A 288,358-nucleotide genomic window follows, 5' to 3' on the forward strand; every position below is an offset into this window, starting at 1 on the left:
TTTGTGCTGGAAGCAGTGTTGATAATCAGGGATGTTTTCGTTATTGCTGAGCAGTGCTTATGGAGAGTCAAGGCCTCTTCTGTTCCTCACACCACCCTGCCACTGAGTAGGCTGGGGGTGAACAAGGAGTTGGGAGGGGACATGGCCAGGACAACTGACCTCAGCTGAGCAAAGGGACATCCCATACCATATGACATCATGCTCAGCAATAAAATTAGGGGGAAATTTGGCTGGCTGCTCAGGAACTGGCTAAGCATTGATTGGTTGGTAGTGAACAGTTTTCGTTTGCATCACTTGTCTGTCTTGGGGTTTTATTTCTCTTTGTTATTTTCCTTTTTATTACAATTTATTGTTGGTGGTAGTAGTAGTATTAGTATTTCAATTATTAAACTGTTTTTATCTCAACCCATGATATTTCTTGCTTTAACCCTTCCAATTCTCTTCCCCCATCCCACTGGAGGATGAATGAGCGAGCAGCTGTGTGGTGCTTAGTCACTGGCTGGGGTTAAACCATAGCACCAGATAACATACAGAAGAATAAGACCTTTGAACAGCCTTTTGACCTAGCGAGATGCTCAGAAACAATCTGTAGGGTCTGTCTTTTTTTTTTTTTTTTTTTTTTTTTTTTGAGCAAAAGAATGCTGCTTCTTAGGAGCTTTAGATATACTTTAATGTTAGACTACAGCCCATGCACTAAGTATAGATATGGGCTGCCTGCCAAGCATGGAATTTCCCAGGGGTTTTGCTTGATCACAGAAACAGTGGTTGTCAGCACCAGCAATCAATATCCAGAGGGTCACTGGACTACTCAACAATGCTCGTCTCTTGTCAACCATTGGTATATGGTTTGGCAAAACTCCATACCAGCAAAACATAGCAAAGAGACAGAGCTTTTTACAGTTGGAGAGGTACTCAGAGAAATGAACAGAGCTGTAGCACAGAAAAACACGTTTAATAACTGGACTTAAGGTCCTCCATTACATTCTCTTCACCAAAATAATTGATTTATTCACCTACCAGGGAATCTCCAGGACACCTTCCATCCAGGTATCTGTTCCTAATGCATTAATTAACTACTTTTTAACTAACCATTTTGTTTCAGAAAGTTCTTCTTTTGAATTATCCTTTTCTTTTTCTTCTTTTTTTTTAAGTTTCTTTTTTCTTTTTCTTAAGTTTCAGCTATTGTTTTTTCCCGGATGCAGAGCTTTTGGGAAGGGACTTTTTAAGTGACTGCGACCATAACTGGAGTACTGTCTTCTCATAGAAACCCATATACCTCAGATTGGATATTAGGAACCAGTGGCCACAGCAGTGAGCAAAAGAATTTTTGATCCAAGTAGCTCAGGCAGGATTCAACAAACTAGGACTGAAGCAGAATGTAATGCAAAGCCCCAGTTTCCCTCTTTTGCTTAAGTTCCTCTTGGGAGAAATACAAGAAGTAGCACAGTAGGGCCAGGACTAAAGCAACAACAAAGGAAAGATGACATCTGGGCCCAAATACCTGTATCCCTGCAGGAATTTGATTTCACCATGATGATGCAAATGATAACTACCCTTCCCTACCAAGGGACTTTGGAAATAATAGATTTACAGGGCAAAATACAAATGACCTTCATCTCTGCACAGCATATCAGACTGCTCTCTTTCCCACAGTTTAGGACCCTACCTTTATGCAAGATTATCATACACATCTCAGAATCCATACACTGATGGATGAGCCTGTGCTCATGTTTAGGTGAACTTGAGTTTGACAGAGCTGTGGTACAATGGCTTAATTAATTCCTGGGAAACGCAAGGAATGTACTCAGGAGCTCTGAAAACATGACTGATAGGTTTGTGTAGAAAACTTGGAGTATAAAAGAAAGATAAGATGGGGAAACTAAAAGGAGCAGCAGGCAGAAGATGGTGCTGTGACTCTCCAGGAAGCCAAAACCCTGGAACAACCAATCCTCAGCAGCAGTCCAAAAAAACCACAGAGCAACACCGGCATGTTTGGCAAACACTGAAACAAAAAAGCGACCACCTTGCCAAGTTGGTAGAGAGAGGCATGATGTGTGATCTGTATAACGAACCCTAGCTAACACGAGTGTGTCCTTAGCGCAGGCTGGTAAGGGAGCGAGGGCCATTCCTCTGTTAACTGCGCCCCTCAGTTCTATATGCAGGCTGGCAGTGTTTCTTCATGCATTGTACTTTCCATAGCTGCCACATCCCAGCCAAAGCCAAGAGCTGATTTCTCAAAGGCCCAGTGGGGACAAGTGGGTAAGCTACAGACTGACAATGAAGAGACTTGCAACGTGTATGTCTGTCTGTATTCACCTGAACACATACTTCATAACATGCACCAGATGAGGCTGGGCTGAAACAATCCAGAGTGTCTCCAGGTCATTGTGAGGTATCTCTCAGAGTCATAAGAAATGTTCCTCTCACAGATGAGGGGCAGAGGGACACTAAAACAACAACAGGGAAGAAAAGTTGCTCCTCAGTTACCCACCAAAGACATCGCCAGAGATTTGGTCTCCAAAAGCGGTTTCTGCTCTTACTCTAGCCATCAGCACAGTTCAGGCAATGAGTAGACCTGAGGATACAGTGTGGCTGGCTGCAAAGCAGCAGAGCCTGGCTGTGTCTCAGCACGCTCAGCAGTGACCCCTTCTCATGGCAGCTATTGGGCACTAATAACTCATGCCTCAGTCAAGGGGGTCCCTTAACTCATGCAGCATCTGTAGCTGACAAGCATCTTTCCTTCAGTTTTCAAACTGCTGCTTAAATGGTTTTGTCATTGATCTTCCTGCAAATCACATATGCAGAGAAAGATCTAGCCCGACCCCATAACCAGAGCGCTCCTGGCTATTCCATTCCATGTGTAGGGTCACTGAGACAGGATGAATCACTATTTTAGTTTTGAGATGTTACAGCTAGTGGCACAGAGGTATCAGTAAGATGTTTTTGAAAGCAAAGGTTCGGACATGAGGCAAGTGTTCCTCATGACTTGAGAGCTGAATTAGGAAATCACAGCCACAGGAGAGACCCCAAGCCTTCCAGCGGTACTCATTCACCCTCAAAGGAAATCTTATGAAAAATAGTAGCAAAATTTACACATTCACAATTTTGCCTCTTGCCATTTCTCTGTTGTTGCATTTAAAACAAGCTCAGTATCTTATAAACTCATCTGGGTTCAGATCCTCAGAGCCTGCAGATTGTTCAGGGCTGAGACGCTCTCTTGCCTACACGGCATGCTAGGCATGGCGAACTGCTGGCAGGCAGTACCACCTGGCATAGTATGCAGGATCTCAAGTAGAAGAGACCATAGTGTCATGCTGTGGTTAGTCCTCCCCCAAGAATGACATACAGTAATGCGTACAGAGACTCTGTTTCCAAAGGGTTTCAAGCTATTTTCCAGGAGAAAGCACCTGTTCATAGGTGCATAGAAATGCCAGGGCATTAATCAGGAACAGCAGTATAGAAAAGGCAAAACATGACTCCTAAAAATGGCTCTGCAGCAAATAGGAAGGATGGGCTATTAGTTCAGTACCTTCATGAAAAGTCTTCAGAAGCAGCATTTTCCACTGCTCTTGCAACAGGGCATCTTGGCATCTTTAGATGGAGCCCCGAACTCTACCAAGTCAGTGGGAATCTTTTTCTTGGCTTCAGTGAACTCTGGACTAGCCCCATATTAGATGCAGTATTAAGAACTTGAGATTTACACTGCTCCAAAAGTTGGATGTGAGCTGGATATCCCAACTCTCAGCTTTACTTGATGTCATACTGGAATGGTAGAAACACCAGATGCAGATGGTTTCAGTAACTTCTGATATGTCTATAGTCAATCTAACAAATGTCATGGTTTGAGTACCCCATAATAACACAGCAAAACTCTGGCTCGAGCAGCTCTTTGGAATTGCATTTTACCAGCCTGCAAGAATGAAGTCTGCTTGTAACAAATTCTGAACTTTTCCAAGTTAGCCTATGTTACTTTCTGCAGAGTGAAACCTTTCATTTTAAATTCTATTCTTTTTTCATTGTGTTTTAGTTGTTTCTCTGGAAAGTCAGACAACTTAGCCAGGGTACACTCCAATGGAATTTAGTCTTACCGAGAGTCTTGCAGATTTGCAAGAGGCTATATGAATGAAAATTGGAAGCCATTATCTTTCCAATAGCAGCAAATTTGTTGTCTGAATTAATGGCTGATTTCAGGGATACATGCATTAAAGCAATACATTATTAACGAGGTGCTAAATTACTAGCAATATTCCCATTCCTTATTAAATACTTCAGCTAATCAGAATGAGAACATTTCACAGGCTGAGGCATTGTGATGTACTGCAGGTCACAGCAGAAGGCAGCAGGCAGTGGATTAGTGAACACAAGAACTCAGCAGGTCTGTTTAGCTCAGCCACAGTATCACTTTGCTTCTGAAGTCAAGAAACTTGCGATTCCTGAGCTCTCCGGGTGCCCTTTTTCTACCTGTAAGTATGTAAAAGAAAATTGAAAACTCTAATTACGATGGCGATGAAGACCATGAAAACTGTTATTTCTGAAGTGGTTTCCATGGCTGCCAGTCATGCCTGTGACCCAGCTACATTAGATTCTTTGTAAATAGATGGCAAAACCATGTTCCATAAAAACCCTGGGGCAATTGCCTCAGAATAAATAATTTAAGAAATGCAAGTATGAAATATGGGTCTTTTTCTTCGATGCCTCACCTGCAGTGATCATATAATGCTTGTATGAGTCATCGCAGAAGACTGACTTGGAGTTTCCCTTCTGTTCCTGTTACCTTCAGGTTGTATATTCCTGAGCAGAAAGCAAGCTGCTTTTTCCTCCAAGCAGCACATCCCTGTGCTGAAAGCTTGGAATGCTGCACTGCAGAATGGAACAGCCAGTTCCAGCGGCACTGAGTGCTACCATTGGTATTCACGGTGCATCCTACTTTATTTTCCTTTATATAATAGACATAATGCAGGAAGCAAATGCCATGGCTAGACCACTTCAAGGGCTCTGTTTTTTACTGATCTGAATGTCACAAGTTTACTGTGAAGAATTTATAATAGTCAGCCACTGAAGCAGTGAATGCTACTGGCAACATCCTAGATGTGCAGCGAGAGAGCGAGACAGACAGGCAGCCCACATAGCAATCTCCTTCCTTCAGAAAACTGGTGGGAATAATATGTTAATCGGTCTACAGAATAAACTGTCTTTCTATGAGCAACGCAGTCTGAATGCACTCCTGTACACTGGCACAGTGTGTTTTGGGTTGTGACCCTGTCCCCTCTTGCAGGTTAAACAGTCAGATGAAGCTCATATCAGAATGAGGGAATCTTTCTCAGACAGTGCAAAGTATTTTGGTAGTGATGTGAATGGCACATTTTGCTGCCATATGTTGTCCTGCTGTCACGCTGATGGGGCTAGAGGTGTCAGCCTATAGACAAAGTAGAAACCCTGTGTTCTTACCTTACTAAGTGACTATAATAAATGAATAACATTAAAGATCCCATAATGTTATACAAGACAAGTGTAGTGTTGATATAATTCTCTTGGCAAAGGCCCAAGCCAGGTAATTATCCTCCGCCTCCCTCGATTTGCTCTGTGTGGGCAGTGGCTTGAACACTTCTGTGGCGATGCTGTTAGGCACTGTTAGCTATCAGTACCCTTGCAAACCACCCCAAAGACAAACATGATGCCTTTAAGGTTTATTCTCTTTCCTTGTTTATAAAAACATGTTCCATTTAAAATAACATCTTTGCTTAAAGATCAGTATTCAAGTGGGAAATGTGTTGAAGCACTCATCTGTAATTGTTTACGTCAAGTACTGACCGAACAGCTGACAAGTGCTCTTTGTAACGCTAGAGATGGGGGAGGGCAGCATGGAAAGTGATGCCTCTGTTCATATGTAAGCACCAATTTAAAACGAGGATATGACTCAAGTATCTACAAAGACATCCAGAAATACAAAATGATTTTTTTCTGAGGTCAATTAAGAAGGTGAAACTCAGTCTAGATGTACAAGAGATCACAAGCCATGCAGGAAAAAAAAAAAAACTAGGGCAAATGCTTATGGCTGCATTAAAAAAAAATATGGTGAGTTGTACTTTTAGCCTAAATTTCACATGAAACTGATTTAAAACTAAAACTCCAAGCGAAGGTCTTGGGACAAACTGCAGAAACTACTGCAGAAAATTATTTTTTTCACATGAATTCTGAAAAGAGAGAGGAAAAAAATAGTCTCAGCTAACAATTTTGTCATTTGGCTAATCATAAATTTTATTATTTTCCAGTTCTAGAAAGGTATCAGCTCACCACATCTAGCTCTGTGTATCACCAAAATAATTAATGACAAATTAATCTCAGAGTGCAAATCAACATAGTTTAAAGATCTTCTACCCATCTAAAGTTACAGATGGGTGTTCTGTGTTAATTAGTTAATATTTGTGTTGTTGTAATATATAAAGGCTTCTATTTTATTAAAGACTCCAAACACCGGTCAAAATTTGGTTACTGCAAGGTATGTATACCATAAGACCAATTCACCCAACCACAAGGTGACAAGCAGTAATCATAAACAGAATGAAAAACAGTAGCTGCTCAAACCCAGAGGTTTAGACATCACCTCTGAATTTCCCACTATTAGCTGTTCTGTATCATTCCTTTAATATTATCGCTTTGCAGAATCTGTTGTAGTTCCATGCTCAGAGTGTAAAACATACAGGGGACAAAGCAGTACCTCAAAAACAGAAGGATACTTGTACGTCAGCAACGTCTGTTCAGAAATAACTGTTGGAGGGCATGCTAACTCAGAGGTAGAAAATTCTTATCTTCTATGAATTACTATGTATTGAAATTTTAATAAATGTTCATCTCACTGACTACAAGGGAATCTCACATGGCAAGACAGTAAAGCTTACCTTGAAGGAAAAGCCTGCTTACCTTGTGCTGTTCATCCTCAACAGATTTGTTAAAGACACAGACTAAGAACTTCTGCATGATCAACTTTAATGTCATCTTGTGAGTCTAGTTTTTCAAGTTAATACCATTTGTGACAGCACTATAGCATATAAGGTCATTTGTAAATAAAATCCTACAAGTATCAAAAATACACAAATAGCAAGAGTTTGACCACATGCAGGGGACCCATTTGCTAGGCTGTAGGTATGGCCTTAGTCTTTTTTTCAGACTGAAGAGCTGTGAACTGGAAACAGGCCACAGAAATGTGAAACAGAATCTTCTGCTATTGTATTTTTCTTTTATTTGCTCAGTTTGTTCTGTGATTTATATGGAGAAGATTTGGAAGATTGTATTGTTGTGCTTTCAAAAAGACCACACAATGCTCTTTGACTCTCTTACACCAAGACGAATTATTTTGCAACTTTGTCCATACTGTTAAGTCATGAATTGGGGCAGTAGTCAGAAAATGGATCTGTGATTAAACTGGATTTCCTGTTTCATGTGGATTTCTAAATTTTGAAATATTTTTTAATTACATAATAGGAAGTACTTTAGGAAAAAGCAGTAATTTATTACAAAAATGTAATTTCTGAGGAAAAAATATCATTCAGATTTTAGGGGGCATAAATTATCTTCTGAAGTACCTCTCTCCCTCCATTCAGAGTGAGGCAAAGATAGGTGCCTGACTTTACTGCCTCAGTAAATTACATGAACCTTGGTGAGCTAAATTCAGGCCACGGACCATGAATGACAGTATTCACCTTCTTCAAATACCGCTTTCCATGATAAAGAGCAGAAATTAATTCTATGAGGAAGCTGAAAATATATTTCTATTGATGTTAAATGTCTGGATAATTTTCCAGAGTAAAGGCATAGCCTACTTTCTAAAATAATGACTTCTGGATTAATCTGCAGTGATAAAAGACAAGCTGTATCTAAAAGCTGAGGCTGAAGTGATCCAAAATTTGAAACCTCTACATTGAAAATATTTAAACCTATACTACTTCCCCACTGCTTCTCTGACAGGATTCTGTATTTGACCTCTTGGTGACATCTGCTTTAGAATGAGATTAACCCAGCTGAAATGAATCCTACCCTTAGTATGCTCCAGTAAGGATGTTATGTTCCTCTATTTAAATGACAGCTTTCAGTCACATTCTCTCCTTAGTGCTCCCTGATAGTTATTGCCTATACAGAGAAATTATGTAAAATGATTTAATTGCTTCAGCCCGTATCTATTGCTTTGGCACTCATGTCAGGAGACAAGTGAAGAATAGCAGTTCGCAAACAAGCGTCTGTGAAGATGAGGCAAGAGTAACACTGATAACAAGGGGAGAGCAAGAACATGAGGTAAGCCAATACTGTGAATAGTTTTAGAAGACCACCAGGCTCCTGAGCTTGCACTCAGCACCTTGAAGTGGGATTAAGGCAAAACGAAACCAGCAATGTCAAATTTCCTGCTGCCATTCTACAAAATTTTTTGGTAGAAAATCTGGTAGTCACAGAACCCCAGCATCCCCTGTGCCTTAAGGCACCTCTACAAGGTATTTTCTTGCAGGACCCAGGGAAAAGTTTCTTTGGAGGAGTCCATCATAATGGTCTCAGCAGCAGCTGTAGAGTAGAATTACTTTAGTGAGTCATGCAGGATTTAAAATCCGTCTTGTTTTTGAAGTTGTCAGGATCACTGTCTACAGCAATGGCAAAAATATAACATTCTTTGACCGCAGTTGGTAAGCTATTTGTTAATGATGGAACTCAAGACAGAATAATCTTTCCTTACTGTGACTCAATAGATTTCAGATACATTCCCTTAATAAGGTGTGCTGGTGGGTAGAGAGGTTATAGGGCAGACAGACTGGGTTAGGAGTCAGCAGCATTCCCTTCAAGCCAGTGAGGCAAGCACAGAAATTATGCCAAGGCTTCACTGACAGCTTCTTAGCCGCAGTGCGCTGTTGAAGATGTGCTGAGAAAGGTAGCTATGCCAAAGCACAGGACACATCACATTACAGGAGCGTTTGTATGACAGACAAAACAGGAAAGGGCTTGGATGGATTTAAGTCTTCCTGGGGCTTGTCAAGCTGGACAGCTGGGCAAACTGTTGACCCAAAGCAAACCAGTATAGTATAAACTATGAGGGGGTGCAAGGCAATGGTAATATCTTTCTGACGTTAGTGATGCTTTTGAGCCTCTACCCTTTTGGATTTTTTCATATTTCCATGCTGAGGCTGGGATAATGGTGTAAAAAACTTCACACACATTACACAGAGCTTAAAGAAGAGTGAGAAGAAGAGCTCTGGAATGGAAGATGTTAATTACAGGTTTAATGTGCAACAAGTATTCTCAAGGAAGATGCATGTTCCATATGCAATGTTAAAGGTACTACAAATAAACAAAATTCTGCTCCCTCTGCTGAATATGTTGATCTTTACTTTGTAGCAAAAACAGGAGCTGCTGCTTGAAAGAGACTGGGAGTGTTGCTTAGCAATGGGAAAGGGTCAGCTCCTGCTCTGTCCAGAAGAACAAAGCAAAACTCTCCCTTAATTCCTTAGACAATGCATAGGAGCATGAAGAAGAGTTTTGGGAAAGTTTAGGTTCATATCTGAATAAAAAATACCATGGCAGAAATATGGAGCAATACACAAGCAGGAAAGAATGCTACTAACATTGGGATTTTTTTCATTGGCCCAAATGACACAAGGATCTGACCCTGGAAGTAACATTATGAAATAACTGGCATTTACCTTGGGGTTTCCCCAAATGGAACTGAGGCAGCTATTTTCTTCCTCCTGATAAGACATTCCAGATTATCTGTTTTGTGGGGATTCTTCAGATTTTCTTGTTACACAGATAGTTACTCCATGTTACAGGGAAAACAAAGACAGAGGAAATAATCAGCTTAGTGATAGCTGGAATGTACCAAAAGAGTTTGGGTGGTACTATAGGAAGTTCCCATCTTGCCCACCCCTATTATTGGCCTATCACTCAGCCGCTGGTGAATGACTGCACTGAAATCTGCAAGCAGAGGTTGGCTCAACATTTGCAGGCTTAGGCAGATGCATCTTTGGAAAGATTGTGTGAACCTACTATTCATATCACATATTATCCAGAACGCTCTCTAGTATGACACCAGGGGTACAACTGCAATGTTTTAAAAGCCAGACAGTAAATTCACGTAGACTTCAGCAATTTCTTTCATTTTACACAGGTCTCCAGTGAACTTTAAGGAGCAACTTGGAGGAACTGTGTGAAGTGGGTATGTGCCCTGGAGAATGCTGGCTTAGTTTGAATTTTAATTGGGTAAGCGTTGCCCTTTATTATTTGTTACCACATGGCTGATTTGTTAATACTTTAAGTGTGCACGTGTACATTTAAAGTCAAACAGTGCTAAGGAAATATCAGTCTGACCCCAGGCACAGTATTTTGGCTGTCTTCAGGATCAGAAGACCATTTTGCTGTAGGATTATTTTAGAAATGAAGCTTGGTCAGAAACATAAGATGGAAATATGCAGAATTGGCAACGTGATTTCCTTTTCCTTGCCCGGTGCAACAACTTCCATAACAATTTTACCTTTTATAAGGTAAATACTGACATCAAACTTAAGCAAATTACAAATGGCTATATTTAATGGCCAGATTATATGGACATATCTGACTCTTAGTAATACTGTGAAAGAAATGCATTGTAGATATCGATTGCTATTGTAATTATGAGTCATTTCCTCTGATATAATGCTTGTGCCAATGAAGGTTAGGATGCCCAAGGGGCTGTTTCAGGCTATAAAAAATGGAAACGGAAAGGGAGTGTGCCCTGTAGAATGGCAATGACTTTCATTCAGAAAACATCTTTACAGGATGGATAGCTTGGCTTTGACAAGAAAAGATTTCACATACCTTCAAATATGGAACAGGAATAATATGAAACAAAGCTAAAAATGACAAAAGAGAGCAAGATACCATACTTCCAAAGTAATGTTACATTTGTAACATTAAATAAACTTGAAAGAACAAATCATGGTTTAGATTTAACTGTCACATGGAATATGACATTTAATAGCCTTTAATACAGTTTGATCTGGTACCGTCAGGACAGCTAGTATGTTCTGTGCTGCTGCTCCCCCTCAGGAATTACTTTTCACAGATAAATATCATGCCATGTGGACCCTGATTTTTCATATGGAGTTTCACACATCTATTCTAATTGTTCTATCAATGAAAATAAAACTTTTTGACTCGGTGAATAAGGAAGTGAAGGATGATGGAAAATTGTCTCACAGACACTGTCAGGGAAATCGGCTAGGTTGCTTATGGACCTTACTAGGATGCTGAAAACAAGTACTTATGCTTGAAAGTAGTGATCCAATAAATACTTAAAGCCAAACCAACTCCTTGATCTAGATCAGACTGCAGCAGATACTGTTGTAAACTAATCTCTAGTGCAGAAGTGACTGTGGTGAGCACGTAGACCGCGGAAGGGTGTTAGGGAAGTCAGTGAGTCTACGTTCCCATATGAGACTCCAGTTGCTCTGCCATCAGCCTCTTTGTTACTCACATTATTGTAATAGAGGTTTCTGCAAAGTGGATGAGGGGGAAGGGAAATAATCTTTGTTCTTGCATTTAATTCTATCCTACTGCTTTCAATATTGGCCTTTTGCATAACGGTTTAAACTGAAGCTCAGGAGACCTGTTTTCAGTTTCTTACTGGCCACAGATTTCCTATCGGGAGGCACAAGGCATCACTAAATCTAATCTTGCAATATGTTCAGCTAAGGTGACTTACTTTGTTTCATCTATTTAGACTGTGTGCTGTACTGAGCAAGGACTGGTTTTTACTGTGCTTTAAAAACATACTGAATTTGGTTCTCCTGAGTGCTCCACTAAAATAATAAGGACTTTGGAGAACCACACTTAATTGGCAAGGCTCACCAAGGGTAAACTGGAAATAATAGAAAGGAAGATGTTGAGTTACACTATCTTGCCAATACTGCTAATGGAATGCAGTGAAATCTACATAATATGAGTTGTATTTATGTGTAACAATATGTTTATCTTCATGACATTTATCAAAATAAGTTTTATACCCTAGGGACAAACTGACCACTAAATGCAATGTCTTTCCCTGATTGTCCTACCTGACTAGGATCTCAAAGTTTTCAAAGAGGATCGTGACTGGTAACAAGTCTTCTCTTTTTTTTCCCTCCCATAATGAGCACAGCCCTTCTGCAAAAAAAGCTGGTGCTGCTGTGCAGATGGTAGACATCTGCAAAAAGAAATACATCATCTTACATCATCTGGTGTTGCTCACGTTATCACTATAGGCACGGAGCCATTTATGCGTTACCTAACAATTACCCCATTAGAGATTAAACTACTTCTGTGAAGAGAGCGAATACCACACATCCAAGACATTGCTCTAATCCTATTTTGACCACTTGGTTAACATTTATGCTAGCCTCAGACCTTTTACCTATACGTGTAGATACAAACTGCCACATCTATTAATGTTAAATGCTTTATATAACAGACAATGCCCTGCAAAGGCATGAAGTGCCTCTCTACATTCTATCATTTAGTGTTCAGGAGATTTAATATTATGTTAATTTGGACTGGTACAAGAACAGCAGTGATATAAACTGACTTCACAAATCAAGAAAGGATCATCAGACAAACCTCTGAGAATCATAATCTGGATTGAATGGGCAACAGCTGCATTGGCATCACTTGGTGATTCTCACAAGTGAATTTGGCCCTTATGTATGCTACCAGACTGGTTATGGCAAGGATTAAAATACTAATGTGGTGCCAAAAGATTTCACGGCTGAACTTTAACACCCTGAATGAGGCAACTACCCAGATGTGCCTGGGTAGTTGCCTCAAAACAACGTGATCTGGTTCCAGGATGTTATGTATTCCAGAGCCTAGACCCAGTCTTTGGTAATAAAGCAGAGGATATATTCAGTTCAAGAACAATGATTCTGCCTCAACAGCAAGAATTTTTTAGGATCTTTTCTTTCTCACTGCATTTCAGCACCATCTTAAGACCATTATGCAAAAATAGAAGCAGTACTTTCCTCGTATTTTTATCTTCTCCACAATATTTTTAGAGAAATGTAAGGCTGAGATAATACAAAATCAGAGACTAAGATTCTATTACTAGCCTTACTCTTCTATGCCTTAAATCTAGTTGCAACTAAAAAAAATTTGAGGAAATGGAAATTAACACTGAAAGGCAGGGGAAAATGCTGCATGTTGCGTTAAACTATGCTCTGGGCTGATTTTTAAATGGAATACTTCCTGTTTCTGTTTTAATGACTGTCTACCTGTGGTGGTTTTATGCAGTCAGCATAATCCTATTTAGTCACCCTTCAGCTAGAGGAAAGTTTAAAGCACAGTATTGCATGAGCTGTTTCAGAGAACTTGACTTCCGAGATGGCCACAATTCTTTAGCTGGTGATACGACTGTACAGTTTATGAAATAGCAGAGGACAAATCCTCCTGATTACTGTTTAGGAGTAGGGTGTAAATAATAGAAATGAAGGGAAACAGTGAAGACTCCCAGTAGGAAGCTGAAGACCCTCCTTTTGGCTGGATGGAGGGGATTTTGAGAATGAAGCTTCTTTGGGGAAAAATCCCCAGCAATTGGCAGTCTTCACAGCCTACAGTGCAGATGGGTCTTCTCCAAAACACAAAAATATGCACTGTGCACCAGTTATGAAACAATATGAAAACTGTTTGCAAGGCTATTATTGCTTCTTTAAGGTAATATTTCATTTACACTACACTATTTTCAAATATCTATTTATTCCCTATGCTTTTACTTTCTCCTTCTGATGAAGAGAGATGTTTACATTTCATTTATAACTTGCACCCCCCTCCACCCATTGCATTACTCTCTCTACTATGTCACCTACTTGCACAATTCCTTCCACAGAAATTGAAAGAACAGCAAGACTCCTCTTCTGGAGCCTTGACTTTAAAGGTACCTCTGCCCTCTTCCAAAAGGAGCATGTACCATTCTTGTGGTAAGGAAGAAGAGGAGAAAAAGGTTGTAAAAGACACTTTTATGCTGTCTCTTGGATAACTTGTTCACTGTTGGGGGATGGGGGAAGTTGCGGAGTCCACTGGTCATTTATACTTTAGATCCACTTCTGTGGCAAAAATCTGTTTAGCTTGGGTCTACGTGTGAAATGGAGCTCCATGTCAATAGAATGGGATTTCTCATAACCTTCATACGTGCTTGGACATTCCTGTCAGGCATATTTATGCCTTTTTTTTTTTTTTTTTAATAAAAGCAGATTGAGGGATGGATTTTTCCAATTAAGATAACCATGTATTGCTTTCTACCAAATGTTTAGCCAGAGCCAACCTAATGTTTTAGTGTAGTCTAATTTTGCATATACCAGTTTAACCTGTGTATTACTCCACATAATTTGATGGTGAGTCTCTAATTAACGTTAGTATAAATAAAAGCAGAACTAGAACAGCTGTTGTTTTAAAATAGCTAAGTATTAGTGATGGTTATGCTACTATTTAGAGGCACAGGGTGAGGGATGTGCTTTAAATGCCTTGGCTAATCAGAATGCTTCAAATTAAAACAAATACTAGTGATACCAAGGGAAGAGTGTAAAAGGACAGGCAATTCATTCTAATGTACTCTTTACAGCCCCCTTACTTTCTGTGACTTTGATCAGCTGACAGTCTTTCTCTCTTCTGAACTGAAACATCAGAGTTGACTGGATAGATGAAGAAGATTAAAATGAGACATTAACTGCGTACTCTAAGTGTAATGGTTTTATACATGGAAGCATACACATTAAATTTCAAATTTTAACTTCAAAGATGGAAGATTTATTTTATTTCCAAAACTGCATGGAAGGTAACTGCCAAATAACTTCTAGGAACGCCATCAGATTGTTGATGACACTTCCACTATGAGTCAGATTGACAGACCATCTTCATGAAGTTTCTTTCCCTAAATATTTTCACAAATAGGTTAACAGCAGTCATGTGCATGTTTTCTTAGCTTTCTGCATGGAGCAATTACCTATTTGCACAGATGCAGCAAGCAAAGCTCCAGAGCAGGACAAATGCTGAGATCAGTGTTGGAATTTGTTCCCGGTATGGAGATAAAACATATAGGTTTCTAATGCCAAGATTCTGAATTTCTGGATTGTAACTTTACCTCTCAAATTTTGATGACTTAATCTTCTTTCTTGTGGTTTATGACATCACCAGATGAGCCTTAGTATTTAGTTTTGTAAATCATATAGCCTAAAGTAGGAAGGGGAGGTACTAACATTCTTTTCTTTATTAAGACTTCCTTACAAAATAATGTGTGACAAAGAGAAGGATATTTTAAGGGACTATCTCTGCTTCTATTGCCTGTCTGTGAAGAAGACTATTGATTTGAGGCGCACCTTGCATAGTGTTGTTATCTGTCATAATAAATATCTACACAGAATAGAGTAACACTTTGACCAGAGAGACTACTGAAGTGCATTCCCGCAGTGTGCCATTAATGAATGCCTATTTTCTGTAGCCTACAAATAAGTGATAAGTCTACCTTGTGGTTTATAAAACTGGGTCTAATGGTTCACACAGAAAATCCTAAGTAATTCTTTGCAGACTCTCTGTCCTTAATGATGCTAGCATTAAGGGCATGTTAATGGAAATTATTTCTGTTTCTTTTCAATGAGCAGCAACATACAGCGTCTGTCATTATAGCAATGGTTATTACTGTCCTGTTGCATCAGGTTCGAATCTTGGGATTTGACCTCAGTAGCAATTTTAGATTGCAAACTTTTCTCAAAGACTGACTACAAAGCATAACTGTCTGCTATGTTATTTCTTTTTAGTTTGACAGCTGAAGTCCTCTCTTGACCCCACACAATGCTTCAATGTCATAGAGAATTTCCAGTGCATCCTGTAATAATCCTGCCTCAAATTCCAACCAGTGAACAGTTGTGTCAGGCAAAGGGGAATGCTGGCCATAGAGGGAGTTATTTTGTCATCTGTCTGTGATGCTGAAGGTGCATCTACACTGTGAAATGCCTGTGTAGTTAAAGCTCCAGTTCACTTGTTCTCATATTTGCATAGTAGTAGTAGTATTTATTTGATAGATACCATGGTTGCTGTTTTTACACCTAGGAGAAAACTTGATCCAAATTTCCTGTTCACTTTTATGCAAAGTACTCAATTAAATCAGTAATTTAAACTCACATTTCAATTACCGATTTGTGTGATTTTTCCCTTTTTATTTTATAGATCAAGGAAAAGAAACGCAGGGGCATGGCCCATAGATGTCTGTTAATGGCAAAAAAAAAGGGGAAACGTTTCAGGTAATGTATTTATTCAACCTCATTCAATTTGGATATGTTTGGGACTGGTCTCTGTTGGACTTTCATCATAAAATCCGCAATTTCATTTTTAAATTACTGAGAAGCTTAAATTCGGACTAGACATTTGATGTCTTTGTCAAATCTTTTGAAGGGATGGGGGGAGCTCATGTTTCTGGAAGTCTGCTACAAGTGAAATGGTGTCCCTGCTTCTCCTTTATTCTGCTCTGTCACTGGGTTGGAATGTTTTTTTTACATTGCCACCTTCCACGTGAGTACTTCCATTTACTTACCCTGAGAATTAATACTACTGTGTCATGGACTAAGGTATTGCTTAATAGGAATAAAGATATACTAGATATCTCTAACACAAACAACTATTTGCAGTATACAATAATTCATGCTTTTTGTTGTATATAACAATCTTTCTCCACATATCTTTCTGTTCCAATTTTATGCTTTTGAGGAAAAGAGCTGCCTTAGCTGATTCAATATTCTGTACAAGAGAATAGTTCCACACATACAAATACTGTTTTGCAAGTATTTTGCTGTCTTGCCGGTTTTTATAGAGAAGATGACTGAGATTTCAGAGAAAAATCTGAATTGCTGTTTATAAAAATGGACAGCTGCATCTTATAAGTTAGTGTTATAGCTTCCTCATTTAATATATAATGACCTGTGCACTCCCACAGTCTCTTACTATGAATGCTATAAATGTAATTTTTACAAGGTAGCTGTCTATCTAGATGCTTTTTGTAGTGAATGGAAAGATATAGACACTTGCGTAAGGCCTCTGGGAACTAGAACTAATTCTATAAACTATTTCTGACAGTACTAATAACAGTATGACAACTCAGTCTCTTTTCTCTGTAGAAAATGATTGGGCAGTAATCTGGCTGAATGCAAAAGAGTTTATCTAACTGCTCAGGGTAGAGACTCAGAAATTCCCCAATGCCAGAAATCTAGCTAATGGAGCTGTTAAAAAAACCCCAACCAACCAAAGGAAAAAAAAAAACAAACAACAAAACAAAAAAAAACCCCACAACCCACATCTCATGAAACCATGTTGTTATCCTCTGAGGTTACTTTTTACAGGGCAAGCTCATTGAGAAAGTTGATGGCAGAGGAGGGGAGACCCAATGAGAAGCAGATGGTTTGCCACTATGTTTATCCACATTTGTCAACCAGCAGTTGAAAGGATGGAGAAACAAGGTGGGAGTCTTGCAAGATGTTCTGGTTTGACGGATGATAGAGATCCTGCCTCTCTCCTCTACAGTCACTGGTCGATTTAATCTGCTAAAGTTGTGTAATAATTGATGTAAACTCAGTGTACTCTTTAAGATAAGTGAAAACTATCTAATATGTATCCAGAAACTTGCTTACTATTTTCCGGATAAAGGATGCTGTTCCTTCTGAAGGTTTTTATCCCAAATACTCTTAGTGCAAGGTTGGCTTTTTATTCTAAAATGCTCCGAGCTGAGCATGCGTATGACCTGAAAAAACTTTAAATTAATATTGGCATCTTCCTGGATGAGTGACCTTATGTTAAGAGGGGGGGATACATAGTCCAAGAATGCAAGTCTGCAGGGTAGTGGGGATTGGTGTGAACTGGGAGAGCAAGAGGGAGTCGAGTAATAGCACATGGCATGGTTGAGCAAGGTTGCTTTCTGCAGATAATCAATCCAATATGAGGCCATGGGCTAGGCAGACCAAAGGAGCAGAGAAGGCATGTTTTCAATCACAGTGCAATAAGTAATTTTGTTTTTCCTTTTAGAGAAGGATTTTTATAAAATGGAAAAGGGGGAAGGGATTCTCAAACAGAAAAGGATAAAATTAAAGAATATGATCTGGCCTGGAATGATCCTTTAGACCATTAACAGCAAAACAGTGGAATGGATTGACTATATTAAAATATTGTTGAAATACTGGTGTCAGATTGTATTCAAAGGGTATTGTTTCTTTATGTAAGCAAGCTGTCTTCTGCCTAAATGGTTTCTACTTGCCAATTTTCTGCTAATAAAATCTCTGTGGCATTAGAAGTCCTTATGTGTTCACAACTACTCTAGGTATTTGCAATTTCATTTTTAAAATAGCGACTATTAGCCAACTAAGACAAATTATTTATTTTGCGTGTTATGACAAAGGCCTGTTTCAGTTCAAGTCCTTTTCTCTAATACTAATGAAGTGCAAACACAGACTGTAGACCCCACCTGAATAAAGTGCTTTCTTTTTAATTTTTTTCCCCAAGAATGTTCTCCTCCTTAAAGCGCAGATCCCCTTGTTCACAGATCCCAAAACACGTAAATACTATGCTCAAGTAATGAGGGCTCTTAGCAATTCCTGTAGGTTGGGAGGGTGTTGAGGAACACTGTTAAGACGTGATAATATGAAAAAGGCAGGCTTCATTGATTGTAATGTAAATTTACTTCAAAACTGACTCTTCACCATTGCTTATTTTCTGTACACCCAGTACTGAATCCACAATATCTTTGGTACTGTGCCTGAGTGCCCACTACCTCTCACATCTTGGAGGAAGAAGAGTTGCTGCTGTGGGTGTTGGTGTAGGCAGCAACTTGAACGCCAAGGTATCCTGTATGTACACACAAAGAAATGTGTAACTCGTGACTAGAGCTTTGATGTACTGTCCATGTGAGTTGGGGGTGATTCGAGGGTCAGCGTGGAGCCATGCGAAGGGAGGCCTGGCAGAAAAGGTTCAAAAGGCGGGCAACCTCCTTCTTTCAGAGCCGGTTCCCCACAGAGCATCTCTTCCCCCATAGCTCCCTCCTGGCTGTTGCAACAAGCCTTAGCTATGGCAAATTGGTGCCCATAAAAACCCCTGGCTCCGGGACTCCTGCTAAAGATGCTCTGCAGTTTCTGTGCAAGCTCTGCCCCATTCGTGCAAAAACGGAACAAAAGCCCACCCGAAGTGCAGGGCTTTGATAAAACGGGCTTCCCCTCGCTCTCTGGGTTTCCCACCTGCCTTCGGGCAGGCGCCGGCCACGCAGGCAAGGATCTCCCTTCCCACATTCCCGCACGCCGGTTCCTTCGTCAATTTCATTTTCGGCAATAAACTGAGCCCGCAGGGGTCGCCGCCCTGCCCCGACTCCGAGCGCGCAGCGGCCCCGGGCAGCCTCTCGGCGGGCCGGGCACCGGGGAGGGGGACGCCCCCGAGCCGCCTCCGCGATCCGCGCCGCGTTTCGCAGGCGGCCGGGAGCGCCCCTCGGCGCCCCCATGCCCTCTCCGCGCGGGCTGCGCTGCACTATTTGAGGCGGGCGCGGGTGGAAGAACACGGCGGTGCCATCCAGCAACGGCCGCGCGAGGCCGGCGGCGCAGGGATCCGGGCCGCGGTGCTGAGGCCGCCTGTCAGTCAGCGCGGCGGCGGCGGTGGGAGGCGGCGGAGGGCGCAGCCGGCAGAAGGCGGTGCGGGGGGTAGGCGCGGAGCAGGAGCCGGAGCGCGGGGGGAAAAAAAGGAGGAAAAAAGAGATATAGAAGAAGCCAGCCGCGTTTCTTCCGAACTGCAGGAAAAGGCTATTTCACGGGCGGCTCCCTCTCCCCCAGCCGGCTGCGATGCTGCTAGCCACCGTGCTGCCCTGGACGTTGTTTTTGCTTGGAGCCGCAGGTACGCCTGGGGCCGGGGCGGGGTGGGGCCGGGAACTGGTGGGGCGAACAATGGGGTCGGGCGGACCCCGCCGCCCTGCCCTGCCGCTTGGCTGGCGGGGGACACGGGCCAAGGTGGGGTCCCCCCGCCCGGCCACGCCCGGTGCGCGTGATGGGGCGGCTGGTTCGTGCACATTGTCCGCTGTCGTGGGGGCCGGAGGGGAAAGATGGCTCGGGCTGCGCGAATTTGACAGGAGAAAGCGGGGGGGGGGGGGGGAGGAGATAGGTGAGAAGGGTGTGAGCGAGCTTCTGCGCTCCGGTGCTGCTGTCCGCGGGTGCGACTCCCCCCGCCGGAGCCCACCTCCCCCGGGTGGGGGTGTGTGTTTGTGAATCCCAGACAATGGAGATGGGGGAAGAGGAGGCAGAGAGGATGCTACGTGCGCTGTGTTAATGGTGTCGCCGTGCGAGGAGGCGGTGGATTTTTCGTTGCCGCGCCGACTTCATTGTGAATATTGAGGATGCTACTGCGCTACGCGGCGGTGTCCGCCTCCCCCCCGCCCCCGCCCGTCCGCCCTCCTTGTTGCAAGCGGTGCATGTACGGGGCAGAAATTAGGGGGAGCGCGGCGGGGGTTCGAGCAGCTGTGGAAAAAAGGAAAAAAAAAAGGCGGCAGGGAGCTCGCGGGGGGCGGGAGGAGTGGGCGGCCCCGAGCGGGAGCGGCCGTTAGCCGCCGGGGTCGCCAACGTCTGTAACGGCCCCGTGGCCCGGCTGCCTGCCTCGCCCGCCCCGGGGGGCGGCGGGTTGGCTGGGTGCGGTTACGGCCGCACCTGTGCTGACGCCGCCCCCTCTGCCGGCGAGACCCCGGTCTGCCCCGGCGTGCCGCCTTCCTGGAGCCATCCTTCGGCGATCCTCGTTGGCCCAGACCCCTTGCTCTGCGCTGTGCTCCTCCGCGCTCCCTAGGAAGGGTTCCCCAGAGCCTTCTGCGCCCGCTCTTGGCTGTGTCCGTGTTGCTTCTCTGCCCTGCAGCTTGTCAACCGCTTACCGCCCCCCCGCCCCGCCCTTCGTAGCAACCGTCGTGGCCTAAAGCACCCCCACTGATTGTCTCTGCTGTCGTTACCTCAAAGCTGTCGCTGCCTTCTTGCAGCCCCTTCTCAGCTCATCGTTTCATAACTATTTCCCAGTCGCTGCTGCTGTTATCTCGGTAAAGCTTGCTGTCTGTCCAGATGCCTTCTCTCTCGGTGTACCTCCCGTACCTCATTTTGTGTCCTTGCAGTGTACCCCAATGCACTACTTGTTCCCACCACTGCTATTAGACCTCACTGCACAGCTTTTCACCCCCCGCTTCAGTGCTGTCCTTAACACCCGCAACTCCTCACTGTCTCATTCCCATACTGACGATTCCTTATCTCCTTAAGCAACGACTCCTGCTGTAGCTCTGTCTACTAACATAGTAACAACTGCTGTCTGGTTGTGGCCCAATTCCAGCTCCCGTCATGGCGGACCATTGCCACCAGTGTGCTTAAGTCTGCCCAATCAAGCCACCTGTTTAATATCAGCACAATACCTTTTCTTAATAATACACAGCTCTCCGATGTCATTACTATATAGCTTCTCTTTATTATAATTTAAAAGATACATATATTATTGCTTATTAGAGGGTATATAAAACAAAGAAGGGGCGGGGGGGGATTCTTTCCATTTCCAGCATGGTTCTTCCCTGTAGCCAGCTCTGCATCTGGCTCAGCCACGCCCTCCAATCACCATCAGTGCATACATTCTTGATCTCAACCGTTATGAGATGCCAGGCTACTATCTGTGATTTCATAGCTGTTGCCTCTCTGACGTATTCATAGAGGCTTTCTTAGCTGTGGGAGGGGAGAATAAAGCTTTTTTTTTTTTTTCAGGGGAAATAGATCGGAGTAAGCAAAGAAAAATTATCTGCATATCATCTGTTGCCCCTCACAAATACATGTTTATCCAATAATAATAATTATGAATGCGTAGACTGCCTAGAGGGCTGCACAGCTGGAACCGGACTCTTAAATCGGGATAAAATGGAGAACACAAACATCAATAAAATATTAAAAAGCTAGAACAAAGCAGCAGCACTGTTTATGGTAAAAGCAGTACCCAGCACATCAGTTATGCTTTCCACGCTAAAGGATGCTTTGGTCTGCTGAAGCTTGTAGCTTCTTTTTTTTGCCAGCTGACCTCACCACAGGCTGTGATAGGGGGAGAAAAGCCTAGGGCTTTGGGCTTTGAAAGCTATGATGTTGAAGGAGATGTCAGTGAAAGAGGGGGGGGCAGCTACAATCATGCTAATAACGCAGTCCTAATCATAGACTTTTCTGCCAATGAGTGTAAGTGATTGGTTTCTTGTAGAGGATGTCATGGGGTTTTGGGTTGTTGGTTGATTTGTTTGCTTGTTTGTGTTTTTTTGTGGGTGATTTTTTTTTTTTGTGGTTTGTTTGGGTTTTTTGTTTGGTTTTTTGTTTGGTTTTGGTTTGGTTTGGGTTTTGTGTTGGTAACACCATGGGTTTGCCTTGACTGGCTGGCAGGAAAGCAGAACCAATTGATGGGGGAGGAGGAGGGGACACTGCATCTGCTGCTATCAGTCTGCAAGAAACAGAAAAATAGCTTTAGTAAGAGACAAAAGCACATTTTGTTTTATTGTTTAAAAGACCATCCTGCATTTTTATTCATTATTTAACACACCTGGTGATACTGTTTGTATGGAGAACGCACAATTCTAGGTAGGGGTTTTTTGTCGGTTTTCTTCTGTGGTTTTTGAAGCATTGGTTTAGCAAGGCGGTATGGTTCAGCATGATTTGATCTGTCGATAACAATTCTGTTGTATTCTAATGCACAACTTGCAAATACTAAGACAGCTATTATGAACTTCTCAAAATGCCTGTGTAAGCAGACTGGGAGAAGCTGTCTTCTTCGGAAGTGTGTATCATAGCTTTTATGCAGGGAACCATCAGAAAAATTCAAGTAGGGGCCATTAACAGTATTTTTCAGGTGCAGTGAAAAGATGGTGTCTTTGTTGTTGTCCCATTTCTATACCTTCATGAAGATCTGAAATGTGAGATAAAACAAGTAAAGCAACTCAACTGTAAATATTAAAGTTTGAAAACAATCAGGAAACAAAATGGTGTTATTTATCTTCCTACAATAGCTTTCTATAACAGGGAGAATATCTGGGAGTAACTTGGTCGAGGGTGTGTCTATAAAGAGAACTACAGCTCCCAGGCATCTCCACTTTCCTGAGTGGTGTCCTTTGCGCATGTTTTCATAGGACTTGATGTGTTGGTTTTCATCACAACACTCTCAAGTCCTGGAGGGAAAAAAAGAGCCACCAGGCAAATAGACTTAGAGATGTAAAAACCACAGAATCAAATTTGAAGGTCAGATCTGTGCTGGCTCGGGCTTCTTTTGTTTAGGAAAACACATTACCATAGTTTAAAGCCCTTGCTGATGCAAAGGCATGTAAATTAGGTGGGTTTGGCGGTAGTGCTATTATGCCCTTTCAGTTCATGGTGTTGAAATGCAGCTTCCCTGCTGCAGCTGCTCATTAGGAACGTTGCCTTTTGAAGTTACCTTGAGAGCCAAATGGCAGGCTTTCAGGCCCTTCTGATACATTGCATTTATAAGTGTCTGTGGCAGTCACTACCAAGTACCATAATGGGATTTTTCTGTGGTTTTTAGTTTACAATATAGGTGACTAAAGGAAGTGGAATAGATGAAAATCAAGGAAAGACTTCAGCTTAAAACAATCTTTTCACTTACATTTGATTCCCCTATATATGTCTATGATGATGATGAGAAGGCAGATAATTGCTATCCATACAGTAAATTATACCTGCAGCTTCAAGACCTTCCAAGGATAATGAAAGAAAAGCTTGTGTGAAAACACGTTGAGGTCTACAGGGTAGATGATGATGTACTTGAAAATGACAAAGTCTATATGACAGCATCTGTTACGCCATTTTTAGACCTTGTTATGGGCTTTGGCATCTGAGGTTGCCTTTGTTTTATCACAACCAATATATGTATTACAGGTATTGTAGCAAAACTGTTGTTTGGACAAATGTAGACGAGCAGTAGCCTTAGTCCAGATAACTTCGGATCTTCAGGCAGCTGCTGATGGAGAATCTGATTTTTGGGGAATAGCTAACAATGGAAGGTTTATCCTGCCAAGCAAGTGCCGATTGCTTTAAGATACCAGAGTCCTTCTCTGAAGAAGCAGCAGCTGTGTGGGGTATGTTCACATAGTACTGTACTTACTAGCTGGGTGAGATATCGAAGTTCTTAAGCCATCACATTTAAAAAGGAAATAATTAGTATAGATATTTAGTGATAATTTATACCTGTGTATTTGTAGCAGAAACGAGGGAGCCATGTTACGTTTGAAGAAAATAAGATGCGCCTGAAGATTAGTATGTCTCAACTTTCTACTCTGTGCTCAAAATTAGACCACAGATTTAAAAATAAGGGGGAGAGATTTTCAGCTCAAGTCTGTAATTGTTCCCTTTTCCTACAGTACAGGTTCTGTGTTTCTTCCCTGTTCAGATAGCGAAGGTACTAAAGGTCTGTAGGACTCTTCACTGTCCACAGAAGTCAGCAGTACACTTGGCATCAGTTGGCGTGAAGCCAGGTCGCAGAGGGTCCCAAAACCAGGGAGTGGCAGAAACTGATCCTACAGCTATTTCTGCTAGCATTTTGTAATGGCAGGGATGAAGCCTTGTATCTGTAAATCTGATGCAAAGAAATGAAGCTTAGGCTAGAAACAGTAATGTGATATGTGTTATAGTTGATCCTTTAGCATCCTAGATCTGACGACAAGACAGATACTGAAGTGTGCAGGGTGTGTTGTGAAAACTGGGAGTTGCCTGATTTAATACCAGCTTGGTAGAATGATGTGGAAAATAACTTGGAAATCCACTGAAATAGTTAATTTCTTGGAATGGAGAGGCCATTTGATTTATTTTGAGTTAAAACAAATATCCATCACCTTACCAGGTTATTGATTGCCAGGACAGAATGCCTATAAAGAAACTCTTGGTTGTTTTAAGTGTTCCATAATCATCAGTCATGTAATGTCCTGAATAAAAATATTTTTGTTTTCTTTGTAGGTAAGTTTTTAAGACTGTTACAACAATTGTGTCTTTGTAAATCAGGATAGGTACTTTTCACAATTTGTTATTGATTTTAAAAGTAAAAGACAGGTTGATTTTTCTTCCAATTGTTTTACTCAGCACTGGTGAGGCCATGTTTGGAGTGCTGTGTGCAGTTCTGGGCTCCCCAGTGCAAAATAGAGATATGGACTTACTGGAGCCAATCCAGCGAAGGGCCACAAAGGTGATGAAGGGACTGGAGCATCTTTTGTATGAAGAGAGGCTGAGAAAGTCTGAGACTGTTTAGCCTGGGAAAGAGAAGACTTGAAGGGATCTTAATCAATGTGGATAAACACCTGATAGGAAGGAGTCAAGGAGGAAGCCAGGTTTTCCTCAGTGATGCCCAGTGATAGGACAAGAGGCAACGAGTGGAAGTTGGAATACAGGAAATACCATCCTAACATAAGAAAACAGAACAACAGCCTCTTTTTTTTTTTTAATTGTGAGGGTGGTGACTGAATCCTGGAACAGGTTGCCCAGAGAGATTGTGGAGCCTTTAACCATGGAGGCATTCAAAACTCATCTGGACAGACTTCCCGGTAACCTGCTGTAGCTGCCTCCCCATGTCGGACTAGATGATCACAAGATGTCCCTTACAACCTCAATGACTGTGATTTTAGTCCACCTACTGCTATTAAAATGGTTATAATATACACTTATTTAAATGTTGACTTTTAATTTTTTTTGTTTATATTAGTGATATGTATCAACCTTGAAATCTTTAAGATAAACAAGAATGTTAATTATTGGTTACTGGTTTATGTTTAATAATAATTTACCGTGTTGGTTAACTTGGAATGCCTTTCCAAAGAAGTGAAAGGGAGTGTTTAAACCTGTGTGAAAAGATTGGGAAGTATGTGAAATAAAGGGTTAGAATAAGAAATGAGTCAGTTAACATATTCAGACTACATTTTGAGCTCATTTTGGGCAGAGTATGGTGTGTCGGTACTTGAAATGAGATGCCCTTTCCATAAGGGAGTCCTGGCTGAGTTGTACATAGAAAGTGTAGTTGACCAGGTGATAAATGATGAAAAATAGTGATGAAAATTTTATACAACAGAAATAGAAAATCGGTGTCTCCAAATCTGGGCTTTTCCAGATGTTTCATGTATTATATCTCTTGTCCCAAGAGCAACTTTTAAAAAAAATACTTTAAATGTTACTTGAACTGCAATATATGCATACAGAAGTTTGTTAGTTGTCACTGAAATTCGTTTATAGTATTGTAAACTTCCTTTTTGTGTTAAAAAAAACCCCTAAAAAGTACTTTTTTTAAAATAGTGGATTTTAAATGCAGTCTTTTAACATGAAGATTCATATACATTAGGGATTAAAAAATTTAAATCCAATTTTTCAATGCCTTCATATCTGGGATATTCAAGACTGCATTTAAATGTGATACAAAAGATGAATGGCCGATTGGGTGTTGTTTACACAATATTGGTAAATTGGTCTTAATGTGTGGTATTATTGCATAATCTTATGTTTAAAATAAACACTGGAAATAATGGAATAAACCTCAGACTTTAGAAACACTTGTTGGTGGTTCTTTACATCCTGCTAAAAAGCAGGCTGTGTTTGCATATTAATCACTCTTTCAAAGGAAGTTTGCCTTATTTGCATTGTGCATGCACTGAGGATTCCCATAGTGTGCCTGAGAAGAAAAACGGGGCGGGGGGGGGGGGGAAATCGGAATTGTTGTTCTCAAAAGGGTTTTTATTCCATTCAAGTGGAAAGACTGAATGCAGGAGAATTAGGCAGTGTTTTGTGGAAGAACAGTCCCATTTGGTCATCTCATTTCATGTGGAGCAGTCCTGGCTTGTAAGGAGTCTGAACACTGGCAGTAAGGTTAAGAGGGGAGTGACTCATCGTTGTATGATGTAATCTACAGGATGCAAGATACTCTCAAATGTACAAATACTCTGGATTATCAGGCAATTAGGAATTAAAATAAAATATTGGTGAAACATTTAGTGTTTGCCTTTTATGAATACAGTGGCCAAGGCTCTAGGCCTTGATACCTTTGGAAAACGTGGAAGATGTAAAGATTTGGGATATTTTCAGGTTGTGTGACTTTTGGAATAACAAGATTTCTTAGGCCTGCATCACTGTTCTGGTAATGTGCCTTCACGTTACTTCAGCTGTCACTTTGGAGCAATGTGGGGTGACATATTAATGAGTCTTGCTACCTTTGTCTGTACTCTTTGTGTTCTGGCTGCGAACCTAGGAAAGGTGAGCTTTTCTGTTGCTTTTACATTAGACAACCTTGTATACGCAAGGAAGGTGTCTGGCAGTTTCAGAAAAACTCAAAACTTCTTATTCTGAGATTTTGAATCATGAACTTCAGGGAATGGTAGAGATGTTTCGATGAGTGATAGCTCTGAAACGATTTTGCTTGGCATCCCAAATGAGAAGATGCACAGATAAAAGGGGTGTGTGTGTGTGTATATGCACACTCATATGCACATAGTACACTATAGTGGGAATTTTACTTTGAAAGGAGCTGTGGCACAATGGGTGTAACAGTATTGGCCTGCAAATTGAGTCTGTGATTGTGGTGGTTGAATAGCATTATCAACAGCTTCTGTTATAAGTACAGGTGAAACCTAATCTATTCCTGTGGTGGCATTGTTTCTGCTGAAGGCAATGGAGAAATAAAGACGTCTGTTCAGGGAGAAACTGCAGCTCAGAGAGCTAATATAATCACAGTACTGCCCAAATCTGAAGATGTTATCATATGTTTGTGCTTAATCAATAATACTGAACTGTACTGTTCACTGAGGTATCTTTTATCTTTTCCTTATCCTCACATTATCGACTACTTGGGCATATTTTCTTTCACTGAAATAACTTCATTTTGTTTTGCTAGTAAAGTATCAGATAGTTTCCTTTTAATGTGAAATTCACAAGGTCTGAAGTGAAGTAGTGTAAACCAGAAGGAGTTTTAGAAATGCTTATCCTATGAACTAAAGACAGCAAAAAATTTTGTTCTTTTACTGTTGCCATCTGTAATATAAAATGATATCTTAGCTGAACAGGGGGTGGGTTTTTTTTTTTGTGAACATGAAGAATTTTTGTGTGTATTTGGTAATACTATTAATGCAAGAAGACAGAAAGAGTGTTCTTAATAAGCTTTCACAGCTTATTTTTGTGCTTTAGTGAGAATGGTGGGATTTATGATGTGTGTGTGCAAGTGCTGGTATTCTAAGGTAGAAATGGAGAGACTTTCATAATGTATCAGAGCTTTGCCTATATGTCATTGCAGTAACTACACCTACAGTCAGAAGGAAAAGAACCCCAAACCATCTATGCAATACCCTTTCCATTAGTTGGCACGTTTATTTTCTTCATATAGTTACATAAAGCACATTGCACTTGCAGTGTTTAGAGGTTAAGTGTAGTAGCAAATAATATATACCACTAATGTTGATGTTACATTTCCATCTGTGATGCATTCTAATGATAGTTGCCTTAATATTTAGTCACTGAATTGTTGCACAAGCTGTGGCATTGTTATGATAAAACAATGCACTTATACAGTGTACTCCTGTGTGTACTCTGAAAGCCTTATAAATCACCCTTTTTAAAACTTTCTCTCTGGCTGTGTGTATAAATAACACATCAATGTGCTTAAAACATGAATTTTCTGCAGTTCAGGATCTAGCATGCAAAATGCATGCTCACAGTATTGGCTGATTATATTTTTTTTTTTAAGAACTTTGTTTTGTGTTTTTGAATATGTTCATATTGAGAGGAACAGTCATCAGACACTTGTGTATACAATTCTAGAAAAATATAGTCAACAGCTGCTTGTCTGAGTAACTTATTGAATTATTATAAGCCTGCGAAATTCAAAAGAACAGACTACTGTAACCATATTCCAGTTCTAGTGTTTTCAAAAGATAATCCTTAGAAGTATAACATGCTTTTAGGGGTTGTGAACAGGCATACAGAATTACTGCATAGTCCCCTAAATCCTTTTGGAGTTTAATCTCTTCATGATCTGTGGATGCAACTTGAAGGCATTTAGCATTTATTATATACTCCCTAGTGGCTGGTATTAGAAAAAAACCCCAGGCATATTGGAATACTATTAAGACAATAAAATGTGTGTAAGTATTTATTACGGACACTTAGTATGAATCCTACTTAGTTTTTCTCCCTGTTGTCATCACTAGAATTTTGGTTGGTCATTTCTCTGTTCCTCCTATCATGATTGAACTGTAGCTAGATAGATACCTTGTTTCTCATCTGTAAAGCATCTCTAGCTATCTTCAGCTTGCTAGCATTTTTTATGTTCTAGCTTTTGTCTTTTTGCAGCTGGATATGTCTACAGGAAAAAGAAAGTAAATCGTCTCTCAGTTCAGTAGCAATTGCTTGTTTATAATTGTAGGGATTTTGTATCTACAGTTTAAAAGCTGACTGGCTACAGATTTTTTTCAGCCTTGGTCTTTAAGCAGAGTTTTCTTTAAGAACTCATTGGCCTGTAATAAGAGGAATGGCATACAGAGTAGAGATTTAATTTGATATGGATTCACTTCCTAGCTTTGCCATTGGTTGGGGTTTTTTTGTGGATGGGCTTTGCCCAGTCAACTCTAATTTTTCTCCATTTCTCTGTAAAATGAATACTTCATAAAATACTTGATTTGTCCAAGCAAGTTTAGAGTAGTTTGTGCTTTATGGACAAAAATAATGCAAAGAATGAAGTGCTGCAGTGTGTGCTTGTGTTTGTACCTGGGAGAAGACTCTAATTTTCCTCTTCAAGCTACCATGAATGTTAGCTCTGGATTAAGGCTAGGCTGTGAAATGTTTCTGTTTGACAGAATAAAAGTTATTTGGTCTAGGTACTTGAAAACAGGTATTTCCGTTGGTAGGATGCTTTCATTCCTAGCAAAGAGTGGTTTTTGTGGTCAAGCTCTTGTTCAGTTTGTTTTTGCATAGTATCAGCTGTCAGGAGGTAAGTCCTGCACTTAGGCATGTGTGCAAAGCTGTTATCCACATCAGCGATAGTCATACGTAATAGCCAGGAAGGAACCTGTTTCACCTGTTCTGAGATACTGTACTGAGGGGTCATGTCAAGTGGGCACCCTGTCAACATGATTACTGTGGAAGGTTCAGAGTGATTACTTGAGCAAAGATGAATGTAAATCTGCAGACCAGCCACGGCTGTGCTTTTCAAATAAGTGGGCATTCCTGTGAGTTGAAATGAGTTGTGGTAATCTTAAACTAAAGGAGGGTAGATTTAGACTGGATGTAAGGAAAAAAAATTGTACTGTGAGGGTGGTGAAATACTGGAACATGTTGCCCAGAGAGGTGGTAGATGCCCCATCCCTGGAAACATTCAAGGTCAGGTTGGACGGGCTCCGAGCCTCTCTGTTGAAGTTGCCCCTGCTCATTGCAGGGGGGTTGGACTAGAGACCTCTAAAGGTGCCTTCCAACCCAAACCTTTCTGTGATTCTTACACCTGCTGAAAAAGCAGGGATTTAATTGAAAGGAAGAAAGTAGCCTGATGAGGAAGCTTGTTTTCCTGCGTAGGACCTGTCTTGGTGCTCACACTAAAATTCATTTGACCTGCTGTTTCCAATAGATTTGCTGTGAGTGGTTAGGAAAAAGTACAGAAGATTTATGTATACAGTGATCTTTTCCTTTGTTAGACACTCTCTTTTAAGCAGTGGTACTGCTAGTATTTAAAACGCTTAGTATGTCAACATTTCATAGTATTTCACTTTTACATTATTTCCGTTGTAAGAACGAAAATCTGAATATCATCAAGTAATGCACTAAGCAAACTCATACCTGTCTGATTTATTCTTCTACTCGGTCTCTCTGCCAGAAGATAACTTGCAGTGTATTGAATAGGACTCTGTTTTAAAATTATTTTTTAAATATACATTTTCTAAAGCAGTTACATTTCCGTTATTTGGCTAAATAACTGAATATTCAGGTTAAAAAGGTGCTCTCTTTACTTGGTGCAAAAGCTGTTGAAACAATATCTGCAGATGTTTACCTTGTATTTTTCCTGTACTCTGCACATAGTCTCAGGGCAAACATATTTCAAATATTTCTCTTTTTATCAATAACAATGCTTTGTGTTTGCTCATACAATAGTAGAAATAAACTTGTTAGATAAAAGCTTGGTTTTGCATTTGCATAATTTTATTGCTAAAATAATAACTTCTGGTAAATGAGAAATCTCTAAATGGGGTACTGTTATCGTAATACCAATAAATGAAAGCAGTCACTTTCTTTTTAATATGTACACTAAAGTTTCTGATAACCTGTCTCCCTGTTTTAGTTACTGTCTTACTTAAGTAACTTACTGTTACCTTTTGAAAATGTTAATCCCCAAAGAAAAGACTGAATATGCCAATTACCTATGGATGAAAGTCCTAGTTTTTCTGATTTCAAAACTTATTTTGGTTAAAAGAAACTGCTTGTATATGGAGAACATATGTTTTATGAGAACGGATCTAGGTTTAAGTGAAATCACAAACCAAATGTGTACCAAGACGTTGATCTTTTCTTTGCTGTTATCCATCAATTTAAGATTCTGTTTTCTTGTAGCTTTGTAGCTAGCTGCAGTCACTGTGTCGGGTCTAGATAATGATTAGTGCCATAATCAGAAGTTTTTGGGTATTTCTGGTCGTTTTTTCTCATGAACCTAAACTGTTATGTGCAAACGGAACTTGAGACAAGTTAGTGTGGCATTTGCTATTTTTATTTCGCGTGTTAAGGTGCTGCATTATTTATGTATTTCTACAATGCCTTTTGTGTGCAAATGCAGTTGTGATTATTTATTGGGACATACAGAAGTACCGGCAAGTATTAAAAAAATAATGGTTAAAGATATTTCCTTGTTGGGTGAATGGTGTTATCTTATCTCCTTTTCCTTGAAAATTGCAGTGAGTAGTGGGACCAGAAGAATTTAGTTGAAGTGGTGAGTGAAAGCAATGCTGCTGATTCCCTTGGAATTTAGCACTTTAAATGGATTAGAACTAAAAATACTTCTGCCTGACATTGCGTCAGATCCGGAAGCATTTTAAAGTATCTGCATTTACGTGTTTGATGTAAATTTAAAAAGATTTCCCCGTTTGAGCTAAATGATAGCACTGTAAGTATAAGCTCTTTGGGAGTCGGTATTCTTATTGGAACATCTGAATGTTGGACATAATTATAAAATTAACATGTATTTTGCTAAAATGGTAGCCCACAGAACAAGCGTTTCACAAAGAAAATATAATATTTGTTATCTAGAGGATGTATAATTCAGTCCTTAGGTGTGTGGAAACCTTAACAAGATTTAACCTCCTTCTGTAACTCTGGGGAGGCGTGGTATCTTTCAGCATCTTGACCATATCTTACTCTTGCACATGTAACTCTGTATTGTACTTACTGTTTTGAGGTACTTAGTTCTGCTCTATGTTTGTAGTCTACTGTACCTTTGCAGAATGAGTAAAATTTGAGGACGTGAGAAAAGAATGCATAGCTTACACAAGAAAAAAGGAATAGGTGGTTGGTTACATGGCTTCTTATCAGGGAATTACCATTATTTTTGCATTTCTCTGTAAATAATCTTTTATCCTCCTGATTAATTCAAGTGCCAAATAATTCACCCATAGCTCCTATTTTTGTTAAATGATGGTGTGTTAACACTGCGTTATGGCTCAAGATATACTCCTGCTATTTATTTCATAAAACCCAGAAAAGGTATTTTAACAATGGAAAGTGCAATAATCATATTGTGTGCTTATCTAAAAACCTGGAATTTCATTACCACAAATAATGATCTTGGATTTAAACTGTGGTATTTGCTCCCATTTTGTTTGGACTGGGTTCAATTTTTTAGTACTGAGACAGAAAAGCATTTTCATCTTTGGTTGCTAGACAAATGCCAGTTTAATTGCCTTCCATTTTTATAGGTGAGATCTGGTCTTGTTATCTTACAGGATACCGTGGACAGCATATTTAATACCAGATTCCTGTCTAGCTTAAAATAACAGGAATGGGAAGCAACTCTAGTGAAATGGGGGTAGCTTTGATTATGCTGCTGCTTTATATATCATGTTAGACATTGGAAGACTATATCACATCACCTGATTTACTTTTTCCTCATTTGGGACGTGGCACTCGCATAGTATAGGATATTTTTGTGCAGCTAGCCTTAGAAATTATATAATTTTTTGAGATGTATTTCTTTTTTAAGAGTCAGTTATTAAGAGGAGTAAGACAAAAGACTTCTCCAAGGCTTTTGATACGGTTACCCACGGCCTCCTTTTGGAGAAATTGATGTGTTACAGCCTAGAGGAGTGGTCTGTGCAGTGGTGGGGAACTGGCTGACAGGCCACACCCAAAGGGTGGTGGTAAATAGCTCTCTTTCAAACTGGCAACCTGTCACTAGTGGAGTCCCCCAGGGATCGATATTGGGCCTAATGTTATTCAACATCTTCATAAGTGATCTGGATAATGGCATCAAGTGAATCCTGGTGAAGTTTGCTGATGACAAATTGAGTGGGGAAGTAGACACTCCAGAAGGGAGAGCTGCTCTGCAGGGAGATCTGGATAGGCTGGAAGAGTGGGCCAGCAAGAACCTTATGAAGTTCAACAAGGACAAGTGTAGGGGCACGCACCTGGGAAAACATAATCCAGGAGCGCAGCACAGACTGGGATCCACCTGGCTGGAGAGCAGCTCTGTGGAAAGGGAACTGGGGGTCCTGGTGGACAGAAAGCTCAACATGGGTGAACAGTGTGACGCTGTGGCCAAGAAGGCCAACAGGATGCTGGCCTGCATCAAAAAGGGCATCGCCAGCAGAGATACTCGGCGCTTGTCAGGCCACACCTGGAGTGCTGCGTCCAGTTCTGGTCCCCACTATACAAAAAGGATGTGGCCAGGCTGGAAGGGGTCCAGAGAAGGGCCACCAAGATGATCAAAGGACTGGGAAGCTGCCATATGAGGATAGGCTGGGAGAGCTGGGTTTGTTTGGCCTTGAGAAAAGGAGGCTCAGAGGGGATCTCATCCCCGTGTACCAGTACTTAAGGGGCAGCTGCAAAGAAGATGGAGGTTCCCTTTTTACACAGAGTCCCATGGAGAGGACAAGGGGGAATGGACACAAGTTGCTGTTGGGGAGATTCCAATTGGACATGAGAGGAAGAATTTTTTTTACAGTGAGGATAGTCACCGTTGGAATAATCTCCCCAGGGAAGGGGTTGACTCGGCCACATTGGACACCTTTAAGATTTGGCTGGACAGGGCGCTGGGCCATCTTGTCTAGGCTGTGCTCTTGCTAGAAAGGTTGGGCTAGATGATCTACGAGGTCCCTTCCAACCTGGGATTCTGTGAAAAGGTATAGATTGGTTTGGGGTTTTCTTCTGCATTGTATTTCTTTCATGTCCGGTGTGAAGAATATGGGGTAAGGCTGGTCACCTTGCTTTCCTCATGCGTTATGAATGTGGGATAATGATATTTCTTCGTACATGTTTCAAACCACTTCTGAACATAAGTGTTAACAAGAATAGCATGCAGTGTTACAGTTAGACTTAGCATTCTCAGTCTACTGGGCATGTAGCAGCAATCCTAAATCTTACCAGAAGTAGGGAAGCCCATGTAAATGTTGCTTGAATTAACTCACAGATGGATGGATTAAAGGTAATAGTTTTCACTTTCATATAGCAGATAAACTATCTTGGTGCCCTTGCGGAGGGGCTGAAACAGTAATACATAATCATGCAGTAATAGTAGGCTTTTTTTAGTAAGGTGAAATGATATCACTATGTTAAACCTCCCTATGCATTCTTATTTTCAAAATGTTGGAAAAATAGTTATAAATCGAAGCAATATTTTTTCCAGTATACTGAACATTTCTGTTAATTTTGGCCCATATTTATTGTAACGGCAGAGCTATTAGCTGCATGCTCAATAGCTCTAAAGGTGAGTTTCTGCTGATGTTGAAGACATGTATTGGTCTTCATTTGTTGCTTCTGCAGATTTCTAGATATTTAGAAAGACTTAAGTTTGTGTTATACAGATGTATTTGATTGGTCAGCTGTGTCCTCTGCAGGGAAGATCTGTCGAGTTGTTTCTGCTTTCATTTCATTTAGATGTTTATAGAGGCCATAAATTAAAGACAGTGTAGAAAAACACAGGTATGATTTGAAAGCTCTGGTCCAGGTTAACATTTTGAACTCCACTAGGTGGCACTAATTTATTGTTCTGTTGATAAAGTTGCTTTCCCTGGAAAAAACACCAACTGCAGTTCCTGAATTATGGTAGGAGATTTTTACTTTTGGAATAGGAAGCATAAATAAGTTGATGAACAACAGTAACGCTTAGCTATTTATCTGTGTATACATATGTGGTATCCTTCAGGACCCTCTGCTTTTGAAGTAGAGTAATGGACTGGTATTTTGGATGGGATAGTTAAATTATAAGATCATTTTAAAAAATATTTAGACCTGGGAAGATGTATCAGAAGAAATACTTGCCTCATTATTTTAGCATCTTTGCTTAAACACCCTCTTCTGATATTAAAGACAAGAAACTGGTCCAATGGATTTGTCCAGGCAGTGTTTTATGGGCAGCTGGGTTTTCCATAACTGTATCTGGAAACATCTCAGCATCAGAAACTTGGTCTGATGAGGAGAAGGAAAGAGTATTTCTGGTGGATTATGATCATACAAGTACTAGCTTTGGTTAGCATCAAAATGATTTCAGCATGATAGAGCTGAAGGCCATTGGATATGACATGAGCATGTTTTATTCCAGCACTAAGGGTAGAAATGGCCATGACAGTTATTTTTTTCAAGTTGACACACAAAAAGTTCTCAAGAAAGATTGTCTGAGCCAAGCTCTATGTGCCCTGTACAAAGATGACAGCCTAATCAGAGGAGCTAGACTGGCATGTTCTCTTGCCATCCTTGAAAATCTTACTCTGAGAAGGACGTTTAGAGTAGTTTTTGACTCAACTGACTGATTTGGCTTGCTGGGAAGAGATTTCCCTTTGCAGTTGGTAGACTGTATAGCTGGGGCAGAGAACTTCGCAAAAGCTCTAGGTGTTCTGCTGATTGCAGTTGTGGCAGGGTAGAAAATTAGCTAGTTAGCTCAGTAGAGCTAGTGCTTGAGGAGGGTATGCAGTAAATTAATATCTCTTGTCTTTTTTTCTGCATTGTTTGTGCCATTGAATACTGCCTTTGATGGCATTGTAAATGCACAAGTCTCTCATGGACCTTGGTTTCAAGCCAGTAGCGGAGATTTTTAGGATGCTATATGAGAAGAACTTTTGAATAAGGCTTTGTTCTAGCAAACAGTACCTTATTTTCTTCATCTAATCTTATTTTCCATCAAGCTGAGGGGGAGCTATAAGTATTGTTGCAGTTCTGCCTCTGTTGACTTTGAATCCAGAACTGGGGTGTTTTAATCTGGTGCTGCACAAGAGAAATTGAGCTTATTTTAGGATTTTAGTCTGAACTCAGGATCTCTTGCGCTTACAGAGGATATACAGGTCCATCTCCAGTCTCTCCCTTGATAAAATAAAGGCTATGTATTTCCTCTGTCTTCCTGGCAAGTGATTTGCAAGTAAGTGGTCTTCCAAAGAAAAAAGGCTCCCCTTTTTGCCGTTGACAATATCTGCTTTCTCTCTGGCCTGTATTGGAATGGATGAAGTCTTTCAGGAGAACTTCAAGTCTCAGAGAAGTATAAAATCTAATCATAAATCTCCAGCCATTTATCAGTATTGTAAATGTTGAACGGTTTATATTGTCAGGCTTCTGATCCTTCAGTTGCGCTTTTGGGAGTTGCATGTAGAATTTACAGCAGCTACCCGCTGAACTGTGTATTTCCCGGGGGCTTGCTGTACTGTTGGGATTGGTCAGTGCACTTCTCCAACAGCTGGTGGCTTTGTCTCCTCCTATCTGGCATGGGCATTTTCCATAGTACTGAAAAATGAGCTTCACAGCTGAAACCCGTTTTCAGGTCCTCTCCAGTCCCAACCAGCTCTTCGCTTGAAGTTATCAGTGAGAGTGGGCAAGGACAGGTTTAAAACCCAAATGACAAGGCTCTAACTCTTCAAAACCTCTTTCAAGATGTTTGCATGGACAGTGGCTTAATCAGAAATGACACTACAGTGATAGACATGAGGGAATTGAAACACACTTTTGTTTAGTTGGCAATCTGCCTTCAGGCATTCATGTTTTAAGTACCATGCAACGGTTTGATTTATGTGCTGCTATTCTTTGTCTGGTTTAGGGTTTGTTGTTTGTTGTGGGCTTTGTCTGGTTTTCTTTTTTGTTAGTTTGGGATTTTCCCCCCCCTCTTAAACTGTATATTCAGTTGTTTGTCTGGCTCCTAATACATAGTTACAGTTATCCTTCACTGGGCAGAGCACGCTGCGATCTGTGTAGACTCTCTCCAGTTAAATTGACAGGGGTTTTTGAAAACCTTTTTTTTTCTCTCTCTCCCCCCCCTTAATTTTTACATGTATTTATGTGCTTTAAGAATTTAACCCTTTGTGAGGAGGGAGTAGGTGATAGGTCAAGGCTTTGAATCTTACGCTTATGCAAGTGGTTCAGTTGTCATTTTTAGTGTAGCTTTGTTTTAATGATGCAAGGAGTTTCCTATGAATTAAAATGGCATGTAAGTAAACACTGTAAAAATCCCACAATACCCGTAGTGTTTTCAGACACTATATAAAAGGTGCGAGCTGATGAAATGTTAATTGTTTGAATCTTATTCAGGCATAACTTACCAAAGAAAGATTGTACAGAATTTGTGAACATATATTACCCTTCTGGGTTATAAGCATTATATTTCCTAGTGACTTTTTTCCACTGCTATTATTTTCTCTTCTTCACAATTTCTATATCTTGTTTGCCACTTAGTATTTAGTGATTTGAAGTTTTGATATTACCATTCAAGATACGACTGTATAAATGCATTGTTAATACCTTTATCGTGACAAGTGTGGCTACAAGTGCTTGGGAATAGCCTTTGTCGTCTGAGGCTGATGGGGGATTGCATGCCTGCTGTTCTTTGGACATATCACAAATCTAATTGTAAATCAGCCTAAAAAGGGGAAAGTTACTGAAGCATATCCAGGTCTGTTTGATTTGTTCTGTTGGGATAATCAATCAGGACTGATGATGGAGGTGGGTAGAGGTATGGGGGGAGGGTAGATGACGAGTAAAGGGTCTGTTTTCCAGAACAGAAGGTGGAATAGTAATTTATTATCTGACATTCTTTGAAAACAGATGGAAAATAGTATGCTTATGAATTTGCAAGGGAAAGAATTTTGGTAGCAGGCTTTACATATGTCCTTTCCCCCTTTTTTTTGCCTGCTTAGAAAAACGGAACGGTTAAGTCCTTCCTTGTTATTGGAAGCAAACTTGTATGGTGTTGAGCTGAGTCCTGCTGTTGAGATGGATAGCATGTATAAAAGGTCCATAAACATTCCAACCTGAATATGTTAGACATTGAAAAAGTGTGAATAAAATAAGCGTGGCTGAGAAGTACAATGAGTTCTGAGAGTATACATAATTCTCATAGTACAATTTGGTTATTTTTTAATGTGACACAGGGCAGTAGCAAGTAACTGTACTGGAGATAATTATTTAATGAAGAAAGAGGAGTTGTTGAAAACTAAAAATGCTTACTATTTTTAAAAAATGAACAGTTTAATAAATGGCACATGAATCAGTAGGCGACGTATGTGCCCATTTACAGTAATGGCATATTTGTCTATACAGTAATGGCATGTTTGTCTACTGTATTATGGTTTGGTTTTACTTGTTTGTGGGTTGGTTGTTTTTTTTTTTTCTCCAAGGTGGCTATTACTTTAGACTTGATTCTTGTGTTTCTTTCATTGTTGTATTTTACTTTTGTGTGACAACATTAATGTTTACTGCTTTATGCATTTTTTTCCTTTAGTGAGTGCAGTTGACTGGTAATTCTCATCCTCTGCAAACAAAAAGAAACTGACACCTGGTTTAACATCGTGTGGTCTGCTACAGCTGCAGTGCAGATAAGAGTATTTCTGCAGTATGAATTTTGTTTCATGTGGCAAGTGAGTGCCCTCTGGGTGTTTGCCTTACACTTTTTGAGCTGTGATCAGGCATTACAGAAGTTCCTAAAGGCCACAAAATATACAGGTTGTATAAGAACAGCATTGTTTATGATTGAAGCTAGTTACTCTGCTTATGTCAGCTAGTGGCTTTTTCTACTTCAGAATTGGGTAAGAGTGTAAAAGCCTTCAGAAGGCAATTTAAAGTGTGGAATCAGACAGATAGTTATTTAACCTAAGTACTCTGAATACTCTGTGAGCGCACCTGTCCCATTCCCCACTGTCTGGGAAGTCTGGGGACCCCTTGGCTCATAGTTTGAGCTGCTGTCTTAGGTGATGTGACGTACGACTTGGTAGAGTGGTCCATTGGAGCATCTCAAAGGGTGAAATAACTGCTCACAAGATCATGTAGCTACGGAGGAGGTGGTACCAAGAATCAAGAATCTCCTGGTTCCTGGGCATGTGGAATTCCATCCGAAATGTGTTTAATGTTGAGATTTCAATTTACAACTCTGGAGGCAACTCAAGTTAATGTTTGTTTGGTTTTGTTTTTTCCTTCTAATTAAAAAAAATGGTATGAATGTTAACAATAGATGAAGTAGAAAACTCATGTCTTCATGCATTTACAATGCGTTGCCATTTTAATGGAAGGCTTTGATATCAACTACTTGTACTCTGTCATTCTTTTTTATAGTATATTTTCATCATTCAAGTGTTAATTTTAGCCTCTGAAGCTCTGACTTGCTCTTTCCATTTTCTATCATAAGAGATTGCATTTTCTTTTTTCTTCTTATATTTCTTCCTCTTTTGCAGGGAAAGAGCAGAAAAGGGGAAAGATGACAATGCAGTTATTTCCGGTTAAAAGCTAAGCAGGTCCTATATGAGCCTTGTCAAATATAGATTACTGCTTTAGAATTAGAAAATTGTCTTATAAATCATGATGTCATTTCCAATTAATCAAATTCAGGCATAAGCTCATATGCTCCCTTGAGCACTTACCCATTATGAACAGCTGCATCATGTGCTTTGATGTCTTGGAGAGACAGCAGGATCACTGTTCTAACTTCAAACTGCTTTTCCTTGCTGTTTTCTTTGTTTAGTGTTAAGTTTATGGTATTGCATAGGGTGCAAGGGAGAACACTTGATATACATCTTTGGCAGGAAATTGCTCAGAAACATTTAAAGTTCAGTAATATATCAGAATTTTAGCAGAGGTGCCTTTTAAAAGCAGCAGACTTCTAATGCTAACAAATAAATGAGAATGGAAGGGAAAATTGTTCTTCTTGAAAAGGTAAAAATCCAACTTAATTCAGAGGACAGTGTACCTAAGAGGGCAAAAACTTCTAGTATAGGTGGAGAGAGCTGAGAGTTAGGTGTCAGGGAAAGTTCTAATTGGAGTAACGTTGCTTGTGCATAGATAAAATTATTCCCCAAAAGCACAGTGGAATAGAACAGTTTGGTTGGAAGAGACCTACAACAATCATCTAGTCCCAACTGCCTCACCACCTCAGGGATGACTAAAAGTTAAAGCTCCTCTGGAAGCTGTAGAGAGCCACGAGGTTGCCCCTCAGTCTCCTGTTCTTCAAACTAGACAAACCCAAAGTCCTCAGCTGCTTCTCACAAGATGTGCCTTCCAGCCTTTTCACCGGCTTTGTTGCCCTCTTTCTGGACACGTTCAAGGACCTTCACATCCTTCTTAAATTGTGGGGCCCAGAACTGCACACAGGATTCAGGGTGAGGCCGCACGAATGCTGAATAGGGTGGGACAACAGCCTCTTTTGACTGGCTGCTTATACTGTGTTTGATGCACCCAGGATGCAGTTTGCCCGCTCGGCTGCCAGGGCGCACCGCTGACTCCTGTTGAGCCTGCTGCCACCCAGCACCCCCAGATCCCTTTCTGCAGGGATGCTCTCCAGCCACTCCTCACCCAATTCATGCTTGTGCCCAGTGGTATTCCACCCCAGATGCAGAATCCAGCACTTTTTCTTGTAAGTTTCGTGCCATTGATGATTGCCTAATGCTCCAATCTGTCTAGATCCCTCTGCGAGGTCTCTCTGTCTTAAATTCAGGCATTTCTATATGGGATTGGATGGTTGTATCTGACTATTAGGTTTCAAGGAAGGTTAAAAATACATTCGTATATTTTCAACAGTAGTATTTTTTTTTTGAATCATAGTGTGATTCATATTCTCGTAGGGTTTTTGTTTAACTAAATGACAGAACTGACTAAATTCGTGCTTGCATGCATATATGAGATACCACATTTCTCATACCATCTGTTATCAAACTTGGTGAGTTTGTTTTTATCACTTTGCAGCAATTTTAGGAAGAGTAGGGGAAATAGAGCTTGTGATGAAAAGTAAAACTCAAATGGGACTTCAGTGATGCAAAGCAATATACGCATTTCCTTGTTAGCATAATGATCAGAGAAGGCCAAGTATCTGGTTTGGGTTTTTAGTATGTTCATCAGTCTCTCACAGAAGATGATTTTGCTCAAAAATTATTCCAACAAAAGCTGCAGCTCACTCACTATATCTACCCTGTTATTAACCAGTTGTTGGTTTGGTGGTGTGTTTTTTTAAAAAAATCGTTTATCGGTGTAATTGCAGCTCATTATCTCTGTTCTGATGAAGTAAAGGATTATGATGTCCCAGGAGGTATTGGCTGATAACAAGATCACCTTGCCTATTAGCTCCAATTCAGAAACAGGCCTCCTGAGTGTGTGTTTTTTTAATGAGTTCACACAGTTGAAAGATACATTGTTCTTTATACAAACAATTACTAGATTGTACTATTTTGGAGCTCTCTGGCTGGACAGGATTTTTGCTTGGTGCAGAAATTTGGTTTGGGCTTTTTCTTCAATAGATATAAAAGGAAAAAAAATCATTAAAATACATATTTAATTATTTGTGTATTAGTGGTATACAGTGTCCACTTTATTGTTTAATACAGATAATCTTTGAAACAGACTTCTGAAGAAGTACAATCAAAACAAGAATAAACAAGGCTAGGTGTTTTTCCCACAAGAGAAGAAAATGCTTCTCAGCTCAGATACTCTGTCATTTATGAGTCAGTACTGATTTTAGGAATAAGTTTGACTGGGCATGAAGTATGCACATATTACTCCAGACTGTAGATCATCTTTGGTTACTGTGGATATTTATAAGTGTGCAGCTGCATTGCATGTTACACTGCATGATTGAAGGCAGAAGCATTGTAAATATAATGTTTGCTATCTATCAGGTTCATCTTGTAACTGGAAACTCCCTTTTTACATGGAGTCACATGGAGAGGACAAGGGGGAATGGACACAAGTTGCTCTCGGGGAGATTCCGATTGGACATGAGAGGGAAATTTTTCACAGTGAGAACAGTCAAGCATTGGAATAAACTTGGCCACCTTGGACACTTTCAAGACTCAGCTGGACAGTCTAGGCACAGTCTTGTCTAGACTGTGCTCTTCCTAAAAAGGTTGGACTAGATGATGCCCGAGGTCCCTTCCAACCTGTGGTTCTGTGAATATATTCTTCTCCACACACTGAGAGACACAAATTCTGGTGGCGCTTTGTTTTGAATACAAATATGCAGCCCTTTTAAAAAGGATGTTTGTTTACTTAAGAAATATAGTCAGGAGTTGAATCCTCCATTCGTATACATGTCAATGGCATGATGTTGTCCAGTGTCTTACCAAGTGATTCTGTAGGCAGGGCTTTATGTAGAGGACAAAGTTACCAGCCTGCTTGCCCTCACCAATGGTTTGCATTCACTGGTATATGACCTCGAAGGCACCTGGAGTCAGATGAGTGGTGGATGTCTTCTGATATACCTGCATTAAGCACAGTTCCTATCAGCTGACTATCATCCCTACAGCTTTTGTTTCTGTAGAGCCAATTTTGCCTCAGCTGTTTTGGGAGCCTTTTTATCCCCCAAATATTCCACTAGCAAGCTTTGATTTTTATCTTTTCCTGTTACAGATCTTTAGCAGACAAATTCTACCTACAGCTGAGATTCTCTGACCCTACTAACTTAGGCAAGAAATATTTTTCCCCCCTTACTTGATGGCAGCCTAAACATTTATGCATTAAACAGAAGAATCTGTCCCCACATGTTAAGGCTAGGTGTTAAATTGATTTACACTTCCATGGTTCAAGTTCAGATTTTTATCTGTTCTTTTATTGGCATTGGTCCTTGTTCCCAGAGAATTCAAATTGGAATGGTAAGTCTTAGGCAGGAGTAGACTAATCTCAGCTGAATAGTACTGCGGACATGGGTTGCTCAGATGTAATTTCTTGCTTACATTTCTCATGTACTGTTGTATAAAACAATAGTATATTGAGGGAAAATCTAAACTGTTTGTCCATGTTAGCAATTTGAATAAAGGAGAGGCCAGGGCTCTGTCATGGGCCTGTGAGTATGATCTGTGTACATACTTGTAGTTGAGATGCAGTGATATTCACATTTTGCTTTGTACCCGTACTCTAGTGACTGTTAAGCGGTGAGTGTGAACAGCCTCTGATTTACACTGTAAATATAGAATAGAATATTTTCAAGTGGAAGGCATTTCTTATAAAGTTCAACAAGGACAAGTGTAAGGTCACGCACCTGGGAAAACATAATCCAGGAGCGCAGCACAGACTGGGATCCACCTGGCTGGAGAGCAGCTCTGTGGAAAGGGAACTGGGGGTCCTGGTGGACAGAAAGCTCAACATGGGTGAACAGTGTGACGCTGTGGCCAAGAAGGCCAACAGGATGCTGGCCTGCATCAAAAAGGGCATCGCCAGCAGAGATACTCGGCGCTTGTCAGGCCACACCTGGAGTGCTGCGTCCAGTTCTGGTCCCCACTATACAAAAAGGATGTGGCCAGGCTGGAAGGGGTCCAGAGAAGGGCCACCAAGATGATCAAAGGACTGGGAAGCTGCCATATGAGGATAGGCTGGGAGAGCTGGGTTTGTTTGGCCTTGAGAAAAGGAGGCTCAGAGGGGATCTCATCCCCGTGTACCAGTACTTAAGGGGCAGCTGCAAAGAAGATGGAGGTTCCCTTTTTACACAGAGTCCCATGGAGAGGACAAGGGGGAATGGACACAAGTTGCTGTTGGGGAGATTCCAATTGGACATGAGAGGAAGAATTTTTTTTACAGTGAGGATAGTCACCGTTGGAATAATCTCCCCAGGGAAGGGGTTGACTCGGCCACATTGGACACCTTTAAGATTTGGCTGGACAGGGCGCTGGGCCATCTTGTCTAGGCTGTGCTCTTGCTAGAAAGGTTGGGCTAGATGATCTACGAGGTCCCTTCCAACCTGGGATTCTGGGATTCTGTGTGATTCTGTTTAAGACTTGCCAGAACTTTAGGACTTGCTCTTTATGTCAGAACTTAAGCAATTTTGTCCTTGGACCTGAAGTCTTAGTCCATATCAGTATTGCACTACTGTAGGACATGAATTGAGGATTGTTGAAGAGGCTTTTGTACTCGCAGGTAAATTGAGATTGCAGAAAAATTCTAGCCCTGAACTCTCCTGCTCCCGAAATACTCCCTTTATGATACTTTAGTGTCTTGTTTTTCCTGTTCTTACAGATAATGTTTTTGTCTTTAGTTTAAACAGAATGCATAACATTAGCTACAGGGTAGCCCTGCGTGCATGATTATGCCTGCTGGAGAGAGTGGCAGCTAGAAAGATAGTTCAAAACATCATGAGGTTGCTTTTTAGGAATTCTGTTGATGAAATCTGGCAAACAATCCCACTCTGTTTGAAAGTGTGGGTCTGGATTTATACAGTGGTGAGTACTGGGGCTTCTCAAATTCTGTTTTCAGACACAGCTCCCTGGCCCCCTATACACCCTTAAACCTTTTGTCTTACTGTTGCCTTAATTCTTGGTTTTTTCCTATTTATACTCTGCCCCCCCCACCCCCCAAAAAAAAAAAAAAAAAAGGACATTTATTAGGAATTATGAATTATCTCATTTAGATATTTTTTGAAATCTTCAGGGAAGAGCAGCCTGGAAGTTTTTCATATTACAGTCCTCATATAATGGATGTGTCAGCATGTGTCCAGATACGTGGGAAATAACTGTATCTATGATTGTCATATCAATTAAGCTTTGGATGTTCTGCTTCATGGAAGATGTTATTAGCTGTGCTGAGTCTTTTGTAGAGTGTTTCTAATTGCTTCCAAATCCATTGGCAATCCATTTGTTTAAAGAAAATTATAATTCTGCACAGTATTAGAAATCTTTGTTAATATTTTTATGTATATTGTGTGCATCCTGATTTTTTTTACTTTTTTTTAAACTTGACTTCCTGGCATTTGCCTTATACCTTAAGGGTATAAGACAGCTCTTTGAATGGTATGGGCAGAAGAATTAAACCCATCCAAGAGTGACAACTTCTGTTGCAGTCTGGGGAAAGGTAGGAATATGTTGAAGCTTAACAAATTGAGGATTGTTGAAGTGCAAGAGGTGATATGTAAAAGTATTAGTCAAAGGCAAATAATGAACATTGTGTAACTGTTTTTTAGAAAAAAAGCTTACAACTCACTGGGTGGTCTTAGTATGGAAGCCATATAGTCTGGAATTTTATTAGCTGTTTAATAAAGGAAAGACAAAAAACGCTGTTAAGACCTATTATTCTCCTGTAGTTTTTGTAGATGTGTCTGTACCTTACTGATTATGCTCAAAAGAACAATCCTTTATCTAACAGCTGTGAAGTACTCAGAAAAATCGAAAGTATCTTATTGCAGCGTTATTCAGTTCTAAGGTAGCTTTCCTGAGCATTTTCAGTAAGTGTACCAAGGATCTCATACTGAAAGATGCTAAGCATTCTGTACTGCTACTGTCCTTATTGTGCACCAGTGGTATGAAATAATTTGCAGTGGCTGCTCTTGAAAGAATAGTTCTTCAAGGTAACTACTTAAAGGTGTGAAAATATACTACTACCACAGTCTGTGTTGATTTAGTGAGACACAAAGCAGTAACTTTATTTTGCCACATCTGAATTGCTATGCCTAACTAGATCTGTCAACCATCCAGCCCACTTTTCCTGTATCTGGCAGCAGCTGGCTCTAGGTATCTTGTCTTGGGTAACAAAAGCATCATTTTCCAGTAGGGGTGGTTTCTACCTACACTTGTTCTTGATGGACTTTCTGCTCAGAAAAAAAACAAGCCAAAACACACGCACCACCCCCCCCACACCCACACCCACCCAGCTACCACCAACAAAAAACAAACAAACAAACAACTGGAAACATCTTGTATCACTGTAAAAGCATAATTCTATTCTGCAACTTACTGCATTCTGGGCATCCATTATGTGTTCTGCAGAGACTGATGTTGGAGTACAAACAGTTCTTAAGAGCATTAAATGTGTTGTCTTTTCTGTCCTTTGATATCTTTCTGGTCCTGTTAAACACAGCTATTAACCTTTTAATAACATTTTCTCTATATTGTATGTTTTTCTATATTGCTCCGTTCATCTTAACCATAAAACAAATAATCCTACACTTTTCAAGCTTTTGTTGGACAGAATCTTTCTAAAGCCCTAGTCATTTTACTTTCTAAACTCTATTTCTTGTCTGTATGTTTGATAGAAAATGTGGTCAAGAATTATTAGGTAGCTTAAGGCATATTCATTCCACTAGAGAAACAAGATAGAGAAGAACTCAGCTACCTACAGAAACAAAATGAAAGCTATATTAGACAATGGAAAGTTTTGCGCAGTTGCAGTTAAAGCAAGCATGCTCCCTCTGTGTATAAAGAACAAGATAAAATAGTGACAATAGTTTAATGTCAGCCTTCTAATCGAGGGCACATGCTCAAACAGAATACAATGTTTGGTTCTTGTCAGACTCCTCTGTCATTCTCAAAGCCACACAGGTTTTGGGATTTTTTTAACTGTTCCTACTAATGTTTGAGTCAAATAACAGAACAACAAAGGAAGATCCTTTTTTCCTAGTACAACTAAATCTTTGTAGGACAAAAGGATGTGTGGGCTCTTCCATTGTTTTGAAGAGAACTACTGTTATCTTCACGAGAGACAGATTTTTTTTATTATTATTATTATTATTATTGCTACTTTTATGTATTGTAAGGAGCAAATGATGACTCACGTCTCTTGGGCTGTCTGTGTCACAAGATCATTTAGTTCTTCCCCAAAGAAAATAATTCTAAAACCCAACCTTCCTAATTCTATTCCAGAGCTCTCTTGAGCCCTTGGATATTAGATTCCACTTTCAGAGACAGGTCTGATTCACAAGAGCTGTAAATACATGTAGCTGTAAATACATGTAGCTTTTTTGTCACCTCCATTTTAACAGAGGGCCTAATTTCTGATACAGCCAATATTTGGTAAGTACTCACATTGCCTACCTTTCAACCAACTAGATATTTAATATGCACAGGCTTTAAAAGGGGATTAAGGGTGTGTTAGTTTGGTGCTTCTCTATACCTTTGCCTGTGGAAAGTCAGTTGAAAGCTGTAAGTGGATATCATCATCTGTGTATTTGTCCAGTGTTCTACAGCATATGTGACAAGGTGGAAGTCATTAAGAAAGCTGTGTTTATACTAAATCATTCCTTTAGATGAGAAGTTGTCTTAATTTCACATATTTTATATTTGCTATTCATATCCTAACAGAAGGTCTAGATAACTGGCGTTCAGACAAAGATTCACATATCTGAACTTAATCATTTCTCCCCAAGGATAAAGTTTGTACAGAGAAGCTATTACCATCTTTATATTTATTTCTTCTCCTTCAGGTGCTTCTTCAAAATTCTTTGAAGATCTAATTACCCTTCAGACTGGAGGCCAAACCTGGAACAATTTGTTTTACAGTATTTGAATCTCAATGAAATAGATTGGTCCTCTAGAAAGCCACAGCCGTCTAGTAAATAACCTTCCACTATGGAACCTAAAGTCTATGATCAGGTTTTTGCTTGTCGAACTTGCAATTGTGGGAGCTTTACTAAAGGACTTATCATCCGTCCTTTTTATTATATGAAAATATAAAATGAACATTAAAACACTGTTGAGTACAGATGCCCTTTTACAGAACTGACATTTCTTGTGCAAGCAAAACTATCATATGCAGCCAAAAACCAGAAAAACAGAAATAATTAGATGCCAGCAGCACAAGTTGTATAGCAGTCCATTCAGCTGTCTACCCACAAAGCAATTCCAGAAGAAGTTAGAGCCAAGGCTTAATTTGGCAGCAGTTGCTTAATTTATTTTTTTTTTAAATCATTAAATGGTCATCTCCTATAGAAATCTCTTGACTAAATTTCCTTGGTTTAAGACTTGTCAAAACTATGCACATGAGATTTTTTCCATTTGATGTGAGCAGTTTAAAAAGACGTGAGTTCTCAGTTGTGGGTAAGATTTTGTCAGTGCTGTGATTTTCCTAACCATGTGATAATACTAGATTTTTCCGTGAGTGAGGAAGCTAGTCCTCATATATCTTTATTGAAAATCAGTCCAAATGGTGTGGTTGAAGGGAAAGCACAGTTCTACTAAAATAACTGACAAAACTTGCTGGCTTTGCTCTAATGAATATAATGGGGAGGCAAGTGAGTCCACTGGAGCGGGGATACCCCTTCCAGTCTCCCTGTGATTCTGGGAAGGATGACTGCAGCATTTTGGTTTTACAACTGGCTTCCAAGAAGATTGCAGATGTCTCATGTGACAATACATAAACGTATATTTTTCTAACTGGAGGAACAGCTGATTTTATCCAATTTTTGCTGCTGAAGGGCACGTTCCTGACTGATTAGACAGTCATGCAAGCTGATGTTACTGGAAGCGCTATTTTCTCTGTTCCGTGGCTGGTTCTTGTATGGAGCCTCAAGGGAGTGAGCTGGGGACAGCGCAATCCTGGAAGGCGTTACTTACTTGCAAGCTGTGGGGGAGTCCTCATAGCCTTCCTCTGATGTCTGAAGTCTACCAGAGAGAAATGTGTAAATTGTGGTTTTAAAATCATGGGTATAGAAACTAAATAACCATTGACCTTTGAAAGAAGAAAGGATTCTGTTAAGGAACAGAACATGTCTGTTCTCAGTGGGACAGTTACTGTTTGGTTTTCTGATTTATTTTTAATTGCTATAGATAGTGCGCTGTGTGTCTGTCTGAAATACTCATAGGGTTTGTATTGTGTTTAAAACATTTCTTACCATGGCACTTGAGTTTGCTGTTGATTCTTTGCTCTTACTTAATTCAGCATGGTGCAAAATGTATTTTCTTTCTTTTATAATGAGTACAGTATCCTTAGTCCAGCCGGTCATAGGGATCGATATTGAAGGGAGTTCTCCACATTGATGGTATTGTCACTGAGGCCGTTGTTATCTCACTGTCTCCATCTTTAGGAAGTACAGATTGTGTTATTTATGTATGAAACATATTATAATTCTCAAGTAATTCACACTAATCTGCATGTAGTCTCTCTTTTTAACAACTGTAGCTGAACAAAATGTTGTGAATCCTTTGCACATCTGCTTGGAAGGAAACTCATTTGAGTACTGGCGGGGGTAGAGTTCATAGAGCTGTAATTAGTGGCAGTATTGTGACTGTGACTCTAGTGAAGGTGGCAGTGTAATACAAAGAAAAACCCACTTTGCTTGTTGTTTGTACTCAATCAAAGCTTCCATACCTTGGTGAAGGATTTGGTTAGAAGCTGTGCTTCATGGTGGCACAGAATTAACAAGAGAGCTATTCATAATTAGAATTTTCTTATAGAAGCAATGGAAATATTTCTTACAGAAACAACATGAAAAATTAATAAATTGGTCTCACTTCTTGTCCCAAAACCTGTTTGAGATGTTTGTCTTTTCCTTGATTTCCCTTTTCCTGGTTTATAAATAATACAGACTCCCTCTTTTGGTCACTCCCAAGATACGCATAACATATATTTAAAGAATATAATGTCTTTTTATATTAAAAGCTTTGGTGTTGCAAAAACGATTGGAACTGTATCATGGGTTTCAGTGGCTCTGTTGGTTTAGCTCTTCTGCACTGTCCACTGGTTAAGGGAGCAGGGGGTGAGGAAATCTACATGGTAGGGCTGTCTGTGTATGTGTGTGTTTTTGTCTGTTTCTTTCCTGGGAGTTGTCAGAGTTTCTGTTGCTACAGGTCTCTGGCACTAGTGTTGTCTTGTACCTTCAAAAGGAGCATAGCTCCCAGGAGCGGTAAGAGAACAGTGCCCTTGGAACTCTGTATACAGTACCATATCGCATTCTTTGTGTATGAGAAAGAAGCGTAACATCAGGTTGGCTTGCTTATGTTTAAGGAAGACTGGGAAGCAGTCTGTCCCCAGGAACTCCTGCAAACCTGCTGTTGCAGCCATCAAGAACAATTTTGCTTGTGAGCTCCCTTTGCTGGTGAATGGGACTCTTGTATTGTTGGCAAAACAAGTCTTTGTTTTACACTGTTGAGATCATTCAGATGCATGTGTCTTGTATTCAATCTGATAAAATTTCTAATACTCATGTGGCAAACAGAGGTACCTTCTCTGCTGAATGTTGAATCATTTGAAGTTTTTACGGCTTCTGACAAATGCAGCCAGTGAAGGTATAGTTTGCTGGTCTTTAAGGCAAAGTATATGAGGAAGCTGCAGATGAGGAAGGAAACTGAAGGTTTTGCAGCATATGCACAGCTGTTGGAAATTACCAATCTTTTGCTAATTGTGTTTCTATTGAGATAGTAAAACAGAAATGGACTTTTTCCCTCTCTCCATTTGTTTAGTACGACAGTCCTGCCTGATAGCTGCCTTGGTGTATAGCTGGCTTGACTGTAACATTACAGCTTCTCTGTGAAAAATCTGCTTTCTAAAATGACCTTTTAATAGGACTCATAGGAAAGCAACTACGTGGTATTATTTACCATTGAAGGTAAAGAATAAAAAAAATGCCCTAAAAGCAATCCAAAGCTGCTTTAGGTTTTAACAGCTCCAAACCCAGATAGAAAATATGCTTCTGGTAGGAACATGTGTGAACTTGGGGAAGTACATTATTTTTTTAATTGATTACTACCCACCCTGCCCTAAAGTAGCAACCAAACATGCACTGCCACACTGTGTTGCTGCCTATCTGTCATAGGTGCAGACGAAGATGTCTACCATATTTAGCTGTCTAGTAAATACAATGAAGGACGTATGGTTGTCAAGGGCTAAGCCGTACAGACACTGTTGGCCCTTGCAATGTGAAGGCAATTGAATGTAGTAAGTCTCTTTTTCATGTTGTTTCTTTTTTGTTTAGAAAGCAACGGGTAACAGGCTAGTTTTGCAGATGTTAGAGAATCCGCATGGGAGATCTAGATAAGGATCACCCGTAGGATCAGACAGAATCCAATTTTATCAGCAAGTGGAAGCAAATGCCTGTGTAGTATTGCTTATGTACAGCATTTTTTCCTCTCACTTCATTTCATTGCAGCCCATTTTTTTTTCCTTAGGTATTCTTTGTTATTTGTTCCGTATTCAAAAATAATTAAGGAATGGAACATATGATTTACTATGATTATCTTGCACATTAGAGGGGAGAAAATATGCTATTTGGTTTCTTTAGTGTTTCAGTTTGCTGAATTAATAAACAGTATCAATTTCATGACACATTCATTTTTAACCTGTTTTCTCAAGAGAATCTGATGTGATACAGTGAACAAAAGACTAATCTAATTTATCGTTGTATATTTTTCCTCTCTATCGTTCCTGGTTGGCTTGATGCATAGGTGAATGTTTTTTCTGGTGGCATTTCAATTGATGATTGTATATTAAGGTGGATAACCATGTGTCTCCTTCTCCCTGTTATGAAGAGAGATTTCAGAATAATACCTCTAACTATGAAGTAAACTGCTCATTTCCTCTAGAGAAAGACTCTTGGTATTTGTAGCCAAGTATTTTCTAGAACACATGATCATTTTCAATAAACAGCACCTAAATGTGCTTTAATATTTCACTGTCTGCTGCTAATACAGTGGATGACCTGCATGGGACAGTCAGAGGTGATTAAAAAAAGCTAGGTAGAGTCTGAACTTAATATGTATTTTTACTGCATAATTTTCATTTAAATGCTACCCAAGAAAAATGGAAAATTCCAAGACTATGAAGGCAGGATTCAAGTTCTTTTTCTATGAAGTGATAGGAAAAATGAGATGTCTTGATGTTGTCAGAGAACACTCTTACAGGTCTGATATAGTAGCTAGTTTCTTAGGTTTTAATCAGTAAATTTCAGTATGTAAAATATGTAATAAGTACAGATGGACCAACAGTCAATATCCTACTATTTACTACGCAAAGTTGATATGGGATACAAAGGTTATAGCGTAAGCTTCCTAGACATATCTAAATGTTACGTGCTTGCAGAAAAATGCTACTTACGAAACCATGCATGTCTGGTGTCAGGTAAGGGATCCCTCAGCCTCCAGGGGTAACCTTGAGAGGCGTCCCTACTCAAGGGAGATGACTGCTGTGTAGACAGCTGCTATGGAGGGAGAGTTCAATGTCTCATTAAGGCTGATAATATTTATAGTGTGAAGTAGCTGGCTGCTAGTCAAACCACAAATACGTGCATCCTCTTTTGTACTTTGAGGTTGTGCTGGTTTTGGCTGGGGTAGAGTTAATTTTCTTCAGAGTAGCTAGTGTGAGGGTATGTTTTGGATTTGTGCTGGAAGCAGTGTTGATAATCAGGGATGTTTTCGTTATTGCTGAGCAGTGCTTATGGAGAGTCAAGGCCTCTTCTGTTCCTCACACCACCCTGCCACTGAGTAGGCTGGGGGTGCACAAGGGGTTGGGAGGGGACATGGCCAGGACAACTGACCTCAACTGACCGAAGAGATATTCCACACCATATGCATCATGCTCAGCAATAAATGCTGGGGAAAGGAGGACGAGGGGATGTTTGGAGTGATGGTGTTTGTCTTCACAAGTCACCATTATGTGTGATGGAGCCCTGCTTTCCTGGAAACGACTGAACACCTGCCTGCCCATGTGAAGAAGCAAGGAATGAACTCCTTGTTTTGCTTTGCTTGCATGCCTGGCTTTTGCTTTACCTATTAAACTGTCTTTATCTCAACGCATGAGTTTTCTCACTTTTACCCTTCTGATTCTCTCCCCCATCCCAGTGTTGGGGAGTGAGTGGCTGTGTGGTGCTTAGTTGCTGGCTGGGGTTAAACTATGACAGAGGTCTCTGATAATCTGGTTTAAACTAGTTTCATGTTCTTGTTCCATGGTCCAGAGGCTATTGCGTCCATGAGCTCATGTTCAATCACGAGTCCTGTTCCTTCATCAGCCTTTCGTACAGCCATCTTGAAAAGCAGTCGTCTTTCCCTTTTAAGGGGTAAAGAAATGAAATGTATGTGGAAGTAAGTTCTGGCAGTGTCTATATACAGTTATGGCTAGAGAAACACTGGAAAGCAGGCATTAGCAAGGTTAACGTCTAAATACGCCTAAATACCCTGTCCCTATAAACCAAAATAAATTTTGGAGAATGAATAAAACATTTAAGACAGAATCATCTAGGTTGGAAGGGACCTCTTGAGATCATATTGTCTGATCCCAGCTAATACTGTTTTGTGGTTGTTCTCTCTACTGATAGAATTGGATACAGTCACAGGAAGTAGCTGAGCCCTGAAAATAAGTCAGAGGGTTTTTTCCTAATTCTGTTTTACCTTGTGGCAAAACTTATTCTTGTATCTGTTGATTTTTAACAGTGCTGGCACACAGCCCTTTGAATAGCTGCTTCTAAATTTTTATAAATGCCTAGTGACTTTGATGCATGTAGATTTTATTTTTATTGATGACCTGTCAGAAATGCAGCAAGATTTAGTTTTGTGTGTTCATTTCCATAATCAAGGAAATGGCAGTGTATAGAGATGTACTTGAAAGCTGAGGGACATAGGATTCTTTGTGTCACTGTGATATGTCTCCTGTTTGTATTAATAATTACGATTATTTGTATGACAGTAATCTCCAATATCCTAGCAAGACCGGTGCCCTATTAGACATATCACTAACTTAAAGGATATATAAAAATAACAAGTCAAGCTAAAGAATCATAGGAGAAATGCAAAGATGTTCAGCGTTTTGCCCAAGGTAAAGCAGAATGTCAGTGGCAGAGTTCAGAACAACATAGTTTCAGTAATCCAGCCTAGAAAAGCAATACTTTATCGGTTTTGTACTGTTTTACCCTAGAAACAATCCTCATACTGTTCTCAGATACTGTTATCTGAGAAGGATGGTCAGATTCAATGAAGTAAAATGCTACAGTTCAGTATTGATAAATAGAACATGTTAAAGGAAGAGTACTGGAAATAATGTTTTGAACACCTATGGGGTGGTGTTTATACATAGAGTGGGGTATATTCGTAGTGGAATACCCAGGCAGAGCTCCTGTGTTTAAATGCAGAAAGTTGAAACAGCTCTTTACTAAACAGGTGTCTATCTTCACTATCTATTGTTTTAAAGACCGATTTTGCTGCTCTTAAGAATCAAATAACCCCAAAGAAATTGTCATTAATATATAGCAATTACTTAAATGGTGGACTTCTACAGACTGGTTAGGTTCATCTGAGAATGCAGGCAGAGTAAAGGGGCAGTTTTTTGCTTAACTTTTCACTTCCAGATTTGTATTGTTGAGTCAGATCTTACCTGTTAGCTGAAGTAGTTTAAGACCTATTTCTGTCATATGATGGAATTTGGCAAATTCTATTAGAACTTAGAGGAGGTGTGATATAATTCTGATTTGCCTTGAAATCTGTGCTGGCTTGAATGTGGGTTTGATCTGTCAGTCACCTGTTGTTTCTTTTGGAACTGTATACCTACTCAACTTGATTGCCACTTAGAGTGGGAAGTCCAGGTCTTCCCAACATGTGTTGTTACTTCTCACTTACAGACAACTAGTAATGCAAGTCTTAAAAATCCAGTGCAGCATCATTACGTGTCTAAACGCTTGCTTGTATAGAAATTGCCATCTCTGCTTGTGTTTGTTAGATAAGATTATTTCATGACTTCTATTTCCAACTGTCTCTGGCTTTGTGAAGTTTGCCACATGTAAAATTATTCTATTTAGAAGATGAGTTTCTGTAACTGCATATTGCTTTTCATTGAAATTTCATGGGGCTTTTATTTAACAGGCATTCTAGCCTTGTTTATACGGGACCTGTTGAAAGTAAAGTGGATTAGACCATTTAAGCCGTGTATAATCCACTCTCTGGGGACTCTGAAAGACTGTTCTGTTCCTTACCGTATGTCTATCCTTCTTTGCTCTCCCCGCCCCTGACTGTCTGTCCAGCTCCTTTTGAATGTTTACAAGGAACAGGATTTTTGCATTTTCTGTAAAATAAATTACCACTGTTTTAATTCCATGATAACAGACTTGTTCCAGATCTCTCTTCAGTCAACTCATCAGTTGGGTTGCAATTTTGCTTCTTACTGAAAGCACAGTTTGGGATATGGCATTATGCCAGTTCTAGTTCTCTTGTTTACAAGAGCTGGCTGCCATTAACACGTAGATTTCTTAATTCTTTTTATGTGATTACTAGGTGCTTATTAGTTTTGAGAGACAAATGTCTTCAATAGTTCATTCACTGTGTTAGGGCCAAGCATGATGGGTCTGTACAGCAAGAATCTGTGTTCTGTAGGTAGGTTCTGATTGCTCATTGGTAACGCTGTTTGTTCTGATTTTATTGTTCAACTAGGCCAGCCTTTCATTTCCCATTCTCTTCTATTTCTTCCAAATGACTACGTTTAATGCTTGGGTTTAGTTCTTGATCTGTCTAAGGGTTTATTGTGCTTGTTCACACACAGTACATAGGGCCATGACTGGAGAGATTTAAATGGAACCAACACATAATGAGTTTACACTTAGAATCATAGAATCACTAAGGTTGGAAAAGGCCTCTAAGATCATCAAGTCCGACTGTAAACCCAACACCACCATGTCGCCTAAACCATGCCCTGGAGTGCCGCGTCTGCACCTCTTTTAAATACCTCCAGGGATGGTGACTCCCCCACCTCTCTGGGCAGCCTGTTCCAATGCCTGACCACTCTTGCAAGGAAGAAATTCTTCCTAATATCCAATCTAAACCTCCCCTGGTCCAGCTCGAGGCCGTTTCTTCTCACCCTGTCGCTTGTTACTTGGGAGAAGAGACCAACCCCCCCCCCTCACTCCAGCCCCTCTCAGGCAGCTGCAGAGAGCGAGAAGGGCTCCCCTCAGCCTCCTCTTCTCCAGGCTAAACCCCCCCAGCTCCCCCAGCCGCCCCCCAGCACACTTGTGCTCCAGACCCTGCCCCAGCTCTGCTGCCCTTCTCTGGACACGCTCCAGCACCTCAAGGTCCTTCTTTAAGTGAGTGGCCTGAAACTGAACACAGGATTCAAGGTGTGGCCTCACCAGTGCCGAGCACAGGTGTCTGGGACCTTCCCTGTTAACCAGGACTGCTGATGAACGATGGCACTGAATTTGCTTCTGGTGAGAATTTGCCCAATTATGAGTTCCACAAGTTTGCAATGCCTTATTAGGAGGACAGCAGCCTGTTATTTTGTAGCACAGGTAAAAAATTATTCTGCCTATGTTGAAGGAACTGTGTTTATAATACAAAGCAGCCTTCATCTGTCTATACTAAGTAAAAACCATTGATGTTCTTTGCACCCTCAGATAGAGACTGTAGTCAGTTGCATAGTATCTCACAAACCGAGAGATGTTTGTAATAAATACATTTAATGTGTATTGTTCATATTTCAAAATTAAGCTTTTCATTGTGATTCTTCATTCTGAGTTAACATCTTGAAAGGCTAATTTGATAAAGAAAGTCTAGTCATTATTATGAAATGTAGTTGCTGATAATTCAACACAAATGTCATGACTCGCTGGTTTTCAAAGCTAGAGCAAAGACAACTTTGACATAGGTGATCATAAATGAGGGAAAAAATGCATATGGATGTGGCTTTTCCTTGGGCTTGAAAGGGACGTCACAGCATGTTTTTGACTTTCAGTAAGGAAGTATACAACTCTGTTCCACATTTGGAGACAGGAGCCCTCTTTGTTGCCATGTTTTATTGGTGAAATGTATGAATGAAGCTCAGTAATAACAGCAGCAGGTATTATGTCCTTTTCTATAATAAGGCCCTGGCTCTGTAATTGTTTAGATGGAGATATGCAATCTATGCAATCTGTCAATGACTTCCTGTTGATCTGAACTCTGTGTTACATTAGGCTGTCTTGGTAATTGATAAAAAGAAAAAGAACTGTAAAGCGGATTGAAAGAAGGGCAATCACCAATTAATTTGCTTCTCTTTTGTCAACCCTGTACTGGTACCCTAACAATTAACATATTGATTTAAACTTGCTGTCTGATGGAAGATGTTCGCAAGTAAACCTCAAGTGACCAGAAGCCCTCTTAACTTTGGGCAGCTGATTAAATGCTTATTTTTAAGCAAATAAATGCAATACTCGTTTTTTTTTTTTTCCTCTCTGTATGTTGCATATGAGCATTGCTTTTGATCTAGTAAAGAAAGCATTTGTTTAGAGGGATCGTATGAAAGAGGGACTGATTTCTCCAGACCAAATGTTCCTCTAATAATTAATTGAGTAATGTTGTGGTATTTTTTTATTGTGGTTACATTGTTACTGTTTGTAAGACAAGGAACAGAGGGGCATCTGCCTTCTCCAGGCTGCGTATTAAATCCAACTCATAACTATGAGTTAAGTCTGGAAGTTTGGATCTTTCAGGCTTCTCTCTTCAGAAACTAAACTGCAAATGAACTAGGAGCATTTTTTTCTTCAGAAAATTTATGTAGATTTTTAACGTTGTGCAAGGAAAATCAGGTTCTCCACAAGAGGCTTGGAAGCCTGGAAAGATTCCAACCAATTAGGGAAGTTATAGTCTTCTGGAGTTGGTTTGAAATTATTAAATGGGTGATTGGATTGTCAGATTACTCGTGTGGACTCCCTACATCTTGGAAACAATGAAATACAGTCTCTCACATGCTGTTGTGAAGATTCTCACTTAGCCTTTTTCAGCACTGCAGATGGTTTGTCACACCCCATCATCTAAGAGGTCCTTAGAAAAAACATAGCGATGTGAGGCGTGAGGAAAAATACTAGGCAATGAGAAATTAGTAGGGCACCAGGAAGTGGAGTTCTTCACTCCTGTTCTATGCTGCAGAGCACTACATTCCGTAAGGGAGAGTACTTTCAGCAAACTTTCCTGAGCTCTCAGTGAGCACACAATGGGCAATGGTGAAAATCACTTCCATTAAAGGCAGGACTTCACCTCTGACTGGTCAGGATGGCAACGCTTGTCCTTAAATGAAACTGAAATGGCATACAGACTCTTTCATTAAAGTTTCTACATAGTGGTATGTTTCAGACCACAGTTCAGGGTGTTACACTGTCTCTTGGATATCTGTAAACACTACTGATTCCAGACTGACTTGTCTCAGGAGGACCATGTCTTTTGGCTCCAATTTTGACTGAGTTACAGTGGGTTTTGTTTGGAGCCTTTGTAATGGTCATGTTTGTACCTTTCAGCTCGTTGAAAGCGAGTGTGACCTCGATGATGGGTATTCTAGCTAATATATTTGCTGTATTTGCTTCATGTTAACTCCTTAAGGCTGGATAGCACAGATGTGTGTCACAGACCTTTCATCTGTGTTTCCATTGAAATGAATGGCATGGCTTTTTCAGTTTAACAAGTTCTTCAGGACTGTTAAGGAATCTGCTATGCAATTTCCTTGTTTTGTTTGCTATTCTCAGTCACTTATGAGAAACCATTTTCTTGAGATGTTTCATTTTAATAAGCTCTCCGTGCGTTTTCTTTCCTAGGCAAGTCTTGGCTTAACTTTCTTCGGCATGGACTTTTCAAATTTGACTCTCAACTTTAATGTTGTGGTAAAGAGTTCATGTACTGATTAGAAATGTGCCACCTGTTGTTGTCCTGGGTCCCTGAAGCTTTTTAATTTCTTAGTGAAATGGGAAATAAACAGTGCAATGGTCATGTCTCTGGAGAAGAGCAGAATGGGGCTAATTCTGCTTCGACTGTAACATCGACCTATGGTAATAGTGTTAAATACCTTTTTGAAAATTTGCCTTCATATCCAAAGCATTGCACTGAAATTAATGAAGGAAATCTGGTTAAGAATAATTTCAAGAGAGCTGATGAAATGGGAGATTTTTTTCCCCTGTTCTGAAGGGGAGGAAGGAGAGACTGAAAGACAGTGCGAAGTGTTAAGCAAGGAGAGGATTTGGAAGAGGAGACAGTTTAAGTGTGCAGCTTGCTATTTAGACTTTCATCCTGGAGTTAAATATTCACAAATTTCTTGGCACATGTATAAGCTGGTGATATCTATTTAAGCACCTGTTTCTTTTCTCTCCTTCCCCTCAACTATATCCTAAATGAATATACGTTGCTGGGTTCCTTTACTCAACAAAGAGTGTAAAGAAGGCAAGCCACATTTGTATTTATGTCATACAACAGAGGAATCTGTTTTATTGCAAGACTTTGTTATACTGGAAAGTTGATAAAAGGGGAGATTTCCTTAGATCCACACTGGAATGGCTTAGGTTTCACTTCTCAGAAAAGCCTGATGTGAGAAGGTTTGGTGCTCCCATTGTTTGTTGAGTGGGGAATACACTTCCTCTTCTTCATCTGGGGTGGAGTCCAGAGGCAAACACTTCACTGCATTTCCCATAGCTCATATACTGAGAAGAGCTCTGAAGCTCTCATTTGGGGTTTTCTCTGTTTACCAGTGAATGAACAATTAGGCCATAGAAGGTTCAGCTCAAACTTCTGTTAAAAATGGGTGGTTCACTAGTTTTCTAGGACATGTCCTACAAACTGTACCCAAAAACTGTCCGGCTATAGAACCACTTCCATTTTCAGTACGTCTCTGGAGTTTAACACATCGTGAGCGTGCAAAGACTTAAAGGAGCTTGCACCAGTGTCACCTGTTTACTTGCATGTTTCTTGCTCTAGTATTGCGAGACTGAGAAAATCTGTTAGATGGTTTTGGGTTGGATTTCTTCCAATGCAATCCAGCATCTCTGCAACTCTGATCCATCTTGGAGACAAGGGTATTCCGGAGGCTGGCTGGGACCTGCTGTCTGAATCAGGTCAGTGTTCCTGTTTGCTTTCTGCCTCAGGGCCATACATTGGAGTCAGCAATCCCGTTTTTTTAGCTTGCCCTGCTAGAATATTTCACTCCCAACCCCACAATGTCAAGAAGGAACTCCCAACTTGTGGCGCTTCCTGGCACCTGCTCTGAGGAATTCACCCTGGGCTGGTGATGGTCTTTTAGGACTGCAGTCTTCATTGAAGCAAAAGGAGCTCCTTGTTTCTGCAGAGATAACTGCTGTGTTTTAATACTTTATACGCTAACTCATGTTGCTGGTCTTTTTTGTTTAAGAGAAAAGGAATTGCTATGGGGTAAGTATGAGAAAAGGGCCTGCATACATCTGAGGTGCTTATAAAAAAAACTTAGATGCGCTTTTACCCCTATACCACTCCGGTGTTTCTGATCTTTGGGCAAGCAGGGAAATGGTGGAAATTCAGAGGGTTGCTACTTGTCATCTGCAGATGCTGCCCTTTTAAGGGAGCAAATATTTATTTAACTTTATGGTATGAGTCTTAGGGCTTGACAGTGGAATTCATTCCTGAAGCAGCAGGTGGTTATGGTAGCTTAAGGGCTAAAGGTTTCCTAGAGGTAAACAGTTCACAGCTGGGAAAGCATTGCTATATCAAACAGCTAACACTATCATTTAGCAGCATATGTGATAAAGGCTGAAGGGTAGCTGAGAATATCCTAATTGTCTGACTTTCAGTCTGACATGTCTGCTAACAAACAATCTAAGCTTATGTTAAAATGTTTTGAACGCTGACTGTTGAGCATGCTTTCTTTTCCTTTGGGAAGAAGCACAGAGGATGTGCCTATGGAATACAAGTTCAGCTACTTTATTCCCATGTGATTTAATGACCAGTCACATCATGCGCTGATAACAGTTCCATTTATAACTCATAACAATGCCAGATCATCTCGGGAGGGTATAATTAATGTGGGATTCAGCTTTAGAAAACTGCTGCACCCATTTTGAAGGTCTTAAATTATAGAGCCCAGTATGTAGTTACAGAGAACAGGGTAACTAATTTCTTATTAGAAATTTTCCCATTCCCACGCAAGTACTAATTTTTAGGGAAAAGGGAGACAAAAGCTGTCAGATGTGAAATCCACTTTGGAATAGCACAGTGGAGACAGCACACATTGCTGTCTTAGTCAGAATTCTTGACAGAAGTAAAGCATGTATCAATTCTCATGCAGCATAATCACTGTGCAGGAGATGGTTTTCCCCTCTCAACCACTTGCATTAATGGGCTGTAAATGTACACCATTTATTTTAATGGTTTATCCACTTATTTCTGGTGTGGCATTTTGCTGTGGGGTTTTAAATAATTTCAGCTCCGTTCTAATGTCCTGGGTTTTTGACTGTTTTGATCTGAATGCTTTTTTCAAGACTATTTCAATGGTTGTGGTTCCATGGAGAATATGGTGGCACTAATCTTGGGGAAATTCCAGCTGTGGTGCTTGGCTTAGCTTTTGGTCACATATGACCTTTCAGGACGTTCTCAGTGAAGTGATGGGAAGCTCACGATTGAGTGTCAAGAGATAAGTTGCTTTCACAGCAGCGCTGTCTGAGGATCTTTGGTAGCATTCCCCAATTTACCACAGACAGTCACATGGACATTTCTAACATAGTCTTACTGAGAGTAACAGTTCGTATGCAAGACAAGATCAGTAGTGCACTGTAAAAAACACTGTAAAATATCAGTTCTGAAGGGGGGGTGGTAGGAGGCAATAATTGGCAACCAAAGATATTGCAGAAGTGCAGTAAGTAACGATTATCTTTGACTAATTATGAGGTTTATCTGGCAGAATAGTGCGGCAGGGGTTTTTAGCTCTATTGATCCATGTCACTGTTGATCGTATGAACTACAGTACTAATAAAGATGGAATTACTTCTGCGTTGTGCTTTTATTCTGCTTCTCCTATGGTCTTGCGACTTCAAAGGTGTAACAGGGCTCTTTGGAAGAGCTCCTTGCTACTGAAATAGTGCAAATAAAATGGTTACTCGTGTGTGCTAATAGGTTGTCAGTTCTACCTCTGCTAGATTTTCAGCTTCTTTAGTCTCTGAAAGGTGATAAAATAAGGCAAAAAAAAATCCAGAGGCATTCTCCTTTCTAAACCTCCTTTCTCTAGGCTTCTGAACCGTATTTATTCACAGGCCTCCATGCTAACAAAGGATTCTTTGAGGGCCCTATGGTAGTCTAACATTCCCCTCTTTCACATGAAATTAAGGGCTGTGATTTACTGCAGTGACCTGAGTGCCTGAGTGCTCTCATTTACAGCTAGCTTTTTTTTCGTTTGGTTTTCTGTGCCTCCTCTGGGTGCTTTAGTTACGCTAACATACTGCTGTATATGTGAGGGATGGGCTGGTGTCACGAAGCTCACGGTGATCCTCAGTGGAGTTATCGGGTGCAGTTAAAAGAGGAGGTAGTTTTTCGGTTTGCCTGTTTGGTTTTCTTTCACCTTTTGCTCTTCAACAAGTGAAGAAGGGGGACAGATTCTTTTCTTTTGATTATTTAATTTTTTTAAAAAAATTGGCTATTACATAGATTTATTTTAGATTTTCTTATCTCAAGTGATGGTGGAGGACATCGAGTGGAAAGGCCCAGTCAGCCTTAGAGGCTTGTGGACAGACTCTGAAATGATGATTGTCACAATTACCTGCTCAGCATTCTTAGGAAATAATAATTTTTCTTCCAAAAATTCAGGATGTCTATCCCAGCGCAGTTTCCCAAGACATTTCTGTTACTATGGGAAAGGTATTCAAGAGCACAGAGCTACTTAGTAGACTTTAATGTAACAAGATAAGGGGATATGCAACTCAGTTCCCCCATTGCTTGTTTCTAGCCTTCCCTCTGTAGCATTCTTGACTTGTACCTCCTCTGTTTTTCTCTGCTGTAATCTTATACATCTCTTTGTAGCATTTAATGGTGGACTTAAATAGAACATGTTCACAGTTTTACTTTGTAGCTAGAGGTGTTTAAGTTTTCTTTAACAGATACTGTTTAGCTTGCTGTTATGATAGAGAATGCTGTTTAAATCAAGAGGCCCCTGCTATTTTTTTTTTTTCTTGTGCCGAACATACAAAACCCCGTAAGCCTTTATTTTTTCACGAGGACACTGTTGAGTTAAGCATGGAAGAAACCCTGCAATAAAGTGATGCCCAAAAGCACCTAGTATAGCACAATATCTAATTTATTATATAAGACTGCTAACTAAAACGCATATTGGATCCTTGTCACAGGAAGATATTTTTATAGGGGGATTTGGCAGGAAGCTTGTAGCATATTGCACAATGTGGGACTTATTCCACTTTCATCACTCCCTCCGCTGCTGCTGCCTCCCCTCAGAATGTTTCTTCCAACAGGTGGTTACTGTGGAAAGCTCAGGAATCTTTTTTGCATGAAACATGGTATTACATCTTATTGTAAGGAAAGCGAGGCAGTTAGGGCTGAACAGCCTTCCCTGTCCCTTTGAGGTTTCCCTCTTAGAAATATTTCAAGACGAAAGCACAAGTTGAACTGAACTACTATCTCCTGCAGGGTTTCCTAAGCATTGGTGGTGATAGGAGGGGGATAAAACTCACAGACTATTTCTCCTATGGTCTCTGAAACTCAGTTCCTATTTTGGATTTTCCTTTCTTCCCTTCTTACCCCCCCCCCCCCCCCCCCCTTCTTTTTCCTTTTCCCTTCTGTGGGATCTGCCTTTTCTGTACATGGTGGTGATTATGTGTGGTGGAGGAAGGCTGGGTTGGCTACCAGTTTCCAGTGAGAATGCAATAGAGGACTCCACCTAGACCGTGTTCAATAGGTGACTGTCTTTACTGGTTAGTCTGTTTGTAAGAAATTGCATAGGTGCTTCTCAGGGAAGCAGTTTTACTGCAGAAAGTTTACAAATCCATCTTTGTAAAGTAAAGGAATTTACACAATTTAAAAAGTGCTGCCTGAAAAAAAGCCCAAAACTGGAGTGGGAAGAAGCAATTGATTCCTTCTCTTTCTTTTAATCATGATCAGGTGGTTATTGGAGCCAGCTCCCAACCTTGAGTGTTAGATTACCTTTCTGAAATTTTACAGCCTTTAGCTGGATTAGCTTCAAAGTAAAAGATGAAAATGCAACTTTTTTTTTTGCAGAACTTTGTTGTGAAACATCGTGTGGTAGTGCAGCATAGAGAAAACACAGAGGGTTTGACTGAAAATGTCTTTTTGGCTTGTTCCTATTTATTATGCTTGGCATACAGTATAAATGTACTGAAAAGTAATAGAATTACCCTTTGCAATGTAGTTCTTCTGCTTAGTATTCTATGGAGCTTGCCATTGTTTTAAGATGTTTTTTTCACTCAAATCTTCAGTGTCATGCTCCCTTTAGTGCGGCATTACAGTTGCATTGCTTTGTCATCTTCTGTCTTTTTCTCCCTCTTATTATTTATCTGTCCTTGTCTATCTTGTCTTTCACTTCACCAGAAACAAAACAGGCTTTGTGGTTGTAAACTCAGCATGCCAAATACTTTGAATAACTGTAGCACTCCAAGAGTGAATGTAAAGCATAAAAGCAACAGTAAATTCCTTTTAATGCCATCCTGTAACGACAAGAATTCTGGGTTTAATAATTGGGGCAGTAGAATAGTTGACCTCCTTGTTTGATGCAACCATTAGCTTGCTTGGCTTGGTTCAAAGTCTACTTACATTCGGTGTTTAACTTTGCAGCCAGTAATTTAGTGTTAATGATGCTGCATTCATTAACATCCCAATGAGACATCTTTTCTTTTCCATGCTTTTCTTCACAGGGCAAATCATTCAGTTACCTGAGTCGCTGGCTTAAATACATGCTTGCATGAACCATGGGTTCTTTTACTGCCTTTGTTGTGCACTGTGAAGGGAAGGGCCCTGAAAGCAAATCGGTTAGTCATTTCTGTGGATGCGGCTTGCATTAGCACTTCGTCACACACAAGCGAATAAATAATTTGATGTTATAATATTAAGAATGCTAGTTATCATTATCCTTAAGAAGATTCTATTAAGGTTTTGTTTCATTATTTTCAGACATATTTCCTTTTGTAAGCTCCTAAATGTTGTTTCTTTTTGTGTGAGAATTCCCTCCACTCCCTTCACTCATTGTTCACACACGCTGGTTTGCTTCTTTAAGGTTGGTTGTTACGGTGGAATCGTTTTGAGCATTGGATAGTTAACAGATTTCTGCACGCTACCTTTTCTCTTTAGAGGTGGAAGAGCATAGATTACACATGAGAGAAGAGAAAAGAAGAAAAGAGAAAGAATTCTGTAGATATTTCAAAAAAAGACTGGACTTCAGTAACCAGGTGGAATTTGGGGCCCCAGAGCACTTCTAGATCATAGGGGAGAGATCTGCAGTGAAAGTAAGGCAGCCCAGCTTTTGTAGTGCATGTATAGTTTACACAGTCTGTTAACTTTGAAAACATAATTTCACTCTCTGCTACATATTACTGATTTCTGCATGTAATCCAGGTAATTTCTAAGGTCTTCAGCAAACCTTTGTTTTATATCCGAAATAGCATTGGGGCAGGGGGAGACAGCATGAGTAGGCTCCAAGGGTTTAGGTTAGTAATTTATGTATATGGAAAACATACTACACACCAAGATAGGCGAGTATGGGTTGTTATTACGATCAAAATCTGTTCTTCTATCAGGGAAACGGGGACCCTGCTGGCACTGGACATCCTGCTGTGCCCCTGGCTAAGCGTGTCTACCTAGACACCAGCTGGCTGAGCTGCCAGAAAAAGCTTGCTGACATGCAAATGTAGATCAGGTATTAACCGGCTCCTTCTTCTAGTTCTCATGTGAGTGTGCTAGAGATGCCTGTATGGAAAACTGAGCTAGCAGCTGTCTTTAGGGATCTTAGGTAAGTGTATGAAGCACTACAGCCATTGTTTGAAAGTCAGCTTGTGGTCCTGCCTGTGCCCCTGAGTTGATCTGTGATGTCAGAGAAGCCAACCACATCTGTTACTATTTCAGATCATTCATTCTTTAAGATGTCTTTCAGTCTGTGTCATCTGTAGGGAGGCTTGCAACCCTGATACTGAATAAGTAATCATAAATCACCCTAAGAGCGTAGGCTGGGAAAAGAGAACCTGTAGACTGAAACTGAGGTTCTGTGCAATTGCAAGCTGGTAGTCTGCAAATCTGTGGTGAGAATCAGGTGTTCATATGAGGTTTGGTTCCTAGTGTCTAGTTAGTGCTCAGGACAGCAAAGAGCTATCAGCTAAAAAGGTTTGCTGCGTGCTGAAGTCTTATTGAGGCTGAACAGGCAGTCACACTGAAACCTAATTCATGTTCAGGAGGTGGCTTGGCCACAAATTGAACTTGGTGTTAAAAATTTCCTTTTCAAGCTATGTTCTGCACAGATAAGCAGGCTTCTCGAAAGTTTTCACTTGCCAGTGAGTTCCCTGGTTGTTGCCTCATCTACTGAGGAGCCACAGTGAATTTCATTTGTGGAGAGTGATGCTAAGCAGGGCAGAATGTGAAACGTTCAGTCTGATTTTTGAAGGACCAAGGAATCTGCGTTACTGACATCTGCTGCTTCCTAAGCTCAAGGAGGAAGGGGCCTCGTGTCATACCCTAGGGCAAATTTTGAATGTTTTCTCTTATGGGTACAGGAAAGAAGGCTTCAAAACCAAAAATATCTCTTGGTAATAATGAGTTGGTGACTGAATTTTATTTCTCTGGAAGAATTGGGGTAGTTTTCCTAGAAGAAAATAAGAAGGCATTTTGTTTGTTTGTGGGGTGGTACAAAGGAATGCGTAGACTCTCTGAACGCTGTCTGAAGAGTGGACAGAGGGCCGCACCTACATTTACGATCATAGCAAAAAATTAATAGGCAGAGACAGCAGTCAAGGTAGTGCCGTACTTCCACCTGTTTGGGGTTGTTTTTGTTTCATTTCGGGTTTTTGTTTACTCCCCACCCCACCGATATTGCAAATGCAGGTCTGTTTCCAGTTTTTGACAAAACACTGCTCTGGCATTATTGGAGTCACTATGTCCCAGATAAGGCCACTAAGGCAGAGAGTACTTGCTGATAAGTTTTAAGTGCCCATCATTGTAGGTGAAAATCACTGCAGCTTTACTTCCTGCACTGGCAACTTCTGGTTTGGGTATGGGCTTCTTATTGGATTGACCCAAGCAGAACAGAAGCAATTTCGGATTAGTGGGCATGTTTTTTCTTTCCCGTCAAATGACTCTTGGATAAGAAATGTTTATTATTTTAATTCTCTGGTGTGCACTGTCTTCATGCTTCTTGCAGACTGTGGTAGCTGCTTTTCCCTGTGACTTCTGGGGAGGGGAGAGTCATCTGGCACATGTTCATGGAATTTCATTGTGGACTGCAGAAATACATTGTAGCTCAAAATAAACCCATCGTGGCTCTTGACACTGGAAGAAAGCTTTCCAGACCCACTATGGTCTTCATTACAGCAAAGAAAGCAGTTGTTAGTGGCAGGAGAAATTTATTCAGGAGATAGCTATTTCTGCAATTTGAGTTGTGCAGCTGTGTAGGGGGACTTGATAATATTCTAGCCAGGGGCCCATCTGTTTCTAATAAAACTAGTGGGGGGGGGGGGGAAGCAGAAATGGCAGGCAGGAGCAGTTGTGTAGTGCAGACTGGGAGGTGAGTCCTCACAGTTGTCTGCTGCCAGTTTCCCCTCCCTCCCTCCCTTTCTGTATCTTCATAATAAGAAGTGAGCGCCTAAGGAGGGATGAGAGATACTGCACTTTTTCCTCTCTTTTTTTCTACTAAGAATATGGAGTGTTACTCATGCCTTGAATGCTGTCTGAAAAATGAGCTGTAGGAAAGTATATTGCATAGCTGCTGTCCTGGGAAACCAAGCAGCAATGGATTTCTTTAAGCCCATGCAACATTTGGTACACTAGTCTCCAGCACAGGTTTGATCCTCTTTCTACAGATGAAACATATAGGTTGGTTGCCTGTTACTGAACTTCTTGAAATGCCTGGTCATAATACATACCCAAGCAGATCAGGTGCGAGTTTTAATGCAACATTTGTCACCTCTACAGAAGTTAAAAAATGAGGTGGTATAATTTACGGCATAAGATAATGAGATGATTTTAGGAAGAATTTGAAACTTGTTTGCCTTGCTTTCATATGAAAGTCAGACTGGAGGCAGCAGTGTAGGAGCTCTAACTTACTTTTTCAGTTTTCCTAGTTTTGTAACACAAAATCCATAATATAACTGTTTTTAATTGTAGTAGAACCAGTCACAAATGGGATGAGAGGCAGTTGAGCCGTAAAGTTTGTGGGCCCTGATATCTTACATACAAAAGTTTAAGGCGTTGGGATGGAATTTGGCATCTCAAACCTGTTGGTTTTAGTGGGAGCAAATTAATATTACTTTTAATATATATATTGTATGTAGCTTTTATGTCAGTTCTTCCTTCCACAGGGAGGCATCTTGAGACAATAGAAAATGGGAACCTAAGGTCCTTCTTTGCCCTTCCATGGCTATTAACCTTCTATTGTCACACTGAGTCAAACTCCTATCTGAATTATAGTGGAAAGTATGCTTGTCCTTGATTGCAGTGATAATGCCTTGATGTGTGCGTGTAATGGATGGTATGTGTTTATACTTGGACTCCCAGGAGATGGATGCTTTCAAGTCTGCTACCATCCTGAGCTTTGATTTTTTTTTTTTCGCTTAGAAATACATGCCATGTAAGGATTAGGATCTTAACATATGAAGTGTTATGTGAACATATGATAAAAATAACAGGTGATGCTTTTGTTTCAACAGAAATTAATTTATCCAAAAGAGGGCAGGGTTGGAATGGATTGAGAAGAAGTGAAAAGAGAATAAGCAATGGAATGGGTAGAAATAGCCTGGAGTTGAAGGGACTTCTCATGTTTCCTTATTCTAGAGTGCGGAAAGGCATTCTAGCCATGTACCTTTCCCCAAATGGGAGACAGCCCAAAGGAAATATTGATGACATCATATTGCCATTTTGGAAAACAAGTAGGCTCCTGCTTGTTTCATCACCAGTGAACTTGTGATCTAGCATCCAAAGTTACATTACATAAGTGAAGCATAAGGGAGGAAACTTTACTACTGAAACAGATCACTTTGGGAGCAGAGAGTACTTCAGAAGTGCTCCAGTGTCCTTTCAGTAGAAGTAGCAGTCCAGGCCTGTGCAAGGTTGAAAATTACAGGTGTAATTGGATGAAACCCTGATGCATAGAGGTGAAAGCAGCTGCTGCTGGTTGCATGGCAGTAACACTGAATGAAACCCAGGTGTCCAATCAAGTAATAACTGCATATGCTTTAAGTACTGTACAGCTTTACACCATGCAGATGCTTAAGGAAATGCTTTGCTGTCTTTACTTAGTCTGTCATATCAACTCTGATCCCAGCCTGCAATGACTTGGAAGCGTGATAGTAAAATCATGAATAAGATGCCTTTGTAATACAGACAGCGAGTCAGTCCAACTGCACTGTATATATGTATGTATGAATCACCAGCATGAATGGCTGAATTGTAGGCACAAGGAAATCAGGATTGAGTTCACTGAAATAAGGGCGGTTTCTTCTTCTGTCGTGTAGGATCTGAATGGCATAATCTGTGAGCAGGTGGCTTCTGCATATGAAATGACATGGAAGCAAGGCTGCTATTGTCAGAGTGATTTATGACATGTTACTCAGGTGTCTTGGTGTCTGAAGGAATTAGGGATGTGCTTGAGAAACAGCTGGCTGAGGCACCATCTACACAAAAAAGGAGCCGTGCTGCAAAGCAGAAGCAGCCATTTGTGAAACTGCTATTGAGTGTTCCCCTCTCAGATGAAGTGTTTTATTGTTCTAATAAGAGGATGTGCAGTTTTGGATTTGTTGGTGTTCCCCCCCAACCCTTGACTCGGAAGTACACAGGTAATTGCTGATTGCAGCCTAGGTACCAAAAGTACCGTGCCTTTGTACATTAGATCCAGACTTGCCACAATTAATAGTGTGGTGGCTGAACTAAGCAATTCCTGACAGATTTTGCCTTTCTTCCTTTTTAGATCTTTCAAAGGTGGATATTAGCGTAGTGGTCCTTTCTGACCCTAAAATCTATGGGTTTAGGAGTTTTTTCATTTTAAAATCTATATATAATTTTTCTAGGTGTAATCCAGGAAATTGGCATGAGTCCTAGTTTTCATGGGCAGTGACAAAAGATTATTTCTGTGCTTGGTGGGCAAGGGATGAGGGGAGGATGTCTGAATACATGTTTTCCTTGGAATTTTTTTCTTAACGTGGTTATTGGCACTAATGTTTTTGTAATGGTTTTCTGCCAAGGGTCTGAAAACCTATTCTTTACAACTGGCATAAAATAAAAATACTCCACAGGAAATACAAAATAGCAAATTGTAGTGCTAAACTAGATAGGTTGATTTCTGATCTTTTGATTAGGAACACTGTACATTCTGGGCTCTCGAGGTAAACGTTTCTGTGGCTCTTCTAGTTTCAGTAGGGTTTGTGGAGCTTGCAACACACACTTGATTGTGACAGGACACCCATTGTGATGCTAGGGACTTCTTTTTAAATGGAAAGGTCCAGACACATTTAATTAGTGTTACCTGCAAGCTCCAAGAAGTGCATCACATAGCTGCAACAGTAGATATGAGGGGTGAGAGACGTTTATAGTTTAAGAGCTATGTTGAGGGAACTGGTCACCTCCAGCATGTGTTATTGGGGTGGACCACAGTTGATTTTTTTTTTTAACTGTCTCAGTAACAGAATGAATGGGAACTTGTCATGAGGAATGTTCAGTTCTCGGCATTTGTTGCCACTAAAGAACCTCTGGGGCATTGCTTATCCCGTCAAGATTTTGTTCTATAACCTAGATCTGCCCTTTCTAGCTCCTTTCTGGCTTCACCTTGCCCCACAGTTTTCCCCAGCCTCATTATGCCTTCAGTTCTAACTGAAGGTCTTCTGCCCATGTCTGTCGCAGCAGCCCACACACCAGACTCTGCTGTGCCATAGGTTACACACTCCCTCTCGTGGCTTTTTCAGGGTGGTGCCGTGTAAGACAAATGACACTTCTTTCTCCATAGCAGTACTTAAAAAGAAGTCACCTAGCCCATCAGTGATGTAGAGTTCTCATTGCAAAGTGGCAGGCCTCTGATTAGCACGCTAGATTTCAGTAGTGGAGGAGCTTTAGTAGATGTAATTATACACTACTAATAGAGATTATTTTTTTTGTCTTTAAAATCCAAAATCAATAAGTAACTGCATTTACCTTTTACTGTTCGTTCAAACAAATAAAATAAGTAGATTTTTTTCCCCCCTTAATATCTTCTTGGAAGGAAAATGTTTAAATAATTTCTTTGGTTTCTGCCTAAATAATTTCTGGTGCCCACAATGAAATGCATTACATATGGTGCATGTTTCTGAAAACTTTTCTGAATATCTCGTTGTTTGGCCCTTACTGATGTTACTCTCATTGAGCGATTCTCATGGGGGGCAGCTGCAGCACTAACTGCCCGGTTAACCTTATGCTTAGTAGAGAACTGTACTCTGTAGAGATGTCAACTGTTGCAGCTTAGACCTGGAAATGTATAATGATTATCATACTTATAATCAGCACAATAAACAATGTGGACTATACTGAACTCCCTTTTGCTCTTGGTTGAGACTGATTACTTTCAATGTTGAAAACCAGCCCTATCAGCTGAGCCTTATTGTTGTGCTACTCTGCATATGTGCTGCATCACTTAAGGGTGAAACGTGCATGCTGTAGTTAACCAGTGTTCACAACCTTCTCCAGAGGTTATGCTTGTCTCAGTTACTCTTACAGTATTTATTCCATTGGTTAGTAAACTGAGAAGCCCCAATACGTGTGAGTGACTGCAGAACACTGAGATTTTATACCTTCATCTGATGCAGTTATTTTACTTGTCTATCAGATCAGTTACTCTGCTGGATGAATTATTTGCCTGTCTTGATAGGACAGTTTGTTGATAGCCAAGTTTTCTCAGGGAAAAGGGGGATGGGGCACTTAAAGGAATAGTGATTAATTCACAAGAAATGCGTGTCCACCCACACTCAGGAATGCAGTTGTCATATCCAAGTTTGTTGTTTGTTTTTTGTTTGGTGTTCCCCCCCTCCCCCAGTCATGAGATGGGTTTAGACAGGTGCATATTCATTGATTTTTGTGGAAGCTGAAATGGAATGAATGTCATATGCTTGTGTCCTGTGCAGCTGGAATTGCTGAGGTCTGTCTTGCTCCCTTTTGGATTCCCAAGCAGAAACCATGAAAACTCACTGGCATCGTGGTTAAGGTAGCATGGCAGAGCCCATACTTGGCTCTTGTTGCTACCCTGAAAGATGGGTGAGGAGATTGAAGTGTCAGACCGTGTGAATCTGTATGGGAATGTAAGAGTCAATAATGAAGTTCATGTGAGGATAAGCTGAATGTTTTTAAGCCCTTGTCATTGTGAAATACAGATAAAGGAGTAAGTTTAGCAGCCCTGAGTAGGAGATGGCACTTACAGACACATCAGTCTTGTCAGAAGCAGCTTACAAGTGCTGAACATGGTTGATAGAAGCCTTCAGACCTGAACTGTGGTGTTCTGGGAGGAGAAAAGGACCTTGCAAATAACTAAAGGACTGTAGATTTTGAGGAACATACCTTGTTCCATCTCCAGATGGAAATTGTTGGAAATGAGGTGTACCAGTCTTATACATGCTCTTAAGCACATCCAGAACCTTTTACCAAGGCGAGTCTTCATACTGCCTGTCTTCATATGTATGCTGACAAGAGCATGACTACATTTAACACTGTGTTGTACCTATATGAATTTTGTGGTGTACTATTCAGGTTCCTTTAAGTAAACGGTCTTGAGGACTAGAATTGCAACAGCCAGGGAAGATGGTGTTTACAGTATTTAATCTTCATGTGTGGTACTTGCATTGCATTGGTCCAAGTCTCTGCTTTAGTTTGTAATAGAAGGCAAGTCTTTAACTCTTAACTTTAAAATAGGCTTACTCTTGTTTGGTTTAACCTGACTAAAAAGCTTCATAGACAGCAGCAGAATTAAGGTTTCTGATCTTTCCTTATTTCACCTCCAAAAATTAGTGCAAAAAAGTTGGGTGTAGAATAGAGCAATTAGTGTAGGATCCTTAGCAGAGAACTCCAGCATGGCTTTTTCTGGTATTACAGTGGTGCAGGGCAGTCTTTTGGGCAAAATTTTTGTCCATCCTTTGCAGCTAACATATGGCAAGGTTATTTGATTATGTGGTATATCATAAGGCTTCCCAGTACCAGCTGTAGTCTATGGTGAAATAATAGCTGCTGCACAAAGATCTCCCATGCTTGTTTTAGTTATTTTTGTCTCATCATTTCAGTGATATGGTAATTGCTTCCATATATTTATCTGTCCTCACAACTCCCTCCATGAGATAGGTCCCTTTTCTCTTTGTAAATCAGTGGAAACATCCACGGAGGCGTGTAGGTCATATGGCAATGTTTCTGGGTAGGAAGTAGAGACTGCTCGGACCCTAAGACCTGGTCTTATTGCAGGGAGGGCTCAGTTAGCTGCCCAGACACGCTAACTACTGCTGTTGTAGCTTTCAAAGCAGATTGGTAATGGGAATTATTGCTTATCTCTGACAACTTTATTGTACCCATTTAGGTTTTTATGTAGTACATCATCCTCAGAGTTTTGTGAGAGACTTTTATACCCTTCGTCCCTATAGTCTCTGGAAGGCTCTTCTTGCACCCTCCTGCTCAGCTCTTTGTCAGGCTAAAAGGAATGCAAGAATCAGATGGGTAGAGACTGACCTGTGTTTATTTTTGACTCATGTTGCTGGTGATGATTTGCATAGCTGTGGATATGGGTAGGGTCAGGAAATGTAGTACTGGGACTTTGACTGTAAACTCAAGTATTGGCTCCTGAGGATGGAGATAAAAGGCAGGATATTTAGTACCTGGGAGATTCAGGAACTTGCACCTCTCACTGTTCCCTGGCAACTTTTTACAGTAGAGGACAATTAATAATAGTAACTGTGATTCTGAAAGGAGTTTTAGTGGTGCATTTTCTTTTGCTATTTTTAATCATGACAATACAATGATACTTAGGTTTATTCTTTTAGCAAGCCTCTTCAGCGATTACTGATGTGTATTTGGGTTTTTTTCAGTTTGAGGACATTTTTGTTGTTCTTGTACTCTCAGAGGACATTTGTCTTATTCCTTCTGCATTTTCTGTCCTGCTGTTATGTAACAGTGGTGTTTTTCTTATGCTGTTACTTCATGCCCTGGAAAGTAGAAGCGGGTGTGGGAGGAAAGGTGTTCAGCAGGAATCCTCAGGTGGCCCAAAGGTCTTTGCCTTCACAGATCACTGAAGCCAGCTTGGGCAGAACACTCCAGCTGAGCACTCTTCTTCAGCCGTCCCCTCCGTGCTTTCTTTTGGTGTGTGGTTCCTACAGTACAGTTGCAATACAAACACTGTAAGCAGTAGCAAAATGTGATAAACCTGACTACATTAGCCCTGATAGCTGCTGTGTGCAAGGTGTGTGTGGTACAGGGATATAGAGGAAGGCTGTCCCCAGCTACGTTGTAAACAAGCAAGACAAGCTAAGTCGACAACAATACAGTCCCCATTTTACAGTCAGAGAATTGAAACAGATTGAAGTGAGATAGTGAAGTCTGTATTGCTGTGACATCTGACTGATTTCAGTAAGATTCGGTGAAGTATTAATTTGGATGTGGATGAGTGGCTCAGATATGCACGTGCAGAGATAGGAAAGCATTAGAATAGACCCTGAGGTTTGGTGTGCTCCCTGCTAGGTTGACAGTGAACCCATCCCAGGACTGCAAGGTGAGCAACTTGTTACTATACGCCCAAATAACTGCTGTGCTGAATGGTTGGCTAATAATTCTCCACTCAATGCTAGTCAGAAATATCTTTTTTCCATTTCTTTCATATCCAGTTACAAAATAAAAGGTGAATATTCAATTTATGCTATTGCCTACAGAACTGTTATCTTAAAGGCTGATGGCATTTGGCTTGTCACCTGCCCTGCCAAAAAGCATTAGTAGATCATGGGTATCATTGCTGGTTATGCCAAGTTTTGAAGAAAACAAGGAAGTTGGGAGAATTTGCTTTATAAGACTAATACAGGAGTTGACCTTAGGAGGAGAAATAATATAAATATCACATAAACAGAAATGAATCCTTCACTTGGGATTCATTTGGTTGATATTTTATTCCTTGAGCTGGCTGAGCAGACAGGACATAGGTGTTGTTAAAAATTATTCTAGCTAAATGTCAGTGGTTTCAAAGTGTCGTCTCTTCGCCCTACAGAAAACCTCCTATAAAGCACTATTTTAAGACATTAGTGATAAACAGTATTTAATTCATGTCAGCATTCAAGTTATAAAGTCTAACAACATCTTGTTTGTGTTCTATATTCCAGGCATGTTTGCATTAATATTCCTGCTCTGTCTCTCTCTCTCTCTCTCTTCTTTTTTTTTTTCTTTTTTTTTTTCTTTTTTTTTTTTTTTTGTTAAGTGATAAAAAGCATAGTTCTAATAGGGGCAAGGAAAGGATAGTTTGAAGTAGGAAACAGTTGTGTTAAGAGAAACTTTTCAATTGACTGTTCTGTCTTTAAGGCTTAGTTGGATCCTCAGGTTTCATGGTAGAATAGAATTGGAAGTGTTTGTTCATTCTTTCAGTTGTCTGAAGTTGTTAACATTCATTGGTCAAATGAATGATAAAGCCAAGACAACATCTAGGGGTTGTGTTTTCTTGTTTTTTTTATTTTTCGTGTTCTAAATAAAAACTAAAAAAAAAAAATACATCTGTGCTTGACAATCATCTCTAGATTTTGGAACCTGTAGACCTCTTAGAAAAAGTTATGTCAGTGAGTGCTTGATAGAATTAAGGAAATTAATATATATAAGGGAGCTTTAGAAGACACACAAATCCTCAGGCTTCGGGGTATGCTCCAGCCCCAGCCATTAGTAAATAGGGGTTAGGTGGAGTCTGTGCCTGAGTATACATTATCCTAGGGATTAACCTTGCCTAATTCTATTTCAAAAGCTGGTACTGGCTATCATTTGAGACAAGCTATTGCACCTGACTTGGCCATATTGTGGCAGAGCACAAAGGCTGCAATTTTAGACCAGGGCACTGTTGTGCTATGTGCTCTTAAAATCACAAACAAAACAACAGTCCCTACCCTAAAGAGTTTAGTTGCAATTCTAGTCTGCATAATCCTTTGACAGTTGCTATTTGCCAATTTAGGGAACACATCTCAATTGAAAACCAGATCTTCTTAAAGTGCAGAGCAGGCATCAAACATCTCTTGACATAAGGCGTTCAGTGCTGAATATCGGGGCCACTTTGTAAGTCTAAATAAGGATTCAGGGTCTGAGATTCTTTTCATGGAGCCTGAAAGAGAAAAGCTTCTTTAGAGAAATTTTGCATTTGACCCATAATTTAAGCCCCAATATTCTGAAAATCATGGTTACCACTCTAGTGTATTAGCTCTTTACATTTAATTGTAGTAGCACTAATTTCAAGCTTTTGCCATCAGACAGGGCAGCAGTTATAGCTGATACCAACTGGATTTTCACCAGTTATTCAAAGGTATCTGTTAACTGTTCCTGCATGCAAGGCATAGATTATTTCAAAAGCAAATGTTGTGTCTTATAACAGCTTGAGGCTGGATTCTCACAGTCTTTATTCAGATGGAGTAATCAGCCACTAAATAAAACTATAAGCCAGCCTCATTAAGAACTCCAGAAGCCTCTTGCATTATTGCAATAACCAAAATTCCTGCACACTTGTTTCTTCTACTCTTATTACACTGAGGAGATAAAGTTTAGGCAAGGCAGAGCCATTCCTTGATCAAAATCAGTGAAGAAGGAGGGTAAGCAACATAGTCATGACTATAGAAAAAATGCTGCATCCTAGAAAAGTCTTGGAGTGGTGAAGGGAATAACAGTAGCCACCTTCAGAGAGGGTAGTGGGCAGAGAAGCATACTGGTGTTGTGCAGCAGTCTTCTGCAGAACGTGCAGGGACTTCATTGCTTGTGACAGGCAGAGAACTTCACAGGTCACGTTGTTCAGCTATTACCTTCCTGTGAAAAGAGGTTCAGGAGGAGAAAAAGTGAGACAGAACAAAAAAATGTGAGTGCAACTGAGTGCAAAGCTAGAAGAAAATCCAAGTGATGGATTAATGTGTATGGCTTGACCAGGCTGATTTTGCTTCCGTAGGATTATAGATTTGTGCTTATATTTTGATCAGTAACTTTGGCAGAGTTGCAATGGTTTCAGGACAGATTAGGTAGTCCTGGTTTATAAAGCCTTCATGGTTTTTACACAAGGCTGCCTCTTCAAAATCTTGGTGAGTAGATTAGGCTGAGTTCTCATAATTTACACTCTTAACCTGTAATTTTCCTTCCCATCAAAACTGCTATAGTAGAGAATTCCTTTTTTAGGGGTTATTTTATGTGTGCAGTATAAATTATACATGCTGAACGCTTGATGCCTGAAGCTACTACTCCAATTTAAGTTATTCTCACTTCACCCAGAGAGACCAGTGTACTGAGGAGATGTAAATCAGAGTACAATACTAAATGAATAAAGGTAACCAAGTCTTATGCATATTTGTGGCTAATCCGTTAGGATCTGTGTAGAGGGGTTACACAGCTGGGTCAGACGATTAATCAGTATGGGTGTGTAACTTCCCGCCCCACACCCCGCCCCCCCCCCTTCAGAGGGCTACTGAAAAAGCAGTGTCACATGAAGCACTCAGCAACAGCAGAAGGAATCTACTTCCCCATTTTCCTATATTTTACTGTACAGGGAGAGATGTGAAAATCCAGTTGCATTTAGAGCACGTGCACTAAAGGTTCTCTTGATGCTTATATGGAGTATATTACCAGAGGGGAGAAGAGTATACAGGACGAGAGAATTGGGCCATATCATTAACATCTCTTGGTTCGAGGGCTCTGTTTGGATACCTGCCAGCCTGGTATACATTTGTCTGTCTTCAAGGGTTTGAGTCTAGCAAATCTTGGATATACCTGATTATGGCAGTGATCTGAAGGCTGCTCAGCAGGAGCTCTGCAAATTCAGCTGAGAATTGATTGAGAAGCCCAGCAACACCTTTGAGTTAGCAGGCTTTTCCTTTACATGGTGCATGGAGGTGGTGTATGGGACAGCTGTGGCTTTGCTTAGGAGCTGCCTGTGGATTTCCACTCCCTCCCTTTCTTCTTCTTGGAGACATAATTTAAGGTGACCTATATTTTAACATAGTTTAAGGTAGGGCCTGTAGCTGTATGAGAAGGGGTAGTAGTTTTAAACGAAAAGAAGGTAGATTCAGTCTAGATACAAGGACGAAATTTTTTACAGTAAGGGTGGTGAAGCACTGGAATGGGTTGCTGTCATGGTTTCAGCTGGGATAAAAAGGGCTCGATAGGCATAAGCCAGACCCCAGCACATGGCAGTGATCTGTATCTCTCTGGAACTGCCAGGGTGACAACATACTTCCTCCAAATGTTCTACTAATTTTTCAGGATTCTGCACTTGTTCAGGGGTGAAGTCCCACACCACAGGGGGTGCCCACCGTCTTAGGCATTTGCCCATACTTTCCCACATACCCTGCCACACATAGCTATTGAGCCTTGGGACAAATCTCTGGATTATATTCTTAACTTGCTTACTAACCTTAGACAGATCTGATACCACCTGCCAAAGCAATATCAACAGATGTATCTTAACTACACAAGGATGTTCAAGATACTGAAAAGTTGTTGTAAGGAGGGAGGAGACATTACATAAGATAGTAGCTACGGTGCCATTCTGTATTTCCTCCATAAAAAACTCCTCAGAGGAGGAGGTATAATTGCTAATTGCCTCCATGAGGTGGTAGCTGTAGTACAGTAACGGCTTCCATGCAAAACCTAAATAACTGATAACAGTCAAGGCCAGTGTTTTAATAACAAGTCTCCTAGGCAAGATATCTCTAATCACTGCAGAGCACAGCCAACTGACAAAACCAACAGCAAGTTTTAACATGTACTTTACAATCAGCATGGTAAAGACTGGACAAACTAATACTGCGAGCAGATTAATCAATGCTGTGACCAGCAACTGTGCTTATCTCAAAAAAAAAAAAAAAAAAAACACCAAACAAAAAAAACAACAACAACAAAAAACGACTGTCGTGGTTCAGCCTCAGCTGGCAACTGAACACCACGCAGCCGCTCGCTCACCCCCCCCCACCCCTGTGGGATGGGGAAGAGAATCGGACGAGCAAAAGAACTTGTGGGTTGGGATAAGCACAGTTTAATAACTACAATAGAATGATGATGATAAATGATTATGATAATAATGACAGTAATGTTAATATAATAAAAGGGAAAAGGAAGGAAAGGGAAAACAGGGAAAAAACGCAGAAACACGAACGATACAACCGCTCACTACCCGCCGACCGACGCTGCCCGTCCCCGAGCCGCAATTGCTCCCTCCCTCCCCCGGCCAGCCCCTCCCAGGTAGCATACTGGGCATGACGTTACATGATATGGAATATCCCTTTGGTCAGTTTGAATCTGCTCTCTTAGCTGTGCCCCCTCCCCTCCCAGCTTCTTGTGCACCCAGCAGAGCATGGGAGGCTAGACATGTCCTTGACTACTGTAAGCGCTGCCCAGCAACAGCCTAAACATCTGTGTGTTATCTCAACAGGTTTTTTTCCATGCTAATTTCAAAGCACAGCACTATACCAGCTAGAGTGAAGAAAATGAACTCTATCCGAGCTGAAACCATGACAGTTGCCCAGAGAGGTAGTAGATCCCCCATATCTGGAAGCACTCAGTGTCAGACTAGATGGGCTTTGAGCCACCTGGTCTACCTGAAGATGTCCCTGCACATTGCAGGGGGATTGCACTAGATGACCTTTAAAGGTCCCTTCCAACCTAAATCATTCTGTGATACAGTAATTCTATGACACTTGTTTTATCTATTTTTTCAGTTACAGAAGTGCTGAACAGCCAGATCTCCAGCACTCAGGCTTTTCTATCTCTTTATACATACAACAGACAGCTCATGTTTCAGAAGAGATTATCGAGTAGTGTAGTTGTATGTCGGCGCGCACAATCCAGGAGGTTCCTGCAGAGCACTGAGGATAACTTTTTGACACAGGTGGTGGAGGAGCCAACAAGGCGAGACGTGCTGCTGGACCTTATATGAACAAAGAAAGAAGGTCTGGTTGAGGCTGTGAGCGCTGGGGATAGCCTTGGCTGCAGTGACCATGAGATGGTGGAGTTCAGGATCCCGCGTGGTAGAAGCAGGGCAACAAGTAGGATTACAGCCCTGGCCTTCAGGAGAGCTAACTTTGGCCTCTTCAAAGACCTGCTTGGAGGAGTCCCATGGGTTAGGGCTCTGCAAGGTAGCGGGGTCCAAGAGAGCTCGTCAATACTCAAGTACCCCTTTCTCCAAGCTCAAGATCAGCACATCCCTGTGAGGAAGAAGTCAAGCAACGGAGCCAGGAGACCTGCACGGCTGAGCATAGAGCTTCTAGTAAAACTCAAATGGAAGAAGGAGGAGGTTTACAGTATGTGGAAAAAGGGACTGGCCACTTGCGAAGAATATAGGAACATTGTCAGGGTATGCAGAGATGTAATGAGGAAAGCCTAGTCCCACTTGGAACTAAGTCTGGCAAGGGGTGTCAAGGATAACAAGAAGGGCTTCTTCAGACACATCGGTAGTAAAAGAAAGACTGAGGAAACTGTGGGCCCCTGATGAACGAGGTGGGTGCCCTGGTGACACAGGATGCAGAGAAGGGAGAGGTCCTGAATGCCTTCTTTGCTTTAGTCCTCACTGCTAAGGCTGGTCCCCAGGCACCTCAGCCCCCAGAGGTGAGAGAGAAAATCTGGAGAAAGGAAGGCTTGTGTTCCACAAAGGTCTGTGCTGGGTCCAGTCCTGTTCAACACATTCATCAATGACCTAGATGAAGGGACAGACTGTGACCTCAGCAAGTTTGCTGATACACCAGAAGTGGCTGCGCTGCCATTCAGCGAGACCTGGACAGGCTAAACGGCTGGGCCAAGGGGAACCTCATGAAATTCAGTAAAAGCTGGTGTAAGGTTCTGCACCTCGGGAGGAACAACTGGTACAGGCTGGGGGTTGACCTGCTGGAAGGCAGCTCTGCTGAGAAGGACCTGGCAGTGCTGGTGGACAGCAAGTTGACCATGAGCCAGAAACATGCCCTTGGGGGCAAGAAGGCCAACGGTGTCCTGGGGTACATTAAAAAGGTGTATGGCCAGGAGTTCAAGTGAGGTTATCTTCCCGCTCTACTCTGCCTAGCGAGGCCACATCTGGAGTGCTGCGTTCAGTTCTGGGCTCCCCAGCTCACGAAAGACTGGGAACTACTGGAGAGGGTCCAGTGGAGAGCTACAAAGATTATCAGGGACGGGAGCATCTCTCCTGTGAGGAAAGTCTGAGACACCTGGGTTTGTTCAGCCTGGAGAAGAGAAGACTGAGGGGGGATCTCATCAGTGCTTATAAATAGCTAAAGGATGGGGCCAGACTCTTTTCATTGGTGCCCAATGACAGGACAGGGACAATGGGCAGAAATTGGAACAGAGGAAGTTCCACCTGCATATGAGGAAACACTTCTTCACTATGAGGGTGCCAGAGCAGTGGCACAGGCTGCCCAGAGAGGCTGTGGAGTCTCCTTCTCTGGAAATATTGAAAACCTGCCTGGACGTGTCCTGTGCCCCTTGCTCTAGGTGTGCCTGCTCAGGCAGGGGGTTTGGATGAGATGATCTCCAGAGGTCCCTTCCAACCCCTACCATTCTGTGTTTTCTAGGGAAAAGCTGCAGAATAGAGTCTGAACAGCAGCAGCTGTTTTAAAGTCGTTTCTTTTGCCAGGACTGTTCCTCACAGTCCAAAGACTGTGGAGATGCCAGCTCGTAGCTGTCATACCATAAGCATTCGTCTGATGGTGACACAGATACCAGCCACTGTAATTTTCCTTGACTAAGTCTTTTTTTCTTTCCTGTATTTAGACTGGGAGTAGTGAAAGAAAAGTGATTTTTAAACTAAAAATGCTTTGCACTTGTAACATTTTATGGCTGCGCATGTGCTTCCATGCTCCAGTGTTAATTTGAGTAGCCTCTGGCTATACTAGCTTTTTAATTCTGGTGGCCTCTGGGAAGCAGAAGGGTGACAGAAGTTCAATGTATTCCAGCCACAATCCTGCTGTTAAATCCAGGGTCTTCATACCAGTATTACAAAAAGCAAGAAAGACTCCTGATAGACGTACAAAGAAGGATTATGTCTACTTAGTCCATCCTGCACATATCAGAAGGACGTGGGAGAGCTCCAGCCTTAGAATTTCAGACTCTGTTTCTCTATTATACTTGTTACAGAGTCACAAAAGGGACCATTTTCTAATAATGGAGAAGGTGGACCTTGCCATCAGCCTATCTATGTGTATACAAAAAAACCTTATTCACTATCTTACTTTTAACTGTTTAAACTCTTTTTCCTTCCTCTAGTGTTCCAAATCCTCCGTGAACAAAAAAGTAAACAAACTGCCTAGTTCTTAACCAGCCAACTCTGAAACATTTTTAATTCAATCTTTCTTCTTCAAGGAAAAGTTTTAAATGCAAATTACTCGTGTCCCAGAATCTGGAGTTAAGCTGCCCGCAGTGCTTTGTTGTGACACAGCTTGTCTGGTTTTGGATAGAAACCTTAATTCATGTGCTTGTGAAGAAAATTAAGCTTTCTTTTTTTTTTTTCTTGATGTTATAGTTAATATCAAGAGATGAATTTAGGCCTATTTGTAAGCCTTGAGTAGATTAGTGCTAGAGATTGTAATCTACTTGTAGAAATCCATTTTCTCAGACCCAGTTTGATGTGTCTCTGGTTCCAGTATTATAAAAAAAAAAAAAAGGTAGTAAAGCGAAGAGATTTTTTTCCTGCCTGTTACTAAGTGTGAGGTGGTTTACAGAAGAAGATGGAATTTGAGATGAAGAGCTCCACTTGGTGCTTACAACACAAAGAAGGCATTAAAGATTGAAGAGGCTGTTTGGCCCAGTAATGAATAGACATGAAAAGAACACATCTTTCATTCCCAAAGCTGATGTTATTGCAAGGAGTGCCTAGCTTGTAGTGACCAAAAGAGGTTCAGTCCTGAACTCTGCCACTTCTCTTAATTTTTGAAGCGCAAATATTCAGCTAAAATGTTCGTTGTCTGACATGCATAATTTAGGAGTTGCAGAGATTCAGAAGAGAAATATAACAAGACTGGAGGCAAGGATTGTAGATAACCAAAGAGACCAGCATCAGCATTCACTCAAATTAACTGGCTGGCGAGGCTAAGTATAACACCCTTAAGAGACATAACTGTCCAGTAAAAACCAAACTAGATGCCACATGTTGTTGGCTTTTTTTTAAAGCTGAGGTAACTGTGGAAAAGACTCCAAGCTACCCAGAGCTGTGCCCTGTCATTAAACGTGAATTAAGTTTCTTATATTTGCTGTGGTGAATTCTTGCTAGGTTTCCCGGAGACTTCCCAGCTGACAACAGACGAAGCATTTTCTTGCCTTCTGGGAATTTTGTTACTGTTTGTTTTGTCAGTCACAGCTGATGCTATAAGACATTTAGGTACACTGCAGGGACAGGGAGCAGGTTTGGGTGGGTTTATATTCTTTTTGTTTCTTCCCTGGGAGCACCCTTTTTTGAACTTCCTCGCTGTAAACGTCTAAATTTGAGTTCGTGTAAACTATTCCTCTTATGCTGTAGTACCTGAATAAGGAAGATGACTAATTTATTACCTGTTAACTTGACATTAGTCTGACAACTACATACTTAATACAATAATGCAGCAACAGACTGAACAGGCAGTAAACAAGCTCATTTTACTCTTGTCTGAAGTAATTTTTCATTCCTGTGCTTGCTGAGCAAATAGGCCAGTGTATTAGCATGCTATTCTTCCTGATCTTTTGGCTTCTGTTTTTATTATGTTAATGCTTTAGGTTTTATTCAAGGGAAAAATGTCTTAATGATGCTAATAGTCCTAATGATTTTCTCAAATTCTGGAGGTTCTATCCATGTGGCAGTTGCAAAAGGTCTTCCAGTTAACACAATACTTCAAATGTTATCATAGCCTACCCACAAATTATAGTGGTATTTCCAGAGGCACTAGCGTATTTAGCAAGTCGCCAAATGGCCAGAGCATCTAAGAGTCTGCCCTGTGACAGTGCTTTGTCCTTGGGGTATAAGAGTCTAGGCTGACTTTGTTTGCTATCAATGAAGGCTTGTACAAAAAATTAGTGTGAGATTTTCCAGGTATGGTCAGTGATGGCCTGGTTCTGCTGTCACTGAAAGTAGTACTCTAGCCTCCACTCATGTGGCAGTCGGAGCTGAAAAAAACCCAAATCCAGAGTGCCTGGGTTTCCCTGCTTCTGAGCAGTTGTGCGATGCCTCCAGTCTCTCCAGTTAGTGCTCCTTTTACTTCCATCATTTGCTTGGGTCGTTTGTTTCCAGACAGGAAGAACTGAGTTCTCAGTGAAGAAACTAAGAACTGGAGTTGTACAAGGAGGCCAAATGCCATGGGGCTTGGAGTAACTCTTGGAACTGTTTTACGTCTTGATTTTTGTGACCAGCTTGCTTTACTATTTCGAAGCTGACAGCCCATTATAGTTGCTTCTGGTTTTCTCCTGTTGCTAGAAATGCTAAAAGCTTGTTTTCCAAGACGAGAAAGGAGGAGGAGAATCCCTGAAGTAATCCCTAGAAATGTCCAGTGGTGGTTCCAGTCTGCCTCTGAAATGCAATCCTATAGCATTGTGCTTTCTCTGTTTCAGAATGTGCAGTTGTTAATTCCTCCTCTGTAAAAATCATCTGATGTTAATATAATATTTCCTTATAAGTACCAACATATTGTCTCGTTCTTTTGCGTTGTTATGCCTTCTAGTCTTCCAATGTGGTTTTATATAGTGAAGCAACCTTCCCATGTTTTTAACGTAAAGAACAGTCATTAAGTTTCTTTTTCACCTCATATAGCAAGGAAAAATGGGGCTATTTACTCTTGCAATGTTAGGTTGTAAGGCAATATTGATAATTTCAGTTTACTGCAGAGGAGTCGGCTATAAAACAGGGGTACATGTTCTTGCTTTTTATCTGTGTGTATCTTTGGAATCCTCCTAGTTGTCAGCATATATCTGCTTGTAGTGTAGTTTATGAATGATCAGGAATTGCCTTTTGGAAACTGCGTTCTGTGAATGTTATCTGGCCAAAGTGCATTCATTACCAGCTACAGTCCAGCTTGGCTACTTCACTTGACAACTCCTGATTTGACTGATGGTTGAATAACAGCTCTAGCGGGAATGTTATGGGCCAGTCCTTCTGGCAAGATACACCAAGGCTAGCATGCTTTACACTCTTCTTTTGGCGGCTTACATGCATTTCCCTCAGCTTTGGCATTCATCAAGGAAAAAAGCTCCCTAGGCATTCCCACTCTACCAGGTGAAGTTTCCACTGTTAATGCTATGCCGATTTAGTTGTCTTGCTTCGTGGTATAGGTCAAAACTGGCTGTGATTCTGCCAGAGTGAATTTTTTATAGCCAAGTTACAAATCCTGGAGACGACAAGTTTATAAAACAGATGCTGAAACAGCACATCCCCTAAAGCAAGAATACTTTCACGCATGCAGAAAATGCTTTCAGTAACAGATATGCATCTATAGACTTTATTGGGTGCAAGCCAAATCAAGTCCTGGTGTAATACTGCTGATTTTGCTCCGTACAGTCGTGCTCTGTTTGGCCTGCTGGCACTGACAAAACTTGACTGGATATCTTTCTCTTGAAATAGTATGCAATCTTCCATACTCTCCCCCTGTTTTCTATGGGCTGGCATTGATTATGTTCTGTGTAACCAGGGCTTAATTCAAGCTTGGTAAGGCTCTTGCAGTGTCCTCCTCACTAGGGTAAGTAAAGAATTTTGAGCAGAAGACATGTATTAGCTATTTTTTTCAAGGTGAAAAGTCTCTGTTTTGGCACGCATGATGCAGGCAACTAATAGGCTTTTTTAATGTTGTGTTGTGCTACATCATAGATCCCATGTGATTCCTGAGTACAGTCTTTGGCCACTGAAGGATCTGAGCATTTTAAGTCATGCTGTATTTGAATATGAAGGGCCAGGTCACTGCATAATGTCTCAGCCTATCAGTTAGGAGTTTGGATGAAATGAGGTTACTTAAATATTTAGATGAATAGTAACAAAAAGCAAGAGCTTCTTACCTTAATCTGTGGTTAAAAAAATGCATGCTCTGGCATAGCATTCAGTAAAGTAACCTTTCTGCATACAGTCTTACAGTTTTGTGGTAGTCCTGAGATCCTGACTTCATGATTTTGCGATGGGTACAATGCAGGACTGCAAGTTCACTACTCTTCTGTTTGGGCAAACTGATCTTGTTTTGTTCATTGGCAGATGATTAGCCATGTGGGGTTTGCTGTTGTTAGAAAGCTGATGTTTGTCTCAGAAGAGAGAAAGCAGGAAGTGTTGCTAGTGTGTACCTGGGGGAGAGGTCCCAGCGCAGAACTGTGTTGAAGGGTCTGCGAGTCTGTTCCACCACCAGAGGGATTTCGCTGGGCGATTCAGATGAGGCAGTCAGCTGGCTGCCCTGAACAGCCTGGCAAGTAGCATAAATGTGCAGGATTAAACAAAAGAGACCGCCACGCTCTGCATTGATTATTGTGAATCCCAGCAAAGAGGAAAACTAGCATGATATGTCAGGGGAATAGCCACTGGGTTATCTTGAAGACTGACTGTTTGCTGACCATTAAAGAACAGAATTAAATTATCAGAAGTGATAGACAGTTTTCTAATTAAATATTATTATAAGCTGCATTTCAACAGCAGCTTGTCTGTAGGAGGTGGTGTTAAACATTACTTTTCCTGTCCTCTGGTAAAAAGAGACATTAGAGTGTACAGACCCTGAGAGTTACCTTGATGCTTTATTACCATTAAGCACAAGACACTGTCATCTCAGCATGAGAGGGGAAAATGGTGGCAAAGCCTGTTACACAAACCATTCGTTTAAAGCTACAACTCCAGTCAACACAGAAAGTAGCGGTAAAGCCAGTAATTCAGCATTTATGTACCTCAGAAAACTTACAATGAAACACTTGAGCTTACAGATTTCCTCAATTTACACAAGTAATTAGAACTCCAAAGGAAATTGTAGTAAGGAAATAAAACTTAAGAAAAAGCCTCAATCTGAGGCTTGGATAAAAAGACTACTCTGCAACAAATGAAACACTTGAAAAATACATTTATATTGTTAACAGGGCAGAGCTGGGCAGTTTGCAGGTCATGTCGTTCTTCTCTGTCCTGCAAGCAACACAGCAAGTGAGAAAGAAGCTGAGGAGAATGTGCAGGTGAGAGTAGGTAAATGAAACATTCATAATGCATTCAGCTGCTAAAAGAAAAGAATGACCAGCTCACATGCTTCCTTAGGTTCTTATGCCTGCTTTGACTTGAGAGTGAGGGGAATATTATGCTGGAAAGGAGCTGTTGGGAGAAACTCTCCATTCCAGATGCAAAGAAGATTACAAAAGCATGTCAACAGAGAGGCCAGATGTTCAGGTGAGTCAGCACAAGCTGTCCAGATTCCTGAATGCAGCATGAAGAACAGAGGCATGTTAATCAAGGCTTCTGTGCAACTAGTAGCTCTCAATGAGAGTGCTTCTTGAGAGGGTCAGGTGGAGCATCAGATTCTTGCATATCACTAACTTTGGAGTGTTCTCAGCTTTCTACCCTAAAGATTTGATAGCCTTGTTGAGTGATAGCAGATTGTGAGGTCCTGCATCTTGGTCTTGTTTAAGGCAAAAGCATTGTAAAATGTACTTCATTTTATTGCTGCTGTAGGTACTCGCCCTTGACTAAGAGTGTTTCCAAACACTGTGTTACTGATTCTGTCATCCATCATCTGCGGTTTATGTGGTTTCTGGAGCATTTTGCCCTGGTCCTGCATAGCAGCTGCACCCCAAAACTATGTTTCACTTGAGAATACAAGATCTATGAACTGCTGTGATTTTCACTGTTTGTAGTGTTTTCCACAGAACAATGCTTCTGAGTGTATACTCAAAGTACGTTGCAGAACAAATAGTGGAAGAGCTCCAACTGGATGTTTTCATTGTGACATTGTGTGCGGTGCCACGGATGTTTTGCCTGAATTCTTGATGGAGGCATGTGTTTGGTGTTTACAGTTTGGCAACAGGACAGAAATTTTGTAAACTTTCTTTTCACAGGCATGGTTTAGTTTCTGTTTTAAGTATGTTTCCTAATCTTACTGCCAGTTTCTATAAAGCAAAAAGAACCCAGAGAACACTCTTGACATGGCTCTGAAATAAGAAAAACTGCAAGAATGTATGGAACAGTATGTGGTGAACGGTGCGTGCTTGAATGTCAGGCAAATACAGCTCCATTGTTTGTCTTATTGTGTAATTGTAATGTATGACAAGAAAAAACTAATTTTTGTTGATCACCAAATCAGTAACAGTGTGACCTTTTTTTTATCAGCTGATGATAAAAGGCCACTTGGATCCAAAATGCTGCTGTCTCTGCTCTTTTCCAAATAATGTGGATGATACAGCTCTCCTGATCCTGCCTGACGATGGGACCAGGAGAAAAGGGAGCAGCTAAACGATCAGTTGTCATTTCTTCAATTCAGCAGTGAACTAACTTCAGTTCAAAAAGTTGTGTTTCTTGTGTTGTTAGTTCACAGTCAGAACATGTTCCTGCAAAGAATGGGGATGCATGACAACCATTGCTGTCTATGCAGAATGCATTGTCATACCCTGACGTACCCAAAGCTGTACTCCTTTGGCTTCCTGTGTCTTTGCAGTGGAAAATCCTTTGTACACTATACTGAAAGGCAGTGCAGGAGGCAGGAGCAAACAAACACTTCTGACCTAAAATTGCAACAAGTTGTAGCTATTTCATTAGAAGCGCAAGCCTGATGAATATTTCAGCTGTTCTCACCTCTTTTTCCATGTGTTGTCAATGCTGCCCTTCCTCTGGAAGTCTGTAAGGCACTGAACAACGGTGTAAGCCATGGAAAGTGCTGTTGACTAAAGCTAAATGCTTTAGGAGACTAAGTGACAGGATTACTGGAGATAATAATGTAGCTGGAGTTATTTTTCTGTTTTGTAGTTACAGACAGAGCTGAGTACAAAGAATTCCTAGGGGCTGTACTGAGAGATATGGTTGTTAATCTTCTTGACATCCATTGCCCTTAACAAACAGCTTGCTGGCAACCATTTCCAAGATTTGATGATAATGCTAGGCGGGATAATGTTAGGCGGGATGAGGTAACAACCTGTAATAACCATTGTGCAGTGCCTTGAGGCTGTTGGTGAATGCTGCCTTTAAGCACACAGGCTTATTGCAGTGTGAATGTCAAGGTCTGGGTAAGAATAGTTCTGTGTCTGTGGTAGCTGGTGCTGATTTTCTTTAATCTTCATTGCAAAACACCTGCTCCAGTTATAACACTGTGTAACAGCTTTTGAATAATGTCAGCAAAACCCAGCAGATGTAATTTTAAAATTTTAGGCTCAATGGAAGAGTGGGCAGTCTTTTCCCAGACATGTTTTCCTTCTCTGATTTAAGGCTTTTCACTGAAAATTATGTTTTCACAGAAAGGTATCATTTTGTGTTTCTATAAAAGCTTCTTTGCTGCCTAGATAATCTACTGTATTTAAGTACTGTTAATCTGACAAGGCTACTGAATCGACCAAACCTCTTGAAAGTCTGTCATCAGACATGTGTCACAGATTCAAGAAATCTCTGGAATTCACCAGACTGCACATCCTTTGAGAGACAGTTGTGCATTTCATTTATTTTCAACAGCACCAGACCATTGACTTTGCAGGTATACACAGATGATTTGTCTTAATGCGTACTCAAGCACAAGCATATTACTTTCTTTCAGCTGTGCAACTCTGATGGTACCTAAAGATAGGCTACTTCAAAGATTCATACTGAAACTAAACTGAGGCTGGGATTTTTTCATTGAGTTTGTTGAGTAGCGGTAACTGCATTTTTAATATTATTGGTATTAAAATTGGCTAAATATTATGTTTTCTTTCTAAGTCTATGATTTTTAGCTTTTTGTAAACCTTACGGTGATATTCAGCAAAGAATTCCCAAGTCCCACTAGGTATGAAAGATTAATTTACGCATTAAATAAAGTATTGATTTCTGGCACTTTGTACTTGGCAAAAGATGGCTCCAGATATCAGTTTAAACTATTAAAATATATAGTACTCTTTCTAAAGCATGTTTGTGAGCCACAATTTATGAGAGGCAGTATGTCTCTGAAATGCCTGTGGAATGTTTAAGGACGTTAATGCCAGCAGTGTGAAATCCTTTCCTGGACAAATAATACAAAGGACTGTTGTTTTGATGCTGATAGTACAAAATAATTGATTGATGTAAAATATGATTTAGAGGATTACAAGTCATTGTCTAGTAAGTAATTGATTAATCATCTCCAGTTAATTGCCACAAGTTGGACTGCATTGCTAGAACTGGGCATTCTGTGTGTGTGTGAGATCTGCACTGAACAGGTTTTTCTAAAGGTGGAGAGAACCTGTCTCCGTTGAGGGTGGGATCCAGATTCAGACTGCCATAGCTTGTAGAGTATGGTGTCCTGTCTCTGGATTGATTGTGGGTGCTGACCAGAGCTTTTCCCACACATGACACTTGTGGTTGGTGAGAATTCTCTATTGCCAAGTAAGCTTACCTTCCAGCCTGTTCTTCAACAGGGGCAGTAATAAGGTTTCTCTCTGCTTTCCAGTTTGTCTCTGAGGAGTACGGTTTTCTTTGAGACTGTTTCTGCATTGTCCCAGATGGCTGAAACTTGTGATTACACTGGCTGCTGATGGGGGATGGGCACAAACCCCACACATGGGGGGCAACACAGCAGCTCATTCACTTCCCTAAGGAAGTAAAACTGGCATAAACTCAGGTAGGAACTCTATAGAGTGCCTTGGATTTGGATGTTCATAAGAAACTTCTGCGAATCCTGGTATTTTTAAGTGCAGAACACCTGCCTCAAAGCCTCAAGTTGGGTACCTTGAAGCGACTTAGAAGAGGCACCCAAAAATGAAGGCCCTTTAAATTTTTTTCTTGCTTTTGAAAAATCATGATTCTTTGTCTTCTCCCTTCAACACTTAGATTGCTGTTGTCTTCCCCTGAGCTGCCACAGGACAGATTCATGGATAATAAATATATGACATATGAGTTAGAAATGGCTGTGTGTGCAGCTAGTCTTCCAGGATGCTGTCAGCAAAGCAGAGCTACTGTACTATCGGATTGCTTGATTTATGGCAGCATATCAATGCTGCCCAAGTGGTAGAATTCATTTTGACATGACCTTTCACATACTGTTGCAGTCACCTCTCATTAATTTTGAACAGAAACAGTGAGCTGTAAGAAAAAATGTATAGTCTATAATGGAAAAGATGTCACAGAATCATAGAATAGCCCAGGTTGGAAGGGACCTCGAAAGACAATCTGGTTGAACCTTCTGTGGAAATGGGAGTCTGGATGTTGCTCTGTCATATCAGGTCTATTGATAAGGACTCTATTGTTCCTGTTACCTTGATATGTCTTTTAGGAAGAGATAACAATCTTAGGCAGAACTTGCTAAAACTGGGCGGATGCAGAAGAAACCAAGTCCCATTCTTGATAATGTCAGTAACTTCTTCCTGCTGCTTCAGCTTGATCAGTGAGACCAAAATGCACCAGTGCTTTTATACCCAATGGTACTTAATGAACAAGCATTTAAGAATTAGAGAGCTTTGCTTCTCCCTTTGATTTGACCTCTTTGGAAACAGAGAGGGGAGAGAGAAAATGTATTCCATGTTTTGTTTCTTATTCCTTTTAACTGAAGTACAAGAAAAAGGGTATTTTTCCTCGTGAGACATTGCAGTGCTAACCCATAATAGGTCAGGCAAAGGCAGAAATTATTATACAGTATGGGAGCAATGATCCACTCACGGTATGAATGAGTTAGAACTAGAAAACAGCTTCCTTGAGTGAATCTGGTAACTGCAGTGATGAGAATGTTATACTGAAGTTAATAATTTCTATGAAGTGAATACTTAATTTCAAGCTTTTCAGCTAGTCTAACTTTTAACTGTTGCTAAAAATATGTCCTAAAACTAAGCCGCCATATAGAAAACGTTGGGAAAGAACTCTCTTCACAACTTAAATTTCATGCTAACAGTGTTACCGCATTCTCCAAGACTAAATGATAGACTGTAGGGGAAATGGAGCTTGCAGGTTATAGGGATTACTTTGTTGTAGGAGTGACAAGGTAGGAAGAACATCCCAACTTCAGCCCTTGCAGGGTTGTTAGCTACTGTTGCAATACTGTTTGCACAGCAAGTGAAGCAATAGTCCTGTTCCCCTGAAGCGTGCAGTACATGTGCATGCTGCTCAGCAGACTGCCAAGATAAACTAGCTGCAGCAAGATTAGACTTGAATCATGATGTTTCACAAATCCTGTTTTTTCTCATCTTCTCTGGGTTCTTAATATACCCACAATGCAATGACACTCACCCACATATCTCTTCAGCAGAAGATTGTAACTTCCTTAGTTTTTAATTAAAATTGTCCATACTCTGATTTATTGGCTTCATAAAGTATCTTGGCTTACTCAGCCTCAGGTAAATGAAAATATTTGCTGTGGCAAATAGGGCTATTAGTTTTATGAACCACAGCAATAAAAAGCTTCTATCAAGAACATCATTAGATGAGCATAAAACTGTGTTCCATGTAAAACTACTGATAGGTCTGAAGTTTTACTTTGGTTTATCAGCTTCTGTAGGAAAAGGTGTTAGTGGTATCATCTTTTTTGTATACCTTTGTGCTCAGTTCAAAAACAAAAAGCACTTCTGAGCAATGTTTGAAAGGATGGGGGTCACAGCCTGGGCAAGAGGTCTGGACACAATCTGAATTATTCCCTCTTCTCTGCACAGATGGCACGTATCAACTTGGGCTGTCACTTTGTCCAGAATCAAAATAATTTTGACTTAAATTAGGCATAGAAGAAATCTTTCTGAATTCCCTGTTTGTGCTTTACACAGGCTAGCTGGCTCACTGATTTCAGCTGCTTAGGCAAGCATAACTTCCTCTGGCAGGGTGGAGTTTTAAATAATCTACAGATGTCTGCAGAATGGCAAATGGATTAGTGGACAAGGCTTTCGGCTCGGAGAGATAGCTTTGTCCCTTGTAAGGGTGTATCGTGGGCCTACACCCAGTCCCGCAGTCAGGTTTTTCAATGGTAACATTATCACAGAATGGCAGGGGTTGGAAGGGACCTCTGGAGATCCTCTCATTCAACCCCTGTGCTTGAGCAGGAACACCTAGAGAAGGGGCACAGGACTGCATCCAGGTGGGTTTTGCATGTCTCCAGGGAAGGAGACTCCACAGCTTCCCTGGTTCTCACTGTTCCAGTGCTCTGCCACCCTCAAAGTAAAGAAGTATTTTCTCATATTGAGGTGTACCTTCCTGTGTTCCAACTTGTGCCCATTGCAACCTTGGCCTGTTGTTGGGCACCACTGAAAAGAGTCCAGTCCCATCCTCCTGACACCCACCCTTCAAATATTCATAGGTATTGATGAGATCCCCCCCTGAGTGTTCTCTTCTCCACGCTGAACAAACCCAGGTCTCAGCCTTTCCTCACAGGAGAGATGTTCCCATCCCCTGATCATCTTTGCAGCTCTCTGCTACACTTGCTCAAGCAGTTCCACGTCCTTTGTAAACTACTTTATGTAACAATTGGAAGCGTGTTTGCCTTAAAAGAGGACAGCATCTGGTTTTCTTAAAGCAATAAGTGAGTTAACCTTCTCCCACCCCCAGCAGCCACCAAGTAATTTTAGAAATGCCATCTTTCATCCCATAAATCCACCTTTGACCTCCTACGGGTACCATTTTATTAACCTGAGGCCAGGGTAAAGTTAATGGAAGGCTGTGTCTACCGCTGGAGGTGGCTGGGCAGGAAGATGGTCTGCAGCCAGAGGCAGTGCACAGGATCAGAGCTGCCCCTGCTCTTTTTATCCTCTGCAAGAGCTACTGCTGTCTCAGTAATTTCCAAAACCTGTGGTTGAGAGCACTGTGCTCAATCGGAAGTGGAATGCTGCAGTGGTGGGCAGGGGATATGCTCTCTGTGCAGCGTGTAGTGCTGCCTGTTCATGTCGACTAGGACTACAGCATGGCATGTTTAGTAACAGAGTAAAGCGAATCCTCTCATGTACCAGCTGCAGGTTGCCCCTGGGCCACTAGCCTATGGTCTGATGGGTTTTGGGTTTTGTTTTCGTTTTTTTGTGGGGGTGGGTGGGAGGGGGTTTAGGGGTGTTTGGTTTTAGTTTGGTTTTTTTCAGATGGTTCTCTAAAAATTGCTTTGGTTCTGTGTTTCTCTTTGCATTTTGTCATGGCGCTATGGTAAGCTGCTGTTTGCTTCCTTTCTGAATCTTTCTGTTCTGATATTCCCCAAAGGTATCAACAATCCTCTCCTCCAATTCATGGCAGAATTACTGAGCGGTTACCATGGCGACAGGGGAGGAATTGGATCTGCAGACCAGCTGAGATCAATCCCAGCTGCCTGCCTCCTACTTCTGAGCAGTCAGCGTTTTTTTTAATAAAGTGACCGTGTACAGGAGGCATGTCTTTGTCTTGTTAAGCCTTTGTTGTATATTAAATCCTGAGGGCTTTCACCATAATCTGCTGAACTTGCAAGCTTTACAAATCCTACCCTTACGCACAGGGCTGTGGGCATTAGACCCAGTAAATATTTTTTTCCTGATCGATTTTGTTTATTTCTGGAATTTAGAATGCACTGCAGATTTTAATTGGGGAATTGTTGCTAGAAATGAGTGACATTAAAGGTACAGTGTTTAAGAAGTAAACCTAGGGTTATGCCTTTAAAACTCATTTTATCCATATCATTTTTATGTGCTAAAAGGTGATGCGTTTTCTCTTAGCTTCGCTTCTGTGTTGCAGAGGAATATAATCCAGAGGAAAAGCAGTGGGAACGTAAAAAAGAAAGCTTGTGCTGTTAGTAGGTTTCCTTCTAGACTAACTTTTAGCCTGCATTTCTTTCCACTAACTTCCATAAATTCAGTTTGTTTCTAGGTGTCAAAGACGCTGTTATCGGACAGGGCAAGCTCCTCTGAAAACCCAGTGTTCTATCAGTACCTGAGTGGATGCTGAATCCTCCTCCACCCAATTCTAGCTGCACGTATTTAGATGTGTTAAAAATTGGGTGCATAATTCGGATTCCACAACCCTGATGCCAGAAATTAGCACAGTCTAACCTCCAGGCTTCAGAAATTCACCTTGTTCCTCTACATTGAGGCTATAAACCAAGGCACCCTGCTGGTACTGTTTCGGTCAGGCTTTTGTCAGCTCTTCTGTAGCAGGGTGGATGCAGATTTGGATCAGAGAATTCAGGCAGCCAGAAATAGAGTTGTGTTGGCTCTTACTTATTGCTCTGTACTTACTTTCGTTCTCTCCATGTCCTTCTCAAAACAGTAACTCAAATATATTTAATTTACTTTTTAAGACTATTTTTTGAGAAAGCTATAAGATAGTAAGGACAGTGTTTCGGAAAGTATTTTTGGTATGCTTTTTATACAAAGTTTTTTCTTTTGAACAGGTGCTGCAGGCAAGTTATCTACTTGGTGATGCTTCCTAGAGACACTGAGAAATGGCCAGCCTCCAGTGAAAGAGCATGAGTGGTGGATTCTTACAAATGGCAGTTCTGTTTGTATTGCAATTGCAAGGCTCTAGGCTTGTTCTTTGCAGTCCTGGCCGCTGTGTTTGTATAAAGGGATGAGTCTAGTTTTCTTTATCTCCTTTTCTCTACCTGCTTCAGCTTGCTGCAACCACGGTGACTCTCTTCTAAATATGAAGTTCCCTGTTAGTCTGCTTTATTGGGCTGTTGTTAGAATCATTACACCAAGGCAGAGTAGCATCCCAAGCTTTTGGGGAATTGTTTAATTGAGCTTGAAGGTGCTCAAAGCTGTGTAGATCCAGTTGATCCCAATAATTCTTTGTCTGGGGGAATAAAAGCTGGATCCTTGCCAAAGGTGGGGCAAAGGCAATACTTTATTCTGTGCTTGCTGTCATGAAAGCAATCCATGTGACGCAGATTTACGGCCTGGGACCCTTTAAAGAAGGGTTCAGGGACATTTTCCTCTGATTCAAAAAAAGAAGTAGCTGATCTCATAGGCATAGCTACAGCATGTGAAAAAGTCTTATCCAGGGAATTATTTTGCAATTTCTTTTCCTAGAGCCATTCAGGAAACATAACCAACAAATGGTTTCATATTTGGATGCCTCAGTATTTGGGTTCACTTCCCTTTGACTAATATCTGGGAAAGAAAACTGAAAAGCTTAGTTAACCTCTTAGAACTGTTGGAGCTCTAGGCTGCTTCCTAATACATCTGTTCAAAGGGAGGCATATTGTGTCATGTGAGGATTCCCAGCTGTATTCTCCTAACCCATCTCAAATCTCTTGCCATTTTATTGAAAGCAGGCCTTTGTTTGCTGTGGTTCCTTTTGTGCTGCAGTGACAATGAACGGCATACATCTTGTGAAAGACTGCTTGCTTGGCTGTGACAGTTGTCCCAAGCATATCAATGACAGAAAGGGAAACCATTGCTTTTGGTGTTTGCAGGTGTTTCCACTGGATCCAAGCAAGAAGAGGTAGACTAATAGATGCTAGCATACTGTGGCTCTTGTAAAAGAAGCTGTTACGTGCCTAGCGTAAGACTAGCTGGAGTTGTGAGCAGCCCAGGAATTTGGACCATCTGAATTTGACTATAGACAAATACTCCATTGCACTTGGTCTCTACATTTGTGTATATTACCTGTATACTTAGGGGAACATCTCCTAGCAAATTTTTTGTAAAGAACGGATGGTAGGCTTTCAAAGGCAGAAACCACAGTGAGGTACTAATATCACAAGAGTTTCTTGGAAAGCTATTTTGTGTTTTGTTCACTGATATTTGGTTGCCATTCTGGTATTAGTGACAGCTCGTGCTTATTATGAATTCATAGCATGCTAGGTAACTGCTGTTTGTAGAGGGCCTGGACCTTCAGAGAGTTGCTACAGTAGACCTTCGTAGTCTTAGGGGCTGATTGCTAGTTTGGGGAGAAAGAAATACGCTGCTACTCCCAGAAGGTTACCTGTGATAGAAGTGGCAAGGGATGCCTACTACTGGAGGAACTGTGTTGCCTCAAAGGCAAATACTGTCCAAATTCACCGACTGTATTCAAGGTCAAGAGCAGCGCATATCAGAAAGAGCATTGAGATATGGGAAGTTTAGCTATTAATGGGACTTAAAAGGTAAACAAATAGATTAAATGCTCTCAGTTCTTGACAGATAACTGTCTATCAAGAGTCTTAAAATGACCCCTAGTGCTAGAGTGAGATGATTAAATGTTGACTAGGTTAGCTGCCTCCCCTTTCCCTCTCTGTTGCAAGTATTACATCTTGTAATAGACGCAATCCTACTGGGTTTTTTTCCTTTCATCTATTTCCATTTTGTATAGTTCTTTGTTATTCCTCCTTTGCTGCTCTTCAGTATTATACGTCATTGCTTCCTATTTGTCTAATCTCCTGAAAGCACCATTACTGTAATATATCCACATCCCTGTCTTTGTAATTCATTCACTCCTACAACACCATGAAGAGGCAGATAAAGACTGCTAAGGAAACCCAAGTATGCCCTGGCAGGGAAACACAGCATTATTACATATCAATCCCAGCTGTTTTAGAATTGGGTTTTCGTTTCCGCTAACCAGCTATGAGTACTCTCTCTGGTCTGGACCGCACAGGCTGGGTTCTTCCTGTGAAATCGACAGGATGTTCTCCTCAGAAACTTATTCACTGGAAGAATCAATATTGTGTACCAAAGAGAGTGTTTAGAGACCGTACTCAGATAGTATGAAGGTTTGAATGACCTTTTATGCTCCTTCCTCGGGTATCGGCATCCTCCCCACACCCCCAACCTACCCTGGTTTCTCTTTAGACTGGTGTTACTGTGGCCTGTCATTTAAGAATATCTTGGTAACAGAAGATCTTGCGGAAGCACCACACAAATGCATAGGTCATGAATGTGGTGGCAGGACCTAGAAAATGTGTCAGTAACATGCAGAACATTGAGCAAGGTTTCGGTTGTGTATACTCTATCACACCACCCTTTCTGACAGCAGTGTTTCAAAACGGTGTGATTCTATAAAGGTGCCTTTACGGTACGCAAACCGGATGGCTGCAGTCAGCACTAAGTGCCAAGAAAGAAGTTACATTTGTCTCCACCCTAGGAAGGTTGGAAGGACTTGAAATTTATGTCTTGAGATAGGGCATTTCCAGAGAGATGTAAGAGAATCTGTTATGATCGAGTAGGAATGGGATGTCTTTGGATAGCTGTGCTGTCACTGTGCACTTTGCAGTTGTCCTAAGTTGCACACTCAGCTCATGGTACAGAGAACAGTCGGTCAGTGCTCACTGAGGTATCAAAAGTGATACAAAAAATAAGTGTTTGTCACTACAGAGGGTGTCGTGCTTCTCTGCTGAGAAACGCAACTGAGTTGATGAACACTCTGCGTTGTTTGTCCTTGAGGGCATCTGATGTGCTATATCCTTCCTCCCTAATCTTTAGCCCCAGACATTAAACCACTTTGCCATTGTGTTGTGAGTACTGTCTCAGTTCGTGCCTCTTCCTGATCTGGCTGTAGGCACAGCTGAGGTTTCATTGCCAAGTTCAAGTTTTATTTGGCTCTTCTTTGTTGTTGTTCTGTTTTTGTTTGGTTTTTTTTGCTTACTTTTGTCTGTAGTATTTTTCTCAGTGGCCAAAAGAGTGAAAATCCTGCCACATGTAGATTGAGTTTTTGGATGAGTGGAGGGATGTGTCCGGACTAACCTGGGACTTGAAGTGTTAACAAGCAGAGACATCTCAAATCAGATTAGAAATGAAATGTGGGTCAGTAAGTGTTTCAGTTTGCAATATTATTATGTTGAGAGAATGTTAAAGAGTAAACATGGGTAGGGAACCTGAGATGATTCCTTACCACATTTTTCATGACCCTAAAGCTGAGTTATGTGGTCAATAGGTGTTGATTTATAGTTTATAAAGAAAAGACAGAAAAATCATGTAGAATCTACCAGCATTTGTTGCCAAGGTTAGTTTCTACAGATAACTACCAAAGAGTAATTTCCAGTGTGGATTTTCCAAGGCTATTGACAAATTCTTGTATAACAAAGATGGCAGCTGGATAAAGCAGAGAAGGCAGACCTTTGGTTTTCAGCTCCGAGTCTTGTTTAGAAGATAGAGCTTGTTTGTCTATCAGAGCAAAGTGAAAAATTCTTCTGATACTGCCTTGGCCAAATTCCAGGTTGCAGTTGGTGCTGTCTTTGCTTGAGATGAGCTGTCCTGAAGCTGGAGGGTTGCATCTTTTCCAAAAGCAAGTACAAAGATATGAAATTGTTTTGGCAAGAGCCTCTCCAGAAATGTGGAGAGAGGGGCAGACTACTTTGCATATGCAAGTGTGTCCTGCTGTAGATTCCTGCCCACTTCCTTCAGCTACAGAGAAAGGGTAGATTTGTCATGTAGCGCATGCTGACCATGATAACAATTAATGCTGTGAAGTCAAGAGGATTTAAGTCCTTATTTAGTTCTGAAGTTCAGATCAGAACCTTGAGGGTCACTGGCAAAGTGGTGGAAGGCAAAAGCAGTAATGGTTTTATGGGAAAGAAAGGACGGGGGGAGGGGGTGAAGTCACATTTATCCTAGGGACCCATGATGGATATAACCCCATAGTAAATTTGCATTAATGCAAATTTCTAGTTAAGTGTATTTAGTGTTACACGGCATTCGGTTTGCATGGCCCCAGATAACATCTTAAAGAGCGGTGTGTGTGTTAGCCTTCCTGCTTCTCATGTGGAAGGGTGACTGCAGCTCACTGCAGTTCATTCACACTCTGCTTCACTCGAGTCCTTTTGAATTTCGACAGATACAGAGACAATACCCAGCAATTAACACGCTTCCCTCTGCTTAAAGTGGCACGTTATTTACTTACCAGGTAAAGCCTGCTGTGTTAGCTTCAGTAGTAGCCCAGCAGGGAGATATCCTCCCTGCCTATTACCAAAATCATGGCTTAATTTGAGCTCGTTTCTTTTGTTGAAATGCAAAACTAATTATATTTAACTACAGATGAACAGGAAGTTGCATTAGCAGTGTTTTTTCAAATCAGTGGGGAGTTATTCAGCATTATTTGGGGGCTGGGGAACTTTGTAACCAGATAAAAGATATGGGGGAGGGCAGAGCTATAAAAAGTGTTATTGTGTGATTATGAAGAGGCCTTTTAATGCAGTTATTATGTGATGCTAAAAAGGCCTTTATTGCTTGAAGTTGGAAGCAGAATACAAATGGGCTCACAGTGTCTATTAAACGAAGAGTGGAAAAAATAGTCTCCGTTTCTCTGAACTGCAAAGTGAAAATAACGATTAAGTAGTGATTAAAATCCATGGCACTGCTGGGTTTCTTAGTTTGATCATATACTAAGCAATACAGTTTAGCAGGTAGGGAGCAATTTTTTGTGCAATTTAAACCATAGTTCATTGTTATGATGAACCTGTTTATCCAGGTTATGATGTCAGCCAGTTGTTCTGCTGATAAGGGCTGGTTGAAACATTTAGGGTTGAGCTGTCCCTGGTGTAAAAAAAAAAAAAAAAAACAAAAAAAAAAAACCAAAAACAAAACACCACACACAAACAAAAAAAAACCAACCAAAAAAAAAAAAACCCAGATGAGCTTGAGGTGAAAACTTAACATGATATGACACCTGATTTCCAGAAGTTATCTTCATTTTCCTTGACTGAAGGCTACTGGACAAACACAGATGGCACTTTTGTGCTTAATTTCATCACCAGGGGTCTGCCTCCCACTTCTTTGTTAATCTAATTTGTAGGAGAAAGCCTTAACATTGTGTGCAAACACACTGAGAACAAAAAACAAGGCAGGTTCGAGACTGGAGCAGACCTACAGCCTATCCAATTGTTATCTTGGCTACTACAGAGAGCTTCCACCAGAAGAAAACCCAGCTCACGAAAGACTGGGAACTACTGGAGAGGGTCCAGTGGAGAGCTACAAAGATGATCAGGGACGGGAGCATCTCTCCTGTGAGGAAAGTCTGAGACACCTGGGTTTGTTCAGCCTGGAGAAGAGAAGACTGAGGGGGGATCTCATCAGTGCTTATAAATAGCTAAAGGGTGGGCGTCAAGAGGATGGGGCCAGACTCTTTTCATTGGTGCCCAATGACAGGACAGGGACAATGGGCAGAAATTGGAACAGAGGAAGTTCCACCTGCATATGAGGAAACACTTCTTCACTATGAGGGTGCCAGAGCAGTGGCACAGGCTGCCCAGAGAGGCTGTGGAATCTCCTTCTCTGGAAACATTCAAAACCTGCCTGGATGCAGTCCTGTACCCCTGCTCAGGCAGGGGGTTTGGATGAGGTGATCTCCAGAGGTCCCTTCCAACCCCTACCATTCTGCGTTTTCTGTGAAAAGACAGGAGACTGCAAAAAACCTGGGTATATTTTTGCTTCTCAACATCTATGGCAGGACAGAACTGTTGAGATTTCTTAGGGTATGTTTTGTGCCCTTAATAACTGAGATGATTGCTCATGCCACCTAGTGATTAAGCATCAGAAGTCTTTCTGCAGGGAGTGATTGTTGAGCAAAGGCAGGGCAGTCAGACATTACTTCAAGGTTCTTATGGCCATTTCTTAGAACAGTGGTGTGTCTTGGATTTCTTTGTGCTAGGCAGAGTATACATGCAAAATAAATGCTGTGCTTGCTGCCTAAAGACAAATAAAGGATGAGAAGATGGAGGTGAGTGCAGGCAGATTGACTCCTACTAAGAATTTCTCAGGAGGAATTTGTACCGGAGTGTTTGTACTCAGTTCTCTAGTCCAGCAGGTTCCCATTGGTATGCTTCTGCATACATGAGCACTAGGAGTTTCCTGTCCCAACGGAAATCGGAGCAAAATAGCACTTGAGACTGCAGATACATTTTGATCATTGTACTTTAGCCCTTAGCAAGGGGAGAATTCTCATGTGAAGATGGGGCGGAATAAAGGCAATGGAGTTACCTAATCCATGCATGGCAACTGTCACAGCTTCTAATCGCTCAGACTGGAGTGCAGATGATCACTAGGCAGACCCAGGCAGGTAATTTCTGCCTCCCTTAAATGGATGAGGGGGTTGAGCTGTGTAGGAAGGACTTTGTGACATGGAGAAGATGCTTCTACTGTTTACCGTATTACCATAGCTGGGGACTAGTCACTGATTGACAGTGACCTGTGGAGTGCCACACAGGGAGTCTGTGGAAGGGCAGGGTGTCCAAGATAAATCCTGAAAGCCTAGGCTAGTGCCATAACTGCAGGATCATGCATTCTCGCAGAATAAAGCTATCCAACGGGCCTCTCTGGCTCGGTGTTGTCTGTCTTGAATAGTTCATTTGCTTTTACTTTTATGATCTGTATAGTTATGTGTCCTTACCCTCAGTCATATGCTTCACATCATGAAGCCTGTTGCCACATAAGAGAAGCCCCTTCAATCTCAACTAAAGATAAGTGAATCTTCTCAGCAACATGGTTCTTCTAGGTGGGTAATCAGATATTCCTTCATGTAAGAGCTACTTGTGTATGAAAGGTCTTTTCCAACCTAAATGGTTCTGTGATTCTATAAAATGAAGCCCGGTTGTGCTTCAGCACTGCGGTGTCACTGCAAATTAGGTAACTCCTCAGTATGTGACTTGCGTCTTGGAATAAAGGTGGAGTTTTTGGAGTCGCTAATGTTGTACCAAGCCTGGACAGAGTAACTTGGAGAAAAATAATGATGATGCCTATTCAGATATTTTACTGTGAGCTTGATGTCCTAAATTACAAAGAGGTTGAGACAAGTGCACAGATAATTCTATAGTCTTGCAAGAGTGCCCTTGATAGGATGGATGGGTTGCTATAAGAAATATAGGGTAATGAAAGTATTACATACCTTTTTGGATGTTGCTTCTGCTAAGGATCCCCCATTTCTGTCAGCTTAGCAGTAGGATCTAAGTGTAGCTTTGTGTTGGTGCAGAGCACTCTCATACTATTATGTATATTTAAAGCTGTGCCTGTGTGTTTTCAGATACGTTCAATTTAGGTTGTGCCTGTGTGTTTTCAGATACGTTCAATTTAGGTATGCAGAGAATATAAACTTTGTGGAATGTCTCTTTTGGGTTGAAAGAACTGAAGAGGGGAGTGTTCCTTGCTTGCATGGAAGCTCTGCAATTCATGTTCTATACAGGACCCTGAATGAGCAGAACAGACAAGAGCAATAGGTACCCTCTAAAGTAGACCATACTATAGTAACTCTAGTCTCCCATTCCAGGGCCAGCCTAGCACTGTTGCTGATACTCTGCACCACTTCCCAAAGCAGCTTGATACTATAGCACTGCCTGCCAGCGACTGTCACCTTTCACTGTTTAGTAGCAGCATTGAACAATACACTGACATTTTAAAAGACCTAATCAGTGCTTCTGACAGTGACAGTTGGTTGAATGACACTGGTCTTCTGCAGTTTTTTCTGGAGTAAGATAAATCAAGTGTAAAATCAAGTGTAAAGGGTGTGGATTTATGTGTGCGCTTGCTCGCTCTCTCCCTCTCCCCCCCCCCCCCCCCCCCCCCCCCAGTCTCTCTCTCTCTCTCTCTCTCAGAATAAGCATTTGGGGGGGGCTTTTTTTGTTTGTACAGCTTATCGTTTGAGGGAAGTAAATGAATGCTAGAGGAGAGATGAAAGCAGGGAGAGCATCTTAAAATAAAAATACATGGGTTATCCCAGCAGTATGATAGTCACCCAGAACCATGGACATGTGAGCGAAGCACCACTGGGATCAAAGAAGGGCAACTAGTATCAACAGACAAAGAGAAGGCTGAGGTGCTCAACAACTTTTTTGCCTCAGTCTTCACTGCTAACCTCTCTCCTCACCCCTCCTGAGTTGATGGACCACAAGATGGGGACTGGGGGGGTAAAGCCCTTCCCACTGTAAGGGAAGATAAGGTTCGTGACCACCTGAGGAACCTGGATATACACAAGTCTATGGGACCTGATGAGATGCATCCGAGAGTCCTGAGGTAATTGGCTGATGTAGTGGCCAAGCCACTCTCCATGATATTTGACAAGTCGTGGCTGTCAGGTGAAGTCCCTGGGGACCGGAGAAGGGAAACATTGTGCCAATCTTTAAAAAGGGTAGAAAGGAGGACTCAGGGAACTCCCGTCCTGTCAGCCTCGCCTCCGTGCCGGGGAAGATCACAGAACAGATCCTCCTAGAAGCCATGCTAAGGCACATGGAGTACAGGGAGGTGATCCGAAGCAGCCAGCACAGCTTCACCAAGGGCAAGTCCTGCCTGACCAACCTAGTGGCCTTCTGTGGTGGAGTGACTGCATCAGCGGACAAGGGAAGAGCTATGGATGTCATCTATCTGGACTTCTGTAAGGCCTTTGACACGGTCCCCCACAGCATCCTTCTCTCTAAACTGGGGAGATACGGATTTGATGGGTGGGCTGTTCAGTGGATAAGGAATTGGTTGGATGGTCACATCCAGAGGGTAGTGGTGAATGGCTCGATGTCCAGATGGAGACTGGTGACAAGTGGTGTCCCTCAGGGGTCCGTACTGGGACCAGTGCTGTTTAACACTTTCATCAGTGACATAGACAGTGGGAGCGAGTGTACCCTCAGCAAGTTTGCAGATGACGCCAAGCTGAGCAGTGCAGTTGACATACCGGAAAGACAGGATGTCATCCAAAGAGACCTGGACAAGCTGGAGAGGTGAGCCTGTGAGAACCTCAAGAGGTTAAGCAAGGCCAGAAGTAATGTCCTGCACCTGGGTCAGGGCAACTCCCGATGTCAAGGCAGGCTGAGGGATGAAGGGATTGAGAGCAGCCTTGCAGAGAAAGACTCAAGGGTACTGATGGATGGAAAGCTGAACATGAGCCAACAATGTGTGCACACAGCCGAGAAGGCCAACCATACCCTGAGCTGTATCAAAATAAGTGTGGCCAGCAGGTCAAGGGAGGTGATTCTGCCCCTCAACTTGGCTTTGGTGAGACCTCACCTGGAGTGCTGTGTCCAGCTCTGGAGCCCTCAACACAGAAAGGACATAGACCTGATGAGGCAGGTCCAGAGCAGGGCCAAAAAATTGATCTGAAGGCTGGAGTGCCTCTCTTATGAAGACAGGCTGAGAGAGTTGGGGTTATTCAGCCTGGAGAAGAGAAGGCTGTGGGGAGACCAGTACTTAGAGGGGGACTATAGGAAAGATGGGGACAATCTTTTTAGCAAGGCCTGTTGTGACAGGTCATGGGGTAATGGTTTTAAACTAAAGGAGGGTAGATTTAGACTGGATATAAGGGAGAAATTTTTCATAATGAGGGTGGTGAAGCACTGGAACGGGTTGCCCAGAGAGGTTGTGGAGGCCCCATCTCTAGAAACATTCAAGGTCAGTCTGGACGGGGCTCTGAGCAACCTGATCTAGTTGAAGATGTCCCTGCTCACTGCGGGGGGGTGGCACTAGATGATCTCTAAAGGTCCCTTCCAACCCAAAGCATTCTATGATTCTATAAGAGCTTGTAGTATGTTATCTGCTACAGAGCTACCTATATGCACCTTCTAAATCAGTCCTGTTTCCTAATGTGCAGTTGATCACCTAGTTCTGTTGGTTTTCTTCAAACAGTGTGAACAGAACACTGTATATTGCTGAGCCCCTTGAAAAGATGTGCTTGAGGGGCATCCCTGTTGTTTTGTATGCTGCACAGAGGTAACATGTTTTAAATTTTATGAAAGACTATGTAATGATGCATATGGGTTGCTAGTGGATGAACAAGGCAATAATGAAGTACTGTGTTTAGTACAAGGGCAGCAATCACACCACTTTTCTGCTTGCAGTAGAGGTTTGTGTGATGTAACATGCTCAAGTCAGCTTATTAGGTCTGGTTAGCAGGAAGTGTCTATCAGTGAGGTAGCTGAGGTTAGTATTTTCTTGTAAAACAGCTTAACTAGGCCTTAAGGTACCAGTGATGCAGATACAATGCTATATGTTTCAACAGTCTCCTTCAAGAAAAGTCACAAGATACACAGTGTGCATCTGACTTACCTGATCCTCTTATGCGTTCTTCAGCATTTCAGCATCTTGTTCCCGGTATTAGATTAAAGCAACTGAAGTGTAGTGTGAGTGGGTTTGTTAATACTGGCTCTCTGGTTCCTACTACCCATAAGGTCACAGTTTCTGTGTCATGGCAATTGCTAGGTTTGAAAAGTGCATTTCCAGTGTTAGTAATAATATGAAGGGTTTTTTTCTCTGATGCTTGAGGGATCGTGTCATGGTTGAAGGGACTGTGCTGACATCCAGGGGGACTACTGGTGAAGGAATTGCTGCCCCTCTGCATAACCTTTCCAGAAATTCTGTTACTTAGGGCAGTAATTAGGTAATTTAATGGTAAATTTGCAGCTGGTGGAAGAGGGATACTGACTGAATGAGGCATAACCAAAGATGTTGTTCCTTCCCTTGTTTCTAAGACTCCAAAAGTTTTGCTTTCCTGTGTCCTGAGGGTGGTTTCTGGGTTTCATTCTCTTGGAAACCTGCCCATCACTTAAATGCGCAGAAGGATTTGAGCCATTAGAAAAAATAGGGAAGATCTTGAGAGCTGGATGTTGTTGCCTGGGCTCCAATCTCTTGTCTGGCACTTTTGGCTGTATTTACTGTAAGATGTTATCTGGTTGTGTGACTTCCTCCTATTCTTTGCATCCACCATCTACTGTGGCATAGACATGTATAAGAAGGATGTAAGGTAGAGCACAGATGCTGAATTCTGGGGTGATGAAAAGTTCAATGCTTTACACAGAGCCTTTTTTCTCATTTTTAGCTGTAACAGAAAGCACCTGAGAATGGAATGAAAGGCATTAATAACCCCAGCCTATGCCACTGCCGTCCCAGCATGCAGCAACTCTCAAAAGTGCAGAAGAGGTCCATTGGTATGTTTATATAGTGTAGTGTGGCAAAAAAAAAAAAAAAAAAGTATGAATTTATTTTAGATCTTAATTAGCTCAAAGCCATTTTACCAGCCCCCCGCTGTCTGCTCACGGTGCTTGGCTGAGTAGAAAGTAAGTTGATGACTAGTCTAAATGTCTTTCTTTGGGCTGGTCTGGTTTTCCAAGGCAGTGCTGTGGCGGAATTCAGTCACAACTTCGTTGTGTTCCCAGTTGATAAAAAGGGCAAGGCTCAGAAGAGTGCCTTGGACAGGCCAAGAGGGGCTGTAATAAGCCCCTTGCTGTTACTCAAGAGATCAAGGGATACTTTGATGTCCCCTCCTTCTGAAAGCCTCTTGGCTAGGCAAGACATACAGCCATACATGTAAATGTTAGCCAGAACTAGAACATGCAGTTCTCTCAAGCTGTGGTTTCATTTGAATCTTGGCTGGGTTACTTCTGTTTACTTCTGTATCCCAGTCTTCTGAGATTGAATACTAGCATTTATCAGTCTAGCCTGCTAAAATCTGGTGAGAGTAAAACGAGAAAAGTGGCATGGACCTTGCACTATTATTGTCCTTTGTGGAGCTCTGCTGGCTCTGATTAATTGCTTCCAGTTTACTTATGAAGAGAAATGCTGTGTCAGAATGGCTGTTGGCTGAAGAAGTGTGCTCCAACACCTTACCAGAAAACCCTACTACTTGTGTCCTTTCTTAATGATGGCAGGCAGTGCTGCTTCATTCTGTGTATACCTATATGCTTAATGCCTAACCCCCACAGTCCATATGTGTGTTTCCCCAGTATTGTAAGGAATGTTGCTATTGGCACAAACAGATTTTTGTTTCTGAAACAGTGCATGTTCCTTAAAAACCCAGGTCTGCTTGACAACTAAAAGTGATCCCTCTGTCGTGTGGAGGTAAAATTAGCTGCTCTGGGAGAAGAGTTTTCTTGCACTACAGTGTGAAAACACAGAGGGTGACAGACAAAGCATGTGCAGTAAAGTTGCTGATAGGTGCTCAGGCTATGTGGGGTAGAGGAATAGTTCTATTAGGATTATTGTTTTCTGTAAGCTAATGGCTGCAGTTTTGAAATAAAACCTATTCATTTTGGCCTCTTGAAATTCATACTTGACCTGAACTTGTTAGGCCACAGAGCTGCTGCAGCATTAAGCTATAGCTGGAGGAAAGCCAGGATCCAATTACATCTTCTGCCTAATGGGTCATAATTTATTCTCTGAAGAAAGCAGTGATGTTTCAGGAAGAGAAAGGCATTGGGCATGCGTGGATATGCATTGTGGAAGGCTGACGGTAAATGAACATGAAGATGGGGAGGTATCCTTTCCTCTCTCACTTGTTTAGTATCAGTGTCATCCAAATCAGAAAGTAAGTAGTCATACTGGACTATATACAAACAGGCCAGAAATTTGGTTAGCTTTTGTCTTGGCTGTCTAACTTGCTTTGCTGTGATTGTTGATTCTCCCCTTACTGTACTAAAACAGGTTTGTTTTAATAAATTCAGCATCTTTGACTTTTTGCTTTCAGTTTCTGGTGACACTCCCAAAATAGTATGTTCCTTCTTTGTCCAATAAATGCTAATCAGTTTCATTTTCATAAATAAATGAGGAAAATATGAGGGTTTTTTAGTAGTGGGACTCCAAATGTAGGCTCCTAATCTGTGCTTAGGTATTGAGGTAGGAGGCCTGCACTACTTCTTAGGGAGCTGCTCGGAGAGGTTGGTTATTCCTGAAAGCCAAACTTTTAATTTAGATATCTAAATATAGATTCAAAAACTGAACTTCGGACTTCGGTTGTCAGTGTTGGCCTTGCTTTTTTTTACTTTCTGAGTGAGGGTGAGAAGGCTTTTACAGCAGCAATTATCAGGGCCTCTGAACTTTAAATGTTTAACAAACATTTAATTGTTCATCCAGGAACTGTAAAGGTTCTTTAATACGTTGCCATCATATGGGTGAGACTAAGGATTCTTGGTTCTGTAAATATAATTTCTAAACAGGAGCTATTATTCACTTGCTGAAGACAAGATCCTAAAAGATAGCTTAACTGATAATTTGAAAACACTGTAATAAGGTCCTATTATTAAAAAGTGCCTGCCTTTTGCTGATGCCCCCAGCTTCTGGAATGTTCATATTGGGAACTACCGTAATGTCATTTGGGATTATTTGCATCACTGCACATTGCTGCAGCTGCTGCCCAAAGACATTAATTGAGTTTGTAATATTGTCTATGTTCAAGTCTAGTTCCATTGTAATGCAGAAGGATAAATGTTTTAGTATTGCAAAGCAGAAATCTGGTCTGGAAGAACTTGGAGGTCTAGACTTCAGACATCTAAAATATTTTTGTAGTACCTTTGCACTCACTCTCCATACAGCAGATACCTTAGCAGGAAGAGCACCCCAGAATATGATTCCAAATGTAAAATTCAGATGTTGGAAAGATTTGTGGGAAAAAACAACAAAAGCAATGAGCCTATAGCAGTAGGCTATTTAGTCCTTGCCGCACTGAATCTAATAAACCTTTAGCCTTTTATTATATTTGGCTCTTTGTACATGCAGTTCTGTTTTGGAGTATAGTTGAGAGAAATTAGATTACCCAGAAATAAAACAGGCTGAAGGCAAGAGCTAGAAGGGCAACATGTACCTCATTGAAAACTACAAGGAAGGTGAGAGAGTACCCTCAGACAAGATATGCAAGTTAAATAAAGATGTCCAAAGGGCAATTGAAAATGTGTGAGAAGAATTTTTATTTTTTCAGCAACAATATACTCAAATATTCCCTCTGAAAATATTACCTGATTGTATTATTTTGTAATTAATCCTTTTGAGGCTATGCTGGATTCAGTTGTAGAAAGTACAGAAGGTACAATATCTTGCACTGACTCCATGCTCCCTCAGTTCCAGAGAAGCTTGTAATAGATGCTTCACTCAAGTCCATGGAACATCTGTTCCATTTCTGCTGCCAAAACACCTTCAGTCTCTTATTTAAAAATAAAATTAAATTAATTTTAAAAAATCATGAAAACAACAAGCGAAAAAGTGCTGACATAAAAGCCAAAGCACTGATGATATTCCATGAGAAGACAGTGGAAGAGACCAAAGTATTGCTAATATTTTCATCTCTGCAATAGGATGGAGTTAGGTGAATTGTGCCTGGATGAACTTGGAAGCAAGTCTCAGCCAGTACTGTGAAGGCACAAATCACAAATTGTCGGTAGTCCTTGTCAGTATATACTGGAAGAAGTTTGCTTCCTAATCCAGGTGTGCTGTGAATGCCAGAAACATCTCTGGTTTCCTGGCTGTTTGGGCTAGGTTTCTGACTGGAATATCAGAGTAGGAGGCCAAGGAAGATCAAGAACCCAGAGTATGCCAGTGACTCCGACTTCCCATTTCTGATGGGGCTTGTCTGAATATGGTATCATATAGAGTGAAAAGTCTCCAGAGCAAAGATAATATGTATTTGCTGCCAGGATAGGCCTTTGAGCCTGTTCCAGTTTGAATTCAGAGGAGTCTTTGCAGGCTGTTTGGTATTCTGGTGTGCACACCAAGCGTGCTCCCTAGTATTGTAGTGTGGTAGAGATTTGAACATAAATCAGCCCTTTCTATATCATTCCATGTGGTTTCATAAAGGACTGGAAGCAACTCTGAATGTTAGCAACTTCTGGGTCCTCAAGGGTCCATGGTACTGTACATTCAGATAAATACAAAGAGCAACACTTTAAAAACCAAGAATGTTCCACCCTATGCTCTTCCATTGGATAAGTAAAGACGCCAGGGGGATTGGAAGGCTGACAAAGCTTTTTTTTTTTTTTTTGCTGAAGACCACTCATGTTGTGTAACCATCTTCTGCATGTTTATTTCTTTGCCAGCCTCTCTTCAAGTGGACATTGTTCCAAGCCAGGGAGAGATCAGTGTTGGAGAATCTAAATTCTTCCTATGTCAAGGTGAGTGATGGCTTATGACATGAGTTGTCTCCATCTGGGTTTGCTGGGAAGATCAATCAATGTATTAACTCTGGAATAAAAGCTCCAGTGCTAGGTCTACCTGCAAGATCTCTTGCTCTCTTTCTCATATGCCCTTGTGGTTTATAAGACTGAGTAGCAAAAGCAACATATGCTGTTGTGCTCTCCCTTGAGAGCTGGTAACAGAAAGTAGCTCCAGCAAACAGATTTTAAAATACAAAAAAAAAACCCAAAAATACCCAAACCAAAAAAACAGGTGCTGAAGTGTTGTCTATAAGCTTGAGCAATAGCCACAACAATGGCACCTTGCATCTTTCCGCCAATCTGTGATCTTTTGAATTTTGAATTAAGCCTCTTGTTTTTCCAAATTATTTCTCTAATCAACTGCTAACAGCAGTAATGGGAGTGCTAGGTGACTTGAGAGTTATCTCTGCAACTAAGGAATTTAATGCTGCTGAAAACCTGCGTTTCTTGTGACTCAATTTACTGTTTGTTCAGGCCGTCAACTGCCCCAGGCTGTTCTCCCTGCACAGTGTCCTGCTGTGCTGACACAATCCACATGTCTCAAAGTGGGTTCTACAATTCTATGGCCTTTTCCAAATTAGCAACCATGTGTCCTCTTCAGAGGTTCTCCTGAAAGCACCTGGCCTGGTTTCTAATGGGAGGAATTAGTATGTTGGAGCACTGGCATGATAGCATTCTGAAGCATGACACACAGCAAATAGGTACTATAGTGAGCTCTAGGAGCAAGATGCCATTAGAGGACCACAATTCCTCAGGAGCATAATTACTGGGACAAGTAATGAGGTTCTCTGATCCAGGCGTGCTTAACTGCAGAGTAATTTATTAATGCCAGTGGTTTAAAAACGAAAGTATACTCTGAGCAAGTGCTGTTGTGATGATGTTTGTGTTCCGAAAACTATGGAATCAATTAAACCCTCCAATAATAAGAGTTTGTGCCAAATAACAAAGCCACACTGAGGAATGCAGAGATGCGAACTGCGAGAAACCACTTAATAACAATTCTGACTTACATTGGATGCAGCAGGAGGTTTAAGCTGATCAGTGCCAGAACTGCTGTTACAGCAAAGTCACCATTTTGGTATGCAGAGTAGCCCAGCCTGCAAATACAAGTATTTATTGAAAACATGATGGAGCTTAAGCAGAAAGAGATTTTTCATTTCTTGGGCTGATCTGCGTAATGGAGGGTCTGGGGCATCGGATCCCAGGATGCATAGAAAGCCATTCTAGGCTAAAATGAGTATACCCGTTTAGATTATAAAACCAACTTGATATCGTTTTTGCAGGACAGCAGCTGACCATTCACAGTGCTGTGAGAGAGAATTTTCTTTGCTTGCTTCTCAGGTACCAGAAGCCCTTCCCCTGGGTCAGTCTTCCACATAGTGCTGCTGGTTGTATTTCATTCCCTCTGTGCAGATTTGTTGGGAACTCATTTCAGTTTGCTTTGTTTTCTTTCATTGTCCCTAGTGGCAGGGGAGGCCAAATACAAAGACATTTCCTGGTTTTCCCCTAATGGTGAGAAGCTGACGCCGAACCAACAGCGCATCTCAGTGGTGCGAAATGACGACTTCTCCTCCACTCTCACCATCTACAACGCCAACATTGATGATGCTGGCATCTATAAGTGTGTTGTCAGTAGCGTGGAGGAGGGAGACTCCGAGGCCACCGTCAATGTGAAAATTTTCCGTAAGAGAGCAGCTCCGAGGCTATTTTCTGGTCTACATTGCACATGTATAAGGCAAGATTAGGGAGGCAACCATTTTACCTTACTAGAAAAGGCTGTTTTTAAAGGGGAAGAAAGAGGGTGAAAAGAAAGGGGAAGTGAAGAAGATGCAGCTGCCTTCTTTCTTGGTTTTGAGGGGAAAGTGGGAACTAGGACCTTGGCCTGGCAAGGCATTACCAGCATGTCTAAACTCTTCTGAATGACAGGAGAGCAAGGGGTGGAAGGAGAAGATTCTAGTGCATCATAAATGTCTGGGAGGAGTAAGCAGAGACAGCAGCTTGTGTGGATGACAGACATGCTATGAAATAAGACTAGTCTTCAGTAAGGAGAATCACACATTCAGCAAGGTTGTTAAAATAAGCCACCAGCATGTTGTCTGGCGGAGCCATAATAGCAGCTCCTCCCCTTCCTGCCAGGAAGCTGAGCAGTTCCAGATTCACATTTTCTCTTTCCAGGGTGGACATATCAGTGACCTAGGTAGAGTATGGATTTGGCTCACTGGTGTGCCTGAGAGGCAGGGCTGGGAAATGGGGTTCCTGTGTTGCAGTGCAGTGCATTGAGTCAGGACAGCTTTACCCACCCCTCAGGAACATGAGGATTTCTAGAGAACATATCCTCTGGGGTTTCTTTGCTTCCCTCAGGCTTGAATCAGGAATGTAGCTTGAGGTGTGCTGGAAAGCTGCAGTGACTTTCTCCTTCCATTGTTTCTAGAAAAGCTGATGTTCAAGAATGCTCCCACTCCTCAGGAATTCAAGGAAGGGGATGATGCTGTGATTGTGTGTGATGTGGTCAGCTCACTGCCTCCTACCATCATCTGGAAGCACAAAGGCAGGGATGTTATCCTAAAAAAAGATGGTAAGGCACATGAGGTGTCTTGGTGCTTGTCCATTCAGGGGTCAAACGTCCATCTCCCACCTGGGCTCAAATCAGGCTCATACAAGGGGTTCGGGACATCAAAATGGTGGTGGTCACAAGGGAGGAGAGAAGCAATTTGTACCTAACGCTATGTCTTAGGGTGTGAATTTAGTTAGTCAAGGCGCTGTGGTTTGGCAGTGGCACGACAATGAAGATCCTACAGGCCATCAGGCTTTGAGACTGGAATAGGCCAAGGAATGCTAGAAAAAAAATTCAGATAAAAGAAATTCCATCAGACAGAAAAGCTGCATGTTGTGACACTCTCCAGTCTTCCTAAGGAAAAAGGGGCTAAAAGCTCCCTGCAAGAACCTTTCCCTTTCTTTCAAAATGCTGCAGACTGTCAGGCTCTGGCTTCCCCCCGCCAGTAAAATGCCCCTCTGAGCATAACTCCAGTTGAACATTGTTGCCTAAGCTGTGTCTCCCGCATCGGCTTGTCGCAGGCACAAGGGAACTGTAATAAGACTTGAGCTCTGCCACCCTTGGGCCGGAGGGGCAAGTTTCAAACTGCTTGTTGTCTGATACTAATGAAATGTAAATGTGTTTGTGAGTGTATATGTATCTGTTTATCGCTCTGTGTGTACTTACAGTATAAAGCAGCAGAGCAGTTTGCCTGCTACCCACATCTTTATTTCTTGGCAATGTCAGATCCAGTTACAGCAGCATCTCCATTAAATGATAGGAAGGGAAATTTTATTACGCTAAGCCTTGTCTCAACCCAGAAAGGGCAAGGAGAGGAGAAGAACACGTTACTTGTAGTGAGCTTTCCTGAGTATCCTTGGACAAACCTTCCTTTTGTCTTTTCTAGTTCGATTTATAGTCCTGTCCAACAACTACCTGCAGATCCGGGGAATCAAGAAAACAGATGAAGGGACATACCGCTGTGAGGGCCGGATCTTGGCTCGTGGGGAGATCAACTTCAAAGATATTCAGGTCATCGTAAATGGTGAGCAGCTTAGAGTAAGGCTAGTGTGGGGGCAGGGTATAGCACCTGCACTCCGGGCTGCTGACTGAAATAATACTTTAGATTCATGCTCACAATTTACCGTCAGGTACTAATCTTATTCTGCTGTGTCAAATAAAAAGGTCCATGAAACTGACTGTTTACCAGATGTTTGCAGGAAATTATCATGTCAAGAGAAACCTTAAGTGTCCCATGACTTAGAGAGAGGTATTGATCTTGATGGGACTCAAAAGTGGTTTTGTCCACAAGACTGATAATTTTTTTGTGCATCTCCCCACCCCCTGCCCTTCCTTCCCTGTGCCAATTGCTTTGAAAAGCTTATGCATCAAACCCGTTGATTGAAACTGGCAGGTGAAGGCATAAGGGTTTGAATTACTAGTGATGTCTGTGTGTATTGCAGAGGTTTACAGTGAGCCTTCCAGGGCTTGCTCTTGCTACATCTTCTGTCATTTCTAACTTGAATGTGGATTCCTTCTCTTCTAGTACCTCCTTCTGTGCGCGCCAGGCAGAGCACGATGAACGCCACTGCCAACCTCAGCCAGTCTGTCACCTTAGCATGTGATGCTGATGGCTTTCCTGAGCCAACCATGACGTGGACCAAGTAAGATATGTGCAGTGTCCTGATTGTGTGTGAGCATGATGTTTTCACCAAGGCCTGGAAAACCAGGCTGGAGGGAAAGCAACATTTTGACTGGAATAACATGAATTCATTTTCTTCACAAGAGAAAGAATAGCCTCATAACTGAATTGCAGTTAGCTTGTGTTGTAGGTTAACCCCAGTAAGCAGCTAAGCACTACACAGCCACTCACTATGTGCCCTCCGAGTGGGATGGGGAAGAGAACCAGAAGGGTAAAATCCAAAAACTTGTTGGTTGAGATAAAAGTGGTTTAATAGATAAAGCAAAAGCCATGTGTACAAGAAAAGCAAAATAAGGAATTCATTCATTACTTCCCATTAGCAGGCAGGTGTTCAGTCAGGTCAGCTGTCCTAGCTGTATCTCCTCCCAACAACCTGTGCACCCCCAGTCTACTCGCTGGCAGGGCAGTGTGAGAAACAGAAAACCCTTTGACATTGTGTGTATGCTGTTCAGCAGTAGCTAAAACATCACTGTGTTATCAATGTTGTTTAGGACACAAACCCAAAACATAGCACCATATGAGCTACTATGAAGAAAATTAACTCTATCCCAGCCAAAACCAGTACAGCTTCATGGAAAACCAAGAATAACAGTAAAAAGAGCAATTTTTCACTGTCCCATTGCATCCTTTGTCAAGCTGCAAATAGACATGAAGCTTCATGCTGACCAGACCTGTCCTGTGGGTCAGTTTATTATCATCTGTTGCACTGGTGGGGAAACTTAGGCAAAAGTGGGTGCTGTAACTTGTGTTTGTAGTGCCAGGAGACCTGCATCTGAAGTCTTTCACTTCATTTCATCAGGTCTAAATTTCACTGTCAGGCAACAATACAGACTTCAGGTACACTGTTCTTGAATTGTGTAGCTTTCGGCGAAGGTTATGAGGACAAGTTGTAGTGTTGAAAAAGCTGATGATTGATACCTTCATACACTGCCTTGATATGCAGGGGCAGAAGCCACCTTCAGTGCTGTTTATAGCTCTTGCATGTAGACTATGTAGTGTGTCAGGAGGTGAAAGATTCAGCTGCCAAGAGCCCTAGGGTAGGAGGGGTTAGGAACAGATCAAAATGTAAGCTTTGTAGCCCATAAGTAAAGGAAAAGATGGTGGTCCCTCTCAACCTGAGGAGTTTCAGTGCAGTAATGCAGTTGTAGCATTAACAACAAGCCTAAAACAAATAGCCTTTGATTGCTTCTCCTTCCCAATGCAGCCTGTGTGCTTTGTGCCCTGCAGGGATGGAGACCCCATAGAACAGGCCGATGATGAAGAGAAATACAGTTTTAACTACGATGGGTCTGAGCTCATCATCAAGAAGGTGGATAAGAGTGACGAAGCAGAATACATCTGCATCGCTGAGAACAAGGCTGGCGAGCATGATGCCACTATTCATCTCAAAGTTTTTGGTAAACATAGTCTTACTGTCCCCCCCTTTCCAATCCAGCTGGCTATTGGTAGCTCACTAGTAACCTGCTTGTCCCAGTTAATGCCTGATGTGGCTTATCCAGGGTTGCTTCTTTCCCAGGTAATGCAGCGACCTCTGCTATCATGCTAGCCAAAACAGATTCTGTGTAATTGAAACAGATGCCAACTCCATTCTGCTTCCTCTCTGATAAATTCAGTCCTGTGTGGGGGGTGGTGTGAGATTCACATGCTACTTGAAATATCTTCCAGGCCCAGAGGGCTGAATCCTAATCCAACCAAAGCTGCTAATAAAAGTGTTTTAGGACTTCAGTGGGACTTGCTATAACCTGGAAAGGGAGGTGAACGCCACCCCACCACTGTGTGAATGACCTCAAACTTGCAGGAATGAATTGGCAGCTTTCCTACCTTCCATGAATCTGGGAGTGTAAAGGAGTATAATTCTCCCTATCCCATTCCTTTGCAGCCTCTTGACAAAGCTGCTTATCAAAAGGCTAATTTGGAGTAGAAAGCGAGGTGGAGTAGGAAACTAGGACTGCTTGTTTGTACCCTGTTAAATGGGTTCTACTTCAGATATAGCTTCTTTTAGTCCTCTCTTATAAGCCTCAGCTGTAAGCATGTGTAGAAAAGACCTTCTAGTTCTGCAAGGAGGTACCCTCTTCTCAAATATCACTCTGCTTCCTTCCCCATGAAGCAGTAAACTTGTGCCAATTTAAAAGTCTTTTTTTCCCCAATGTTGCTTGTTTCAAACATTGCTGTTGACAGGCAAGCTTCAGTCTGAGCACCAACTGAATGAAGGTTGCTTTTTCTTTTCAGCAAAACCCAAAATCACCTATGTGGAGAATAAAACGGCCATGGAGCTGGAGGATCAGATTACACTGACCTGTGAGGCATCTGGGGACCCAATCCCTTCCATCACCTGGAGAACTTCCACCAGGAACATCAGCAATGAAGAGAAGGTATAATCCTTCCCAAAACCATGGTCTCATTTGCTGGGATCAGTACAGCTTTATCTGCCTGCCTCTGCTGATCCAGACTGCATGATTAGCTGCATGAAGATGCACATGGAAATCACGGTGATTCCCCTCTCTGTGGTGAGAACACATGCGGTCCTGCACAGACTATCTGCTAAAGGGTCAGCTCTACAGCTGAAGTAATGCCATAGGTGTTCTTTTGTATAAAGAGACATCTCAGTTTATAACAACTGAGAGTATGCTTTTTAATTCCTGCTGATATCACTCTGAGTTGAATTAACTTGAAAAGCAGTAGGCCCTGGACCCTTTTTAGAGGACTTTCCAAAGGGACCTACGGTTGCAGGGAGCTTGTGAAAGGGCTTTTCCCTTCTGTTTCCAAGCTGAGAGGTGGGATTTCAGTGTTTTGCATGCTGCCATGATGATGATGATATGATATGAGAGGGTGGCAGGTGAAGAGGTGCGGGGTATTATCTCTCAAAGATGCAGTGGACCAAAATGAGCCTGTTAATTCCTTCTTGCCTTTCTGTATTGTATTCTAATACTGCATGTACCCGAAGCACAAAAGCCTGGCTGCCTTTGTGTTCACCTTTTCTGTTGATCACTTCAATACCATTTTGTTCTTAAGGCAAAAATAATTAGCAGTTTTTCTTTTCAAGAGTGCTTTTTTTTTTATTGGCCACAATGTCCCTTAAGTAGACAAAACTAGGATGTGCTGTATTACTAGAGATATTTCGTAATAGTTCCATAAGGTGATAAGGAGGCATAGTTTAGAGCCAAAGAAAGCCTAGACAAAAGTTGGAGTAAGGAGTTGTTGCTTATTAATAATCTTCTAGTAACAGGGTGCTTCAAGGCTCAGCTAACTTGGGCATGCCAGGGGTTCTGACTCAGTATGAAGGCAGCACTTGATAGACTGTGAAAGCAACAGAGGTATCTGCTGTCAGTCATCCGCACAGCTGCTGTTCTACACTATAGCTTCCTAAACGAGCTTTTTTAATTGCCTCCGTGATGTCGGTTCTTCACTATGTTGTTAATGTGTAACTTATTAATCAGGGTGCCAAAGTTTTCCAGCTGTAACATCACATGGATTCAAGGGCTAGTGTAAATTTCTGCAATGCTTAGAGAGAGATTTCCATTGCTTTCAAAGCTGCTGGCTTGGGCTCTCACTACAGCGTGACTGGGGGACCTGTTTTGACAAGATAAGGTTATTTATGGTCTTGTCTCTGTGTAGGAGAGCAGTGGGAGGAGCTAAGTGCTCTAGGGCTTCTAGCACCAGAGTTTGGATCACAGCCAAGGAAAAGAGTTTTGACAGGGAGAACAATATTAAAACTGAAATAACACTAAATCAAGTAGAAGTCAGTAGAAGAGCCTGTTTGCAGAGTCCCATCTGTCCAGCCCAGTTAAGCTAACAAGATCTCAGTGGCAAAACTGCTAACTATTTTTGAGACTCTCATATATCCTGTTTGATGCTGTTAAGTTGGTGATCAATATTAAGGAAACTGTTAATACTCTGGTAATTTCTTGAATAGATGGGGGAAAATCAAAGGTTTGAGACGCTACTATGTGTCTCAGGTCCTGGTTAAAATCTTCAGAGCAAAGATTTTTTTTTTTTTTATCGTATAGGGTGCATTTTCTAGGCAGAGGTTTTGGGTTTTTTTTTTTGTATGTGTGTTTTGTTTTTCACTTTTTCCCATTCTCTATCTTGTGCTGTAAATTTAGGTGAATGGTACAGATGTCCAGAAAATCCTCAGGTCAAAATAGCTCTGATAGATGTTCTATTACCTGTACAACTAAATGCATATATTCAGTTTACTATTCACTTATCCCCTCTGGGATAGCACAGGAAAATGGATGGTCTGTGTGGGACAAACAATACTAGTTTTAAAATTATCAAGCCCTACTTTTGAACATGCTTTAGATACTTGGATGCATCTGTCTCACTACATGCCGTTTACTTTTGTAATGATATTTTGGTCCAGATTTTTAAAGGCCTAGAGGTGCCATAACTCTCATGAACGTTTGGTACTTCAGAAAAACCTACCCAAGCCCCCAAACAAACAAACAAGCCAGCGAGGGTTCTTTTGTTTAGGTTTTCTCAGTCTTTGTCCAAGAACAGAAACAGTCTGACATGTTGATGAAGGGCAGGAGGTGCGATAGCCCAAATACCTAGGCTGACGATGTCACAACTACTTAAACATTCCCACACTTCCTCACGCTGAGAGACCTGTTCATATCCTAGCATGCATAGCAAAAGATTCTCCTCTCTATGGCTATGCCCGCATAATGTGGCACCACTTGGACAAACAATCTTTTGGCCTGAAGATGGTCTGCAAAGGTAAGTGGTTGTGACTGCTCCAGCAAAAGCAAATGGTCGGCAACAGTGTACCAACACAGATGAGCAGACCCAACTTCCAGATACTGGCATGGTGGAAGCTTCCTCTTAGTAGTAAACTGGCAGCTTCCGTTCTTTTGCCCTGCAGAGTCACAGAGTCACAGAATGGCAGGGGTTGGAAGGGACCTTTGGAGCTCACCCCATCCCACCTCCTGTGTGAGCAGGCACCCCCAGAGCAGGGGGCACAGGAACATGTCCAGGCAGGGTGTGAATGTCTCCAGGGAAGGGACTCCACAGCCTCTCTGGGCAGCCTGTGCCCCTGCTCTGGCACCCTCAAAGTGAAGAAGACTTTTCTCATATTGAGGTGGAAGTTTCTGTGTTCCAGCTTGTGCCCGTTGCCCCCTGAAGAGAGAGAGCAAGTAAAATAATAAAAAAAAAATTGCTTATATGTGGCTTACTTTGTGGGTGTTGGAACATGCTGCTTAGGATGAACTTTTGCTCTGCCATTCTGAGATTCCTGTCTATCACTACTGCAGAACATAGAAGAATTAACAGGCCTGGAGAGTCATCACCATGATGGTTTGAAATGGTTTAGCTTCATCTTTCCTCAAGTATTTATTGCTGTGCCATTGTAGGGAGGAGGAATGCTTTCTCTGAATGATACCAGGTGTAAAGCTGATCAAGGTAGTATGCCAGATTCCTCATCACCTTCAGTATATTTCATGCCCCTTTATGAGACATGTTTCTTCTATTGCTTTAACAGAATGCTAACTGTGATTCAGTAGATAGAGTTTAGATCTGTTGTGTATTGGTGTATACAAGTTCCATAGTTTTAGTGCAGTGTTTCCTGTCAGATTTCTGGATGAGGCAATTGCTAACTACTGTTACACACCCTTTCATGAAACAGTTGCGGAGACAGTCCTAAGTTTCTCACCCAGCAGTATAGCTCCTCAGTGTGTGAGGAATAGGAGGGGTAATAGGGGATGCTTTTATGCAGGCCTTTTAACATCTTGCCAGAGCTGGCAGTAGGTATATCTGTGGTGTAGGATCGCACTCAGTACTGCTGTCTGGCCTCCCATGTGAACTATCAAGACCTGCACCATGTTACCATTTTCTTCATGGCAATTCAGAAATAAAGTGAACATTTTCTCACTGGAATGAAGGAATCGAAGAACAGAGGAAGAGATCAGCTCTGATATTCTTCCTTTTTTATCCTAATTAGGATAAAGTTAACTGTAATTACAATTTAACCTGTATAGTGTTATTGGGACTCTTCCACCAAGGCTGTCCTACAAGATTCCCTGTTCCTAAAGTAGGAAAACACAGAAGTCTGACTTCTGAATGGATCACAGTTTGAGAGGCCCCTTTAGTAGGTGACTGCTTGTCTGAATAACAGATGTCTTTCTGCTCACCCCTCTCATGGGTGTTTGACACCGCTGTGTGGTGCTACCCTGAGAACAGTCCAATGCATCCTTCTACTTATTTTCAGGATTACTGTTACTGACCAGTAGTCTCTATCAACTCTGTGTTGTTGGCAGCTAAAGCAAATAGCTAAGTTGTTAAAAAATTTAGAAACCTTTAGATGAAAACAACTTGATTGAATTCCAGCAAAGTAAAGAACGTCCTTTTTGCTAGGGCATAAGCATTGGGTTGCCAGTGTTGCAGCAGCATATTAGGGCACAATAACCATAAAATGAGAGGAACTCATGCCCTTGCACAGCTCTCTCTAGGTCAAATTTAGCAGTGAAGTAATAAAAAATTTTTAATGAAGTTAAAATTAGGTTAAATAGAGAAGAGTCATATACTCTGCTGACGCAAATAAGCATTTTTGCAGTACCTTCAGTAAAGGGCTTCTAGATGTCATGTAGCAGATGTAACATTTCAAAATTTAACGTAAGTTTAATCTCCTGACTTTTGTTCTTTTAAGTGGACAATATACCTTGAATACAATTCCCTTTCTTAAATTTGTGTTGTTTTTCATATCTCATGACATGTACATGGGAATATCTTCGGATTTAATAATCCAGGGAGTAGACTACGTTGGCAGTTCCCAGGAACTCCCTTGTAACTGAAGGCGCTCCCATTTAATAACTTGCTTCCAAAGGGAAGGGAAGATGCTAGCATGCGTGAGGCTTTTGGTTCCCACTCTGTCCCCTGCATGGTGCTGAGTAGAGCTTGTGTATCTCTTCGTCGTGGTAAGGGAGAGTTAGTATGAAACTCTCCAGGGTGGAGAACAAGGTTCTACCTTTTTTCCCGTCACCCATGAGTGCCATTACAAAGAAACAGCAAACGTCTAGGGGTGTGGGAACAGGCTTTTTTCCTCCTTCATCTTCTTTTAGGTTGACAGGTACTGAACAGTAAAGGATAAATAGATGTATTTTTTTGTTGTTGTTCTTTTTTTCCTTTCCTTTCTTAAATCCCTGTGTGCTGACAGCGTAGAGACTCAGTGAATAGGATTGAAATGGGACTTGCATGGGTATAAGCAAGACAGTTCCCTGGCTAGCCTGACTTGCTCAGGTACAGAGAACGACTGGCACATCAAAAAGGCATTATGCCGAATTATTATGGTTGCCTGTTCAGCTTTCAAGGAACTTGTGCACAACAGGATATATATACACATAGAGATGATGGGAGTGTCCTAGCCCATGCAGGTATTGGTGAGCTTCTCTTCTGGTGGCTTCACCTCAAGCGTCTGGTTACAAACAAATAACTTGCTTTGATAAAAGACATTCTAAAATGAAGCTGTCTGTACCACATTTTAATACTTAAGCCTCACAGTGTTCACTAGAAGCACTGTGGAAACAATACTATGTTTTTTATTCTCATTTCCTCAGCTTTCATCTCCATCTCTGTAATGTCACTCCTGTGTATGCTGTTATATACAGACATCAGCAATGCTTGTGCCTCACATTCAATAATGCCATCATGGCTGTGATATTAGCAGGTGATTTTTGACTCCTGAACTGAAATGGATCAAGTTGCAATTGAAAGAGAGACCAGAAGAAAAATATTTGACAGATAAATTATAGGGGAAAAATAGAACCCAGCAGCTTTGGTCTTTCTGAAGCACAGTGCATATTGTCCACACTATTGTGGCTTTCTCTGAAAGAGAAATGTATGTTTACTGGTAAGGTTTATGCATGTTTCACTGATGCCTGTTGTTTGGTTGTCCCAAGCCCAGTAAGGACCGGGTGCACACATGCCTAAGCATAATGAGCTGGATGTTATCAAGTGGAGGTACAAGGTTCTGCCCTGCTATCCAGGGGGGTCGTACTGTTTCAGTGCCCTGCAGCTCAAGGTCTCCTACTCCTGGCACAGTATGCATGCAAAAACATGTACAAATGCATGATCACATGGATGATAGGAGTGTTAATGTTAATCAGTGTGTGTGGGTGGCTGACAAACCAGTGTTAGAAAACCAGTTCTGTAACTATCTGGGATTTAGTGACCTAGGTAATCAGAATCACTTCCCCAGTATACTGGGAACAGGTTTCTAGAAATGGTGAGACATAGCAAGGGAAATAGACACTCAATATGTAAAAACAGAAGCAGTCTTTAGGTATCATTAGCCTTTATTAATTTTTTTAAGACCAATTTATAGGATATTAAATTCTGAATGTAAATCTAAACTGAGGTTATTTGGGAAATGGAAATTGTGATCACCCCCCACACATGAGAGATACAGCTTGGAGCCTGCATGTGCACAGAGCGCAGTGTGGTGCATACACTATGATACCTAAAAGCAACCTTTGATAAACTTTTATTGCTTTTTTTCCTGTTGTTGTTGTGTTCTATATCTGTTCTCTCCAGGCTTCGTGGACCCGGCCCGAGAAACAAGAGGTATAAGATTACCAGACCTTTAGCAAACTTTGTAGTTGTTTTGGTTTTGTTTTTTTTAAGCATTACAGATTAACAAATCTCTAGTCCAGTAACCTCGCCAACTAAACCAGCATTAATAATATGAACAAATTAAATATCAATACATAAAAGAAACAGCTTATAGAGTTAGAAGTTGCCTGGCATGTAGTAATGCATTTTGGATGAGCAAACTAGCTGTGTTGGGAGTGAGTAATTCTGATTGTCACCTTAAAAAAAACAAGACTATTAAAAATAAAGGCAAATGTAAAATCTGACAAATACTGTTTTCACTATTTTCTTCTATGCTACCAGTGTGAATTAGATCTCTCTTCTCAAGTTTTAAGATTTAGCAACAGTGTGTATCCTGGGAAGGTTTTTTTTTTCCAAAGTGTTGTTCTGAAACCAGGACGCAAAGATAGCTGCTTTTGCTCCAGCCAACTCATCTGTTTGCTCATGGTAGTCGTTAAGTTTGACCTTCTCTTAAAGAACAACTGCATCATGTTCCATTTCAAAATCAATGCGGATGAATCTTTCACAAGTTATCTTTCTCCAGAAAATGCCCCAAATTGATAATTTATTATTTGTCTTTGATGTGCAAGGGTCACTGAGAGTGCATGGGACAATGGAGTAACTCAGTTTGGTGCAAATGTGGTTTGTTGCTGGTTTATTTCATATTCAGTGCTGTATTCCAAAAATAAAAATAACAACCTATCTTTTACATGCACCTTATTTGTAGCATTCTTGCTTCAAAATGGACCAGAAAGTATGTTTCCAAGCAAATAATAGGGGTCATGTAGAGAACGAAATTAGCTAGCAGAACTGTGTGACACACATTTGTATTTTTAGGTACAACTTTTTGGAGGCTCTGGGTACCCTGACTTCTGCTTTTATTTTTAAGCTGTCTGAAAGCATAGACGCTGTTGTGGCCTTGATAAAGTGAACCTCTACTTCAGCACCGTCTGCTGTTGTTTCATATGGGGCTGAGAAGATACTTCCCATTGTTACTTCAAAATAATCTATTGAAATAGATTAATTGTGGCAAGTGAAGGCATCACATAATTCAGACCAGTTTGCGTTGAATAATTTGGAATTTGAGTGGTTGCATCTCTTCAGGCCTCATGTTAATTCCTATTACAGTTGCCGCCATCTCCCCTCCTCCTGCCCAGTGTTTTCACTGTGCTGTCTGTCTCAAGCTTTTTATTAATATGAGCACTAATACTATTAAGCTTGCTGTCTCTACATTTCTTACTGTGACTGTATCTTAAAATAGCCAAGTGGGGTTCTGTGAGAATGCTGTTGAAGTTTATTGTTGCAGCTTGTGTAGACATATCTTTAAAATAGCTAGCGTGGGGTCTTTTAGCAGTGTATTCCACTGGCAGGGAGCTCAGTTCTCCGGAAGCTGAGTGAATACTTGGCATGAAGTGCTTCACTCTTATTAACGCATTAGCTAGTTTAAAGTAAGGAAGTCTCTGTGAGCTTCAATCATAGCATATATGGGTGTTAAATTTTGCTTTCCTTGCTTTGGAGGCACAAGTGCAGTTGGCTGCTGCTTCCTCTAAACCACAGTCAGCTCTACTTACTTTGTGCAGTCCATAATGTCTCAGTTCATTCTGGTCCTGCCTATACCGTAGAATTGTTGAAAGCCATATTAGCAGCATATGCTAGCAACACCTTTCCCCCACCAAGTTATCACCAACAGATGCTAAAAAACTCAGTTACAGGCAAAATTATGCCTCTGTTAGAGCTTGCACTGGTGATGACTTTCTGGTAACTGGGAATTAGTGCAACCTTACAACTATTAAGACCTGCGGATGAGTTCTGGTTAGTGCAGTGCAAGCACAGAGCTAAGAGAGACCACTTCTCTTCCTTCACTGGAATTCGTAGCTGTGGTCAGGATTTCCAGGTGCTGTTTTATAATGATGTCCACCATGTGGAAACCAAGTGAGGAGGGAGAATATATGACTGTGTGAAATTGTCATGAATACTTGTTTGTGAAAGGACTGAGAAGTCCAAAAGGTGGAGGGAAGGGGATTAAGTGCATTTCCTACTTGTCTCTCTTCTTCCCCTTTAGCACCAAAGTATCAAAATCCTAGGCCAACTTTGTACATAGAGACTGTGCCACATGGCATTGTCAGAATTTGGAGAAAAACACCTGCAGGCGTCTCAGGATCACTAACAGGTGATATAGGGAACCATCACACCCTTTTCTGTAGAGTGGCAGTTGCTACGGCATGAGTTATTGCCAGTGTCCCTTAAGTTGTCTCCCCATGACTATGAAGCATTTCTGTTATTCAAAATCCTCAAAATCAAAGAGGCTGGGTAATGGGATTACAAGTGTCTACATCTGGCTCACAGGTTTCTACCTATCCTGTGGTTCTAGCAGCCAGGAGTTGTTAGCATCTGATGATCCAAAATATGAATAAAGAAAACTAGTAGCATGCTTTCTTGGGTGGACACTTTTCTTTGGAGTATTTTTCCTGATCTTTCTTTTTCATTACTTGTGCCTTTTGCATTAAGAAACAGAGCTTCATCTTCAGAATCGGTTGCATTACTTGTAAAGTTATCATTTTACCAGGACTGCCTGGCACTCTTTTGTTTGTATGAGAGCTTGACAAAGTGTGGAAGAGGCAGGTGACACTGGATGTAAAATTACCTTTACTGTAATGCTCACGTGCTGGTATTTTACCATGTTTATACTCTTGCCTACTGATGGGGTCACAGAGACAAGTATTTAGAATATTCACTCTATTCATGAGCTGGAAGAAGCTGGGAGCCTCTGCAGATCTGGAGTCTTGACATTTATGGATGCTACTGCAATAGTGCCAGAAGTGAGCTGAGTTTTGTAGTCAAATCACAAGTCAGACAAAAGGATAATGAATATAGTCAGCCACTGAAGAAAGATGAAAGCAGAATTTGGTTGTGTAAGATACCACAATGGACTAATGTTGTGTTAAGGGATCTATCCCTCGTTCTAGGAAACGATGCACACAGCACCACATGTACATGAGATACAGAACTGTTCCCAGCGGCACAAGGGACCAAGCACAGGAAAGGGAGTGGAGTTGGTAGCTTGTGGCATTGGTCAGGGATTGCAGTAGACCTGCATGCAGGGTAGAAGAGAGAAGAAAAATACATATAATTGGTTTTGTGTCATCAAAGGATACTATTTTTGTGCATATGAAATTTGACTAGCTGAAATTAACTGATATTGGAACTAATAGAGGTAATCACATCTACTTATGGAAACTTTGTCAGTCTCGGAGATCGAGAACACTAGCTCAGAACAGAAAGAGGCTTCAGGCCCAGAGAGAATGGCCGCTTGAGAGACCAGAGATGTACTTTGTGCTACAGTTCAGTGCGTTTGGCTGATTAACATCCTCAAGGTTTTTACTCATAATCTCAGTACTTGGCCTGTATCTTCCAAGAAAATGAATGCTCTTGGAGCATTAATTACATTAAGCGTGGCTGGCTGCAGCAGCAGGCACAGCCATGAGGGTACCTAATTTGTTCCCTTCTGCTTGTGCCACTTCGGAAACAGAGTAGCTGTTGGAGAGGTTTTCTACAAGAGCATGCTGGCAAAAATTTTTAACCAGAGTTAAGAAACTTCTTCATGCTTGGAAGAAGCTTGATGTTACCTAGTTGTCCTCAGGCACATAGTAGCATCTGATACATCAGTGCTTTGTTTCATTTTCTTCCCTTCTTCTGAGTGCTTTGAATCATTGCAGTTGGCCCTGTGCAACAAGGAATCTTCTTGTTGCTTTTGGAAATGCCTCTCTGCCTATGATTTCACCTGGCCCCAGGTGAGCACTTTTGAAGTTCTGAGCACTGGAGAGTTGGTGTGAGGTAGACTTGCATTTGTTCTCATCCCTTCAGTCTGCACCTCAAGCTCAGAGCTCAGCCTCTAACTCTCTTTTCCTTTCCCGCTAGACCCTGGATGGGCGCATCGTAGTACGTAGCCATGCCCGGGTGTCGTCCCTGACTCTCAAAGAAATTCAGTACACTGATGCCGGAGAATATGTATGCACAGCCAGCAACACCATCGGGCAGGATTCCCAAGCCATGTACCTTGAAGTGCAGTGTAAGAAGTGGAGGATGGGATGGGGAGGGTGTTCATGTGTTTAGAGGGGGGACTGTTTTGATTTCCTTTTCCTGTGATGAGACTGAGGCACCTATGGCTAAGGAAATGTGTGTTGTTTAGATAGAGGACATGGGAAGCAACTTTGTGTGAAATAATTTTGTTGGAGACATGTTGCTGCGTACATACGTGCAGATGTTTGTTCTAGTGGTCTCTAGCTGGGATACTACTTGCACCTTGGGAAGATACTGGGCCATCAATCTGCCGCAGTCCTATATGTTGGGTGGATCAGAGTTCTTCCCTAGGAGAATTTCCTGGTATGCACTTCCCTAGATGCATAGCATGCTGTCTGCTCCTCCTCCCACACCGCGTTAAGATCAGCCTTTGGGACTGAGTAGGTTTCCTCCTTACGTCCTTCAGCAAAAGGCACCACCCATCGCCCTGGATGGGAGGACAGTTCGTTTCCTATATTAGATTTCCTTCCCCACATTAAACTGGACCCCAGTCAAGGGATCCTTAAAATGAGGCTGACTGGGCTACTTTAGGAGATTGTTCTGGCTCAAATTACCTTTGCAAATGTGTCTGTCTTTCAGATGCCCCCAAGCTTCAGGGCCCTGTGGCTGTCTATACGTGGGAAGGAAATCAAGTGAACATCACCTGTGAGGTATTTGCTTACCCTAGTGCTGTCATCTCCTGGTTCCGGGATGGACAGCTGCTTCCCAGCTCAAACTACAGCAACATCAAGATCTACAACACTCCATCAGCAAGCTACCTGGAGGTGAGGAAAAGCAAGGAGGGGAGAAGGTATATGCAGCCAGGAAGGCTCAGTGCTATCACAAAGTTTATGTTCCTGATGTTGAAGGAGTTAAATCTTTTGTCAAGGCACCCTGTTGGTAGACAAGAAGTTGCATGGTGTTTCTGGCACATCAAATGCTAAGAAAATCAGGTAATAGAAGTCACCACGTATGCCTTGCCTTTGACTTTCTGCCCTCTGCAGTTCGCCCCACTGTGGACAGTCCTCAGAGTGTCAGCATGTGTACTTTATTGTGGCTTCTCTTCCCAGCAACATGCAGGGTGCATTCACAAAGTGAAAAGGGTTTCCATTCCTTCCACAGGTGACACCAGACTCTGAAAATGACTTTGGGAACTATAACTGCACTGCTGTGAACCGCATTGGTCAGGAGTCCTCAGAGTTCATTCTTGTGCAGGCAGGTGAGCGTCCCAGGCCCTTGAGCTGAGGAGGCAGAGTGACTGTTCTAGTTTGTGTTGGTAGGGTACCAGAAGAGCCAGTTTCTACTTTCAGGGAGACTGTTCATAGATATTTTGCTTTGGGATGGGTTGTAGATAACAAGATCCTTAGTATCTCTGCCTCCTTGTTTCTGAAGGGTCTCACTCTCTTCTGCACTTCCGCTTTGGCAGAGCTGTGATCTTTGATTTCTGACAGCCATTGCATATGTGCATATGTGTGCATGTGTGCTTCTCAGAATCAGCAAAATATCCCTAATGATACAGGTGTAGAGCAAGATAGAAACCCTGTCTACCAACTGAAGAGTCCCAGTTTCTGACTGCATGAGAGACTGAAATGGCCTCTAGTGTCCTGTCAGGGCTGCCACAGGGACAAATTTAGTAATGGTCTAGCTATGTGTTGGAGCGCCCTATGGAAGAGACTGTAGGGGCAGAATAGCATCCAGGATGCTCTTGTTACTCTGCTCTGGCTGTCCCCTTTTGAAGAAGGTACTGTAAGTCTCTAGCCTCTTAGAGGAGAGACAAGATGAAGGTTTCTGCCCTGCCTCATTAGCATTCTTAAAAGCCCCCTTAACAGCCTTCCCCTCCTGAGGGAAGCCTCAAGTCTACCCCTCTCCTTTGTGAAGCCATGACAAGGGTCTATTTGATATTCCCAATTTTCTGTTTTCTTTGCCACTGGAGCTTGTTTCCCGCTGTCTTCTGCATCATTGGTTGTTTTCCCTTCCTCCCCTAGATACTCCGTCCTCTCCTTCCATTGACAGAGTGGAGCCCTATTCCAGTACTGCCCAGGTGGAGTTCGATGAGCCTGAAGCTACCGGTGGGGTGCCCATACTCAAGTACAAAGCGGAGTGGAGGGCACTGGGAGAAGGAGAATGGCATTCAAGGTTGTATGATGCAAAAGAAGGTAGGATGATAAAACAAGATGTTACCTCCCCCACCTGCATCTCAAAAGAGTTTTTCTTTTAGGGGAAAGCCAGAGTGGAGGGTTCCATAGCATTGCAGTTTCAGCTCCTATATTAAGGACCCAAGTTCTTAAACATTTGCTTTGCAGTGACACCTTGAATTTTTGCTTGGAAATGAGGGCCCTACTGAGCTGATGGCTCTATGTTTGTGACAGGGCACCAGCCTTCCCTGCCTACAGAGTGTGGTGTAGCTCTATGTTCATCCCTTCCTTGTTCTCACCATCCTGTCTGAATAAGGTTAAGAACTCTGTGCCTGGTATTGAATGAGGTTTCACTTCTGACTGGGGAGTGACTGTGTGCTTCCTACAGAAGGCTCTTCAAGCCTTGTCTGTCAGCCCCTTTAGGTACTCTTCAGTTTCCCTTGGAACATAAACCCTCCCTTTCCAGGGCAAGTCTAACTCCCATTACGCCCTGTCACATTATAGCAATCTATAGGAATACACGTTGCTTAAAATGTATCCATAAGTCCATTAAACCAAAGGAATTTTGATTTGGGAGGTCTATGAAGGGGAGAGTTCTATTTCAGAGCTGAATCTTCCACCGCCCATCCTGACTGGAACTGAAATTCTTCCTTTAGGTGTCCACTGGAGTGATGTGATCGTAGCTAGACTCAGGCTTATTCTCATTTCTCCCTCTGTGCAGGAAAAATAGAACTTATTTCTTTCTTCATACCACAATGACCCCACTACAGATTATTTCCATCTCTTACACTGTGTCTGACCCCCTTTATAGATTGTTAAAGGAGAGAGATGGGTTTCTCTCCTGCTAAGGGCTTTGCTTTAGGTTGGATTATGCAGCCCAACAGATGAGCAGTTCTAGGTGGTGTGTCTACTACAGTCAGAGCCCCACATGACAATGGTCTTGAAGAGCTTTATTCTGGAAGCTCCTTGGCACAGGCCAAGGGCTGATGCGTTCTGGTGTCTACCACGAACTCCGCTACATCCCCTCTGGAGGAGCTGTGGCATCTCTCTAATCAGCTGGTTGACACAGAGGTGGTAACTCTGACCTTTCTCTTTGTCTGCACTGTTGATGGGAAGCTGGGCCCAGAAGAGGGCTGCGTTACATGGGGTGAGCATGGCAAGAGTATATGGTAGAAACATGGCTTTTATTGTGGATTTAAAGCCTGAGTCTTTCTTTGCTTTTCCTCCCTTGTTTCTGCAACAGCAAATGTGGAGGGTGTGATCACTATCACTGGCCTGAAACCTGAAACAACCTACTCTGTGAGACTGTCTGCGGTCAATGGCAAGGGTGTGGGTGAGATTAGCCTGCCATCTGATTTCAAGACACAACCAGTTCGTAAGTAAAACTGAGACCTCCCTCTGCTTCTCTGGTTCTTTTTCCTTGCATCTTTCCAGGGAATCTCTGCCATGCATGGATGACACCTTCTTCTCTTGCAGACCTTGCTGCACCCTTTGTTTTTTGTTGTGCTTTTTGACTGTAGTGAATTTCATTGCTAATTAAAAATCTTCTTTGAAGGTAGGAGGCAGAGGAGTTACTTTATTTGCACCAGTTTGTGCTCTGAGTTACTACTATAAACTTAGTATCGTCAAAGAGAAGTAGCTATGGAATGGAGAGTTTTAATTAAAAGCAAGGAGTTGAGAAGGGCATTGGTCATAGATAATGTAATGTCATTGTCACAATTCAGGGTTTTCTGCAAATCAGAAGTTAAGTTGTTCAGCATAGGACTGGCCATGAACTGTGGAAGGAGAGGAAGGGAGGGGGATTTCTCTTTTCTGCAAATCACTGCTATAAGATGCCCATGCAGCACATGAGGTGATTTCCACAGCCTCATATCTGTTTTACTTGGGTAATCTTCCACTCCAATCACAGGATGCCCTGCTGTGGCCTAACACTTTCCCTCCTGTTTCAACCAGCAACAAAAGAGACAAGAATTAAAAACTAGAGAGTTATTTGAGACTGGAAAGAGAGAAAGAGGAAAAACAAGTGCAGAGTGGGTAGGGGAGATGTGACAAAAGCAGGCAGGGGAGAGGTCATCTCTTACGCTTGTACACAGCCTCATCCAAGTATTAGGATCTGTATTCAACTGCCCACTATCCCGGGGATTCTCCTTTCCCTTTTCCTTTGCATTTAGATCTACAGCCTCTTCTTCTTCCCACCATCTCACCCATATTTGTGCACCTATTTCAAAGCTCTTCTGAAACCACTATGCAGGACCTTCTCCTGAATTCAGAGCTAGCAATATTCCTAGCCCATGTACGTGCATGCTTTGGGGCCCTATGAGCTGTGCATGGTCTTGATTTTTGTCTGCCAACTTCTGGTTCACCAGAATTGCTGAGCAGTATGGGACAGTACACATGCCTTATTGCTTGGAAATCCCAGGTTCTGTGTAGTAAGTCAGCCCCTACAATTGACATCCAGTCTGTTGTGATAACTCCTGCAACCTACCCCACTCCCTAGGGATGGATTTGAGACAGCTGGTGGTATTTTGATTTTCCAGCTCCATGTTCTCTATCTCCTCTTCTCACCTTTTCTACATTTTTTTTTTCCTATCTCTGTCTTTTCTTTTTGTTTGTGTTCCATCCATGGAAAAACAGCAGGCATCCCTCACTCACGTAAGTGCCTCTCTGCATTTCTTTCACTGTCTTTTTATGTTCTAGAATGTTCCTTTAACATACATAACACTAGCTTTTAATCTAGTACCTTTTTCCTCTTAGGGTCTTTAGGAATGAAGTAACTGGTATTGTCCATTTCCTAACAAGACTGACACTAAAATAGTCGTAGTAATATGAGTAATACTGCTCTTCTTAGAAGAGAATTAGGGGTTAACTTCTTTGTCTTTATTGTAAAGCATGCCATTCAAATATTTAACTTAGTGATTGTCTAATAATAATAGTTAGCTTGTTGATTAGAGCGGAGTAGTGGAAGGCTTCATGTTTATGAATCAATTAAAACTTTTCAAATTTTAATGAAATGTAGGTAACTCAGAGAGAAAAAAAAAAAGGGGAGAAAGTTTTAGCTAAATAGCAGATCTTATTTAGACCAATTAAGAGCCGACCAAAAACTTCAGAATTTTCAATATCGTCACAACTTTGAAAACAAAAACTTCAAGGAAAAAAAAAAAATGTTTTTTTTCCTCCTCTTACTAATACTTTTTATCACTAGTCGTCTTTGGACAGTCTTCCAGCACTTGTGTAGATTGTATACTCAAATAAATAAACAAACCTCATACTAAATAAATGCATGTTTCCCCCTTCCCGATACAAAATGAGTTAGAGTGATTTGGTGGTTATGTTTAATTGTCAGCTGGGTTCAGTGAAACATGGTATGTTCCATAGCTTTGTGCCTTTCAAATCGGAGTTAATCAATGGCAGCTAAAAGAAACCTCTTTATCTAAGTGAGCATTCCTCTGTTTGTTAAAATGTGTCCTTGTGGTGAACTCCTATTATTCCCAAGATCTCATGGGCAAGCTTTATGAAGCTGCTGTCATGTTCCTTGAGATTTCTGAAAGCAAAGTAAAAAAAAAATAAATGTTTGGGGCTTTTTTTCCCTGTTTTTTAAAGCTTAGTTATAGGATTTGAATCATGCTTGTGCTGTTTTTCCTTAAAGATTGTATTATACAAAAGCTTGGACTTAGTGGGCCACTAACAGGATGAATGCATTTGGTGGTCAAAATGGATGAATGAACGGACAGGTGAATAGACAGAATTGCAAACTGCAGTAGTTAGAAAGAGTCAACCAGGAGACATGTTTCCAGAATGGATGGGCAGTCCGTTGCTTAAAATGCTTTGGAGCCTGTTAATTTCAGTAGAAGTAATTATAATAGTAACCAGGATTAACTTTGTATAAAGGATATATTATCAGGCAAATTATTTGGTAGGCCTTCTGAATTGGACACAGTCAACAAAATACAAGGGAGATAAGGGCTTAGGTATTCAGTCTCTGTGCAGATCAGTACCACAGAAAAGGGGAAAGATCCAATTAAGAAGAGAGGAAAAAGAACATTAAAAGCTTTGTTTCAGCCACATGGACAGCTCTCTCTGCCAAGCCTCATGTTCATCTCTTGGGGACAGGTACGTGGCTTTGAAGAACATTAAATCATGCTTGTAGTAGAGTTCTTCGATTTTCTTTTTTTTTTTTTTTTTTTTGGTGTCAGTTGGCTATTAATCACTTTGTCATCCCTAACTCTGCTCCCTTGTAGGATAAATTCCATTTCTTTTTTCCTTCTTTGTGGGCTATGATATTTTTTTCCACTTAGAAATTAAATTCTACCAATGCTCGTTCAAGCACATTTATGCCTTGCAGCTGTGATCCTTCTAAGCATTTGGTTCTCAAATTCTTTCTCTCCTCTTTAGGGTTCCCAAAGCTTATCTCGGGTCACAAACTGGGTTGCAGCAATGGTGAAGAGATTGCTGGCACAACAAAAATGCCTTTTTTTAATCTGTGCTGGAATTCCAGTCACGCAATATTACCTGTTTGTGGGCAAAGTCAAAATCAGGAAAAGTTGGGTGTCCCATAGTCTGCTGCGATTTGAAGGTCACAGAAATGTTTCAGAAGTTATACAGGAAAAAATATAAAACCTGTGTTTTGACATCAGCCACGGCTATATTTTCAGATTAGCCAAAGCAACTGGTTTTCTTTGCCCTATTATTTTAAATTTGTAATTGAATATAGAAACTGACATAATTTTTAATGCCCACTGGAATATGTCCGTAGTTATTGACTTTACTTTTTTTTTTAATTTTCCTCAATAAGCAAGAAATAGTTTCTTTCTATCTTGAAGGCACATGAAGGCCCAAGTAATTAGTGATAATGATTCACTAGACTAGCACAGATGAGAATTGTGGGGTTGGGAGGATATCTGTCTAACTTGACCTGGGTTTGTATTTTCATCCCAACAATTCACTGTTTTCCTGCACTTCCTTTTCCATATAAATCTGAAGACAAAGAAAAGCTGCACACAGACCTTGTGAACGGTTTCTTTTTGAGCCCCAGCTGTTTGTTGCTGTTCTGTTGTGCAGTTGAGACCCAAATGTGTGTTAAACCATGAGTGTGTGTGTGTGTATGGTGTGTTTGGTTTTGATACCACAATATCTTAATGTAAAAAACCCCAAACCAACAAACACCAAAATTATCCCCAAATTCCATGCTGGCAATAAGGATAGCTAGAAATGACCTTCACCACAGCAGTGGTCGTATAGGCTGTGGTTTACTGCCATGCACACAGTGCTGGCCAGCATCTCTGCTGGCCTTAAATGGCATTGGTTTGAACTCCTGGGAGCACTGGCGAACAGTGGGGTGTGTTCAGTGATCCTGTGTTATGAGAAAGTAGGCTTGAAGCAAGAGCTCACAGAGGATCGGAAATGCAGGACTGGCAAAGTACATTTACGTTGCTTGCACTCTATGTCCAGTAGAGGCTTGGTCTGACAAAATTTTACTCATTTGTTTTTTAATTTTCCATCTTTAGGCAATATTTAATAGGAATCAACTCCCCTCCTCACCTTCCTTTCTCTTTCTTTAGCAAGTACTGCTGCAACCACCTCCCGTTTAGCAGAGAGTGAGTATGGCAGAAGAGGCTGTTGTCTTTGTTCCAATTTGCTCTGCATGCATCTCCTCACTGAGTGTGGTGCAGTCTGCCTAACATCTTTGGGTGTTTCCTTTCTTTTCTGTACATATATATACACATATACACTTCCCCCCCCCCCCAAAGTTAAAACTGCATATTCAGATAGAGGAACTGCAGATAAGCATAAGTTTGATTTCCAGTACAGAGAAAAGCCACAGGCAGCCTCCAGCTATGCTGGACTCATGGATGGAGAGACATCAAGAGAAAGATGTAGAGTGAAACCCTGCCCATGTGAAACCTGGTTGTTGTCACTGGCCTTTGCCATTAAGATTTCTGATCAGTTTGTGTTCCATTCTTGGGGACGTCTTCTGGGATATGTTGAGCTTTGATATGAAGCTATATTTTCTAAAGGTAACTTAGTGCAGCAGGTAAAGAATTTAGTTTGTCAGCTAAACAGAGCGGAAGATCCTCAAGTGATCAGTAGGGAATGGCTTGTGCTTTCCTATACCTCTTACTAAGACGCATTCTGGAGCTGTGGAAGAAAACTGATTTGTGTGGGGTTTTTTTTGTTTTTTTTTTTTAATATCCTGCTTTATCATTCCTTTAACTCTGCATAATCAGATTTAGGCTGTAAACCCCACAAGGGGTCTGTTGTGTTCTTCCCTCACACCAGCAGCACTGATACCACCATGGGAGGAAAAGGAATTCATAGAATCGTAGAATATCTCAAGTTAGAAGGGACCCATAGGGATAATCAAGTCCAACTCCCAGCTCCTCACAGGACTACCTAAAACGACATCATACGTCTAAGAGTATCACCCGGATGCTCCTTGAACTCTGACAGGCTTGGTGCCATGACCACTCTCCTGGGGAGCACGTTCCAGTGACCGACCACCCTCTCAGTAAAGAACCTATTCCTAATGTCTGATCTGAACTTCCCCTAATGCATCTTCATTCCATTTCCTTGTGTCCTATTGCTGGTCACCAGAGAGAGGAGATCAGCACCTTCCCCTCCGCTGCCCCACCTTGAGGAACCTGTAGCCTGTGATGAGGTCACCCCTCATCCCTCTCTTGTTCGAGCTGAACAGGCCAAGTGACTTCAGCCGCTCCTTGTAAGTCTTGCCCTGGAGACCTTTCACGATCTTGGTCGCCCCCCTCTGGACACACTCTGTTTTGATGTCCTTGTTATACTGAGGTGCCCAAAACTGCACACAGTACTCGAGGTGGGGTCACACCAGTGCAGTGTAGAGTGGGACAATCAGCTGGCTAGCTATGCTGTACACTGCAGGACACAGTTGGCCCTTTGGCTGCCAGGGCACCCTGTTGACTCATATTCAACTTGCCATCAACCCAAATGCCCAGATCTCTCTTTGCAGGGCTGCTCTCTAGCCTCTCAAAACATCTGATTTATCCCTCTCTATAGCTGTAGTTCTCTGTCCAGTCATGAAGACCTGATAGTGACAATTCTTCTGTTTTCAAAGACATTATATAGAATAGTAGAAAAATCCCTCACAGCTCGTGTGTCTCATGCTGCATTCTTCCCACGACTTTTAGAAGTAAACACATTCTTCTTTGTCCTTCTGTCCTGGTAATCCTTGTATTAAGTGCTTGTACAATCTTCCTTTGCTCTTGGGAGTGGGATGTTTAGCAGCATTCTCAAGGGGTGCCCTATTTCTCAAGGCTGCTCACAGCTTGGGGGGCTGTTAGATCTTTGTTCTCCTCTCTGCCTGTGCTTTGACCCTAGTGCATGGAGGTGAGAAAGAACGGGTGTATTGGGAGAGTAAGTTCTCATTAGTCCTTGCTCCTTTGTCTTCTGTAATTGGGCAAAAACTAGTCATGAGGTGCTGCTCTAGAGGGCCTTCCAGAAACTCCCGTACTTAATGGGCTAGCGACATGTGAACCTCGGTTGCTGTTTGGGCCAAAAGTAGGCAAAAAATACTGTAGCTGTCTCTGAAATTGGATTCAGAGTTTCAAAACTCTTCAGGACGAAAAAGCATCAGTAGGGACCCTTGCAGCCCTAGCTTGCTGCAGGAACCATGCAGTGCAGGCTGACTTCCCTGTCTCCTGGAGGGGCCTACATATCTGGCAGCATAACTCTCCCTGTGGAGAGGGGTTGGAAAACAGCAGCAGCAGAGCACAACTTCTGCAGCCTCTTCAAGTAATACACACCCGCCGTAAGGATTCAATATCATTCTCACTCTCTTTGTTAGACCTCCTTCTGTCACCCCGCCTCTTATAAATTATTTACATGCTATGCTTCACCTTTACATGTCCTATCTATCCTTCATGTTTCCATAGCAACTCAGCCTATTGAATCTGAAAGCTCAGAGCCACCAAGTGAGTAGATGGGAACTGTTCCCATTTGGTTCGGAGTGCTGTTTGTTATGCTGTAACCTTTCTATCGAGGGAATTAAAGCACTGTACCACATTATTCTGACGTCTGTTAACGAACAATCTGGCATTAGTGTGTTGTGTGAGCATGTAGCTGTTAAGAACCCAGCATGGTACCGCTCTTCCTCTTCTTCCTGTTGTCCTACCAAGCATGCAGTAAAAAATGGAAATAAAAGATTTAGAAGAAAGTTGGAAGGAGTTGCGGGGGAGTGATGGAGGGAAGATATTTAAATAATCGTTTCCAAAAGGAATATTTCATTTCACATTTTCCATTAGTGATTTTAGTGTTAACGCTGCCTTCATGAAAGGGATGTGGACTAAGTAGTCTTCTAATTTTCTGTGAATTTAGGGAGATACAGTTGATACTACAACCATCAATGTTGGATGTTGAAAGAAGACACAGATGAGGAGGTAGAATATCTTACAGGAGAGAGGACAGTGGGGAGAGGGAGGCATTGCCTCATCTTACCGCTGATGCCCTGCCAGAATTAAAAGCGGTCTAAGACTTCACAAGAAGTCCATATCTGAAATGGGAATTGAATTCAGATTCCCTCAGTTCTTGCTCAGAGCCTTGGTTAGATAGCCATTCCTAGTGAGACTGAGTCAGGTAAGCAGATGCTTCCATGCTGGATCTGAGTAGTCTAAGGAAAAACAGCTGAAACTTGCATTAGTCAATTTGTACATAAAATAACCCTTTTGAAAGGTCTCTTTTAGACTAGCTGTTAAGAGTTCAGTGACACACCTTCCTGATACTGAGTGGATGAATAAATGCGTGATTTTAATCCTGACTCATAACAGGTTTATAGCCGATCACATGCCAATATGAAAGCCAAGCAAATACTTGCAACAGTCCTGGAAGATGAGGAAAAACACTTAAAGAAGAAATAGTTTTACATAGCGCATATGTGTGTTTTGAACAACTAATAATTTCTACAAAGCCAAATATTTTTCTTTTTATTTGCAGTAAAAAAGTGTGTGTTTCTGTAAATGTGGTCTTTAAGATAAAGGCCTGTCTGTTTACCTGTAGCATGTTACAAACAGTTTGTCACTTGAAATGGAAATTACTAAAAGCATGAACTATGTGATTATTTTGGGGTTTGGGATGGAGGGAAAGGATAGTACAGCTAGTCTGTACTGTCAAAAATTTTAAAAAATACTATTAATGCATTTATGCCTGATCTTACACGTTGCATGAAATGTTCTTTTATCTGCCAGTGATCGCAACAAATGCTTTCCTTCTTGCAGTATTCGTTGTGTATACAACATGCCAAACTATCATTCCTGATGCATCAGAAATGGTAGTGGCTCTGTATTGCTGAAGAAAACTTGTAATTGAATCAGGCTTAGAGGGTGGGGTGGAGAGGGCAAAGGGCGGGGGAGAGATGGCAACCAGCAAGTCTACTACTAATCTTTTATTTTATTTCTTAGGAGGCAGAGACTCCATTATGGCTGTTCATATGGGGGCTAGGAGATAGATTCACTTGTGAGGGAAAATGTTGTGTTAACGGTGTGCACAACATTCTTTCTTTCTTAAAAAGAATGGATCTTTTTACATAGAAAAGATACTAAGAACCAGTTCAAGAGAAACATTTTCCTCGCTTTTTTTTTTTGTTTGTGTGTGTTGGTGGCGGGGTGGGCAATTTGGGGTTCTTTTAAGGGTAAAAGCTCCCATTTTCACCTACATTGAAGTTCAAGCAGAACTTCAGAAGCAGATCTGACCTCTCACTGTCATTTGTGTACGTATTCAATTTATGCAAATAGTAGACACATTTGTTTTGTATGCTAAGTTTTTCTGCAGCATATGAATATGCTATATTCAACAGCATAAAAGGGCATTGGCACAAGGCAGATGCTCTTACAACTTCACAATATTTAATTATTGATGATGATGCTGAATGATCTTGTGCCTTACCCTAACCTAACCTCAGTGGTTAAATGAATGAAACCAAGAGCAACTAGAAATTGAGAGTGGCTGTGTAGCATCATGAAGTCAGGAGAACAAACAATGGATCTAACTGAAACCTAATGAAGCTGAAGAGAGTTTCTTCAAAGACTTCAGTGAGTTTTTTACTTTATGTGATCAGTAACATATGGGAGATATCTATAGTCATGTAAGAGGTTTAGGAACATGTATCTCATTTGACTTAATCCTTTTAGGCTGCTTGGATAATTAGTTCTGTATTAGTGGCAGTAATGAAGTTGTTCTTGCAGCTCTCTCCACTAGATGCTGGCCAACAAATTCAACGGTTGCAGGGTGAGGGAGTTGGAGGACCCTGATCCAGACACATGCTGGTGGAAAGTCAAGTGGTTTTTTCTATAAAATCTGTGTTATCTTGCACAGTGCATCCAAGCAATTCAAAATAGGTTGCAGTCATAAGGAAAAGGTCACATGCGCATCCCAAGATGCTGGTGACTCTTTTTGCTTTGGAATTTCTTTCCCCAAGAAACGGGCCTGGCCAGCAAGTCTTTGTTATAGTAAGATAGATGTGGAGGGGGGGAAGTGTATTTACATTAAAAAATGAAAGTTTGATAGCAGCTCTTCATTAATTCAGCTTTCACACTCTTTTTCTTTTTCCTTTCCCTTTCACTAATTCCAGATTTACTGGGAAGTGAGTACAGATGTGTATATTCTCTGCCACTGCTTGTGTCCAACCAGAATCCAAAAGCTATTGCAGTGCCTCAAGGCAAACAATGCTGAGGTCCCTGTCTCCAAAGGAATTTAATGTTCAGAGACAACTCTAATCAAAGATCTAATTAGCTATGGAGTTAGGGAGAAACATTTTCACAGAAAATCAAAAACTGCATCTCTCCTTTTCATGCTTTTTAAAAATATGATCTGGTCGGTGGTCCATATCTCTTAACAAGCTCTGATAATAGCAGTAGCTATTAAAGAAATTTTTATTATTTTTATTCCTTGGGCCAGTCCTGAGAGAGAGCTGTCTGTGAAAGCCCTTGTGTTTTCAGATTCACTTAAGCACTGCCTGTGAATAGAAGCCTATGTGTACCAGGGCTTTTTCCCCTGCAAGCTCCAAGAAACTCAGTGTTCTTACTACCTGACTTCTACCCATAACAGTAGGATGAATTTCAAGTTCTAAAGCTAAAGACAGTATTTCTAAATGTCTTCCGTGTCTTCGAAGCCTCATCCACAGTAGCTTTTGGTTATATTTATACTGATAATTTTGCCCTTGATCTTTAACTAAAGCTTTCAGGAGGAAGTGATCTCAAAGGCAATATCTCTTGCCTGTTTTTAAGTCTTACATTAAGCTTACTAGGGATTTGGAAATGCGTTTCCTCAGGAGCAGCAGACACTGAATGCCTTTCCAGGCAATCTCACAGTGACCCTTAAACTTCCCTTAAACTTTGCACCCAGGAAAACAAAATCCGGGAGCGCAGCACAGACTGGGACCCACCTGGCTGGAGATCAGCTCTGTGGAAAGGGAACTGGGGGTCCTGGTGGTCAGAAAGCTCAACATGGGTGAAGTGTGATGCTGCGGCCAAGAAGGCCAACAGGATGCTGGCCTGCATCAAAAAGGGCATCGCCAGCAGAGAGAAAGAAGTCATTATCCCGCTCTACTCAGTGCTTGTCAGGCCAAACCTGGAGTGTTGTGTCCAGTTCTGGTCCCCACTATACAAAAAGGATGAGGCCAGGCTGGAAGGGGTCCAGAGAAGGGCCACCAAGATGATCAAAGGACTGGGAAGCTGCCATATGAGGATAGGCTGGGAGAGCTGGGTTTGTTCGGCCTTGAGAAGAGGATGTTTAGAGGGGATCTCATCCCTGTGTACCAGTACTTAAGGGGCAGCTGCAAAGAAGATGGAGGTTCCCTTTTTACACAGAGTCCCATGGAGAGGACAAGGGGGGATGGACACAAGTTGCCCTTGGGGAGATTCCGATTGGACACGCGAGGGAAATTTTTCACAGTGAGGACAGTCACCACTGGAATAATCTCCCCAGGGAAGGGGTTGACTCAGCCACATTGGACACTTCCAAGATTTGGCTGGACAGGGTGCTGGGCCATCGTGTCTAGGCTGGGCTCTTCCCAGAAAGGTTGGGCTAGATGATCTACGAGGTCCCTTCCGACCTGGGACTCTGTGATTCCCTCCTTCATGATACACCTACCTAGAGTTCTATTAATCTATGCTTATAACTAGAGGCAATGGATTGAAAGGTTAGATTTAAGCTTAAGTGTACCTTTTGTACCAGCAGTTCTTTCCCCAGGAATAGTATGCCCTTAATCTTGTCAGATGAAAGCACCTAACAGATTAAGCACTTAATTCTCTATACACCAAATTAACAGGGAAGTACCAGAGCACTGTGAAGTAGCCTCATTAAGATGACGCTGAGGAATGATCATGAAAAATGCAAGTTATAAAGTAGATAGTGATTTAGGAAGGGAAACAGAGCATGGACTTAGTGGTGTCCTCCAGTGCGACAACTGATTTTCTTTCTTTTTTCATTCCCGTCATATAGTCTGCGTTCTTATTAATCTCTTTCAGCAGTAGCTGTCTTTCTCATGCCATCTTTGTAATTAATTTCCAGTGCAGAGCACATCATTCCTCTCCTCATTGACAGAAAAAAAAGCCCTGCACACATGAAATCATCAGTGTAATTCATTGTGTGTGACTCATGCCATTCCCTGAATCTTCAGGCAGAATGTGTTGGACAGATCTTGTGCGCTCTGAGTGATACCTGTCAGTCTGACCAAATTCTGGTTGCAGCTCTTTGAAAACTCTGTCCTTGGAAATGCAAACACATAGTAGGTTTGTCTCTTTTTCATTTATTATTGTTGTTGATGTTTAGGAAGGCATTTGTTTCTACAGAGGGGAGAATACATCGATATGAAATGCCAAGGTTTGTCTTCACTGAACTGCGTGGGCTATGATTTTGACCATTTCACCCCTGCTGCCTGGACTGTTTCTGATTAACAATGTATTCCCTTTTTCTTTCCAACAGTCTTGTGGATTTCTTCAGCTGTCCAAGCTCTGGCGCACACTCAACAAAAATTTTGTTTCTTCTTTCACTTGGTATTAATAAGCAGTGATGCAGCCGTACCTAACACTCACAAGGTCATAACTCGGTGCTTTCTATGATTTACTATTCTTATATTTCCAGGCAATTTTGCTGTGTCCCCAGTGTTTCTGATATATACTGGCTAATTTAATTTTGTTTGTTTTATTTAGTCTGTAATTCTGTTGTTGATTTTTCCCTTGCCCATTGTTTACATCAGTTTTTTAATTTTTTTGTATTTTCCATGTGACCTCCTCCACTTTCCTTTCAACCAATCATGTGCGTGCGTATCATGTGACTTTGTCATTTGGCTTGCATGGTGCTGATGATGTCGTCCACGCTGGTGAACAGAAGGTAAAATACTTTGTTCTGATTGGTTGCCTAGAGTTGGGGTGAGGATTCCCCCTCTGGTCAGTGACCAGGTATCTCCAAATTCCATCACTGAAATCTTTCTACAAGTCTTTTGGAGAAGTCGCACACCACTGTCTGCATGTGAAGAATTCAACTTTGGTCTTCCACACTGAGCTTGAAAAAACCTGGAGGGAAAAGAAAAACAAACAAACAAAACCCTGTGGCTCAGTCATTTGCTTCTTTCACTATCAGAATCCAACAGTCTTTCTGGCATTAACACCAGTGGCAAAAATCCTTTTGCCTTTCAGGGTACCAGTGTGCCAACTACAGACTGCTAATTGATGTGAGATTGTGGGTAACATGCTCAGATAATGTGAACACTATATCTCTCTTTGCATTAGCAACATTTTGACCCTACACAGTATACGTTTATATAGATAGATATACACGCACACATTCACACTATACGTATTTAGCAGCCTATCAAAAGGATACGAAATTCCCTATCTCTGAAATGTAGTTATTGGTAAGCATGTCACATTATGATTTAAGAAAGAAATTTTCTATCATGAGTAAAACTTAAATATAGCTAGAGTGGGAAATATGTTTTTATAAAGTAGCATATACAGGCACACACAGAGTACACGATGGGAGCTAGACGTTGCACAATCTGCATCAGAAGTACTATTGCACCTTTCTTGTCAGAGCACCTCATTCCTCCCACACAGTATCCCAGAGCCTGGTAGGGGATTTAGTCCGAATTAATTTACCACCAGCAGTTACAGTAGCTGGTGATCTCCATGAAATCAAGAAGCAAATGATTGACCCTTCAGCGTATGGAGATGAAATCAGTCTCCAAGCAAAGTGTGTGGTAGTGAAAACAGTTTCTGCAGCATTGTGATTTTTACAATGTCACTTAATACTCTGTGCATAATGTAAAGTGGGGGAGGGAGGGAAACTCCCGCTTTTCTGCTTCCCCACCTAAACAAATAATTTTGAAAACCAGGAAGCAATTGGCTTTTTTCAATCTATGAATTGTGAAATGAACTTTTTGTCTTGGACCACTACCAGGAAAGGATTTAGGCTGGGGCTTGCCAGGAAAACAAAGCTAACACCAGTAACCTTCCCACATAACTGCATGCATGGAAGCAGCCCCTCTTCCCCTAGTCTCTTCCATCTCTGGTCAAAATCCAGAAGGATTGAAGATGTGGTTGTCTTGTTTTGGCATGTTCTTCTGGTTTTGTTCCTTATTTTTGATTGTTGATGTTTGCTTCTCCTGTGTGCATCCTGAAGGCTCACTTCTTTCTCACCCATGTATTTTTACCACTCATGGAGACTTTCCGTAGGTATGGCTGATGGTTGTTTCCAATTGTGACACTGTAGGTCACAATCTAGTCCTATTTACATGATGGTCAAAGATTGCAGAAATCAGCTGCTTCATGTGTTGCAGATATTACCATAGATTGCAGTTGTATTCTCTAAGCACAGCAAGGATGCAGGATCTTTCTTTGGTGCCAGCTGGGCAAGGATTTAAGCTCATAGCCTGAAGTGCTGCAGTTGCCTAGGAACCAACTTGAGATGCTTTTAAAAGGTGGGTAGAAGGAACACGTTTGAGAGCAGAGAAGAGATGTGATAAGACGTTTCTGTCATTTGCACTGCTATCACTTCTGGGGTCCAGCACACATTCGGTGCCCTGTGACTAAGGAAAAGTTTGTGCTGCTTTTTCATATTCTCTTCTCTCCCCATCTCAAGTTTTCACTGCAGCTGCATCCAGACTTGGTGCTTCTGGTGCTCTCTGAAAACCAAGTAACTAAAAAGAGTTAGCTGTTTCTGAAATCCAACTGCATCAGACTAGTATTAGATCAAGAAAGTACTTTGAATATAAATTAAACAATGGTGAAAGGATACCAGAAAACATGTACTGCTTCCCTGCAGCAGGAGGTTATTGGTGCTAATGGCTTAGCAGAAGTAGATAAAAAATAATTTGAAAATGTAATGGCTCAGAGCACTGTCCTCAGCTACACTCACATCATGGGTAGCAGCTACCAGTAGTGATTCAGGCTTCAAAAGCCTGCAGAACAGTTCCTTATTTCAAGTACAGTTGATCAGATTTATTATGAGTTACATCTGAAGCCCAAAGAATGGATGTCTGAACTGACTGCTGGATTACCAGTGATGAGTACCCTGGCAGGGCAGTGCCAGCATAAATAACACTTCACTCATGCATGTACTGTCCTGTATTCTTATCAGAGCAAAGCATTGGCTTCTTCCTTTCTGAAAGTAGCAACCTTGATTGCTGGAAAAGAGAGACCATGCAGTAGATGACTCTTGGAACCTGCACTGTAATCCAGTACAGTGCAGAAGTTGCGTAGCCCTCATGGAAAGCAGCAAAATGACTGTGCTGCTTCCTAGAAAGATAGGAGCTGCAAGGCTGGAGCCACCTAGTCTCAGTGTCTTGTGTCTCATACTGGCCAGCAAGATGTTTCCGGCCTGAAATCTGATACTGGGCAAACCAATGCAGCAGGAGTCTTTCCTGATGTCATTAGTGTTTCTTGATAAGCCAGCCATAAGGAATGTGGGGCGAAACTGGACAGATGAGTGATGAAGAGCTTGACTGAGTCTGGTTTGTTCTTTTGGTGCAGTTTTTTGTGGTTGTAAAGATAAAGAAAGAAGAGTTAATAGAAAGAAAAACTAAGTCCCCAGAGCCACGGAGAATATGAGAGCAGAAACAGACCTAGTTTCCGAAAGGGCACGGGAGAGATAGCCTTCAATCTAATTCACAGCTTATTTCTGGGCAATGGTGCCTTGGAAAGAGCCTTCATAGAGCAGATGAGTTGCCTTTCAAAGTATAGGACTTCATGAGCTCTCTTGAATTCAGCTCCAGAGGTGGTTTGCTCAAAAATTGCAAGAAGCAGGCAGCATGCCATGCATGTCTCTTTGGTTTTTTTGATAGGTAGAGCACCTATTTGGTCTACTTTTTTCTTTTTCTGAAGAATGTGTTATGGGTGAAGTTTAAATCAGTGGAAGTGGTCAGGTTCTAACAAAGTATGTAGGATGGCTGAAACCTGTAAACTTGAAACCTTGAGCAGAATACACGCCATTTCTCAAGGAGTGTAAAGCGTAGCAGTGAAAATACAAGTTGCTTGTCCCCTGCCCTGCAGGGGGCTCCACTTGCATTAGTTGATACTGGTGCTGCTGGGCTGGATAAGGTCCCGTCTGGCCCAGACGTAATCACTCAGCATTGTCTCACCGTAGAGTGAAAGCATAAGATCCTGCATCCCTCCTTCTGTGGCGGAGTGAATTATAAGCAGATAGGCACTTGTAAAATGTTAATACAGAGGAAGTCTGGCATGCTTGAAGCAGTCTGCTCTCGATAAGTTCAGTGGTAGTATCACAAGGGGGATTCTTTAAGTATCTCACATTTTATGGGTGGAATAGGCAGATTTCTGCAATATGTCCAGTCAGTTCAGTGTAAATGGGAGATCCCCAGGCATGTAGCACATCTTTGTAATGCATTTTTGCTTTTCAGCCCCTATCCTGTAGGGAGGATGCATGTTCTGTGAGCACTAGTCTCTTCTCTAACCTTTTGATGACAACCTTTTCTCTTCAGTTACTGACACTTTGCCTCATCATAGGGATGCTGATTCTGCTGGACTAAACTTTTTCCACTAAACTTCTTCCTCCTTTGTTTGAAACTACACACTAACCCATTTTTAATTTTACAGCCTTGTATCTGGATTACATCTGCCTGCTTAAGATAAATTAAATGCCATTTATTTATGGAGAAAAAACTAATGTATTCTTCACCAGGGCTTGCAATGCTATACCTGTTGGGTTTCAGCCACTAGCAGTGGTCCATATTCTCCTATTTCAAGAGGATGTTTCTCAGAGCAGAACTGCATTTAAACTACTGGGGAGGGAAGGAACCGGGAGCTAGAAACTAGACAATGCAAAGTGAAGAAATGTTTCAGCAGAGAGGATAATTAATCATTGGAATGGCTGTGTATAATGTACAGCAGCATCTCTGACATGTAAAATCTATCAAGAATGAGCATCTTCCCAAAGGACGTTCCTTCACATTTTAGTCTTGGTGCTCAATCGCTGGAAAAAATTTCTGGTCTGTGTTAGATAAGAGGTCAAATTCTATATGTACAGTGTTCTCTTATCACATCAGGATCTCTCTACTTGTAACTAACTATCTCTCTGAGGTGAAGATGGGAAAGAGTACTGAGGAGATGCTGATCTCATACTGTCTAGTTATCAGTGATGCCATTTATCAAGTCTACCACAAATATGGCAACAGTTAAGCATTGCTGCTCATAAATGTTTCAGCTTTGTTGTGTGGCTCAGTGTCCAGTAAAATAAGTAGCCATGAATGCTCTGCCCCCAGTTGTTACTGGAAAACCAGTTTCTTCTGTGAAAAAAATGATAGAACAAGACATTTGCTGCTGGTTTCATTAAATTATTGACTAATAGTTGTTACTGCAATAATTGTGTCACAGCTTCTTCAAGTCAATTCAACTCAAAAATGAAAACCAGTAACCTTTGCGGTGATATTTTTCTTTTAGGATTGAGGAAAGAAAAAATACAGTTGCTTGGTTAATCTGATATTTTCAGTATGCCTAGGTGAGGTACTTCTGCTCATCTAGAACTCACTTGTTCATGTTTAATTTTCAGCGTGCAGCACATTGCATGCATTACGAATGCGAAAGGATTAATAATTCCAGCAGAAATGTGGGCTGGGAGGGGCTTTTCAAATATGTAGCCTCAGTTAGTTGGCAATAAAGGTAAAAATCCATCCTTTCGTCTATACAGTAGATGGCAATTGTGGTCATCAGTTAAATATGAAAATCTCTTGTCCTTCCTTGAGATATGAATGGCCCTATACTATGTGAACCAGCAGAACTCCAGAGGAGTGCATAGCACCTCTTGTAATGTAAACAGGAAAACCTGTTATGTGCTGTCTGCTTCAAACCGCACTAGAGGTCCATGCGAGGGCAGTTCCATCGTCACCTTGAGAGCATTACCTTTGCGTTTTCAATTTACAGTCACTAAGAAACCTGTCACAGGGTGGAATACAGCTCTGGAGTGTCCAGCTTGTATTGTGGGAGTCTTGTAGTGGGGATACAGGCAAGGATTTGGAAAAGAAAAAATAACATGGAGGAAAGGATCATTCCCTCTTTACATCTTTGAGAGGAGTTACTATGTTTTGAAACACAAATGTATGTATTTCACATCAAAGAGCTTTGTGTACCCATGGATTGCAGTTACCTTCTTGGAACAGTTGACATGTTAGAGTATGTGTTAGCCTGCAAGAAAATTGAATTAATCTTAAATTACTGTTTCAGTCTAGGTTTTGTAGTTTTCTCATTGATGTTTCACAAAGAAAAAAAAAAGGTGTGCTTGAATTCTTTCTTTGGAGGGGAAGGGGGTTGGGGGAAAGGCTTCTAATTAGTTCTCAAGATCAACTTGGAAGGATACGGGAAGATTAACCTTTCTCTGGCCCGTCAGAAATGCATGTGCTCTCCATTAGTAGTGGAATAGAAATCCAGACAGAATAGACGTAGAACTGCTAATGTTTTTTGGGTTGAAAGAAGCTCATGTAAATTCCCATGACTGATGTTATCTTTTAAAGTTGATCTTAATACAACTACAGGCTTATTATTTCCTTTTACTTTTAGTACAGTGCAACAGAACTAAGTCTTTTAAAAAGTTTCACTCTAGGCAACAGGCTGAGCTTTTAAAAAGTCACAAACGTTACTTCAGTGTCCTGTTTTTGTTCTCATTTGGTTACATTCAGGCTCTTAACTAGCAAATGTCTCCATTTCACAGTTTTGATATTGTTGTCTTTGGGATACATTAAGAAATTAATTTCACCACACTCTGGTGTATCTGTGAGCATGTGTTCAAGAAAGCCATTGGCCAAACCACAAGTAGCACCGCAAGTAAAGACAGAGGTGCCTCAGCAGAACTGTAGGTCACTTCAAGCTAGAACAGTAAAGTGTGTGCTCAGTGTTAGGAAACCTGTGCAAACATTTGGGGCTGCAAACATTTGGGAAGGGTATTTAGTTTCAAGATGCACAACAAAACACAGGATGTGCATTGTCTGTTGTATTCTCTCTATAAATTTCCTGTAGTCACAACTCAGATGAATAAATAGAAATAACTTCCAAAATGCAGAGAATATGCATAACTATGGTTAAACAGAGGTGTAGGAATGTTTTGCTTTTTAACACTCAACCACTTTATTTGTTATATAAAATACCTGTAAGAATGAGGATCCTGTAATGAGACCAGCCAGCAGAGTGTAATTAATCTCAGGAGTTTGCTGGAATTGCCAGCTGCAGCTGATTTGTAAGTTTTAACTTACAAATAATTGCAGTGTTGGCTTTGCTCAAATTACCTATCAAGAAATTAGGCAGAACAGCTTCCAGAGAATAGCAGATAAAATCGTCAAAAGTTCTTAAGAAGTTTTAAGCCCAGAATTCATGGCTTGAGCACTTAGACTATATCACAGAGCTCGTACTAAAATAGTCAGTAAGTACTGTAAAATAACCTAGTAGGTTTCAGTAAGATTTACGACAGATTTTGTCAATCTTACTGAGTTTGGCTAGCATTTACACTCTTGGGACACTTGAGGGCTGCAGAAATAATAGCTCCAACTCCTGTCTCAGATGAGCACTGGCGTAGAGGAACCTAAGCCTTTCTTGCCTTTACATAAAATGGAGCAGAGCGAGAATCCAGGCGCTGACAGAAAGTTAGCAGGATCTAAGCTCTTTTGTGGTCTACCTCAGTTTTGAAAAGAAAGACCGATGCTCTTTTATCATATATTTTGCTAATTTGATAGCTGTGTTGCTGGCACAGAGTTGTTTTGTTGATGGGTTTCTTTTTCCACAAAAGCAAATAAATAGGTAATAATGAGTCTTCCATACTAAATTCATAGGCTGTCAGAGCACTTCAAAAATAATTGATCCTGGTATAATATGAAAGAAGAAGAAAGCACTTCTCTTCTGCAATTTGCTGCAGTGTTTCTGAAGGCAGTGGGAGGGGGGTGTAAATATGTAATTGGACAATCTGTGGATTTGACTTTTACTAGGAGAGATGTTACAGTTAAGGTGCCAGAAGGGAGTACTTGAGTGGGATTGGGGAACCATCCTCTGCAGATTGTGCGTGCAGGTTATGGAGGAATTGCTAGAAAAAGCTCTTGTAGGCACATGGGTGTCAAAGGGTATGATTGTAAATCAGTGTGCCCTGCAGAGGCAAATAGCATTTCAGATTTCTGCTGATGTCCGGGATGGAAATCAGGAAATGCTAGCTTTTTCTTTTAAAAATGGTTATTACAGAAGAGCAAAGAGGTCTAGTTCTCTCCAGCCTGTATTTGTTGCAATTAGTTACACCAGTGCAAGCTGAGTGAAAAGATGTGCTGTTGTGATTCAGTGCCACTTTTTCCACACTCACTTGAGTGAGCACACTGGTGAGTTTCTGGTCCAGCAACTATAAAACCTAAACAACATTCGAAGTGCAAACACGGGCCTCTATGACAAGCATAATGTCCTTTTTCAGTTATGCTCTTCACATCTACATTCCACAGGAGCAGCCTGCCTGTTTGCCACACACCATCTTCCAGGTGTTTCCCATTAGTGTTTTACAATAAAAACAGTGAGGAACTGGTCATTGCTCTTGGATATTCTTGGGGAAGGGTGCAGTCTTTTTCACTTAGCCTCTGACTCCATTCCAGCATACACAGGAATGGTAACTCGTATTGGAGAAAACGAACTACCAAATGCAAGAAATACTTGGGTCTTGCGAATATTTGTACCCTAGACACACGGTGTCACCTGTGTCTGGGTCAGGGTGAGGCTGGTACCCTAGCAGCTGCATTTAATCAAGTATTTTTTCTGATTTTAATGAGTACTTTTCCCTAATGATTTTTTTTTTTTTAACAATTAAACATAAACCCACTATTATTTCAGGGGAACCCAGCGCACCCAAACTGGAAGGTCAGATGGGAGAAGATGGAAACTCCATTAAAGTGAATGTTATCAAGCAGGATGATGGTGGCTCCCCAATTAGACATTATCTGATCAAATACAAAGCTGTAAGTATGACCCACACTCCAGCCCGATTTGTATTTAGCCTGTTCAGTACTCAGGCGTCACTAGGTAGGCAGACAACCCTGAGGCTAAGATCTTGTAGTAGGCTAGTACAGAAATAGATGCTAAGCAAGTGTGGTGGAAGTGTATAGGGTATGAGACGTGACACGCACAGAAGCAACATACAAAATCTCTGTCTCATGGTAATTGCAAGCACTTAGTATTATTTTTCATATACTTCTGAGATGGGATTTCCAGAAACAACTTAAATAGTTGGGGACGAGAGGTTCATAGTGTAGAGGATTGCCCACCTTCAGACATGTATCTAATCATAACTTCCCATTGGTCATTGAAGCTGCCATATTTGACTGAGTAACGGGTGCTTAAGTACCAAATTATTCTGCAGATTTTTGAAAAAGACATTTAATGTAGACAGTATCAACTCAGATAAAGTGAGAGGTGCTATTGGAAGCCCTTCCCTTTTAGGCCTAATGTAATCAGCTCTCATTGTAAATTAGCCAGGATTGCAAAATATATGATTCTCTGGGCAAAACATCTAGCCTCGGTCTTGGGAAAGAACATCTATGTAATGAGCAGCTAGTATTGTTGTAAGCTGGACATGGCCCTTGTTTTGTGTTAGGTGGTATTTGAGGTTTCTTTCCTACAATGGGAAAATGGGGGGGAAACCACCAAAAAAAAAAAGAAAATCCAGTCAGAGAGATTGCTTAGCATGTCCTTGAGGAGCAGGACCTTGAGAGAGGGTCATAGAGAATATGAAGCTCCTCAGGGTGGCAGAAAGAATTGTCAGAAGTTATTGAAGCTGTTTTCCTATTGTCTGCACACTTCCTCAGCCTCAGTACACGTGGGGGCAGCTCAGCTGTACCAGTTTGTTTGAGCTGAAATACTGAAGCTTTTCAGCTATTAAGAAAGCAGGACACTCTCAGTGACTGAGTCTGGCAGATGTGGTGCTGAACTAATTCTGTATTGGCTATTAGTAATCTTTTCTTTGTATGCTAGAAACGAACAATCAAGTAAACAACAAGTAAAGTCACAGAGCAAACTTTGCACTGCAGCCTAGAAATCCCAAGAGTATTTGTTACCACTATCATTTTGTGCATTTTAGGTCACTTAGAGATTCTTAGAGTGCGGAGAGTCTTTGGAATGTCAAAAGGACAATCTAGTATCACAGAACCATATATTCCAGCAGAGACAGAAAAGTCTGTTAGCACACTCCAGTCCCAGAAAACTGCCTAAGACTGTCTCAAGGAACCTTGGCAGTGGGTTTTTCAAATTCTTCTGGGTGAAATGTACATCTGGATTCCCTGAAACTGGAGTAGGAATTATCGAAGTTACTAGTTCTATGCGCCTTTTAAAATCTCTCTTAAATGGTGCAGAATAGAATGGTGGTGGTGATATAGGCCAGACCCATGTTAAGAGGTTAATCTCTGCGTCTCAGATGATTTAAATTTGACATACTAAACCATGAAAGAACACTCTTAAAGCGCTTTGCAGGGCAGAGACATGCAGAAGTTGCAGCTTTTCCTCTCTGAAACGGAAGTAGTCTAGTGATGTGGCAAAGCTGAGGGGAAGAACCAAGGGGGTTTTTTCAGGTGTTGGAACACTGCAGAAAACAGGATTCTGAGCAGGAAAGAGGCTGCTTCAGTATCTCTTGTCTTCTCCACTTAGAGCCAACAGTACATGACGTTTTGCATCCCTGAATTAGTTGAGGAGCATGTGCTTGTGTAGAAACCTCCCCACTTTTCCACCATGACAGTGTTCTCAAAGCTGGCTACTAACTAATGTTGTGCTGTGTGTTTTGCATCCCTGCCTGTCATCTCGCTGCTCTGCAGAAGCATTCCTCAGAATGGAAACCGGAGATCAGACTTCCGTCTGGCAGTGACCACGTCATGCTCAAGTCCCTGGACTGGAATGCCGAATATGAGGTTTATGTGATAGCTGAAAACCAGCAAGGGAAGTCCAAGCCAGCTCACTATGCTTTCCGAACTTCTGCTCAGCCTACAGTCATCCCAGGTACAGCAGTCACAAGCTTTACCATTGTTTTGTGCTTCCAATTAATGCAACAGTGCTGCATCCTTTAATGTGCCTGAGTAACCCTGACAACTTGCTTGCTTAAAGTCATTATCACAATTGGTTACCCATCCAAAGCTTAGTTTTGCCATGTACATACCTGTACTGTAGTCCATGTTACAGTATGTACAGCATTAGCAGTGCACTGTTAGGAATGCTACATGACAAATCCTTGCCTGACTGTTTACAGGGAATGTTGGGTTTTTGTATCAGGGTAACAGGATTGCCAGATGAGAAAAGCAGTGGATAGAAAACACTTTCTGAGACCAGGAAGTAGAATTCCCATTTTAAACTAAAGCAAAAAGAGACCATTAAGATCTCTGGGGTGATGCTTTTCACAATGCAGATTTCCCTTCCAAATCTGCTTTGGGCTTGCTTCGTGTTTGTTTGTCCATCCAGCTCAGCCTTTGGAGAAATAAAGGCATAAGGAGTTAGCTAGCAGTTGGAAAGGGAGGGGGTTAAAATCTTTCCCTGAAGGTCTTTTATTAAACAAAACTGAGATCAAGTTACAATCATTTTAAAACAGTGTTGTTTTAATGTTGGGTAGGGCATTAGGGAAAAGTACCTAAGTAACGTTAGAATGCTGCAGGAAACTCTCGACTCAGGCAGGCTGTACTTATTAGTGTGCTAAAAAAGTGAGGTAGAAGATCAAATGCTCTGAAAACCAAGCAGTCCCTATTATCTGAAGTGCTAGGAATTTAGCAGTTTGCAGGAAGGTGTTGAAAGGACAGTTAGTATTTCCTTTCTACACATGTAGTCGTAGTGCACGTTTTAAAAAACAAAAACAAAAAAACCCAAAACCAATCAAAAATTCAAGGGTCAACTTGCTGGAGTACCTGTAAATTAAAGTTCTGATTGGTTAAAGGCACTTAGACCAACTTGAAAACTGATGACTCAGTCAAGATAAGTCCTCACTGTGCAGCCAGAGTTAAGCATATTCATGCCAAGATGGGTGCTGACGGTCCATATTGAAGGGAATGATTTGATTTCATTCTGTCTTCTAGATTGTTAACTCAGTCTCATGTTTTTCTTCAGAACAACTAGAGAGTTTTCTTTCATCTTTCCCTTGCACTGAGAATTCAGTCCTTGGCCTGCCCCCACTGCGTCCACTCCCTTCCTGTCTGAAGGAAACAGCTGAGACCTTGTGCAGTTTGCGTGCTGAAACTCCACTTAATTAAGCCAGACAATGTTGTTAAGCATACAAATGAGTGACCTAGTTGGTTGGGGCTTGAAAAAAGTGTATGGTAGGGAGGGTAAGGATAGGGAGGAGGAGGGAAATGGGGCAAAAGAGAAATGGGGATGTGTGTTTGAACAAGGCTGTAGTTTTGGGTAGAAGGACCCACAGTAACCCATTCAGCCACTTACTCGCTGATTCTCATTTTTCAACAGCTCTGATAGTTAATACCCTCACATACTTGAAGGACTACTGTGACTGATGTGGCAGGAGAAAGTGAGGGTAATTTGGCAGAGAGTCCCTTAAGGTCAGTTCAGAGCTGAACAGTCAAATGCGGTAGGCTGGGAACAGCAGAGAGTGGTTCCTTTGTGCTGTGATGTATCTCCCCAGGGAAAGTTACAAGTACTGCTCTGTCTTTTTGTTCCTCCACACTCCTTTGTGTGCAGCCATTATTGCCTTCCTGTGCTGATATTCTTTTTTAGCCTTTTACATGCCCAATGGGACAGCAAAGCTACCTGGGACAGCTGGGATGTCTTGCACAGGTGTATTAGCAAATTTTGAGAATGCTGTTCCCTTTGGAATACAGCGTTCCCAGTTAAATTATTCCTCGCTTAGTCTGCTGTGAAGCATAGGAGGAATCAGGACTTGAGACTGCCACTCAGATGTTGCACTTAGAAATGTCAGAAGCACTTTGAAGAGCAGTTGTTTCAGAGTGCAAATTTGTTGTGGGATTGACCCAACAGATGGATGCAGTTGGTTCTCAGAAAGAATGTGCTCAGGGGCAAGGAGAGTGCTGTGCAGTAAAATGCTATGCTGCATTTGTGACTCGGTTTCTGTAGTTTTTTGTTTTGTTTTGTTGTGTTTTGGTTTGTTTTTTTTTTTCATTTTATAGATAACTTTGATTTCTGTTAGGCCTTCCACAGTGTTTCCAGACCCTTTGGTTCCCTGAGCTGATCTAATAATATAGGGAAAAATATAGGGGAAAACACACAGAGACCAGTGAGACCACCCTGCTGATGGAGCCAGAGTACATTGACATTAGTCAATCTTAGCACAGAACATATTTCTAGAGGGCAGGCTAGATTTTTCTGACATGCAGTCCACAGGCCTCTGTTGAGATGAAGGCACATGTGCCAAATTGCAGTAGGGAAGAGGCTCTGTGTATTACTTTACTTCAGTATCTCTTGTCATTTTTATGGTGTTTAGCTTTGACTTCTCCTGTCTAGCTCATTTTGAAATCAAAATGTAAAAGCCAGTGCCTCTAACATGACATTGCTCTGCTTGACAGTAATAGCTAGGAATTTCCTGCAGACAAAATATGTATTTATTATGTAGAGTCCTTTGTTACCATCATCTGTACAGTATCCTTAAAGTGGTTAGAAGGGTAAGGGTATTATTTTCAGTAGTAATTGCATTAGAGTAGTTTACAAGCAGCTAGAAGGCTAAATGGAATAGGTAGTCCTTTATTCTTGAGAACACCTTGCTTCTCCAGAGTTTTAGTCACCTGGATCTATTATCGAAGTCCTTGGTACAACAGGCTTTGGGGGAAGGACTTGGACAGGCAGGTGGATTGTCTGCTACACAAAGGCATTTGGGGTTTGTTGGTGTGCTGGTGGTTGGGGGTTTTTTGTGTTTTTGTGTGGGTGTTTTGGTTTTTTTTTTGTTTTGTTTGTTTGGTTTTTTCAATATGTAAAAGGCAGAGTTGTCCTTTCAAATACCAGATAACCATTTTCTTGTGTTTCTCACTGAGCCTTCTATTCCATCATTTTTAATCTCATTTGCTTGTGAACCCCTTAAACCCTGACTTGGACCCTGCTCTGTGGCTTTGGGCATTGCTGAGCTTCTGAACCGGCCCTTTTGTCGGTGCGAATGTGCTAATGCTCTTTTTTAACCTTTAGCCATTTTAATTTATGAAATTAAATAAACCTTTGATTCTTATATTTTCTATATTTATGACCTAATTTTTTTTATCTATTTTTCTCTCTTTCTCTCTTTCTTTCTTTTTCTTCCTTGTCCTTTCTTCCCTGCCCTCTCCCTTCTTCCCCTTACTCCTTTCCTATGTCTGTCGTCATACATGTCACCTTGGATCTCACGGGGAAACATCCACGCTTGCCACATGCACCAAATTTGTTTTTAAACAACCATATTTTCCCCTCCTGGGAACCATTGTCTGGCACCTGCAGCGACCTTGGGAAGTCCATCAACGTCGTCCTCCTTTGTTTCATTGCTTCTTTCTGCAGTGATTCTGCTTTTGCTCTGTTAGACACTTAAAATAAAATAAAGCAATATTTGCTTGAAAAGGCCTGGGTCCCACCAAGGTGTAAAAGCAGATAACTTTGCTTCAGAGGATCATGTCAGTTCAGAGAGAAAAAAAAATAGAACACTAAAAAAAAAAAAAGGTTCAGTTTGAAAGAGTCAGTATTTTGTAACAAAGAAAAAAGGTTTAAGCCAAGTTTTTTCTCTTTAACATTTTTTTGTTACTTGTAATGAATTTCTCCTTTTTAATGGATGTAAAGAAAGATTTTTGTTGTTGTTTGCTTGCTGTTTTTCATCAGAAGGTACAATATTGAAAGCCTTTTAAGATACTGCTTTTTACTGATTTCTCTGCACATCTGGTGCTGATCACCACTGTATTGTGTAAAAGGTTTCTAAAACCCCATCCACAAATCTAAACCCACAGACTATAAAAAGAGAAAGAAGATTTGTCAGAGATAATCCTACTGGTTGCCCAAATGTCTCTGTAGGCTTTTGCATGGGGATGCAAATTTATGGCCTTTAGAATGTTTTCCTGATGTGGTGGTCTGACTATAAATATCTTGTGGGAATTACACTGAAGAGATTTCTTTCTTTCTTTCTTTCTTTATGTGGTTGAATCCTTGTGAATTCATTGGCCCCTTGTGTGCAGTCAACTATCTCATGACCCATTGTCGATCTGGGGCATAATACAGCCCATGAGCATACAAATTTGCAATGGATGCTTGTCTAACGTTTTCTGGTTTTCCACTACTGTATTATCAACTTCACTGAGATATACCTTTTCTTGCCATTTTAACAGAAAAGATCAGCTTGGATCAAGTTACCTGACCACCTAAATTATTATTATTACTGATCCTTAATAATAATCACGGTTAACTGCGCATGTTAACACTACCAGACAGGATTACTCCATGGTGTAAATTGGTGCAATATAATGCATCTTTGTCCAAGTTCTGTGTATTGCATTCAGTTGAAAAATTTCAGTTGACTTTTTTCCATGTTCTTACTTAAAGAAAAAAATAAACCCACAAAAAAACCCAACCCGACAACAGCAAAAAACCCTGTGCCCCTCATGAATTGTCTTTGTGATAGGAAATCCATCCTGCTCTGATGCTTTTCTAAAAATGGGTGCCTCTCTCTTTCTCTGCGAGTGGGCCTGAGGTTGCCGAGGATGAAATTGTTGACATAGTTGTTGAACTGTCTGTATAGAATGTCTCAAATCCTATCAGTTGTCTGGATTAATCTTTCTAACACAATTCTAATATGGACAAACAAAAAACCCTGCCATCAGTCTTGTCTGTCTATGTGTTTTATGCTTTGCACAGAGTCTGTGCTGTGTTTATTCAGTTCTTGTTCATTACGACTTGTGAACTGCTTTTCTATCTAAATAATAATGAAAACTTTGTGCAGGTGTTGAACACAAAAGCATATGGATTTTATTTTTTAAAAACCCTCATCTCCAGGGTGTAACCAGGTAGCATACAGAAAACTTGTTAGGTCTTCTGAGTTTACACCTTAGTGTTATTAAAGAACAGCAAGAGTAACTGTAACACTGAAAAGTTGTGTGACCTTCTATAGCTGAATTTAAGTTCATCTGTAGATCGGATATCCGCTTGTGTTGTGGGTTTCCCCTTATCCACAGACGGAGGTTACTAGCTGAGGTTGAGATATATCTCGCTCAACTCCTAGGTTATTGAAATGATCTTGCCTAAACTATAACTTTACAGTGTTGTGTGGAGAGAGAGCAGCACCTCTGGAGACCATTTTTGCTGTTCAAGGGGAGGTGTGCCTTAAGGCTGTGGGGATGGCATTATGTGCTGAGAACCGCCCCTCTGTGGTGACTAGGCAAAGTCCGGACAAGTAGATGAGAGGTTGTTTACCTGACTGAAGTTACTTGAAATGAGTGCCATACTCAACAGCAAACAGGAATCCAGTCAACATGGAATATATACAAAAAGAGCTTCTGTCCCTTTGTGTGTAAAAATAAGGAGCATAACTGATATTTTTACCACCAGTTTATGCAGATTTGTAACGGGTCAGATACTAGATATATATTGGATCCTTGAGGTCTGATAGTCAATGCTGGACAAGGTCCCAGGCCTTATTCTTGATGTAAACAAAATAAATAAATAAATTTGCAGAAAAGCCAGCTCAGGATGAGACACAGATTCAGATCAGGAACCAGAAGTTATTCAAGCACTCAAATTTTCAGCATGCACACGCAACCTTGCAAGCACACGTTCTATGGGAACAAGTCATAACTACAGGAAGGCTGAAACCTCAGCCCTCGGGAAAGATGTTTCCATGTGTGTGTGATGAACTACAGAGCCTTGTAGGATCTCATGTGGCCCATGGGATTCCAGCAGCTCTATCTATAGTTTGTTGTTAAGTCTCCACATATTTTTTGAAGATCTTTGTCCAAGCGTGATTTTGGCTGCCTTCATTTTACAGAACGGCCTTGTCTGATAACTTTCTGCTCCACCAAGATCAGTTGCAATTGTTCACACCTTATAGTTTCTGCCTAGGTAAAAAGAACCTTTTGAAGCTCTCCTGGCTCTTGAAGCTGGTTGAGTGAAATGGGCAGCCAGTGGCACTGAGGTGTGTGCATTGCAGTAGTGCAGAAGGGCAGCTGTGCAGAGGTCAGGCTGCAGATCAGCTGTTCAGATCTACAGTCTGTTTTACTCCTGAAAAGAGGATCTTTGTGTGACTCACTATTGGCTTATAGTTTTTACTTTTTGTACGCTCATGTTCCCCTTTTTGTCCTTGGAAAGGGAGTCAGTCATAGGAAAATAACAGCTTGAGGCCAGGAGCAGACAAGTGAAGCCACACAGTGTTGATGACAATCTAAAAGGAGTTCAGTAGTAGTTTGGGGAAATATCCATTGCCCTCTTCTCTTGGAAGGAACGCTCCACAGACTGCTGTCTATTTCAGCCTCCTTGTAGCGACGTTGAAAGCAAGCACAAATTGTCAAGCCTAAATCTGTGTGGAAACAGAAGCTGTTGTCACTTGGAATAGAAGGTTGCTTGCATGTTGCTTTTCTCCACTATAAATTGTACAGAGTGTCTAAGAGAATGAGGTCTGTGAAACGTGGCACCCCTTGTTCGAAGGATACTTTTAAGTGCTTGCACATTAAAGCTGTTAGCATTCATTGAGAACACATAGCTTTTCTCCAGGGTCTTGTTTTAAGGTTTGGGTGGTGTTTTTTTCCTGATGCATGAAATGAATTTTTGTTTGTTTTAGTTGTTCTTCTCTCTTCTGCCAAATATTGTAAGACATTTGAAATGCCTGGAATCATATCTGCTTGTCTCCATCCCTTTTTCGTCTCTTTGTCTGCCTGTGCCTGAACATTCTCTGTACACTGTAGCTGAGACCCCCCTAGGAAGACACGTCTGAGTGGTTCTGCTCTCTCTGACAGGGCAGATGTCTGTACAGAGTTGCAGAAAGTAAAACTGGTGGGTCATTTTATTATAGACTCTAAAATAAGGGTGATTAGAAGGACCAGTCTTGCAGGAAGCTCATTTTCCGTTGAAAAAATAATTTGTAACTAATAAATTCTTCACTACTTCAGAATTAAGGACTCAAGAAATTTTTTAACATTTTGTGTTTCCTTGTTTAATCTGTGGAGGTATTATTCCTCTTAGTCCTGAGAATAGCGAAAGGGAGTCAATGGAAAGCTGCTCCACAGGTTGAACCTGCCCTGGATCAGGTCAAAACTGCCCACTGTCTGTTTACATGGTAGCACTCAGAGGTGATACACAGGTACTCTCCTACACGCAGTGTTAGCAGCTGATCTGAACAACCTAACTGTTTATACACGTCTTCTGTACACCACATTGTTTTAGGCCCAGCAAACTCCTTAGGGATATTAAGCATCTAAATATTAGTTGGATTAAATACAACATAAATTTAGCTACAGAATGGAGTGAATAGTTCTTCAGGTATTTGTGGACCAATTTAATTTAATCAAATGTGCCAGTCTGTGAAACTGAATAATGTACTACATGCTTCCTCTGTTTTATAGCAACAGTGAAATTCCTTTGCAAAATATACAGAAAAAAGAAAAGCAGCACCAACAGCCTCCAAGTTCATGGGGTCTTAAGGTTTCTTATATTTTTCTCCCTTACTGCTAGTCTGAAAGATTTGGAATATCAATTCATGTCACGAATTAGAATTGTTAAAACCAGAACTAGTGGAAGGGATTTGAAAGTTACTGAAAACTGCGGGGCTTTCTTACTAGCCTTGGGGTGGGGGGGCGAAATGCAGGCTATTACCTTGGGCCAGTTTCACTGTCTGAAACAAAATCTGACAATAGCACAAAAACAAGGGCATTGCTCTGCAGATTTGCCCGTGTTCTCCCCATCTCCATACTCTTCTTCCTTGGCAGCCTTTCCCTGGGACAGAGGGGCAGAGCAGGAAAGGTAATGGTTTGGTAGGAGGGGAGACCTGGACCTATTCAGGAGCTCTCCTTTGGGTGTTTAGAGAGAAAAGGGTTATTTTAAGGCTATCATAGCAGAAATTACATCTTTGGGAACAGTAGTGCTGGTGGTTTTTATAACCCTATTCAGTGAATTACAAAATTTCAGGGCCAGTCAGTCTACTACCAGGTGACAGCAGTTCTTGTGGACTGCTGTCCTGCAGCACCTCATGTTGAAGTTTGACTGACGGCACAGTCACTCAGCGTAACTTGAGCACTCTCTGCGATTTTTGTGGATCAGCTGCAGATGATTTTCTGTGACTGCAGGGCCGCAGCAGTCCTGGTTAGAACTGCATCTTCATGCCAGTTAAACCAAATGGACTTCTGAGGAAACGCCAAATTATTTTCCAGTTATGTAGGAGCCCTCCTAGTATAAACAGTTTATGCCCATGCTTCCTAGGCATAAAAGATAGGATACTGAGACAGAGTAGAAGGATAGCGCGGCACATCTTTGCTATGAACTCTTGGTTATATTGGCTTCAGCAAATGCCTGGCAGTGGTAGTGACTGAAGCTTTACAGTTTCAGGGTTGTTTGGGGTCACACAGAAAGTCAGTGGCAGAACAGACAATTGATGCTAGGTGTAAACATCTTTATCTGTTGCGTTAGTCATAAAATCATCTTTTCTCTGTTACATCTCATCTTTTCTAACCTTTAATGTGAGAAAAGCCTTGCAGGTAGGTTATCTGATAATGTGCCTGTGATTTGGGCAAGTTTCATAAAACCTGGGATGCCTGCAAGTTTTCAGATTTTTCTGTCTGTGAACATTTAGATTTTTGTTCCTGTTATGTTTCTAAGTGTTTTCAGTGCCTCACAAGAAGCTAATGGAAGCTACATAAAAGCAAAACTTAGGCTATAGATCAAATTAAGGAGCCATCACTGGGCCTTTGAATGGAAGTCTGGTACTTTCTCCATTGTACACATTGCAATTAGCAAGGTCAGGCATTTTGTGGGGCGTGGTTCTTGCTGGGATTGTTTTTGCAGAGCAGAGTGTCTGCTGTCCCAGTGGATCCTAGCGCTTGCCGGGGCTATCAGAGAACTAATACTCTGCTTCCCAAGCACTAGTCACAGAAATGCCCAGACGTGCACACACGATCGTATGAGAACTGCCATTGTTATATTAAGTGGATTAGCAAATATTGCTTGGACCAGGAACCATATTTTTTCTTCCATTTTTGCTTTCTGTTACTAATCCTAAATAAACGGAGGTAAGTATTCAGTCAGGCTTTTCTGCAGTAGTTCTAAATAATCTGCATAAAATCTCTGTTTAGAAAGTAAAGCAGATTTCTATTCAACCAAATTTGGTGGAGAAAGATACAACATTCTGCTCTCATTTGGGGATTTCTGTTAAAATTTCATACATTCTTTCCATCCTAAGCTCATCCACCTTCTGTTTCTAGCTTTTGAATCTTGTATCTTTGCTCAAATAAAATGCCTTTATGGTATGTCCTATTCTGCTGCATATAGGGTTACAATGACCTAATTCATCCCTGCACATTTCTTTTTTCAAGTTACACTGACTGAGTTTCCCAAGTAATTTTTTTTTTAATTCTTCAACCACGATTGCGATACTTCCCTGAATTGTCTTCATCCTCAGCATCTTTTCTGCACAGCTTTCCCACATTAGTCATACCGATGCCAAAGACAGAGGTATTTGTTCATTTCTAGCTCCTTGCATCCCGATTTATACGTGTGCCTTGGTATTGCCAGAAGCAAAATGGTAGCAGGCTGGCCCCGGATCCTGTGGGAATGCCTGAACCTTTTGATCTCCAATGGCGCAGCGAACTGACTCCTGCACAGGGAAGAAATTAGTTCGTTCCTTACTATTCATGTAAAGCAGCTTGCCCAAGTTCACGGGTAAACACCAAGGCGCTTGAGAACAGCCACTGCTGCAATGCTTGCTGAGGACCCAGAAGCTTTGGCTGTGCCCCAGAGGCAGAGGCTGTGATTGTCCTAACAGGTTTGCAGTTTTTGCAGTTGTTCTTGCAGTTCACGTGGGTCATGTGCAGTGGGTCAGAGACAAGGCATGGCCAATGTATACGGCTATTGATGTGGTTTATGCCACACAGAATTCCTGACCTTAAGGGGCTTCTACCTGATAGTGAGAGGTCTTGTAAAAGCTGGTGGGGAGAGGAAGCAAAGAGTAGGACTCTTGTTTGAATGGAATTTTCCAGAAGATGTCTTCTAGCACATGGGAAAATTCCCTCTGCCTTATGACGAAATATTTTGTCTCACTCCAGCTCTGGTGACTGAGATAAGGTATGTTTTGGAGGTACAACAAGGAGCTGTTATCCTGTAATCCTGTCTGTGAGGCCTTTCTTAGTACACCTTTACTAGCCTGCCAAGGAGCTCATTCCCAGAAAGATGATGTATATGAGAAGAAAAGTTTGACACGTCTTTAGTTTTTTCTCCAAGAGCTAGTGTCAACAGGAACATGTTAATTATTGAATAATCCATGCAAGAATCCTGAATACATTAGAAGAGGGAAAATACATGACCTCCTCACTCCCTGCGTGCATCAGAGGATGATTAATTCATTTAATTAGGCAGCTTGCTGCAAGGTGCTGGCAAGGGTCTGGTCTGTGGCACAAATGTTCTGCTGAGCATTTAATGGATTTGCAGTACAAGTGTCAGAGTCGGGTGCCTCAGAGTGACTTTGACTGTATCTAAAATGCAGAAAAAAAACTTTCCTGTTGGCATCCGGATTCCTTAGCACATATTAGGGTTACAAAATGAAACAACAGTTATCTGCCTCATGCTAAGGATGTTCTGTCTCCTATTTTTAAGTAATAAAATGTGTGGCAGAGGGTATGTCTCTCTGTCTGTGAGCCCTGGAAATGCTCTTTCCACCTGTCAAAGTCAACATAGATTGGGCTGAGGGGAGAGAGATACTTTGCTGGGCTTTTCTGCAAAGAAAAGATTCTTAAGTGTTTGAGGGTTGCAACATCCAGCAGTAAAAAAAAAAAATGTAGTAGAAATTAATAGAATTGCATATTAATAAAAAGAAAAAAAAACCAGAATACTACTATGGACAACGACAAACGTGCTTCTTTTATTCACTTGTCTAAGTAAACACAAGTAGGCAGCTCTGTCAGATGTACACGGTTCCGTAGCGAGAGGCAGATTACATGACAGTTGTGACTAGCAAGCTGGTTTTGAGTGGTTTGGTCCACCTAAATAGGTGCTGAACTGTATGAGCCAATGACCAAATGATCTGCCTGCAGATCAGCAGCTTGGGAAGAATTATTCTGAATAAAACAAGGGGAACAAAAAGTAGTTTGTGTTCAGGCTGTGATAGTAAGAGGCTGGGAGGTTGCAACTGGCAACATACAAGGCCGTGCCTGTTGGTTTTGTGATGATCAAAGGCTTTGACAGGATTAACTGCTGTGTTTATCCACTCCCTGTTTCTAAGAAAGTACTCAGCATTTTACAAGCAGGTAGAAAGTTAAAGGCACTTCCCCTGAAGTTAGTGCTACACGGGCAACCCCATGCATTTTCTAGGTCTCCAACACCACCTGCTGTCCTTTTGTCTACTGGAAAAGGCAAGGTATTTTTTTCTGCTCTATAGCTGGGGAAACTTGGTGGAGATTGGGTTGGTAGAGCAGGCAGCTGCTGTGACCAGGACATGGTCAACAGAGTGACAGTCTGCTTATCTTTGCCATCTGCTTCCTCAGACAGCTATTTGGATTGTTGGCTGTATCTAAGCCAAAACACTTTTAGAGCATTCACTGATTACCTTAGCTCTCAGATCAATGCTGAAGCCCCACAACTATTACCCAGTATTCTGTGTCCCACCAGGGCAAGTCATACTACACAGCCTAGGCTTCACTTACACTTGTCCTTATGCTAAGCTGGCAATGCCAAAGTCACTCTGGACCCTACACACAGCCTTTACCTTGAGGAAGTGGTGGAGGGACACAGGAGCCCTTCAGAGTTCCAGCTGTTATATGCTACAGTAAAAGAGATTTCTGTAGACTGCTTTCCAGGCCTTAGCCCAATAGAGATAGGAAAAGCCCCATTAGATCCAAGTGAATCTGTCTTTTCAGGTAGATTGTCCTGCACATCTTTAGGATAAAGTACTGATTATAACACAAGGCTGCTAGAGGGAGGGTGTACTTTCTGTAAGTTTCCAATGCTTGCTCCGTACCCAAATTTGAGCCGTAACTAGTCCCAACTCACCTTTTAACTACAATGCCTTCTTTTTCTTCTCTTTTTGGTCTCTAAAGCCAGCACTAGCCCTACATCAGGCCTTGGGACTGCTGCCATCGTAGGCATTCTCATTGTTATCTTTGTGCTGCTCCTGGTGGCTGTGGATGTCACCTGCTACTTCCTGAACAAGTGTGGCCTGCTGATGTGTATTGCTGTCAATTTATGCGGCAAATCTGGTCCGGGAGCCAAGGGCAAAGACATGGAAGAGGGCAAAGCCGCCTTCTCGTGAGTACTGCCATCACTTATACTGCTCCTTCTGTTGATCAATGTGTCCCTTCAGCAACTCCAGAAGACACACTGTTTAGGGAGTTCTGGGTTCCCCATCTCAGGTGGGAGGGTACTGAACAGATCTGGGGCCATGCTGGTTCTGCTTTATATTTCCAGGAAGGGGTTCCTTCAGCTGTTCCTCTGTTTTTGTTGTACTCTGTTAGTTGCCATCAAATGGCTGGCCCAAATGCTGGACAGCATGGTGGTCTTCTGTGCATAGATAATAACTGGAAGGGGGACTGACAAGAAGTAATCTGCTGTTTAGGGCAGTCTGTTTCTGTCGTTAGTTATCAACATTTGCTGCATGTGTTTTCAGGAGGATACCTAGTGTGAACGGGAACCAATCTTCATGCAATTCCCTTGTTACAGGAAAGATGAGTCCAAGGAGCCTATTGTGGAGGTGCGGACTGAAGAGGAGCGGACCCCCAACCACGATGGGGGAAAACACACAGAGCCCAATGAGACCACCCCGCTGACGGAGCCAGAGTACGTTGACATTAGTCCATCTTAGCACAGGGTCAATACGTTGCCCTCAGTTGCCTTAATCTCTGATCTCTCATGCCCATGATTTAGGGCAAGAAGAGAGGAAGAAAGGTAAAATTTCCACTACACTTGTGATATGCCAGTGAGGAGATGCTTCCTCTCTCCCCCAAGATTCAGTGACTCCTATTTCCAGCACTGTAAGGGGAGTAAAGCAATGTTTCTTGAAAGGCTTGTCTCTGCCAGTCCTGTCCAGTGTGTAGATCAGGTAGCTGTGTAGATCAGGTAGCTGTCCTGGCAAAGGATCCAGAGCAAAAGCAGCTGCAGCTAGCACTGACTCCTGCTTGAGCTCTGCCCTACCAACGCTGGATGAGTGCTTGTATACCCCGTGGCGAAAGCCGTCCTCTCTACCGATAGCAGCAGAGTAGCTATACTCTGAGGGAGGCATGGCAAGTCTGATGATTCTGTGAGAGGGCTGAAAGCTGCCTGTGAGCTTTGGTTATATTGGAGAACATGTCTGGGGCCTGAGTCTGTGAATCCATGTTAGCTGGGGTGGGCAAGGTTTAAGTGTTGCTCACTGTCTTCATTAAGCACTTTCCTAAACTGCTGCAGTTCTAGTGTCCTCTGAATATTTCTCCGTAGCTTCTGGAGTAGTAAGGGGAGGAATTTACTGTAGGAAGCTGCTGAAATGCTTGCTAATATTTAGGTCAGGTTTGGGATTGGTGACACAAGTTAAGTTCCTTTCCTTCAGCAGTCCTCGCAGCCGTGAGGTGGTCAGGCTCTTCTACCTGCATACTGGTCGTCTCCTTTGATTAGGTTAGCAGCAGGGCCACAGGTAAAATGGCTCTGCTGGAAGTCTCCATGAGGTGAGAGGAGAAAGAAGGCTATGTCCACAAGCAGCACTGAAATGCGGACTTGCAGCACTGAGGAATAGCTGGGATTTCTATTGTCCTGATTTTCTTGGCTAGTGTTACCAGCATTTTACCTCAATTATCCTTTTCTGTGAAGGTTTTATCTTGGTTAATAAGCCTGAGATGGTGTTCTCAGGCACACTGGCTTCTCACGGAACAAACCATTCGTTTTTCTAGCCTTGCATCCCTGTACTTAAGGCAACCGGTGCTACGTCATGGTCTCAAAAGCATAGTTGTATTGTCACACACAGTCCTAAAGCAAACCTTATTCCAGCTAATGCAACAGGCTGGAATCTGGTCAAAGGGGCAGAGAACATCACATCAAAGCTGCATGTATGTACCTATGTACTGCATTACATGTGTGTGTGAGAAAAAAAACTATATTCTGTGTTGTTGGATGAGGATCTTAGATTTGCAGGCAAAAGGACAGGGCCAAGATGAAAGACTGGATTCAGGGGTCCTATACTGGGACCTTGTTGCATGGTAACAGCTGGCACAGGGCTGCAAGCTCAGGGAATTGGTAGAAAGCTTCCTTATGAGGTTAGGTGGAAGAGGCTGAAAGTTAGGCTAAAAGAGAAGAGTCTGCCAGCTGACAGGGTTACATTCGGCTAAGGCTTGAATGAAAATCTACATAAGCAGGACATTCTTGAAGGACATGTCCTCTTTGCTCTTGTTCTCTTCCTAGTTATTCTTCAGTCATCCCAGCCAGCCCTTGCTACCCTTGCACATTTGACCTCTGAAAGGTTTCTGCTCGTCTGAGTACCTCTCCATGTTGTGTGTGTGTGTGTGTTGTAACCACGTGTCATGCTGCTGCTGCGCCACCCACCTCCCTTCTCGCTCTTATGCTCTGCTCCCCTTTCCCCTGCTGTCGTTTACAGGCTTCATTGTCTCTATTTCTCTTCTACTCCTGTCCTCTTCACAGGCACCCTGCCGATACCGCAGCTACTGTTGAGGACATGCTGCCTTCTGTAACTACGGGCACCACTAACTCTGACACTATCACTGAAACCTTTGCCACTGCTCAGAACAGCCCCACCAGCGAGACCACTACGCTGACCTCCAGTATTGCCCTGCCAGCCACAGCCATTCCTGACTCAAACTCCATGTCGCCTGGCCAGGCTACTCCAGCCAAAGGGGCAGCCACCTCAGTCTCTTCACCACCACCCTCCTCCACCCCCAAGGTGGCGCCCCTTGTTGATCTCAGCGATACCCCAAGCTCTACTCCAGCTACTAATAATTTGTCTTCAAGTGTCTTGTCCAACCAAGGTGCAGTGCTCAGCCCCAGCACTGTGGCTAACGTGGCCGAAACATCCAAAGCGGTAGCTGGTAACAAGCCAGCTGCCCCAAGCCCTGCAAACCTCACTAGCCCTCCAGCTCCATCAGAGCCCAAGCAGGAGGTCTCAAGCACCAAGAGCCCTGAAAAGGAAGCTGTGCAGCCCAGTACAGTGAAGAGCCCAACAGAGACAACCAAGAACCCAAGTAATCTGAAGAGCGAGGCTGCTTCAGGCAGCACCACAAACCCCTCACAGAATGAGGACTTTAAAATGGACGAAGGGACCTTCAAGACACCAGACATTGATCTTGCAAAGGATGTTTTTGCAGCTCTTGGCACTACTACTCCTGCCAGGGTGACTAGCGGGCAAGCTCGTGAGCTTGCTTCTTCCACTGCAGACAGCTCTGTACCTGCTGCACCTGCAAAGACCGAGTATGGCTGCCTTTAATCTTCTGTTGGTTGTGTTCTGTGTCTCTTGTGCACTGGTGCTTGTGCTGTGTTCTTGTTGGGTGTTCTTTTAACTAATCTCATTGTTTCCTTAGCAAGCTAACTCACTTGTGAACCAACTAGACAGGGCTTGGCTTTAAAGGTCTAGGAGGAAAGCAGGAATCAGCTGTGCCAAGGAAGCAGAGAAAAGACAAACCTAGGAGTTTATCATAAACGTGTTATTCTTCAGACTTTTATGCAGCTTTGTCAGTTGTAGGTTATTCTCTTATGAAAGAGATTAGAAACAGTTCAGTTTGATGCAAAGGCAGTGCTGTCCTCAGAGGTGCAGAGTTCGTGCAGTTCAGTGAGGAGAGCCACCCAAATTCAGTTTCCTAACAGGTCAGTGGAGCCCTTCAGAACTTATTTCAGTGTAAGGCAGGGCAGAAACTAGTGCCGCGTGAAACTGTAAAACCTCTGGATTTGTCCCTAAGCTGGCGAAAGGATAAGGCAACATGAGTCCCGCCTGGGAGACGGGGAGCAGTGACAGCACAGTAGGGTCAGGATAACTTGGCAGTGTGTTGTCCTCGTATATTAGAGATGAGTCGCCGTCTACGGTACCGGGCCTCCTCTTTACCTAGCTGATTTATTCAGAGAGCATCAGCATGCTCCTAGCAGGACACCGCTAGGGGGATGATTTTGAGCCTTATGCCGTCTGGACAGGATCCATTTTCCTCGGCTGAGATGAGTCTGCGTCTTGCATTTGGCAGGAGCCACTGTAACTAGAGAGTGAAAACAGCCTGAAGTCCTCACCTGGGTAGCTGGGGGGAGGGTCCCCAGCTGTTGTGCAGATGTTGGACAAGAACACTCTTACTGTGTTGGTTTGGATGGCAGTTGCTGACAGCACCGTGAACACAGAAGCCTGGAAAATGCTGATTGAAAACAGATAAGTCACCCGTGAAGGGAGAAGTACCTCAGGTCCTTGTTCATTCTGGCTTCCTGTTTGGACACCAGGTTTTGATATAGGCAAGGTGAAATAGGAAGAGTGTCTTGTCTTTCCTGCCTGAGCAGGAGCTTTGTCCTGAGAAAGAGTCCTGAAAAGGCAGCTCAGATTTGTCATGGGAGGAGCTCCCAAAACCGTAAGACAGAGTTCACGCTGCATCTTTAGATTTTGCAAAGGAAGTTGTATTGAGGATACTGGGCTCCATACTGTCAGCTAGATTGCTGCCAAGAACCTAACTAGCTGTTCGGCAGGTAGGTTTACAGCTCTCTCAGATAAATCTAGGCTATGCTATAGCAACCACACTGGAGACGTGCCCTAAGTCACAGCTTTGGTTAGAACTTGTTCTATCCTCGCATCTGCAGGAAAATTACATCATTCTGGAAGCCTTGTATTTAATCCAAAATAAAGCATTGGCCTTGATTATTGGCCTTGACGCTGTGATTTCAACGTGTATTAGCACTCGCAGAAAAGCAGTCAGTCAGACACTACAGAACCAAGAACCAGGCTCTTTGCTAGGTCTGAGTGAAGAACCATGCTGGTTTTCTGTATTACTCGGGTGCCTTTACATCTTATGGCTCTGTCCTCCTACTGCCCTGCTGTGCTCCTCTCTTCCCCGAACTTAGACGTTCCTGCCATGTGACTGTTGCACAGCACTGCCCCGTGTGCCACAGCTGTGGAGCATGCGGCCCTTCCTGGAAAGCCTGAGTGACACAGCAGGTGCACTAGGGTTGAAGGGACCAGGCAGCCTTGATGGGTGCAGCTGAGCTGCTCCCAAGCAGAGAAATCCATGTTTACTTCAGTTCACTGCACCTAAAGCCGCTGCCCTGTCATGCTGGGTGCTACAGAACAGAGAATAGACCTGGTACTGGGCTGAAAGGAAACGGTTAGTCCATAGGAAGGAAACATTTCAACTGAATTAATGCAACTTGGTCTGTGTCATGTAAATGAATTCTTGGTATCGTAGAATGCAGAGCTGTTATTTCTGCCAATCCAGCCACCTTCTACCAGTGCTGCTTACCTGCTTCCATTGGGGCAAATCAGTATTGTGACCATAGGCTTAGATTCATCTCACCTGCTCGTCAGAGTGAGTTCAGATTGCAGTCATCTCAGACTAACTTTGTGGCTCATGGGCTGGAACGGGCGCTTCCTCAGGAAAGCTACCAGGTATGCCTTGTGTGGCACTTTGCATGACTACGAAGAGAGCGTTGGACAAACAGGCTTCTTCTGATTCTTCAGTTAAGTGCCAAAAGACAGGCTGATGAACCTGAGCTTTAGCCCGTGAAGATGTTGACCTCCTTTACTCTTGTGAAAAGGTGTTTGAGAAAATTCACTTCTGTGTTCCTTCCCGCAACATACTGGGAAATTCTGGGACTGACTTCCTGTAGGAAAAAAGATTTTCTGCTAAAATGGCCGTCTGTTTTAGTAGGACATTTGGGTGACATAAATGAGTGATGGTAAAGTCAAATTCCTTTGAAACTGCATGAGTTTTCCCTTTCGCTCCTTTTTTTCACACCACAACACGCCTTGCGCCTCTGCTGCAGCCCCAGACCTCCTCCTGCTAGTATGTTATCTCAGGGCAGGAAGAAAATAAAAAAAACATTCTACTAGAACTAAATAAAACCAGGGCGGGGGGTGAGTTCAGTTTCCCTCATTGCTGCATCTGGAAATGCTCATTTTGCTTTAGCAAGGTGATATATTTGCTTGTTTCCAGAAACATATTCTTATCACTAATTCAGCAATAGAGAGCCTATATTTCTCTGTCTCTAAACTGTGCCATTTTGGTGATTCTTCTTCAGGAAAATCCCAGTAGAAGACAAACCTGAAGTGCAAGCAACGGAAACTAAGACACCTCCAGCAGAAGTCAAGATGGTCCCCAATGAAGCCACACAAACAAATGAAAATGAGAGCAAAGCATGATCAGCAAAAGATGAAAACACATGACAGAACAACTTCACCCAAGCATTTAAAACACAAAACACAACATACATCTCATTCCTCTAGTGTCTGTTGCCTTTTTTTAAAAAAAACAAACAAAACAGAAAATGCATAAATGGGGGGAGGGAGGGAATCTCTCTTTTTCTTTTATTTTCTTCTCCTTTTTTTTCCTTTTTTTTTTTTTTTCCCAAGATTTCTAGAAAGGTTCTATTTGTTGTGCACTTGCTTTTTAAAAGTACTACATTTTAAAAACAGGGTTAAACCCATAACCAAATCAGGGCTTAGCTGACCCTGTGTATATTCAAATAAGTAAAATTGCAAGTACCATTTGCAACATGGTTGGGAAGCTCAAAACCAACTAGTCCTAGACAAAAGAAAAAAAAAGAAAAAAAAAAAAAAGACCCTGTTCTTTCCTCGTTAGTATAGCAGATACTTAATGAACAAAGTCCACAATTTATTTTTATACTTTTCAGTCGAGTTTGAAATATGTAAAGCCTCATAAATAAGTTATAATTTCTGTTCACCTTGTATTTGTTCAGTATGCAAAGTGTCTTGAGCTCTTTGTGACTGAATTCTGTTCTCCACGTTAGACATTTATTTGGGTTTTATTATTATCTTTTTTTAGGAAGAATGCCAAAATAGCAGCTTCGGGGATATATTTCAATTTGCAGTATTCAGACTCTACATTTCTTTAAATTTAATGTTAATTTTTGCCAACTTTTGTTCTTTCCAGTGTTTACAATTGACAAATTTTTTTAAAAACTTTTGTTGTGTTTAAATATGTACTTGTAAAGTAGCTGCCTTTGTAGCTGCCGCCTTTTTTTTTTTTTAAGTAAATACAGTCTATACATACTAGGTTAGCAGCATGCTTGCTTTGCAAAGGGAGACATTTTAAAACATGGATGTTTACAGTAGCTGTTTCCCCTTTATCTTTTCTTAATTATTGTTGTTATTATTATTATTATTATTATTATTTCTTACTGGAGTAAGAAGAAAAGTAATGTTGGGTTTTGGTTTGGGGTTTTTTTGGGTGGGTGGGGGTATTCAAACCACCTGTTACGAATCAAGGTCGTTATCCAGCAATCCACATAAACATGTGCTTAATGTGGAATGAGAGAGTTGCTGGTGAGAGTCCTTCTATACTTAAATTTAGTAAGAGTGTAAGTCCCTTGCTGGACCTGGGCCTGACTGCATAAGAGAAATATCATCTCTGCTTTTTTAGGACATTCTCCCCTTTCCTTCATGGAACCCTCCCGGAGCTTTGAGAAGCGGAAGGGAGATTTTACAGTTAGGGCTGGTCTGGTGTCATCTCAGATGTTTGACTGTGTCAATTCCTCCTTAGTATGTCAGTAAAAGCCATTTCTTTTGACCCTAGAAATCTGATTTAAAGGCAAAGACCTTTTGCACAAGGGTGCTTGGCAGCATCCGAGACCCCTCCTGCAAAGCCAGCTCCATCAGCAGTTGGACTAGATGATTGTTGTAGGTCCCTTCCAACTGACCTTTTCTACTCTGTCACGTCATGTGTATTGAGTCATCTGTGTATGCTCTGCAGAACCAAAACCATGAAATCAAGAGCAAGTTCTTGGAAATCAGTGCCAAGACTCCCACTGTCTTGGTGTTGTGTCTTTAACAGGTGGAAAAGGGGGCTAGATGTAGTACCTGTATCATCATTATGGAGCGGGGAGTTTATCTTTGGGAGTCATGAAGTAACACTGAGATTTCGGGGTGAAAAGAAGGGAGGCTTGAGCAGAAGGAAGGCATAGGAGAAGACCAGCCCATTGTATAGAGATGTTCCTTCTGTTGGGGTTTGGGGTTTTTTTTTCCTCTTTTTTTTTTCCTTTGGTTTTCTTTTTTATTCTACTTTAGATCTGCAAGCTTGTGCACTGTGGGTGCGTGACTATTTTAGTGTGAAATGTGTTTTTTGTCATAGTATTGAAATAATAAAAGCTTCAACATAGTTTGGATGTGGAAGGTGTAGCGATAGTTCAGATTTGAAAAAATATATTCAGGAAAAAAAAAGAAAAAGAGAACAACTCTTAAAAGGAACAGAAGCCTTTAAATGAAAAATCAAACCAAGCTGACTATGGCATCCGTTCTGTTGCGCTAAGGTGATGAACAGAAGGATGATTGGGGGTGGGTAGACTGCGGCTTGGCTCAGGTAAATCGAGCCACTTCTATCGGTGTATTCTTCTAAGTATGCAGTCTTTTACAGTGGCATCACATAATGTCAAACTGTGAAAAATAATAGTCTTGTCATTTGCGAAGTGTGGGGGTTTTTGCATTTTTTTCCTTAGCTCCTGGGATGCAAATGGCGGCTGACTGAATATGCAGGCGTAGACACTCATGCAATACCCATCCTGAGCGGGATATCAGGGCAGGATGGATCCTCATTTTAAAGCCTGTGTCAAATTCAGCCCTTACATGACCCATCACAGCAGTGTTGGCATAATTATGGGGAAGTTTGGCCCACGGTCCCTAGGATTTTTTTTTTTCTAAGGAATCAATTGGTAAAATGCAGCACAAAAAGCTACCGCGGTCTGTCTGTGGACGAGGAGAGTCTTTGGGGTAGCAGACTAGTGGACAGGCAGTGTGTGCCTCCGTTCCTGTGGATGACCACAACAATTTGTTCCTCATTTCTGCAAAGTGTTTTGACTGCTTTTGTTGTGTGTATGTCATACCTCCTAAGTTATAACCCGCTGAGATCTGAGCAGCTGATAGGGACCAGATGCTGTACAATGCTGATGACCAGAAACATGTCCAGTGATGCTGGTCAGCACCTGTTGGGTGAAAATTGTGGTAACTATCACCTGGATTGGCATTTCTGTCATGAAAGGTAACCAACTCAAAGCCTAGTCTGACACCCAGCTCCATCAGTAGAAAGTACCCTGCTGACTGCAGTGGGTTTGTGTTGAGATGGATGGAGTGAGCGCCATTCCGAGACAGAAGTGAACCCTGTAATTGCCTGAACACTGGGAGTGTCCACCCAGCTCCTTTTTAATGCCCTCGTGACATCTCCCAATACTTGCAGTTTAATTCTGGAGCATGGTTTTATACTCACCCTCAATGGAGAATAATTTGTTTTAATTTAGAAGTACCCCATTTCCAAGATAGCTTAGGCTTCATTGGTTTATTTAGACGTTTGAGGAGGGACCAACCTGATGCCGTTTACGCTGTATATGTTTATATATGTATCCCTGCCATACATATATATCTATATGGCAATGCAGACTGATCAGCTTCTAGTTGTGGAGTGATTACATTTCATGCTGCACCATACGTAAAGATGGTAAGATAATAGTGCATCCAGTTGTTCAGCTTTTAGAGTGGAGTTTTATTTTCACACTTTTCTATGGAGCCTTCAAACCCCAGATCTTCACACTAGGCTGTTTTGATAGTTGTTCTCAGACCGTCCATTGACATCCTTACCCAGCATTCCCTACTTTTGGGGGCCTTCTATCTTGTTAAAAAAAGAAAAAAACAAAAAATCTTTTTACCAAGTGAAGCATCGATTCCACCTTTATTCCCATTCTCACTGGTGTAAATACTGATACTAACTGAGGATTTTGACTTTGCATTCTGTCAGAATACTGTGTTCAAATAAAAATTAAAAAAAAAAAAAAAAAAGCTCCTGCGTATAGTCTGCCCTTCTTTAGATGCTTTGCTAGGTCCTGTGTACAGACATGGATTCCCAGGGCTGTATTTGCATGTGAGCTTCATGCGGAGTGAGCAGTCCCACTGTGGCATGCCCACAGCATGAGTTAAGCATCTGAGGCTCTGAGATGTAGACAAGCAGGAAATGCAACTGTCTGCACAGTGATGTCAGTGAAGCAGTCATGCTGCAGAGTTCAAGCTGGTACCTGTGAACAGTGGCAGGGGGCTGCTGTCGTGCCTTTCCAAACTTCAGATGCACAGAAAGAACACCCCCCCCCAGCACGTAATGCCGCTGATGGGCTCCTCCGAAGTGCTGAGTGTCACAAAGAGGACTACTTTTAAAGTTTGTTTCTCTGTCCCACTGTAGATAACTTTCTTGAGATAACTAACAAAAAACTGCAGTTCCATGTCCACCATGAATCAAGAATGGCTGGATGTCCCATGAAAAGGCGCTCCTCCGTTCACTGGCTATAAAAGGGGTGTGTGTGCACGTGAGTGTCAGCTTGAAAAGGTGTCCTTAACCCATCCTGAAACGGGTGACTGAACTTGATTAATGCAGAATGAATCTAATTAATTTTAGTTCTGTCTGAAGCATTGATCTCCTGGGACGCTGAGGGAGAAATGAGAGCTCTGATATGTATCAATACTTGGGTGCCAGAATTGTTCACAGAAAAAGAAGAAAGTAAACGTCTTGAGCTAAAGTACTTGTTATCCCAAGAGAACACCATTCTTTCTGCTTCCTCTCCAGTGCTTTGCCCTTTATTCTTGACTGCTGTTTAGACTGTGGTTTACAGTAAGACTACTTCAGCAAAGCTGCTGTGATTGGCCCCATGTGTCTGGTCCTGCTGCTTTAGAAAAGGCTGTCCCAGGAAATATGCACAGGAAACAATTCATCTTTGTGGTCGCTGCTTTCATCAGGTGTCTGTCACTGCAGAATTCCTTTTGAATCCCAGTTTGAGATTCATGCTTTCAGCTGCTTATAGCTGTCATTTTTCTTTCATGGCAATTCCTGATCTCCCTCTCCTGACTCTCACACAGTTTGCAGTTTTCCCAGCCTGCTTTGTTCATGAAAGCAGTTCCTCCTCATTCCAGTTAGTGGCATACAGAGGGCAAAATGGTTCTCTATTCAGATACTGATTTCTGCTTTGTTATACTGCATGTTTGCAACACCGCATTTTTTATGAGAACCCACCCTGAACAATGGAAAGTGGGCAGCTACGGTACAATGTCAGTCCTCGACTAATGCACATGTGCTATTCCATTGTACAGCTTGCTTCTGCAGGAAAGTTGGAAAGTCAAGAGATGCTCTGGAAGTAGCTTATTTTCTGTGTTATTTTTTTCTTTCTCTTTTTCCTAAAATTTTGTCCAAAACCTGCCGAAATTCCAAACTTTATTTAATTTTTCTACTTTGGGGTTGCAGGGGAGTGTTTGTTAACTTTTTCTTGAGAATATCTCCACAAATTCAGGCTGAACAAGAGCTTTTTTCTTCTCACTACCTAACCATCTGACAAAAAAAATGTCAACTACTTTCAAGTGAGGAAACTTTAATCGATAGAAGTCACTGATGCTGTTTCAAGAGAAGTCTCTGAGGTTGCCTTTTTCTGTGTTCCTGGCTTTAGCAGCTGCCTCCCTGAATCACACCAATGTCACATCTGCATAATGCCTGGTGGATGGACTCTGCTCCCTGGTGTTTGGCTTGCTTCCTGCTGTAGCATCTTAATGAACCATGAGGAGCTCAGGTAGTCTTTCCTCTTCTCTCAGCCATTAATAGAGGGGCCTGGAGCACTTGTCCTAATTTACTGTTGCTGCAGAGCGCACACCCGTGTGTGAAGAGTAATGAGTTTTGTTTCCCTGGAGTTGGGGCTGTGCTCAGTGACAAACAGAACTGAAAAATTCTTTACTAGATCTTTGTATTTCTTCAGCTATTCATCAATTTTCAGACCTACCTTTCTTGGTAGTTTTAAGTTGCCCCTCCTGTTGAGGCCGTGGCACAAAAGTGTCAGTGTCAGCTTGGCTGAGTACGTCTCCTTTTACCACAGGCGGGGCTGGAGGGTAAGTCTAAGGGGGGGGACGGGGAGGGGATGGGACACGGGACACGATGCTTAAAGGAGGTGGCTGGAGATCTGCTGCAAACAGTTTCTTCTTTCTGTCCTCTCTTCTAACCATGCTAGTTAGTTGGCTTGTCACGAGACATAAATACATGAATATACATGCACGTGCTTTCAGGGCATCATTTTAAGTGCTTCTGTACTGAGCTGTATGGAAATATTTAGAGACCTGGACACCGTTTCAGTAAAGGTGGCTCTCCTCTCTGCACGTTAGCCGATTAAGCTCTCTACTGTTTGTTGCAAACTTGCAGGAAAATGCTGCGCTCGGCACAGCCTTCCCGAGCTCCAGGCAGGGAGCATGCACCACAGCCATGCTTTCTGTAAGTGAGAGATGTTGCGGTGGAGGTGAGTTGAGAACTTCATTTCATTTGCTGTAATGAAATCTCTGCCTGGCTGCTAAATTAATTCCAACTCTTTATTTTCCACAGCTTCATTATTAACTTCATCCTGCCCACAGAGGCTCAGGTCCTGCAGGCTTCTCTTCATGCTCCTCTGGCTCGTTGGTGCAGCTGATAGTCACCTCACTCCGCTGGGACCACTGGCACATCAGAGGCCCTACAGCAGCATAGCACCATGTCTGCTGGCTACCCTGTAAGTTACTTCATAGGAGCGTGTAAACAGCGTTAGGAGGGAGCAACAGCTTTCCATGCATCACTAGCAAATCACACTCTTTCTTCTCTAGCCCTCCTGCAGAGCCTGATGAACAGGAGAAATAAACAATGGATCTGCTGGCAAAATGAAATGCAGCCTCTTGTATGGAGGAAGCAGAGGAAGCTGAATGGAGGGGAAGTAGTAAAGACCATTTTGATGAAGGTGAACGGGAGTAAAGGCAGGATCTGCCTATAGAGATGCTGCATCTCTATAGGCAGGAGAACGGCTTTGCTTTCCAGGCCACTGAGCCAGTGGGGTATCCCAGAGGCAAGACAGGAGAGTGCAAAGCTGATGTGCCGAGAGTGCATAGGAGGCTGAACTGCAGCAGCCAGTCCACCTGATGCGAGGGTGGAGACTGCAGGAATAGCACTTGCTCTATTTTCCACACACCTGGAGGGAGTTTATCTGTGCAGGTTCACAGCTGTTAGAGAGAACCTTTCTGATTGCCCCTCTCTTGTCTCCATCAGCCTCTTGTGGTGCCGTTGTGGGAGAGGCACGAAGCGAGTCAGTCTCTCTCCACCAGTGCATAGGGCTGGATGCTGCTGCTTGCATGCAGCACCTATGGGATAAGAGAGAGGGGGAAGCAAGAAAGACTGCCCCACTTCCTCTTGCTGCAAATCTGCAACTCCAAACCAGTCTTTTAATGAACCGACAAGCTGAGCTCTTCGTACTGTGTGGTTTACTTATAAGAGTTTTTTATCCTCTTAGACCGTAAGTGTGGCTTTATTCCCCAGATTTTCTAAGATTACAAATAAAAACTAGACTGCTGAGCATCCCAGTCACATAGCTATTGCCTCGTGGGTGTTTTTAATTGGGCACCACAGACACTAGGTTTTAAACAGATTCATTAGAGGAGAAAAACCCACCTTTGGGGTGGAGGCTTACATAAGCAAGAGCAGAGCTGACTTGCAGCAAGAGGAGAGAAGGGAACTATTCTGTTTTGGTGCATGAGGGAAGGGGAAAGGGATCTTCTGGCAGTTCCTGCAGCAAAGGGACTGGAAAGGACAGGAGATCCTCACTGCCTGTGGAGTCAGGCAGCTCCATGCCTTGTGGCACACATGGCCCAGGAGAGCATTTCTTCTCCCAGGCAGTGTGGTGGGATATTGAAGAGCAGGCAGATGAATGTAGCTGCAGTTTGTAACTTCACGGTGAGATTTCTAATTTCACACCCAGCAGAGACTATAGTGGTCTGTCCTTCTTGATATCCCACACCTTAGGCAACGCTGCTGCTTTCAGGAGACTTGTCATGTCACCTCTCTCTCTGTTTCTCGCCTTCCTCTCCTGAGGCGCCTGGGTTAGAATGTGTCTGGAATTAAAATATCCTGGCAGTGCAGCTCTGACTCCCTTTGGTGGCTGACAGCTTCCATTAACTGCCACCTCCAATCTTCTGGCTCTGAAAACATGGCCCTAAAGCGTCTCTTGAGAGTGGTGACAAGGACCCATCTGGCCGTTGGAGCCATGTATGTGCGTGTGCATGTCCTGATGGGGACATGCTCTGTGTGAAGTGCTACTGTGAGGGGAAGCTGGATGCAGGTACTGCTCTGGAACACGAGCCTGACACATCCCAGCACGGCCACATGGTGTAAAAGAGAGCTAGGATTCTCTTGCAAGGGCAGCTGGCCCTCAGAGCCCAAAAAGGCTGAGAGGTTTATCTCTGGGCCATTGCACGTGCTGCTGGAGATCAGCCAGCCCCCGTGTTTCTTTTCCTGAGGCTTCATCCACCTGGACAGATCATGCATCCACAGCACACTGCGTGGGTAGCTCGGATTTGGCAACATACGCCGCACACAAGCCTGGCTGGCGGGAGCATGGAGGCTGGTTTGGCAACACAGGCGACAAAGCAGGAAAAGGCCTGAAATCACAGCTTGGCTCTCAGCTGGCCGGCTGCTTTTCGTTCTGGAGGATGGTGCCACCCTCCGGCTGTCTCACAGGTGACAGGCTGTATGGCCCACCTCGGGAGGGGCTGAGCCGGCTCCCGGGAGTGGCGTGAAGCCTCCCTGGGCACCAGACGCCCCCAGACCCTGCAACCTACTGACCTGGGCACCCTCCCAGGGACACACCTCCTTGTCTGATAGCTCAGAGGATACAGAAATCGTTGCTATCGAGTGGCCATTTCTCAGACACTGCTGAGACCCTCTGAGCCTGTTAACGTGGAGGGAAGAAGTGCCCATTCTGAATGAGGGTTTAACCCTCACCTGACTCCAGTCTCTCTCCTTCCCAATCAAAGATTGAGAAATCCCCAGTCTTTAAAGGATATCTAAAAAAAAAAACAAACTCAAAATCTGGTATGAAATTCAGGGCAACAGGGCCTAGAGGGTATTGGTGGCGGATGAGCATTCATGTTCCTTTCTTCGGGTTCCCTCTACCTCTTGGTAGGTCTGCTAAACTTTGGTTCAACTAATCTTTGTATTAGCCAAAGAAGTCCCTTTCACTGATTTTTTTTGCCCATGCTATTTATTCCTTTACCCTGTGTATGAACAGAAGATGACTTTGGGCATTAAAAAAGCCAGACCAAAAGGATCTTAAATGCTCCTTGCAGAAATGATATGCCCGTGCCTCTGCTGATAGGCGCCCTGCTGTTAGCTGCCAGCAGGGCAGCTTGCCTCCTCGCTCTGCCAAATCAAACCCAGATGTGTGCTTTGATAAAACAACAAGCAGGAGGGGAGCAGTGGCAGGCAATCTCACTTCTGGTTTTGCATCCGTTCGGGCTGCAGGGCAAAGGCTGACTTGTTTAGCAAAGAGAAAAGGAGCATATTCAGCTCAGCAATGCATGAAGCATTTCTCTGAGATCTCAAGTCAGAAATTAAGCAAGGAAAGCCATGATGAAGATAGTGGCCCTCAACCAGCTCTGGACTAGGAGCCTCTCTGCTGTGCTGTAGACATTTCCCCATGGCTCGCCTGGAAGGCCTTTGCGGCCTCTCTAGCCCATCAGGCCAGGCATTCTGCTGCAGTTAAAATATAATCCCTTACTGCCATCAAAGGGATTTTATCTGTGAGTAATTAGGAGGAAGAAAAGAAGTCACCTACTCAGTGCTCTGACATACGTTGCAAACATAAAAGCATACTTTTTTCCCATAGTAGCATAGCTCTAAAAGGGCATTCTGCGAAAAGAGGAGCTAGGAGTGCCCTTTCTGTAGATTTGTCTTTACCTTGTGCTCAGTAAAGCGTGATGTTATGTTACAGATTCAGGTGCTTAATTTCTACGCTGGCGCTTAGGCAGCGCAGAAAGATACTGTGTAAGGGCGAGCGAGGTCTGGGCGTCCGTGGCTAAGCTCGGACGGGCACATGGCAGCAGCTCCCGCGGCACAGCCCTACTCCTCGCCCGGGCCCCCGCTCCGCGGCGGGGACCGGCCCTCCCGGGGCTGCGGAGCGAGGGGCCGCGCTGCGCGGTGCGAGCGGGATTTTGCACGGCATCGGCACAGCGGGGCCAGGAGAGGGCCCCCGTGCTGCACCCTGCGGGGCGAGGGGAGCTCGGAAGCCTCCGACAGCCCAGCCCGGGTGGCGGCCGGGGTCAGCTCCCGCAGCGGCCGTGGCTGGTCCGAGGCCGCGGGCTCCGGCCCCCGGCCCCCGCTCCCGCTCGGACAGCCGGTGCCTGCCGGCTCTCCGCGAAATGGCGGCCAGCGCGGCACGGCTCCTCCGTTTGCGTAGCCGCGTCCTGAATCGCCCCTCCCGCTGATGCTGCGCCAAGAGCGTGGCCGGCGCCGCGGTCACCACGGCGACGGCGGCGCGGTCACCGCGGCAACGGCGGCGCCGCTGCGCGGCCCCCCGGCGGCCCCCCGGCGGCCGAGCGGCCTAGCCATGCTGGCCGACGAGGAGCAGGAGGACGATTTCCAGCGGTTCCTCCGCCGCGTGGACGACATCGGTAAGCGGGGCCCGGGCGGGGCTGGCCGCCCCCGGCCGGGCGTGGGGCGGTGCCGCCCGCGGGGGGGGGGGGGGGGGGCGGAGGCGGCCGGAGGTCCCCGTTTTCTTCAGGTGGGGTACCAGGGACGGGAAAAAAAAAAGGGCAGGCAGTAAGAGCAACGGGAAAGAGGAAAATTCTCGCCCCTCGTTCCGAATTTGATTTACGTGAAGGCTCTTTGTGAGCTCAGGCGTCGCGCGGTTTTGTAGATGACAAGAGTTGCTTTCTAAATCCAGGAATGTGGATAATGCAGAAGCTGTGGGTAGCGCCTGGAAGTGAGATGAAATTGTATCCGTAAATGTTTACATTTATAAACGCCGTCCTGGTCACCAGTGCCCTCAAAAGCATGTGTCATCAGAGGCACAGCTGAATTCCTGGTGCCTCCAGGATCACCTAGAGTCGCGTTTCTGTCTCTCTATCTCTCTCTTTTTTTTTTTTAAACCCCTTTTTAGCCAATTTAGTGCAAGGCTTGAACTCCACAGACCCGGCTGTCAAGGAAAAAACCATTGCTGAAGCAGAGAAAAGGCTCCATGATGAAGAAGTTAGCAAGGAGAAAGAAAGCAAGACTGTGGTGAACAGAACAGTCATTAGCACGCAAGTTTCTGTAAGGGCTTTCCCCCCACCCCCCCCTTTGAAGTTAAACCTGTATGCTTTTGGCATCTTTTAAATCACACTAATTCACATTCCCTGCCCAGGAGAAAAATTTCTGAGCAATACTTACAAGCATGTTCCGAATGTGACTTTAATTTTTTCACTGGTTAGCTTATTGGGAAGTACTCGATATCATGTTGTCTTTGTCTTAAGACTGCTAATAATGCAGAATACTTCTGCTGGATTTATCCGAGTTGGATGCAAGCACTGAGGTGCCATAACTTGCAGCTTTTACCTGCACTTCAGGAGCTTGAGCAAAACTAGTTGAAGACAGAAGAATTCCTTCGTTAATTTCGTTAGGCTTTGATTCCTGCAGTAGGGTTTGGATTTCAGTGACTTGCCTCACTGAAGAGGGAAATGGAAGCTTTCTAGTAATATCAAAAATTATTAAGTCCTTACCATCCTTTGTTTAAATGTTAATTTGATATTCCCAGTATGCATCAATCTGGGTACTTCAAACACTCTGTAGCTTTGAACAACTTAACCAAGTGTTCCTTTGCTGCTGTGGATTTTACTGAAGCGTCTGTATGTGTACATGCATGTGCTGTCTCTCTTTTTTAGGACGTGGCAAATGCAGAGGCAGTGAACGCAGGTAGGACAGTGCTCCCTCTAGTGCTTAGCATCTCTTGCATCTGTTTTAGCGGCGATGGAGTAAGGATTGCTGCTGCTTCATGCAAGCCCTACATCTGCTCCTGCCAAAGTCAGAGCTGACTTTTCTAGTGACTTTAATCAAAATTCAGTCGGATCTAGGAACACACTCAGAGATCTTACCTGTATGGCTGTATTTGTTCGTAGGTAGGAAGCTTGTTGGTGTAGTTTGTTATCATATTCTGGCTTCTCTTCTAAAAAGTTAGTATTCTGAATTTAAAAGTTTTTCTCTAGAGATTAGATACTTCGAGGCAAGTATGCAAATCCTGAGTGGTAGCATGGCCTTTATGTGTATTAGCTTGTTATTCATGTTCCTGTTTAATTGTTGAAATGACCCCTTAATATATTCTTTGTAGAGAAATGACTCAGAAATACCTTAGACATTACTTTTTTTCCCATCTGTAGATTGATTTTAATGAAGCCTGGTTTGTTTTTGTTGTTGTTGTTTGTTTTGGTTTGGGGTTTTTTTTGTTGGTGTGTGTGTTTGTTTTTGTTGTTGTTTGTTTGTTTTTGTTGTTGTTTGTTTGTTTTTGTTGTTGTTTGTTTGTTTTTGTTAACTAAAATACCACCAACTCTCCTGGCTCAAAGATGGCTTTCTGGCAATTTTGGAAAAGGATGCAAAAGAACGAGCTAAACGAAGGAAGAAAAACGAACAATTAGCAAATGGTAATTATAATTACTAAAGGCTTTTCTAGCTAATGCCTTCAAAAGCTAGGTAGTAGGAACTGGGCTGACTTAAGAGGCTGTTGAGCTACTCTCTTATTACCATTCTTATGCACACTGAGACAGTGCTTTGGTTGTCAGACCAACAATCTTGTCCACAGCATTGATTAGCTGGATATAACAGGGTTATATACTTCACAGAGCTGTTGCAACCTGCTCTTCTCTATACTACCCTCTTTATGGTAAAGGTTTGGGATGGAGGGAGCGAGTTTGAGTGTTTCGGAGTTGGGCTGGGCAAATGCTCAGAAGACCCTTGCAAATAATGGCTAATGAAGGCAGCTGCGGTGGAGCTGGACTGGAATTTTGGTGATTATTCCAACAGGAGAATATGGCCTCTGTTTCCTCAGTCACTATTTGGGGAAGTAAAAAGCAAACGTTATTTTGAATGCATGTCTGTTGTTTTGCAGCTCTGAAAGAGAAGGGAAACGATGCCTTCAGGAAAGGAGACTATGTCGTAGCCATTCAGAGATACACTGAAGGTCTGGAAAAACTGAAAGACAAGCAGGAACTTTATACAAACAGAGCACAGGTCAGCATGTGGAGATGAGCTACCACTATAGTGCTTTTAGTGTTACTTTGCCAGGATAAGAACCCAAAAAGGATTGTTCTATTATGTAAGTGAATTTCATAAAAGGTAGTATATGTTGCATTACTGAGAGCTTAAAAAAGGGAGCAAACATTTTTTCCTGGCCGTCCTTCACAATGAGTTCTGCTTTGCTGCCATATTATCAACAGGAAATTTTTACTGTGGCTAGAACTTAACAGCAAGACAGTGCAGACTGAAGGTTTTAATTTTTTCATAAACTTAATGAAAGAATTGCACAAAGAAGATCGTTAGAGGTGATCAACATATCTAAATTCCTCAGAAGCTTTAGTTCTGCTGTGGCTAGCCCTTCCTGAGGGAGTGTTCATGTCTCTTTCCTCTTGCATGTGGCACAGGTGAACCCTGCTACTTCAGAATAAGTGGGGAAGGGAAATAATTCTAGTTCATAGGTTTATTTAAATGCACTGATTTTAAAAAAAATTTTTTTTTAGGGAACACTTCTACAATTGTAGAACATTAACATTTGCCTTGTATCCTCTACTTGCCTTGTATAAACCGTATGTGTGTTTCGAACTTTGTTTTATTAAATTTATTCTGAATTACAAAATCCAAGGAGATGGAAGACAAGTTAAGAAACAGCTGGTAATTGTCTTTCAAAATCAGTGACCGGACTATCAACAGTCTAATTTTTTTTTTAATTTAGCTATTGTTTGTACAATAGGTAGTGAAATTTGTTTGAAGTATTCTAATTCTTCTGCCTGGAATCTCTTGGTTTCATTTCAGGCCTACCTGAAGTTGCATGAGTATGAAAAAGCCATTGGTGACTGTGAATGGGCATTAAAGGTAACTTCAGGACTCTGTCTTTTATGGTCAGGTCAAGTGCCCCTGGAAGGCAGGTTTGTGTGTAACTGATGATATGGAGACAACCTGGTAAGGGAAATGAAAAAATATGGTGGTGTTGCAGAGTCCTGCATTCTGAGTTAACTTGAACAGTTATGAGTAATAAGCTGTTAACTGCACATACTGGCACACAATATCTTCCTCATCCTTCTAAAAAGGGAAAAGGGACTCTTCAAGCTCACAAAGATTAGATCTGATGGGAATGGTAAAGAATATATAAAATGCCAGATAGCTGAATCCAAATTCAGTTGTGTTACATTAGCGATGCCCATGACTACAACACAATTAACAGATCTAATAGAATAACTAAAGATTTTTAATAATACTGGCAGCATCATTTCAAGAAATCACTATTTTTGACAGATAATCGAACCGGAAAAAGTCATCTAATCTGTTAGTGTTGAGCTACCTGTTTCCTCTGGTTTTTTGTTGGGTTTTTTTTCCTGCACAGCTAATGAAAATTAGTACTTATTTCATTCCTGGCAGAACTAATCAAAAGACTTATGGAAATTCTGTTGTTGTAAAAGTTTTGCAATTGTAGACTTGTTGCTGCAGGCCTTAACATTACCTAATTGCATGAGAGTCTGCTTGAATTGCCTGAAGTGCAGTTTTCTGGGAAGGATATTAGCACCAGCTGCTTTCCACCTGTAACCAGACCAAAGCCTGTGTTCCATACATAAGAAAGGGAAGTTGGTACTTGGAGGTAACAACTCAGCATATGAACTTTAGATGCCTCTAGTAGGTGATATGAATACCTCTTCTGCCCTTACAGTTATTTTGGACAGCTGTAACTTTTAATCAGAAGGCTTGAAAAAATATTAAAAGGTTAAAATTATAAACACAAAATTAACAATTCCTTTTTTTAACACAGTGCAATGAAAAATATATTAAAGCCTATTTTCTAATGGGGAAAGCTCAACTGGCACTTAAGCACTACAGTGAGGTAAGTTGACTACATCTTGTGGCCATGGGACCATGATTCGTTCTGCTTTTGACACGATGTTGTGGGTGAGAGGGAGAAATTTGTGATCTTGAAAACTGGACAAATGAAAGTATGTTGAACCCTTAGGCATGAGAGAAATTTTCTGTGCTTTGCAAAGATTCTAAAATCAAGTCTTCTTTCCACATCTTAGTAAAATAGCAGGTATCCTTTACTTGGGTACACACAAAATGTAGGAGGACACTTCTGTGTAGCTGTGCCAATCTGTACTGTAATCAGCCTCTAAAGAATGAGGGAATTTTCTATTCAGTACCTATGGTTTATCTGGTGGGAATTTATCACGACTTGGCTGCCGGACACCGAGACAGCAAGCTTTACTCTGGTGCTGTGAGGCTTGAGTCTAGACCGCGTGACCGTTTGGGGAGTCTGCAAGGATTGTGTATATGCTCAGAGAATCCCATGTTTGGCACTTCTGTTGAAGTGCTTCAAGACTGGTATTAGCAACATGTGCTCAGGGAAGTGGTAGTGCTGGCAGTGCCCTATTTCAGCTCGAATAAGGATCAGAATGAAGGAGTGTCCTTGTCAGGTACTGCAGACTCTTGTGATTGCAGTCTACTAGCAGTGACTACATTTCCCCCAAAGAGACAATTAAGTACAATGTATTTCACTTTTCTGTCCTAAATAGCTCTGTGCGGTGGGTGTTATTAAACTGTTCTTGCATATAACTAAGAAATGATTGCACATCACCTTTGGATGAGAAAAACATCTACATATTTCACATTAAGTGAACTGTTAAGATGAAAGATGCTAGTGAGAGCGATATCGCTTTTTTCCTCAAGATCCTAGTGAAATGAATGTCAAACAAAAGATCTAATTCTGCATTTCATGTGTGAAAACCTAATGGAAGCATAAATACTGTTAAAATAATGGAACGTCCTATTAACAAATACTTGGGTTTGAAATAAACTGCCAGATATTTTAGTACAATCCTGACCCTTCATCTTCAAAAATAATAAAGAGTCTGAAGGTGAGAGCAGGCAAGCTCAAAAGTATTTCTGATCCTGTCAGAAACAACTTCTAGAAATAACTGTAGACCATGGGCAATACAAGTCTGCATGAAATTCACCTTGAGGGGTTCTTGGCAGCTTGATCTGTGCAGAAGGTTCTTCCCTGTCGCAAGCCTGGTGATCAGTTTAATTCTGAGCACATGCTCAAGATACACGAAATGCACAAACAGAAGTTAAAGATACAAGATGCACATGTCTGATCCCTGCTGATAGTTACGGTTCCTGCAAATTTAATGCTATGCCTCATTTTCTGTTTTCTCACTGGAACTTTGCTTTTTTCTTCCTACTAGTACGTTCCTAGGCTTGCACTTGAACTTTTCCTTTTAATTTGAACTAGCAGGCAGATGTAGGGACTGGGAATAATATTCAGCTTACACTTTTAATTATGAAAGTTTTGACTTGTGTGTCTTCATAAATTGTGTTTGTCACACGTAGTAAGTACCGCAGCTCAAGAACGTTTGAGCTTAAACAGGATGGCTCTGACTAGGATATCATTTTTATCATCTTCCCATTTGTTTCCTAAATTAAGAGCCCGTTTCTTTTCTCTGTTAAGTCCAGGCAGTGTTATGAGAAGATCTTACAAATTGATCCCCAAAAGGAAAGCCTATTTAAAGGTAAGAAATAGAAATTTTTACACTGTTGTTCCTTGTTTTCTGATCAAGATGGAACTCAGTCGAAACCACTGTTCTGCTCTTCAGAACCTTTGATGGAGTCTCTTCATGCAGCTTTTGTTTCTGATTGTTTCTTCTTTAAGCTCTGTTTCACTCACCAGAGCCATGTGTCATTCTGTACCTCTGGATGTAAAAGGTAGTGCTCTCTCTGTCATGGAGTCAACTTCATTTTTCACTTGAAACTTGATCATATCAAAACATTTAATTGCCATGCTTTGTTTTCTTTTGATTTCCAAGATTGTATGAGCGAGGTAAACCTGGAGGAAAAAAAAATGAGAGATGAAGAGAGAGCAGTGAAGGAAGTTCAGTCTGGAAAGCTTGCTGCTCTGTGCATAGAAGAACTGCTGCAGAAACTTGATAGGCCTGATCAGAATATCCTTTACTACACAGGAGGGATCAGGCTTTTGACAGAAGCCGTGAAAGACTGTAAGTGTCTGACGCAAAGCTTGTTGATGGTAAGAGTTGTAATCCAAGTAGGTGAAATACAGGAGGAGTAGTTTCTGAAGGAACAGAAAAACTGTTCCTATATTTAGAACATAAAATCAGCAATTTCAAAATTTATGGCCAATAGATATTTACATATATTTTTTCGAATTAGACCAGTATTGTAGCTGAGCTGTTAAGACTTCTTACAGATTTGGGTCTCTTAAAAGCTGTTTCATTTGTTTAGAAATATTTGTAATTCTCTGTTAAAGTGTATTTATTTGCAAAACCAGTCTCGTGTTTCAATGTTCTTAAAAAGCCTTTACCTTGAAGTCAATTGTTCTTTACAGCACCAGGCATGAATTAGAGTGGTCTTCAGCTTCAAAGCTGCTTCTACTTCAGGTAGCATTCTTGGAGTTTTTCCCCTCCTTTAATGATGTTCTTTCTCCACAGCTGTTGATCCAGTGACCTTTTCTTTATAACAGAGTGTTACAGAACAGCAGGAGTCTCTCTTCACAATGCTACATCAGCCAGATGGATCATAGAGCTGATTTGTATATCTCTGAATTTTTCAGGCACTGAGCAAACTTTATTTAGAGCAAACAATGGATTCAGTATCCTCAATGATAACGAGATTGTAAGACGGTAAGAGCTCTCCAAAGCAAAACAGTGGGGTGTTACAGCATGAGGAAATGAAAATACTGTTTTCAAGAAACATGATCGCCTCTTGAAATGCAGATGAAATGATCAAAAGATAATGGTAATAACAGATTTTAATGTCTGAATGGACTGACTTATACCTGACTCTTATACAAACAGTGCTCTCTTAGATGCAGTGAATAGAATTAATGAATTTCTGCCTCTGTCTCCTATTTCTGTACAGTTCTCCTATCATGGTGAGAGCAGGTTTGTTAAAAAAAAAAAATAAATAAATAAATAAAAAAAAAACCACCCAACCCGCCCCCTCCAAAGAAACACCTTAATATAAAAGATCATCTGAAAGCACTTAGTTGCTTTAAGTATACCTGGCCAGACTCCCTGGTGCTATTAATTGCCATCAGAAAATATTTGGCCTTATAGCTTTGTAATGTAACCTGTGAAACTCTCTAATCCTGTAATTGAGGAAGAAGATTGTCTCTGGGGACCTGTATCTTCTGCTGCTGTATTTTCTTGGCTGCTGTTGTATTGTGTTTCGGTAACCAAGAAACAAATCTGGCTAATATTTTATCTGTATTGCTTTTTAACCTTTGCCTTTAAAGGGATCTTTTGTCTGAATGTGTATTTGAGTCAGGTTCAGTTAGATAATGGAAACAAGTAAGACATGCAAAAGATGCAATTTGAAAATTTTGCACAACTGAGTTGGTTCAGGACAACACGATCTGGTTGAACTAGGCAGGAGAGCGATTCTTTAAGCTTGTCAGTGGGACTGCAGCACAGAGACTTCTTTACAGTTCATCAGTATTCTGGGTTGGCTGTAAACAGATTTAAGAGATGAAGCACTTTCAAGTTTGCACAGGCTTTTCATGCCCTGGCTATTCACAAGTCTCTCAGTGCAGAACTATATTGTGCTGTGTAATGCTCGTATAGGCTCTCTGTGTGTTGAGGGTAAGTAGGGCTAGATCATAAATCTGTTCTCAAGGCAGGTCCTCTGGAAAACAAGTCTGATAGTCCTAAAAATGTTTAACCAATGAGCTGAGTTTAGAGCTTACGAGCTTAAGCATTCGTGTGGCAGATCCCCATCTCTGTGGGACTTTGCTGATTTCCCTAGCCAAAGAGCTAATTGTTTGATCTGTCCTTTGCTCTTTTTACAAGCTAATATTCCTAATTTAGGGGCTTCCATGCAGAGAGGAAAAACACTGCTGAAGTGGATTTGTCTGTTTCTCTTCTCTCCCTTTGGCAAGCTGTCTGCGCTGGGAATGGTAAAACTATGTAATCAACATTAATCATTGTTAATGTACGGTTAATACGGCACTTACTGTGTTTAAAACTGTTGTTTGACATGAACATCACTTCCCCAGAGCACTTGGGTCTGGACCTTATTGTAACTGAAGTTTTACAGGTCAGGTACAGGTGGTGGAGGTATACTGCTAGCAGTAACCACCATTTTGCTGGTTCTGTGCATCATGAGATGAAATTTCCAGCCTGTTTCTGTGAGTGTTTTAAATCTACTGAAGGGGGGGGAAGTAAATTCCCTGTGTTTATTGCTGCTTTGAAGGTAATATCACTTGTATCATAATGTCTTTTTTAAGCAGTTAAGCAGGGTTTTATACAAGCACCTGAATTCCGCTGGTATTCACAACCAAGTAGTCATTGGGCAGGTAGCCCCTGTCTCTGTTTCTAGGGAGTATACACATAGGTGAAAAATGGTCTGAGGTGATGGTGGGTGGTAAAGTGCAGAGTGCCACACAGGAAAAATGCAGAATGCGTGGTGTCAGCATCTGTGTTGACTTGTATATCATGGGATCCAGCTGATGCCCAAGAGAATATTCATGCTGCAAGGTAAAGGGAAAACCTGTTTTATATTCTCCCTGTAGGTAATTAGCAGTGAATAGAGAGTAATGTGCAGGCCTATGTAGCTTACGTGTTTGTGCCTGGCAGGGCAGTGTACTGTTGGGCCTGAACAGCCTGGACCCTAGCAGTGTGCAGGCAGCTGATGACACGAGCAGCACTTTGTGCTCACAATTCTGGTCTCTCTTTGTTTGAAGAAGCACTTGATGCCTGAGAAGCCAGCATGTTGCTAGTGAGAGTAGAAATCCAAACACCAGCGTATGTGTTGAAGTAATGGAGCTGAGAGAAGATGAGTGGGTGTTCTACCTTACCATTGCTCTGCAGGGGTGTTATGCAAGATGAACACATCAGAGTGAATGACATCATTAGTGGATTAAAGAAAGACATTAAACTTGTTAAATCAGCACCTAGGGGAAAAAAATCATGAGAGTAATGGGGATGCCATTATGTGTGACGTTGCTCTTGGATCTTTTCTTTTTTTCAGAAGAGAATCAGCGTCTTCTGTTGACTCACCCTGATGTGAACGCACAGCTGCCAAAACTGCTTTCTTCTGGGGTATCAGAGATCCAAAAGGAGACATTGGCACTGATTTCTCTTTACTCAGAGAATGAGAATGGGAGGAGACTGCTAGTCAGGCACCAGGACCTAACCAAGTAATAACTACTGCACCTCAGAAAAATTTCCTTAATGCCTGGGTTCACAGATTTTCAGAACTCATTCCACTAGCGCTAAGGTGACAGGCTTTCTTAAAGGAACATAATGACACTGAGACTTCTGCCCTTGAGGAACAGGCTTAGCTAAACCAAAGTAAAAGTTAGGTGTGTAGGGAAAGCTACAGTAAACTTTGTGTCTGAAGATGTCTGTGAAATTAAGTAGAAAGGGCTTATTCCTGAGGTTATTCATGTAATTTTGAGGCATAGTTTAACCCAGTTTTTTAAACCAGTAAGTGTGTGTTTGTCTAGCGCACAATCAGTTGTCTCTTAATATCTTATGGTTTCAAGCTGTGACTCTCTCCACATTTGGTAATCGGTATTTATGATTATTCAGTGTTGCCATGACTCACTGAGTGGGGACATAAACAGCAGTCTATTACCTTTATCCTATTGTCCTGCTATTTTCTTCTAGAGTTAAGCAGAGGAGACATTTCACTTTACTGGTTTGCACTACATGGTTTGAGGTAATGGATGAGCAAAACGTACAGTTGTACACACTTCACAACATAAACCCAGAGATGTTTTTCCCTGGAGGATAGGTTAAAGAAATGAGCCACATCTGAGAGGATGCTTAAAAAGGGCAGATGATATTACTGTGGCTCGAAATATCAGGAGCCTGAAAAATCTTCTGTCAACTTCTGAGAGAGATCCTGGACCCGATTGCTTGAAAAGAGTTAGGGTGTTCAGATGGTAAAGTTGCAGATATTGATCTTCTCTGCAGTTGGGCTCATCGTCAAAAAGAGACAAGACTATAGATTCTCTTACTGTGCTACAAAGTTGGAGGAAAGTGGCAGAGAATTTCAGCTCAGTAGAGGAGCATGTGGAAACCCCAGCACATGTCTGCAGATGTACTTACTGTTTGGCAGAGTTCACAGAAGTCCTGTGAATTGCCTGCAGTTCAAATCCCACAGCCACATGCACACACTGTTCCAAAAGCTCGAAAGGGGAATGGTATGATTTTCTTTTTATTCAGGCAGGAGATGACACTTTCTTCACTACTATAAGGCTATTCAGTTAAACCCCTCCAAAGACTGTTGGGTTTGCTTAGCATGCCCTTTTTAAGCCACGCAAGCATCACCACTGACATCCCCTGCAAGTCTTTACAACCTGTTGACGCTGTTCAGTCCTGGGCTTTGCTGATGGTGTTCTTGGTCCTGACTTGCATTCTACTTGTCTGTCCTGAAGATGTTCACCAGCAGCAAAGCAGTTTGGCTTCAAATGTCTGTGAAGCTTACATGCTGATCAAATGTTCTAATGCTGACAGGGATTGGTACATGTGTTGAAATCACAGTACTTGTTCAAAGAGGGACAATATTGCAGAGAATCTAGTGCCAAAATATTATTCTAATGGCAGTGAGGTGACTGGGTATGTTTGGAGGGCCTAGGATATCCAGCTTTGTCAAAACCCTACTGAACACAAAGGAGTTTAAGATGACAAATTGTGTCAGTGCACTTAAAATATGACTTTGATCTTTAATAATTAATCCAAAGCTGACACAAAATTGTCGGGGTTTTTTTAATAACAGATGGCTGCAGATTTTGATGAAGTTTGTCAACAGCACTGATGCCAGGGCTAGCAGTGCCATGAACATACTATCTCATTTAACTGAAGAGGAAAGGTAACTTACACTTCTACCTTCTTTCTTATAAAGTTGTACTTTGAAACGTGCTAAATGAGCTACTGATAGAGGCTGTTGGCCGCCATTGCTGTGAGGGTACCTTGCTAACTGCTGTCTGCCTGGCTTTATGTTGCTGTTGTGTTGCCTTTATCTGTGATTTTGTCTAAAGCTTTAAGTGTCCAAGTATGGCTTTCTTTATCCCTTAACAGGTTCAAAACCCAGTGTCGTGTCATGCTTTCCACTGGTGTTTTACCTTTATTCACCCAGTTGCTGGTATGAAAGATCTCCGTTTCTGTATTTCTGGTTTACTTTTGTGTAGCATGTCTTATGACCCCTCTTGACAGTTTTACAGCCAGTTGTTCCTAGAGAGAACCCCTTTCTGGTAGAACTACAGTAGTTACCATGTCTCTGGTTTTGTAGGTGTTAGAAATCCAGTTTTGTCATACACTTTCCTCAGGAAAATGTTCTCAGTCTCCAGTGCTTAGTGCTCGGTTTCTACACATTACTAGTTTTATATTCGGTGAAAACTCTGGACTTGGTTGCAGATTCCCACTGGTAATCTGTCAGGCCAGGACTTCACCCTCAGCTTTGTGTTATGCTCTTTTGAATGTGACTTTAGTCCACTATCACCTACTGGTTATATCTTGGATAATGACTTTTTCTGTTTCTTTCTAATCCGAGAGATCAGGGTGAATAGATGACATTAGGTCACAAGGTAAATTTGTTTAGTGGTTCAGGTCCCTTTCCTGGTTATCGTTTATTTAAACTGCAAACCTACAATACTGTTGGTACAGCAACCTGTCCTCATGAAGAGGCAAGATGGTAGGGGAGATTGGTTCTGTTGCAGAATGGCAGATATAGCTGGAATGTAAAATACCTCCACTTCTCCGAACGAGCACCAAGACAATGCAAGAATTACAGCATTTCCCCATTGCTTGTTGCTCTCTCCTTTTGAACGTACCTTACTGGAATTACAGATGCAGCAGAGGCTGGTCTGTTCTCTGACCTAAGTAAGTGATAGTAGGAAACATTCAGTCTCAGGTTAGGGACCACAGAATCCAGTTGTTTTTTTCCCCAGATTGCTTAAAATGTCATCAGGAGAGTCACTGTGAAAATGAGGGTGATTTGCAAACTTTGGACAGTTGGGATTTAACATAGGTTAGAGAGGTTCTGGAATGCCGTTTTCCATTGCCAGAGGGATAGGAACATGTATCTGTTGTTTCCTTGTCTTTTGTTCTTAATTTGTTATTCCACTCTCTCCTGTTTTTAGACCTCTGCCAAGCTGGTGAACGAGGCAGCCCTTGCCCGTTGCATTGGCATCATGGGGAATCTGTGTGCAGATGTAGTCATTCGAACGCAGATGGCTGAGTCCAAAGAATGCTGGCAAGCGTGCTTAAAGCTGGTGGTAAAGAAACTTGATGGCTCCCTAGAATAGTGGTTTCAGCCCTACCTGCTGTGGAAGTGGCACTTCTGTGATCACGTTTGTCTGCCTCCCCTAATAGCTCTGAACTCTTGACTGAGATGTTTCAAATCTGGGAGTTGGATAAAGGTGTCAAGGTGGTCCGTTGTTCACATAAGTTGTGGATTGATAAATGGGTGAGGGGGAGAGTGTGTGGTCCCTTATTTTAAGCAGCCCCTTTCAGGGTAAAAATATGGTACGAACTCAGTCCTCAGAAACAAAAGAATTCAGAGGGTGGGAAAGGATGTCGTTAATGGCCTAAACGTCAGGAGTTTGGAGTGTGCAGCTTTAGATACCAAAGTGAAACAAACATAAGGACGAATCTATATCAAAAAAGCTGGTGCTCACAGGACTTCTTCCTTCTGAGTAAGTAAGAAGACTGAGAAGTAAGTAAGTAAGAAGACTGAGACGCAGAAGACTGAGGAAGCGCATATTCTGAACCTCTGAACTGATTGCATTATTCTGTCCTTTGTATGCAGGATGACTGCTTTTATGTCAGCATGCCCAAATACCAGGAGTGTCTGTTTGCAGTGCTGGGCCTAATGATGAACTTACTGCTTGAATCAAATGTGATCATCCAGGTATACAAATCTGTGAACGTTCTTTGGTAGTAGTGGTCTTCTTGTAATCACTTCCTCAGAGGTTCAGCATTGCTTGAGCAGTCAGAGCATCATCCTCCTTGTTGCTGTAAATGGGCCTAATGCAAGTCACTGAAGTCATACCAGAACACGTAAACAGAATAGGTGAGGGAATATTGTGACCTTGCAGCCTCTACAGGGGAAAAGAGCTTGACCGTGTTAGATGGATTTAGAGCCCTCTTTCACATCAAGCATGCTGAAGCACTTAAGGGCTGCCAACCTTGGATTTTGCTGGTGTTCAGTTGATGTTTAATTTTTATTGGTGACTAAGGTTATCATTAAGGGTAGCTGTCAATTTCAGTAAGCTAAAAAGCAAAAAAATTTACAACCTTTTTTCCTCCACCCCCCCACATATACACACAGTTATGAGAAAAATACAGTATAAAGCACATACAGTACCTTTCCATAGTGGTTTAAATGTTTTGTTTGGCCTCACTCTCTAATTTCGGCATATTCTTAGATGCTTGGCACATTCCAAAATTATGTAAAACTAATGATTCCATCAGGAAGGAAGAATTCTTTAAGTTAACATCTGGGTGCTGAAGTGCTAGTAACTTACTGCCATGTGTGCCCTGATCTCCATTGGGTTCTTTGTTGGAGAGTACTGTCTATAACGCATTTCTGCTGTAACACTCCTCAGCAATCAGCCGCACCTGAGCGTTTCACATTGTTGTTTCAGTACTTCGCTGTGGACATAAGTGGCAGGTGCATGTCTCTCCTCGGGAATAAGGATGGAAGGATTGTGACAGTAAGTGGGATATCAGTGGACTAACGAAAGATTGTATTAACTGACCTGACCTGACGACTTCAGTGCAAACTGCTGCCCTGTGCAAGTCTGTACCTTAAGCTTTGAAGCCTAAAACATTCATAATTATTAGCAGTAAAGAAATCATATACCACTTATTCAGTTTTTTATATTGTTTGATGCAAGAGGTTCTCAATGTTCTCCTGAAATCTACCTAACAGAAACTCTTACAAATCATTCCACCCTTAGGATGGTTTTCAATATAAAACTCTTTAAAAATCAATCTAGGAGCAAAGGAACGCAAACGATTTGGGTGTTTAGGAGCTGTTTCTTTTTACAGTTCTTGTATGTGAATCATACCTAGAAGACTGTACTCCTATTAGTGGGTGTGACTCCCACAAAGAGCAGTTGTTCAAGGCACATGGGTAGGAGCAGATGTGGACTCGGAGTCCGTTCACATTTCTGAACTCAAATGAATTGTTCTGATCTGTTTTACTTGACTCAATACCAGCAGTGCTGGGCTGGTTTCTACTAGGAATTTGGTTTGACAGATAAACATACAGGGAGTTGTCCTTATCTCAGTTTGGTCTCATCTCTCTCCACTGAGTCTTTAGAAGCTGTACTGAGCTCAGTTTCCTATAAGCAATAACAAGAGCCATGTCCTAAAGATGTTCTTCATTATATTTCTGTAAACTTTTATCACTTGAATTACTTTGTTTTTATTCTGCAAAAAAGAAAATAATTTGAAAACTCCTTAAAGTTGTCTGGACAAATAAACTTTTTTTTTTTCTTCTCTCACACTGTTTTCTAATTAAGAGAGCCATTGGAGTGCTAAGTCGCATCCTGGCAGCATCCTCCTCGGCGGTAGAAGAAGTAGTGAAAGGAGGGGTGGTGAAGAAAATTATCAAATTCTTGAAAGTAAATTCATTTAACAAATTTCACTTTATTTCTGCTTGTATTGTATCTTAAGAAAACCATAGTTGCCCCTCTGTCTAGCCTCCTTTCCCTAGGAGAAAGACCTGTGCAGTCATTCTGGCTGCACGTGTCTGCATCTGTGCTGTCTGTTGTAATAGTGCTCTCAAGTTTAATTTTAAGCTCAGTAGCCAGTTTGGAGACTAGACTGCCTTCTGTAGTCTGGTCTGTAGCCCAGATTTTTCATTTGTTTCCGTATGAGCCAGATGCCTGTGCACAGCTCTGCTTGCAGAGATATGCAAATTTGAGAATCCACTACTTCAGGCCCGGCTGGAGGATTAAAGCTTAAAATTGGTGTGATCTAATTTGGACCACGGAAAAGCAATGGAGCTGAATCAATCTTGGAGCAATTCTTCCCTAAATAATGCATCTGTAGACACTGTTTTGCTGTATATCTGTGTATCTAGCAGAATGTGTATCCACCCAGCTGGATGTGGATTCTGCGGATTTGCTATGATGCAGATAAAATCATTCTAGAACAAGGTGGTGGCACTCAGCTTGGCTTGTGTAAGTAGCAAGCATCAGAGGAGTTAATAGTTTGAAAGGAGCTGGGCTCCAGAGCTTCAGGGAGTTTTGTGTGTTCATTGCGGGCAGGAAAGAGATGGTTCTTATGTCCCCTTCAGCCTGTGTTCATCTTGAGATGTACACTCTGCAAAGGTGTTAATTTGGTATTTGGGCTTAGGCATGAGGAATACCTAACTATATCACCATGGTACCTAAGCTATTCTGTAACCTCGAGTAAGTTGTGCTATGAATTGTATGTTTGTTAATGCATCCTTTATTCTGATGAAATCTAGGCTGGAGGACAGACCACATCCAATTATGGTATAAAGACCCTTTCCATCTGCACCAGAAGTAATAGCCAAGCTCAAGAAGATCTAGTGAAGTCAGATAAAAGTAAGTGACAACTTCACTAATTAGAGACTGAATGCAGAGATGTGATCTCAGTATCATCCTCTAGATGATCCTCTAGAACAGAATTGAATACTGGGTTTTACTCTTGCAAGACTTTAGCCATGTTTTCTGAGTAATGTGCTGTTTTACCTCCTGAAATAGAGTTTAATGAGCCTTAGCTCTGTGTGAGGATGGAAATAGGCAAAACAGATAATGAGTCTGAGTTAGAGAAACTGCGCTTTACTCTAGTAAAATGGCTTGATATGCTTTTTCAGAGCCAGAAATATGTATATTTTTAAAAATGTGCTTGTAAACCATAACTGAATTGGGTTGTATTTCCCCAAGTTAGTGGCTAAAATAAGAAACTTCTTTTATGCATCTGATTTCCAGAGGCTGAGGCTGTTTATAGTTTCCTTCAATTTACATGTGGATATTTGGCCTGGTATTAAAAGGAAACGGATGTTGAGACAGAGTGATGATATCAGACCAGGTGTATTAGAGTATTTTTGAGCATATTTGCTCTAGTCATGCAGTAAAACACTACTTAGATCGCTTTAAAATCCAGGTTCATTTAATGCTAATGTAACTACAACAGAGAATACTTACGTTTTACCTAAATGGTTGAACCTGTCAAGAAACTGTCAGCTCATGTAGTTCAACCGGAACCCTAAGGATTTCCACTCATTAAAAGCCTCTCAGAGCATCATCTTCCTTTTGTACATCCCATATTAGTTTCACTGTCATCTGTAGATGAAGCTTTCATTTCCTCAAATTAGCAAAAACACCTCACTCTCATTCTTTCCACCAAAAGTCTGGGCATTAATCCGGTGAGAAGTCACCACTCCTTATATTTGTCATCTCTGTTTGCCAACCCAGACGTTGCCCTGTTGCTAGGAGGCTGGTGGCATCAAGCTGTAGTCCTATGACATTAAACTGCATTCCAGCTGGGCCACTTAGTGCAGCTTCTACACCTGTTCAACACACTGTTGCTGTCTAGAGCAGCACTGCCTTTTCCAAAGACATTATTGCAGCAGAAAAGGTGGGATGTGATCTGCAAGAACAGATGGGACCATGAAAGAAAACCAAAGCAAACTTATGCAGCCCCCAAGGAAACTTCATGCATGTGAAAGCCGTGCTGTATTTTATTTAGAAGGCAGTCTATCTAAATATTTCCAGATACTGTGGCCTGAGATGTTGCTGCTGCTTACAGATGCCAGCAAGACCTACACAACTCTGCGTCAAGAGTATAGGCAAAATACTCTGCCGCTGTACGTTAGTATAGGTTACAGAAGTAGATGAGCTAGCTGCTTCGTGTTAGCTAAGGATATAGAGAAAGCTTTTTAATATTCCTTTTTTCAGCTATTCCTTCCACAATGGCATTTCTGTCTTAAACATTTAGCTCGGCGCTGTAGGTGCTCTACTCTGTGCTTGCCCTGCTAGTATGGTAGGGTGAGAGGCCAGTGCAAGATCCTGCAAGCAGCAAAGGTGGCATGTTCACCTTCAGAGAAATATTAAGCAAATGCAGAAACGCAAACTCCATGCTAGAGAACCTCTTGGAGTGTAGATTCAGTTTTCTGAGAAAGACATCTATGCAGGTGAAGCTGGGACAGCACTCTGGATCCTGAACCTTGCCCTGAAATTCTGTTGCTCCTCCAGGTTTTCTAGAAGAATGTCCAACATGGAAAAATGCTTGCTCCCTAGGAGTTTTAAGTAAAGACAAGAGAAAAATATCAGTGCTACTTGAACAAATCCATGTGTATTCTGTGCAATTAATCTCTCCTTCTCCCAGGGTTCAGTGTGCTGCTAAACCTCTTGGACTCAGAGAATGAAATGATTGTGGGAAATGCTGCTTTCTGCCTTGGCCAGTGCCTTGCAGTTCCCGGAGCAGCGACATCCTTACTGAATTCCAATGTTGTGATGATTTTGTTGAAACACGCTGGTGGCGATGCTGCAAGAACTTCGGTGCAGGAGAATGCAGCAATTGCTCTGGGGAAGCTGTGTGTCGCTGAACCAAGGTATTGTAAAGAAGACTATCATTCTTCTGCACCATCTGGTTGCTATTAGGAGATAAATCTTGAAAAACTGACCAGTGTAAGTCGATTCTATTCATAGAGCAAGCAGGTACAGGACAGATGATTAGTTTATATAAATATCCCGTGAAATCTATCACCCTTCCTCCAGCTAGAATTCCCACTTTTGGTATTGTCCCCAGGGTACCTGTGTTGTTGCTGGAGGGTTCCTGTGTTGTTAGTTGTCTGTCTTAATGTGTTTCAGGGAGCTCATTTTGCTTTCTGATGTTACCTGTGCTGGAAGAATGGAAGGAGGAGGAGTGATGTTATAAGTTCGTAGAGATCAGAGCCATAATGAAAGCAAAACAAAAGCATAAATGTCAGCAAAGAATGTCTGCTGCTGCCTGCCAAGAGTATGCCAAGCTCTAGCAAGCTGCAGACTGTCAGCTGGATCTTGAACTGTGTTCCAGACAGAGGAACTGAGTTCTGCTTGCTAGTGTACATCCTGAACTACTGCAGAAAGCAAGGGATAATGCTTAGGTTCCAAAAGTTTAAGAACCTTGCTTCTGTTGGAGATCCCAAGTGACCAGCAGAGAAAGTATCAGCTCTAAGATTTGCAAAACACTCCAGAGGCGTGGAAGGGAAACACTTTATTTTCTTAGTGTTGTTAATTTGAAATGTCACCTATTTAAACACTTGTCAGTTATTTAGAACTTTCATTTTCCTTTTTGTGGGGAATAGTACTCTAGAAACTCTTTCTCCTGCTACTTTGGGAGGAGTTTATCAAATGTAGCATTAAACATCCATGGCAGTTTGGGCATGGAATATAGCAGAGCAGTGGAAGCTTAAAACTTTTGTTGTTAGTTGTCTTATATTCCCCCAGCAACCTTTCTGTTGTCTTTTCAGGCATGTTTTCCAACTGCGGAAACTTAATGGACTGGCCATCCTGAACTCCTCTATGAAATATGTGCATAGCATGTGAAGTTTGCAAGACAGCTTTGAAACATGCTGTTAATATCTCTTGCTGTTGAGTATTTTCTTCTTTAATAAAACTTAACTCAAAGCACATCATCTTTTCAATCCCTTTTCAAAGTGTTTGCCTGTCCTCCATAGAAGCCAGTAAAACAATATCAATATAAGTATTGGGAGAAAGAATTTACTTTATTATCTAGGCTAAGAACTGAAATAACAGCTTGCATTGAGCTTGTCTTTGCTTTAATAAATGATGTTGCCCTTTCTTACTGGCAAGTTGCTTGCTCTTTATTCATTGACCAATGGCTCGTTTAGTCTACTTCCAAGTTTGGGGCCAGTACCCAGCATACTAGAAGAAAACAGAAATAAACTGAGTTGTGACTTTGAAGAATCCTTTTTTCCCCCCATTGGTGTCCTCTGGTGGCTAAATTATGATTCAGTATCACATGCGTGATATCGCCTCACATTTTGCTTAAACCTTAAACCTCATACTTACCTGCTTAAATATGTTGGTCTTAATTTCACTAAGCACTCAATCTTAGTGATAACTTATGATAACGAGGTTTGTTTATGAATTATGGGCTGTCTATTTTAGTAGTATCACACTTAACTATCTCTATAAATTTAGTGATATCCCTTGGTCCTTCATGGTTGGACAAGATCTCCAGAAATCCCTTCCAGCCCCTACCGTTCTGTGATTCTGTGTGGAGCAAGAACAGTAGTTGACCTTCCTGATGTTAAGTCCTTTCTCATGACCCCTTGTGTTCATCTCCAATCTCCTCTACAGTTACTTGTTTTTTAAACAATAACACAGATGGCACATCCTTCTAGCTTCAGTGTTTTCTGGAGAGGTCAAAAATTGATTACAACTAATGGCAAATGTAATTTGAAAAGAAAGGCAGTAACGCATTGCTCTTACCTCTTATGTGTTCTTTCAGAAGGCAGTTTAAGATGCTTCTGGAAAGCATATCCGTCGAGGACTCTGGTGCTGGTGCTAACAGAACAGCAGCTACAGTACTGCTAGCGGAAGCCTGCCACATTTAACGAATAGCCTCTTCACAAATACAGAGGTGCATATAGACACAAATCTATACTAAAAACTTGTAGAACTTAGGCTAGGCAAGGACTTTGGCCATAAATAAAATACTACTTTTCTTTTTGCCTTGGTTTTGAATACAGGAAGCAAAAGAACATATTACATGTATATGAAGAAGCACAGGCCAGTCATGTTTGACTTGAAAATGGCTCTTCAGCTTGCCTCCTTGACACCTGTGGGTGTCTATTCTGTAGTAATCTTGTCCCTTCAGAACAGTAGCTGACAAATTATATATCATCTCCTTTTCAAAATAGCAGCTGATTCATCTTCCCACTTCAGAAGAAGGAAATTCTCTTGCCCCTGGTTTTCTCCCCTCACAGTGAAAAGTACACAATTGATAATCTCACTGTCTTTTTTTCTTTAAAGCTCCTGCCATTGAGTTACACCCTGCCTAGACAAACATGTAACAAATACTGTGTATAGGGTCCAAGTCCAAATAAGCACTATGCTTTGAACCTGACAAACACCAAGCATTGTCTTAAGAAAAAAAAGTTATTGAATCTTGTGTTTACAGAGGCAGGAGGGGAACAGCAGGTGTAATGTGTCACCAGAAAATTACAGGAGAGTCCAAATCATCTTAAAAGCCAAAAAGCTAAAGATCTATCTTGGTTTTGACTGATAAGCTGGGTTTTGCTTAATGGAACCTGTCACATACCAGTTGCTATTGTCCCCAGAAGAAAATGGTGATCAGGTAAGAGACTTGCTTCTAACTTCCTCTGCAAAAGGTGTTTGAGAACTGAATTGTTCTCCTCAAAAAGAACTACTTTTGCAGAATTTTTACAAGCACACCAGGTTACCAGCAGGAACTACTGCCATTTGGGAATGGGAAGTGGACCTGAGCAGTCAAATTGTTACAGAAGGGGCATTGAACTTCTACAAGCTATAGTCCCATTTGAAGAACAAAGAACCTGCCAGTAGATCCTAGCTGGGAGTCGCCATGGGTTTGTGGATCACTTTTTCACAGATACTATGTGTGTACTAACTCCTGTTTCTAGTAGAATTATTCCTTTAGCTATAATTGTAAAGTTTCCTGCTGTTTAGTCTTAACAGTACCAGCTCTGATATCCATGCTGATGTGTCATGCTACTTTCTGTCCGTAAAACAATATGACATGGGTTGAATTGCAGATCACAAACTTCGATCTCAGTACCTAGGATGAAAAATAGGATATCTGTACTAATACAGGTAACACAGCAGTACAGATATGGCCTCAGCCTCACTGTCAGCTGTGTCAAGACAAGACCAGGTAATGGTTAGGCGGTCAACCAGTGGAAGAAGCAGAACACAATCGGGAGACAGAACTTCTGGAAACAGCCTTCTTGAGTGTGTTTCATGTGTTTGCTAACATGACAAATTATTGTGTGCTGGCTTTGGGTAGAAGCACCGACTGAAATTAGGGCCCTTGTGTGTCAGGTGCTGTACAAATGCCAGTCAGGATAATTTCCTTTCCCAGAGAACTTACAGAGTGGGAAAAAGATGAAGTGACCTGACCTTGTTACCGCATTCAGGTGAGTGGCGTGGCTACGGCTGGAAATTATACCTGTCAGCACCTAATCTATTGTATTATCTACTAGATTACACTTTATCAGTTTGCTGAAGGACGGATAATGGTTTATTGTTATTTCCCTCAAGAGCAATCACCTCATCCTCGGTGTCTTTTGCAGTACTTTTCTGAGCTATCATTATGCTATTATCTGTTATTATGCTATTATCTGAATTCTGCTTATTTTTTTTTAACAGAATTTCCACTGCATTTGCAACAGTCATGGCTATGTACTAATGTTCTCTCTCATCTCCTTAACCTGCATTGCTCTAAATTTCCTGTCTCCAAGGTTCACTCACTATTTGTATGTGTGCAAGCACCTGGCACTAAAAAGATGCCTGATGTACACTGCTTACTATCTTCGGGTGAATATTTGCAAGGACACTAGGGCCTCGCAGTTAAAGGTAAAAGGGGCGTAGCTGTGGCTTTGCCTAAGAAGCCTCTGGTCTCTTCTTCATTTATTACGAAAGATTAAATTTTGTGCTTGTTAAGCATTTGTCGTGTTTGTTCTTTCACTATGGTCCTCGTTCCTGTCTCACCAAAATGTTAGTTGAGGCTGCTCTGAGCCAGATGGGGTTAGTTGCTGTACTGTTGCTTGTCTTCTGTGTCTCTTGAATCAAGAACACGCTTTGCAGGTGCTTGTAGGCCTAGGGAAGAAAGGATCCATTAGGTTTGATAGAAAAATTGAAGCAGCACCGCTAGCAGCCTTTCTCTGTGACCTAACCGTACATGGACGGTTGGTCACGGGGAGAGAATGTCCATCTTATTTGGGCTCACAGAGCCAAACACCTACATAAATGGATTGCTTGAGTAAAGCATCTCCATCTGGGGTCCAGACTGATCCCTGTGTATATTTGTCTCAGCACAAACTGGCAAAACCTGACCCTTATTGGGTAGAATTAGAATTACAGAATTATAGAATAGCTCAGTTGGAAGGGACCTACAACTGTTGTCTAGTCCAGCTGCCTGACCATTTCAGGGCTGACCAAAAGTTCAAGTATGTTATTCAGGGCATTGTCCAAATGCCTCTTAAACACTGACAGGCCTGGGGCATCGACCACCTCTCTGGGAAGCCTGTTCCGGTGTTTGACCACCTTCTCAGTAAAGAAATGCTTCCCCAGGTCAAGTCTGAGCCTCCCCAATGCAGCTTTGAGCCATTCCCACGTGTCCTATCGCTGGATCCAGGGCGAAGAGATCAGCACCTCCCTCTCCATGTCCCCTCCTCTGGAAGCTGTGGAGAGCCATGGGGTTGCCTTTCAGCCTCCTCTTCTCCAAACTAGACAAACCCAAAGTCCTCAGTCATTCCTCGTAAGACATGCCCTCCAGCACTTTCACCAGCTTTGTTGCCCTCCTCTGGATGCATTCAAGTATCTTAACATCCTTGTAAAATCGTGGGACCCAGAACTACACACAGCACTCAAGGTAGCATTTCAACTCTTTCTTCAGAGATAAAGAGCTACCTTGCATAGGCAACCCCTCATGTTTACAATCACGGTTTCCGTCTTCACCATGCACATGAACACACTGCCTTCTTTTGTTAAAAATATCAAGCGATTCCAATTGGTGCAGGCTTTTTTTTTTTTTTTTTTTTTTGAACAGATTATTGGTTGCTGTCTGGCCTAAGCTCTTATAAGTAACCCAATACTCTGCCCTTCCCGAAAAACACAGCAAATGCCCATTGCTAAGAGGCAGCAGTGGCTCCGTAGTGAGCTGCTTCCTGTCTGAATATATTGTTATTGGGGTGACTCAGGAGCTGTTTCACAAGATGCAGGAAAAATTCCCCATCTTTATTCTGACTGCAGCTGGACTATTGGATTTATCTGGTGAGTGATGTGTTTTGTTCTAATCACAATTACTGTCTTTCTGCCTCTTCTTCTGTTATCAGTGAGCAGAGAAACTATGCTAAATATTGTGCCATCAGTCACAGGTGTGTGACAACAAAGAGATGAAGGAGCAACTTCTCTCTGTGCAGCTGTGCTGACAGGCTCAAGATTTGCTTTAAAGGGTTTCAGCTGTAGGAGTATCAGTGGCCCCAAATCAGGACACAGCTGTGCTACTTACCTAAACTGAGAGACAGTCCATTCACCACAGAATATATTGTCCCCTTCAGGTGGGGGAAAGCAAAGGAAAAAAAAAATCACTTTTCACAGAGTAGGTCCATAGCAGAACTGAGGATCAAACTCGTGTCTGCTGAAGCCTTGTTCAGAATATACTTTTCCAGGCACCACTGTTTATTACATTAAGCATGGGGATTTGCCTCATATCCCCTCTTCACCATGCAGTAACACATTGTTCTGCATTTTCTTTGGGAACAGCTGTCCTGCCAAATATTTCTGACAGCATGAAATCAACGATGAGTCTGTAATGCTGTCACACCTCAAGCAAGTTCCTAGGGCTGCTGTCACTCATTGCAGGGAACCAGTCAGTCTTTGCTCTCAACCTCTTATTGTGTGCCTGTGAGCATATCCTGCAAGTGTACATAAAATTAACTTGGCTAATAAAAGCAGTCTTGTGACTTCAGGCAGGCTGTTCTCTTCAGTAAAGATAAACTTGGGGGGGGTGGTGTCAAAAGAATTTTCCACATAATTAGTAATTCTTTTATTTTTGTGGGGTTTGCTATGGTTTTTTTTAATTACCTTGTCCCTCTGCAAGGTGTATTTGTGGATATTTACACGGCTTTCTTTACACAAGACCTTGATTCAGTAAGTGCTTCTCCATAAAGACAGATCGCTGGTGTCGCTTTGCCGAGTTGGGGCCAAACCATGGGAGTTTCATTTGTTTATACAAAACCACAGTTGAAATATCTTATAGATTTAACATACCAGTCTTCATCATCTGTTAACTTCCTTTTTTTTTTTTTTTTTGTAATACATCAGCTTCTTGGGTTCCCTTATATCATCTTACCTTGCTCACTGTTGACTGAAAGTAGTACCGGATCTCCAAATGACCACAAAGTTGTAATCTCCTCTTAAGGCACTTGGATGCAAACCTCAGGGATTTCATCTGAAGCAAAACTGCTAAACCTCTGCTCTGCCTTTGTCCAAAAAAACCCACAATTTAAATGCCTAACATTTAAATGCATAATCACTTTTTACCTTTTAGATACCTGTATTTACTAGAAGAAGCCTAAGAGAAAATGCTTAAATTTTTTGGAGAGGAAAGTACATTAATATTTTAGTCCATCATTTGGAAAATATGCTTGGAAAATAGCCTTTTAAACTGTAAGCCTGCCCCTTGAAATGACTGTCTCTGCTTTTGATTTGAGAAGTTAAAAGTAGAGAAGTTAGTGTTCTGTCTGCTCTGTGTCACTTCCACAAAACAAACCAGCTTTGTCCTGCCTGGTCACCCAGAATGAATCAGGAAACTCATCATAGGACTGGGATACTGTGGGAGGAAGAGGGGTTAAGCAGAGCCAGGTGAGTGAGCTCATTCATGTGTACATTAATCTTGCTTCGCTGTTAAAGAGCTACCAGCCTGTCCTTGGGCAACGTGAGGGTTTCATTCTCCCTGCATCTTCAGCTGTCATGTATATCCTTGCACAATTAAGAGAAAGCATTCCTCTCTGGCTGGTTAATGATTTGCATCAGCATGGCAGGAGTATGAAGTGTTATCCTGCATATGTCACTGAATATAAACAGCAGAGGATCAGATTTATAGCAGCTTACTGTAAGAATGGCAGTGCCAGAGCTGCCCATCATCCCTCCTGTATGGTTCTGAATGGAGTCAGTGGCTACCTAACTTTCCGCTTCCCGCTCTGCCTGTTGCAAAGTGCTGCTGCAAGCTGTTAAAAGCTCATGTACTACTGAATAGCAAAGGGCTTGTTTTCTGTTCATTAGGTGCCTCCACGAATGAACATCATGTCAGTGAAGTATTAGGCCTGAGCTTTCCTGGAGAAGCGCAACCAAGAGCTGAGAGGAGCCCAGCACCCAGCGAAGTGTTTTTCGTTACAGACGATAACTCAGATGAGGTGACCTTTAATTTTCGGAGTCCAGCAGTTGATCCTACCAATGAAACGAGAGCTGACTTCATTCCTGTCCATAGACAGACAGCTGCAAAAAGAACAGCCGTGCTGCCTAAGGAGTTGGTTAGAAACCTGGAGGTGCCTGAGCACCTGTACACAGAAGCAGCACCTTTAAAACCCCAGGATGGGCACACATGGCCTAGCAAGCTCTTGAGTAGCATAAGCATCCCTGCCTCCACACAAGGATCACAGGCTACCATGCGTCTCGAACAGCCAGACACATCACTGCAAGGAAAACCAGAACATATTATCGAGGCTGGTTTCAGTCCTACCAGCTCTAGCGCTAGACTGCCTCAGCCCTTTCTCAGTGGAGGGACACATCAGGACTCTCCCGAATTTACAGCTGTCTCTTCCATTCCTGTTATCAAGCAGCTGGAAGTGCCAAGTCCTAAAACATCTCTTCTGACTTCAACGGTAAATTTTCATCCTCCAAGAAAAGAAATAGCAGAATCTCCACTTCTCAGCAGAGTTAAGATTGCTCTAGAAAGTGCAAGGGTGGATTCGTTACCAACAGGAACACCTGCCACCAGCAAAAGGCCAAAAGATACAAATCTGCAAGTCCAGCCTGACAGCAAAGCTGGTGTGACACCTGCATACCTGAAGAAGACTCAGAGCATGGACGCTAAAGTCACAACTTCTGCATTCCTACTAAAGCCAGCTTCAGGGGACCTTGATGCAGTATATTCCAGAACAACAAGTGCTATTCAGTTTTACCCTATTTTATCTCTGAAGCAAGAAACAACAGGCAGTAAAGCCAGAAACTCAACAACAGCTGTAAAAAATGGTTCTGGACACCCGAGCCTGTTGCCTGCTCTTCAGACACTCCCACAAGGCAACATACATTCTTCTTCATTATTGATGCATCTGGAAGCTCTAGTTCATGATGAGTTACTTCCACCTCCATTTCAAGGGCCCATTAGCAAAACTGATAGGCAACAGCCCCTCTCTTTGTCACAGACGCTCAACTGTACTAAACAACATGTTTCTGAAGAAACCAACAGGACCTCTCAAGAAATCACAGTTCTAGTTTTACAAAGAGATACTGATCATCAGACAATGACAAGTAAACCTGAAAAATCCAGATTCCCTGAGAGCCCCCAAGCTTCTGCTAATTCATCCTCATTAGGCCAATCATGGACGTCCACATTAAAACTTTCCCTAACTACTAAAGAGCTAAAAGAATTAACATCTGCGCTCTTTCCCAGTACGTCTACCTTTGAAAATGCAGCCCTTCAACCTGTAAGTACTTTTGATTCTGCTCATGCAGGGCTTCCGCCATCAGGTACATCTTTTCCTACTTATGCTGGTTTGCAGCTAATGGGCATCCCCACCTCTGCTGAGAAAGGACTTCACATACCACCTTCATCCGCATCTACTGGTTCTGGATCTCAGGTTCAAGGCATTTCTGCCCATCCTGTGTCTCGGGAAGCCTTCCCTATGATGCTGCAGATGACCACAGTGGAAAACGCCAAGAGAAAGAAAAGTCTGCCACAACAGATAGGTAAAACTGGTTCTCTCCCACTGACGCCACAAGCCAGCCCAGTCCCCAGCCCCTCTGGACGGCATGACAATGGGAACCAGAAAGTTCCTCTTCACAGCTTTCCCCCTTCAGCCTCCCAGATGCAGCAAGCTGGCAGCCTGGCAGCTTTTGCTTCAAAACTGCCCTCACTCCGTGCACGGGGAAGCCAGTCCAGCTCAACAACAGCACATCCTGAACTGGTGGTGTCCAGTGTTTCTGATGAGATCCCCGCACACCTGGCACAAGCACTAGTGCAGCAGTTCAGTATGTCACGTGATGCAGCTACCAAAAACCTCAGTGCTTTTAGAGGTAAACTTACAATGCTACCATCATCCCCATATTTGTCCTTTCATCTTACACATACTAATGGCATGATATGCCTGCAGCCCATGCAAGACTCCCCTCGACCTACAAAATTCCCAAATAGCAGTGTTGGGGGTCTGGTTTCCATTCAGCAAATCCTGGCAGTATCAAATTCTTCAGTGTTGGACCTTGCAAATTTACAAAATCTGAGTCCTTCTAGCTTAATTCTGGTTAAGCCTGTATTTATCCTTTTGTCGACTGACAGACCAGATTTACAGATGGTGCCCTCTCCCGACAGTGAAGATGACCAGAAAACTGCCCTCTTGTTCACAAACAAGCAAGATCTGAATTTGGGTACCCCTGAGAGCAGCCATGATATCCCAATGAGAACTAGTTCCTCTTATCCCCCTAGTAAGTTTTGGAGGCCTGAAACTACTCTCTCCACTCTGTCTAACCAACAAGCAGAGACAAAAAAAGTAACTTCTCAGCCAATGCTAACTAGCACTACAGTGCAGGCCGTGCATCTGCACAGGCTGCCTCAAGAGGTGCAGGTAGCTCCTCCCAGTTCCCAAGAGGCCAAGGGGACGGATTTGCTTTTACTTAAGGGTACGTTAGCAGCGCCTTTCACCTCCACTGCACCACTATTAGTGGTGTCTGCACAGCATAGCCCCCCTATTTCCCCTGAAGTATTTTTCACTGCTGAAAAGCCAAATTCTTCTTCTGTAATTCCTTTACGGTCAGCAAAGGGACTCCCTGATTTTCCAATGCCTGCCCAACCTCCATTTACTATCACAGGGACTGTAGATCAGGTTCAGCACAGTAAGAAACTAATGCTGCAAACAACTGGCCATCGCGACGGCTTAGTGACCACACCTTCCTCTGTCCATGCACAATGCACAGAGTGCTTGACCTTGCATGCAGATAGAACCGTAAAATACCCATTCAAGACATCCACAAGTATCATGCCTTTGCAGCCCACATGGCAAAGTCTCCTGAGTACTGAGTCACTTCAAAGGCTGCCATCACAAGTTCAGTTTGTATCCAGCACATCATCAGCTTTCTCAGCGCTTCCAGCCGCAAATGATTGTAAAGATTCAGCAGCAGGCAGCATGGCCTGTTCAGGAGGAGTCACTGTGCATGCTAAAGCAGCACAGACCCGTACACCGTCTATAAAACCTGATCTTACTAAACATTTGGATTTTACATCCATTGTGCCTAAGTCCTTTATAATGACAGAGAGACCAATAATAGCACCAGCACATACTCCATTTTCAACAAAGGTCCACATGGAAACAACATTTTCTGCAAAACTTACAGCTACAGTTACCCATCCAAGGATGTATAGCAACTCTCCTGGAAACTCACCTTCACCTGTATCTGCACATGTTCCCCTGCTATCAGCCATGAAACCTGACCAAATCCATCAAGCCCCTACTAAACTGTTCACACAGGCCAACATGGGAGAAAACACAAACCCAACTGCAGCTGGCAAAAGTGCAAGAAATACAGGAAGTGGTAAATTCTTGGGAACAAGTGTGTCTCTGTCAGCTATGTTTAACACAGGGACACAGCAACCCCCCACAGCAGTTCTTACAAATAAGGTTGTTTTTACTCCGGCACAACCACCTGTGTCTGCAGGAGCTATTATTGCTCTTGAGAGACAGCCTAAACTGACACAGACCACATCACGGCCTCCATTAGCAATGACTTCTCTCTCTGCAGCTAAGAATTATTATATTACTACTTCACTTACAAATAAAAAAGTGTTTCTGCTGCCAACATCAACTGCCCGATCTGATCCAAACATGGTGTTGCCTACAGTTGCCAGAGTGAGCAAATCAACTGTGGTCTCTACACCAAAGGGGAGGAGTGAAGACATGTTAGTGAACGGAGACGCAGCCACTGCTAGCCAGCTGCCCACGCGGGCAACCGTGTCTTCACCGCATCAGGCATCAGCAAGACACCCTTTGGAGAGGGTATTACTGGAAGATAACTTTGGACAGGAGACTGGTCATTCTAGCCCTGATGCTGTTATGCATACCACCGGGCCATCTACAACAAAAGCATTTTCCATCTCTGCTAATAGGCTTGTAAATAAGGTTACTAATCAGTCAGCTGTCTTGAAAAAAGTAGCTGTCAATGATGCTGAGGTGCTTCTAGCCAGAAATCTGACCCAGTTCCTTCCAATCCCAGAGAGCCCCTTGTATTCCTCTCAGAGTCTGGTAGTGCTTACGCCAGAGGCGAATGCCTTGCTGGGTGTTGCAAACACTCGACAATCTGAAAGGCTGTTCTTGAACACAGAGGCAGAAGAGAAGATTAGAACAAGCGAAGTAACAGACGAAGCAGCCGAAGGCTTAGTAACTGTTCTAACACTGCTGGGTTCGGAGCCCCGTGCGCTGCTGAGCGAATCACATGAGAGGAGGGTTTTGCTGTCAGATGCTGCCATTCTGAATGGGTAATTACCTCAGTGTAGCCGCTGTTGTGTATTTATGCTGCATGATTTAAGGTGGGGGGTTAATATCCAAATTGCTCCATGGGCTCAGTTAACATGAGTACGCTGTATTGTGGTTTTAAAAAGACTTTGTTCGTTCAGCAATGACATCACATTAGAAAAATGGGTGATTTCATATTTTGGTTATTAATACTGCCCTTCAGACCTAGTTTTCTTTTTCACAGTAGCCTTCGTCTCTCTGCCTCTCCTCCCAGAAATGATCTATGTGCAATTTTGCAAGTGGGAGCATTTGACCAAATGCTCAGGTGATCAAATGCACCAGCAAAGAAGGTAGATATTCCCACGCAGTGAAACACTTCCAGGGTCCCCTCAGTTAAAATGATTTGATTGTGCAGAGAGGCAGGAGGTGGTTCTGATCATAGGAGGCTCTGACATGCCAGGGTCTACATGTTGTTCATTTGTTTCAACTTCATGTTTGGTTTCACTGAGGAAACTCACCCTAATGCTGTTTTATTTCTAACAGGCTGTGGAGCTTAGCTGGGCCTCAGCTTTTTTTCCTTCTTTCCCTAAAGCCTTGCAGTTGTGAGTGATGATGTCTGCGGCTCCGGTAACTACACCGTGCAGATGAGCCTGCGCCCTGCTGCAGAAGCAGGCCCTGAGGCCGAAGGGTCAGCGTCCTTCCAGGAGACTTTCTTGGCTTTGATCGCTGTGCAGAGCAACAGCAGCCAGCCCGTGCTCCAGATCCGGTCGTGCTGTGTGACGCCTTCCGCCAGCCCGGGGGGACCAGGCGCAATGTGCTGCCTGTTCCGCAGGTCAGACACAGAGCTGCAGAGATGGGCGTAGCTTCACGTGGTCCTTCGGGCCTCGGCTGGGAACGGGCTGATCCTTAGAGGACCCTCCCTCTCGCATCCTGTGGCTTTGAGTTCAGAGTAAGCTCAAAGCAGTGAGAATGAGTCCAAGAGTGCTCTGGACCCTTAGCTGTCTTGTAATTAACACTAAGGGCCTGATAAGACAAAGAACCCTCAGGTGAAAAAAATCTCCCTTATGTAAATTATGTAAACTAGCATGCCCACTTCTCCACGCCGATGTCAGGGTTGCAGCATCCTCCTGCACTTCCTGCAGGGGATGGCACAGCCTAGGAGCAGAGCGGTCCACGATGGGAGCCAGGCTTCTCCAGGCCTCCATTCCCCCATCAGCATCTCATGGCTATTCTTGCCTGACCTGTCTGGGTTGAGCACAGGGAAATAGGAGGATTCATCAGTTGATGTTTGTAAAACCACTGGGGCATGAAACGTGCGTTAGAAGTGCTACGCATTATTTTAGTCAGTAAAAGACCTTTCTGATCTGCCCCTATCAGCTACAGCAGGAAATCACCTCTGCAGTGCTGCTGAATTTGTCTAGGTCAGGGAATGATTATCGCACCACAGCAGCCACTGTAATGGTTGTAGCAAAATCAACCTCCAAGAAACAATTCTGCTGCTCTAGGACTGTTGCCTCCACAGCAGGGACAGGTACAGCCTGAGATGCTGCCATTTTGTGGTTCTCTGTTTGACTCTGACTCTGTAGATACAGCTACCTGGCTTAGAACTTGTGCAGACCTGTGTCAGCAGATCCCCTTCTTCCCTGCCTTTAGTCAGGGAGAGCTGAAGTTTGAAACTGTTTGCCATTTGTCCTTGCCAGGTTGCCATTTGAATGCAGACACATCCAGTTACTGCAGAGCAGTAAGTCCAGAGCTGCTAGCTTCACCATCCAGCTATTCCAGATGCTGAATCATTCAGTGGCCTATTTGCACTGTGAGCTTAATGTCTGTCTGCAAGGCAAAACAGGGTGCGAACAGGTACGTGGGACGGGTCCGCTTTCACTGGCCTACGGAACTTCTGGAAAGATTTGATGCTTCCAGCAGGTATAGCCGATTCAGTAAAGAATCTTGATGGTAGATTATAGAGCTCCACCTTCTTCCAGCTCATAAAGGTCTTCCTTAATCTCCTGCATACTCTGTGTCTCCTAAAGCCCGCCCGGGCTGAATTTCTACTCTTGGTTAAGGTAACTGAGCTCACAGTGCTGTAGTCTCACTTTATAACCACAAACAATTTACTGTTGCATTAGGTAATCAACATAAGAAGCATATCAACAAATAAGCAAGTAGCAACCTTATAGGAGAACCGCAAGGAAAAGGCTCAGCAGGGCTATATAACTTTGCATTTTAGAATTACATGAAAAGGCTCGAGTCTACCTCTATATTGGATTGTCCTGGGTCTGAGATATGGACATTTCCAGGCTTCCACAAGCTTGGAGGGCTCAGGGATAAGGCTACTGTGAAACACTTGGCACTGTGTCTCATACTTAGCCATAGGCCATGCTGTGGATTTAAAACGCGCATCACTACAAAAGTAGTGCAAAGAAGTGTTTGAGATGATTTTAGAAGAGAGATTCATGAAAGTTTGACTGGTTGAGCTGCACAGTAGAGCTAGAAAAGCTCTGAAAATTCAGCCAGTCAGGCTGAGCCTGCTTTTAAGAAGCTTTGGCAGGAATTAGAAAGTCAATTGCATGGGCACGTGAAGGATGAATGTCTGCATCTTGCCTATGCCCTGCTTGCTCCGACAGTACTTCCTGGCCTGCAAACACAACCGTTGGGCCTAAAAAGAGAGTTAGACTCTCTGGGAAAGAACTCATCCACCTCCTGTTACAAAGTCACCACATCAGAGTGATCCCATATCTCATCAATGCCTTTGTTAGACGTCTGGAAGACGAGTTAATGATATGATATTGTCGCAATAGGTGCTAATCCCTAAGGAAAAGGAATTAGGGAATACAGATTTACAGAAAAGCTGGTCCAAATATTAGGCGACGCACTTTTTGGAATGACAGCAGAGCTGGACAAAAACGGAATCCAAGGACACCTGCTCTGTTCAGCACCGTGGTTACTATGGACTGGGCACAGTCGCTCGCGCAGGAGATTCTGTTGAGGTGCCGCCAGTACACTTCCAAATGTTTTTCATATGTCTTTCCAGGACTGCTTTGAAAGTGTGGAGCCAGTCCTGCAGCCAAGTGACTGGAATAGCTATGGAAACCTGCACAACCTGATCTCATTTGGTCCAGTTTTGAGAATGAAGAACAGGTTTCTATATAAACGTGTGGAAGGTGGGTCTCCTGTTTTTTCTTCTCTCTCTCTGTCTCTTGAAGAAGTTTCTGTTCAACCTTTCCTGCTGTAAGAAAAGGAGCACACTTTTTAAAACCTTCTTGATGGCATTCTGGCGTGACTAGATTATATCCCAAGAACTCCTCATCTTTGTTTGGGCCTTCCAAAATCCCAAACGTGGTGGTTAATCAGTCTCAGACCCGATAGATTTTTCAGACAGAAGACACACCCAAATGTATCCTCTGCGGGAACTGAAGCTTTAGGAGAAGAGGGGGAGAAAAATAAGGCAGAATGTCCTCTAGCTGAGAAGAATTTTCCTGCATGTTGCAGTATTTTGATGAAACACGTTGACTGAGGATGCGGAATGTCATGTAAAGAATTGCGAGACACATCCACTAACTCTTTCCTTCAGGTGTCTGGGTTTTAGGTGAGATAAGATAGGAGGAACCAGGGTATAGGGCCCCCTTTTAAGTATATTTTTTCTGTTAGCTTTGCTGCTTTTAGAATGAAAAGGCAATGCTGTCATTTTTGTACTGAGCTTAAGGAAGAGTCCCCATATTTAGAGGTGTTTACCTGCTACAGCAAGGAAATACCATCCACAGGTAACTGGACAAAAATCTAACTGGTGCAGAATGAAGCTGGTCATGAGGCAGGAGCATTTTTCTTTCTCTTCAGAGGCGAAATACAGCAGATGGTTAATGGTAATTAGATGTTGTCCAGCTATTAGAAAGGAGTGACACTGAACCTGGCATATCACGAGCATGAGAGAATTCTTAAATCCACTGGCACCACCCCTGAAAGACACCTAAATTCTTGTGTCTTTACTTGTTTATGCAAAGAATTTTTACAGCTGGGAACTTACTGCAAAGAAGGTAGCGTGTTTGAAAAGGCACTGCCCTTTCAGACTACTCTATGGAAAGAAAGTTTGTCGTCCTACTTGGCACGCTATAAAGATGAAAGGGGGTTTTAACCTTCTCTCCCTTCTCCCTTCCCTTCTTAACACTGTTCACTGCTTGATTACTTCCTTCTTTCTTTCCAGGTCCTGATTCTGCCATGCTGGTACCCATTCTGCTGGGATCCCTTACCGGCTTTGCTGTCTTGGGCAGTGCTTTTATAAGCCTTTGGCTGCATCATAGACAGAAAACCAAAACCGTAGGTTATCCACAGCTTGGAGAAATCCATGGCCTGTGAACCACGAGCAGCCGACTGGTCCTGCAAATCCCACGCCACTGCTACAATGCTCAGAAAAGCAATTGATTTTGCTCTGCATACTGTATTGCTTTCGTAAAGCTTCTGCTGACCCAGGGACCAAGATGCCCAATCTCTGCTTTAAGCATATCTCTCCTTCCTTTCTTTGCTTCTGCATGAGCAAGTCCACAAACTGCAGTGTAGTAGTGGTCCAGCTATAAGGGAGAGCAGAGCTTAAAATGCAATATGTGCAAGCATGAGCACACAGTTTGTTCACAGAAATGGGAAAGCAGACAGGAAATCGTGATGCAGAAGAGCCACATAAAATAAAGCACTGTAGACTAGAGCCATGCCATCAAGGAGAATGGATTGTTAGGAAAAATTACAAAACCAAAGTTTATTGATTGGGAACTTGGACAGGACCCAAGAGCTCCAGTGATCCAGCCACTTGGCTTTACAGCTTTTGTCACATCTAAGGAGCTGTTTTCTCACTTTCAGTGGAATCAAGTTTCCACTACCTGCCTGTTGGTAAAATCCATATAGTGGGAGAATGTTCAGAATGCAAAAGCTTTGTCCGTAAGGCTGGATTTGAGAGCACATAAAAAGAGCTCGCCACGTTCAACCTGTAGGTCCACTTTCCTTACTGTTGTTGCCAGAATGCAGGCAGAAAAGCGGCCACTGCCAGAGCACCTCTTGTCAAATGCAACGCACAAGTAGCTTGGGCTTCCACCTGGATCAGTCTTCCTCCAAGAATTTCTCCAGATCTTATATGTGGCTAAAAATTCCAGGTCAAGACTCAACAACAATTACCCTTCAGAAATTATCATTTGTATTGCAGTAGCGCTGAGGAAACCAGCACCACGTTGCACCTGGCATTGACTTACCTACAGAGATAGTGCCTGTGCTAAGTCGTTAAAGACACACATGCACAAGACCCAGAGGAGTGTCATTAAACCGGTTTTACAGCGGGGGAGTCCAGGCATAAAGCAACTAAAAGCATGCATGCATCAATACTCTGATATAGCCAGGAAGGAGTTCAGCTCTCCTGTGCCCCAACCCTGCTCTTTAACCAAAAGGCTGTTCTCTTTCCTGAAGTAAGTTTGTAAACAGGGTCTCTGAGACCAACACAGCAGGTTCAGTACAAAATAGCAGTGAAAGGAGTACAATGTAGAAAGCCGTATTGCTTTTTTGCACTAAAATGCACCTGGAATGCAGTCACATTTGAAGTACAGCAGATTCTTAGAAATACCTGTACAAGGACTTTGTGGTTCTGGAGGAGTCTGGCATGGTGCCCAGGTACAGCCACAGGCAGAGTGGGGTGCTGCGTCCTGGACACCACAGCTGACCCGATGGGGGCCATAGCTGGAGGGAGAGAAGGGGCCAGCAGCCGCCTTGCAGCGAGGTGTCAGCAATCGCCTTGGCAATGAGAACTGGCAGCTATCGCTGGGGGCAGGTCAGGAACCATCTTCAAAGGGATGAGCAACAGCCTTTTTGGGGAGAGTAATCACGCGTCTCAGGGAAGGGGAGTGCAGCATGCATCTTGCAGTATGGGCAGACACAAGCATCTCAGGGTGAGGGGGTTCAGAGTCAGCAGCCACCCCAGAGGTTGGTCAGCAGCAGCATTTTGCCCTCTTTCTTTCAATGAATAAACCAAATAGAGTGCTATGCGGACTGCAGAGGTATGGCTTTCTACCACTTCGCAGATGTTTTGTTGTACTATAAAGCTTTTGAGTGTCCTAGCAGAATTTTCCTTACTGTCTGGCTTTGCTTGCAGCTCTGCAGTGGATGGGGTGGGACACCTCCTCAGCTGAGTACGGAGCAGCACAACTGTTGGCGTGTGGTTGGCTGTGGCAGCAAGAGCCAGTTTTGTCTTGAGTGATGTTCATTCTTTCAATGCAGAGACTGTCCAGGGGTGTCTGTACAGGCTACGGGTAACTGCCATGCGGCTTTTCAAGTGTTGTCCCTTTGTCCACTTTCCTATGTGCGTGACGTCAGCTTTTGGGTTCCTGATGGAGGACAATTTGATGCAGTTGCTTTTCACACCATTGCTAGGCGGGTGTCAGGTGAAAAGGTCATATCCATCCAGTTAATTGACAGTTTCCAGCAATCGGAGACTGGACAGAAGAGCCTCTGCTACAGGCTGACCTTTCAGTCCTGTGACAAGGCACTGAGCCGTCAGGAGGTGGCAGAGATGCAGCTGCTCTTTCGGAAGGAAATAAACCAACGCTTGGGTGTAACCCTTCGGTAGCGCGTTCTATGTTGTTTTCAGGTGCTCGAGCAGCATCTGCGCTTGTTGCCGGTCTGGAAAACGTGACCTACATCTTGTTGGACCTAACACTGTGTGTTATTGCAGTGCCTCTTACAAACGCAGCGCGGACTTGCAAGTACCTGCACGCGTTCTAAATGTGGAAATTCCTGTTAATGAAGACCTTCGTCCTCTGCGTGTGTGTAATGAAACCTCATTTTAAAAAGCGGAGCCTTTCTTTGCTAGGTTCCTGTGAGACCGGACTGGATCTCCTGACTGATGCCAATTCACTTTTCCTATTCTTGCTTGTGTTTGCCCAGCGCCTTGTACCGGTAGTGATTGTACCGAGTGCACCGAAAGAGGGAGGATCTTGCTGTTTCCAAAGGGTTTTGTGTGTTGTGTACAGTTTGAGCGCTGAAAACCCTCTGCGCAGGCGCTCAGTCCCTCTGGGAGGACGGTGAGCGCTGGGCTGCCGGTGCAGGCATGCACTGGGTAGGGCCCCAGCCGCGTGCACCGGCAGACTATTTTCTGAGTAGCAATACAGGCGGTGATCACAAACGGTACCGCTGTTACTAGGTTCCACGGGACACTAACTCATCCTAAAAGATAGCTGTACCACCAGTAGTGCATGAATAGCTACAGCAGGCGTAACTGCCGCCAGAGAACTCCAGTAACAGACCGAGTTACTGGAAGCTGTAGGATTGCACTGGGGAAAGGTAGCAATAGCACGGCAGATACTCCTAGGCCTTTCTTTTAACAGATGTTGCAGACTGCAAGACCTGAGGCCTTTGCCGACGCCAGCGGCTCCCAGATCGCGCTGGGTAACTCACGGCCGCGCGCCGGGACTGCGCCGCCGGCCGGCGCGTGCAGACGGTCCCCGCTGCGGGGCGGGCGACGGGGCGCGCGGGCTGCAGGGACGCGTGACGCTCCCGCGGGCGGCGCGCGGGGGTCGGGGCGCGGGCGGGCGGGAGCGGCCGTCGCGCGCTGCTGTCGCCGACGGTGGCAGGCGGCTGTGAGGGGGCGCGCGGCCGTCTGAGGGGACGGGGAGCGGGACCCGCCTGGTGAAGGGGCGGGCGGGCGGGCGGGGGCCGGCGCCGCCTTCTGGGGAGGGTCCGCGGTCGCCTCGGGGCGGGCGGGGGTCGCCCATCGCCTTCGGGGGAGCGTCCGCGGTCGCCTCGGGGCGGGCGGGGGTCGCCCATCGCCTTCGGGGGAGCGTCCGCGGTCGCCTCGGGGCGGGCGGGGGTCGCCCATCGCCTGCGGGGGAGCGTCCGCGGTCGCCTCGGGGCGGGCGGGGGTCGCCCATCGCCTTCGGGGGAGCGTCCGCGGTCGCCTCGGGGCGGGCGGGGGCCGGCGCCGCCTTCTGGGGAGGGTCCGCGGTCGCCTCGGGGCGGGCGGGGGTCGCCCATCGCCTGCGGGGGAGCGTCCGCGGTCGCCTCGGGGCGGGCGGGGGTCGCCCATCGCCTGCGGGGGAGCGTCCGCGGTCGCCTCGGGGCGGGCGGGGGTCGCCCATCGCCTGCGGGGGAGCGTCCGCGGTCGCCTCGGGGCGGGCGGGGGTCGCCCATCGCCTTCGGGGGAGCGTCCGCGGTCGCCTCGGGGCGGGCGGGGGTCGCCCATCGCCTTCGGGGGAGCGTCCGCGGTCGCCTCGGGGCGGGCAGGGGCCGGCGCCGCCTTCGGGGGAGCGTCCGCGGTCGCCTCGGGGCGGGCGGGGGTCGCCCATCGCCTGCGGGGGAGCGTCCGCGGTCGCCTCGGGGCGGGCGGGGGTCGCCCATCGCCTTCTGGGGGTCTGGGAGCGCCGTGGCTCCGGCGCCAGCCCGGGGAAGCGCGGTCAGCCATCGCCGCAGGGCGTGCGGGGGGTCCTGCCCCTGCCGGGAGCAGCCAGGAGCCCGGAGCAGCAGAGGGTCCCTCCCACTCGTGAGCCCCGGAGCACCAATTCGGTGAGAAAAGCCGATCTGCAAGCCTTTTTTGGGGGGAGAGGGAGGGAGCAGAGCGTCGGGGCTACGGGGTAGGGGCGGGAGGACGGCCGGGGCTCGAGTGGTGCTGTGGCGAGCTCCCTCCGGGGGCCGGCGTCCCTCTTGGTCCTGACCGCGTACTCCTGCCTTGGCAGCAGCTGGTGGAGCAGACGGAGGAGGCATCATCCATCGTGTGGCACTGCGGGGCAAGAGCAAGCGAGAAGAGGAGCGGAGGAAGCCCGGGAGGCTGAAGTTGGAGGAATGAGAAAGGCACTCTGGGCAAAGGCACCTCCCTCTCACTGGGACTGTGGTCACATTAGGGCATTACCAGCACCTTTGGACTTCAGCGACCTCCCTGTAACCAGGGCTTGGGTCTTTGCTTTTGCTGGCCTTTTGCCACATTGCCCCATGCTTAGGCTGCCTGGAGAGAGTGGTGACCCTGTAAGGAGGGTGAGAGCCAGCGTCTCTGCACCTCGGGGCGGGGAAGTGGAGCTCCTGAACTGTTAGGGGGTGGTGGGTGGTGTGCTGCAGCCAGGATGGCCAGCCTGTAAGTCAGGTGCAGGTCAGAGCCTTGGGCTCCGTGGGGCTTGTGGGGAGCGAGTGCCGAGCCGAGGGGGACCGCCCGTAAGTAGGGCTGTGCATGTCCCCTGTGCTCAGCGGGAGGTGCTGGGAGGGACCCCCTGTAAGCAGGCGGGTGTCCCTGGCCCCGGCCTGTCAGAGGCATGGGGCTGAGATGTGTGGGGCTGGGCGTGCCCTGCCCTAGCCCTCTTCCTCTCTGCTCCCAGCCCCAGGAGCAGCTTGGAAGAGAGAGGAGCACCAGGGAAGGCGGGAGGCTGGGGGGAAGGGGCCCCCTCCGGGTATTGCATAGTGCCTGTGAGTAGGGCCCAGCTCCTGCCCAGGCAGCCCTGGCATTGGGAAGCCCTTTTAAAGCCTTGAGCTGGGCCATTGCCCCAGAAGCGGGGCTGGGGTCTCTGATCTTTGGCCTCCCTCCAGGCCGCGGGGAACCATGGTGGTGAGAAAGGTGGGTCTAAGATGGCTGAGCCTGGGGGGGTAGAAGGTAGGAGGGAGGAAGGGTGGCTGGGGGTCAGGGAGTTCTGTGGGGACCTCCCTCCGGGGACTGGCACCCTTCTGTCCTCCCGGCGGAGGACCTGGTGCTTGACTGTGCCCTTGTTCCTTGGGAGCAGCTCCTGGAGAAGAAACACAAGGCATCGTGTGGAACGGCGAGGCGAGAGTGAGCGAGAAGAGGAGTGGCGGGCTGAAGTGGGGGAAAGAGAAAGGTGCTCTGAGCAAAGGGATCTCCCTGTCACGGGGACTGTGGTCACACAAAAGCATTGCCAGCACCTTTGGTGTCCTGGCTAGCTTTGCGCTGGGCGACCTCCCTGTAACCAGGGCTCAGGTCTTTGGCCTTTTTCCATGGTGCCCCACGCCCGGAGGGAGTGGCGACCCTGTAAGGAGGGTGAGCGCCACCGCCTCCGCGCCCGAGGGGGAAATGGAGCTCGCTGGACCCCAAGCCCACCCTGTAAGCAGGGGAGGGCCGTATTCCCGCCCCCCTCCTCCAGCCCCGGCAGTGGCTTTCTGCCTGCCGGCGGCCTGGCCAGCGTGACCCCCCAGAGTCGGGGCGTGTCACGGCATTTGCCCCTCGGCCACCCGTGAAGCCCCTTGGCACGTTGAGGCCCCCCCCCCCCCCCTCGGCCTCCGTGCAGCCCGGGGGGCAGGTCTGAGGCTCTCCTCTCCTGCTCGGGGGTAGGGATGGCTCCCCAGACATTGGCTGCACAGAGCTCGCGCTCTCTCTTCCGGGAAGTTCTGGTTTTCCCTGTCCGAGTCCGTGTCTGTGTCTGTGTCTGCATCCATGTGAGTGAGCGAGTGAATGAGCTTCTTGTTTAGGCCCTTGTTAAAAGTGCTGCAGCGTACTTAGCTTCAACTTCCCGGGAGGGAAAGAAGGGCTCTGTGCAGCAACAGGGGGGTCCCCTCTGAGCCCGCGAGCGGAGGGGGAGTCCGGGCTTGCCCCTTTCCCTTCCCTCTAAGGACGGAGCGAAGCCGCTTAGTCGTAGCGCGGGCAAGGCGACCAGCCTGTAGTCAGGGCCTGGGTCTCTGCCTGCGTGGCTGCCTGTCCTGCTGGCGAGCTGCCAGCGTGCCAGCCCCGAGCCGTGGAGCCCTCTGTCCTGTCCCCAGGAGCAGCCCGACCCCCCTGTAAGCAGGGCTGGGGAGGCTGCTTTAGCCAGCCACCAGGAACAAGCCCTCCCTCGCCCTTTAGAGGGTGCAGGTTGAGGGAGAGCTGTGCCCGAGGGCGCAGTCGCGCCTTTGGCGCTGCTTTTGGAAGTTGCGTCTTCTTAACACAGAATTGGAAAAGATTCTAAAAATCTAGGGAACGGCATCGAGCCAGGTACCTCCCCCAGACTCATAAAAACCATCCCAGACGCGCCAAGGATGCTCTTGTGTGACTGCAGCCCCCGTGGCAGGGAGGTCCCTTTGCCCAGAGCACCTTTCTCTTTCCCCTTCTTCAGCCCGCCGCCCCTCCTCTTGCTTGCTCTTGCCCTGCAGTTCCACACACAATGGATGCCTCTTTCTTTCCTTCTTTCTTCTCCAGGAGCTGTTGCCAAGGGAGGAGGGCGCAGTCAAGCGCCAGCTCCTCCGCCTGGGGGACAGAGTGGTGCCGGTCCCCGGAGGGACCTCCCCGCAGCGCTTCCTGACCCCCGGCCATCCTTCCCCCCGCGCCCCCTGCCTCCCCCGGCTCAGCCATCTTAGACCCGCTTTTCTCACCCTTGGGCACTGTGGTGCCCGGCAGCCTGGAGGCTTAAAGGGCAGAGGCCCCAGCCCTGCTTCTGGGGTGGTGGCCCAGCTCAGGGCAATAAAAGGGCTTCCCAGTGCTAGGGCTGCCTGGGCAGGACCTGGGCCCCGCTTGCAGGCACATCCCCGATGCCCGGAACGGGCCCCTTCCCCCCAGCCTCCCGCCTTCCCTGGTGCTTCTCTCTCTCCCAAGCTGCTTTTGGGGCTGAGGGCAGAAGGAAAGGGGACCAGGGCACGGCAGGGCAGGGCAGGGCAGCACAGCAGATTTAGGGTGGCAAGCACCACTTGCAGGCCCCAAACACCAGCCACTTTCCAAGCAGCTGCTCCGCACTGAAGCAGCAGCTTCTCTCAAGTGATGAGGAACCCACCTCAGGAAGTTTTTCCGCCCAAGCCCCCAAAACCTCACAGGAAAAGCCCTTGCCAAAGTCACCAACCACCGCTGCTGATTCACCTGCCTCCAGGGCAGAAAGTGCCCAGCACTCTTGATAGTGCTCAGCTGGCAGCCTGCGTGGGGTGACCGCCCCGTTAGCGGGGTGTGGGTCAGGGTGCCCCTGAATCGGAGAGAAGGAGCCTCCGTGGGCCTTTGGGACCAGGGCCGCCCTGTAAGCCGGGGCCCGGCCAGTGCCCTGGAGTCCCGGGCGCTTTGCTGTCCAGGCAGCGGCTCGAGCCCCCTGTAAGCAGGGGCGCAGCCTCTTTGGCCGCTGCCTTGCGTGCCCAGCTTGCTTTGCCCGGGGTGCCCGCCTCCGAGCCCAGCTCCAGCACCGGCCAGAACTCCACAGGTGGCAGCGGTGATGCCCAGGGGAGCACCAATTCGGTGAGAAAAGCCAATCGGATCAGTGATGTCTTTGCGGGGGGTGGGAGGGGTGGTGTGTTAGGGGATAGGGGGTAGGTGTGGGAGGATGGTCAGGGACCGTGTGGTGCTGTGGGGAGCCCTCTCTGGGGGCCGTCCCAGTGTCCCCCTCCTCTAGGTGGCGAAGCAGCGGTTTCTCAGTCCTGACAGCGTCCTCCTGCCTTTGCAGCAGCTGCTGGTGGAGAAGGAAGAAGAGGCATCCGTTGTGTGTGGAAGGAAGTGCTTCTCTTTCAGCACCTGCACGGGGGAGGAAGCTGCTGGACCTCAGCCTCTGGTGGAATGCGTTTCTCCTCTCTATCTGGGAACAGCTTCTGTGCACACCCTTTTCCCAGCTATTCAGTGCTTGCGGTACCCAATAAAATACTTTCTCCAGCTGTTTGTTCCCTGTTTCACTACTTTCCTGTCCAGCTGTGCTTTAACTGACGGGAGCAAAATTGCAGCACATGTGATTTTATCCCTCAGCAACTACTGGAATTATTGCTCAGTGTGTTGGTCCTGGCTGGTTGCAAGCGGAACCTCGGGGAGGTCAGGTGGCGGTTTCCAGAAACAAGCTTGGTGGTAGGGTGGTGTTGCTTTAGGAGTGCTTTATGTCAGTTCATCTTTGGACTGAGCTGTAGCTGGCAGGGTACTAGTTCAGGGCATGGGGGTGGGGGTGGGAGATGTTCAGGGGCAGAGGTGAGGCTGCATGTGTTGTGCAAAGGGACCAGTGTGCAGAGCGACTTGGGGCTGGGTTTCTGAGAGCGGCCGAGGCCCCAGCCCTCCCTGACCACCTCAGCCTCCATCCTTCTTCATCTCAAGGCTGAGGAGGGTCATCAATAACTGCAGCGTTCCCCTTTGCTTCAGGGAAGCACCACAGGCTTGTGCCTTAGGAAATCCAAAAGAAAGTGTGACAACTGCAAACTTGTGAGTTTGAGCTCCACTTCTACAGTTAAGGCATGGACTTGGGTAAAATTGCTACCCAGTTTGGGCAAAAGCCGGAAAGGTTCACTTCAAGAAGTGTAAGTTGCTGTTGTCAACAAAGGTGTAAATGGTCAGCATGATTGCCACCCATCTTAACCTTTTATTTCAATGGCATTAAAGCTGAAACAGACCCTGGAATGTGCCTGAGGTAGTTGCTGACAAACGTAGCACACTTGTAACCTCTGTGGAGGAAGTGAAGCAGCAGCAGCTTCAACTCTCCAACCATGTAGTGGTTTTTCTCCGCTCCCTCACCTCCTCCTGAACTTTCTATAATAAAACAGTAAGGCACAGGCCTGTGCTCGAACATGGGGGAATGGACCCCCATTGTGCTTGTCCTCGGCCCTAAAGTTGTGCTGGCAGGTGACTGCTGGCAAAGAGCACAAGTGGAGGTGGCCAGGGGTGGTACCTGGGCCAGAAGCATCACACTTGGTGGGCAACTCTTAGGGAGTGGCAGGAAATCAGCAACAGTCACAAGTCAGGCTCTGATGCTCTTTTTTTCCCCTGAAAGGCTGCAGAGCCTGTCTGGCTTTTTTCCTTCTTTCCCTAAAGCCTTGCAGTTGTGAGTGATGGGCCACTGCCAGAGCACCTCTTGTCAAATGCAACGCACAAGTAGCTTGGGCTTCCACCTGGATCAGTCTTCCTCCAAGAATTTCTCCAGATCTTATATGTGGCTAAAAATTCCAGGTCAAGACTCAACAACAATTACCCTTCAGAAATTATCATTTGTATTGCAGTAGCGCTGAGGAAACCAGCACCACGTTGCACCTGGCATTGACTTACCTACAGAGATAGTGCCTGTGCTAAGTCGTTAAAGACACACATGCACAAGACCCAGAGGAGTGTCATTAAACCGGTTTTACAGCAGGGGAGTCCAGGCATAAAGCAACTAAAAGCATGCGTGCTGTTACTAGTGCTCAGGTGGTAGTGGTTAAACTGCTCAGACCAGCTCTCCAGTACTCGCCTGTTTCTTCAAATGCCCCTTGCGGGCATTCGGCAGCATACTTTATCCTTGAGGTAACCACTCTGGCTCACCATGTTTGTTGTATTTCTCTTGAAGGATTTTGTCAGGGTCATGCACTCATGCTTGCCACATGCTAGTTCTATGTTCTTTTTCTTTCTGGAGTGTTTTCCACTTTTGTTCTTCATCCAGCTCACGTACGCAGTGCTGCACAGGAGCCTTGCGGATTTCTCGCTATGTAAGTCCTTCCTTCTCTTTAAGTATCAATCTGCCTCACTTTCAGCCAACGTATACCGACACCGCTGGTGAGGAATCCCATCTTCAGCACAGTGCAATTGCTAAAGGATTGTTGCATTGCACCACTTTTCATCTGTGTTCCATCAGCATTTGCCCACCCAGTGCTCAGTACGAGGGAGAAGGGCAACCTTATGGAAATGTAGACATATACCCAGCCTGGCCAAGCTCTGAGCAGTAGCCTGGCATGAGTGCCTGGAGTTAAGTAATGCGGCTCTTCTCCATACCAAATGAGAGTGATACTTAGGATCCACCTCTTGGCAGTAAGTAACATGGCTCATGTTGGGTAACTCCCTACCTCCCTATGCAAGTCAGAAGTAGGAAGAGCTCCTTTCTTCTTCTCTGATACCACCTGAGCAGGAGGCAGAGCGCCAGGCTGCCTTTTTTGTCATGACTTTGGAGAAAGACCAGCAACTGGGCAGCTTAACTGTCTTTAATAAGGAGGACTTTGAAGAAGACTGGATTAAAGTGGCCAGTGGAGGCTTTGGGCATGTGTACCAAGTCAAGCACAAGAGGTGGAGAACAGTTTATGCAGTGAAATGCTCTCCGTACCTGCTGCAGGACTCCAGCATGGAGAGGTAACTATGCGGTCTCTGCTAGCTCAGCAGTTTAAACTGTCAGTTAGAGCCGTCTATGGTGATTTGATGCTAAAACTGCAAAGGAAATGTTCACATGACTTCTTCTCCCTGGGAAGTCGAGTTCTGGGTACTCGGAGTGGAAAAAACACTAGTGATGTGGAGTTGTGCCTCTTTTTCTTTCATATTTGTGTATGTGCATGTGCAAGTGGGAAAGGAACACTTACTCGGAACAATTAATGTTGATATCTGGAGGCTGAAGTAGGCATCCTAAACTAAACATGGGCATGTGGATGAAACAGTCTAATTACTTATTCGAAGCTTTCGCTGGACATTGGGACTAATGGGTATCAATTAAACTAAAATAGTCATCAAAATCACCGGGTTTAAAGCTGAGGGACAGTGAATTTCCAGCTGTTTTTGCTGGGCTCGCAAAGTTCTCTGCTCCTTCACTTGCCTTACCCTCCAGACATGCTCTTTTCTCTTGATGGTGCACCTGCACCTTCAGTTTACTTTTTGCTCTGTCTCTCACCTGCAGAGACTCTTCTGCTGACTACCCTGGGTCTGGAGATAGAACGAAGCCAGGTAATAGCAACCCCTGCCGATACCCCATACGATATAGGCAGTCCTGATGAAAAAAAGAACTGAGTCAATGAAGTCATTTATTCTAAAATTTTATTCCGTTCAAGCTGGAAGGATCCTGCCTGGTTAAAAATCACATGCTCGTGCGGCTTTTCTTGTCATGTTACTGACAACAGCTGAGGTGGTTCAGTTTGGGCAGTGACTGTCCTCTTTAGTTTGCGCTGCTTATGCTCATCAGATGTTATGTTTGCATTTCATTCTCTTTTTGGGGAAAAGAAAAGAGTCAGGTCCACCAGTTTTACTTCTGCATATATCCGTTCTAGGAAATGTAATCATATGGCTTTCATGGATTATCTCAGCTCCTAGTCTACACTCCAGAAGAATGGTTGAACGTGGACAGAAATGTTCATAGATTTTTTTTTTTTTCTTTTTAAGAAACGCCTATTTCTACAATCACCAGGATTTGAAAAACTAAATCTGAAAATCTGAGTTTTGGAAAAATAGCCTTTAACAGTTACTGCACTGATCTCCTAGGGACTGAAGTTATACTAGTTTGTCATGAAAACAACTTTGCGCTCCAATGTAGTGTTATAAAAGTCTTTCCTGCCCCCTACATATGTCCAAACAGCCTTGAGGCTGCTCTGACTAATATTATACTTTTCAGTAAGCCCTGTGAGCTCTGGCTTACAAGGCAAGAGTGTTCTGTCCTGCACTATGGCTGTGCCAAAAATCCTTCCTTTCCATGGGGGCTGTAAGAAGGGCCGGTGTTGGTCCTGTAGTCCTGTGCAGCTGGGGGGAATTGTTCAATGGCTATTTCTGCTTGCTTTTGAAGGTTTCCAGATTTGTGAGAGGCAGGTCTTCACTCTGCAGTTTGTCTAATGCGCACGTACCCACAGAGAACATCTCTGAGTGCATGGTATGTGAATCTGTCAGAGCCTTCTCATACACATACATGCGTATTATACAATGGTCCTGGCTTCTCTGTCAGTACTAAGTACAAGCCCCAAATACAAAACTGAAAGCTTCCAGGCCACGCAGTGGTTTTAAAAAAGCACAGCAGCAGAGTTGTCTGGTAAGGGAGGCAAAAGTTTCAGAGGAGCTTATTTTTTAAAGTTCCTTAGCACTCCTGTCTGTAGGCTTGTAAAAAAATGTGTCTCATCAGTAGCTACGAATGAAGACAGTGGTGTGGTGCCTTCCATCTGCTCACGCTCTTGATGCATAACCGACTGCTTCGCACTGTTCGTTCAAAATGATGAGGCAAATTGCCAGCAAGTTTATTAACCTTGGATGGCTTTGCTTGTCAGGACAAAACAGAAGATGGATTTTGTGGGATGATAGAAGACATCCCTGTGGGCGCATGAAAGCAAGGAGGGCAGGTTCTCAGTGAATGCTGCTGCATCTATGTACCACCTGAGAGAAGGCAAGAGAGTGGCTGATAGATGGCTCTCACCTCAACTTCTGTCAGCTGCAAAGGCTCATAGTTCGCAGGTCTGCTGGGGCTGAGGAGAGAGAAAAAAATCACAGGGAACCCACAGAAAAAGGAAATACAGCCACAGATGCAGTCACAGAATTTTCCAGAGGGCTGAAACACTCAGACTCTTACACGGGAATTGCCTGGGGCTCTTCCTTTTCTCCCTCACAAGCCTCATTTCTTGGGGCTCCCTCTGCTTGTCCAACATCCACCTTCTTGCTGTACCTTCTCATGTACCTGCGCTAATGGTACAAATGCCTCCTCCTGGGATAACCTCACTCCCTCTGCTACTCTCCACAATGCTCATCCGCCACAGGATCCAGCCTAACCTGTGCAGGTCAGCTCTCAGCAGCCCCTGGGGTGCCTGGGAGGGAGGCAGACAGGGGCTGAGCCAGTGATTCTGCCCCGGGAAGGGAACCATAAATCACAGAAGCCACTTCTTTCTCCACGCCCGTGATTTTCCTGGGAGGGGTAAGAATCAATCTGCAACCCTCTGTGCTGCCGGTTCCCACTGTCTTCCGGTGTTAAGCCTTTCTTCCACAGTGGGAAAGACAATACCAGTGATTCCTCAATCCGGAGGTATGTTTTACTGTGGGGAGCCTGCTAGAGGAAGTCTGGCAGAAGGATTTGCTTAGCTGGCCTATGTTTAGCGCTATTAGCGGCCTGGCATAATGTTGTTCCAAGCTCAGATTCATTCCCAGGGCGTGTTTTTTAAATACGGTTTTGTGACTTTACCGCTTGGCAGCTGTCAGCATGCTCTGGGCACCCCAACTTGTTCAGCAGGCTGGGAAATGTAAAGATTTAGTGAAACAGGTCTGCCAAAACTGGCAACAGTGAATGTCTAGACTCCCTTTGTGACCAGATTCGCCATGCTCACGGACAGAAAGCTGCAGGCAGGGGCGTAGGTGTAGGTAAGGCCAAGGCACGCTCTCTGGCCGTGCAAGCCTCCCTGTACACAAGCTCAGCATGTCAGAGTGCCATTGGACCCTGGCTGCCTGCAAGCAGCGTGCAGGCTGTCACTGAGTGGACATGTGCGGTATGAAAAAGGCATGGCTCACCAAGTGTGTCCCTGCTCCTGACACCATGCTTTCAGGAAAGCATCACTTGGGAATTTCACCAGGGTGAAAACAAGACATGGACAAGGCTTTCTGTGGCCACTGAACGTCTTCTAAGAGCTGGACTAAGACAGAAGTTCTGATCTCTTTCTCTAGGAGTCTAGTGGTTCAATTTGCCCAAGCAATCCGTATATGATCACCGTATTATCACCAGCATTATCACCAGCTGAAGGGGCAAATTGGAATGAATCTTTTCGGGGTAAGTGGGACTACTTGGAAAGGCTGGATATCACCAAGCCATTATACAGTAACTTAGTCTGTGAATTGACTGGTACCATTTCTTGGTTCCACTTTGATATTTTATTTTTATTTTGTATTTTTCCAGGACCAGTATGAACTGCCTAATGGAAGAGGCAACCAAGATGGAGAAAATCAAATTCCAGCACATTGTCACTATCTATGGGGTCTGCAACAACCCTTTGGGGATAGTGATGGAATACATGGCGAGAGGCTCCTTGGAGAAAATACTGCCCACTCACAAAATGTCATGGCAGCTCAAATTCCGGGTTATCCATGAGATGGGCTTGGCTATGAATTTCCTGCACAGCATGACACCTCCTTTGCTGCACTTAGATCTAAAACCAGGGAACATTCTCCTAGATGGGAATATGCATGTCAAGGTATGACCTTAATGCTGTGTTTGTAGGGACAGGTTATTTCTCAAATAAGAGAAAGGTTGTTTTTTGACTCATATGTCCAGAATCCTAGTAAGTTAGGCTCTTTGGGAACACTCAATGAAAGATTGACCACTGGGGCTTATAAGAAGCAGCTGGTAAACAAATTACATGGGATTCTCAGGATCATACAGGCAATCTGTGCCAGAACTGGGAACCTCAGGGTCCAACTCAGGAGGAAATGCTGATCTCCTGGACTCATTGAAAAGCTCTAACTACAGTTTTATCAGGGTTTTATCAAGTTTCAGCTGCTAGGCACCTCCTCACATCCCTGATCATGAAGGATGGAGGTAACTCCCAGCTAGTATAAGGAGGGGTGAGACTGTGAGCATTACAGGGGAGGCTCTCGTTTTTTCCTGCTTGCAGATCTCAGACTTCGGCCTATCAAAATGGATGGAGCAGTCTAGCCGAATGCAATATATTGAAAGCTGTGCTTTGAGAGGCACTTTGAGCTACATCCCCCCAGAAATGTTTCTGCAGAACAGCAAGCCCCCAGGAATCAAATATGATGTGTACAGGTAGGGGCTGCCTTTCTGCTGAGAGGTCACACAGGGTTGCCGCCTGGCTCTTACGCAGAGCAAGTGAGACTGGCATGTTGCCTCATTTTGTTTATATTCTGGCTCTCTGCCTTGCATAATGTCCTTAGTGGGAAACACACTGGGAGTAACACATGGTACTCCAATGGTGGAGAGTGAGGGGGAGTGGGATTATCTGTGCATAATCATCTACCTCTTACCAGATGCACCTCTGTGCAGCACCGATCCCATGTGACCTGCAGACTGTATTGCCTTAGGTTCCATCATACCCTGTTAGGTTGCTGGAAGTTACGGAGTAGGAGCAAGATTAGAGCACAGAACAGACAGTGTCTGCTCCTTCATAGCAGCCGCTGCTTAGATTCATTTTTATTTTAAAACAACTGTAATATTGCTTGTCTGCTTTGGTGTTCAGCTTCATTTTGGTCAGTAACAGGTGGAGAAAAGATTTCAGCTTCACTTTTTTCCTTTTGGCCAAAGTGATTTGCAACCCACTTATACAAGCTACAAACATACATTCTGGCAATTCATCAGCTCCTCAGCCGCTACACTACATAGTAACCCAAGGCAAGAAGCAAAGGAGGATTTGCATGCCCGCATGAACCTGCACTAGTCAAGGGCTCTAAAACCTGATGTGAATGATGAAGTGAAAACAAGGCACTGAGAGCCTGACTTTCACAGGAAGTGTTCTAAGTCACTCATTTGCTACAGCAACCCTTTTGCTGAGACATCAGAGATATATGTGATGATTCATAAGATCTTGTCCTTTTGGTGTGGGGGATTAAATCCTTCCATCCTGAAGAACTCAGTTCCTAATTCTCCAATTTCTCAAGAAAATGAAAGCAATAAGCGAATTTTTTAAGTTCGTGTGCATATGGGAGTGATTGCTCACGATCTCTTATTGCCTGCAGCTTTGGAATTGTCATTTGGGAGGTACTTATGCAGAAGAAACCTTATGCAGGTAAATATGAACACTTCTTATGTGCGCTGCACTTATTAAATGTTTATTACAGCCATCTTCACAGAGAAAAACCCCAATGCACGTTGCTCTTTTTCAGGAGCCAACATGATGGCCATTATAGTCAAGGTTGCAGCAGGAAAGAGGCCCTGCCTAGAACCCGTCAGCAATGACTGGCCAGGGGAATGCCAGCAGATGGTTGACTTGATGAAGAGGTGTTGGGACCAAGACCCTAAGCAAAGGCCAAGCTTTACAGGTGTAGTAGCTGACTGTGGTATGGATTAGCCAAGGGTCAGCTTCATGGATTAACAAGTGGGGGATAAGCTTGTGTATAACTCTTTGCCAGTTAAATCACCTGTTGCCTTGGAAATGCTTGGTACCCATTTGCTGTCAACACATCCCCTTTCTCCCTCTTTCCTTCCTCCCCATGGGGAGGATACGTGAAAGACTTCCACAACTTCAGGTACTGACTGGGTTCTGAAGTCTGGGTAGTCTGCGCAGCTAACAGTCTTTTTGCTCTGGTAGATATCCCTGTAGAAACAGACATGCTGCTGTCACTGATACAAAGCCTTGTAATAGATCCAGAGAATGAGCGCCTTGTTAGGAAGATGTCCCACAAGCCTGCCATGTCTGGGAACCAGCAGGTGAGCAAGGCTTCCCAGTACCACTGAGGAAAAGCCACTGAGTCCTTTCCCTCTTCTTACCAGTTCTTGAGAATGTGTTTCCTCTCTCACGACTGTTTGTCATCAGACAAGGGCACCTCAGCAACCTTCGTGCGGTGTGTTTGCATAGGTTGTACATCTGTAATTCATTTATGGGGATAGGAAACTTGCTAATAAATTTAGCAAGCTGGCCAGTGTGCTGAATGATAGACAGTCCCAGAGGAAGACCCTTCTTTCTACCTGCTCAGGTGAAGTGCGTTTATCATGTAGGCCTCGCTCATTAAAAGAAGCTCAAGCAGACACAGAATCACAGGGGTTCTGCTCATAGCACTGGCATATGTGCTCAGACGATTGTTCTCCAGCTCCTATGAACTGAGGACATTCCAGTTTAAACAACTCTCGTAGAAGAAAAAAAGCCTCTTAAATTCCCATGTTTCTCTGGCTAAGAAAAAAATCAGGTTTCAGGATACTCACAATTTTAGCCCAGCTACTGGAGTGTAACTGTGCCTAGAAGTCAGCTTCATACAGGCAGAAGTAGCAGAACTATTACTATTTTGAAGTTTTGCCTGGTTGTGGAGTCAGCAAGAAACAGAATGCCTGAGTACAGAGGACTGAGGAGGTGGGTGTGTTTAGGTTCCCTGTACAAAAAGAAAAAGACCAGCTGGGAAGCTGCCACGGGCACGTGCTGCAATAAGGAAGTAGAATATATGTGTGTCTGGGAGAAAATGAGTAAGAGGGGGAAAATCTCGTTGATGTCCAGGGATAATTTTCAGGCTCCCACATTCCTGTTAGCATCATGATTTGCTCTGCTGAATTTTGGATGCAATAACAGGATTGGACAAAAGCCACTCAAATGGTAACACAAAATTCTAGAGCAGTAGTGAAGAACTCCTCTGTGCAAACATTATAGAATGCAAATAAGCAACTTTGTCTTATGGCTTTTTCTTTTCCCCTTCCTGAAAATGAGAGTGACAAAGAAGAGTTCATCTTCCCCCAAGACACCAGAAGTGGTGGTAAGTAGGGGAGACTTCCTTTATAATCCAAACATGAAGAAGGCGAAAACCTAAAAAACGTAGCCTATTTCCTCGCTCTCCAGTGACAAGGATGTGGCTCAAGAGAGTTTTCCATGTGGGTGTCTTTTCTTTCTAAGTTAAGGAAAATGAACTCTACAGGAAACAGCAGATATAGTTCCCGTGAGGGAGAGGCCAAATGTCTCGCTGCTTTCTAGGAGACTGCATGTAGTGTTTTTGCCTCATTTCATATTCCCTATCTCTAAAATGCCTTTTATTTCATTTCATACTATGAAGATTCACATGCTCTCCCTCCCATCTTGTGCACACAAGCTATTTCACTTGGTTTTACACGCTTTCTCCTATTTTCTTTCCCCTGCCTTTAGAAACTGGTAATCAGGAGGTTCGTATCCCACCTTCTTACAGTGAGGTTGAAAGTCCAGAGGACATCCTGTCTGAGGAAATCTGTAGAGTCCATGAAAACGGCCTCACATTGCTTCACCTCATGGTGATCCAGGGAAATGTGGAAAAGGTGAAGTTTCTCCTGAGCTGTAAAGCCAATGTGAACAGCCAGGCAGCCTGTGGCTACACCCCACTCATTATGGCTGTTCAGAAGAGGTCGCCAGAGATCTGCTCAGTTCTGATAGAGCATGATGCTGACATCAATCTGCCTGATGATGATGGTTGGACACCTCTTCACTTCGCTGCTCAGAATGGGGACGACAGAATTGTACGCCTCTTGCTGGACCACCAGGCACAGGTAAATGCTCAAGAGCATGACGGGTGGACCCCTCTGCACTTGGCATCACAGAACAACTTTGAGAATGTGGCCCGAGTACTGCTATCTCGTCAGGCTGACTCCAACACCCAGGAGGTTGATGGGAAAACTGCTCTCCATGTGGCAGCGTGCTTTGGACATGTCAGCCTCGTGAAACTGCTTGCCAGTCAAGGAGCGGACCTGGAGAAAAAGCAGAAGAACCATAGGACCCCACTTCACGTTGCTGTGGAGAGGGGGAAGTTCAGGGTAGTCCATTATTTGCTGAAGAATGGGACCTCTGTTAACAGCCTGGATCAAAACCATTACAGTGCCCTGCACCTTGCTGTGGTGAGGGGGAAGTATCTCATCTGCGAGAAACTCATCAAATATGGAGCCAATGTGGAGCTGAGGACAGACAAAGGTTGGACCCCGCTGCACCTGGCTTCTTTCAAAGGACACATTGAAATAATCCACCTGCTAAAAGACAGCCGTGCCAAACTGAATGCCAAAGGAAGCATGGGCTGGACACCGCTTCACTTGGCTACTCGCTACAGTGATGAGCCAGTAGTCTGTGAGCTGTTGAGATGTGGGGCAGATCCCAACATCACTGAGAAGTCAGAGTGGGCCCCCCTCCATTTTGCCGTCCAACGAGGCTCCTTTTTGACTGTCATCAATCTTCTGGAGTGCAAGGCAGATGTCAATGCTAAGAACAAAGTGGGTTGGACACCCTTGCACCTTGCTGTTCTCAAAGGCAATATGGCCATTATAAAGACCTTGATTAAGGCTGGTGCTCTGCTTGATGTGGAAGATATCACTGGCTGTACAGCACTCCAGTTGGCAATTAGACATCAAAGAGAAAACATCATTACACTGCTTCAAGGCAAGGACTTGTTGATGAATAAATCAGGGAATAGGACTCTGGTGAATGATGCTAAGGTACCAAGACCCAAATTTGTTCCAGGAAGGACAGATTTGTAGGTTCATCAAGACTGGCAAATGAGTTTTCCAATATCGGGTGCTATGCCTTAAACCAGCATATCCTGTCACCTGGTGATTACAGGAAAATACTTTTTTGTTTGTTTTGTTTTGTAATGGAAGTTTCTAAGCATGCACACTAAAAGAGTAAAAGAAAATGGAGCTGCAGAAGGAAGCTGACAACTTATTTTCCAGAGTCTGACCAAGCTGGTATAACATTTTGGCTTGGTGATGCCAGCTTCAGCCAATGCTTTCCTGTTTTAATACTTACTGTGCAGGGGTGGAAATGGATGTACATATATATTCCCTTTTCATATGGGCAATGATGAAACGGTGCACAGCAATCCATATATACATGTATTCCACAGATCTTATTGCTTTTATTCCATGTTTTCCTACAGGGCAGATTGGTGTAAAGTGGCCTTGACACAGGTGGGAATTGAATCATGAGATTCTCACCTGCTGCTGGAAATAGACACTAAGCATATGGTACAGCAATGTGTCAGATTTTGACATCTCCTTTTTGTAACAAGAATAAAATAAAACAAGGAAGGAAGAAAAATCACTAGTAGACAATATTTAAATGGATGCAACACAGAGAAAAGACATTCCAGAATAATTCCACACCATCCCTTCAGAAAAAAAGAACCAAGAGGTTTTTTCCTAAGCATTCACATTACTTATTGACGACCTCCACACTTCAGACTTTAAACACTGAGGTTGTCATTAGAGCCAACTTTCTAAGAGTAAGACAAAAAGTGGGTGCAGTTCTGAATCCTGATCCCTGCCATGAGGGATAACCTCTAGTCTTAACTGTAAAATGTTGCTGTGGGAGTTTTGTAAACTGGTTGAAAGAGCTCCTGCTTAGAAAAGCAGTATCTAATTTGGGTTATCTCAAATCCTCATAGCTTTTTTTTTTTTTAAAAGAGCACTGAGCAGCTGGGAAAGTTAGCAGGTACTTACTCTGTGGAAGTGGACAGGTGAGGCCTATAACAATCAGCTGTAGGTATTGGCTTAAAAGGCTAGTGTCCTAAGAGCCTTCTTTTAGTTGTTGTGGTTTAGCACCAGTCACCAGCTAAGCACCACACAGCTGCTCACTCACTCTACTTGTGGTGGGATGGAGAAGAGACCCAGAAGAGAGAAAGGGAACTCATGGATTGAGATAAAGACAGTTTAACAGGTAAAGCAAAACCTGTGTGTGCAAGCAAAGCAAGGAATTCACTCACTATTTCCCATGGGCAGGCAGGTCTTCAGCCATGTCCAGGAAAGCAGGGCCCCATCACATGTAATGGTTACTTGGGAAGACAAACACCATCCCTCTGAATGTCCCCAGCTTCTCTCTTCTTTCCCAGCTTTATATGCTGAGCGTGATGTCACATGGTATGGGATATCCCTCTGGCCAGGTGGGGTCAGCTGTCCTGGCTGTGCCCCCTCCCAGCTTCTTCTGCACCTGGCAGAGCACGGGAGGCCGAGAAAGTCCTTGACTAGTGTAAGCACTGCTTAGCCACAACTAAGATGTTGGTGTGTTATCAGCATTAGTCACATACTAAATCCAAAACACAGCACTGTACCAGCTACTAGGAAGAAAATTAACTCTCTCTCAGCCAAAAGCAGGACAGTAGTCTTTGAGGACAGGGGTTCTTCTGGAAAGCAATTCAATTGCCTTAATTTAATATTTTCTGCTGGAAATATGCTTCTGTGTATGTTTGTGTGGATGAGTAGAACAGGCTTTAAGAAAAATGCATCCTATTTTTATGTCTGGTCCTATTTGTTGGGGTTGGTTTTAGAGGTGAAGAATCAGAGTATTTTTTCAACAGTAAGTCAGGTAGCAGCATAGGTCGCTCAGGATGCTGGCTGGAAAGCAAAGGAGACTTTCTAGCCCCCAAAAAGTCACCACTCAACAGTTCATACACAAGAGAACTGGCTATTTGCAGGTCAGGGTTTATGTCATGTCTCTGCTGGGGAATGATTCTTGAACTCCATCAGGAAGATGTCCTAGAGCTTGATTGCTTTTCTGGAGAGCATACAGCCTTCATGTATTTGATTCTTTTGTTATAGTAAGTAGCAGTTCTGTGCAGCTTATGGCAAGCCTACCATGATTTGCTAAGCACTTCCAAAAAGTGCCGGGGGTGAGGGTTCTCTTTCATCACCTTAGCTGGAAAGATGCTGTAATGTAAACAAATAATCCACAGCTCTGCAGGGAGAAGATGCCTCTTTCCTGATGGACATTATTAGCTGGGAGTCATTACTTTAGCAAGTGTTGCTTTTTATCCTTTAGAAAACTCTATTTGTGCATGCAGTGCACTTCAGGTCCCAGCAAGCAAGCCGAAGCAATAACACAAACATGTAATTTGCTTCCTGCAGTGAGAGAATAGTGGGCTGCAGACAAATAGGCTTACTAGGTGTGAACAGACAGCTGTTAAAGCTCCAGTAGCTGTGCTTGGGCTGAAAAGAAATAGAACTGTGCTGGAGACTGTCTCCTCTAGCTGAACGTCAGTAACTGTTCTTGTTTGCTCTGCTGGTATTCCAGTGCCATCTTCAGTGCTTTAGCCATTCAGAAATGTTGTACTGCTTCTTCACCTCATGCAAACAAGAGTAAATGCCATATGAAAGGGAGTTCCTTTTCAGCTCTGGCCAACAACTAGAGTGGCTCTAGTACAGGGACGTTCTGTTCATTGGCTTCCTCTAGGCCTGGTGTGTCTGAGAAACGCCTATTTTCCAGGAAAAGCTGGCAGTTGTTTCATCAGGACAGAGCAGGACATCAGGTTTGAAATGCTGTATGAGAACTAAGCAATATCGTGATGTGTGAGTCTTAACTGTATTTAATTGTTTAATACAGCATGCTTTTCCTTAGATTAGCTTTAACCCACTGAAGCTGTCTGGACTACACCAAAAAGGCCAGGAGGGATGACTGCAATGACAGTGCCTGCTGTCAAAAAATCTCTTAGTTGCTTCCCATGCATTTATTGCCCTTTTGACATTAGGCCAGTTGAACATGTCATGAGGACATGATTATAAACTAGATAGAGTCAGGGGGCAGCATGCATCCCCCAGGGCAGGCTGTGGGCCGCTTCTCTGTGGGAGGGACTGGATCAGCCGCAACTCTGGAGAACAGCAGATGCGGGTGCTTTCCTGAACCACAAAGGCAGGATGCTGCCCAGTTTGCTCTCCCCTCCTACTGCAGGGCATAGAAGTCTTCGGAATGCAGGCTTTCCTCCTGCTTGAACGGGGGCTCCGGTACCCTGCCTTGCCCTGCGGGAACACAGTTAGTATCTGCACAATATGGCCCTGCAATTATCTGCCTTCAAATCTTGAAGGAAACCTTACAAATTTTCTGTACGCCAAGAAGGTTTTCTTCTGGCTATCTACAAGACGCTAACTTTATTACATTATGAAGGGATATAGTTGGTGGTGTTTTCTGTGGAGAAATGGATGATGTTACTTATGGAAAAAATTGAAGTGATTCCTTAAGTGCTGCCTGAAAACATCCAGATCTTGAGAAGGTTAAAAAGCCCAACCTCTACTAATTTCCTTTTTCCATTAACTTCAAATATTAATGTTTAATATATTTGAGCTCTGTTTTTCGCTATGCTTTGACACCAAAGCAAAACCTTTAGGTCTTTTTTTTAAAAAGCTTATATTAAAATGGTTCCTTTTTAGCATTTGCCATTGGTGAAGCAAGGAGCTGTGCAGGTTATGAATTGCAATGCTGGTGAGGTTTTATTTTGCAAGGAACGTAAAAATGTACACTTTTTTTTGGTAACAAAACCAAGTTTGAGGTATTAAAAAATTCCTTGAGAACGGACATAGTATTTGCCTACCTACTCATGCTGTCTACCTTCCAGATTCAGCTTATGGGGTAAGATTTCAAAGGGATGGAGGAGGAAAGGGGACATACAGAGTGGGATTAGACGTTGCTATAATTGAGACGAAGGAACTGTGTAGCTTGTACCCATCCTACAACTGGGGAAAGAAAAGAAGGAAAGTAAGAAGGTATTAGCACAGGTGGTGGAAGGTTTACTCCGTATTGTATCTCCCCAAGGGACTCCTTCTGTAATGTAAAGATTGCATACGTATAAACTGGCTTATTTCAGATGACTCCTAGTTTAGTTCTTGTTCATGGATCATGTTCACTTTTGGAAGAATGAAGCACTACCACAGAGAGAGCATCTGCAGAATTGCCCTTCAGATGATGGGGGAGCGTCATTTGCTCAATACCGTCCCCATTCTTTTTTTAGCCATTGTGGTATTTCCCTGCCAAAGAGCTGAAGCCATCTGTTTAGCTTTGAAGCCTAGCTCTGAAATCCAGAGCTGTTTCCCAGTGTTGGCTGCTAAACGTGCCCTGTCTTCAGTCCAGGGCATGGACACAGGCAGTGTTTTGAAAGAGGCTGTTCTGCTGCTAGTGCTTTTTCTTACTCATCAGTTGAAGTGGGAGAAGGAAGGATAATGATACTTTTGCATTAAGTCAGTGCCCAAGGACAGCTAATTGAAGACTAAATGACAAGACTAAGTGCCAAGGTCCCAGGTGACTCTCGGAACACCATGCTCCTCCAATGGTCCTTTTACACACAGAGAGGCCCGGGTGGGGTTATCCATTCCTCATTAATCAGGGGAAGCCTGCAATTTCATGCACTGAAACTAGTCAAAATTGTTGAGCTCTGTGAAATTATACAGCTCTTGTTCTGTCTGCTCTCTGTACTTCTCAGTGTGTTGATATGAGCTCTGCATTCAAAATGGTTTTATTACTTGTATCATGCATGGCTAATATCTTCTATTTCTGATGGCTTTGTGTCACAGCAGACTGAAAAAGACAATACGTTTGCACACATCTTGCTGATGACATAGTTACCTTCTTGGATTCAGTGGCATGCCAAAGGCAAATTGTACTGCATGTCATTAGCAATGGCAAAATTGGGAATGGATGTCTGGCCAACATCCCACACATGTTCTGGGGAAGGATTCCTTCATAGTAACACTTCCAATGAAAATAGTTAAACTTTGTTCCTATACGGGTATCCTTCAACACCTCACATTCAGACATTCTCATGAGGTGCCCTAGCTTCTTTATTTAACAGGAGTATTTTGAAGCAAGTATTTTTTCAACCTGCTTAATTGCAATTGACAATTGACAATTGCAATTGGGCAGCAGCATGCTGTCTCCAAAGCTCTCCAGAGAGCGCTTAGGGTTGCACAGTGAGCATCCTTTCTCTTAAGTTCAGAACAACGGGGAGCCTGGGTGACTGGTGGCCCAGTCAGCCTCGTAGCCATCAGGGGATGCTGGGAGGCTCCCAGGACATGGCAGACAGTAGAATCCACAGACCTGGGTTCAAGGGGGGGAGAGAGAAGAAAGAAGCTGCTGAAGAAGTTAGCATGTGAGGCCTGTTTTGCTTCACCTTTGTGTTAAAGACGAAGATGATTCTAACGCAGCCTGCTGCCGGCGGTGGTTCCTGTGTGGGGCGGAGAGAACAGGTGGTTTCTCCGTGGACAGGCCCCATTAGCGGCTGTAGCGCTGACCACAGGGGTGCCTGGGGCTCCACTGGGAAGAGCAGGACTCAAACCCATGCAGCCACAGCTGATGCCATGTGCTGTGCTGCAGGAACAGCACTCCTCATGCTTAGCCTCAAACAGAGGGGTGTTTGTAGCCAATCGGAAGCTTTGCCTCTAATTAAAATGTCATACTTTTCATACTCAAACAGCCTGGAAATGTCTTGCTGAGACCTAAGCTGTTTAGCTGTTGTTAAGCTGTCAAAGGCATAACATTAAAGAAGTATGAGGCATAGACAGATAGCTCTCCCTTGGTGTGACATTTTTACTCCAATATCACTTTGAAGATGTTTTTCTTAGCAGTGATGCTTGAAATTCTGCAAGATGATGGATGAGACTGGCAGCAGGAATACTGGTCTCCCCCCCGTACTAGTAACGGCTTAAAAAAATAAAAGGAAAAAAAAAAATCCAACAGCCCAAATAACAACACAAAATCTCAGCAGTAACTGAAATAAGTCCAAGGAAGGGTTTTGTAGCTTGGGGGTTTTTTGGTTGGGGGGGGGCGGTTTGGTTGGCTTTTTGTTTTTACATCTGTTCTCCCAGGGTCTTAAATTTGTGACAGGAACCTCTGGTGTTCATTTTATTCCCTTTAATCTCCAGGTAGCAGATGGAGGAGAGGGAAAGTGAGGCACGAAGGACAGGCTTCTGCCTGTTGTGCACAGCGCATGTTTCCCAGCTTGTCTGCATTGATCACAATTGTTGCTTTCACCGAGTTGCAGAGACACGAGAATTAAAAGCAGCATGGTTCACTTCCTCATGCCTTATCCATATGTATGCACTTCTTAGATCTCTGCTCTTCCTACATGTGATGGCATTTGTGATAGATGAGGGGAATAATAGAAAAGCGGTTGGGGTATGTGCTAATGTGATACGGAAAATGTAGGACTTTCAATTTTATATATTTTTTTAACTATCAGTCTGTTTTTTACATATTTGACCTCGATGACAGCTAATATCATGTGATCTTTTCTTGCTTCTGCCTCTTCTCAGGCAGTGAAGTTGAAAGGTTTAATGCCTGCTGTCGCTCAGCATTTATGAGGGATTTTGGTATCCTAAAGGTGTAATTATTCAGAAAGGATGGTTTGGTTTTTTTTTTCTCGATGTTTATGTCCAGCTCTGAAAATCCTGCAGCTGAAATATAGAAAGCAGGTTGTATGGGTCTTCAGAAATCTGGACTCAGCTGTGAGTGCTGAGTGTTTCCAAAACTTCTGGCTTTACTGTATCAGTGACTCCACCAGCTGCTTGTCAGACAGGAACAAAGGCAGATGTTCTCAAATGTCACTTGGCTAAAATGGAAAAATGCAGGAATTTTTCTTTCCCACACAAGACAGCCTAGATCCTGTTTTGAGGACCTATGCATGATAACGTAAATGGTAATTATAATAATATCTGTCATCAGACATAATTTGTGTAACCTGGGGTCCTGGTAATCTTGTGATTCGATAACATCCAATAGTGTCAACTAACTGTATGAAAGGGGCAGGATATTAGAAACTGGGAATTAGCCTAGAATAAATCGTCTCTTTAAAAAAAGAGAAAACCGAAGTAAAAAGTGTCCCATTCAAGTTATGTTCTATTGGAACATCAATAATATAGCATGTGTTGCTTGGTAACCAGTCCCGAGTAAAACAAAGAGGACACTCTGAAGAGTCCTCTGTGGAATAATAATATCTTGCAACGAGGGCAGGCACAGAAAGAAAAAGCTATCACAAGGAAGTGGCATTCAGCTGTCCTCTAATCTAGGGAGGATCCCTAAATGCCAGTTCCACAACAACGAGTAGGATATTTTTCTGGATTGATTTCTGCTGTGCAGATTGCTGTGTTTGGAGCTTTGGTCCTAGAGCTGCTTGCATTTACCTGATTTGCACAGAGATAATCTGCTCTCGAGTTGTTCTGCAGAGTGGCAGCTGCAGCCATCATCCAAAGGGGGAAAGGACTGGCTGGAAGGCGTACTTCAGACATTCAGGCCTTTTCTGTACAGCGCTCTCTCTTAACTTCAGCTGTATTGATTCAGCTGAGGAAAGTGAATGTCTCCACTGCTTAATATCATTTGAAATATTTACACAGGAAAAAGAAATCCAATTGCCACGTAATTCAGCAGCTCATTTCTGTCATCACTCTGACAGAAAAACAAAACTCAGCTCATAGGTCATAGAATGTTCTGTAGAAGAGCTTAATTGAATTTGTAATGAAAATAACAGGGGATTAAGAAGACACAAGGGAAATACATCCCTCTTGCAGAGCATTACAGAGGTGATAGAAGCAATTTGCAGAGAAAATTACCTGTTTGCTGCTCAGTTTCTATAGAAATTAAATGAGTCTTTACAAACTCTGGAAAACTGCATTCCAACCTCCGCTTTGTGACTCTGCAACTTGCAGCTTATTATTTCTAAAATTAATCGTAGGTCTCCATCTCCCCCTTTTTTCCCTTGCTCAAATACATTTGTCTTTTGTCCCTGCTGATAAATACACTGATGATTATATCATGTTCTTAACCAAGAACTGCCAACGCTGACAGCCAAGGCAGCACATGTCAGCAGTGTCTTTTGAAGGAAGCAGTAACAGGACATAAATCTTCTAAACAGCTCATTGCTTGATTGCACTGTTTAGACTCTTCAAAAGACCAAAACTGTTGACCCTTAGCCCTCACAAAAATCATATCTTTAAGGTATCCAACGTCGCTCAGGTGAACAGAGTAGTGTTCCTCACTTTGCATTAGCAATGTCTCTCTGAGTCTTGAGTGGACTGGAAGGACTGCTTGTAGCCTCGAACTGCAAGGATAGCACTGAGCATTGCCTACAGTACCAGTACCCCAAACTCAGGATGAAAGGCAGCCATACGTGCCGGGGGTCCTTGCTTGCCTGTGTTTGGGGCATTTGTACAGCACCGTCAGCAGTGGATTCTCAGCACTCTGAGTTTACATGTAAAAATAATACAAAATTTCACATTAATCTCCTTATTGCATGTCTAATTTTCTGCAGTGTTATTTCTTCTACTGCATACAGGTAGGGGGGAAAGTAAATGAGGCTTTCCCAATATCTGGGAAAAAGGTGATTTCTGTGATAGGGTTGTAAAGGCCACCAGTCTACTAATATTTGTAAAAGGCACTGAGATCTGAATATGGAAAGCAGAAAGGAAGTGCCAGGTTTTATTTTGCATCAGCCCTATGTAGGCCAAACTCACCCTGGCTTCCTTTGGATCTGTGGTCTGGGTCAGAAGTTTCTCTTCTCAATCTGAAAAGTGCCATTGGCACACAGTGCTGTGCAGCATACATCTGTCAGCGATCCCAAATGGCAGGGCTCCCCGCAATGTCATTATTTTTCGTAATAGACCTGACCTAAAAGCAACATCTGCCTCTTGCTCTGAGACCGAGGCTTGAGGCTAGTTCATTAGAGTTTCAGTTTGATTTGGGTATGGAGTGGGTGGGGTGGGTGAATCTCTTGACTGAGCTGTTGCTTTTCCCTACCAGTCACAGCTGATCTGGAGGACAAATTTCAAGCAGCCTGGTGCTTAGCAGCATTTGGATCCAGGGCTCTAGCTGGCAGAATAACGTAGCGCTACAGCCTGCCAGTTTGGGTGGAATCTGAAAAAGGGAAGGGAGACACTCTGTCTCTACTGCTGAACAGCCTTGGATTACCCAGTAAGCCTGTATGCAAAGTCCATGGGCAAATGAGCGGAGAATTTGCAAAACACTTGGCTTGTATTCAGCTGTGAAACAAACCCCAAGCAGCTTCCTTCTGTAACGGGCATTTCACATCAGGGAATTCTACGGAGTGTTTACTCCTTGCCTCCTGATGGGATGACTCAGGAGTGCTACCCTGAACATCTCTGCGTCATGTAGCAGTTCCAGCCAGTGCGAACCACAGGGATAGTTTCAAATCAATTGCTCTTCAAAACCTTCTCTTTCTTTGTTGCTCAAATCCTTCTGGAAACGAAACATGTTACAGTGTAAAGGAGAAATGTTCATCTTACATTAGTTCTGTGCGTGGTATAAAATGTTTTCACATAGCTGAAACCTGGGTTTTCTGTGATTTGTACTTCTGAAACGGAAAAATGAATTAAAGCTAAAGAGACATAATCTCTCATCTGGCATCTTGCAGAGCTACAGACACGCATGTGTAATTCATTACTGATTTGATTTCATGGTGGTTTTCATTTACTCAGCACTTTGCATGGTAGACACCGACAGAGAATCAGTTCTAGAGGTAACAGGGTTCTCAGGCAATTCCAGGTGCCTTTAGTTAATGAAACCCTTGCTGATGACATACAGGGAGTGGGGAGCTTTTAAGATAGCTCCATATGGATTTGGTTAGGAGACCAAGTCTCAGCAACTTCTACGAGCTTTTAAAAAAAATACACAACCGGTATGATACTTGGGTTTTTCCACATTTCCTTACTGCTGCCCTTTGCATTGTGTTGAAGCTACCACTGATATGATTCCTGCGAGCTCTTTCTGAAGCCACCCCATGCTCTGTTAATTCACTGATGTGTAATTTGGGCATACTGAGCCAGCTGCCTGCATTCGATTTCCACTGCTTCTGTCCAAGAGCTCCCATGGGGAAATGGCCAGGATGTGACTTCTAACGCATAAGGTTCTCGACAAACACCACACAAATAAATTCAGTAAAGAGTAAATGTGTCAACAGAACAAAGGAATGGTCTTACTGCATCTCACATTCTTACCAGAGGGCTGACAGCTACGACTGCTATTGATTTCTTAAGTTCTGTCTGCCTTCTTAGTGCTGTATCTGACTACAAACAATTTTTCACTTGAGAAATTTACAGCCTAACCAACAGAAAGTGAGCAACTGGGGATTTGTCGTGTGTTGTATGAAGCAATACAATTTATGATGAAAAATTGGTTTGCAGGATAGATGGTTTTATCACAATCAAAATGCTTTGTGGACATTTCAGTAAAAAGTTTAGGTCTTCTGTGGGGAACTCTTCACAGTAAAATGTTTTGAAAAGAAATCTTTCCATTTGTATTTGTTTTGTACTGATCAAACATGAAATATTTTTCTTTCAATACTATTGGATTCAAAATAATACTCAATGTAAATTGACAGTGCTCTGGCATTTTTCTGATCTGAAATGAAAGCAAATATCACAACTGAAATTTCTTCTGGCTGGCCAGAACTGGCCTCTGAAGTCTTTTTGACACAAGTGCCATAAGGCAGCTATGAATCTTGCGGGACAGCAGGATTGGTCATAAGGCTTATTTGGGGGGAAAAAAGGAAGTGACATATCACTTACGAAGAGGAATCACCAGAGCGGACTTGTATCTCACTGATTCTACATCCTTGCAAGATTTCAATTTCTTCCAGAAAAGTGCTGTAGAAAGTGTCTGGCTTGAGGAGGGTTAATATTAATGTATGACTAGCATGAACCAAGGGACAAGTCTCATGATCCTCCTAGGAACTGGGTTAGAGGAAGGGATTGGAAAGTCATGGCTATTACCTCGTCCCCTCTCCAAAACTGGGAAAAAAAATTGTGTAAGGAATAAATTGTTCTCCAAACTAAGGACTATCATCACTCGCAAGTACATGATTTATGGTTCTCCAACAGTTCTGCAATTTATCCTTCCTAATTCACTGATCAAAACGGCTCTTTGGGAAGTAGCATTAAAAGAAAAAGGACAGTCTTGTATACAGAGAAACACAGTCTTTCTGGGGGAAAAAAAATCCCAGTCGATCTCACTGCAGCAGATCTCTCTTCATCTTCTGCTGGTCTTTGGAATTTCTCTTACTGTGTTGTTTGGTTTTGGTTGGTGGTTTTGGGTTTGGTTTTTTTTTTGGTGAGGGATTAGCCTCTGTGGTGGAGAGCAGATGCTGAAGTCAGGTTGTGCTGTGTGCTGAGCAGCACTGGGCACCTGCACATCGCTTCCTGCCCTGAGGCAACTTTGGCCTAAACAGACAACACAGAAGTATGGGAGAAGGCAACATCAATTATTCCTGCTAGGAGGGGAAACTACTCATATGAAGAAGGTTTTCCTCTTTGGCTGTCCTTTTTATTTACAGCTGTGTCAATCAGTTGCTCCTTTCTTTTAGCTTGAAAGAAAAGTGCATACTTTGGTATTCACTGCAGCCCTAGGAAGTTCAGAGACAGGATACAGCCTCACAATTGGCACGTCGCAACAGCTAGAATGAAGTCTCTAGGATTTCAAGGTTTCCCAACTTTTTAATCCAGGTCCAGCCCCAGGAAGCTGTCTTCCCAACATCCCATCATCATCTTGTGTTTCATTTGTGAAGTCATTCATAACAAAGGACAGAAGAATGAAGGTTTCAGAGTTTCTTGCCCTTCAGATCATTCAGTTTTACAGCATGGCCTGGTAGGAGGAGAGTCCGCAGTGGGAGAGGCTGAGGGAAAGAAAAATCTTTCCCCAGGTAACAGGTATCTGAATTAATTCAATGTAAGCAGGTGGATGTGATGCTGTGGGAAGGAATCAGAGACTTCTAGTTCCATCTCTGCATGAATCCATCCCTAGTGTTACCTGCATGCCCAGTCACATCTCACTTGCAGAATGATCTCTTCTATTGGTATGAATCTGGTCATAAATCATACGGTCATAGCACAGCATCATTCAAATTACACCTCTTGTGAGGGATCCCATCTGTCTGCTTGTAAACACACACTGCTTTTCTTCTCTCTTGTGTCTGTTTCTCTCTTTTTGTTGTTAAAAATTACCTTCATTAAAACTCAGACTCCTTAATTTTTGTCCTGTCTCCACCCTCATGTAAGACCTCAGCTCTTTCAGCTGATGCAAATTTGTCTGAAAGCTGACCCTTTCTTTCCCTGCTGTCTCCAAATTGCTTGACATACTTCATCACATAAATGGCTTTTCAGAGACTGTGTGTGAGACGCTTCTGTGCGCTTCTACCCAGACAGCTTTGGACTAAGCAGCGTTCAACTCTGTAGGCAAAAGCGTTCTACTGTTTTGCTCAGTTTTCTAAAGCACTGTATTTTCAAAACAGAAACCTTTGGAAGTCACTACTTCCTTCTGAGTGTGTTTCCACTGTTTGCTTCTCTAAGTGGCTTTCTCTCAGCAGTGGGAACCAAAGTGGGAAAGCTCCTGCTTCCCAGCGGCTACAATTTGTGTTTGGCAGCACTGGAATTATGTTGATATGGAATTAAATTAAAATTAAAATAATCCAACATTTTGGAGGAAAATAGATCTGAATAATTACAGCTTGGGAAAAAATGTCTATTTTTAGCAGAAATGCTTGGTTTTTTCCATGGCCTCTTAGGTGTGGAGGAGCAAGATGTTTCTGACAGCAATGATATGAATGTAGGAGGGGGTGATTTTAATGAAAGAAGAAATAGTGAATTCTATGTGTTTCTTGTTACAAGGAGGTTGTTGTAGGAACTGTACTGTATCAGACGTCAGTGTAAGACATGCCTTACTCCCTTCACAGGCTTATCATGGCCTGACATAATTAATCCTGTTCTGGCTGCTCTCCTTCCTGACTATCCAGCGCTTACCTGTGCTACTTCCCAGCTTTAGAGGGAGTATTTTCATCCTCTCCCTTTGAAATAAAACTCTGTATCCTTTCAAAAAACAGCTCTCCACCCAGTTCTATCAGCATGCAGGTGTGAGCTAACTTCCATTACAGTAATAGGAAAAAGTGCCTGACTGCGTATCAAGGAGCACTTGCTGGGGATGAAACGCCTAGTAGGAGAAAACAGCAAGTCTGACATCTTTTGATCCTTTCATCAGTTGCTACTTTCCTTTATTCAGGCTTAGAGCATGGCATGAAACCCTTCTCTTCTGCAATTTGCTACTTGCCTAGTTATAACACCTCTTTCTCTTATTTTGGGGGAAAAAAATAAAAAACCCAACCCAAACCACAACCCAACAATGACTGCTTCTAAAGCTTGACAATACTTCACATTGTGATAGCCCCAGAGAGGCCTGAGTCCAACAGCATGGATGCAGTCTGGCAAGGAGGTACCATGTTCAGACTCTCACTTTGGCAATTTAGTCCTCCGCTCCTCGCGCTCTCTCTGGCCTTGGGAAAAGTCTTTTGTGCCTAGGCAAGACTCCAGAAGAAAGATTTATACCCCTGCTATAACGAGCAACATAGGCTACCTCAGGTGTTCAGAATCATAAAGCTGCTTCTCAGCTGAAGCTGCCTTGTGTTTGGGGACATCAGCAGCTGACGGAGCTGTGCTGGGGACATTTGCCATATGCAGGGCAAGGACGCTGTGCAAGAGAAGCCCCCGGGCCTAGCCTGCCTCATCTAAAGAAAACAGCTTCTTCTGCACCTCTGACTGGAGTTGGGCTAAGATCCCAGAAATGCTGAAACACCAGAGGAATGGTCCCATTAGAGATTCCATGAGAAAGCCTTGCAAAAAACAAAAGTTGCCTCATGAATGAAGCCAGAGAAGCATGTGTGCTCTTTCTACAGTGAGACCACTTTATTTGTCAATAAACTGGATCAGCAAGCAGTTAGAGGTGATCACCTAACCTGGTTACAGTTATCTCTTGGTAGGATGCAGAGTAAGAGGATGCAGCTGCCACCTGCTTCAGTAAAAATGAAGGCCAGGATGAAAGCTGAGAAGATTGATGACAACTGGAGTTAATGGCTGGAGTAGCTGGGAGCATTAAACTGAGAGAAAGACATTGCCTCTCTTGACCTGAATCCAAAAGGCTGATTGCAATTGCAGCACTGCTTCCATGCACAGTACTGCACATCTTCCATCTCATTCAGCAAAAACTTGCAAATGCTTTCTCTCATGTCTAGGTTGCAGCCTCTCCTAGCCCAGCAGACCCTGCTTGCTGTTTATGCCAAATTCTGGCCTAAAAAACACTTGCTGAAGCAGAGGACAGGAAAAGAAAAGGGGGGAAAGAAACAGAACCCCAAACAAATAAAAACAACAGTGTGCCCAGGTAGCCACCAGCCCCCGGGCTTGTGTCAGCACTGGTGTGGCCAGCGGGAGCCGGGCAGGGATGGGGCCCCTGTGCTCGGCCCTGGGGAGGCCCCACCTCGAATGCCGGGCTCAGGTTTGGGCCCCTCGGGACAAGAAGGGCCTGGAGGGGCTGGAGCGTGTCCAGAGAAGGGCAGCGGGGCTGGGGCAGGGTCTGGAGCACAAGTGTGCTGGGGGGCGGCTGAGGGGGCTGGGGGGGTTTAGCCTGGAGAAGGGGGGGCTGAGGGGAGCCCTTCTCGCTCTCTGCAGCTGCCTGAGAGGGGCTGGAGTGAGGGGGGGGCTGGTCTCTGCTCCCCAGTTACTGGTGATAGAATGAGAGGAAACAGCGTCAAGCTGCATCAGGGGAGGTTTAGGTTGGATATTAGGAAAAATGTCTTTACTGAAAGAGCGGTCAGGCCCTGGCACAGGCTGCCCAGAGAGGTGGGGGAGTCACCGTCCCTGGAGGTATTTAAAAGACGTGCAGACGCGGCACTTCAGGGCATGGTTTAGGAACCATGGTTGTGCTGGGTTGATGGTTGGACTTGATGGTCCTAGAGGTCTTTTCCAACCTTAATGATTCTATGAAAAAAACTACAACACATCTGGCTTGTTGTTAGGATTTTGGAGAAAAAGGGCTCGTCCCTCAGTTTGGACATGTGTCTTGTTCTGTCTTCAGAGTAAACAGTATGAAATAATGGAAGAAGGAGACACAGCCATCCTGTACAAACCTCCTTTTGGGGTCTTAATCTATAAGAATTCTCTCCTCTTTAGAGTACTTCTAGCCCAACAGGTTAGCTGAAGAAATCAAGGATGATGTTTTTACTCAAAGTAAATAGTTTTTTTTCTGGCAATGATTGGTTCTAGCAAAACCAGTGTTTTGAATACATCTGGAAGGAACCCTGAGGATGGCATCCTGTCTTCTGCATAAAACCATCCCCTAAACACAGTTCTCTAACTTGTCCTTAAAAACTATCAGTTAGAGATCACTTCCAAGAGCAATTCTTTCCACTTCACTGTTGTTACAGAATTAAAAAAAAAAAGTAGTGACCTGGAGTTTAATCTATATCTTCCTTGCTGTAGTTTAAATAAGGATGTAAAAAAATTGCACCTAAAAATAAGTCAGTTCCAACTAGAAGTATACAAAACGTTATCATTTTTGTGTTAGGAAGCTCTGGATTGGATCATGGGTCATGCTCTTGCATAGGTGATTTACATATAGAATAAAATCCTACGAGAATAGAATCAATCACACAATGATGTAGAGAGGCATTTGCTCATTGTATCTGTGTTGAAAAGCTGTGTTCTGTTTGGTTAGCAGGAAAGACTGCTGATGCTTTGTGAGTCACGAAGTACTGCTGCGTTTAATGAATGGTTCTGCTTTTGCAAGGACATGACGCAGTAGCTTTCCTTTAAGCAAGCCTCTCAGATTTACCCAGTGGAGTTGGAATTTGTGATATGAGTTACCAGAGTGGGGTTTTGGGTCCCAAACCTGCAAATGTGCAACCATTTAATTAACCTGTATTTATGCTTAGCTTAAGTTAACCAATTTCCACAAGGGATCAGTGGGAAGAGCTTAACTCTGATTTTATTACAACTCCCTTCTGTCTAACACTACTTACTAAGGGGGACGTGTGTGAACTCCTGGAATAAATATCCTCAAGGTTTTTTGCTCTATTGCCTGCAATATTTCTAGAAGACAAATACTCCTTTAAGACATACTGAGTTGCATGGGTATAATTCAGTTAACAGTGGCAATTTGTGAATCACAAATCTAACATGCAGCCATAATGAACTACCATTTATTTAATGAGTAAGTGCTTCATTTCTGTTTTTAAAAAATATGGTTTGAAAAATGAAAAATCAAGGAGATAAAAGACCAAAGTCATCCAATGGACAGAAAGCTCAGCCAGCCCCCACAGAAACATGACTTAATTCTCCATCCTAGAAATACGTGGTAACTGTGCTTCTGAATTAAAACAAAAACAAAAAACAACCTTACTAGTTAGAAAATATCACGTTAAAGATTCCATCTCCATCTGGAGCAATCATAGAGAGGCAGATTAGGTCACTGTCAACAATAAAAAGGTACAGTAATTAGCTGCAATAAAGGATAAAATGAGCCTTTGCTGCTGTTAATTCTGTGGTACAGTGCCATTACTTTAGAAAAAAAGAAACATTATGGATACTGATAGAATTTAGCTTCGACAGAATTTAAGTTTCAAGCATATCTGGACTTGTTCCATGGCACTTTTACTGCTCTTCCACACAAGCTCCTTTCTCAGTAAGGCAGAGGAGTGTTCTCCTTATCACCATGAAGATTTTATTGCTATTCTTTCGACAAACTTTTCTCTCTGCTCCAAGCAGGAAAAAAAAAAAAATCCTTATAAGGAGTTCAGAAAATTAATTTTTCTTTTTGGAAAAGACTCCAGTCTGCCAAAAGATTTTTCAGAGACTAATCTGCCTTTATTTTGAAAAAAAATATTTGTTGTCTAATGCCCAGCATGATTTCTCCCAGGAGAGCTGAGTAGGCCTGTTTGCTGGCCAGTATGTTGCTCCTTTTGACTGAACACAGTTGTGTTCTGTTTACGGCTCATCCCTAGAGACTCTAGTGAATGCAGGGAAATGTCGCAGGACATGAACCCACTGAGACATTTTTAAAAAGTAACAGGGAGAAAAACAACAACTACCACCATCAGATAAACAACAGATTAAAAGAGAGAAAAGGTGGAACGCATCCAAATCTGGTGAGGTTCTTGGAAAAGAGGTGTTTTCAACGTCATTTTCATGTTAACAAGACGTTCAGGATGCCAAGACACCTCACACTGCTGAAGGGCTGGGTTAAATGGGCATTTCACAAGACTAATTGGGTAAACATATCCATACAGTAGCAACAGAGGAAACCCACTTTAGCCTTTGCATCTAAGCTGGGGAGCTTTTATTAATTTAGAAGCGAATGGCTGTGCACGCTAACAGAAGTTGACATTCCCTCCCCAGCTTAGTACAGCTCTATTTGGCCTTTTTACCTAGCACGATCAGTTTGCCAAATGAAGGTTGCTTGTGACCTCCTGCTGCCCTTGAGAGTCTGCTGTGTACTGTAGCTGCTCAGTGAGTCCCGCAGTGCGTTTACCTTGAGAACAGCTCTATGGTGCTTACTACTTCATCTCCTCAACTGTGTGTTAGGGCCCAGCCAGGACACTGAGGAAGGAAGGGACACAGTACGTTAGCACAGCTCTTACCTTGTGTCTAGTATCCAGACATAGAGCGCTTCTCAGGTGGAAAATATACTGTATCCTCTGTGGTTCAGCTGGCTCAGCCAAGCATCCCTTCTACAGAAAGACCACAGGCTTGCTGTTCAACAGCAATGGGCATGTGAAACATGTATCTGAGTACCAATTTGAAGCGAGGTTTGATCCAGAGAATGTCATTACTCAAGGGAAGAGGGAATCAGGTGAGGAAGCTGAGTGCACTGGTTTCCAGGGTTTTAGAGTGAGTAGGGGCTGTAAGATCAGCTCATCTAACAGCAAGTTACCCAGATTTTCTCTATTAAATCCAAAGGCTTCAGGTAGACCTTTAAAACATTTCCAAAGACACTGATGCCCAAATCATGCAGGGTCTGTCAGACAAATGTCTCGGGCATCCTCTCTTTTGCATCCTTTGTTTCTTTCTGGCCAGAGGAGGTCTTGAATTCAAGTTTATCTTCAGGCACCCTTGAGGCCTGCAGAAGCTGAGGTGATGGCTGCAGGTCCTTGCTTTCTGCCTTTATGGCCTAAAATGCTATTCTTTGTCTTAAAATTTCTACCCTGGCACAGAAAGACAATGCATTAAGAAAAAAGAGCAGGAATTTAAGTTGCCTTTTCCTCTGGAATAGCTCCTTATTATGGTGACCCTGGTTTGGGGCAGGAGGAAGGCCATTCATAGCTAAAGTTAGAAGCACTTATTTCATACGGGTCAACAGCTCTACAAATATTTGCAAATCACCATCAAGTTCCTGGACTGTCATCCCTGAAGTGGTTATGTTCACAACAGAGCAGTAACAGTATACATACATCATAATCAGTCACTGATAAATATACTTAGTCACAACCCAAATCTTTCCAAAAGCTGTTGGTTTTGAAGGCATCAGTGTGTTGTGATTTGCGGTGTGTGGATAAGGCTGGTCTCAACTCCGACAGGAAAGACTGACAGTCTGGAGACAGGAACGTGGTGAGACAGTGATGTGGACAGACAATAACTACCACCACCACCCATTCCTCTAGAGCCAAAGACTCAAGTGAACTACACAGCAGGAAGAAACAGTTCTGGCCTCTTCAAACTGTGCTCTTGCTTGGTGTCCAACCCCCTCTCTAATGTCTGGAGGATAATCACCACAGTGATGAGACTTGAACTGCCTATGGCCAAGTTTAGCTGAGTCCTTGACGCTCGTGCTGCAGCTCCACTTTCAGTGCTGGCATTCAGCTGCCAGATACGTGCTCTGAACACCCGGAGGTAACAGAGTGACTGACGCTTGCTATGATTCATTACTATGGGTGCCAGTTTCTACAGTCCTACTCTGAGTCTGTCCTGGGAGCGGGTGCACGTGCTGGAGCATTGAATCTTGCAGCCCACCAGCAGAGACCAGGCTAATTGCAATAATTAATTTTTTTGGCTCCAATTGGGTTTCATGGGCCACGGCAGCTAGGCATAATTGATAAATTGCCTCTTTTATGCAGTATTGATCCAGGCTGGGAGAAAATACAGCCTTAAACCAAGCAAACAAAACAGATGCTTAAGATTGCCAGCTTTGCTGCTTGAACCTTGATATCAAGTGAACTGTGCTCTAGGTATATCAGCCTGAGCAGCACGGGCTAAATAGCAAAGATTAGTTTCTTGGGAATTGGAGCTGCACTCTGATTTCAGGAAGAAATCTGCTTCTATAGATAGCTTTGTCTTTTCTACTCAAATTTTGATGGGGATTTTTTGATCCTAAAACTGATAGGGGACTTGAGGAGGGAAATGATTCCCAAATGAGTGTTTTTATTGCATATATTTCAGCTCATCTCCCCTTCAAGCGCTCCATGCTGAAGGATTCACATCTTCAGTTTTCAGCAGAGATTAAAAGGCTTAAAATAGTGTATGGGGAAGGGTGCCACAGTGGGCCAAGGCAGACTTTGGAGAGAATTAGTGAAAGAGGTCAGGAACAGGGGTGTCTGGGTGACATGCCAAAAGCACGGAGCATGCAGGGAGTTCAGGCAAGTGCATTAGATGAGGTAATTTCAGACTCTTTGCCTAGGAGGATGTGTCTGCTCTTTTCTGCATGCTGTGAAGAGCAAAATGCCTTCTCCCATTTCTGATAGCAGATATCATGTGTGCCTTGTGTTCATTAATCATCAGTCATGTCTAAAATTTATCCCTGCACTGGCCAGCTGTCCCTCATGTGAGGCTTGTTCGTGCATTCATTCTACCTTTCTTTTCTCTGTATGTGCCAAACCTTCCTGTAAGCGTTCAGGCTGTGCTCTCGGGTCTCCTGATGGGATTCTCTGGGCTCGCCTCTTAGGGTGGGACTGTGCTTACACTGTCAGCGGGGGATGAGTTCTCGATCTGTTTGTTTAGGACTCACAGCTCCCTTTCTTCTCCTCAGTGATTTTTCTCTTGGCTCACTGCATCCGCCAGCCAGAGACCAGAGGTTTCTCTGCAGACAGAGGTCTGGAGTCCAGACTGACCAGGGGTCTGGCAGGTTCTGCCACTGCAACACTGTTTTTCTGGGCACTGACTGGCAGCTCCTTCGAGGGTGAAATCTTCCCTATTGGAATTTACTTGAAGACTTTCTGCTTTGAGGAATAATCAAAGGAGGAGGGATTTCCTGCAAAGGTCTAAATGACCACAGGGACTGTGTTTCGCTTGGTTTTGCTCAGGCCAGGGCTGTCGGTTTCTTCCACTGTTAGTCTTCTAAAAGCCAAACAAAAAGGGGAGAAAACCTAAAATGTTTTCTACACGGATCCCAAAAGAAACAAGTAAAAGCCGTTGTACCACTGGTTGTCCTCCTGCAGCGTGGACTCCGTCACCATGCGTGGTGTACAAACACAGGGCTGTCTCCCTTCTGGGCCATGGCTTGGCCTAAGTGTGTTTGTAGACAGAGGTGAAAATTTCAAATCCACTTTATTATGCCTAAAACATAAGCATGATTTCATACTTTTGGGGAACACATAGGGTGAAAAGACGGCTGGAGGACAAGTCTTATTGCAAAAATACCTTTTCTGCTTAGGAATTAACCTGTCCAGCATGCTTGTGCACATACACACAAGCATACAATTAGCTCCTCCTCTTGCAGGCAGCAAATATACTTCCTAAGGCTCTGCTCTCACCTCTAGCATGAGGACGTGCCAGGATGAACCCCCTGTGAATGGGGGTGCCCTGCCCCACTGCTGGTGCCACTTTGGTGGAAGTGCAGTGATTGATACTGCAGGGTGACAGGTTTGCTCAAAGGCATTGGTTTTAAATAGCTGTTTCCAAGCACCTTGCTTTATTCCGACAGCCTTTCTCTGTCAGACTGGCTGGGCAAAGAAGAGTGTCTCAAAATTAGTCTGCTTTGTGGAAAACTTCCCTTGGTTTTTTGGGTGTTCTTGTTTTGGTTTGTTTTAATTAAGAAGGTAGAATTTGCTAGCATTTTCGCTTTCACTGATCTCTCTGAAACATGTTTCGGTTCCTAGTATTTCACTCTCTGTAATCTTGAGTGATTCTGGTTTCATCTTTGAAGTAATCTACTGTACTTGTTTATCAAAAATGCAATCAGACATGTTTCTTATAAGATGCCCTGAGAACTGCCACATAGACCTGAATATTTCCCTTAATAGCTGGGCTCAGACACCCAGGCATATCTCCATGGCTAAACCAGGTTACCATGCATTAGCTGAGCTTCAGTAAATCACTCTTTGCATAATCTTAACTCATAGCAAGTGCAAGGTAGGCATGTTGATGTAAACCCTGCTGTAGTTGTATCTGCTCAAGCAGGGGTTTGGACAAGATGATCTCCAGAGGTCCCTTCCAACCCCTACCAGTCTGTGATTCTGTGTGATTCTGTAAACATAACGAAGGAATGTAACCTAGGGCATTTTACTGTACATCTGCCACCAGCAGAGAATATGCACTAACTCAATTACCGTAGCACAGTAAATTGCCAAGCCACAATAATTCAGTCACAAATCTGCGTCCCTAGGTTAATTTGGTGTGACTTTTGCATCTAGACTCCAGCCTTCATATATATTGCAGAAGCTGATTCCCTGTTGCTCTGCACTGGTACTGTCATTTATAGCAAAACAGAGTGCAAAGTGGGTGTACAGTGCTACAAAGGCATAAACATTTTTCCTGATGTCTCTGCTTTTAGCCAGCCTACTCATTAGATCTAGATTCTGTAGCCCATTTCCAAACTCACGAATTTTGGGTTGGGTCAAACTGTTTCATTCTGTACCATTATCTCTACTATTCCCTGCTGGTGAACCCAGCCCACAGACCATAGGGAGGTAGAAGCAGTAGTTCAGTTCTTTAACATCAACTCCATGTGTCATTGAATCATCTCATGCAATGGATTTAATCCAGGTCAGACATGGGCACGTAAGTATGTTTTTAACCTATCGCCAGAGCACACGACACCATATTTATGTCAGCTTCAAACCAGACATTGACTGTCCTGTTCTGTGAGTGAAGTCATTCTCATGCCATTACATTGCAGGTCTCTTTAAAGAAACCATAGCAGCTGCTGTGCAGTCTTGCTGTATTTTTCTAGCAAGCTAGAATTATTATGCCAAATCAAAGTCACTTTTAGTTTTTATTAAAGCTGTCCCAGAAGGAGGGAAGTATTCTGAGAGAGATGTAGAGGCATATTTGTTTAGACTAGCACTGACTGTCCATTTCTTCACACAGACAAGCTCTCAACTCATAACCTGTCTCATTCCAGCACATTTTCAGCTCCTGGGCTTTCCTCTGTAGCCTTGTACATTTTCCAGCTTACGGTTTGACAGAGTTCTTTGAGCTCATGCTCACGAGATCTGCACAGAGTTTGTCTTTGTTGCTGTTTGCTCCTGTGTTGCTGTTATTATTTGGAGACAAGATTACACTTCTTGCTAATGTTAATTTTTTATTTTCTTGCTTTTTCCCACGGTCTGAAAAGCAAAACAACTTCATGCCTGCATTATTAAATAAATATTAACAATGGTTATTATGGGATGTTTGATGCAGTTACAAAGCCTGAGGTTATGACCCAATTGTTTCCCAAGTGAGGTTTGTAGCCCTTTACATCTGGTCTGCACGCAATTGAAAGGGGTTTATGTAGTGGTTAAACCACAGATGAATGCAGATAGGAAGCAGAGATCTCCATGAGGACACTCTTCTGCTGCTGATTTTTTTCCCCCACGTGCAGTAGTCGCTATTAAAAGCCCACAATATCAGCCTCTGGTTTTGTTCCAGTGATGCTGAAGTCTGTTTATGAGCATAAAGAAACAGTGCAGCATTTCACATTGAACAGGACATCTGTGTGTGCCAGGTTCACGAAGGTGGTGATGTCTGCCAGTGAGGAATCAGGCCCTGACCATGCCTCAATCAAGTCGTCTTCTGCTGCCTGTCTTAGATGCAATATGTCCCACAGGAAAAAGGACCTGGGTGGTGCCTGGATGCTCTGTCCTCTGGCTACACTGAGATCACAGGTACAGGTTGATACGGCTCCCTGTCCCCTGCTTGTTCAGAGCCTGGGGCCTGTTTATTTTGAAAAGCAGCATGACTTGCTGTGGTTAGGAATCTGTCATACCTTAAGATATTCCCTGTCCCACATCTCTCTGTGGGACAGGCTCCAGGTGAAAGGGTGGTACGGCATCTTTCCCCAGCCCCATGATGAGCTAGGCACAGGACACTGGCTCAAAATGGGCTAAAGGCAGCCATTCCAGTGGGGCCGGGCAGCGCAGACCCTCCGGCATGCTGGGGAGAAGCTGAAGCAAGGAAGATGCTGCTGAAATATGTGTGTGTGTGCAGTGATGGAGGGGAGGGGGCAGAAGCCTTGTGGTGTGGGCACAGGGCTTGCTGGAGTGGGAAACCAGTGTGTTGCTGAAGAGTCATGGTTTCAAGCTCACTCTCCCCACTGATTTCTGTGTTAGGCAGGAGACCTGCAGACCCCTGCCCGTCTGGGCTTCTCACAGTTAGAGCTGATGAATCTCTCACGTCTGAGACAGGGCAGCGGGCCTGAGAGGCTGATTTACCTCATCTACTCTATGTTGAGGAGACTCTCCAGTGAAGTGATAGCAGCTGAATTCCACAGTCGCTCTGTAGAGCCTATTTTAATCAGCTGCCTGTGTATTTGTGGCTTCCGTTTTGCTTTACTTTGATAAAACTTGCTGCTAATGTACAGCATGTCGTATTCCTGCTGCATGTTACAGACTCCCCTAGCAGTGTGTTAATATCTTTCTAACAGCTTGGTTAAAAACAGGAGTGATGGCTTCTAATGTAGAGCATGCACAAAACCTATGTGCTGTTTGCTTGCTTCCCTTCACTAAGTCTGGCATAAAATCCTGAAGCTGAGATTTAAGTGATGTAATCTTTACAGTCTCATCAAAGCTATGGATACAGTTGATTGCATGCAGCAGGGAAGCAACGCTAAGCTTGGTTAAATGTGCTCACTTGTTTTCATTATCCCACTTTTTTTCACGGGCCCAGCATGGCAGCTTGGGAGTGCAGAATGTTTTCCCTCATTTAAAGGGCCTGGCTTTTGCTTTGCTTCCTAAGTCTCTTTAAATGCAATTCTAGGCCTGTTAATTATTCATTACGGCTTAATTATATTTGGTCCAGCATCATCACTCACTCTTTGGTGAAGAAAGTTGTTATTTATGAGTCAAAAGCTATTATGAAGCAGACAGTCTGGTATCATCAGGAAGACAGGAGTTGGGGGAAAAGTTTTAATTATTAAAAGAAGCTTTGATTAGAGAGAGTGAGTTAATTTAACATGTGCAACTGGTTTTCTCTCTCTTTTTTTTTTTTTTTCTTTTTTTGCTAGATGTGCAGAAGAACTCCTATCCATTGATCTGTCAGGCTTGATCTGAAATTATAGGGCTTGCTCAAATGCCCCAGGAGACGGACAGATCAGTTCTGTTTTATTTCTTTTGAATGGTGTGAACAGTGCTTGCTGGCAGTGGTTGCTGGGGTTGTTTTGTAGTCCATAGGCTCAGAAAGAAAATTCTGTTGTAAGGGAGTACCTCCTGGTAGCTGGCCTTTTATCCTGACAGGCTGGGTCTAGACATGCTAAAAACAAGCTGGTGTGTGTCCTGTTGTTTCATCTTGGAATATAATTTATTCTGTTGTCTTAGGGTGTGGGGGTCATTTGAGCACCTAATTTTCTGTCAGTCACGGTGGCATTGAGTTGGATCATACAGCAAGGAGAGTTAAGCATCACCTGAACTTTGGAGATTCTGGTTACTGTACAAGTTGAAGACTTCAGGACAGGGATTATTTTTCTGTTCTGTGTTGGTTCAAAACTGAGTAGACCAAGACATTTTGTTCATGCCAAGGATCCAAAATGCCATTAAAATGAAATTTCAGTTTGTTAGTTCTTGGGGATAGATAGTTTTCTATCTTAGGAGTAGGGAGGATCTTTTTTTTTTCTTTTGTCTTTTTCTTCTTTTGTTTTGTATGAAGAAAATAATCTCGGAGAGGACTATCCGTGAACCCCAGTTGTGTGGCAGCCTAAGCTGAGGTTTTACTAGTGTGCTGACTAAGCCTGGCTGAGGTTCACCTGCATGTATTGGATTAGTTCTTGCATAAATACAAAACATTTCAGAGAGTATCCTGAGGAAACAGTGCACAGTAAGTGCAACGTAAATGCAAATGTTCCTAAATGAAGTAATGAGGTTCTCCAGCATAAAAGTCAAATGAAACATAGAAGGAAGAAAATTCCATGTGACTACCTACTTAACCTTGGCATAAGTTACTGTGTTGGTTTTGGCAGCACTGCCAGCCCCAAGCAGTGTCTTCACCGAAACCTTTTATGCAAGACCAGGTAATAGAGGTGGACAGCTGAAATACTCCCACAGATGTGAATTCTTACATTAGGTGTTCTCAGCCAAGTGAAGTCCGAAATTACTCTTTTGGGGCATATGAATTTCTGCATAAGACACAGCATTAAAAATATTGTACTTATCATACAAATTGCCTGCAGTGCCATGGTGGTCTGACAGCTTCTGTTTATTTTCTCCATGCAGAGAGACTTTGAGTTTGTAGATCCCACACAACTGTTGATTGTTTGTTGCCAACCAAACTCATACAGGTTGGTGCTTAAGTTTGACTCATAGATTTGTTTTCCTAAGCTTTTATAGCTCAGGTAGACAAACGGAGTCCCAGTGAGAGCAGTGGCTTTCAGTCCCCATCTTGAACCTGTACTGCTATGGACCAGATGTGAATGGGTACTGCCAAAAAGTAAATACAGGCAGCTGTTGTGACACCAGAAGTACCAGCATGACTGCTCTTGGCCTGTTACTTATCTGTTTTTCATCCCTTCCTCCTCCAAATCCTCCCCAGTCTGCTTCTGTTTAGAAGAGAAGAGAGATGGACAAATTTAAGAACATTTTCTTTTCTGTCTGCATCCTTCTGCACCCTTTTTTTCCCATGTCTGATTCTCCTAGCTTCAGTCTAGACAAAAGGTAGAATTCCTAAGGATAGGATAGACTAGGATAGGGGAGAAAAAGAAAAAAATGCAACTGATCCGAAAAGCAAGTCAGAAAAAATACCAGATATCCTCTGAGGGCCATCTTTTTCTGTTATGTGTTTCTACGACGCATAGCATAAATGTAGGTCCCTAGAGTCTGATCCCTTACAGCTAAACACCATTGGTGCTGCTTCTGGCAAAAAGAAAGAAATAAGCGTATAACATCAGGGTAGCTTGTGCAAGTCTATTTAATTACAGTGCTGCATGAAGACATTTGTTGGTGTCACATGTATTTGTGATGGGTATTATACATTCCTGACTCTTCAGGGAGTCATGTTTTCACTGGAGATTTTCACCACAGAGGTAGTGGCTTTTTCTTCTGTTTTCCTTTTTATTTCAGCAGGATTTAATAAGCTGGTTAGACCTACTGTAATTAGTTTACTCTTCAATCAGGAGGATAAACAGTATCATGACTGTAGTGGGAGCAAGCAGGCAAGCGCCAAACACAGTGCAGGCAGAATTCACTAGCTTCTTAATTAAAACCTGTTCATGGGGTGCAGAGAGCCACATGGGCTTCAGCAAGCTGTGAATCACAGGGAAGAAAAGCAGGAACAGGAAAACTCAATAAGCAGAACTAAAGCTTCAATTACAAATAATGAATCACAAAATAGGGACTATAGCAAGGGTTGTAAGTTCTTCAGGAGTGAAGAAATGAAATCTCACTAGTGTGTTTTTATGTGTTTTTAAAAATATATCAGCACCCTTACCATCATCAGCATGTCCTGCAATCTGAAGTTCTTGGGAAAGCAGTATTTTTTCCAGCGTGGAAGTAACAGACTCAGATATGTGGGCAAGAGTCCTCAGAGTCCTGTATGATGCAACTGACTCCTCGTAATTTTCAGAAGTTTCTACAAACAGCTTCCATCACAGCTATGGGCTGGTTGTCATTGTGCCAGGTGCTGTACAAACAGATTGCAAAGATTGTCCTTGCTCTTGGCATTAGTTTATTCTTTGTAAAGCCAGAGGTGATGATATATCTCGGTCCTCTCTCGAAAAGAGTTATGAAGGCCTGATTCATGGGTGCTGTAATTTCTTGTCTTTAAGTGTAGATGTGTTGTGGGAAAGGAAAACCTGCTGCAGAGGAGATGAACAGACGTGGCATTACCACCTTTCCAAGGGCAGTGGGGATACAGATATTCCCACAAGATACCTTTAAGTCTGGAGTGTTAGGAATGAGTGGCTTAATATGTCATTGCGATGAATGTAGGCTGCAGGTAATTTCTCCCAACAAATACTTAATCCCCAGGAAATTACACCTGGTTCTTTTAGTCCAAGTTAGAAAATGTATGAAGGACATAGGCCCTTTTTCAGCAGCTCTTTTCCTCCACGATGTTTTGGAAGAGTTTTTTCATCTAGTAGTTCAGGTGAGTTGAGCTATAAGGTTCTGCATCTAGATTCAGAAACAAAATTTTTGAAAGAGGTACACAGTACTGAAGATGATGATTTTGTCCTTGGTTAACACTGAAAACAAAATAAAATTATGGCACAAAGTTAAGACATTATTCACATAGTCCTCGTTTTGAGGACTCACACCAGGTTTTAGTACAGAGCAAGTATCACCTATGGCAACTTCCATATGCGTATTATTTTCTATTTTGATTGAGCTCCCCACCTGTTAATTCACTAAGTCAAATGGCACCTTTCTGCTTTGCGATTGTAAATATGTTAGAAAATTGAGCGGTATCTTGTTATCATTTTTCCACCAAATAACCTACTGACTTTACATTATTCTTTGAATCTTTTAATTAATACTAGTCTGAGTTGATTCCTATCACCGAGTGAACTTGCTTCGTTAAAATCGGGAGGAAAAAGAAAAAGAGCAGATAATGTGTGCCTGAGATCTCTTGAGTTAGTGTTTCCAATTTTCTGATTAAAAAAGGATTGGAAACTTTCCTGTGCTTCTGTAAGAAGTGTTTTTTCCCTTGCCTATAATCCTATTAAGGTACAAAGTACAAAGGTTCCCTAGCTGTGCATTACGATGCTAAGACAGAAGGGTGACTGGCCCCATCTTCCATATTCATAACATTTTGGTCTGACAGCATCATGCAACACCTGTTTCACATATGTCAACAAAATGCTCTGATGAGCACGTACCCTCTTATTCAGTTAATACATAGGACCTACAGCAGGTGACTAGAACTTTGGACCCTGCCTGTGCATACGGCTATTGTAATCATCTAGATGTCCGGATCCTACATTAATTTCTAGCCAGATCTTTTTCCGTGTAATTTTATCCATCTTACTATATTTTATTTACAGAGATATTACAAAATCTATTGTAAACTGAGTACAATTCCTAACTACAGTGTGGATTTGTCAATGCCAGAGTCAGCATGATGAAATTATGCTGTTATGGGTTTTCAATTGTTTTCATCCATGAAAGATACCAGAGGGGAAGGTATACTGGAAACATCCAGCTTTTCCAGAGTCCAACTTGGACACAGGAGCTGGTCCAGCTAGGGACTTCCTTGGGGTTTATTCTGGCTTTTCCAAAACACACATTTTTACCTAGTTTACTCTTATTTTGAATTAGGCACAATGTTATCCTGCGCTCTCTCTACTGAGAGACATAGGCAAATAATATCTGAGGTGGTCCTTGGCTTCGTGGTGCCCTGAAGTTAGGTGAGAAGAACTGGACCTAACTTAGCTGACTTGTTCAAGATCACATCTGAGACAGCCATGGCTGCAGATGCCTCACCTGGCACACTGTCTTCATGTTTCTACATTCACCACACTAACGCTTCTCACCTAGTTTTGTAACTTCTTGTAAGAGACTGGAGATGAAATGCTGGTGGGCAGAAATAGCTGCTGGGCTGGCTGATGATAGATGATAGTTGGTGTCCTGTTTGATCTGAACGTATACCATGCAATACAAGGTATCACTTCTTTAGTTTCTCTCCATCTATTTTTTGGCTTCGGCTTCTGTTCAATTCATCCTATTTATTCATATTTATACTGATGTAGTGGTCCCACATGAGGCTTATGCTCCCCTTCTTCCTTCTGCCCATTGCTTGTAGGCCCACATTGTTGCAGGGATTGGTTTTGTAGGAGGCAGAACCATCTTAGCCCATTTGGGGACCTCTTAAAGTTTTTTTCTCAAGGCTTCAGCAGTTTAATATTGGGCAAGTCAGCTCAAGGTGAAGGCAAAGCTATTGCACGGACTTTCCGCAAGCTCTGTCTGGCTTCTATTGCAAAGCAGAAAAGATGGTCTTGTCTTTGGTGAGAACTGTATCAATGACATAACACGCAAGCCAGTAGCGGCAGTGACCTATCGCTACCTTCACATGGCTCTGCGACTGTCTGTGTTTAATGCACTCAAGGGTAGATGGCCACAGGCAAGAATCAAGTGAGTGTGTCTTGATTTTTGCTTCCACTTTAAACACAGTGTGAGGGTAGCTCTGAAAAGTGCCCTTGGGATTGGTGTCCCAGAGTCTGAAGGTCACCTCGAGGGATGAGACAACCTCCCACATGAAAGTCCTCATTACATCCCCACCAAGAGGCGCGTGGGCATGGCACTGTTGTAACACTGTGAGCCTCGTGCGCAATACAAGAGCTCAAGACCTGCCCGTCTGTGTGCATGAATGGCATTGGTTTCTTTTTTCTCATTCTTAAAAATGTGGTTGCTGTTTTTACTTTTAGCAGTGGAGGATCTTCATGAAAGCCTTGCGAAATTCAATGTTGAACGTGGTGTAAATAATTGGGTTGACAGCACTGTTGACATATCCAAGCCACGTAAAGGCGCTGTACATAGCTGGGGGGATGTTGCAATCGCAGTGCATGTTCAGGATGTGAGTGATGAAGAATGGGAGCCAGCAGATGATGAAAACACCTGGGGGAAAGGAAAGAGACAGATTTTGATTGCTGAAAGTTGGACAAATTTTGAGGCTATGAGAACAGTAAGGTTCTTTTGGGTGTAAAGGAAAATGTTTCCTTGAGAAATAAGCCCTTTGTCTGTTAAGTCTCAGTCTATATTCTGAGTATCCAGGTACTAAAGAACTTCTTTGCTGATGTAATCAGACCAGTTACATCAAAGAATCTGCCCTTTCGAGATGCCAGTTCCTTGCTGAGCTATACTGCCTTTTGTATTCTATGGAAAGTCCATGAACTAGCTCTCCTGGCCATGCACCCAGCTGCCTTTTGGCAGTCCAAACACCCCACAGGTAGACAGACAGCTTTCTGAGCCTTTTGTACAGTGCTGTCAACTGTTCCTAGCCGGGAAAGAGGTAGCCTTCTTATTGGCAGCCTCTTGCCTACTTATCCTCTTACATATCCAGTAAAAAATATTTCTGTGGAGCCCTGGAAAAAGTCTACACTGGGCGTTCAGACTGGCTACCCTAATTCTGGGTAGCTATTGGTTTTGTGCAGAAATGCAAGAGGAAGCCAATGCGCACTCTCACCGAGTACAATGGCTAGCATCTGAGTGGCTTTCTTTTCCTTCTGTTGCGATAGTTTCCTCCTGCTCACAGTCTTGAGAGAGATCCTTGTCTTGCCATTGGGCATAGACTGGATCTCAAAGACCTTGGCTGTGTGGGGGGTTTCTTTGGCATGTCCGTTCTTCTCGACTTTCCCAGGGCTGTCCAACGGTGCCTGCAGGGTTGAGTTGGTGCCCTGATTAGAAGCAACTGGCACAACCAACTGATGGTTACTTGGTGCTGCTGGTTTGATGGTGGTTTTCTCAGGGGGACTGGTACTGGACACCATCTCCATTTCCATCTCTTCTATGTGACTCTCCGCCTCCTGGACAAGAATCAAATGTCCACAACACAAAGACAGATAAATATACAGAGAGGAGCAATGAACATTCCTTACAGAGTGAAGCGGGATGACGTTGAAGAACAATCATTCCCTCTTCTCCCCCCCTACATTTTTGGAAGATGCTTGGAGTAAGGGCTGTAAAGTGTTTGCAGATAAGAATACTTTGGGGTAGGCGGGATCAACAGAACTGCAGTGAATGACTCTCCTTTATTGCACAAAGAGGTTAAGAAATGGGAGAGACACTGTCTCCACTCCCCATATATTTTATTTAGGTTTTCAGAATATAAATAAATAAAACCAGAATCAACAAGCAAAACCCAACAAAGCCAAAGCAGCCCAAGACTTAAAATAAATAACAGAGAGGAGAAGAAAATCCAAGACACAAAATGTTAAAATGTCATGGCTTTTATAGCTGATCTTTAGGTGAGCTTAGTCTGGCTTTTGGAGCTCTATGATCTTAAACCCCCTGCTTCACTCTAAGGAATGGGAAGAATATTTAAATTTTGAGATTGAATGGTAACCTTTGTTCTTAGTTTATTTTTCTCCCACCCTACATAAATTCATTTTGCGTCCTGAGAGGAGATAAGGGGAAAGCTAAATGCTCTGGAAAGCTACCACTTCTCTTTAACACTCACCACTTTGCGTTTATTAACTTGGAAACTCCCATTGGACTTCACAATAACTGTGCAGAGCTTGACGTCTTCTGGATGAGTGCATTTGTCCTAAGGGGCAAGCACCAGCTCAGAGGTTACACAAGCAGATAATAATTGGGAAGGGAAGCTGGTAAGGGAGGCATGTGGAAGTACAAACACAGGGCATGAAGCAGAAATTAATATGTGACTAAGGTGCTAAGAATGATGCAAGACTACTCTGAAGAAGCAGTAATGGAGGCAAGTATCCCTGTGCTTTTCACCAAAGGTAGGAAACCACAAAGATCTGCTTATGCTCCAGTCTCTCCCTGTCTCGCTGCCTCCTGTGCTTGACGTGACACTGGCCTCTGAGGCAATGCAGTTTGGAGTAGTGCCTCTGGGATCATACATTCCTACTGGTTGTTCTGCACGTGCTGCGAGAGTAGTGTTTTGACAGCAGTCTCAAACTTAACATGCTCAGCTGGACTCCACCTATATATATATCTCGTGCTTTCAGAGGCTTTTTTCACTGCAGAGGTATCATTACCAGTGTTGTAGTTTGCACCCCACCCACCCAAACAATTTCCATTTAACTTCTTTGTCACAACAGCAGGACTGATTCAGAAAATAGTATAGCCGGTAGTCTTGGGTACCCCAACCCAAACTCAGCAGAGACAAAGGACACGCAGTCTGGTCAATGAAGCAGCTCCTAAGGCAACAGATCTGCTGGTGAAGCATCCCCTGAGATCCAGGAAGGCCTGTGAAGCAGCAGCCAGTGGCCTGACAATCCAGAGTGTGCAACTGAGACTCCAGAACGGCACAGGACACAGCATTCACCTTTATGATCCACTTTTTCACCTAGTCCAGCCAGAGTCATTTGGGGAGAGGAGGAAGAGCTTTGGAGAACGAAGCGGAGCAGGAAGGGAAAAGGACAGATACTGCTGAGAACAGGGCAGAGGTTTAGTTACCTTTAGTGGGGCTTGTGTGCCTGAGTCCACTCTGTGACTGCTGCGTTTGGTGTTGACACGCTTCCGGCGCTTCCGGAGCACTATGTAAATCTGCACATACACCAGCAGGGTGACAATGAAGGGAACGTAGAAGGAGACGATGGAGGAATACACAACAAAGGCAGGATTGGCAATGATGCACTCATTCTCATCTGGAAGACAAAAAGTTTCAGGCTTGTTGTGCCCACTGTTAGGAGGTAGCACCAGCTTCCCTTTCTCTCTCCTTCTTTCAGGAGATGTAGAGATACCCAGAGAGCGAGCGGTTCGGGTTCTAGGGGGGACCACCATGTCAGCTAGAAGCACTACAGAACAGCAAACTCCCCTTGGGTCATAGGGAGTCACAGACGGACCCAGAGTCCCTGGCTATTGCTTGCCTTATAACTAAAACCTGCCGATCCTATGCTGTATACAGTCCAGTCTTCCTATGAAACTGATGGCTGAACAGCCAGTTCTTTTCTCTCCTGTCTCAGTGAAGCTATTTCTCCCATGATTTTCCTTTTCACAAGTTTTAGTATAAGAGGGATTTTGATTTTGTAGTGGACAAATCTTAATGTAACATTGACGAGTGTCATGTAAACTTCTACATAACCTCAGTCCTGATGCATCTAAAACACTGGTCTGGAACAGCAAGAGGTGAAATAGGTCCAGAAGCAGCTGACAGAAATAGCCTGGGATGACACCGGGAGAGGACACCTGAAACAGGGATGGATACATCCCAATAAACCTAAAACCTGATCCCCATGTTTATTCCTGACTTGTAACAGAAGACTACCTGGGGACCCAGTAAAACCAGGAAGATGCCAATAGCCAGCTGCAGGTGGCGTAACACTCACCTGTGTTGTTGAGGCCAAAGAGGAGTGGGCAGGAGATGGCAAATGAAAGCACCCAGACCACAGCAATCATGACCGTGACCCTGCGCTTCGAGCTGTAGCGGGTATTATACAGCATTGGCATTGCTACTGCTGTGTACCTGCAGTGTGAAGACACAAACCCAGTCTATTGTTATTCTTCCAAGTCTATTGTTATTCTTCCAGTGCTGACAATCTTTCTGGGAAACTACACCTAGTTACTGTGTCTGAAAGGCTAGTCCAGCAAGAGAATATAGGGCAAATATGGTTTCACAAATCTCCAAGATGTCTGTGTTCCCTGTTTTGGAAGCCATGAGGCTGGAGTCAGCATAGCATAGCATTTTTCTTCCACTCTCTCTGAGCTACTGCCTTCCCACTAATGTCTGCTCCATCATTCAAGTATATAATCAGAAGGACTGAACTAATGGGGGCATGTACAGACAATTCCATTTACATTCTCAAGACCAGTGTTTCTATGTCTGCTTCTGATGGAATCCCTGCTCAGACCTCATTTAGGTCCTCTAAATTGATCTTCAAAAGATGTCAACAACACTAGCTCTCACCATTTTCAAGTGTCTGAGTCACAGGTAAAATTAGACCATCTAAAGACGGCTGTGACTTGCTACTACAGTTTTGACACGACTTGCTGCTGTGGAGCTCTCACCTGTCAATGCTGATGGCACAGAGGTTGAGGATACTGGCAGTACACATCATAACATCAAGGGTTACAAAGATATCACAGTGGATCCGACTAAACCTCCACTCACCAACCACCTGCAAAGAGAGAGAATAAGGTCAGGAAAAGAATTCACTGAGGATATGATATTGAGAGGGTCTAAAGGAGGACTTTCCACGAAGCTATAGACACTTGCTGTAGCTGGAGTTCTGCTGGTTCAAAAGGGATCAAAATTTTGTTTAAAGAAGTTCCAGCTGTAATCAGGTCACATGCAATCAGTCACATGCTCTGTCAAGTAGGATTGTTTGCTATTGAGTGCTTTGGAGGACTTCGTCCTGTCTAGTCTAAAGGTCTCAAATGATGACACGGCCACAAAGGAAGTACTCTGCTCCATCTGCTCCATTCTTTAGAGCCTTCCCCTGAGGGCTGGTGTGATTTTGTCCTTCCTAATTCCATCCTGTTACTCTCTATTGAGTTGGGCAGCCCAAACAGCAAACACAAACCTGGGCTCATATTCCAGTGACGTAAGGGTGTGCAAGTCTCCTCAAAGTCAGAGTGAACAATGCAGGAGCTTAAACAGGTCTCTGAAGCATTACAAAGAATGATTAGGAAGGAAATGCATTAATTTGATAGCCCAAGCACCTCTAATTGTACTTACAGCTTTTTATTAGGCACTTTTTTGCAATTATACCTAGCAAAGGTCAGTGGTAGAGAAGAAGGAGCTTGCTTTCATTTGCTAGCTTAAAAAATTGGGGCAGAAATCCCTCTTTTTTTTTTTATGAACGAAATTAATTTAATTCAGAGTGAAGTCTTTGACACACTATATGTTGTGATAAAGACAAAGAACTAATGATAACACTTCCAGTTACCAGTAGCCTTTTTCTCTTCACTTATCTTGCTATTGAAATTGAACTTTGCCAATTAAGTTTAATAGCAATTATTAGGGCTGCTGTATTTGACATGTGATGAAAAATGTATATTTCCCTCTAATAAAAATAGAGTCCTACTGCATTTGGAAATAGAATGAATAAGATATCTATTCTTCAGTTATTTCTGCTCTGATATACATAACCATAGGCAGCATAAAGAAGGAAGAAAGAATGACTGCATTGAAGCCTGAGTGACAGATGAATACTCAGTGATTAAAAAAGTACTTAAGAGACAGTTACATCAGTAACTTTGATGAGAATTTGCTTAAAGGCAAAGGTTTCCAGCCAGATATAAGCCTCTGCAATATCAGTTTCCTGAATGCATAGTTTTCCGTTTATGGGAGATGCTGTAAATTGCAGCAGTTCTTTCTCTTAATGCTTTCATTTATGTAGGAGAAGCCTCAGAAATTTGGAGGTAGAAGATTTATTTGCATTGAGGCTGATTTTTAAATGGAATTTCCTTTTGACATCCATTTTTGCCCAAGCTTGTGACGCAAGGCCTAAAAAAAATGAAGGTATTTACAGGCCAAAGGGTTCTGGCCACTTTTGATTTCAGACTGCAGACCCAGAGAGGGACCACAGTGTGCCTAACCCATGTCAGCCCAATGGCTCCTTCTGTCCACAAGTATTTGTCATGGGTTTTGTTGCTTCAAGCTAGCAGTAGGTTTAGCAGAGTGTGGATAAGAGCAGCAAGGGCAAAAGTCAATTGAAAAAAAAAAAAGGTATTGCTGAGATGTAGTGTCCTGATTGTCCTACTTGGAAGACTAAGGAAGCTGAGGTTCCTGACCCACTCCATGCACACATGAGCTCAGAAAGGGGAAAGCATCTTGTGTCACTTATGCTTTATTATTCCACATTAAAATAAGAAGCATTTGAGAGACCCTTGTACCTGGGCCTAAGAGAGCAAGAGCTTCTCACAGCATAAGCACCTGCTTAAAATGGGTTGTCACAAAACAGGAATATAATGGAGGAGAGTAACTAGTCCCAGAGGCATTGACTACAGTCACAACCAGCCTGTGTTCATCTTAATAAGCTTTAGCAGATGCATGATGCTTTACATTTTTAAAGTGCCATGAAAACAATAATTAACTAGAGTGATAATTAGTATTGTGGTTTCTCAACAGCCTATGTCATGTCAGAGGGTTTGTTTGCTCTGCATTAATACTTAATGGGCTAATTGATTGTGGCTTGTTCCCCTGCTCTCCTCTCTGTTTTATCATTTTCTTTCATAAACAAGTGCCTGAAAATTATATAGTATATAATTTTATAGTTTCAATGTCGTTTCAAACTCATGCTTTCTCACTGCTGTTCATTCTCTCATGGTTGTGATTGCCACCAGCATGCCAGCTGTCAGCTGACTAAAGAACATGGGCATCCCAGCCAAGGGTTCCAAGGGAGAGGGGCTGTGTATCATCTCTTATTCTTTCCTCAGAGAGGAATTTCTTTTTTTCAGGCTATTTATTGTTGCAAGAGTCATTTTCCACCATGTAAACAGGTGGCAGCCTTGGGAGTACTTGATTTTCACAAACCTCAGTGCCACTCAAATATGGCGCTCTGTGCAGAAGCATAGACGTCTTTCGTACCAAAGTGATGTGCTGACAGCAGCAATGTGAAAACTAGCTCACTTGTGATTCTCTTCCTCTCATATTTGTGACATAAAAGCTCTGGATTTACATCCTCCTTCTACAGTTGCCTGCTCTTACTACTGTAATCCTTCAGAAATAGGGTTTTGATTACTATTTGATGCTATTTATCAGTGTGACACCCATGATGTTGTTGCAGATTCATTCTTATGCTTGGGAACGAACAGTTCAGCCATGTAGTTTTGAAGACAAAATTTGGGTCCTTTCACTCTTGACCACTCTATTTCCAAGGCAGATTTTCAATGCAATTTGATTGTAATTTAGCCCTCTGAACAGCAGTGTATTATTGAAGTCACCCTGTCATCTGGTATCGTGTCTATTTCCTGGAAAAATCTGACCAACTGTTATGAAATTAAAACCACTTTTGTTCTGGGAAATTGAGGAGGTGTTGAAATAGCTGATGTCCAGGCTGCTAAACCTTCCCTCTCTCTACACATTCACCAGAAACAGTCAGTACTGCAAAAGAAAACGGGGTCACCTACCTCCAGATAGACCACCCAAGGCATGACCAGAGTTGCTACCAAGAGATCTGCCACTGCCAAACTCACGATCAGGTAATTAGTGGTAGTCTGAAGGGCTTTTTCCCTGGATACAGCCATACACACCAGCACATTGCCAAAAACAATGACAAAGATGAGGAGGGTGAGCAGCATGGCATAGTAGTTATACTGAGGCTTCTGGTCTGCACTGGACTCATTGAGTGGCTTGCTCCAGTTCCTGTCACCGATGTCACCGTTGTACCAAGAGAGGTTTAGGGGATCCATGGAGGTAAAAGTGCCAGGTTCCAGCTGCACCCTGACACAAAGATGTTGAAAAGACAGTCAAAGGCCAACATGTAAAATAAAAATAAAACAATTACAGATGTGGTTCCTCACCCTTGGGATTCTCTGGAGCCTGTTCCTCCTACCCTGAATTCCTGTGTGCAAATGGTTGACTGACTGGAAATGCAATGAAGACCCAGGTGGGAGGCTGAACTGATGGTCAGATACCTAGGCAGGGATTCAAGAAGTTAATTTCTATTTCCAGTTCATCCTCCAGATTTCTGTCGGCAGGGGTATTAGTTACTCTAGGTTACAGCTGATTCAGGCAGAGTGCCTGGGATTCTTGTGTCGGTTCCCCTGGCATTCCCTAACCACTAATTGCTTCATGTTAGGTGTGTACAGTTCAGGGCACATGTGCCATGACCCACTTTGTTTATTTTTCATGTGCTTCATGGGACTTTGGTGTTCTTTTTTTTTTTTTCTCCCTTGTCTTTTCCTTATTTTTTTCCTCCAGCAGGGAAATAAATAAATGAAAAAACCTATGAACTGAATTGTAGTGATAATGAAACTTGACAGTGGCAGTTTTCAAGTCAGGGCTGGACTGTGCTTGCCTTCTGCCGTTCCCCCAGTGAGGTTGCAATGCAAAGTGGAAAATGGTGGGGACGTGGCTGGGTGCCATCCCACAATACAGCCTCTGCAGCTCCTGGCACTGGGAAGACAGGTCTCCTTGGAACCTGTAGCATCACAGCAAACCACCATTTCTTCCCTGGCCAATGGCCACGTGCTGTGCACTCTTTCAAAGGTAACGTATAAACAAATCATGGTTTTTGCTGTAAAGTTCCCTAGGACCTATTTAGGTTTTTGTGTTTGTTTTATCCAGAGATAGAAAAGACAACTGCAATTGTCTTCTAGCCTTTTGGACTTTTTCTGTCTCCCAGGGCTGCCTCTGTTCTCTCCTTCCTTAGCTGGGCCATTTTTGGCACACACTAAGTGGGCTGTCACCGAGAGTCCTCCTTTGGTTTCCACTGGCTACGGATCAGGTCCCAGGCTTACAAGCATTTTTTATAGATGAAGAGGAAGAAGGATGAAAATGAACTAAACAGAGATGAGGAAACAATATTCTAAAGGAATTTTGCTGTCTGGATATAGAGATTTGTGAGTTATTAGCTGCAAATGCAGACAGCAAAAAGCTACTCTGCTGAGGCAGATGTATAAACAAAGCTCAAGTGTGGGATGGGGTGTGTGAAAGAAAGGTCATGGTTTCTGCTCTGACGAAGTCTGCTCTGATGTAGTTCTACTACACTGGAACTGATATCTCTTAGGTCGTATTTCTGTTTGGTGCAGGCTAGTGCAGGTGCATGAATGTCCATGAGGTTATATGGACTTTATGCCAGCAGTTGATGCAAAGCAGTGATATCGGCACTCTGCATACCCCTAGATGGTTGGCATCCAACTGCACATATGTCCACATTGTAAGAAAATGGCTAAAAGTTACATCAGGCAGACAGAGCTCAGCAGCAGGTGTGTGTGTTGGGGTCTCTGTCTGGTGCCAGCGTATGAAAAACAGAAATTCCATGTTTGCAAAGAGACTGCAGTGTATTTGGTACACTGTAAAGACTTTTTCCTGGCTGTGTGGTGAGGCTCTTTTGGCTCTCATTTAGGTGGGCTCACTTAGGATCTCCCAGGGCAGAATCTGTGCAGTGGGTGTTCATGAGGGTTGGCACCGTCTTCTGGGTACTTCCACACCATATCTGCGTCCTGCTGGAGTTTCTACACACCTAGGAAAAGAAGGGATTTCTACACAATATTTGTTTGCTGAAGTATGGGCTAAAATATGAATATTGCCTCAGTCTGCAGATCATCCCTGTCCACCTTTCAGAGAGCCACAAAGGCCATGAGGAGCGGAGCACTGAGCTGAATTTCACTGCGTGAGCTAACAGGTTCCCTGAGCTCACCAAATCCACTAGTGCCAGATGCTCCAAAGGCAAGCAAGTGGAGCAGTCTGATCATAATAACATGGCTCTGGCATGCAGCAGAGGCAGACAAACGCTAACATCAAGGCGTAGCTGTGCCACTGAGCAAGGTGAAATACAGCTCTGTCCCATTTGTTGGAACAGCGCTGCTTTGCCAACTGATAAATTAGTACAGTGAGGCCAGCAAAACTAGAGTTGTCATACCCGAACCGCCACCCACAGCTGCAGAGGGTCTCTGGAACGGCATTAGTCTACGTTGATCATTTCAATCCCTTGCCAGGTGTGCTGTGTGTTTAAAAGCAAAGTATCAAGATCTGTACCTGGGCCTGAAGTAGTCTCTACATCAAGAAACGATTCCATGTCAGAGAGCATGATCAAAGAGTAACGGCAAGAGCTGTTTAAAAGGAACTGGAGATTTTGGCTACTTTGGTTTTGGGGTTCCTGGTTCGAGAGATCTTGAAGGGACCTCATTCATCACTCAGCACTTCCTAAAATCATGTATTCCCTGTTTCTCAAGCTGTATCTCCATAAAAACCACTGTGATCTGAAAATCTGGCCATGTTCTCAGACATCCCAAAACCGGCCATTTAGTTTTCTTATTAAAAGACAAAGTGAATTCAATTTATTAAACGATTTAAGTGATCAAAATAGCAAAACATTTGCAAATATCAAATTCACCTGGGAACAATGATTTCTTTGTGTTTCACTGAGCTTTTGTGTGCTTTTCTCATTCAAAGAACAATTTGTATAATAATCCTTGGAAATTTGTTGCATATGGGTCCTTAATAGCTGATAATTCAAAAAGTGTCTGTCTGACAGTGCTATCAGCGGCATTTGATAGCTCTACAAATGTCTTCTTAAAAGCTGTCAAAGTGTCAGAAATTAATTAAATGTTAGCTTATGTGACTCAGAGTGAAGGGAAAAATCAATGCTAAATGCAGCAACAGTTTTTTCTTTTCTCCTGTTGCCCTTTGATAATGCAAAACTATCTAGAGAAGGCAGAAACATGCATAAAATGCAGGATGATAAAAAAAAAGCCGAAACAGAGAGAAGTATCTTAAGAGTATAAAAGGAGTGGAATGATTTGATACATGCAAGATCAGCCCCTTGGTCCTATTCTGGCTCCTTCTCAGCTCTGGCTGCAGTTCACAAACCAGAATGTGCTTCATGGAGAAACGGGCCGTGAGAGAACAGCGTGAGTTATGTCCACGGTCATTCTACCCCTGCGCATGATACAGACCATTGCAGCTTGGTGGCAGGAGGAGCCATATACAGCTCATCTCTCATGTCCACCTATTGCGCATTTACCTGATGGGGGTTCGGGAGGATATAGAAGGCCCTGGATGAAGTGATCAAAAATTCTCTTCTGTTTCCTTCTGCAGCTTCTGCAAGATGTTACATTTTTTGCTTTAGGTAGAACTTCTTTTACAGCAATAATTTTTGTCTTTCCACGGAGCTGGTCATTATGAGGAAAGGTAAAAGTTTATGTTTGAATGTTGTACAAATGAAAAGATTTGATGTTTCTATCATTAAAAAAAAAAAAGTCTTAATTTAGGAACACACACACACACAAAAAGTTGCAGATATTTAGCATGAAATAGGGGAGCTAAAACACAGTGTAACTTGTGATCATGCAATTAAAGGCTGTCTCTAGTACATATCCATATGGTACTAAACTACAATTACATGGACAATTCTGTCAATTCCTAACTTTTGAGAGTGTGAGTTTTCAGTCCTAAAAATAATCTTAATATCTCCAGACACAGAACTGGCATCAGTTCTGCTAGTTCATGCATTTGGAAGCATTATGGTGGCCATTAGACTGTCTTGTGAGTCTTCCAGTACTGCTTTAAGAAGCACTTCCTATTTTACTGCTGACAGTTTCTCAGTAGAGAAGAAAGCAGCACCTTAAAAAGCTGACAAGAAAAGAAGAGCGATTTTTACTGTGTTTGTCCGGGCATGTGCATTTTCATATGGAGGCAGAGGGAAGGGATCATAAATACAGAGAAAAGGTAGTGCAAATGGCACCTTGCTATGCACCGTCCTTGCGGGACCTTGCTGAGTTTCAGTATCCCGGCACGCTACTGCCAGAGGCAAAACCGTCTCAGTTTTAGCTGAGACTTTGGATGCAGATGTGGGTAGAGTCCTGAAATGGAACAAATTCCTCTGTGAATTAACTCCAGTAAAGCCACTTTAATTCCCATACAGAGTCCACACAGATTTTTAGTATGGCTGAGCTAATCCAGATATAGATTTACTGGGAGGTCAAGGGCAGGACAGAGCAGCAAGGTTGCAGCCTTGTGTTTGATGCCAGCAGTGCAGCAGCATGCCTGCATCACACAGAGCATCTCTGCTGCTTTCCCCTTCCTTTGGAGCAGGCGTACACCCAGGTCTGGGCTAATCTCCTTTACATTAACTTCATTGAGTGCCCCTGTTCAAGCATGGCCTGTCTGGGAAGCAGTTTGCCACCCAGAGGAAAATAGCCTCTCTCAACAGGTTCCCGTGTTTTCCAGATGTCTTTCAGCAACTGGAGGAAATCTGCTATCTGGCTGCTACTCCCCACTGGAAACGACAGGGGAAAGGGAGCCAGAAGAGAGGCTGTAAATGCAGAGCCAGAGTTTTTCTCTCCTTTGTAGTTAACTCCCCGTTCTTTTCAAAGAGCACACTGAAAAATATGTTTGTTTGCAATGCCGGTATTTCTCCTTAGCTCCTCGTGATTGATCATCTAATTACATTTGTGGCAAACAAGCACGACATCTCCCTGGCAAATGCGTAATGTTCACAACTGGCAGCAACAAAACCGTTTGTCTTTCTGGCAAAATCTGAAACATGAAATGTGTATTAAGCAGAGAAGCAGAGTTTGCTCTGTTGTGTACATATAGATGTACGAGACAGCTCACTGGGAAGCAGGGGGTAAAAGGCTCCAGCAGAAGCTCATGCCTACAGCTCACCTGTGTTTTAATAGAGTCCTGGGTCTGCCCTCTGCTCCTCTTAGTTCTGTGCTAGGTCAGAGATGCCCTGATTCAGTGCAAACATCTTTTTTTCTCTCAGAAATAGCAAAGGCATAACACTCTTTTTGGTCTTTGCTTGCAAACACCCTCAGGCATAAAATATTCACAGGCCTGATCCTGAGCTAGCATCAGTGTCTAGCAGACACTATGATGTGTGTCATTGCAGCATCTGGTTTCTGTTTGGTAAAGATATGTGGCCTCTGGAGCTAATCTGGGCCCGGCTGCCAAAACGTGCAGTCAGCCTTTGCTTCTTCATAAAACGCTATAAAATTCCCTAAGGTTTTGCCCCAGACATAATGCGTTTAAGATGAAGTTTGGAGCTCAGCCTGGAGCAGGCTGGTAGAGGTAGGAGCAGGAGCGGAGGGATGCAGCTGCGGGAGCCGTGCCCTGCTCCCTGCTGTGATGCCTGAGCCATGGCTGAGTCACACCTCCCCTGGGCAGGCAGCGAGCGGCACTGGTGTGATCCAAGGAGGCTGTCGGTTCAGCATGCTTTGGGGGCAAGCTTTCCCACGAACTCCAGACAGAGTCACATTGCTTGGCTGGGGACTCCTGGTTGCCAGAGTGCCTCAGTGACTGAACTCTATCTAGACCTAGCAGGAACACAACAACAAAAGCCACCAGCAACAATAACCTGATGGCAGATGCTTCCACCACAGCAGCCTCAGAACAGTCTCTACCTCCCTTTCCCAAGGTACTCCTTGCATGCAGTTCTTGCCAGATTGCCTGTTTCCTTCTGATTGCTGCTACCCAGACGTACCCATCAGGTTACTGCAAGTCTAGCCTAGGACTACGTGAGGAAGGTGTTTAGAGGCAGAGATGCTCCAAAGGCATTTCTGTTTCACAGAAATCAATGTCTAGGTGAAATTTGCACAGTACAGTGCCTCCCTGAATATTGTCATTTTCCTCTGAAATTTTGGAATCAATGGGCCACAGGAAAGCTGTCAAACTGACATTCCTTCTGTCCTGAAGATGCTTCTTGACGCTGTCTACTGGGCTCCACTGAGAATGCAACCGAGGCATTCTGGTCAAGGGAAATAGCATTCTTTTGGAGTAGGGAGGTGGTGGGAGAGAAAGAGAAGGGGCAAATGTGTTTGAGGAGCTGTTTTTTTCCTGTTCAGGAGCACTGTGCAAAGGAAGAGAGCTGCTGAAGTAGTTTCGCTATTTCTTGCGTAGAAGCCCAGAATTGATAATCCATTCTGCGAATTCCTGGTCATGGTCCACTGGAGAGCAAGGAAGGTGTGTAACAGCTAGCACTGAGTAAGAACCTCTTCCCATCCAGTTCTATGCAGGGAACAGTGTCTGCAGACATTGAGAAGCAGGAGGAAAGGTCAGGAATTTGGAAAATATTATAAATTCTGTCTTGACGTGAAAACCGTAGTACCTACTGCTAACGCTGATGAAAAATCATGGCCACCTGCCTTGGCATCTGACACTGCAGGATCAGTCAATACACTGAACACAGCAAGCAAAGTCTTAGTGGCTTTAAATAAACCTGACCCCCAGGCACTGAGTAGGGCATGCAAAGACAGCAGGGATTTGACAGTCATGACTGATGAGGTCCTGGCAGTAATTACATCTGAAACAGCTTTGATCACTGACAGTATCTCTTCAGAAGGCAGTACTGGGCAAACTTAACTTTCTACCCTCCTTGCATTTTCTTAGTGACAAATCTCTAGTAATAAGTAGAATACACAAGCAGCAGGCTTAGCTACCTCTGCACCCAGAGGTACAGAAATTAGAGACAAAGATCCTGACAAGGCTGTGGTTTTGGGGCAGCTGATTTCTAACCTCAGCACTGTGCAACCTTTGTATCTATCCCACGCAACAGTTCTTCCCATCAGCTTCTTGCAAAAGCCTCTTGAAAAGCTTCCTCCTCTCCTGCCTTTCTATTTGGCTCCCCATTCTTCAGATCCTTTCTTATTCAAAATATAAGTGCAAGGCATTTTAACCACAGTTATTGCTCACTTCTGGTTCAGAAACATTGCTGCATTTCACTTGATCTTGCATAATATCTAATTGGATACTAGAAAGCGTGTATATGTCCTCCTGCCGGAGTGTGTTGTAAAGCACCTAATCTAAGCACTTCCTCCTGTAAGTGCTCAGAAGTGCTATCAGCATGGGGTTTGTCTACAATACACTCCTGCCACATAGGCCTTTGAGTCACTGACTTTAACCATGCTTCTTGCTAATGCCACAATATTTTCTCTTCACGGCACTTTACTTCTCAATAATTGCATTGTTCAGAGCTCTCTGCACTAATTTCATAATGTGAATCACCACCTCCCTAACAGCAGCACTGGGACAGAGGGTGAAGAGAACCACAGCAGCCTGAGCTCCTCTCTCTGGAACACAAAGCGAGTTTCCTTCCTGTGGGAGTGGGGGACAGGGTGATCTTCTTGCAATAGCCTTGTAACTCAGGAACTGCAAGGCTGATTCCTGGTTTTAATGCAGATGCTCGGACACCTTTGACTTGAAGAAGTCACTTGATTTCACAGTTCTCCGTTTGTGGTATTAGTGCATTAATCATCCCCCTTTCCCTATGATGCCATGAATTTTCACCTGAGTTTGGAATTGCATTGCAGGTGGGAAAGGGAAGAAGTTTTTCTTTTTCCCAAAGCACTTGTCCATTATCCCTGGGTGCAGTGCTGGTGGAACAAAACACTTCCCAGGACTGCTATGGGATTGACCGAAGGGACACAAAGGGAAAAAAGTGTGTTACTGCCCTCCCTATCAAAAACCAGTGCACGCATTAGTCTGGCCCATTTGGAGAAGGATGTTCTATGGTTGAATTTCACTGTGAATTGACTGCCTCCTGCTTTCGTGTCCTTTGGAAATCTCACCCTTAATTACAGGCTTGCCAGGTTTTTTTGCAGGTCTGAATGGAAGGGAAGAATTCAGTGATATCTTCCCTAGAGGTAGAGAAATGCACACTTAACTTGCTTTAGCGTGTCTTTCTGCTAATAAAAAGCAGATTGCATTTGTTAAAAGGCCCTCTCTTTATTCAAGACCTGGAGCTTGCCATGGGGTTTCATCAGAAATTACTTGGAATTTTCTGATTTTAGCATTTTCTCCTTCCAATATGTTAAACAGTCAAAACTCACAACTTTTCCAAAGAAAAGTTGTAGGGGGTTGGGTTTCTTTTCCATAAATGAGCTTTTTATCAGGATTTCAAACCTGTTAAAACATCTCACCTCAAAATGAGAAAAAATATAACTGTCTACACTGAAATTTCAGTTAAATTATGCCCTTTTCTTTGAAAAGATCTAACTCAAAATATTCTGGTGACCCAAGTTTTGCATATATTTTGCAAACATTTTTAGAAAGTTCAGGCCCACCTCCCCCTCAGATCAGGTTTCCAAGACGTTGAGCTTGGGCTTTTAAACCACTGCAGCAGCCATGAGGGCATGCGGTCTCACTGCCAGCCCTCCTCAAAGGAGCCTTGACAAATGCACAGACAAGTCATCTCAAACATAAAAGGGTAGTTTCATCGCAAATCACTAGTTTTCCTTCCAGAATGGAAGCAGGTATAAATAGCTTCCTCCAGCAATAAACTCCTTCCAGAAAACCCCATCACTCCATCTACCCACTAGAAGAGAGATTTGACTCCTGCCTGGCAGGCTGCTGGAGTAGAGCCATTGATTCCTATTACTCTTTAAGAATATGTGGGTATAGTGCAAGCTTTAATCTTTTGAGCATTTGGCAGATTAAGAATTTTGCAAGCTGGAGCTACTCCAAACACAGCCCACTTGAACCGCTCTCAGCTTGGTGAAAAGGATGGGCAGACAAGAATTTTTTGAAATAATTTCTGACTGTACGTGATTTTGATTTCGGAGACCCAACCAGAAATATTACGCAGGTCTTGATTTTCAGTGTTTAAAGGTGAAGAATTTATTTCCTAAAAACAAAGACCCATTCCAAAGTCTTGTGATGGGCTGATTTGAGAACAAATTGTGGAAACAATCAGATATCGCACTGCAGGATCTAATGAATTCTGCAACAGCTGCAGTAAGATATTGAACCAATCATAGGTATTCACTCCTGCATTCTCACATGGAGATGGCCGCTGTCAGAGACAGGTCTTCTGACTAGAAAGACATTGGTTCTTATTTAATATTGTGTTACTATAGACCTAACATCCTGGTTTGTACAAAACCCCATTTTTTTCTTAATTCTGTCATATGTATCCTAATGACAAATCTCTCTGACTAGATCTGAGCCTCTGACTAATCTAATAAATTCCCAGCCTCATGATACTGGTGATCTGTCTTCTTTTAGAATTTGTTGTGTGTTTGAAATCATCCACCAGTGTCTGCAAATAACCCTTAATCAGCAGTAGAGCTAATTGCATTATTTTTGAGGAATTGAAAGGTTGAATCTCTTCACTGCCCATCTCCAGTAGTTATGTACAGAGGCAGCTGAAATCTGAACAAAATATTTACTTTTAAGTACTGGTTAAGATGTGCCAAATGTTTAAGGATTTTTTAAAAATTATTTGGTTTTAGCTGTTTAACGTTCGCTGTACATTTTAGTGCTTAGCATTTGAAATGTATAAGTTAATTTGATTGCAGAAATAGATTGTGTTAATTCCTTAGTTTAATAAATCTTTTTTTTTCCCCTCCAGTCAGGCTTCCTGTGTTTATGCAGCACCTAGCAGAAGGATATTTCAGCTCTGAGTCCTTCAGCCATACTTTATTAAAAGTAAATAATAATAATTCAGATTGAGGCGATCAAATATTTGCCTTCCACTTATGTCATCTAACATTCATTTAACATCTGCTCTTTTCATTGCCATTCCTATCACTAAGCTTGTTTGCAAAAATTTTTGCTGAAAAAACCCCAGTGAATTCCAGAGGAAAGAATAGCCTTTGCCTTGCCTTGCCTTGCCTTGCCTTGCCTTGCCTTGCCTTGCCTTGCCTTCCCTTCCCTTCCCTTCCCTTCCCTTCCCTCCCCCTTCCCCTCCCCCTCCCCCTTCCCCTTCCCCTTTTTCTTAGATTTTGTGGGTGTTTGCACCAAACCATGTATGACTAATATTTGCCATGAAATCCCTTCTAATAGGTTCTTTGTAGAAGATTTGATGGAGGTGTGTCAATCGGCACAACATTCATGTGACTCCATCTTGCTCTAAGTGCCACTTCCCTCTATTTGAAACTTGGAGGAAACATTAGATGAATTACTGTCCTGTCCCTCATGACGAGTGGTACAAACAGAGGCTACAATCAGCAGGGGAGAGGTGAGGAGGCTCTGTGTATTCCTCCTGTACAAATCAGCCAGTGTTCCTCAAATTTCAAATCCTAATGATCTTTAATCATTTAATCCCTGACCCAAATCAGCTCCACTGTTCAGCTTAAATCCCACCTCTGCCATCTTTGCAAGCAAAATGTGAGTAGAAGAAGGAGATGTCTCTAGTTCTGGAGCTATCCTTTTACACCTCCTCCCACAGAGTGCGCATTCAGACAAAGAGGAAGCGGACTGGATCATCACCTTCCGTAAATGAGCATCTGTGATGTGGCCATAGTGCTGGAAAGGACTTGAAGAGTCATGTGGTTCCTGGTCTCCACCATGGCCATTCCATGGGAAGTATTTCTCTGAACTTCTTGATCTAACCTTCCTGAATGTCTTCAGATATGCAAAACGGTTCATCACCTTTTATATACGCAGTATATATTTCGTCTCCAATTTGTCTTTACATTCTAATGCTGTTGCATCATCATGTCCCCTCTTTGTTCAATTTAGCCTACCCGTGGAGGCAGAAATTCACTATGCAGCAGATCTTTTTCACTGTTCCTTGTGATACAAAAGCTCATATTCTTGGAAGAATTGTTGCTCCTAGGCATGATTTTCTTCCCAATGGGAGTTTTGTCATGATTTCTAATGGGTTTGACCCTCAGCTTGTATAGCAGGGGTAGCTTATGTATTTGGATCTCAAGCAAACATGTGAGAAAGCCACATGCGATATTTCAAATAAAACTCACCTGAGAATGTCAGGGAACCAATTTAAAAAACAAAAAGCAGAGTGTAAATTTTACAGAGAGTGAGCTTGCAGAGACTTATCAACTTGCAGTCAGAACCCCAACAGAACCCATTTCCTGGTGCCATTCTCATTTCAGAGGCTGGGGAAATTTGCAGGCATACCCTCCTGTGATGGTGGTGTAGCGACTCCTCGCACACAACCCTCTTTTCCCTGAGGCACCTGAGGACAGCCACTCCCCTCTGAACATACAGCAGCGAAGCAGACTGAAAAAAGGAGCCAGGCATCTTTTCCCCCCAGCCTTTTGGCTGAGCTAATGAAATATGCAATGTGACAAGAAGTGTCACATGTGATCAGATAACCCTACACAATGTCAGTGCTGCCCTGCCTGACTCACCGTCAGATCCCTCACTGGGATCACGAGAGCTGAGCACTTCCTTGTGCTCCTGCTATATCAGCCCAGCATCTGTGCTCTCAGTGCCCCGTCCACAGCTGTGCCCTGATGTGCCTTTCATGGAGACAGAGGGGAGGAAGAGAAACTGGCCTTCATCCTGCCAGTGTTTGAGGACAGGATTTTCAAACATGTCTAAAGAAATCAAGTATTTGTTCTTACTTGCTTTTACTGGTTGAAGCTCCTCAATATTCTGTGCAGGCCATCTGGTTCTGGTTGCTACTTTTTGAACCCTTTACCAGCTAAGTGATTTCAATAGTTTTATCCTGGTCTCCTAAAGAAGGATGCTCATCTGGTTACCCTGCGGGGCGGAGGAAGAGGTTGTTGTCTATGCGTTTGGGATGTTTGTTTTTCTCTGCCTGGCCTTTGGAAGTGTTTGGCTGGTGTCAAACAAGCTTCCTAAGAGCAGAGGGGTCTTACACTACATGTTACGTTCTCCCATGTTCAGTGAAATTTGACAGTGGGAGAAGATAGCCATCCTCTTGTGTCTCTTCAAAGGCCTCAGAGAATCTGTATGGGTGATTCAACCCACAGGAAAACAGGTGTTTTGCTTCCATAATGTGTGTTACAACTTGTTTTCCAGGAGAATGCATGGCTATTTTGCTTTGTCCTGAGATAAGATGTTAGAAAAGTGGATTAAGATTTTATCTGTCCTCCTTGTTTTTACTAGGCAGAAGGCACTAAAGTGAACTTCTCCCATAGGACTTCATTAAAATTCAGGCAAGCATATTAGCATTCTGAAGTCTAACTGCAGGACAGATGGGGATCACAGCCTAAGAACAGATTGATCTCCCAGGTCTCCAGCCTGTTGCTAGAGTATCCCTTGCTCAGTTGATGACTTTGCACTGATTCTTCAGTGAGGCAGCAGGACCTGTTAATCTGACAGCTGATAGAAACCTTGAAAAGGCACGTATTTTCCCCCCATCCTCCACACAACTTGTTGCTATCATCTCTGACAAATCCTTAGCCAGAGGAGAAGATTATTCAAAGCTTCAGTGCTCAAGAGATGTTCAACTTCTTGAACGATTTCTGTCATTTCAGTTTCAAAACTGCAGAAGAGTCTGCTTGGTCAGACGGGAGTGCTGTTGTAAGTGGGAATGGGTGACAGGACTTTTTACTACGCTGGCTACCTCTTACAGAAGGCCAGCACAGACTAGCTGGCTATGATTGGACTAGTAGCCTGTGTAAATTCTGCCATGGCCTTTGCTGCATGAACAATACGTTTAGTTTTAAAAACCGAAGGGGCTCTGGGAGGGTGCTTCAAATATGAAGGCAAGGAATGAGTGAAACACTGATCATGTTTCATGGTTTTCATTAGAGTCGAGCCTCTTTGGTGAGGCCTGCTGATAACCAGGGCTTTTGCCTGTTCCTCTAGCTCTGCCTTAGCCCTGGGATCCCTGCGCACATTCAACAGCTGCTCTGGGTCGTTTTACCTTTCGCTTTTACACTGTCAGCAAAACTTTCAGCTTGCTGTGAGGCGTTAGTACACAGAAGGCTTTCGTTTACAAAATACAGCCATTTTGCCCTGAAAAGTTTATAAGCTAAACCCACAAACTGAGCAACGACAAGAAAGAAAACATTATTTACTGTTGCTGTTTACATTGCAGTAATGCCCAGGTGCTTCACGATGGGCTCCAGCTTCCCCACACGCAAACATTGAGCGCTTTACACCACAAGCAGCATCTTGGCTTGCTCGCAGAATTGATCAGCCCCAGCACCCAAACCCAGCACCCTTGGCCTGCAGCCCAATAACCCTCCAGATTTACTGGCTGAGGTTACAAGTTGAAGTGGTGAACAGGGTATCTGTGGATATTGTTTGCACTGACAGCTTCTCCAGTAGAATTCATCTGAGCTCAGTTGTCAGGTGTAGTCAAAAAAAGCCCACAACTCTGTGAAGGCTGTAAAGTACAAGCTCTGGCTGGCAGGACCCTTTTCCTGCAGCGTGCACATCTAGTACCTAATACAGCGAGTCCTTCATTTTATCTGAGTGCAGCCATTGCAATGTGTATAATGAATCCAATTCATAAATCCAGTAATCTGGACCTGCTCTAGTTATGAATTCTGTATTATTTTCATATTCCTTTAATCCACAAAGTCATTAACAGAGCTCCAGAAAGTCAGGAGTATTTCCACCCTGTACACAGGGAGCAGATACTCTGTCAGATGAAATATTACAAGGAGCCTCTAATGTTTTTAATTATGGAGTGCTAGGTACAAGTTATAGTGCAAGTTATGGCAAGACTAAATCCAGTGCTATCTTCAGTAGCTGTTTAATTCATCAGCAATACGAATAGAGGAATGCAGAAGACTAAAAGCAAATGTGCATGATCTGAACACGCTGAAGGTAAACGAGCACAGAAGTCCAAGAAAAACCTCCAGCAGACACTGGTCTTTCTCTTCCTAAAAGAAGTGCATTGTAACAGTGCAAAGGAGAGTTGTTCTCTTTTACATGCTCATTCTGCAGACACAGGTCCCCTTCTTGAGCCTGTGGTTATCTCCAGGAAAAAAAATTACCATCTGTAAGTGATGTGATTTGCTATGTAACCGTGCATTGCTATTGGTGCCTATGACTTGAATTTTTAACTCATATCAAAATCAGACATATTCTTAGTGGTCAAGGTGTTGTCACACCTGACACATTAAGGATGTCTTCAGAGTAATACCTTTGGGGCAGACACTGAATGCTGACAGAAATGGCCAAGTTATTGAACTATCTCCTGCACATTTTTAGTAATTGCTTTACTTTAACATTTCCCTTGCACGTTCTTTTTTTTTTTCCCTATTCTTTTCCTAAAGTAGATTTATTGTCTCCACAAACAATGTCTCTTATGCTAAGGTTTTTGTGGGTATGATTCTGAGGCCTTCTGAATCAACAGTAAAGTGAATTACAAAATGTAGCCCCAAAGGATCTTACCTTTATTATTATTCCTTTTTGTCATTTTCTGTTACTGTTGTAATTTCCTAATTGATTCTTCCTGCACACTGAGAAAAAAAAATCTACAGATAAATAAAAATAACACTTGGAAAGGATGACAAAGAAAACTACAAAGAAATAGACATCATATGTAGCCAAACATCCTCCTACATAATGAATAATTGCACATCATCATTGCATGGATTTGTCTGTTTGTTAGTAAAATATCTTTCAAAGGAATTGCATATGCTTGTTCGCTAAAAAGGATATCTGGGTGCAGTGGTGGTGTAGAACAAGGGAATGGTAAAAGGCCAGAGGCAGAAGTGATCTGTCTTCTAGGAACATTAGCCTCTGTCAGAAGCTCTGAACCCAGAGGTTCTGCAG

At 42.9% G+C, this 288,358-nt stretch overlaps 4 protein-coding genes and 1 long non-coding RNA gene across 8 annotated transcripts; 4 read left to right on the forward strand and 1 right to left on the reverse strand.

Moving 5' to 3' along the window:
• Positions 1 to 19,363: 19,363 nt before the first annotated feature.
• Positions 19,364 to 175,849, forward strand: NCAM1 (neural cell adhesion molecule 1). The gene is given in 21 exon segments (XM_064471030.1): positions 19,364 to 19,890; positions 111,163 to 111,237; positions 112,744 to 112,962; positions 113,711 to 113,854; positions 114,720 to 114,857; positions 115,359 to 115,476; positions 116,742 to 116,911; positions 117,744 to 117,886; positions 124,041 to 124,070; positions 128,016 to 128,166; positions 128,757 to 128,941; positions 129,279 to 129,375; positions 130,142 to 130,312; positions 131,535 to 131,666; positions 151,615 to 151,739; positions 153,585 to 153,765; positions 165,951 to 166,158; positions 166,570 to 166,686; positions 168,514 to 169,296; positions 172,087 to 172,129; positions 172,131 to 175,849. Coding segments are annotated over 21 exon segments (3,492 nt in total). The 5' UTR covers positions 19,364 to 19,838; the 3' UTR covers positions 172,341 to 175,849.
• Positions 175,850 to 182,083: 6,234 nt separating this feature from the next.
• Positions 182,084 to 201,905, forward strand: TTC12 (tetratricopeptide repeat domain 12). 4 transcript variants are annotated; one of them, XM_064470836.1, is made up of 21 exons: positions 182,085 to 182,497; positions 182,986 to 183,137; positions 183,746 to 183,776; positions 184,421 to 184,498; positions 184,963 to 185,084; positions 185,883 to 185,942; positions 186,871 to 186,942; positions 188,560 to 188,620; positions 188,915 to 189,103; positions 189,676 to 189,745; positions 190,931 to 191,019; positions 192,093 to 192,261; positions 193,848 to 193,940; positions 194,150 to 194,213; positions 195,211 to 195,345; positions 195,879 to 195,980; positions 196,717 to 196,785; positions 197,599 to 197,700; positions 198,552 to 198,651; positions 200,438 to 200,663; positions 201,564 to 201,905. In XM_064470836.1, the coding sequence occupies exons 1-21, from the start codon at positions 182,311 to 182,313 to the stop codon at positions 201,637 to 201,639; spliced, it is 2,247 nt and encodes a 748-aa protein (XP_064326906.1). In that variant the 5' UTR covers positions 182,085 to 182,310; the 3' UTR covers positions 201,640 to 201,905. The 4 variants fall into 4 exon arrangements, with proteins under 4 accessions (XP_064326907.1, XP_064326906.1, XP_064326908.1 ...); XM_064470837.1 differs by lacking the exon at positions 193,848 to 193,940 and having other exon boundaries at positions 182,084 to 182,497; XM_064470838.1 differs by lacking the exon at positions 188,915 to 189,103.
• A 13,276-nt stretch (positions 201,906 to 215,181) lies between these two features.
• LOC135316676 (uncharacterized) lies at positions 215,182 to 219,331 on the forward strand. The gene is made up of 2 exons (XR_010375918.1): positions 215,182 to 215,704; positions 216,742 to 219,331. It is a non-coding gene; the product is annotated as an uncharacterized LOC135316676 (long non-coding RNA).
• Positions 219,332 to 227,323: 7,992 nt separating this feature from the next.
• Positions 227,324 to 236,248, forward strand: ANKK1 (ankyrin repeat and kinase domain containing 1). Its single transcript, XM_009510744.2, has 8 exons — positions 227,324 to 227,511; positions 231,002 to 231,296; positions 231,717 to 231,868; positions 232,795 to 232,844; positions 232,942 to 233,097; positions 233,367 to 233,485; positions 234,471 to 234,516; positions 234,900 to 236,248. Exons 1-8 carry the CDS (start codon positions 227,324 to 227,326, stop codon positions 236,246 to 236,248), a joined length of 2,355 nt encoding a protein of 784 aa, XP_009509039.1.
• Positions 236,249 to 263,041: 26,793 nt separating this feature from the next.
• On the reverse strand, positions 263,042 to 273,696 carry DRD2 (dopamine receptor D2). Its single transcript, XM_009513490.2, has 7 exons — positions 273,379 to 273,696; positions 270,313 to 270,422; positions 269,634 to 269,770; positions 268,762 to 268,952; positions 267,800 to 267,886; positions 266,807 to 267,146; positions 263,042 to 266,238 (listed from the first exon to the last, which is right to left on the reverse strand). The coding sequence occupies exons 1-7, from the start codon at positions 273,658 to 273,660 to the stop codon at positions 266,045 to 266,047; spliced, it is 1,341 nt and encodes a 446-aa protein (XP_009511785.1). The 5' UTR covers positions 273,661 to 273,696; the 3' UTR covers positions 263,042 to 266,044.
• Between the last annotated feature and the right edge of the window lie 14,662 nt (positions 273,697 to 288,358).

This window comes from Phalacrocorax carbo, chromosome 21, assembly GCF_963921805.1.
Source record: "Phalacrocorax carbo chromosome 21, bPhaCar2.1, whole genome shotgun sequence".
In the NCBI taxonomy this organism is placed as follows: Eukaryota; Metazoa; Chordata; class Aves; order Suliformes; family Phalacrocoracidae; genus Phalacrocorax; species Phalacrocorax carbo.

What these genes read in the sequence shown, in the direction of transcription:
- TTC12 (XM_064470836.1), top strand. Translation starts at nt 182,311, where the DNA reads ATGCTGCGCCAAGAGCGTGGCCGGCGCCGCGGTCACCACGGCGACGGC. An exon ending in AAACGAACAATTAGCAAATG is followed by an intron (nt 184,499 to 184,962) that starts GTAATTATAATT and finishes GTTGTTTTGCAG; the next exon opens with CTCTGAAAGAGAAGGGAAAC. An exon ending in CTGTGTGTCGCTGAACCAAG is followed by an intron (nt 200,664 to 201,563) that starts GTATTGTAAAGA and finishes TTGTCTTTTCAG; the next exon opens with GCATGTTTTCCAACTGCGGA.
- DRD2 (XM_009513490.2), bottom strand. Translation starts at nt 273,660, where the DNA reads ATGGATCCCCTAAACCTCTCTTGGTACAACGGTGACATCGGTGACAGG. An exon ending in CTTGGGTGGTCTATCTGGAG is followed by an intron (nt 270,423 to 273,378) that starts GTAGGTGACCCC and finishes CTCTCTTTGCAG; the next exon opens with GTGGTTGGTGAGTGGAGGTT. An exon ending in AAGTTAATAAACGCAAAGTG is followed by an intron (nt 267,147 to 267,799) that starts GTGAGTGTTAAA and finishes ATTCTTGTCCAG; the next exon opens with GAGGCGGAGAGTCACATAGA.
- ANKK1 (XM_009510744.2), top strand. Translation starts at nt 227,324, where the DNA reads ATGACTTTGGAGAAAGACCAGCAACTGGGCAGCTTAACTGTCTTTAAT. An exon ending in ATGGGAATATGCATGTCAAG is followed by an intron (nt 231,297 to 231,716) that starts GTATGACCTTAA and finishes TCCTGCTTGCAG; the next exon opens with ATCTCAGACTTCGGCCTATC. An exon ending in GCAAAGGCCAAGCTTTACAG is followed by an intron (nt 233,098 to 233,366) that starts GTGTAGTAGCTG and finishes TTGCTCTGGTAG; the next exon opens with ATATCCCTGTAGAAACAGAC.